The sequence below is a fragment of the Phacochoerus africanus genome, chromosome 3 (assembly GCF_016906955.1).
Source record: "Phacochoerus africanus isolate WHEZ1 chromosome 3, ROS_Pafr_v1, whole genome shotgun sequence".
In the NCBI taxonomy this organism is placed as follows: Eukaryota; Metazoa; Chordata; class Mammalia; order Artiodactyla; family Suidae; genus Phacochoerus; species Phacochoerus africanus.
The window spans coordinates 175,215,645-175,458,401 of record NC_062546.1 but is presented as its reverse complement, the minus strand read 5'-3'; the positions used below and the strand labels follow the sequence as shown (position 1 = coordinate 175,458,401).

The following is a 242,757-nucleotide window of genomic DNA, read 5'->3' as shown; positions in this document are numbered from 1 at the left end:
TGTGTTCTGCTATAAGCCCCTTTCGTTGAGCTCCGCACGTCTCGACCCCGCACCTAGTTCCATCGCCTCTCCCTCCTCAGGGTGGAGCTGCCTGGGACCCTCTGTGTCCTTTGTGTCCCATCAGCCTCCTTACTCCGCTGCTTTACTCCCAGGTCAAAGAAGGGCGCCCTTCTGCACTTACCTAAGCAGCCCTCTCTGGATTCCCAGTAGTGTATGGAGAGAAATGCTCAGGCTGCTCCCCGAGCGAGTGACGGTCCCCAGCTTCAGCGTCCTGAAGGCTACAGTGCCTCTTCTTAAGCAGTGGGAGTGCTCCGCGGCTCTTCAAGTCTACGTCAAAACGCCAGGAAACTGCCGCCACCTCTCGCCCCCGAGTCCATCTCCTGCAACCCCCTCCTCCCTCCCTCCCCTCAAGATTTCGCTTCAGGAAACTAGCAGACTTAGCCACACACACCTCATTGACCCTGACCCACACCCAGCCTCCACTAGTGTAATTGAGCCCTGTGCCGTTGACGTACCTTGTAAGGCGCGACACCGCCGGCGGAAACTGGAAAGTTGGGACCCAGTCCCGCGCCCGCCTAGGAGCGAGTTGGATCTCCAGATTTCCACTTTCAAGACCTGCCTTGTTTGAGAATAAAATGATAGGAGGGAAAACTCAGGACTCTTAGAGTCGGAGAAGGCACGTGAGTGCCTTCCCAGCGGTCAGTAAGGACACAGAAAAAGTAAGGTTTCTGGAGACATCCTGGGTGTGAATTTCTTCTGTCTGCCTGTGGTCCCTGGGGAAAAGATGTGGGTAGGCGAAGGGATATGGTACTGCCGGAAGCGTCCCTTGACTGGGCACAGGACACCACATTATCTCCAGACTCTGTAGTCAGGCTAACCTCAGGAACCCAGGTTGACACCAGCACTGTTTGTGTTAGCCCACTGCTCCAGATTTCACAGTGGGGTTCCCGCTTTCCTAGAAAAGGAAATGCCTGGGATTCCCTTTGGTTCTCAACTCAAAGCTAGTTAATATCCTAGTCAGTCCTGTCATCTTTTGGAGATCTCCTGAACATTAGCACCAACCCTAACTGAAACACACCCAGACCAGGAGCCTGGGGCAAAAGTCTTACATTTTCCAGGGTTTCTAGGTTTTGTCCCCTCACCTCAAAACCCTCTAAACATCCTGAAAACCAGTTTTAGTCTCAATTAACTGAAGGCTTTTGAGTAGCTCAATAGTTTCCATGGTTACCTTCCAGAGGGGCAAAGGGAGGAACCCAGGCTTATAATAAGACTTACCAAAGTCATGGGAACTTTACCCCTACCCAAGTGATAGGAATAAACGATCTCTGGAGAGGATTCCTAAGGGATTCTGGGCTTTTTCTCCTGCTCTGAAATCAGATGGAGTATACTTGAGTTTTTCAATCTGTGAACTGAGCATACTAAAGTCTGCTTCTGTTCATCCTCTGAGGAAGTGGGAAAAGGTCATAGAGGAGAATTTCAACTTGCTTCCTGAACATCAGGGAGCTCTTAGCCTCTGGAGAAGGTCATTACAGAAGCATAGTATGTGAGCACAAGGGATAGAGATTGGCATGGGAGAACCCTGAGAACGGGAAAGGAGGGTGCAGTGAAGCTATCTTTGAGGAGGAGACTGCTGAGCTTCTTGAAGAGGAGTTATACAATGTCCTAAGGTCATAAGGATTGGGGAATGGTCTCCTCCAGGCAGAGAAGTCAGTATGAGCAAAGGCATGGAGGGAACATTGAAAGCAATTCTGCAATTCTGGGAAGCAAAGTCAAGGGAAGGAATGTAGAGAAAGAAAGAACAGAGGTAAGGAGGTGGGGTTTAACTCTGGTTTTACATGTGTTGATCGTTACGTTGCCCTTGAAAATATCAGTATATAAATATGCAGTGTTTATTTTATTTTTGAGCGCCTATGTGTCAGGCACTATTCTAGATGCTGTGTATACAGAAGTACAGAAAAAACAAAAAAAGTCCCTTTACTCACAGAGCTTACACTCTAGTGGAGGTGGGAAAAGAAAATAAATATTTTAATTTTAAAATTATATACATGTCTAATGATTTGTGTTTCTAATTTTTGTGTTGAATGGTGAGTTTACAGCTATGCATCAAAAACAAAAACACTACTAGCTAATTAAATTTTAAAAATGGTGCCATGTATAGATCAAAAGTGAGTTTATCGTTCTGAAGCCCAGGGAAAAATATATGTGTAATGTATCATCATGGTAAGAAAAATCAAAGGATCACCAAGAGAAAGTAAAGCAGGATTAGAAAAGAATGATGAGGAAGAGCTATTTTCTATGGAATAGTGATGAGGGGATACTTGAGTAAAGATTTATTAAAGTGAAAGAGTAAGTCATGCATATGCCTGGAGAGAATGCTCCAGCTGGGGATTAGGGGAAGCATAATGGCCTTGGAACAAGTGTGGTGTGACATGAATGTACAGTGATAGGAGATGAGGTCAGAGAGGTGGTCAGAAATCCATTCCAGTTGCTCAGTAGAGAACAGACTAGAGAGGAGCAAAGGCAGAGACAGGAAGTCAAGTTAGGAGCAATAATCCAGATGAGATATGATAGTGGCGTAGATAAGGATGGTAGCAGTGATTAGATTCTGAATATATTTTGAAGGTAGAATGGACAGGATTTACTTCTAGATGGAATGTAGTGTGCAAGAAAAGAGAAAAATTCAAGATTACTTCAAGTTTTGGGGCTAAGGAAGTGAAAGTTTGGAACCAACAGCTAAGTGAGGAAAAACGGTTTGAGGAATAACTTTGGGGAAGGGAAATCGAGAATTTGATTTTCTACAAAGATATATTGTACAGCCCAGGGAATATAGCCAAGACTTTATAATAACTTTAAATGGACTATAATCTATAATATTTTTGAATCACCATGTTGTGCACCTGAAACTAATATACTATTGTAAGTCAATTACACCTCAATTAAAAAAACATTTTGCTTTTCAACATGTTATGTTTTGAGATGACTGACATCCAAATGGAAAAGCTGAATAGGCAAGGAAGAGGCAGAGGCTAAAGATAAACACATATAGTGCTCAGGAAAAAGGTCTAGATTTTGAATTTTATCAACCTGTGGGCAATATTTAAAATCCTCATGCAGAAGTGGAGTTCCCATTGTGGCTCAGTGGTTAACGAATCTGACTAGGATCCATGAAGACACGAGTTCAATCCCTGGCCTTGATCAGTGGGTTGAGGATCTGGCGTTGCCATGAGCTGTGGTGTAGGTCACAGACATGGCTCGGATCCCATGTTGCTATGGCTGCGGTGTAGGCTAGCAGCTCCTGCTCCAATTCCACCCCTAGCCTGAGAATCTCCATATGCCTTGGATACAGCCCTAAAAGACAAAAGACACAAATAAATAAATAAATAAATAAAATAAAAACCTCATACAGAAGTATGCAAAGTGGATACCATAGTAGCCTAAGGATAGAACCTGGGAAATGCCAATATTTAAGTGATTATGAAGCAGAGTTAAGAGGAACCAGGAGAATTTGGTGTCTTGAAAACCAATGCCATGACTATTTTCACAGGGAAGAAATAAACACCAGCACAGATTCGGAAAAGCAGGGCGTGTCAACAAAATGAAGGCAAAGAATTTTCCATTGGCTCTAAAAAATAAGAGGTCATGAAATTGCTTACTAAGAAAAATTCGGACTGACTTTGGAGGAAGAAGTGGTAAGCTGAGGCAGAAATGGAAAGTGAGGAAATACAGACAGTGCTTGTGGAAGAGGCACTTGCTACAAAGTTTAGAAAAGAAGAGGGAGAAGAATTGGCACAGGAGTTAGGGTTTGGGTCTTTGTCAGGTTTAGAGACAGAGGGAGAGGAACCAACAGAGAAGGAGGACTAAAATTTGAGGGAGAAGGACAACCTACAGTCTCAGAAGACACAGGATGCAATAGCGATAAGGGGATAAGGAGGAAGCAGCATTTCACAGAAGGAAGAGCTTGTTGTCTAAACAAGGATGAAGGGCAGCTCCCTCCAGGAGTTTCCTGGTGGCCTGGTGGGTAAAGATCCTGTGTTGTCACTGCTGTGGCTCAGTTTCAGTCCCTGGCTGGGGAGCTTCCACATGCTATGGGTGGAGCCAAAAAGAAAAAGGAAAGAAAAAGGAGGTTCCCTGGGGACACAGTGGACACATCTCTGTGTGATGTGTTGGGTGGGGAAGAAAAAGTTGAGAGAGATGGTGACCAGTGGTCTCAGTTTTCTAAATGAAGTAAGGTGTATAAGTTATTCACAAAAACTGAATAAGAGGATGTATTAAGTGAGGAAATCATGGAGAGTGAAAAGGCTTTGGAATAATCTTTGAAAAGAAGAGAAAAGAGAGGAGTTAAGAGAGGGGAGAGAGACTCAAGAAATTCTAAATGCCCAGGCAAAGTTTGACATCATGAACTTGTGGCAGACCATTCTGCATGCCTCTGTGTTTTTTATGAAGCCTAATAGCAAAAAGATGAAGATCCAAACTGCCTGGGTTTGGACCATGTCTCCCTCGCATGTCGTATTTCATTGATTCTTAGATGCAATTTTTCACCATTTAACACCATTGAAATCAGAATGTATCTATCAACTGACGGTGCCCTGCAATCAGAATTGCAACATTTTCTTTTGCTTATTTAAAATAATGAGGTGTCTACAATTGACAGTGTCTTTGAATTGATGCCATTCTTTGGGGGAGTTACTTAACCCTTGTGAAACATTTTTCTTACCTGTAAAAAGGGCAAAAAAAAATCTCCCTGTGGCTAGTGAGAAGCAAATGAGATCATTGCATGGAGAACACTTAGAATGTTGCTGCCTGTAGCAAGTACTTGAAAAATGCCAGCTATTATTTTCTCATCTAACTGGATGTAGGAGAAAAGAATGGTCATGAGCATATTGTTCAGTGTTTGACCTTCGTTGGGTAAATGCTGATGAAGGAGGGGGATGTGAGGGAATCAAGGGTGTTAACAGGTTGAAAAAGAGAGAGAGAGATGGAGTTCCCGTCGTGGCACAGCGGAAATGAATCTGACTAGGAACCATGGAGTTGTGGGTTCGATCCCTGGCTTAGCTCAGTAGGTTAAGGATCTGGCATTGCGGTGAGCTATGGCGTAGATGGCAGATGTGACTGGGATCCCGAGTTGCTGCGGCTGTAGCCAGCAGCTGTAGCTCTGATTTGACCCTTAGCCTGGGAACCTCCATATGCCACGGATGCGGCCCTAAAAAGGAAAAAGAGAGAGAGAGAGAAGAGATGAGGGGTAGAGAGATGAAAGACTTGTTAAAAATGGAGGGGAAAAATAGGGGTTAGAGGAGTGGAAAAAAGAAGGCACTGAAAGGCAGAAGAGCTCTAGTTGGGAAGAGGAGTGTTCAAGCTTCAGATTATTTATAGATGGAGCAGCTCTGAATTCTGAGCACAAACTCTGAAATGAGTGGCTGACATGGAGTGAGGGTAAAGACCATGTAGCTGGGCTCCACCTTTACTATAATAAGTAAAAATAAAATATGTGTCATGAGATAATGAATTGAAGTGGTCACCCCACCTTTTATGGAAGCTGAGGGTGTGTGACATTGCCATCCAAATCAGAAATCCTAGAACAACTATTGTCAATGGGAGCAAAGAGTTAAAAAAAAAAAGTTATTGTCTGTTCAAATGCTTTTTTTTTTGCTTTTTAGGGCCACACTTATGGCATATGGAGGTTCCCAGGCTCAGGGTCTAATCAGAGCTATAGCCGCCAGCCTAAGCCAGAGCCACAGCAACCCGGGATCCGAGCCACGTCTGTGATCTACACCACAGCTCACAGCAACGCCAGATCTTTAACCCATTGAACAACCCAGGGATCAAACTTGCAACCTCATGGATACCAGTGGGGTTCATTAACCAATGAGCCATGACGGGAACTCCTCAAATGCTTTTTAAAATTTTTCTTTTCAATATAATTATTTGGGACTGAAAGTCTTGATCATCAGTATAATTTTTATAGTGCCACACTGGAAAAATAGAGCTCTGATTAAATATTTCTCTTAAATACAATTTACCAACTTGCACTTGAAATGTATTGTCTTATGAATATTTTTGTTTAGAAGAAGAGCCTAATAACAATATACTCTCTTGTAACATACATTTAGAACTCCTTAGTTAGGACAATTTGGAGAGATTCTTGGAAAGAAATTTGTATCTTTCATCTGAATCTCACTAACAACTGCAAGAGTAAGATGGCACACGAACTCTTGCATTTAGATGAAAAGCAAGCCACCATCAAATCATCGAATGAAACATTTAATACCCCATTAAACATATAAGGATGCTCAAGTCTGCCATCTTTATCCTGTGGTTTCATTTCCACAGACTAGACTCTCTCGAACAATGACACATATTTAATCGGTGCATACATTTTATGAAATATTATTTATATATATATGGTCTCATATTTTATCCTCCTCACCCCTCTCCCCAGTTTGCTGTTAAGGGGTTTTCCCTGAGTCATTTAGCTGGTAAGAGTTAGAACATGGCTCTGTTTCCAAAACTTAGCTCTATTCATTGTCAGTTCTCTGTTAAGAGTGTGCTTGTACGAACATATGCACTGTCTGTTGCTCTCTGTTCTCTTCACTGCATAGTCTATTCTTAATCCCTTTACTGGATCCCCAGGACCAATAGGAGGGGAAGCATATGACAGGGCCAATTTAGAGAATAATTTTAACAAACGGAAAAAGTCCATTGCATCATCATTCTGACTTGTTAAAAAATATTCAGGAAACCAATGGGTCATTTAAAATTGCATGATGCTAATAAACTGGGTTGACTGGCATTTGTCATCCAGAGAGTTGTTTCAATGTTATGCAATTGCAGCCTAGGGCGAAAGAATGACTAGTTGAGAAGTAAATCGCAATTAGCTGAATGTGCCCCATGGGTAGATTTTCTGATTTTTGCCACTTGAAGCAATTCTCAAAGACATTAAAAGGGACTTCCGATTAATTTTAATGAAATTTGAGAGCAGTTACATAGATAGTTTGCATCTTCAGCAGTGCATTAATTTGCAAATGATGTGGATAGCCTTTAAGAATAGGATGCTTCTTTAACATTTAGGATCAGATAGTAAAAATAATTACTTTCTCTCATTCTTTTATACTTTTTCATCATTTGAAGATGGCAATAAACAAGGACAATTTCCTGGAATGCCCATTGGGGTAAGTGGATGAGTCAGTCTTTAAGTGTCATCAAATTCATAAGGACAAGTTGAAGTAAAGTAGTCAGATGATATTGGACATTGATTCTAAAGTGTGCAGAAAAGGAAAGTTACTCAGGGATACAAGAATAGTTCATTCATATTTTTCCTACTAGAGTTATGATAATAGGTTTAGTGGTGGTTTCTTTCTAGGGTCCTTATTAAGACACATTCATCCTTTGCCCATTCTTTCCAAGAGGCTGAAAAGCCCACGGATATTCTTGTGGCTTTGTCAAGAGTTGAGTTTAATCTTTTTGCAAAACCCCCAGCAGTTTAAGAGAACCACTATAAGTATTAGCTTTTAAGAGTTGTCCCATCTTTTGGGCTACTCACTTCCAAAGAAGGCTATAACCCAAGGTAATTGTTTTCCATTCGCTTTACATACTACGGCAACAATGACTGGGCTAAGCTTTTAGCAATAGTGAGTTTTTTTCCCTAAAACTTCAATTATGAATGAGTAGCAAAAAACAATGCAAAATCTCTACTTCAACACAATGGGAGGAGTAAAGGAATTCACAGCTCAGAAAGCAAGAGGTCCAGTGACAACTGAGGACTTTTGCCAAGAAGATAACATCTGTCTGTGAAGGACAAATAACAACATACACCTGTATGTTGAAGGCATAAAACATCTCACAGTATGAGCAGGGCTCCTGGGACGAGGAACTTTTCTTTGACTCATGCCTGTCTAAGGGGGTTAGCTCTGCTCTGCTTTAGATTGCTACACAATTTTGTTTATACTTCTATTATATGCTTACTATATTCTGTTTCGCATGCTCATCTGTCTCTTCTCCCCCTCCCCCTCCCATCCCACCAGCTGTGAGCTGCTTCTGAGTGGGAATTATGTCTGACTCCTCTCAGCTTTAGAGCCCAACACACAAATAATAACACCTTAATTATTACTGGTTGAATTTTTTTGTAAGAATAGTCTTATTTTGAAGCTAAGACTGGAACAGTGAGTGTCATTAGTCAATTTTGCATTGATAAAATTTCTTTCCCTCTTCTAGAAAAAGAAATAAAGACATCTGTCAGCTAATAGAGTTTTTTTTTTTTTTTTCTTTATCCAGTGCCTAATCTTTTTATCATGGTTTTGCTGTTGCTTTGATGTGATCATAGACGTCCTCTGAAATGGGGTTTTTGATTAAAAGTCTATAATCTTAAAGTAAATGCAGAGTATGAAAATGTAAAATAATTTTCCCTGAGGAAAACACATTTTTTTTTAGGGCCACATCTGCAGCATATGGAAGTTCTAGGGGTCAAATTGGAGCTACAGCTACTCACCGATGCCATAGCCACAGCAACATGGGATCTAGGCCACACCTGCAAACTACACCGCAGCTCATGACAACACCTGATCCTTAACCCACTGAACGAGGCCAGGGATTGAACTCTTATCCTCCTGGATACAAGTCCGGCTCATTACTGCTGAGCCAGGAGGGGAATTTCCAAGGAAAATGCATTTCTTATCCAATGACAAGACTTTAATTTTCAGTCATTGGGAAAAGAGAAACATTGTAAATATAGTTTGTAACTATTTTTGTAACATGGTCTATTAACTGGGAATTTATCAGGTCACAAGTTAAAGAAAAGCTAAGTAGCTTAAATAAGAAGGGGTATACTTTTCTTACCTCCTAAGAGACTTGTGACTGCTCAGTTCAGTGGTCTAAGCAGCTAAGGCCTGTGAATGATATCAGGCCTATGTTTCTAGGATTCCCTTAATCTTCCTTTGGACTCACAGGTTTGTTGCCACAGCTCCAGACACCACATCTACATTCTAGGCAGGCAGTTGGTGGAAGGGTTGTTTCAGCCCAGCCACATCTGTTATTTTTTTAATCAAGAAAGTAAAAGCATTTCTATAACCTTCGTGAGTAGACTAAGGCTTAAATTCTTGGGCTTACAACTAGGTCACACAGTCATTTATAGATATGTGTAAGTCTGGGGAAAAGAGCTCTAGTGGGAGACAGTACTTTGTCCAGGGAGTTGGGAATGACTTTTAGGGAAGCAATCAGCAAATTCAACCCCATAGGCAACATGAGCTGATGGAAAACTGTATTGAATAAATTAGAATCCTAAATTGGGATCATTCCACTACTGTTTTTATCCCCCTAGTTCTTAACTTCCTTATCTTAAAATGGAAGTTTTAAGATTATTTACCAAACGTTGCATTTTTGAGAAAGACAAAATGTTGGTAAGAATGCAGTGATAGTTGCATTAAACTACTTGGTGATACATCTGAAAGTCCTTTGTTTCTAGGACTTTGAGCAAATCACTTCATCTCTCCCATGTATCAACTTTCTCTATAAATTAAATGGGCCCCACTGGATAACCTCAAAGTTCTTTTCTGCTTTACCAATTTATTATTCTATGATTTGGGGCAATAATCTATTACTTGAATAAATGTCTAGACATTCTAAAGTTTAGAAAATTATTGAAATTAAGAATTAGAAGGGGTACCATCACTGTAGAAAGGAGTTAACTATTGACATACTCCATGAGTAAGAAATTACACACCTCAATATAAACACCAGAAAAATTCTTGCACTTATACACTAACAAATGTGTTCAGAGACACTACTCACGTACAAAATATCCAGAAACAACTCAAACACCCAAAAAATAGGGAATAAGTAAATATCTTATAGTATGTTCACCCAATAGACTATTTCACAGCAGTTAAAGTGAAGTACAGCTAGTTGGAATGCCATGCATGATTTTATAAATATAATATTGAGGGAGTTCCCGTCGTGGCGCAGTGGTTAACGAATCCGACTAGGAACCATGAGGTTGCGGGTTTGGTCCCTGCCCTTGCTCAGTGGGTTAACGATCCGGCGTTGCCGTGAGCTGTGGTGTAGGTTGCAGACGTGGCTCGGATCCCGCGTTGCTGTGGCTCTGGCGTAGGCCGGTGGCTACAGCTCCAATTCAACCCCTAGCCTGGGAACCTCCATATGCCGCGGGAGCGGCCCAAGAAATAGCAACAACAACAACAAAAAGACAAAAAGACAAAAAAAAATGAAAAGAAAAACCTAAATCCCCAAGGAATACAAACAAGATGTTAATATCATTTTTATGAAGTTAAAATAACTAAAACCAAACAGAATATTTATTAGGCATATGTAAAAACATATGATCATGTGTGTTTTCAAATGGCAATGAAATGATTATTATAAGAGTCAAGGTAGTAATTCTATTAGAAAGGAGGAATTCAATGGATAAGATGGATAAGTTTCATATAGAGAATGTAAGTTACTGTCAATGTTCTAATGATCACACTGAGTAGTAGATTCATAAATATTTTTATAGTATTTTAAATGAATGAGTAGGTGAGCAAATGATACATACTTGCACACAAAAGGCCAATGGACTAATGATAGGGTATATCAAGAACCAAGGATTATGATTAATTCACTCTATTTACCTAAATTTCAAGGAACACCATTACATATTTTTTGTAAAAGTCCATACAAAGAACACCTTAAGCTAATGTTCTTCATTTCATATATGAAACAAATGATGCTAAACAAGGACCTACTGTTTAGCACGGGGAGCTATGTTCGATATCCTATAATAAATCATAGTGAAAAAGAATATGAAATAGAATATATATATATATATATATATATATATATCTGTTTAAGTCATTTTGCTATATGGCAGAAATTAATACAACATTATACATCAACTATACTTCAATAAAATAAAATTTAAAAATAAAAATAAAAGAACCAACCAGAAAACCAACCAAAAAAACAACCAACAAAACCCCACAAATGATGCAAAAATTCACTCACCAAAAATAGTAGAATTTCTTAGTTATTTGTGATGTCTTCTATTAGAGCACCTAGGCACTGAACCAGTGCTAATAAAACAAAGAGGAAAGCCACAAATATACCACACCCTACACTGAACTCCAGTCCCTTTGCGGATGACAAGAATAACTACTCCCTTGGACTACCAGTCTCATCCCTGTCCTCCTCTGGAGTGAGGTCAGTACATTGAGATATGAGGGTCCATCCACAGCACCTTCCTGAACAGAAAGTAAATTGCTGAAATGACCGAATACTTGATATTTCAAAGTATGTTCTCTACTGGGTGCAATGAAAGATTTTCAAGCTACATTTTCTTTTTTTCTTTTTAGGGCCACCCCCACAGCATATAGAAATTCCCATACTATGGGTTGAATCAGAGCTGCAGCTGCAGGCCTATGCCACAGCCACAGCAGCACCAGATCTAAGCCATGTCTGCAACCTACACCACAGCTTCTGGCAACCCCAGATCCTTAACGCAGTGAGCGAGGCCATGGATTGAATCTGCATCCTCATAAACACTGTGTCTGGTTCTTAACTGTCTGAGCCCCTACTGGAACTCCAAGATATGCTTTAAACCACAGATGAATCCATGAACCAGGGAGGAACACAGCAGATGAAGACAGGCAAAGAACAAGGTTTTGAAATATACTGACAGATATGCCCAAACCGAAGCAACTCATTTATTCTATATTACACACACACACACACACACACACACACACACACACACACACAACTATGCCATATTCTATTATATAGGCTTGAGGGCTATATGTCAATGAACAAATTAAGCAAAGTCTTTGCTCTTTAGAATTTACATTCTATTTAAAAGACTAACAGAATTTAGTAAACAAATAAACAAGATAATTTAAACCAGCAAAAGGGAAATGAAGGAAATAAAACAATGTATTATAACAGAGATTGAGAAGAAAACACTGCTTTAAAGCACGAATGACTTCAGCCCTCTAAGTTTTTACAATCTTCAGTCCATGCAAGCTTTGAGATTGCGTCAGTGCTTATTAGAACAAAATTGCAGACTCTTACGCTTATGAAATTGACTTGTATCAACCAAATTCAAATGTCATTAGGCACAATCTGAAACTACTGACACTTACCAAAATATGTGGAGAGCACACACAGCTTCATCATCCAGCCACTCTGCAATCAGGCTCCGTTTTTATTCCTCCCCCCAGCCCTTCCTTAAAAACTTTTAGAAATTGAAGTGACCCACCCCTTCTGTAATGACTAGCAACTCCCGAGGAATGTATTTCTTTTAACAGGGTCCAGGCTTCTGATATATCTAAGGGCTATATCCTGAGGGGATTTAAATTTATACATAACTTTAGGTGAATTTAGAAGAGCATGTTGTACATTCAAATCTACATACACACGTATATGTTTTTTTGTAAGTATATGTAAATCTATCCTCTCTTGGGATTCCATATTTAGATGAAATTTCATACCTAACACAGATCTTTGGGGCATCCATTTACACATGGCTTTGAATCAATAATCATGCAGAAAATATCTAGACTCTGAAAGAGATGTGACATCAGCAAAGGCATTGATGAAATCTTAGTGAGAAGTTTACAAATTCTCATATTTAAGAGTTTTTTCCCACTTGTAGGCCTGATGCAGAGGTGCCATCAGAAAACTGATCCCCTCGGCTCTCAAATAGGACATCTGTGCTTAACACCCAATAGAACCTGTCATTCCCCAACAGAAACAGAAATATGATTTTGGAACAAATTTCTTGAGTACCCAGTTCAACTCTTTTTCCTCATTAGGTAACAGGCATGAGTGAGAGAATCATGCAGAAGATTTCTTCTACAACCATTGTATGGATCCACTTCAAGGCCAGAAAGATCAAACAACAACCCAATACCAGAAGTATTGTATTAACAATTTCACTGAATGCCTAGCAATTGTGGAAACACTTTGGGTTGCTGCTGGTTGTAAAGATTACTGAAACTTGGAGTTCCCATCATGGCTAAGCAGAAAGGAATCCAACTAGGAATCATGAGGTTGCAGGTTCAATCTCTGGCCTCGCTCAGTGGGTTAGGGATCTGGTGTTTGCATGAGCTGTGGTATAGGTTGCAGACGTGGCTTGGATCCTGCATTGCTGTGGCTGTGGTGTATGCCAGCAGCTGTAACTCTGATGGGACCCCTAGCCTGGGAATCTCCATATGCTGTGGGTGTGGCCCTAAAAAGCAAAAACAAAAAACCAAACAAAAAGTAAAAACACTACTGAAACTCTTCCTTAGCTTCCCCATTTATAAATGTTTCAGTCATGAAATTGTAGAACAGGGGAGAAAATCAGAATAGCAAACAAATAAGTTAAAAGCCATGCTTATCTTGCTAATAGATCCAAACTCTGTCTCTCTGACCATTTTTGAAAAGTCGTATTTATAAATATGACCCACCTCATTTCTGAATCACCAGAGTTCGACTGTAATCTGTTCAGAACCAAGATCTCGGTAGCTTTCTGCCACTACTTTCCCCTTTCTCCAAAATAGTTCCCAGAAAAGGGTTACCCCCATGTAACACACGCTATAGGACAGTCTCTCTCACTTTGAATTGAAGGGTGACCGTATTTTCTTAGGCCATCATAAAATCTGGAGGAGAGGGAGAAAAGTGTTATGAAGGGTTGGGATTTCCTGCTAGTGATGTTCAGTGTATAACTTTTTCGTGGTGGACAAGAAAATCTCTTGTTTCAAAAGCAAGATGTCACCATTATTTTTAGCTGTCAATAAGCTTTTGTGCAAGTTCAGTTTTAGGCATCGATCACTTTTTTTTGTGCAAGGCATTCAAAATTTCTCCCTCTCTTTCACTGTAATACAAGTCAATATTTATAAAGCTTTTTAACCAAACTAATTGCAAAGTTTTTTTGGCTAATTATCAAGTTATTGCAGGAAAGTCAGCCAAAGAGACAGATGATGTATGGCACAGAATATTCGTAATAGTCTCTAATATGTGATTTGTGGATATATGAATGGTTTGCCTTTCTGAGTAACCAACTGGAAATTATACAAACTTTGATAGTCAAAGGATTTCTTCCATGAACATTCATCTGTAATTCATTCACCTGTAAAAAGCCAAAGCCTTTTTATTTCATATGGGCAGCTACCTACTCAGTATAGATCCTTGAGAACAAAGCAAAAATGGAACGAATTGACTACATTTTCCTCCTTTCATCTGACTATTTGGTCTCATATAAACATTGGAGTACAAGGCTTTCTCAGTTTTTTTTAACTTTAATAAAGAAAACTTTATTTTTTTCTTTCCTACCCATAACTAATGAAATGCGGTTTCAGGCAATACATCACCAAGAAAGAAAAGGGTAGACAATTTTCTCAGAACCCAGTGAAGTACAGAGCCATTTTGATTATCTATAACCATGGGCTTCTATTCAGACTGGCTCCTTTCATTTCTTATGTTCAACTCACATTTCTCAAAATACTAAATGCCAAATAATATGCCTTAAGCATCTTATCTCTCTGTGTGACAGAAAATTACATTTTCTGTAATTTGGGGACTCAAGAACCATGACCAGCTTTCTGGAGGCCACCTTATACCAATCATCAGCGTTTAGGCCATTGTGGCCCAGGAATACTTTTCTATGGAATGCTACCAGGATGTTATTAATAAACAACTACTCTGCTGATAAATCAATTGTTGACTTCCAATATTATGGGAGTGTCACTCTCATCTCTTATTCCTCGAAGGCCAAATGCTTATCATTTAAAGTTTAGACCAAACGATGTAACTATAGCTATAGTAATAGAAGCCAGAGTTTTTCAAAATTTGTTCTTTTGCTACACGGAGATATTGTCAAAAGTTTCTTCAAATGTAGACCTTCCAATTTCCCTCAAGATTTTTTGAGATCTCCTAGGGAAGCTCCCAGTTTTTTTGGTAATTGAGCTGTACGTTGACCTTTACGAAAGCCGTCATTGACTTCGTATCAGTTGGAATCATGGCTACACGAGGAAGAGTAGTTTCACCATTTCTCACTAAATTCTATGCTTGTGACCAACAAAATTCAGTCCTCCTGTTGGTGACCTTTTAGCACATAGTGCCAGTCTCTTTCTCCGCTGCATTTATCCCATATTTTCTCTCACTCTCTTCAGCCCTTTCCCTCCCCCACTCTCTTCCTTTCCCTCCCCCACCCCCTTCATTTCCCTTTCTACGATACATCCTAGAGATATTGACTCTGATTTTCTGGCATAAATTATTACATCTATAGATGGTTCTCAAGTAAATATTTCCATCCTACCTCCTCAAAGCAGTTTGATATCCTCATTTCAATAGCCTGCTAGATTTCCGCCAAATCCCTCAAATCCCACAGAACCTAATGGAAGACATCTTTGCACCCTCAATTAGGAATTAGGCTCTCTCCCAGCATATCCTCATCGTCCCAATCACTAGGTACCAAACACGGCCCTTGTCATTTACTCTCTCTCTCTCCCTCCCACCTTCCCTCCCTCTCTCTCTTTCTCATACTTTCCCAACCAGCTGCTCACTTCTCTTGATGCTACCTGTGTGATCCGCCCCTTCTGCTCCTTCCTGAAATTCCAAAGCCCTGATTCTGCCTCTGGGATATGGTCCTGGTCTCCTAACTGGTTAGCCCACCTCCTATCTCTCTTACCCACAATCCTTCATGCATACTGTGGCCGATGGCTTCCATTCTTTCAAGCCTCAGAAACCTGCCTGCAGCAGCCTGCAGAGTCAAGTCCACACACAGCGTTCAGGACCCCTATAACTTTACCCAGAGCTTTAGGTCATTCCTTCCTTCCTGCTTTCCCCTTTTACACTCTGATAAAACCAAGCAGCTTTGCAACTGCTCCCAAATGGGATTCCCTGGGAAGCAGAGTTTAGTGGACAGAGTGTTTATTAGGGAGTGCTTTTCTACAACTGTGGAAGGGGGATCAATGGAAACGGGACTGGGCAGAGGATGATGAGCTTCCATCTGGCCCAACACAGGAGGAGCTTGAGGAGCTGGTCTGGTCCTGAGCTGGGGTGAGAGGGCTGGTCCTTGAGAAGCCCACGCCAACCCATCATTGGGATGTAGGCTGCTCTGAGGAGGGCAGTTTTCTTCATGAGGGGCCATCTACAAAGGGCCAACAGCTGAGGCCCATCTTCTGCCAGCATCCCAACACAGAGAGGAATAAACCCTTGGCATAATCCCTTTTATCCTCCAAGCAGATCTGCACAGTGCATCACACACCCACCCAGGCTTCCCCATCCACACTCCCAGTTCCCCAGGGCACTTGTCTATAAGATGGTTGGCAGGCGGATAGCTTTCTCTCAGGGCCCATTTCTAAACTTTTTCTTTAGTAATAATATGCCCCCGCTCTTTTAAAATTTCTAGTCTCCTTTGCAACTAGGTGTGACTAGGCTCTAACCAATGCCTCTGATAAAGTGCTATATGGGAGTTCCCATTGTGGCTCAGCAGTAATAAACCTGACTAGTATCCATGAGGATGCAGGTTCTATCCCTGGCCCCTGCTCAGTGGGTTAAGGATCTGGCATTGCTGTGAGCTGTGTGGTGGAAGTCACAGACACTCCTCAGATCCCGTGTTGCTGTGGCTGTGGTGTAGGCCGGTAGCTACAGCTCCAATTCAACCCCTGGCCTGGCAACTTCCATATGCCATGGGTGTGGTCCTAAAAAGACAAAAAAAAAAAAAAAGTGCTATATGCAACTGCCAGATCGCTGTCTAGAGGAACTGATTAGCCACCCAAGTCTCCTCCTTTCCTCTTGTTTCCTGGAAGGTAGGCAGGAAGCTGGGAGCTGAGCAGGGAATTTGTTCCATGAGATGAAAGCTGTATGCTAAGGATTTCACAAGGAGATGAGGTGCAGAAGGTGTGTGAAGCCACATACTAGCTCAGGATGGCTCCTTCAAAGGAGAAACTTCCATCTGGTTTGTTACTGGCATTTTTGGTCTTTGTTATTTCAGCTGGACTTGTACATCCTACCTGATGCAAGCTACAACACTTTTCTCCCCATTTCCATATGTCCATAGTTCACCAATTGTTCAGATACAAGTTCAAATGCTGCCTCCTTCCTACTTCCCAAAACAGGAAGCAGTATTTTCCTCTGCTGATCTTCCAATGGTAGTTTATCTAAATTTCCTTCACCCGGTGTTCCACTTTTATCATAAATGTTCATTCTTGAATGTCGTGGGGGCACGTGGAGATTATCATACTAAGTGAAATACGTCAGGCAGAGAAAGACAGATATCATACGACCTCACGTATATGTGGAGTTTTAAAAAATGATATAAATGAACTTGTTTACAAAACAAAAACAAACTCAGAAACATAGAAAACAAACTTATGGTTACCAAAGGGGAAAGGAGTGGGGAGGGAGAAATTAGGAATTTGGGATTAACAGATACATACTACTACATATAAAATAAACAACAAAGGATCTCCTGTAGAGCAAAGGGAACTATAAACATCGTATGATAACCTATAATGGGAAATAATCTAAAAGAGAGTGGATATATATATTATAAACATGTACAACTGAATGTCTTTGCTGTGTACCTGACACATTGTAAATCAGCTATATTCAATTTAAAAAAAAAAATAAAATAAAATGAATGGTCATTCTTTCCCTATTTCTTAGCACCTCTACTAAACTGTAATGTCCTTGGAGCAGCATTTGGGCATCATATTTTCTGACCCACCATATCTAGCAAAGATCTTTTATTTGGTAGATGTCTGTATTGCTTTTTGACTCAGTAAAGCTTTTTAAAATATAGGGTTAAAAGGGACATTCCTGTCAATTTTCACTTATCAGTTTTGTAGCAGAAAACTGTTTCACTCAACAGAGGTAAAAGAAAAATCTCGCCTCTTCTCTCACTTAACATCCTGCAGATTTGCAAGCTGATGAAGGCATTCTCGCTCTGGTGGAGCAAATTCTGTAGGCATCAATTTTCTACTTTTTCCTTTGGTCTTGCTAGCCTTTCTCTCTTTCTAACAAAAGGTTAGAACTTACATTTCGAGGGTGGTGGTATTCCAATAACACCGGAACAGGGACACTTCCTTGCTCTCCTCTTGGTTCCAGCTGTGGTTCCCAGCAGAACCAGCCCACAAGGCTAGGCAGAAAGTAATTCTCTCCAAAGATTTGCTACTTCCACCCTCCTGCCCTCCTGCTCGTGTGTGTGTGTGTGCGTGTGTCACATGTGCTATATTCCATGTTCTCTTGGGTTCAGGAAAGGATTCAGGATTGGGCTGTCTGCGCCCTAATTCTGGCCCTGGCACGTACTAGAATGTTGATTCCGAAAAAGGCGTTAAACCCCATCGACTTTGCGTTCTTTTGACTCTAAGACAGGAACACAAGAGGGGCAATAAAGGGATGTCATTGGAGCCTGGACTCTGAAGCCTAAAATACCCTGAGTTTCATCCCAGCTCAATGACTCATTGGACCTCTGCAATCTCTGTGCTCACCTCAAAAGCTGTAGAAGCATCAGGACAAACGTTATGAAGGAGGTAATATTTGAGATTCCACTTGGGGATGCACAGGAATTTGACTGGGTCTATGGTAGGAAGGGGAAATCTTCCCAGCAGAGGAAGTAGGCTGAGCCAAGGCTGAGAGGCTGGAAAATACTCCTTTGCCCTAACGATCTGACTGTCCCTCCTTTTCTGGAGCCAGGAGAACACAGAACATGGTACATAGAGCACGCACATGCGCGTGCACACACATACACACACACACAAATGAGCAGGGAAATATCAAAGCAGATCCTCAGAAAACTACTAGTTGCCTACCTTTATGGGCTGATTCTGTGATGGCAGGAAAAAACAAAATAAAGCTTCAAAAAATTAACAAACTATTAATAGAGGGTATATCTTGGTAATTAGACTACAGGGATTTTAATTTTCTTGGCAGGAAAAAACAAAATAAAGCTTCAAAAAATTAACAAACTATTAATAGAGGGTATATCTTGGTAATTAGACTATAGGGATTTTAATTTTCTTGACCCATTCTCCACATGGGTCACCGTGGTCACTGGCTGCAGCTGAGCAGAGGAGGGATGTGGGCTCAGCTCAGTCTTCCAGATTGCTCTGCTCACTTGGTAACTGGCTTCTGTAGACGCAAGGGGTGTGAGCCTTCCTTCATAGCCATGTCACCTAATAGGGAAAAGCAGTTTAAACCCACTGCCATTCACTGTCTGGACAGGAGTGACACTAGCTGGGCAGCACTGTCTTTTGCTGCAGGGAGAGGCCTCTCTCATGTCATTAACAAGTTACCGTTTTCCATTTTCACCGTGAGATCTGCATCTGAGGAAGCCCAGAGCTCTGCTCATTTACCTCCTGAGGCTGGAGGCTATTTAAAGTTCCAAAGTGATCTGAAGAACTCTTGATACACTCCTGATCATTCAGGAGGAAGGTTTTTCTGTTTTGTTTTGCCTCATTCTTGGAGGGCCATTCAATTTACTGGGCCAATTTGGTCTCCAATGATCATCACAGTCAGATAAATGTCCTCCTGGGTGAACTCTGGGGTCACAAGGGCAGTCTTTGCAGTCACACCAGGGCAAGCATGTACACTCATGCAATCAGCTGGCAAATGGGCATCAGCAGATCTGAGCAGGACAACTGTTTTGGGGGTAATGAAGGATCATGGTTTTTCCTTTCTTTCCAGAAATAAGTATGCAACTAATAACTTGTTCTAGTCAAGGAGCCAGACAGGCTGATAGGTTTCAGAAAAGACTGAGGATGGGTAGCCTTCTCTCTAAATCATAAAGGATAAACACTATCTTTGGCGGACCGGAAGTGAAGCTCTTTTTGGAAGATAATTTTGACCCCTCATGAATTGAAGGACTTACCAAATGATGCATTTATGGTTCTTATCCACCTCCTCACTCCAGACTGAGGTTAGTCAGGGACTTTTATGCTAAAAAAATATTGGAGGTTTACAGGTCAAGGAGCCCTCTTTGTCATCAATGACTACCCCAAATACTGAAGATTGACTCATGATGAGCTCATCAGTGGGAGAAATATCTAAAAATACAAGGTTTTGATGGAAAATTTTATAATGATAATAATCACACAAGCAAAAGAAATCCGGGTATCTGGGGCAGAAAATTAGATCTGAATACTACACATTATTCTACGTCCATCTGTGGTGGGACTTCCTTCCATCAATCAAACGAGACCTGGCTAAACATAACAGTATACAATTGTCATTTTAGGGCCAACTGCACAGACTTTTGTTCAAATGTCACCTCCTCTGTAAAACCCTCCTTGATTTTAATGGCAGGGTTAGAGTCTCCTTCCTTTTTTTTTTTTTTTTTTTTTCTTTCCAGGGCCACACTCCCAATATGTGGAAGTTCCTAGGCTAGGGGTTAAATTGGAGCTGCAGCTGCTGGCCTAACCCAGAGCCACAGCAACACAGGATCCGAGCCACATCTGCGACCTATACCACAGCTGACGGCAACACCAGATCCTTAACGCACTGAGTGAGGCCAGGGATTGAACCCATGTCCTCACGGACACTAGTCAGATTTGTACCCCACTGAGTCACAACTCGAACTTCCTCCTTCCTCTCTTCTGAAGCACCTAATTATCTCTGTCTATTAAGGCACTTGCCACATGTATTGAAATCTTGCATCTTAAAGATGGAAAGCTCAGGGTCAGTTGCATCCTTGAGACCTGGTACAGTACTCCAGGATTTTTATAGACCAAGTTTGTGATAAGTAGGAAGGAAAGAAGTAAGGGAGGAGGTGGGTGGGATAGCGGGATGGAGGGCTAGGAGGAAGGAAGGAAATACAGGACAGATGGATGGGATCCTTGGCACTTACTCACCTGAAGGGTCTGAGCTCCTCTGCTGGGGTCTTGAAGCATGCTGTGCCTTGAGTGTGGGTCCCACTTTATTAGACTGATGAACTTGTCATCTTTCAAGATAGCTCAGCCTGCATTTTCAGAAAGCCTTCCTGCATCCCTCTCTCATCTGCCCACACCAGTTTTTTTTTTTTTTCACTTTCTACAATTTAGTTTACTTATCGCCTTGGGATCACGTTATTTTTTGTTTGTTTGTTTTGTCAAGAATTTTATTTCATTCCTTCAAGTCCCAGGAGAAGTTCCTGGCAGAGAGGCTTAACAAGTATTTTTTTTAAATGAGTGCATTAATAAATAGAAATCCCAACTTCTGAGGCATGTGGAAGTTCCCAAGTCAGGGATTGAACCCACATCACAGCAGCAACCCAAGCCACTGCAATGACAATGCCAGATCCTTAACTTGCTGCACCATGAGGGAACTCTGAAAGACATTCATGAAGAAGAAATATTATTTGATGACTAATCCCATGTAAGGTATGAGGAAATACCTTCCAGTGAATGTTTTAGATAATACAATTTAGACAATCAAATACTTCTATTTTCTTTTTAGCTTGATTCTAATGGTATCAGGTCAAAAGTGTAGATGTTATTACTCGCCATTCCCTCTTTAAACCCATTAAAGAGACAGTGAAGAAAAAAAATGAGAATGGTATGATCCTAAGGTGGTCTTTCCCCCGAATTATAAGAAGCAAAGCATTTCCAATAAATCCATTGAAACTGAGTCCTAATCAGCAATATATTTATCATTAACCAGAGATTTTATTTTTGCTCCATTGGCTGATGAACTTTTCAGTGAGCCTTTGATTGAGAGACTGGTGCTAAAACTCTCCATGATAGCAGGCGCATGGCCATTTAATCAACAATACAAGAGAACACAGAAAAAGGGTTTAAGAAAACTGATCCAAGTATAAAGCTACAACATTCAATGTTAACAAAAGTTTTAATATACACTTGACTAAAGATTGCATACAACGACTACTGAATCTCCATCCATAGACAGCCAACAAGATATGAATGAATTTATTAACTTCCAACAAAACCACAGGTTGCGCACTCAAAAAAACTGGAAACAATTTAAAGTTAAAATTAACCACGGGGGCAACAACGGTTATCAAATACGATGGGATGACTTTAAAGAAAGGGTTCAAGTACTGTTTGTAAAGTTCTTCAGACAGTGGTCTTTGAAAAGTCTGTGCATTTCCCATCTTTGCATAGTGAAAGAAAAAAAAAGAGAGAGAGAGAGAAGAAAACAGAAACAAAAAAACACACTCTTACCACTTGGTAAAATTCCACAGCTCTATGGGATTCATGTTTCATAACATGCACCTGTGTGTACTGCTCGTTTATCTATTAAGAGTAGCTCTAATTTGGTGGGCTCATGCAGTATCCCAGAGGAAGCAATGGAGTCAGTGCACATCTCCTCATCCAGATGGCATTGATTAATGCAGCAAAAACAAGGCGGGTGAAATGGGAACTTGTCATCACTTAACACGAACTCTCGGTGGGTGACATTAAACGGTGATATGCTTGTGCTTTGAGCTCAAATGAATACAATGGCATCGTCACACGACAAAAAAAGGTCAGCAAAGGAATGGCATGTGCCGAGAGAAAATACAGCAGAGTTTGAAACTACATAACCTAACACCACCAAAGATAACTATAATCCACTGGTCACAACTGGTATGGTTGCATTATCTTTCACAGTCATACACATATAGCTTAAAGCTTGTGTATTTTACATATACACACAAACAATTTAACATTGGAGCATAGGTTTGGTTACCTATGAAATTGCCAGCGTAACAAAAAGTTACACTGACATTTGCCATTATGTACATAATATTTGGGGACCACTGTGGTCTGATTTAAAACATAACATCGCACGTTTACAATGTCGTTTGTGAAATGCTCAAAAGTTAACAACAGATTGAACTTGTTTGTACTACAATGGATTTTTATCTATTAAGTCACCATGGTGCCTCCGGAACAGCAGTGAAATGGGTATGGCGGACTTAGCAGCAGCCAAGTATCCACTAGGAACAGGACCCAGCAATGCAGAAACATAAAGAACGTTTATGGCAGGAAGAGATGCTGAGTAATCTGAGTTTCCTCCGAGCTTCCTCTAAGAGCCATTGCTGCTTGGTAGAGGGGTACAACCTGTGTCTTAGGAAGACAAGGGTATGGCTGATAAACCTTGGAGGCAGCCCTGTTACTACAGTATAAACAGAGAGCTAATTCTAGAGAAAGACTGCCTACCTGTGTAGCACCTAGGACTCAGAAAGCAATAACAGGATGAAGAGGTGAAGTTATGGTCTACTGTAGCCTACAGAAGTTAAAGTTTCTGCTCTATGAAAGACACTTTTCACAATGAAAGATAACTTGGGGGAAACCCCACTGTTTGCAGCAGTACACTTTTAGGACGGAATCCTTTGCAAAGTCAAAGCAAAAGTGGTGCAACTAGTGACAGGTATCTCACTGAAAAGGAATTTAAAACTCAATCTAGCAACTGATTTGGTTGTCACAAAGAGGTGAAGAGTACAGCTGGATATCCCGTTTCTAAAAACAGGACTTGAGAGAAGCACGGGCTCTTTGGGGGCCTCTAGAGGGATGCTTAGAAGAAGGGACCATGTACAAGTTTCTACACTCAAATCAAAGTTGGGACCAACTTTCTTTATTAACTTATATACTTAACACTTGAATGGGAGCTATTCTGGCCATAATCAGTGAAGAAGAAATCAGTGACAGTGAATTAAATTCAGAGGGACTCGGGAACTCAGATTACATCTGCAAATCTGCCTGGAGGGAAAAGAAGGGGAATTTATATATAGTAGAATCCCATTGTAATTCAGCACAACATTCCACAGACCAGCCACATGCTGTGGACCAAGCACAACACTCTGAATTAAAGTCTATTTTTAACATTGCTCACAAGAAAGTAATTGCTGTTTCTGTCCCCATTACCAGCTTGAGAGTAGGAATCTACCATATATATTTTGATGCAGAATGTTGAAGGCATGAATGAAATATTGACAATGAGAGATATGAATGAAATGCAAAGCTTAACTTTTTTCCCCAAGCTTTCAACATTTAAAAATTATTTTTTTTTAATTTAAGGCTTTAAGTTTATCCTCCTTTCACATTAAAGACAGAGAAAGAAAACCATTAAAACCAAAAACTAAAATCATGAACTTGGCACTTTTGTGATTCATTTGAGAGGGTGTCTAGTTTCTTACACTATATACATACATTTAAAATGACATCCAAAAAATTTAGAGACTTATCGGTACATATATTTGCATTGACATAATTTTTATGTTTTTCATATGGGTTATTTTGTTCTTTGCGTCCCCCTACTCCTTTATTTTTGGTTTCAAGCATTTCATTTCATTCAAGCATTTCATTTGTAAATTGCACCTGTTTTGTGCCTAACCTCCCTGAATCTATGGCCACGTCTTTTTTAAACAAACCCCAGAATCACTGTATATATAACATGTTACAAGAGAAGACAACCACAAAGACAGAAAGAGAGAAAAGAAACCAAAAAGATGGGGAGCAAACAATAAACTCAAGTTTACAGAGAACCTTTATAAGAGAAATATTTCAGTACAGACAAGTGAAAATGATGTGTCAAAATCTCTTATTTCCATATTTACAGTTATAAAAGAACTATACAATAGCATCAGTGTGCAAATTCCAGCTCCCATTTCCAAAGGATGCTCGGTCCAGGAGAAAAGACAACAGGAAAGTGAATCAACAAGAGCAAGGATGTGTGGAGTTCCTCGTGGCCTGGTATAGACTTGGGGAAGGGGGCAGGCAGCTTCCGGGGGGGGGTTCACCTGTCATCTTCGCCTTAGGAATTCAGTTGCAGGTTTTGCTGTGGATTGGCTTGCTAGCTGCTTGTTGTATATATGCCATGCAGATTTTACCCTTTCAAAAATTAGATCTTCATGCCACTGGAGTGTGTCATTGGTAGGAAAAGAAAAAAAAAATCATGCCAAATCATTTAGAAGATAATTAAGTGCCAGCAGGCTGAGGAAAGAAAAAAATCATTGGCTATTTTTTAATGGTTTTTTTATTGCACTTAATTTTTGTTGATGTTCCCTCTGCCTTTCGTTAGAAAAAAAAAAAAAAAGATTCTGAAATAGTTCTTTGTATAACATTGTCTTTTGCCCCCTATGATTGGCAGGTGGTGGGACAGGTTCTTTGAAATTATTTCCAAAAAGGACAGTTTTCTTTTATTACCCCATCCCGGTCACCCCAACTTTAGTTCTGTAGTCATAACCACCCAGTGTTTTTGTTTACAGACTTAACAGTTCCAGCAATGATGCTGCAAGTATGTCCTACCCAGAATCCAATAGTGCAAGACGCGGTTGGTCCAGTGCGGCTGATTCAGATGGGGCCTTGCTGAGTAGGATCGAACCTCCTCTTCTTGACATTTCTTCCAGAGTGCGTCAAAAGAAGATGCAAGCAGAGGGGGGAAAATCCACAACATTAATCAGATCATGATGAGAAAAGGGCCATGACATGACAACAACGCTAGTTCCAGAGCAAAGTAATCAGCGCGTCCCCAGGCAGATTTTTCAAAATAACTTGATATTGAAATACAGAGCAGCTCACACTTTGGGATGTCATTACAACCTCCCCACCACTGTATACCCATGTGTGAAGACCAAAAGAAGCTTCAAGTTGTTCACTGTAAATCACAGAAAGCCTCAGCAGCCCGATTTGTCTATTTCAGAAGTACATGGCATGGCTCATTTTAATCAGATGTAAATTATTCCAAGGAGCCTTTTCCACTTACGGGGCTAAGAACAAAGAAAAATTCTGAAGGTCTTACAACTGCTTCCTTCCAGAACTTGAGAGTTCTGTATCAGTGGTTCGGTCTTTGGCTAGGTGCCAAAAACCTTTCCTCTGCTCAATGATCTTGCTGCCTCGGGGCTGTGAGCTCTTACCCGACTCTGGAACAAGCATTTTTCTTACCTAGAAAGTGGAAAACTAGTGTGCACAGAAAGACAGCACACTCCAAGGAGAATGGACACAGGCTCGGGTTAGTTAAGCAAATGCAGCCGCTTAGCTTAGTTGAGATAAGCAAGTTAAAATGCCTTGTTCACAGTGTCCAGTCTCCCAAAAAGAAGTTCCTAGGTTTAAAAAGAGAAAAGAAAGAACCAGCAAGACACTACAAGGCCACGACAAAAGTTGGTTGCAACCCTCCCCATGGTCTGGCTTCATGTGGGGCATCAAGCAAGGGGGCTCATGCATTCAGTCTGCACACTGGGTGGGTGCAACGCAGCTGCCACCGCGGCTTCATGCAAAACCAGAGACCCAGGAGTCCCCGAGAATCCCTCCTTCCCCGACCCCTCACTCGGGGCGGCCCTAAGTATCAAAAGGACTACAATATATTCCTCCTCCCCTGTAAGTAATTCAGAATAAAAACAATACCGAAGCTCAAAATATGCAGAAAGACTACAACATTATAAATTGACTATATCTCAATAAAATAAATTTTTTTAAAAATGTAGGAAGACATCCTGCAAAGTTCTTCTTTTTTTTTCCAAGAGGACCATTTTGATGTTTCTCTTTGGAAATAGCAAATACAAAAACCTTTCCAGGAAATCTCCCCTTTCTTGTTTAAAGTCTTCATTATGGCATCTCCATTAATGGCTTAAGCAGGACTGACCTAAACACAGAGTGTCAACACTATTTGCAATAGTGGTATTTTTCTCTCTATTACAGTGAACCATTCCCTGCAGCCCCAGCCCTCTTATAAGTCAGGGTTCTTAAAAGCAGGCATTGTTGATGCTGCCCAGGAAAGAGAGGTGACAACAAAAGGGAAGTCTCCTGCAGGGCACCTGTCACTGAGTTTAGTTTTCTCTGGAGCATAGGACCTGCTTCTCTACCCATGTTCACTTCCTTGAAAGCAGATGTATAAGGAACCACACTTCCTGCAAGTTAGGTGGAGAAAAACAGGGACTGTTTGACCTTCGTAAAGACCCTGAAGGACAGGGAGCCCCAACCTTTTTAGATATGTTTTGCTGGAACTCTCAAGACATGTTAAACTAATGTCTCCCCAGTTAAAATCAATGTGGAGGAAAGATCAAGTTGGCTAGTGCTATGCATGTAAGTGATTCTATTGCCCATATTTAAATTGTTTTATTCAAATTCAGGGAATGGCAGGTAAATACCCATGTTTAACATCATAACGACAATCTGGTTCATTTTTAAATGGAGACGTGAAATGCTATTGTAGCCTGGCTTCTAAGCAACCTCCAGTGTTCAAAAGCATGTGCTGCTTTTAAAACGTCAGCTTTTGAAGCTCAGACTGCATTTTTATAGAAAGGATGTTCTATAGTGTGACTAGGCTCCAGGTCAGTCCAGGAGGCCAAGCCACCCTCCAGTCTATGAGAAAGGGGACTCTGAATACCAGCAGGGGGGTCCCAGGGCCACAGTTCCTCCACTCACATTCTAGCAGGGGCAGGTGGAGCCCCATGATGAAGACAGAGGGCCACTCCTGCTTCCTGCTGACTCTGAGACCTGCTGACGCATAAACTATAAAACCACTATGGGCCACTTTGTGTTGAGAAGTGCCTGTCCTGAATTTTCTGTATGAAAAGTCTTTTTGTTCTATTTTAATGTGAAAGCACATCTAACACGGGTTTGCTGTTTTCCTTCCACAACGGTTCCCTCTGAATACCGCTGCTCACTAGATTCATCTGAAGGCAATTCACTTTTTCCTCATAACCTGCAAAATGTCGCTGGATCATTACAAAATATTAGCATACTCCAAAAACCCTGTCCTGACCCCATTTTCATCAATTTTTACTACTTCTGAAAAACCCATACTTTTGTCTTCACTATGTATTATACTATATATACAGCTACACAAAATAAAACACAGCTCTGCAAGGACCACTAACCATCCTGGAATTGTAAAATCTTAGATCTTCTGTCAAGGGTGTGTTTACCCCCGCTGTGATCTTCCTGTCGTTCCATGATGAGTTGTCCCCTGCCCACCAAGAGCCCTTTGCTCAACCCTGCCACTTTAGCCACCTTAGACTGAGTTCACTTCCGAAAGGCGTCGAGTTAGGGAGCTGATGCGGGTCTTCCTGGCTAACTGGGCACCACCACCACCTGCCGGGTCTGAGTGAGACCCAGGAGGCGCACATACCAGGGGAATGGGGCTCCTTGTTTTGCACTAGGATATGGTCATGGGCTTCAGATAAGCAGCAGTCTGGTGATCCTCCACATGGAAAGACTAACTACAATGGGTCCCATTTCCTAGTTCTACGAAAAGCGAAAAGCAAAGAAAAAAAAAAGACGTTTGCTTTCTTTTGAGCCGATGTCATCAGCAATATTAAGTTCCTTTCAGGTTTCATCCAATGTGACATTCAAACAATTCAGTTCACGTTCCTTCTGAGAATCCAGACCCTTTAAAGTGGCCCTTTAGATTTCATTTATTGCTCGTATCTAAACAGTCTTTTCTGAAGCACTTTTGATGAAAAGGAACACAGGCTAAACAGAATCTCTAGAGTCAAAGTCAGGCTCAGTAAGAACGTGTATCCCAAGTAATTTCTTAGAGAGAGGAAACCACATATTTAATTACACAGGCTTATTAAATCAACACTTTTAAGGCCAGGAAGGGTACGGCCAGGCCAGTATGGCACTCCTGACACCAAACCCCATGGAGAGAGCACGTGGTGGGATAATGCGACATGGCAATGGGCTTCCACAGACATTATAGTATGGCTGGAAGAATTCAATAGTCATCCCGAAATCTTGTGATATGAATTGTCAACCAGCTCTGGCACCATTCCCTCCAAGCTCTTTTTCTACCATCACCTGCAATCCCTCTTCTACTACCACCGCCCGTGATGTTAATATACTTTATGTGCCTGTGAACAACCATATCGTTCCTATCAAAATTCCTGTCTTCAAATTTAGGGGATTCAGATAAAAATTCTTGTCCAAGGTAATCAAGGCAATTCTTTTCATATTTAAGTGGAGATAAGACATTCTCATTTTTAAAATATATTTGTCACTTTTCTTCAACTTTAGAGACTATGAACATGAGGCCTCATCTACTCGTATTTTTTTTTTTTCCCCCGAAGTCCAGGAAAAGCGACAGCTCTAGGAACCTAATGGATAGGATTCTTACTCAATACTGAATAGGAGCCACGGGTCTCCATGCGTCAACCAGGACAGAGGTTTGCACTCTTCCACACACACTCGATTTTCTTTGTGTATGTAGGGGTGGAGAGAAAAAAAGAGCATGGGATGAGTATAAATAAATACAGGTGTGGGGGAGAGTTGGACAAATTGGTGTGAAGGGCTTATGTTCAGTTTTCACAGGGCTTCTCAGAAAAAAATCCTAACACACTAAAGACCAAAAATTTATAGACTAAATGATCCCTTAGCACCTTCATACTTGTGGAGTATGGATTACCTAAAGTTACCTAGACACGCCTACCATGTTACCCACTGTATCAGAACACATTAAAGAAAACAACCTACTAAATAAAGCCTTTTTTGCCTTTTTAAGAGTTCCACAACCTTGTTCATGAAAGTCTTACTTGCATTAACCAACACTTTCAGCCTCCACAATTCTGCTAAAAAGAAGTCATCTTAAATTCATACTATTTTTTGGATCAAAACAATCTTGATAAAGCTTCATTAGCACTTTACACACACAAACATGCACACACACACTTGTATACTCACATATGCTTATGCTTTTACCACCGATTTCAGGGGAAATATGGTTTCAAAAATGAACTATAAAGAATGGCAGTGTCGGGGGTCAGAGGACAGCTGTATTTCTCTTTCACGCTTGAACAAGGGATGTTCGGTGTGTTACTTTTTCCACATCTATATTACTCAGGGTTATACTTAAAAATATGAGATGCTAGGAAAAAGCAGTACTTCCCCTGAGCAGCAAATATATTTTTGAAAATATATTTCAGTATCAAATATTATTGAACAAAAAAAGAAAAGAAAAAAAAGGGCGTTCCTGTTGTGGCTCAGTGGTAACAACCTGACGAGTATCCATGAGGACTCAGGTTCAATCCCTGGCCTTGCTCAGTGGGTTAAGGATCCAGCATTGCCGTGAACTGTGGTGTAGGTCGCAGATGCTGCAAAGATCCTCAGTTGCCGTGGCTGTGGTGTAGGCTGGCTGCTGTAGCTCCGACTGGACCCCTAGCCTGAGAACCTCCATATGCCTCAGGTGAGGCCCTTAAAAGACAAAAAAAAAAAAAAAAAAGTTGTGTACCTTCAGATTCTTGAGGCTACTTTGCTCATTTCTTGTCTGGCAATAAAACCCAATTTCAGGAAGCATGCCAATAAAGGCATTTAGAGCATTCATTTTTACAAACTGTTTTCAACTTCTGACTCAGAAGAAACCTCATTTGCATCTACACTGAACTCAATGAGAGAACTTAAAGTTCCAGTTCGGGAGTTCCCTTCGTGGTTCAGTGGTTGATGAACCTGACTAGGAACCATGAGGATGCACGTTTGATCCCTGGCCTCGCTCAGTGGGGTTAGGGATCTGGCGGTGCCATGAGCTGTGGTATAGGTTGCAGACATGGCTCAGATCCCATGTTGCTGTGGCTGTGGTGTAGGTCGGCAGCTGTAGCTCCAATTTGACCCATAGCCTGGGAACTTTCACGTGCCGCAGGTGCGGCCTTAAAAAGCAAGAAAAAAAAAAAAAATTCAGTTTGACCAGCAAAGAACTATACTGCCAAATCACCTCTAGACTAATCATCTCCAAAACTGTCCAAACTGCCTAAGCTGAGCTTGATCATTCAGCACCCAGAGCCTTTTATTGCCAAGTGGAAATAGTTATTTAAAGTTTACTACAAACCACATAGCTACTATTGCAATCTAAAGTAAAGATCTAAAATCTAAAAACCTAAAAAGATCCTCAAGGAGCAACCAACAGCAGGAAGAGCAGCAGCTATTCCAAATTTAAAGTGCTCAAGTGACATGTTCAACAATTATTCTGTCTTCATTTTTTGTTTGTTTGTTTGTTTCAGGGCATACAAATATTTACTTCACACTATTGTGTGCCTTCTACAATGTATTCCTATAAGGTGACAATTAGGGTCATAGAGATGAGAAGGGGGTACTGACATAGCTTAGCTGCACACATGCCTGCCCAGCATCCCCACAAAGGCAGTTTCTCACTTCACTGAGTGTCCATTGCTTCCCCCCTTTTTTTCTGTTTTTCTGATGGTTAGATATCTCTCTCAAATATAAATAAACTGTACGGGCCTAATCCACTTATATACACAGTGATAAAGGCATTCTCATTTTTCCCCAAAGAAACATGCAATTCAAGCTGTGAGCTAGGCCAGGCCACTGTTTTGAGGTCCTGCTACAGAATAATGCTCTTATCTCCAAATGCTGAAGTGGCACATTTGTCACTGCAGGTGGCTGGATGGCAAAGATGTATAGCAGTCTTTTCTCTGGGCCTTTGAAACAGAGGTTTCCTAATGCCAAGGAGGTGTAAGCCTGGGCATGAGCCAAATTTATTTTTCTTGAAGTATACTTATGAAAAAGTTCTAAGAAGAATTGTACAATGATAACAGATCATGGAACTACTATAATGTACAATGTAAAGAGACCCTAAGAGAAGTTTTTGCTGCAATTAGGTCAGCCCAAAAGGCCTTATATTCTTTTGTTAGGTACCTCTTGAGTGACTCTTATCTGGACCATATCCTGTTGACATCATGAGGAGTAATTTAAATGTGAGTCTCCCATTGAGTGTGTGTACATGTGTTTGAAAGCACACTGATGCCAAAGTTAACTGTTTCACCAAACAGGTTCTAGTTTATAAATATCTCTGTAGAAAATAAATGTCATTTGATAACACCTTTTGAAGTTGTTATCACTCAAAAACTTGCAGGCTTACTCATTACATCATAATATAATAACGAAATGAGCAGAAAATGTTGACTTTATTTAAATCATCTTTTGGTTTGTCTTTCATAATCAGTTTCTTATAATAACATTTTAGCTGGTTTAAATATATTGAATTCATAATTCCAAATATAAAATGAAGGTCATAAATAAGGCAATTACTCAGATAATTCAGGTCAAAAACTTCCTCTACTAAATAACCAGATAGGGGCAAAGCAGGTCTTGAATTTGGGTAACAGTCTTATTTTCCATTTAAATTTGTTTTACTAGATGTAAATGGAACTGAATTTATCACAGGGAGTATTTGGCCCAGGAGGTCTTACCTACAAATCACAATAATCAAGTCATCACAGCATGAAAAGGTATAAAAAGCAATTATCTAACGAATCCAAGGTATGGAAACATCCAAAATGGATAAAGTAGGTTTAAAAATTTGGACCACAATTAAGGTTTGTTTGTGATTATCTGGTGTGTCTATTTAAATAAACTTCCTTGAGTAATCAATGTACAATCCAAACTGAAAGGTCACTATGAAAACACACAAGACCTACCAGCTGAGTCAATATTAGCAGTTCATTCGAGAACATTAGGTGTCACAAAGCCACAGACTTCAAATTCCAATGAGAAATGGATTCAGTAGGTCAGGGAATTAATGAAAAAAAATTTTTTTAATCTTTTTTTTTTAATAAAATAACAAAGCTTTTCAAATCACAAAGCTACATGCTACATGTGAAAAATAAGGCCCAAATGGTCACTGAGGTCATGAAAATTTCAAAATGTCCATGGAATATAAACCAGCATAAAACAGATAACAAGGAACTTATATCTACATATTTCCAATGACACAATTTCCTTGATTATCTGTGTATGCCTAAATGTATCTCAGGATGCTTGCTCCGAAAAGTTCTTTTATCAAAGAATTTCTACTTTTCTCTTCTTTAAAGTAGTGTGTGTGAATGCCTCCTACATTTCACGTTTGCCCACTCGACTGGAGATGATAGTGAGGTTCCATGTTTTCTGCTTTTCTGACCCAGTTCTGCAGAAAAATACTTATTTTTAGCAGTTTTACTGTAAAAACTCAAAATCTGGTAGCAGGAACTCAAAACTTGGTTATGTAAGCAGAAAAGAGAAATGCCAGAGCCACTGAGAAGAAGACATGCGGCATTGCTTACTTAAATCCCCATCCTGTGCCCCCAAGGACAATAGCTGCTACCAGGATGGCACCAGCGATGGAGCCTATTATGAGATTGGTGGCACTAGGACCTGCGGCAAAGGATCACGGGAAGAAAGTCATATGAGCCAACCACTTTCATTACCACGAGGGACAGGCAGGTAAGCGGTTTCAGGAAGTAAATCCCCTGCTTAAGAGATTGCTAAACACTGAAATTGCCCTTGTTTCTGGACAGACACTGCTCGGATTCGTCTGCGTGTAAATCTAGTTTCTGCACCACTGACAAAATAAGTTCCCTTCCATTCACCTTTTGCAGAATTTGCCGCAAATTCTGGATGCCCAATTGCTGTCAGTTGCCATCCTTCTTCTCCCCTTTCCCAGGGTCACAAATCAAACAAGTTATAGAGCAATTAAAGAACCTGATTGCATTAGAATTGATTTGATTTGACTGGCAAATGAGGGCGTGAAAAGAAGGAAACTATTCCACCAAAGTGCTCTTTCTAACAGCCCTTAAAATTGTCTGAATGCTAAGTTTTTTATCCCCCACTGGGGACAGTTAAAATTGAGAAGTTGGAAGGAAGGTACCAATGAAGATCTAACTCTGAGGCTCCTAAAGATATTTCTTCACTGAACAGACCCTGACGGTGTTTAAAAGCAACACGGGGTTCCAAAGACAAGACACAAAGGAAGAATAAAATTCATTTGGGTAATTTCTAGGAAATGGGAAAAACATTCCTTAGGTTCAACCGAATCTATCTTTCAAGTTTCCAATTATTACTAAGAGAAATCCGAGGCTTGGAGGTTTTTTTTTTGTTGTTGTTGTTGTTGTTTTGTTTTGTTTTGTTTTTTAAAGGGGTGGGGTAAGAAGAACAGCAAGAAAGAAAATGCGAAGTCGGGTTTCTATCGAGTGTTTGGGTTAGAGATGATGCGTAGGGTAATTCCTCTCCACTCACATGAAAAACACCTTAGCTTACTATTGTGAACTGTAAGCAACATTAACTTTAATACAAGAATTATTCTAAATATCACATCCTTCAGGATGCTAATATGTAGGTACAGTGACCCTAACAGCAAAATACTTCCAGTTCCAACTACACATCCCTGTTCCAGAAGTCATGAGGCCAATTTTGATCATTCTCATAAATTCCTGAGTGCGTGTATACATTCATTTCTGTGTAAGAAATTCTCTTTTCTGCTCACATCAGTGCCCTCAACTGTGTACATAAATGGATGCCACTTTTAGCAGCACTAAAATTGTGTGCATCGTATGTTTTTATTCAGAGATCACCCAGGGCTGTGGGTGTGAGTAGGGAGGTGGGGGATGGGGCCATGGGAGTTTGGGGACGTGAGCTTCACAGGTTCCTGTGCTGTGACACACTCGTAAGACTAACCACCGAGGTCCTACAGAACACAAATCTCGGTGGCCTTCAGAGATACACCGATAATAATAAATAATTATAAGGAAAGCAAGAACAGCAGGTCACCTACCGTATAATGAGCACTTAACTATGTGCCGAGTGCAGTTCTAAGCTCTGGACAATTATTATTTCATTTGATCCTCACAAAAACCCTATGAGATAGGAGCTATGGTTATCCTGTTTAATTCATGAAGAAACAGAACCTGCTAGAAGTTAACAAGTGATGGAGGCAATACTGGAATACAAACCTGTCTGGACTCTAAAGTTTAGGCTAAATCGAGGGTCAGCAAATGACAGTCCACGGGCCAAATTTGCCCTGATGCCTTTTTAGGACAAAGAAACTTTATTACAACGTGGCCACGCTCGCTGGTTTACATACTATATACGGCTGTTTTTATGCAGAGTCTGCAGAGGCTGTGACAGACCCCCTGTGGCCTGCAAAGCCAAAATGACTTACAGGAAGTTTGCTAAATCCTACTCTAAAAGAACATTATTCCATTTAGATGTGTTTCCTCCCTAAGGTTTAATAAGGAATCACATTTTGAAACAAATATTCAAAAAAATTTGTATTACCTTGTACATTCTGTATGCTTTAGAAATGATGTGTACTTTACCAGCTTGGAAAGCAGAGGCTGGCATTAGAATCAATACATAATCCATGAGCAATGATTCCTGATTTACAATCATACACTAAGGAGTAGAAATAAAGGCCCCAATCCAAAACAGAACCAAAAAGCCTCTGTGGAATCCTTAGATTGATACGACTGGTTCAACCAAGAAGTGTTAAAACCATCTGTATTGTACTATGTGGACTTTATTTTTAAAAAGCTATATTTATGTTTTTAGCTTTAGAATTCCAAGGGGAAAAATCGGTAAACTAATAGATAAAAAGAGTGCATAAACTAAGTTAAATAAATAAATCTATTTTTACGTGTGTGTGTGTGTGTGTGTGTGTGTGTGTGTACTTGTAAGGACTTACCTGTCACAACCAGAAATAGCCACAAACCAACAACAGTGGAAAAGATGGATGAACAAGGGTTGGTAACAAAGACTATGCTTTACAACAAATGTGCTGGATTTCTGCCTAGCTCTAAGACTCCAAGGGAAATTTATTAAAATGCATCCCTTCCCTAGTATACTGCAGTTATGGCCAATAAATAACAGAATACATGAAACTGGGATGAATTTTAGAAAAACCACCTTTCTTCAAGGAGGACTTTCACATAAAGGTATATAAAGATTTCTCCTGGAAAAGGAAAGCTGCTACTGTCTATAATCCAGTCAAGAGCCCCAAAGTGAAATTTCATAGGACAAAGTTCTTATTTTTCTCTAAATATTTTACCTCTGCTATATACTTTGTTTTCCAACAAGTAAGGAGAATAAAACCTTTTCCAGTATTTCTAGCTGCCCCTGCGTTAACTAGCTTTACAGTCCATGCAGACAGGATGTGAGTCTGAAGATCCCAGGCTAGTCAAAGCCCTTCATGGAGTTCTCTTGTGGTGCAGTGGGTTAAGAAGCTGATGTTATCACTGAAGTGGCTGGGGTCACTGCTGTCACATAGGTTTGATCCTTGGCAAGGGAAGTTCCACATGCCACAGATACGGCCAAAAAATAGCTGGGGAGAGATGAGAGATAATCTTCAACACCAAGTGTGACCTATGGACTCACACTTCTCCTGATGCTCTTTTGACACCTGGGTCTCCTGGGCCCAGTGTGTACTGTGTGCAGCAACTCACGGGATTAAGGAGGAAAATGTCTGATGTTATCAACATGCCCATGGTTTGGGGAGGCGTTGAAGAGAGGCTACCTGATGACTCCTTAAGATGCTTGTAATTCATTCCTGGGCCACTGTGAAGTGTTACGACCACCACACTGAACAGAAAAGAGAGCATGTGTGTGTGTGTTGGAGCGGAGGCATTTCTGTCCCTTGTAAAGGCTCTCTCTGTCATTAGAGGGGGGAAATCAGGATAATCCTTTTATTATTTTTTAATTTACTATTTTTATTATTATTTTAAAATTATTTTATAGTCTCATGAAAGCAACATCCCATGGGACTGACAGCTATTATGAGGAGGAGCTCAAAGGTCAAGTGGCACACAATATATGTATTTGGACAGAGGTTATTTTTAAGACAAAACGCATCAGATAACTTGCAACCGTTCACTTAAGGTTCTGCAGGTTTGCACGAAATTTCTTTTTTAATGCTTCTTGTTTCCAAATATTTATGTAAACTTCTTCTTTTTTTTTTTTCTTTTTTTAGGGCTGCACCTGTAGATATGGAATTTCCAGGGCTAGGGATCAAATCGGAGCTGCAGCTGCCTGCTTGCGCCACAGCCACAGCAACTTGGAATCTGAGCTGTGTCTGTGACCTCCACGACAGCTCATGGCAATGCCAGATCCTTAACCCACTGAGCAAGGCCAGGGATCAAACCCATATCCTCATGGATATTAGTCCGGTTCATTTCCTCTGAGCCACAATGGGAATCCCCTGCAAACTTCTGATTTGAATGATTAACCTGTACTATAAGAAGAAAACAAAGGCAGATTCCTAAACACCTTCTTTAAAATAATAATAATAATAATAAGCTGACACTTAAAGCTTATTCAAGCTAAATAAGTGGAGAAAATATTAGTGGCCACATTTGGATTATCTGAGGGTTTTTGACCACAACTGCAGCATGTGGAAGTTCACAGGCCAGGCTTGGAAACTGCATCCCAGCAGTGACCTGAGCCACAGCACTGACAACACCAGATCCTCCAGATCCCTAACTGCTAGGCCATCAGGGAACTCCTGGATTCTCTTTAAAAGGAGCTACAACTGTTGATAATTCCTAGTTGCATATGTGGATCTATTTGACTGGTGAAGATTAAATTCATTATGAGAATCCTAACAAAATACTCATATAAAGGCATTTTTGTCAATCATTTTTTTAAAGTCTGTATCTTAACATTACTTTTACATCTGGAGGAGCAATGGAAGCTTTTGTACCCTTGCCTTCATTGTGAAGACATCATACGCACCCCAATATTATTTTTATGCCCCACATTGTTCCAGACAGGAGAAGGTTCTCCACTGCACAAGAAAACCACATGACACAAACACATCCAAATCACACCACAAGGGAGCACCACCACAAGGAACACAGCAACGAAGAGACAACACATGGGGGAGTTGGGGACCAAGGGTCAGCTCACACACGGGGAACCAAACAGAAACACTCTGAAACTCAGAAAGATGCTTACTCTATTCCCCACCCTGTGCCTCCAAAAATCACCCCCAGGGCCAGAATGGTGCCAGCCACAGCCCCTATTAGCCTGCTTGTGGCCATGTTCACTGTGCGGAGGGAAAATGAAGATTTTTTAACAAAGGAAATTAACCACACACTGATTTCCCTAACATACATTATCTGTTCAGTTACATATTGAGATCCTTGCTTTAAGATTGGAAATGAAGATTTGCACACACATTGCAAATATGTGAGGATGATTTTGAATTTACCTTCAAATTCCACAAACCTTACTTAAAAAAATCATCATCTCTCATCAATACTTAAAACATGTAAATAATACAGTTTGAGTTATAGGTCCTACAAGGAGCAAGATGCAATTAAAACATAATTTAAATTGCCAAACAGCAAATCTTCATTTTGGCTACACAAGTAATAAACCATTAGTAAACTTCTCATACTGAAATATGCTTAAGAAGCTACCTCTTTTCTTAAAATTTAGAACTTATATTTTGTGAAAATTCTTATAAATTTAAATTCATATCTTTAGGATGAAATGCTTTTTTTTTTTTTTAACCTGGCAAATTATTTTACATGGAAAAGTATATTTCAAACAACCCGCAAGTTTGGGTTTGTGTAATGGTATCAGGGCATTTAGTTTTTTGTTTATGTCTCCAATGTATAAGCTTTATACTGAGAGACAGTGAGGGTCTCTGGGAAGCTGTGGGGTTTTTTTGTTTTTGTTTTTGTTTTTGTTTTTTTTGTCTTTTTAGAGCCACAGCCATGGCATGTGGAAGTTCCCAGGTTAGAAGTCAACGAATCAGAGCTTTAGCTGCAGACCTATGCCACAGCCACAGCAATGCCAGATCGCTGAGCAAGGCCAGAGATCGAACCTGCATCTTCATGGATACTAGTCAGGTTCATTAACCACTGAGCCACGACAGGAGCTCCTGGGATGCTGTATTAACTGATTCCGACACACCCAATTGTGGGTGACTGAGTAGAGACACAATCCCTGTGCATTATGGCTTCTGTGAATAGCTTTTGCAGCTTGCAATATGGGCCGGGGATGAGCACAGGTCCCCAGTGTTCTCTGCATGGGTGAGATGAAGTTCAGTGTTGAAGGAAGAAGGCAGGTTATTCGTGGCTGAGAGTGTCTGTGTCATCCTTGTGTGCAAACCTGTGGACGTATATGCACTTCATCTCATGTTTCTACATGAATCAAAAGTACTGGCTACCATCCGATTACCAATGAAGATAGAAAAGTAGCTTCCGGGAGTTCCCGCCATGGCTCAGTGGTTAACGAATCTGACTAGGAACCATGAGGGTGTGGGTTCGATCCCTGGCCTTGTTCAGTGGGTTAAGGATCCGGCGTTGCCGTGAGCTGTGGTGTAGGTCGCAGACGCAGCTCGGATCCTGTGTTGCTGTGGCTGTGGTGTAGGCCAGGGGCTACAGCTCTGATTAGACCCCTAGCCTGGGAACCTCCATATGCCGCGGGTGCGGCCCTAGAAAAAGGCAAAAAGGCAAAAAGGCGAAAAAAAAAAAAAAAAGTAGCTTCCACAAGGCAGCATTCATGCAGACTGTGTGTGATGAGACACAGAGAAACAAACAACAAACCATGTCTCCAAGTCACAAGTTTTTAAGGCTTGATATTGGGCTCGTTGACCTTTTCAGCTAAATACTGTCCCAAAGAAGAGAGAGAACCTGGGATCTCTAACTCTGATGAGCACCAATACTCCACTTTTTCACAGAGCGCATCATGTGAGTGAGAGATTCTGGTTTCACCTTTAACTAATAAGCACAACCTGAGTTGCTCTTAAATAACAAAAAAAGATGGGGGACACAATAGAAAACAGAGCAAGCCTATGGAGAGCATTCAGAGGAAAGGCAGAGAGACCAACAAGTAAGGTGGTGGGAATGTTATTCAAATATGGCAGTACATTATAATTTAAAATAACCTAAACAATAGCTCAGATTTCCAAATTGTAGAGGTAAGCCCTGGGATGAAAGGTATTCCAGATATAGTGCCTCATTTTCTTGAAACCTTAGAAAATCATTGCTTCCAGAACACTAAATTACCTAGGATAGATCACAAATATATATATATATTTCTTTTTTCCCTTAAGTTTTAAGCATTGGCTCTTAGACCTGAAATACATGAGAGACCTATTTCCTCTTTAATTTTTATATAAGCTGTATGTGCTAAATTATAGAAACATTACTCACACGCCTATTAAACATGATGCTAAGTGAATTGTTAAATTTTATCATAGCAGTATGAATGATGAATAAAAATAGCTATTTTAAAAGGCTTTTTGTATTTGCTCTAGATGTTATTTCTCACCGCAAAGAAAGAGAATGAGGCCATTGATCATGCAGGTGTTAGAAACAACCAGAAGGACAAGACTTCCACAGATGCTTCAACTATATATTCAGCATAAACAGATATAGTCTGTAATCTCCCCTGAGCAAGAACAATTACCTCCAGTTCTTAGCCAATGAGTACTCTTAACACCAAAGCAAGAGAAAAGTAAGTGGAAAAGCAGCGTTTTTCATAAGTATCCTCTCCTCTCTTGACTCCCCCTCCCTCTCACCACTCTAAATGCTGGAAAACTAAAAATACATGTAAAATCCATTTGTTTCTTTATCATGATACTTAGCAACTCAACCTGCTTTCAAACTGACATGAATTCACTGAGTGGCTCACAGGTGGGTGGAGGTGTACAGGGAACATACTCAAAAAACCGAGGGCTTAGCTACTCTTCACAGCTACAAAGAATTCAGCCTCTCATTAAAAAAAAAAAAAAAAAAAAAGTTCCTTGGACCTGTAGGGGCCTATGATCTGGTTTTACCTCTGTACTAATTTATTTATTGTGTAACTGTGTTTCTTCACTCATTCATTCATTTAATATCTACTAAATGTCTTTTTCCTTGTTGTGCCACGAACTATACTGGTGTTACAGCTTATTTTTCTTTTACTGATGCTATGCTTTCTTTTTCTTTTCATCCTACCAAACCTGGAAGTCTTGCAGATTCTTGCTAATAACATAGTCCTCATATTAGAAACTTAATCTTGCTCTAACTCTTTAACATACTTACCTTTCATTGTAACTTGTTTGTGGAAACTTTATTGCTTAGCAGTACATTTTCATATTTCTGCTGTTTATTGCATTATCATTATTTTTAATCTTTTTTTTTGTCTTTTTTTTGTTGTTGTTATTGTTGTTGTTGTTGCTATTTCTTGGGCCGCTCCCGCAGCATATGGAGGTTCCCAGGCCAGGGGTTGAATCGGAGCTGTAGCCACCGGCCTACGCCAGAGCCACGGCAACGCGGGATCCGAGCCGCATCTGCAAACTACACCACAGCCCACGGCAACGCCGTATCGTCAACCCACTGAGCAAGGGCAGGGACCAAACCTGCAACCTCATGGTTCCTAGTCGGATTCGTTAACCACTGCGCCACGACGGGAACTCCTATTTTTAATCTTGATCCTTGCTTTCATGTGTGCTAAAAGGTAGAATTTTTGAGACGTATATAGTATCAAGATACAACCTATGAATTTTCTCCTTTTCTTGGGAATTTCTATTTTATGTGTAGAATTCTTCCACAGAAAAGTCATGCTTCAGACACTTTGAAACTGTGTTTTTGCACCTGAGTGGTTGACTTTTTTGCTTTTCTCTTCTTACTTTTAGCGACTTTCTGAAACAAAAGGGTGCATTCTTTCAGCCATATGATTCCAATGAACCAAAAGGGGCTATAATCCTGCATCCTTTAATACTTCAAAGGCAGGAGGCATCAAAGCCATCATTTGTACTCTATACACCAAAGTTCTTTCAGCGGAGATTTATTATCTTACTAAAATTTAAGATTAGAAATAAATACTAAATATCCTCTTTAGACTTTAGAGTATAATATTGGCATGGCAGATATTTTATCCAGTGCTGTATTTCAATATTTAGACATACAATCAGATCTGCTTACTCTTTCCCACAGAACTCAAACATTAAGTTCATTTTTGACACATTGGGATAAATGTCTGAAAGGATAAAAACTAAATTATTTCCTATAAGAATGTTGTTTCAGTCAGTTTATGCTGTCAATGAAAATATGGAGTTTTTCTGAACTCAAAATAAACTTAGTTATTGAAAAAAATTTTAAGTTGGTAAAAATCCTTATGTTACTAATGAGGTCACTGGTAATGGGAAAAATACCAGGGAATATATAATTACACAGGAACACAATCGTATATGATAATCATAACATCTTACATCTAATCATCTGAACTACAAAATCAGATTTGTGCACTCAGAAAGGACGTCATCAAAAAGAGACATGCGGAGTTCCCGTCGTGGCGCAGTGGTTAACGAATCCGACTAGGAACCATGAGGTTGCGGGTTTGGTCCCTGCCCTTGCTCAGTGGGTTAACGATCCGGCGTTGCCGTGAGCTGTGGTGTAGGTTGCAGACGTGGCTCGGATCCCGCGTTGCTGTGGCTCTGGCGTAGGCCTGTGGCTACAGCTCCGATTCAACCCCTGGCCTGGGAACCTCCATGTGCCGCGGGAGCGGCCCAAGGGATGGCAACAACAACAACAACAACAAAAGACCAAAAAAAAAAAAGAGACATGCAAAAAGTAAGTGTAAACACTAAATAACACTCCTCAAGGTAGACTTAGAAATTATTGTTTTCAAAACACTAAATGTTAATAATATAATACTTCCATGACAAGTAATGGAGGAGCCAATAAGCTTAATCATGACTTGGTTATTGCTTCACCCTCTCTACTTATGCCTGTGTTTTAAAAACTAGCAGAATAACTTAATACCCAGCCATGTGCTGGGTGTAACTTAACACACAGGCTGTGTGCAATAACAGAAAAAAAAAATAAACCACCACTGGACTTAAGACCAGGTAATCTACATTTCATTCTTGGAGCTGCACTTAACGAGCTGTTAACCTTGCTAATTAGGTTAGTTTTCTTTTCTTTTCTTTCTTTTTTTTTTAATCTTTTTGCCATTTCTTGGGCCGCTCTCACAGCATATGGAGGTTCCCAGGCTAGGGTCTAATCGGAGCTGTAGCCGCCAGCCTACACCAGAGCCACAGCAACGCGGGATCTGAGCTGCGTCTGCGACCTACACCACAGCTCATGGCAACGCCGGATCAGATCAGATCGTTAACCCACTGAGCAAGGGCAGGGATTGAACCCACAACCTCATGGTTCCTAGTAGGACTCATTAACCGCTGCGCCACGATGGGAACTCCCTAGGTTAGTTTTCTTATTTGTAAAACAATCGGTCTGAACTGAATTGCCACCAAGGCATTTTATATCTCTGATTAGAAAACTATGGCCATGATGAAAGGGTCTGTCTGCCTAAAGCTTTCTAGGACCACTCCTGGCCCTTATATATAATCAATGAAAACATGTGCTATGTTCCAGTTTCTTTTCTCCCCTCCCATAATGGTGCTGCAAACCATGCAATAAGAAAAGTTCCACTGTCCATCATAAGCACCATGCAAAGATGCCTACACATTACAAAAATCACTGGTACTTGACATGGTCTCCCTACAGCAGGTGGAAATTCTAGGTCTTTTAAATAGAGCTCAGGAGTTCCCGTCGTGGCTCAGTGGAAATGACTCTGACTAGGTTCAACGAGGACACAGGTTCAATCCCTGGCCTTGCTCGGTGGGTTAAGGATCCGGTGTTGCCATGAGCTGCGGTGTAGGTTGCAGATGAGGCTCGTATCCTGTGTTGCTGTGGCTGTGCTGTAGGCCAGCAGCTCCAGCTCCGATTGGACCCCTAGCCTGGGAACCTCCATATGCAGATGGTGCAGCCCTAAAAAGACAAAAAAATTTTTTTAATTAAAAATAAATAAATTAATAAATAAAGTTCAAACGTATTCTACCTTTGTAGGAAAAAAACCAAAATAATTTATTTCAGGGTGTTCAGTGGAAACTGGTTGGGAGAAGAGGACCTGAAAGAGTCTTCTTAGGTAGAAAACATGAATGAAGTCATGTGTGATAGAAAATCTTTTTAAAAAGATACTCATCCACTTGGCTTTTGCCATGATGAGATCTTGTTTCTTGTCCTTTAATCATTTTAATTTGGGCCCTTTGGCTCAGGCCCATGGCGCTGGCAGGATGGGCAAGTGTCATGGTCTTCACACTACCAAGAAGCTCTGTAGCCACCGATGGGACCAGAAGTGGCACAATAAATAGTATAAGGAAGCCCACTGGGCACAGCCCTGAAGGCCAACCCTTTTGGAGGAGCTTCTCATGCCAAGGGACTTGTGCTTGAAAAAGCAGGGTTGAAGCCAAACAGCCAAATGCTGCCATTAGGAAGTATATCAGGGTTCAGCTAATCAAGAATGAAAAAAACAAAAACAAAAACAAAAAAAAAACCCATAGCCTTTCTCCCCCATGGTGGTTGTTTGAACTTCATCAAGGAAAATGATGAAGTTTTGGTTGCTGGATGTGGTGTCAAAGGTCATCCTGTTGGTGACATTCCTGGAGTTGCTTTAAGGTGGTTAAAATAGCCAGTGTCTCTCTTGTGGCCTTACACAAAGGCAAGAAGGATAGACCAAGATCATAAGTTGTGATGGTGAAAGCAGGCTAGTAATAAGGTTTCATATGCCAAAAAAATTTTTAATTTGGGAGTTGGAGCAAACCATCTAGCATGCTTTCAACAGTGGGCCAACCGTGGACAACTTCGCGAGTGCAGAATGGCATCCATGGCAACACTTTCGCATGTGTTTTTCATCCCTACTCTGATGGAGAGGTTGAGTTTTTATTCTTCCAGGAACTTAGAGTTAAAATGAAAGAAATATCCAAAACGCGCTAGTTCTTTTCTGACTATCTCAAATCAAAGGACACAGAATCAGAGACGTCACCTTTAGTTTTTACTCATTTGATCTTGATCCAAAGGGATGCAGTTGGGTATAATTTATCTTTTATGCCCATGTTCATGATTTAAAAGGCAATATTTTCATTTTGCCTCTTCAAATTGTTTCTCCTTAACACAGAAATACATCAAAATTAAATAAAACGCAGTAATTTTTAATCCCTGCTACCTGTGTCTATTCAGAAAAATCTTCATCTACAAATATGACAGGTCAGATCACTGCTGGTGTTGCTCATTATATATGGCAAACGTTTAGGGAGGGTCCAGACACTGAGCTTGGTAAGACAAGTGCCAACCAGACCAATTTACTCACAAGAAAGAATGTACAGCGTGAAGTTATATAGAAAAACCCTGATACCTCACACAACTGCTGAATTTACAGTCAAGGAAGGACTGACAGTTTCAATACCTTGAGTTCATTACCTATTACTCTTCGGCAAGGCAATTCAACGAATGGATACTGATAACCTGAAAATCAGCACTAACATGCACCATTTTACTTCCTTTACATATTCCCAGAGGGAAGGGATGTGATATTTACTAAGTGCCTACTATGTGTAAGGATGTGCTGACTCTTAAATAGCAGCAAAACAATAAATGCTTGCTATCTGGAGTTTAAAAATACAGGTCAAGTACATACCGTCTCTTTTACCATCTTTTTTTTTTTAACCAGAATATCAAAATTAAAATGATAAAATCTATAGCAAAGTGTTTAAATTTTAATTTCTGTTGTTTCCCATTTTCCTAGTGTACTAACAGAGTTGTCTACAGGGGCTGAAAAAAACATAAACAAACCATTAATCATAGCGTTATTATTAAGATGTTCTAAAGCTGCTTGACTTTTCTGGAAATCTGATAATCTACAACAACAACTGCTCTTCGTTTATATCAATTAATGTCTTTTTAAAACATGAATTGAGGAGTTCCCGTTGTGGCGCAGTGGTTAACGAATCCGACTAGGAACCATGAGGTTGCGAGTTCAATCCCTGCCCTTGCTCAGAGGGTTAAAGATCCGGCATTGCCGTGAGCAGTGGTGTAGGTCTCAGACGCGGCTCGGATCCCGCGTTGCTGTGGCTCTGGTGTAGGCTGGCAGCTACAGCTCTGATTCGACCCCTAGCCTGGGAACCTCCACATGCTGTGGGAGTGGCCCAAGAAATGGCAAAAAAAAGACAAAAAAATAAAAATAAAAAATAAAACATGAATTGAGACTATTACAGATTCATGAAGATTTTAACAATTTTAGAACCAATGGGTAGGTTCTCTCTAGTGATTCCTTTGTCCTTCATCAAGAATTAAAAAAAGAGGAGTTCCCGTCACGGCGCAGTGGTTAACGAATCCGACTAGGAACCATAAGGTTGAGGGTTCGATCCCTGTCCTTGCTCAGTGGGTTAAGGATCTGGTGTTGCCGTGAGCTCTGGTGTAGGTTGCAGATGCGGCTTGGATCCCGCGTTGCAGTGGCTCTGGTACAGGCCAGAGGCTACAGCTTAGCCTGGGAACCTCCATATGCCACGGGTGCGGCCCTAGAAAAGGCAAAAAGACAAAAAAAAAATTAAAAAAGAAAATATGCAACAGGAAAAAATATACCAGAATGTTAATATTGATTACTTCTGAGTTACCAGATCAGGAGTCATTTTTATCTTCTCTTTAATCTTTTTTGTATTTTCAAAATTTTCTACAATAAACATGTATTATTTGAATGAAAAAAGGTTATCTTTAGACAATAATGAAGACTAGCACCAGGTTAAGTGGGGAGAACACAAAACAAAAGGCAACTCTGGGTATTCTCTTCCCTAGAATGTAGTTGTTTATGCCTCTAAATGAGTTTTCTAGGCATGGGGGAGTGAAGGAAAAGGTAATAGACAGAGCCAGGCAATGAATAATACACCCCCCCCCCCACCTAATGAGAAAGGACCAAGTCTAAGGCACTTCAGCTCTGCTCATCTTTCAGGCATCCTTATCCATCACTTGAGGAAATAGCATCTAGATCTCTAAAAGAATCCCAGACATGCTGTGGATGGAAAATTTGGAAAGAATGAATCTCTCCTTCTCTTGTCAGAGCCTAAATCTTCTCTACATCGAAGTTCTAAAAGTGGATCCGAGAAATTTTCATACCAGTTTTAAAGTAACAAAAGACTAAATGTAAAAGTGGAACTGGTTCCTTTTTAGAAACAGGAGAACAGAAATAGACTGTGAGGGTGTGCTTGTGATTCCTATGGAATTTTAATACCACGGACATATTAGGCAAATGCATGAAAAGTGTTCTAACGCACCCACTCTTACTGAACATTACACATTCACCCAAATCAGCCTACATCTCTTCAGGAATTGAGGACTAAGGAACTTCATATGCTTTCCAAGTCATAGCTTCCCATACAGACAATACTGAAATTCAGAGAGTTTAAAGGAGCTTTCGGCCAAAACTAAGCAGATCAAAGGACATGATTTCTATATGTAATTTTCCTACCTGCAGGAAAAAAAAGCACCATAGCTATTTATAAAATACTGTTAGCAGTACCTTGAAAAAGAAGAACCGGATGTACTGGGCCACTGCTGTACAACATTTGCCCTAGGAATTTTTTGGTTTCTCAGGTACATTGCTCTAGATGCTATAGTAAACCTACTGTAACCGATGACGTTTCTAGATCTTTGAAAATCATGTGAGGGGTTGGGAATGGGAAGAAAACAAGAAAGTGTCTACCATATTTGTGATGACATAGGCTACATTACAATATGATGTAACAGCACGGGCCTGAGATTGGGCGCTTGGGTCCTGGTCCCAGCCCTGCCTCTGGTTCCCTGGGTACCCATAGTAGGTCACCTGACTCCGGGACTGAAAGTTCCCATCTGCAAAATGAGAGTGGTTCTTGATGGCCACTGAGACTCTTAATTCTAGAGTTGTAAGTTCTCTCCTTTTAATGGCTGATAAATGAAAGTCCAGATATTTCTTTCTTTTTTTTTTTTTTGAAGTACTAAAGTTTGGTGAAGATTTCCAATTTCTCCCCAATCAAAAGAAGCATGGAAGACTACAACTTCTATCTGGAAAGACTCAGTATTGAAGAATGACCAGAGTCCCATATCAATGGAAAGAGTTTATCTATACAAATCTGGCATAGCTTAGACAAACTCTAAAATGATTAACATTTGTGATTATAGAAAAAGAAGGAGGTTTAAATGAAAGAAAGGAAACTAGGAGAAAATAAATCAGTATATTTACTTCTTCCCAATTTCAGTTCTAGACTAAGGGGTAATTCAAACGCTTTTTTTCAATGTCGTATATAAGAACCTTTAATTTTGCAGTGGCATGAATTATATATTTTAATGGGAATCACAGATATTCTTATGCGTCTCTTATCAAATCTGCAAAACTGTTATATTGGTGTCATTGGAAGAATAGCAATGAATTCAGTATGCAAGGAACTGAAACCAAAATCACACAAACCCTTGGGTCCTTCGTCCTTGGGAGGGTGAAGGTTCCGAACTGGATCCCGGATACTGCAGTCTGTCCCTGCCCAGGTGAAATCACAGATGCAGGTGGCTTCATTACTACATACCTGTGAAGAACAAAGAACGGAGATGGGGTATTTTCATCACACTTGGTAGAATAATGGTGATAAATTTAAAAGATACCTGGGACAGGGCAGAGGTTATAAAAACCATCTGGATTTTTTTTTTTTTTTGTCTTTTTAGGGCTGTGCCCTCAGCATATGGAGGTTCCCAGGCTAGGAGTCAAATCGAAGCTGTAGATGCTGGCCTACGCCACAGCTACAGCAACGCAGGATCTGAGCTGTGTCTGTGACCTATACCACAGCTCACGGCAACACTGGATCCTTAACCCACTGAGTGAGGCCAGGGATTGAACCCAAGTCCTCATGATGCCAATTGGGCTCATTAACCGCTGAGCCATGACAGGAACTCCACCATCTGGAATTTTTAAGTCTCCCATGGTTCTGAATACTAGACAAGGGGAAACAATGTAAGAATCCAATAGTCAAATGATGTTTTTTCAGTTAATTATAGAAAAAACAAGATTAAAAGGAAGACGTTTTAAAATTAAATGTTAATTATTCATGTTGAAATTATTTAAGTACCCAAATGTCTGACAACGTAGTCTTTTCAGATGCAGTTGTTTCTAGAAACATACTTTGGAACATATATGCCTGATTCAAGAAAATAACAGATGCCGGGTTTAAGAGGTATTGTCAAGAATTCCCATCATGGCTCAGTGGTTAATGAACCCAACCAGTATCCATGAGGATTCGGGTTCGATCCCTGGCCTTGCTCAGTGGGTTAAGGATCCGGCGTTGCTGTGAGCTGTGATGTAGGTCACAGATGCAGCTCGGATCTGGCGTTGCTGTGGCTCTGGTGTAGGCCGGCAGCTGTAGCTCTGACTGGACCCCTAGCCTGGGAACCTCCATATTCTGTGGGTATGGCACTAAAAAGACAAAAGACAAGAGAAAATTTAAAAAAATAGAAATAAAGAGGTGCTGTCGGAGAGTAAATACCAGGGAACATAAATCACCAATGCATTGCTTTATCTCAGCATGTCCAACACAAAAGTCACTTGGTGGTACTTTCCCAGCCATTTCAGCACCCCTCCAACCTTCCCTGCCTGCCCGTGGGATCACCCCTGTCAGGCAGCCAGGCCGAAGACCCTCCTAGAATGATCTTTGTCCCTCTCTCTTCCTCTGGGGACCATTCTGGAATGGATGCGTAATTTAGATGAAATAAATAACCATCCTCAAACTAAAGTAGTTTAAGTCTTCATCCATCCATGAAATACATTCAGAGACAGATTATTTAGACATGATAAAATCGCATTTAAGCCTATTGGTATAAGAAGCTTTTTAATCTGAAATGACATAATATTATGATTACAATTAACAAGGCTGAATTTGACCCTTCTTTAATAAGATGAAAAAGTGGGAGGGGTAGTAGAGAATCATGGACCTTTTTATGCCTTAAGTTTTATAACGACTTTTCAGAGTTGACTACCTGAGTGGTCTTCCCGGGGCTTTTACTTTAACACAGCAATTATTAAACACTTCCTGTGTGCTAGGTACCGACGCTCAGTGCTTTGTGTATTGCATCTCATTTAATCTTCCCCCTAGCACCCTGATGGCTGAGAGGTTAAGTGACTTGTCCAAAGTCACTGGGAGAGCAACAGGCAGAGTCAGGATTGAAACCCAGGATTCTTTCTAGACACAAAGTCAATGCGCTTGATAACTAGGCTGCACGGCCTCCCTGTGAGCCTATGATCTCAGTGAAACCTGAAAATATAAATTGTCCTGGCATAAGTGTCTTAGGTCTTTCTACTTTGTTCTACAACATATCACCTGTTTAGCCATCTATATTTTAGATTATTTTTACCTTCATTCTAGCATCTTCCTTCTATATTATCATTCTGAGTTTCCTCATGTCTCTTTTTTTCCATTTCTGAAGTCTGTATAAATTTTGAAATATCTTTATTTTACTAAACCCAATTTAAATCATTATCAAAAAGTGCTTTTATCTCATACTAAGTGAAGCAAGTCAGAAAGAGGAAGACAAATACCGTATGATATCACTTATGTCTGGAATCTAATATACGGCACAAATGAACCTATCTACAAAGAAGAAACAAACTCATGGATGTGGAGAACAGACTTGTGGTTGCCAAGGGGGAGTGGAGAGGGGATGGGATGGACTGGGAGTTTGGGGTTAGCAGATGCAAACTATTGCATTTGGAGTGGATAAGCAATGAGATCTGCTGTATAGCACAGGGAACTGTATCTAGTCACTTGTGATGGAACATGATGGAGGATAATGTGAGAAAAAGAATATATATATATATATATATATATATATGACTGGGTCACTTTGCTGAAGTTGACAGAACATTGTAAATCAACTATAATAAAAAAATTTTTAATTAAAAAAATAAAACATGCTTTTAGATGTTGAACCTAGATGTGCCAAGAAGCAAACATTTTGTTCACAGAATTACAGATGCATGCAGGTGTGAGTAGAGAGGGCATCTTCTCTGTGACTAGCCATGGTCCAAGCAGAACTGTACAGCTTTAAACATGTGAATTGTATCAGTGATCCAGTCCCCAGTCTAGCGTGCTCTTGCACAAATAAATATCAGGATGCCTGGTGAGGAGCCAAGAGGGAATTACTGAGAGGGTGTAAATTACTGTGAATGGTACAAAACAGTCACATGGAATCTATAATTTCTTTAGGAACCATATCAATTTTCTTCCAACTCCTTGGATGCCAGGCTATCTCTAGAGAATGTGGTGAATACACACAGCTAGTGATAAAAGAAACAGCAAAAAATAAAACCATATCAATACATATAGGCATTATTCTTTTCAGATAAGGTTACTAAGGAAATAATCAGTCAGTGCATAGATATTGACAATAATCACAGAAGCAGAACAACTGAATTGGGAGTCTAACCACTGTGAACTTGGAAGATGCCAGACAATGAAGATTTGAGCTGGATATTGATGCCTACTTACCCCATGGCCTGAACAGACTTTACCCTTGGAATCAAGTGGGCAGCTGCTCATATTTAGGGCTTGAATCTGTAGGCACTTCCGATCTAAACACATCATAGATGGGCCACATGGTGTTCCATCTTCTACGTAGCCCACATCTGTATCATCATCTAAAACCACGTGAGCACCACTAAAAGGAGAAAGACAGTCACACAACAATTAGCACCACATTTAGAAATTTATAGCCAACACAAATAAGGTTTGCTCTTTAGGAAGTTAAGGACAACCGGAGTTTCCGTCGTGGCACAGCAGAAACGAATCCGACTAAGAACCATGGGGTTGTGAGTTTGATCCCTGGCCTTGCTCAGTGGGTTGAGGATCTGGCGTTGCTGTGGCTGTGGCGTAGGCCAGTGGCTACAGCTCCGACTAGACCCCTAGCCTGGGAATCTCCAAATGCCATGGGTGTGGCCCTAAAAAGACAACAACAACAACAACAAAAAAAGGAAGATAAGGACAACCTGAAATTGAATAATAACAAATTTATAATTACTAATTAAGTACCTTGCTGGCTATTTTTTAAAATATACTAGTTTAGAATATAACAATATAATTTAACAAGGTTGTTATAGCTAAAGACGTGTGAAAACATATGCATTCAAAGGAAGTTTCTGTGCATCAAGTAACTAGATTTAAAGACTATAAGTCTGTTCCAGGAAGGATCTTATTGTCTAAGACCATGTTAGGATTGATTTAGAGCTGTTTAAAAGACAGAAATCAGCAACCATTTGACCAAGACGGCAACATCCAAATTCGTTACCCAACCAAAATGTACTAAATTGTGTTCAAAATCAAGTTTGGATGTTTCAAAATCTTACATTTACTCATATAAGATGAAGGTTTGCTCTTTGGGGAATACTAAGGATAAACATGTGGACCCAAAGGCAATTCTGTAGCAGGAATCCCCAAAGTGTTTTGGGCAACAACGGTTATCACTTGAATAAGAGCATAGCATCTTAGAATTACACTACTTTAACGAGAACAATATTTACTTAAAATATAATATGACTCCTGGTATTAAAAAATAAGCCTCATATCTTCTGTGCCTTGTAAATATGAGGCTTATTTTTTAATACCAGGAGTCATATTTTAAGTAAATATTGTTCTTGTTAAAGATAACTAGATTTCAAATGTTTGACTATAGCTATAAATATTTCAGTATATATTTTCTATGTGTCATTGGGTATTAATTAAGCCACCTTCTAAACCAGACACATGCTACACAGAATACAGCTCAAATAGTTTATTTCTTGTCACCAAAAAAACCCCATGGCATTCAAATGGTGACATATTTCAATGCTCAAAACTTTATTCATGGGTCAAAATGAGTACCATTAAATTCTACTATTAAGATTATCATTACAAGGAATGCCTCACCACTAATAACTGCCATAATTTTTAAACAAATATAATTTGCAAATCAATATATAACTTTGTTTCTTAAATGACTCTCAACATGCAAGGTGATGATCAAATCTAAGTTACTATTTCTCTTTTGAAAAACAGAACTATTTCCTTTGATTTTCTACATGTGGAATTTTCATGATGCACTAGTTTTTCCAGCATTTAATGTGTTACCTGCAGTCAATCACCCGGCCTTGGTGGTAGAAGGAAGTTGGGATGATCTCACCCTGAAGTTGACCAATACGTGGAGCTCGAGTGAGATTGGTACAGAGTAAAAATCCGCAGAACACGTCACTGAACATATTTAAAAAAAAAAAATGAACAAGACAGGAGGAACCAAACTGAAAAATATTGAAACTATTCAATTCATGCATATTTTAAAATGGGAAATGCTCTCTTTCCTTGTAAATAAAAACATTTGTTCAGACATGGTTGGTTGGTGAGAATCCCCTCCCTCTTTGCTAACAGAATCACAGTTTGTTTGTGGCAGCAAAGTGCCCACCCCGAGAGACGGTGCATGACTGGTGTCCAAACCCATCATGGCACCCCATTCCCTGCACCCATTTTCCTACTCACTCTCCTGGAGCCAAGCGTGGCCCCTGAGTGTTGAGAAGTGAGGAAAAGCAAGCTAGAGAGTTGCTGGGGAGAATTTTGTGCTCTGGATGAAAGGTTAGAGCCTGACAAGAAGACATTTTGTTCCCACTCTTGCCTCCTGCCTCTGAATGGGAAGCTGTTGCATTCACCTTGCAATTGCGAATTCACAAACATAAAGATACAAATTGACCATGCCAAGCATAACAGGGAAGAGGGGGCAGGAATCACCTGGATCCTTGGTGATGTTGTTAAATGACTCACCCACCATGAGGGTACCTACCTCCAGTGTATTAGAGTAAAAAAAAATGAACTCCTTAAAAAAACAAGCAAAGAACTGAAGTGGAACAACACAAAAAAGGAAATCCGTGTCCAATAAGTGCATAAAAGTGTACTAAATTTAATTTGTAACCAGGAAAATGTAAATGAACGCCACAATAATAGGGCAGTACACACTCAGCAGAATGGACAAAAATAAAATGTGATAAAACCAAGTGTGGATGAGAATGCAATGCAACAAAATTCTCATATACAAATGATCGATGGTAGGATTTACCACTACAACCATTTTACAAAACAGTGTCATGTCATTTGGTGGCACTGAAAATATACTTCCCCTATGACTTAGCAATTTTTCTTCCAGATAGGTTCTTAGAAAAACGTGTACGAATATGTGCTAAACATGTACCAGAATGTTCCCAGCAGCCGGGTTTCTAACAGCCAGAACATGGAAACAATCTAAATGCCAAATATAGAATGGAGAAGTAAAACATGGTCTATACATATGAAAGAAAATGAAACAAATGAATGTAAACAGTTAGCTATACACACTGGGGAAAATTTTTAAAATGATGAACTTAAGAAGCAAAATGCAAACTCACACATGAAATACGATTCTTTCTATACAGCATATTCAAAACTTTAGGCAAAATGGAAGAATACATTTTTGGGATATGGCCATGTTGTATTTCTTGATCCAGGTAGGGGTTACATGAGATATCACTTCATATTTATTTGGCAAAATGTCTATTTGTGTATTAATCACTTTTCTCTTTCTGAATTTCCCAATTTTTAAATTTTATTTATTTATTTATTTTTGGTCTTTTTGTCTTTTAGAGCCACACCTGTTGCATATGGAGGTTCCCAGGCTAGGGGTCCAATCAGAGCTATAGCTGCTGGCCTACACCACAGCCCACAGCAACGCCAGATCCTTAACCCACTGAGCGAGGCCAGGGATCGAACCCGTGTCCTATGGATGCTAGTCAGGTTTGCTAACCACTGAGCCACGAAGGGAACTCCCAATTTTTTTAATTAAAAAAACATATGCATTAATTTTCCTTAACTTATTGGTGGTTAGATATTCTATTACCAGATATTCAAATCTATCTTTTACAGTGATTTAATCCAATGCCCCCCAACTTTATGAAGTCACAGAGAAATGAGCAATTTTGTCTATGACATTGACTTAATGAATGCAGCTAATAAAATCCAGAGGCTTCAAACCCCGTGAATTTTGACTATTTTAGGCTCCACTTCCTCTCTGGCGCCTCAAGAAGTGAACACCTCAGAACATCTACACCTTACTCAGGAGACATTGGAGGGAAGCTCTGTTATGTTATTTTAGTTTTATTTTAAAGAAGTCAATGATTTATTGCCTCCTAAGGCTTCATCCACCATCAAATACTACACAGAATGGCAAAGTTTCACAAAGTACAACATTAGAGACCACTAACTAGAGAAATAAAACTTCCCTTAAATCCTGGCTCTGCTTCAAAATTGGAGAAGAATTCTCACAGAGAATGGAGGAGCTTTGGCTTCTTACTTAATGGTCCCATAGATCCAAGACATTGAATTAACCTTAATAAACTGGTAAATTACAGTTTAGCATTTTTCAACAAATCAAGGGAAAATATTAGCAATGTACCCTGAAAGTGTCTTATTTCCTGAGTAAAGATGCCTCTGATACACACTAACCAGATACCTTTTAGAAGAGGGGGGAAAAAAAACCCTCTAATATAGACAATAGATGTTAAATCAAATAATGTTATGCTAAGTGAAGTCAGTCATACAGTGAGAAACCAACATCAAATGCTTTCACTGAGATGTGGAATCTGAAAAAAGGATGGAATGAACTTCTTTGCAGAACAGATACTGACTCACAGACTTTGAAAAACTTATGGTCTCCAAAGGAGAGAGTTTTGGGGGGTGGGGGGATGCGCTAGGGTTGTGGGATGGAAATCCTATAAAATTGGATTGCGATGATCATTGTACAACAATAAATGTAATAAATTCATTGAGTAATAAAAATTTTTTAAATAAAATAAAATTAAAATTAAAATAAATCAAAAGATGTTACATTCAAGAAATAACCAAATATTTATATTATTTCACTTTTTTTTTTGCCTTTTCTAGGGCTGCTCCCTCGGCATATGGAGGTTCCCAGGCTAGGAGTCTAATCAAAACTGTAGCCGCTGGCCTACGCCAGAGCCACAGCAACACGGGATCCGAGCCACGTCTGCGACCTACACCACAGTTCATGGCAACGCCGGATCCTCAACCCACTGAGCAAGGGCAGGGATTGAACCTGCAGCCTCATGGTTCCTAGTCAGATTCATTAACCACTGTGCCACAACAGGAACTCCTATATTATTTCACTTTAAATGGTCCCCCAAATATATACAGTCTATATCTTTCATTTGTAGAACTCTGTGTATACTAGTATATTCATAGGCTTTTCTGCTAGCAAAAGTAGAAAATTAAGAGTCACTATCAATTTAAGATAACTTGGCAAAACAAGTTTCAAGCGAAATACACCGTGTGAGCACTTCTCTGAATTTTACAGAAATGGTGTGGGTCTGGGCCATAGAAACAGTTTCATTCATAGCCATTCGCCTCTAGATATACTAATGAATTTCTAAAATTCATAATATAAATTTTGAGTAGTCATTTATTTAAAAATCAGTAACATTTATTTTGTGCTCATTTTGCATTTGGACCAGGGTTTCCAAGTTCATTCATTCTGCCCCCAGAGCTGATCACTCACTGTTTGCTGCACTGGATCCATCGATCTCCATCTTTTCCACAGTTGCCTTTCTCTGTGCCTTCTGTATTCAGCTTTTCATAGCAGAATTTGTCAGACCCTGAAGCCTCTTTTGGAGATGAGCAAGAAGAGAAATTAATTTTACTTCTTTTTGTTATCAATAACCAGGAGTGTGCCAGTAAATATTTTAACAATAGGTTCTCCCCCCGAAAAAAATTCTTGATTTGAAGCACTTGCCAGTTTCCATGGTGTAAATATCCATGGTGTAATACCTGGCCAATTTCAATCTAAGAATGTGATGTCGATTGGTTTCTAAAATTCCTAAAACTTTAACCAGTGGCTCGTGTAAGCTAATATATGGCAGCTCCAGCACACAATTCTTTTTAATTTGGGAGACAAAATCATGGGTTTAAGGGTGCAAGGTAGGGTTAACCATTGGCAGGAATTACTGAAGTGATACACAGAAAACTAATAAACATTATTTTTTTTCTTTGCTTTTTTTAGGACTGCATCCATGACATATGGAGGTTCCTAGGCTAGGGGTTGAATCAGAGCTATAGCTGCAGGCCTACACCACAGCCACAGCAACGTGGGATCGAAGCCACGTCTGTGACCTATACCACAGGTGAAGGCAATGCCAGATACTTAACCCACTGAGTGAGGCCAGGGATCGAACCCACATCCTCACTGATACTAGTTGGATTCGTTTCTGCTGTACCTCAACCGCAACTCCATTCTTAATCCTGCTTTCTATTAATATCAGGAGGCAGCGTAAAGTCTTAGCTCATTGAGATTTGTTTTCTTTTCCATTATGGTTTTTTACATGACACTGAATATAGTTCCCTGTGCTATACAGTAGGACCTCATTGTTTATCCATTCTATACATAAAAGTTTGCATCTGCTAAGCCCCAACTCCCAGTCTACCCCTCCCCACGCCCCCCTCCACTGCCCCCTTGGCAACCACAAGTCTGTTTGTCCCTGTCTGTGTCAGCTCATTGAGATTTTATGTTGGCACTTGGATTTTGATTTTAAACTTTTTAAAGAGGCAAATATGACTCTATTATCTTTCCCTGGTCAAAGACAACTGAAGTAAATCTCCCAGTTAAACAATATTTGCCAAACACTGAAACTACTTGGACATGGATCCGAGTCTCCTTTTTCGTGCTTTCACCCATGGGTTGACCCAGGCTCAGCCAGCAAAGCAGAACCATTTCTCTCTCTTCCATTCTGGCCTCCATGAACTTAAGTTCACTGGCAAGGCCCTGCAAAGGTCAGGCAGAGAATATGTGTACTCACATGCAGAGAATATACTGAGAATCATCGCCATGTACCTGAATCTTTAGCTACCTGCCTGAATCTCAGAAAGTACTTGTTTTTTATTTGTTTGTTTGTTGTTTGTTTGTTTTTCTTTCTATGGCCACACCTAAGGCATATGGAAGTTCCTAGGTCAGGGGGTTGAATTGGACCTGCAGCTGCCAGCCATGGCAACACCAGATTCAAGCTGCATCTGTGACCTATGTTGCAGCTTGTGGCAATGCTGGATCCTTAACCCACTGAGCAAGGCCAGGGATCAAACCCATATCCTCATGGATACTAATGTCGGGTTCTTAACCCGCTGAACACAACAGGAACTCCTCACAAAGTACCTGTGTTCCTTCACTTCGAACTGAGATGATCAATTTCAGAATTTAAAAACAAGAAACAAAAACAACAAAAAAAACCAACTCTGTACTTTCCTGGGGTACAAGAACAGAAAGCTAACATGAGGGGGTGCATATTAAATCCAAGGTACAAAGAAAACCACCCAAGTGGCTGAACAGCAGGCATGACCACTGTCCTCTACCTGATCTTTGCAAGTGGACGGATGTAACATCTCTTCTGTCACAGCCACAAATACTGAAGGATGCTGCTCTGTTCTTTCTTTTTTTTTTTTTTTTTGTCTTTTGTCTTTTTAGGGCCACACCCGTGGCATATGAAGGTTTCCAGGCTAGGGGTCTAATCGGAGATGTAGCCACCAGCCGACGCCACAGCCACAGCAATGCCAGATCCAAGCTGTGCCTGTGACCTACACCCCAGCTCACGGCAACACCAGATTCTTAACCTACTGAGCAAGGCCAGGGATTGAACCTGTGACCTTATGGTTCCTAGTTGGATTCACTCCTGCTGCACCACGATGGGAAATCCCCCCCTTTTTTTTTTCTTCAAGGGTCACACACGCAGCATTTGGAAGGTTCCAGGCTAGGGTCAAATCAAAACTGCAGTCACTGGCCTACACCACAGCCACAGCAACTTGGGATGCCTGCAACCTACACCATAGCTAATGGCAACACAGATCCCCGACCCACTGAGCGAGGCCAGTGATGGAACCCGCATCCTCATGGATACTAGTCGGATTCATTTCCTCTGCGCCACAATGGGAACTCCCTGCCGTTCAGTTCTGATGACAAGTCCCCAACATTAGCAGTTGTTTGCTGAGGTTTTGTGACTAAGATTCACCATCCTCTTCACCCTCTTCTAGATTAAAACAAACAAAAAACATCCCAAGCTATACATCCGTTTCAGTAAGACTGGCAGCGAAGCATGTTAGAGAAACCTGTGTGTGACCAGCAGGCAGGAAAACTGGACCTACTTGTTCCCCAGATGTACTGACACTGGTTATCCCTCGTCTTGCACTCCCCGTTGTAGCAGCGGCCCTGAGGACAGAACACATATTGTGAGGCACAAACAGTCACTTCCATTTTCCCTCAAATTTCACTGCAAATTCTCCTTTTTATTGTTTCAGATAAGATTTTTCTCTTTTTTTTTATTCAGCACCCTAATAGTTGCACAGTGAAAAAAAGAATTGTAAACGTCTTAAGAGAAGCATAAGAATGATGGTTAAAATCTAAAGCACGGAACAGACGTCATCGTATGCTCTTTAAATCCAAACTAATCATCTCAATTTTTTAATTTTGTGGAATACAAAAGTTGCTACATTTCTTTGGGTGATACCAAAATGATTTTTAACTTCTCTTGCATGTGAATGGTTAGGGTACAACACAACTTCAGGGAAAAAAAAGAAAAAGAAAAAAGCAGCCACTCTAGAGCAGATTTTTGTACATTCCCCGAATAGTAAGGCTGAAATGAGTAAAAGAGAGCCACAGCTCAACAAATCAGATTCCTAATTCTTCAGCCATTACATTTTCTTCCCTTACCCTCAATCTGGATAGTTTGTCACCAGGGATAAATACAATATATTTAGTATTTCATATCGTACAAATACACTCTAAATTAAAAGACCATTGCAATAATTTACTGTTGTTGGAGTTTTGATCTCCCATCAAAATTATTTACCAAAAAAGCCCCCAAAACCTTGAAAACCAACCTTTTTAAAATCATATTTACAACCTATAGCCCAGCGTACCTGATTTTGATTGCATGCATAACCATCTTGCTTATGAAGATTTGGTGGGCACTGAAAAACAGAATCCTTTTCGTTAATGTTCAGCATGTTAAGTACCTTCAGATTATTGCACAATATATTAAAATGCAATGAAAAACGAAAAAAAAAAAAAAAAAGGAGTTCCCGTCGTGGCGCAGTGGTTAACGAATCCGATCAGGAACCATGAGGTTGTGGGTTCGATCCCTGGCCTTGCTCAGTGGGTTAATGATCCGGCGTTGCCGTGAGCTGTGGTGTAGGTTGCAGACACGGCTCGGATCCCGCGTTGCTGTGGCTCTGGCATAGGCCGGTGGCTACAGCTCCGATTCAACCCCTAGCCTGGGAACCGCCATATGCCGCGGAAGCAGCCCAAGAAATAGCAAAAAGACAAAAAAACAAAAAACAAAAAAAGAAAAAAAACAAAAAAACGTAAGCATGGTTAGCGTATAAGGAAAACATGAATAACCCCTTAAGGAGGTTATCCAAATTTATCCTCCTATCATTGGTAGAAATGGATCAATCAACTGGTCCATGCAGTGGGTGCTTTTTATGTGTTTCTATTTTCCACAAGAGGGACTGGAGTAGTAACTTACGTTCCCCTGCCTACAGAGAGAGCTAAAGGGAGACAAGATGAAAGTGGACAAGGGAGGGAACAAATCGGCTTGTTGCGCAGGAGTGGACAAGTTCAGGAACTAATTTACAAGACCTCACTCGGCTCTGCGGAACCATCGCATCTGCCTGTGACACTCACGACACTCACCTCTAGGCCACGTTACTATCAACGAAATGCCCTGCCCTTCAACTCATGAAATAAGCCCTGTTTCTCCATTACGCTTCTGACCTTTTGAACTACAAATTTGTTACGAGAACAATCGTGGTGTGGCAGTTCTTTTACCGGGTCTATTTGTGAGATCTTTTGTTTGGTTTTTAAGTACACTTCACAAGTTCCCGCTGTGGCTCAGGAGAAATGAATCTGACTAGTATCCATGAGGACACAGGTTTGATCCCTGACCTTGCTCAGTGGATTAAGGGTCTGGCATTGCTATGAGCTGTGGTGTAGGCCGCAGATGCAGCTCGGATCTGGTGTTGCTGTGGCTGTGGTGTAGGCCGGCAGCTACAGCTCTGATTCAACCCTTTGCCTGGGAACCTCCACATGCTTCAGGTGTGGCTCTAAAAAGACAAAAAAAAAAGTTTGTTTCCCCCCCAGTATTACCCTGAATAAATTTAAACTTTTACTCTCTATGCGTTCTATTTACCATATTTAAGAAAGCTAAAAAAAGCAAACAAAAAAGAACACCAAAGTTCAAATTCAAGGCTCTGCTACAGTGTTCAAAGCAAAGGTGAAAAGGGAAAAAAAAAGTGCATGGGAGTGGCATGTGAAGAAGAAACAGAGTCCTCTCTCTGTTTTCACCTTCTTGGTAAATGATAGTCCCAAACCATGGTGTCATCCTGTCGTTTCTCTCTTTTTCTCATACTCTCCTAGCCTGTCAACAAATCCTAGTAGCTCTTCCTTCAAAATAGAATCACCATCTGACCACTTTTCTCCATCCTCATCACCAGCTCTCGCTTGCTTATGCGACAGCCTCCTACTGCTGTGCTTCCACTCTTGTCTCTTCACAGTCTGTATGGTTACCAGTGTCCCTTTAAAAACCAAGCCACATCATGTCGCCCCTCTGCTCAATGGCTTCCCAATCTACTTAGAGGCTGTCTAAGTCCATCCTGACCTGCCCCCATGCTGCCCCCACCATCGTCCCTCTGACCTCATTCCTACCCTCTACCACAAAGACCTGACTCCACATGAAGGTTAGCCATGCTGCCATCCCACGGTCTTCATCCTTGCTCTTCTTCCTCCATTTGTCCCCCCAGATTTCGGCCTGGCTTGCTCTCTCACTTTTTTTAGGACTTTGCTCAAATATCAGCATCTCAGAGAAGCCTTCTCTAACCACGGCCTTCAAAACGGGGACCCCCCCCCAATGCCGGTATTCTTGCTTTGCCATCCTCTGTTCGTTCCTTCTTCTCTATAACACTTATCACCAACTAAGGATTCGTATATTTTACGAATGTATTGGTCTATTGTCCCCATCCTCATGTGAGCTGAGCGGGCAGGGATTTTCTGTCCCTGCTGCCTCCTCAGCAAGTAGAACAAAACAGGGCTCAATTACTAGAGAAAAGCTGCTCAATGACTGGGAAAGTAAATAAATGACCCACAAAGATGCAATCAAGTTATTCTAATCTGCAATATCAAGCTGTTCATCGAGGTCACTACGGAAAGATAATAGAACTAATTTAGAATTGCTGAGAAGGATTACTTATGAAGGAACACGTTGAGATTAACTGCTCTGGTTCTACATCTTCTAAAGAACAACTGACTCTCATGTAAGCTTTCATTCACCCCAGCTTTCATTCAACCTGATGGTGACTATCCAAAAGTTGTAATTATCAGCCCAAGAACTTGGCCTACCGGGCCAGCTGCACAAAAACAGAGATTCCCGTGGCCACTTTCATCCATACAAATCCACTCGAAACACCATTATTATCTTATTCATCAGCCCACATTAATTATTCACTCACACCAAGATAAACACAACCAAAACTGCAAAAGAAATTTTGCTTCGAGAATAGACACATCAGGGTCTAAGATTTTGTCATATTTGACGTTTCCGCTGTTTCAGTAGGGAAAAAACTAGCAGAATTTTTCACCAATTAAAAAAGTTCGTATTGTAAACTGTCATGGCTACACAGAAGATTTCTAATCAATTTCCTTAGTTTAGGTGAATAAAAACCAGTTGCTTATCACTGAAACATTTAACAAGGGAAATTATGGAGTGTCTAATGTTCTCTGGAGACATTTAAAACAGAAGAACTATAAATCTCTGTACTTTATTCTGCCTGTGGGCAGAGCTCTGGATTCAGTCTCTAAATGCCATTTGAGCCCCTAGTTTTATGCTGGGCAGGAAGGTCCAATTGAGGTCGTTTCCACAGTGCGATCGTCTTTAAATGTGCTTAAATTGTGGTGTACTTTCATTTTTTAAAAATTTTTATTTATTTATTTATTTTTTTGGCCATGTCGTCACATGTGGAAGTTCTCAGGCTAGAGACTGAACCTATACCACAGGAGTAACCCCAGCCACAGCAGTGACAATGCTGGATCCTTAACCCCACTGAGACACAAGGGATCTCCTTATGCTCCTATTTTGATGACATATCTTATAGTGCCAACAAAACACATTTCTCACCTCTTTCAAAAACATCTTTTTTTTTTTAACTGCCAAATCTGTGGCACATGGAAGGCGGCTATGCTCACCACTATACCACCAATTATGCACACATCTATGGCATGTGGAAGTTCCCAAGCCAGGGGTCGAACTGAAGATGCAGCTGCAGCCTATACTACAGCCACAGCAACACTGGATCCTTAATCTACTGAGCAAGGCCAGGGATGGAACCAGCATTCTCAGAGAGACAACACTGGGTTCTTAACCCACTGAGCCACAACAGCAACTCCTCAAAAATATCTTTATTACATCATCCAGTATTGTTTGCCCAGGATTTCTTTCAGTGACACAAGTATTATTTATTCTCTTATAAATTGTCAATTTAAAAAGCAGCTCAGGGAGTTCCCATTGTGGCACAGAAGAAAGGAATTTGACTAGTATCCATGAAGATGTGGGTTTGATCTCTGGCCTCGCTCAGTGGGTCAGGGATCTGGCATTGCTGTGGCTATGGCATAGGCCAGCAGCTGCAACTCTGATTCTACCCTAGCTTGGGAACTTCCATATACTGCATGTGCAGCCCTAAATGCAAAAAAAAAAAAACAAAAAACAAAAAAAAAACAAGAAGAAGAAGACCATGCCAAGTGTGTGGGCCATGAAGCTGGGACTACATCAGTGGAGTGAGATGGAGACAGAGCAGAGGAAGGCGAGTTTCTGTCCCTAATCCCATGTCAACCACAGCAGTGCTATTCAGTCCTTGGTCCTAGCTTTCTACACTGGGCTCTGGTCCAAAATGTTGTTAAAGAAAAGGTTTTGTGGGAGTTTCCTGGTAGCTCAGCAGGTTAAGGAGCTGGCGCTGACACTGCAGCAGCTTAGGTCACTGCTGTGGCTCAGGTTCAATACCTGGCTCAGGAATTTCCACATACCATGAGTGTGGCCAGAAAAAGAAAAAGAAAAAGAAAAAAGGGTTTTGCGGCTTTAAAATGTTTGAAAATTGTACTATTATTGCTTCATCAGTGTGAATGTACTGTTTTAGATATAAGGACCAGGAAAGAAAGTCAATTCATTGGTCTAAACGATATAAAGGGAACTCATTATAAAGAGGAAATTTGGAAGAAAAGAGATTTTTTAGGTCTAAAAAACCACAGTAAACATTCCTGAAATAAAAGCATGGTGGAGAGCTAGAAATTACTAGAAAACAAAGCAAAACAAGACACAAAAGAACCAAATCACATTCACACACTCAATCCAAACTGAAAGCTTTAAAATACGTATTTGCAAGTAAGATGCATTACCTAAAACTCAGTTTGCCTCACCTGGCCAGAGTCTCCAGTACAATATTCGGTAATATCACACCCATTCACAGCATCCCGACATTCATACCCACGTGGCTGAAACTGTAAATCAAAACTCAGTGTTAGGAACAGGTAGCAATTAACATTTCAGAAAGTTAGCATTCTGATATTCGGCAACAATCATGGCACCCTTTGTAGCCACAGCCAAATTCTTTTTACAAATTAGCAAGATAGTTCCAGAAGGGAGACAATACCGAAGTCCCACTCTCTGCAGTAAATATGTATCATTAACCAAGGCATGAGATGTTCAGATTTCCAAATCCACTATCTCAGAGTATTCTTTTTGGAGAACAATGCAATAGCCAGCATGCAAAGGAGAAATACTGGTGCGGCTTAAGACAAAAGGGCAAAACACTAAAACATTTGGGATCTCTTGGAAGACTAATGGACACACCCAACCTGCACCAATCTAGCTATTCACTTTGCAATTAGTCTTGCTTTGGCTAAATATACACAATCAGATTTCAAGGAATTCATGTGACTTCCCCCTTCAGCGACTCCAACCTCCAACGACTGCTTCATAAATACAATGCATTTTTGTGTGTCAAGAAATTTATCATCTGGTTGGGGACGTAAGGCAAGTACAAACTAAGCTAGATTCTCCTACAATACCCTACGCATAATACCCCTTTGGTACTGAATAAAATAAAAATCACATCATGTTTGTGTTTATAAAGAATATTAGAGATTTCAAAGGTGAGAAAAAAGGAAGGTTTTTAAAAAATGACTTTTCAAAAATTAACCAGAGGTCTCTAAAGATGGAAGTAACTAGGTATCCACACATACATGAGTTATGAATATACACTGATGAACACACACATATAACTATCTTCCTTATCTCCCTTTCTTGCCTTTACGAGGTTATTTTAAAAGTCAAATGTGAACATATGAGCACCAGGTTTTATGCTCAGGATCCAAAAAAAATGAGGGTGAATTTTAAAGAAAAATGTTATAAGTAGGGCATATTATGAAAAAGACCACAGGGATTGTCCCTTTTCTATTCAATTATTCAATTTGGTTTTCACTGGGTTAGGCAATTCTCAATGTTTATTTTGGAAGGATTATAGGTAGATTTTCTTGGGGAGGCACTGGAAAATGGGACGGCCCGTAGTGAACCATGTAAAGATAATTGTAACACGCAATATTTGGGTAGATTGATCCCATAAAACTGCTAGGCTAATATGCACAATGTCGATCAACAAATTTTGTGACAAGTTAAACAAATGCTTAATATACCCACTGCAATATGTGGCGCATACGTCAGTCAAGGAAAAGAAAGATGAAACTGTCAGAGAACTCACAAGACATGAGGTACTATTACAGCAGGGCCCGTCGCTGCAATGGGCACCGTTGGAGAGAGAGCATTTCTTGCAGCACAGTCCGTAGCATTCCTACAGAAGACACGTCAGTGAGTACATGAGGAGACCTGCCCACTGGTCATTGAACACTCTCCACACGTGACTCAGGCAAAATCCACATGAGGAGATTTACAGAATGGGGACCAAGTATTTTAGGAAAGAATGAATCACTTTAAGCAATCATAGATTCCTTCCTGCTACGCTTCTCAGCAAAGTATGATCTTCTCTGAAAGGGCTTCTCTACCCAAAAGGAAGCTTATTTTTTAGTAGGCACCCTCCCCTTGGTTAGCTCTATTATATTCCTTTTCTTTTTTAAGGCTGCACCTATTGCATATGGAAGTTCCCAGGCTAGGGGTCGAATCAGAGCTGCAGCTGCCAGCTTGTGCCGCACACAGCCACAGCAACATTGGATCTGAGGCTTGTCTGTGACCTACTCCCCAGCTTGCAGCAGCGCCAGATCTTTACCCTATTGAGGGAGGCCAGGGATTGAACCTACATTCTCACAAAGACAATATCAGGTCCTTAACCCACTGCGCCACAAGGGGAACTCCAGCTCTATTATATTCTTAATAGTCAATCTAGTTTTCCAAAACCAAGAATAGGTATACAATCCAGAAAGAATTTTCACGATTTAGTAAAAACCTGTCGGAGATGAATATGACCTCCAAATATTTAAGAAAGAGGGAATTTGATTAGAAGACTCCATTAGGTTTTTTTTCAGATGAGGCCATCAGGACATGATTAATTCTAATGTGCCTGCGTGAAGATTAAGCATTGATGAGAGAGCTCAGAAGTAAAGGCAGTAAGCCCACAATGTATGAGAGTGCAGGCTTCTCACTAATGCTGTTTTGGTTTGCTCTGGGTAGGAGTTGTACTGAAGGTGGAAAAAGATCTCCTATACCTACCACATGGATACCGCAATCGCATTCCTCCCCAGCCTCCACATAGCCGTTTCCACATTCTGTGGGCTCAAACAGCTGAAAGAGATTAGAAAGATAAAGGGAAAACATTTAAATTCATCACAGAAAATCAGCACATCCATCAGGCTACATACATGGCCCTATCAACAGCTATCGTGTCATATCCTCTGATCTGTTGTTATGGCATCTTACAAATACGTCTGTGTTTTAAACGCTGTTCACTTATCAATAACATTTCTAAAAACACATTCTCAGTGGGCTAATATCTCTTGGAGGATTCGCTGCATTTGGGCTCCAGAGATGACCTCTACCATTAGTGTTACTTTTTATAGAGATGAGCTGTCAAGCAGAATAGATCACTTCTCATATTTGCTAATGGAGCTGAAATGCATTGCTAATAGGACTCGCAGATACCTAATTTACTGACTTATATCCAGGCAGCTGAGAAGATATAAAAACTGTCAAAAAGATAAACACGCTTCAATCACAGCTAAATGTGAAATATACCATCAAGTAAATGCAAATAAACTTCGGGAGAAAATGGTGTTGGAAAGCCTTGCCCATCAGTCTCATGGAAAAGAAGTCTGCACGATCTGAAGCCTATTAAGTAAATGTGCAGAGATATGTGCAGATGTCTAGAAATATCTCAGTCATTCCTGGAACAATGGAGGAGTCAGATTTCTAGAATAATCCACCCTCCTTACTGGTGCTATGAACATGCTTGCCAAATAAACTGTATAAAAGACCAATTGTTGAGGCAGCTGATTATTTATAAGAAACATTCCCATTTCCCATCACCTGGGGCAAGATTTCTGTGTTCGTCCACTGCACTCAGGTGAAGATTAGAGCAGGACATCCCAACCCAAACGCTCAGAGCCATGTCTATGAGAGGAAGCAAGAGACTCCTTCCCAAGCAGCGGCTCACACCCAAGGAAGGGCTGCCTTTCACTGAGAAAGACCTGAGAACACGACAGCCTCCCCATGTACCCCTCCCATGCTAGACTTCCTTCTTAAGACTCTTCTTCCATCCTGAGACAGGTCACTACCACAAGCCAGAGGGAAATCTTGGCAGCTGAGAAGGTTCCCAGAGCCCAGAAAAGATGCACAGAGATAATACGAAAATAACGCATAAAACACACCTCCATCCATCCATCAACTACAATGCTTGGAAAAAAATCAGTTCCTTGACACATACATATAAACTAAAGGGGCTTTTAAAAATGATTCTAATAGGTTGATTAAAAAGAAATAATTCCAGGGAGTTCCCATTGTGGCACAGTGGGAACAAATCTGACTAGCATCCATGAGGATGCGGGTTTGATCCCTGACCCTGCTCAGTGGGTTAAAGATGTGGCATTGCCGAGAGCTGTGGTGTAGGTCACAGATGCAACTTTCATCCCATGTTGCCGTGGCTGTGGCTTAGGCCGACAGCTGCAGCTCTGGTTCGACCCCTAGTCTGGAAACTTCCATATGCTGTGGGTGCAGCCCTAAAAAATAATAAAAATAAAATAAAATAAAAAGAAATAACTCCGTATTTACTAACTTTAAAAACTGAAGATGTATAGTTATTTCTATTTAGTCTCTACATTATTGGAATAATTTTCTTTCTACTCATAGGCACTTTCAGAAACCTAATGATGGATCCTTATACACACTCCAGAGATCTTAATATTTTCAAACAACTCAGTGTTGTTTCCTCAGGCGTGATGCTTATAATTAGCTGGTGAGCTGCAAGGCAGGTAAAATTAGCCATGTACATTGCAATTCAGAACTGCCAGCAGCTCACATTAATTCATCATTACTCATTGCACCCATTTTAAACACTCCGAAGCTTTTAGATTTCTGTTGCCTTGAGATCAATGTCATGAAAGGCAGGCGGCTGAGTTTAATGATCCAAGGTCACTATTTCTTTTTTTGCAGCCTTCCTGAGACTTTAAACAGATGTCAGGCATCAAAGTATCACCCCTAACTTAGCAGTATCATTTAATTATGGGGATAGGAATAAATTATTCTGTCAGTTATCCACATTAGTCACCGATTTTTCTCTTAAAGGCTAACATGATTTCACTGCTCTCTCATTTTGCAGAGGATTAAACATTTTGTATAGCAATGGATTATATTTGACTTATGACGTGGTATCTTAAAGGAAATATGAAATCTACCATGTTAGAATTTCTATGCCATCTGCTAATTTGCACTGATCCTCTTTCTGCCTGTTGAGCAACTTCGACTCCCACTATAGGTCCAGTTCCTTAACCAAAAGCTGTATAGCCAGTGAGTTTAAGAATTCTGGCCTTGTTGGATTTTATTTACTTACTTATTTATTTATTTATTTATTTATGTTACAGCCACACCAATGGCATATGTAAGTTCCCAGGCTAGGGTTCAATCAGAGCTGCAACTGCTGGCCTAAGCCACAGCCCCAGCAACACAGGATCTGAGCTGCATCTGCAATCTACACCTCAGCTCACAGCAACTCTGGATCCTTAACCAAATGAGTGAGGCCAGCAGTGGAACCCACATCCTTATGAATAGTAGTTGCATTCTTAACCTGCTGAGCCACAACAGGAACTCCACGGATTTTAGGAAAGTATGATGCATTTTACTGTGTTTTACATAATAGCTCTTAGGAGCCTAGTATACACCCTATAATCAAACACATTACTATTTCTGCAAGATTTATGAATATTTACACTGTGAGGGATAAAGATTTTCAGTTCAGGACAAGTTTTACTGTCCACTACATTTTCTGCAAACTCATAAAAAGCACTTTCAATTTTCAAAGTTTTTGAATGAAGGAATTGTGGATAAGAGATTGTGACATTGTATATATGAATTTTAAGGAAATGCTAATTGATGACGTGGACCTCCTCCCTCCCAAAATGTATACATGATATACATACATATATGTATTTATGGTATTCATTAATACTTTGGGTTATTTTTTCTGGCTAGCTGATATTAATAATGCTTTCTGTCTGGGAGAATAGATTAAGAAAGAGGGGAGAGAGAGAAAGGAAGGAAGGAAAGAAAGAAGGAAGGAAGGAAAGAAGGAAGGAAGGAAGGAAGGAAGGAAAGAAGGAGGGGGTGAGGAAGGGAGGGAGGGAAAAAGCCAAGAAATTAGTTATACCACTAGAGAGAATGTGGAGGCGAAATGGAATTTTTATCAGCGAAATGGGCTAAAGTTTTCTATCTTAATCTAGCCGACTCTCTTACAGCAGAGTGAAAATCCTAACGTGAACTTTTCAAAAATATCTGAATTGAAGGACTATGGGTTTTTGGAAGGAGAGGCTGAGAAGGGGGTGCAGCTAGCACAGAAACACCAGAGCTTCAAAACAGTGAAGTTATGGTTTTATCACTGCTTTAAACAACACTTAATCCTTAATATGATGAAGACTTTTGTAACTAAACATTAATATGGAAAGAAACCTGCTTTCCCAGACAAGTATCTGAGGCTTGGCATAGTTCCCTTGTGAAAAAAAAAAAAAATTGGAGAAATAATTACACTTTCCAAGTTACTAACCTTTGTTGGTCTGTTGAAAAGACAGGCTCCGCCCCCTCTCTGCAAAAAGTCTCTATACTCCAAAATGCTGCACTTTGAGAACTTTCTGGAATGGGATACCCTAAGGAAATAAGGAATCAATTATGTAAACAATTTACCAAAGCAGTCCTCAGAGAAGAAAATTAAAACCCTTGAATTAGAACAAAATGATCACTTTTGTAGGATCCAGATGATTCTACGCAAATTTTGACAAGGCCCTTATGTTCAAACTGCTAAATAAGCATGGGTGGTAGAGTTTGTAAAAATAGAAGTTCAGAGAAAATGGCAGATTTGGGGGCTAGCTTACAACCTCCTCACCAGTCAAGCCCTTCTGTGCTCAGGCTTGAAAGAGTTTTTGAAAACTTTATCACAAATTTCTTCATCTGTATATTAAATGTGGTCATTTTTATTTGCTCTGTCTCAGAAAAGGTAAGCACTTTTTTTTTTTTTTTGACTCTGTCTTGAATAAAAGGAGCTTCGGACCCTACTAGATTTTGCTATGGAAGAGGGAGTTTTAAGGGTTAATTGATTAAAGACTGTACCTTGCAGGCTTCAGCAATGCAATTGAGGTAAACGAGGAAACCCTAAAGAGACTATGTACGTTTCCAGTGTATATACACACAGTCAAACCAGAATTAGAACTCTTTATTCTCAACTTTAAACACTATTTGGTTATATTCATGGTTTAGCAGGACCATAATATGAACCCCTTTGTGAGTTAATTAATCAAACTAGTGTCACTAGGTTAGTACATAGAGGAATGTTATATATGGTCAAGGTCAAACTGAATCATACACGTTGATTCCTTGGACCACTTTGACAGAGTACCTGATTGGAGAGTGCTAGGTCACTTCCTCCAGGATACAATCCAATAGTTTTATATTTCCTGATGGATGAGGGTACTGTATAGACGTACCATTGTTGACAATGATCTCGTAACAAGAACTACGTAAACTGTATACTTGAGAAAATACGTATTAAGTTTAAATAGTTTTATTATATCCTATGGGTAGTCCATCTAAACATTCATTTGGAAATCAGAAGTTTAGAAGACAAGGGACCTCTCCCAATAGAACCAATATTATAAATGGTGTTACTGGCCTATAGGAGGTCTCAAAAAAAACCTGTTTAGGCCATAATGTGGCTAAACTATGGTTCAATAGTAAGGGGAGCAAGAAAGCTAACTGTTTCAAGTTTAAAATACATTCCTAGAAGCATGTGTTCTTTTTTTCATTTTTTTACACTTTTACTGAAGCATAGTTGATTTACAATGTTATGATAATTTCTACTGTACAACAAAGTGATTCAGTCATATATGCAGCAGGCATAAAGGCTGACTCTCTCTTCAAGCCCATATCTCACAAGCCTCTTGTGCCCAGGAGCTAGACTCCTGGTGCAAGAATAAGGAAGGGACTCTGAATAAGCAGGTCAGGGATCCTGGCAATTGGGTCTCATAGGGAGGGGCAGGACCAGAAATGGTCTGTGTCGAGCAGATGTTGGGCTTGGGCAAAGGAAGATGGAGACACAAGTGAGTGAAGAAACCTCTTCCATCTACTAGGAGTGGGCTCTAGCTTAGGGGGCCTTGGGGCAGTGGCTCCCACGGGGCAGGGGTCCCTGGGAAAGAGTGCCACGTTTCCAGGCCTTGGTTCACAGATGCAACCCTTGGGAGGCTGCTCCAGTTTCCAAAGTACGCACAGCAGGAGGGAGGACTTAGGTGAGGAAATGATCAAATGTCTTTCAGTAGAAGACTACCTAATTTAGACACAATAAATCTGTCTGAATTTTTTTTTAACTTTTATTGATTATATAAATAGTGTAACTAGTACAATTTTTATGACAAGTCTATTTACGGTTCCTTAAAATATAAATTGTGGACTAAATTGATTTTCACTGACAGACAATCAGCTTTTATCCTAAGTGTACTAAAAAATTAATGCATCCGCTAAACTTAGAAGCATTTAATCATGCACTTCCTTTAATGGTTAATAGAAGTAGAAGTAGCTACTTTATTTTACTTTTATTACCAACATTAAATAATAAATTCATGTGTAGGAGAACCTGCTGTGGTGCAACAAGATCAGTGGTGTCTCTGCTGCGCCAGGACGCAGGTTTGATCCCAGGCCCAGCATAGAGGGTTAAAGGATCTGGCATTGTTGCACCTGCAACATAGGTTGCAACCGCAGCTTGAATCTGATCCACGGCTGGGGAGCTCCACATGACGTGGGATGGCCAAAAAAGAAAGACAAAAAAAATTCAAGTATAATGTTAATTACCCCTTTCATTTTTTAAAATATCAGCTAACGAATTACTGAATTTATACTAAGGCTTATCCTAAAAGACCAGAACCTGAGAGACTGTAACTAATTATATGCAGCAATTTTAGTAACAGGTGTATATCAAATGCATGTACAATAAAAATTTACCCTGTTTCCTCCATGATGCAGCCACCCCAGGATTCTGTGCAGTCACATTCTAGTCCAATGAAACGAGAAAAAGCAACAGAAGAAAAGGGAAACAACAACAGTCACATCTTTAATTTGCATCACAGCTCTTGAAATAATTCCTTATTACTAATTCCATGTCAACTAGGTACAGAACGTGAAATCTCAGCAAACAAAATCTATTTCTTTTAAATCAGCAATTCTTTATCCTTTGCAACAGTATAGTTCGCTTCCTAAGACAACAACTGCAAGAAATAAAACTGTATCTCCTTTCATTTGTTCCTTCCAATGATTACTGAAAAGAACCCTGGTCTAGCAATCAGAAAACCTGAGTTCTAGTGCAAGTTCTATCTGATGAGTTTCATAGCCACATGACTTAGCATTTCTTGGGTCTCAGGTTTCCACACCTAAAATGGGAATGCATCTTTCTGCCTATCTCCCAGAGTGATCTGGTGCTCACGTGAGATGGTAGCCTTGGTGCACTCTGAGAACTGCAAAGCTCTACTGCACAAATGCAATAAGTCCTCACTGAAGTCCTGCTAGCAGAGCACACCGGACATTAGAGAAGAGAATTCAATTTGCCAGAGTCAAAGCAACAATCAGCCGGAAACTGAAGAACGCTAAGCTAAAAGGGTCAGTAAGAGAGAGCAATCTAAAATAAAAATGCAAAATCATCTAAATTAAATAACAATTACAAGCATAACATGGATACCATAGATGGACATATGGATATTGTGATGGGCGGTTCTTTTCATGTATTTTCTCCTGTGCTCTTTAATTTGATAAAGATATTTTTAAAGACTTCTAAATGGATTTTTAAAAATTCAAAGTTCACAACAATTCTACCTAAACGATAATTCACAGAGGAATAAGGAATCTTAAGAAGGAAAGCGCTATGCCAGGCACTATGCCTCTTTTTCACCTTATGCCATCATCCAACTCAGTAACATCTCTCAGCTGACCCCAGCACGGGCCTCTTCCGGCTCCAGGCTTTTCATAAGGTCATAAACCTGGTCCTACTCCTTGCTGATTTTTAGGTGCCAAGAGCAGCCAATGAAACCTGAATCACTTCCTTTAATGTGCTCTATGTGTCTCCCTAGGAAAGCAAATACTCTGTATAAGATATTGAGATGAAAGTTTGCAGAGACTTGCTAAACGCCACCAGACTTACTATACCCATAAAGTGATGGCTTAATATGCCCTTAAAGGGAATCAAGACCCCCTGGATATATATTTTGTTTCAAGTTTCTACAACTCTGTGCATTAATGACAATTATTTGATAGTAGACCAAAAAGTATAAAATGTAGGATATAAGATAACATCAAAGTAGATTTGTGTCCTTTTCTTCTTTGGGAAGGCTGAGGTGGGAAGGGAGACCTCCACTCCTGATGTTATTTTAAATCTGATATGTTTCACAGAAGAGAGTAGACTTCCACTTAATTTCTTAGGTAAGAGACCAGTTGGAATGAATACCTCAGTCTTTCCACAGGATCGCACTGTGTGCGTTCTAGGCACTTTGGGCTTCTGCTATAAAAGTGTATTAGAAACTAGATTTTACTATTGCGTTGGAATAAAGAGGAATCCAGGTTGGTTTTATACTGATTTTAAAGGAAATTCAAAATGTTCATGGGCTCCCCCAGCAAAACTATTGTGAGCCTTCAATACTTTGCCACTGGAATCTCAGCCCTGTCTTTCCACCTGCCTCTCCTCTGGTTAATGAGGAGAGTGACACCCAGCAGCCACTGGCTGTGTTTCCTTCCTGGATGGGACTGGTGGCTGTCTGTGCACCCTTTTGGTTCTAACTGCCCAGCGGAAGAGCGCTATCCTCTCCCACACAGCCCCATGGGGTCCTGAGACAGGGCTGCCTGTACAGAAACCTTCTCTGATGTTTCTGATGGTACTACATGGGTTAAGTTTAACTAGAGTTTGCACTCCTTTCAGCTCTAGACCCAAGCTATTTTCTGATCTAACTGTGCTTATGATGGAGCCTCCTTGACATCCTGTGTCTATACTCAACCAGTTAGAACTCAGAGAGTGAATATTCACCCCTCCCCCAAAACATTTTGCAGTGTGAGAAAAAGCTGATCACACCCAGAGAAAGTGAGTACAAGTTTGCGGATTTTGAAAGGGACATTTCTACAACCCACACAGATGAAGAATTACCTTAAATTGCTCAATTTGTCATTTGTTGAAAGGAAGGAGATTATACTATAGTGAAACTATTATGACTTAGGAATAAAAAAATATTTAGTTATTGACTGGACATGCATTATACAGACAGAATGGCACATGAAAGTAAGAAGGTCAGTGTACATACTTGGCTTTCTGCTAGAAGGTTCCCATTGGATTCCAAGGTTTTGAGCCAGGCTCTGCGATAATACTTGTGCCACTGCCATTGGAAGACCATACTGTTTTTCAGAGTTGAAAGTGTGTGGGAAACATTTGAGAGAGGGCACAAAGCTAGTTATTATTTCTTAATCATGACCACATATCATCTCAGTTCCCTACGTAGAGCCTCACAGCATCGAAAGATGGCTTATGCTCCTTGTCACTTCCTTGCAACTGGGCCCAAGAAGCAGAAAGCCTCTCTCACTATGTGGCATCTCTCAGAACTTGGTGATCCTCATAGGAAAACATAAAATACAAATCAGAAAACACTGTGCCCCGTGTCAACGCATACCAAACCAAGAATAAATTCAACTTACTAAAAATCTGTCAAGAGAGGTCTCCACTGAATGACAGTTACTGGGACAGCCTAGTATAATTACTCAGGTATTGACCAAAGTTTAGACTTAGTCGGTTTGACTTTTGGGGTGTATTAAACCTAACATGCCTAGAAGAAAATAATTTTTTTTTAAAGTTATACGGGAAGGATTAAGAGCTTACAAACATTTATCAACAGAGGCCAAGAACTCTCTGGGCCCATCTGGTTTGCATTTGCCTGATCAATATGAAAAACTATCATTATGATAGGAAACAATACATCAAAGACCACTTTGGGTTCTATTTACTAAGACAAGCCACTTATACTATACTCTCATGTCATTATTATTCAAAACAGGCCTGAGAAGGGAAATAAACTAGGCCATCGGGAAGAAAGAGATCAGATGCACAGATAAAACTCTACGTTAGGAAAATTGATAACATTTACCTCATTCACACCAACTCCCCTTGTGTGAGAACAGACACCTCCAAAGTAACTCAGACTGCTTCTTTTATAGTGGAATGTCACACGCCTTAAGAAAAATAAGTGCTATTAGGAAACCAACATAGTGACCATTGTATTTCACCACTCCCCAAGTATGCTACTTTCCCACCCTGATACCCTCTGTCAAGAAATCAAAACTGTACTTTAAATACCTTTAAATATATGTTTTCATAAATACCTTTAGAATTATGATGTGTTAAATAATCTCAGTTGAGCAACTAGCAACTGGGTACCTAACTAAGCATCACGTACTGACACAGGAAATGAGGACACCAAAAAAGCCCTAGACTTTTTTCTAGTAGAGAATATCTAGCAGGTATGCAAAACATTGATGACTGTAAATTGCTGATGAAAGAAAAGCAAAGAGAAGCAGGCGAGAAGAAAGGAGGGTTGGTTTGATCCCAGCCAGAACCTTAGAAGACTGACTGAAAACAGCTTAGTCACCAGCAAGGAAGGGAGCAACGTGTAAGTAAGCAACTTGCCTACCGATGTTAAAAGTAAGCAACGCTCCCCTTTTCCTTAATGAGGGGACATCAATTTTATTCAATAGTTCATTTCATTTTTTTTTTGTCTTTTTGCCCTTTCTTGGGCTGCTCTCATGGCATATGGAGGTTCCCAGGCTAGGGGTCAAATCGGAGCCATAGCCACCAGCCTACGCCAGAGCCACAGCAACATGGGATCCGAGCCATGTCTGTGACCTACACCACAGCTCACAGCAACGCCGGATCCTTAACCCACTGAGCAAGGCCAGGCATCGAACCCACAACTTCATGGTTCCTAGTCGGATTCGTTAACCACTGAGCCACAAGGGGAACTCCAATAGTTCATTTCATAAGACTATCTTTCCTAGCCTCTCTTGCAGCTCAGTGTGCCCACTGTGACTAAGATCTAGCAAATGATTTGTTGGTGAAACTGCTGTGTGCAAGCTTTCAGGAAACCTGCTTTAAAGGAGCTAACTTAGCTGGAAGGAGAGCCCTTGCACATCCCTCCCTGCTGGCATTCCTGCTGCCGGAGATGAAGGCTGCAGTGGCAGCAGCTGACTTGAGTTATGAGTTGACCCTGAGGGTGAAGGTCTGAAGGTAGGGGTGTGCTCTGAAACTAATCTTATGACAGTGGAATCACCATGCCAGCACCAGATAGCCTACTTCTGTGCTTTTAGATAACAGAGGCATCAACCCCAATCTTGTTCAGGATTGATAGGATGATATAACCTGATACGATAAAGGGATAAAGATCAATATCAGGCCAAGGGCTACGGTACATACGAAATGAGATGCACAGCATCAGCATGCTGTTTGATACGTTGCCGATATTTGGAGAATTCGTGGAGCATCTGCACAGGGTTGGTGGTGATGTCGATGTGATCCTTCTCACTCCAGGTCTCTACAGCCACCAGGACAACCCTGGTATTGAGCTGCTCCTTGTAAATCTGAGGGTACATAACAGGACAGGTGCAGGAGGAAAACACTGGGTCAAACATGCACAATCAGTGATTCAGAGTCAGCGGAAGGACAGGAGGGGAGGTGAGAGGAGAACATGAGGTCAGAATTAGCTCGTCATGGAGAATCTTGTTTTCCGTTCTCTTTTCCAAGAGCAAAAAAAGAAAGAACGATCACACAACACAGCCTTTCCTACGAAGTTACTTCAACCCCAAAGCAGCTCGCTTAGTGGCCAGGCATCTCACCAAGGGATCTACGTGAGGGCCGTCACGATTCTAAAGTCTGGACATAAATTCAAAATAGGGTTCAGTAAAATCACCCTTCCTAACCTCAGAGGAAGTAACAGGTTGGAACCTGATGTGCTGGCTCTGATTGGAATGGATCACTAAATCTCTGGACAAGCATTCACACCATGGCTGGCTTGCCCTTCGAAGCCTTATGATATGAAAAGTATATTAATGCTGGAAGAGAGTCACGGATCTGAGGCCGAAAGATGGAAAGAGCAGACTTATGTTACCCATGCCAGCCTCACCACAGGCTAACATCACTTTGCAATATTTATTTATATATTTATTTGCTTTTTAGGGCCGCACCCACAGCATATGGAGGTTGCCAGGCTAGGGGTCTGATTGGAGCCACAGCTGCCAGCCTCCACCACAGCCATAGCAACGTAGGATCTGAGCCGCACCTGCAACCTACACCACAGCTCATGGCAGAGCAGGATCCTTAACCCACTGAGCAAGACCAGGAATTGAACACGCAACCTCATGGTTCCTAGTCGGATTTGCTCCCGCTACACCACGATGGGAACTTCACTTTGCAATATTTAAATTTAACTTTCTGCTCTCTCTCTCTCCTCTTGGCCCTGTACCTAAATAATACCCACACACAAGAAATTTCCATGACTGTTGCCATTCTGCCCTATTTTCAAGCTAATTAAGAAAATAATGATGTTAGAACACACTGAAGAAAGGAAATAGCATCAGACATAAATCAACCTGAAGCTATAACGATTTTACAATAAGGAGTGAGTTAAATGTAAGGTCTTTTTTTTTTTTTAATTTAGTTGGTCAGCTTCAGAACCTTGTATGATAATCCAAAATTAAAATGACATTTTGCAAGATGTGATTCTGTTCAGTCATGGTGAAATGACAACCACAGAGGTTCTACCAAGTAAACAGCTTGTGCAGGGGGAAAAGTGTGTTTAATATTCTCTTTTTTCATACCCACTGATGGTTTTCCTCTGAGAAGGCTGACAAGAGCTGAAATTAGAGAAAATTAATAAACCAGGTGATAACTGGCTTTTAGAATTTCAGTCCCAACTCTGTATTATACTCTATTCCTCTCCACCCATATTATACTGCTCAGCTGTGCCTACCAGGTACTATATGGTGTGAATGTTTACATGACTGGAGGCTTTTGGGCTGTTTAAAAGGCAGAAAAGAAGGTAGTTCTTTGGAGAAAATAAAGCATCAGTTAGACAATAAGCAATTTATAAAAATTCTCCCCAGCTAAGAGGGAACATAAAATAAATACCAGATAAATATATATTTAGCTAAGCAAAACAGTACTTTACATTAAAATGCACAAAATAGATGCTATATTTAATTTATGACTAGTCAAATTGAATTGTTTATTGGAACATAATGAATAATATTCACATTTATGGATCTCCCATCTAAAGTAGGAAAAAGGAAGAAAATCCTAACCATCCTTCTCTGTAACTCACAAAATGAGAGGAAGAAAAATAATACCAGTAAGAAAGATTTGAAAGAAGATATATATATTTTACTATTTCAAGTTAGTTTTATTTGTGGACTGCACTAATTCTGTCATCTAGAAATAAAGTCTGAAGCATTCTTATGGGAACATTAAGGAAATAAATTTGGGTTCTTTAGAAAAGAAAATTTTTTTATGGCCTAACTTGTGGCACATGGAAGTTCTTGGGCCAGGGGTTCAATCAGAGCTGCCACAGCCACGGCAGTACCAGATCCGAGCCACATTTGTGAACAACGCTGCAACTCATGGCAACGCTGGATCCTCAACTGAGGCCAGACATCGAACCCGCATTCTCACAGAGACAACGTTGGGTCTTTAACCAGCTGAGCCACAACAGAACTCCTAAAAAAGAATTTTTTTTTTTTACATTGTCAATAGTCTCCAAACATAACCTACCTCAATCTATTAGTTCTCCTGCCATATGTATGTATGTATGTATATATATATATATATATATATATATATATATATATTTTTTTTTTTTTTTTTGGTCTTTTTGCCTTTTCTAGGGCCGCTTTCACGGCATATGGAGGTTCCCAGGCTAGGGGTTTAATCAGAGGCGTAGCCACCGGCCTATGCCAGAGCCACAGCAACGCGGGATCCGAGCCGTGTCTTTGACCTACACCACAGTTCACGGCAATGCCAGATCCTCAACCCACTCAGCAAGGCCAGGGATCGAACCCGCAACGTCATGATTCCTAGTCGGATTCGTTAACCACTGCGCCACCACGGGAACTCCTCTCCTGCCATATATTTAAGATGATAAGCACAAGTGATTATTATTAAGAAAGTCTTTTCAGCCAAGTTTAATTTTCACACTTTTTGGTAGCTCATTTCCTGCAGTGTTTTTGTCCTCTATAGCTCTGGTGACAATAAAGTCTTAACATCACTTAGAAGTAGCATCAACGCATCTTTGGGATTCCAAGAACAACTCAGCAGTCCCCCGAAACTCTGATAACACTTCTCTTTGTGAAGCAGACCACTCCCTAATTTCTTAGCCAGGTGAACTTAAGGATAACATTTCTACTTTTGTGCCTGAAAGAACTGAAGCAACATGTAAGCAAAGCGAGATATAAACCATTCCATCCTAGGGACAAAGTTTCTAGAAAACCGGGATACTTACAGAATCCACGAGGTTGACCACAGACTTTGCAAAGTTGTTCGTATGTGCATGAGAAGAGCGACACTTCTTATACTGGGGGGAAAAGATAGACCAGTCACTGTCAAACCATGATTTCATGGTAAATTTCAAAATTCTGTAAAAACAGAAATCTCACAGCAATAGTAGAAATGGGGCTTAACAGAATTGAGTTTGTGCCATGTTGGATATGGCAGGGTTCTCATTTTATTTCTCTGTTAGGCAAGAAAACCATAACTCTCTAAAATGCCCATGATGTTCTGGATAATGGAAGGGTCAAATGAATCTGTATGAGAAACTTTACACCTAAGGAGTAAGTTTTTAATTCAGTCTTTTTGTTTGTTTGCTTTTTTAAGGCCGCACCTGTGGCACATGGAAGTTCCCAGGCTAGGGGTCACTTGAATTCAAGCTCACTCAAAAGCCAAGAAAATTTCTTAGGTGACACTTTAGATTCAGTCCATGACATGGAATGCATCTGTCATATATTTTAATATATTTTTTCAGAAGATTGCCTCCTTCAAACAAAGGCTTTAGCTTTTGAGGGCTCAAAGTCAGAAGTCCAAACAAAGAGACAAAAAAGTAAAAATAAAATGTGCTGAATAGTGTACATTATTGATAGTTATTCATGATAATTTAGGAAAATAAACTAATAGAATAATTATGTAACAACTGGAGGGCTACAGTTTTATCCAGGAATATATCACTTATTATGTACTTGAGAGGACTTTTTTTTTTTTAATGGTCTTTTTAGGGCCACATCTGCAGCATATGGAAGCTTCCAGGCTAGGCTAGGGGTTGAATCGGAGCTGCAGCTGCAGGTCTACACCACAGCTCACGGCAAGCCAGATCCTTAATCCACGAAGCAAGGCCAGGGATCGACCCTGTGTCCGCATGATACTAGTTGGGTTCGTTACTGCTGAGTCCGCATCAGGGCTTTTGAAAACTAAAGTTGACTGTTTACCACAGGAAGACCATGTCCTCTGTTGAGGAAAAAAGAAAAAACATCCTCAAAACTACCAAATCGGATTGACACCATGTCTTTAAAATTTGACTTAGTTGTTATTATTAAAATAATGCATCTTTTGTAAAGATTTAAAATACTCCTACATTGGAATATCATGCTATTCTTTTTTTTCCTCCTTTGCCCATTTCCACACGATAAATTTATCAGACCCCCTTCATTTCATTCTCTCTTTAACATTATTATTATGTTTTTTAAATGAAGCATATGTCTAAGTGCTTACATACATGATATAAATATTTTTATAGTACTGAGCATACTGACAACCCATGATAAATGTACCATAAGTTAATGTTGTGTTATTAGTAGCATGTATTAATTTATGAATACTTGTAACATTTGCTATGGTGTGAATGTTGTGTGCTCCCAAAATCCATGCTGAAATCCAAGCCCCAAAATGATGGTATCAGGAGGTGAAACCTTTGGGAGATGCTTAGGTTATGAGGGTGGAGCCCTCATAAATGGGATTAGTGCCTTAAAAAAGAGGCTCCAGAGAGCTCCCTAGTCCCTTCCACCTTGTGAGGACACAGTGAGACATTTTAACGGGGTTTTTTTTAAACTTAGCATAAAGAAGTTGCTGCAAATAGTCCAATATTTTAAGTTGCCTAGCAAGTTCCCATAAGCTGAAAAATTTCAAACATATCTTTAAAAGTACAAGCAAAAGTCTCAATATTAAGTCTCTTTGGGGTGACAAAACGTATTGAAACCATGTAGAGGTAATGGTCACACCACCTAGCAAAGGTACTAAATGCCACTGAATTGTACACTTTAAAAAAAAGTTCTGGAGTTCCCACTATGGTTAAGAATCCCCCTGCAGGAGCTGGAGTTGCTGCAGAGGCGCAGGTTCGATCCCTGGTCGGGCACAGTGGGTTAAAGGATATAGCGTTGCTGCAGCTGAGGTGTAAGTTACAGCTGCAGCTCAGATAAAATCAATCCTTGGCCTGGGAACTTCCATATGCCATGGGTGTGGCCATTAAAAAAAAAAATGAGTTCCCGTCGTGGCGCATTGGTTAACGAATCCGACTAGGAACCATGAGGTTGCGGGTTCGGTCCCTGCCCTTGCTCAGTGGGTTAACGATCCGGCGTTGCCGCTAGCTGTGGTGTAGGTTGCAAATGTGGTTTGGATCTGGCATTGCTGTGGCTGTGGCATAGGCCGGCAGCTACAGCTCCGATTCGACCCCTAGCCTGGGAACCTCCATATGCCGCAGGAGCGGCCCAAGAAATAGCAAAAAAAAAAAAAAAAAAAAGACAAAAAAAATAAAAAATAAAAAATAAATAAATAAAAGTCCTGACATTAAGAAGCACACATAACAAAAAGAAAGGGAAACTATAAGCTGACACCTATTCTATTTCTTTCTTTCTTTTTCTTTTCTTTCTTTTTTTTTTTTTTGCCCCCCTGAGGCATATGGAGTTCCAAGGCCAGGGATCAGATCCAAGCCACAGTTGCCACCTATGCCTCAGCTGTATCCTTTATTCTACTGCACAGGGCTGGGGATTGAACCTGCAACCTGGTACAGCAGAGATGCTGCTTATCCCATTGCACCACAGCAGGAACTCCACTGACACCTGTTCTAATGCAGTGGTGTTACATACCTAGTCAAACAAATTTTATTTTGCTTCTGAATATTAATTTATCCTTTGGGGATATGTCTTTTATAGTCTAATGGTCATGGAAAATGTGACATGCAAGTGAGGACTTTGAAAAATGATGTTTTCCTTTTATTTCATATTTATAAATTCCAAGTCTCTGATTTTCTTTTTAGAAAGAGCACTCTGCCTGCTGTGAGGTGAGTGAATTAAAGAGGGTCAAAAATAGAAGCAGAGAGACCTGTTGGGAAATGACTGGAACAGTCCAGGTTAAAAAAAATAATGAAGGCTGGACATCTGTATAGCATGTGGAAGGTAAGGAAAAAAGAATAAAAGATGACTCCTAGGTTTTAAACTTTAGTAGCAGGGGGCAGAGATGGTGGTGCCATTTCAAATAATGAGAAAGACTATGGAAAGAGCAGTTTAGGACTAGGGAACCAAGAGTTCTGATTTAGAAATGTTAAATGTGAGACGCCTGTTCAGTATTGAAGTGCAGATGTCAAGTAGGCAGTTGACTATAGAACTGTGGAACTTGGGAGTTCCTGTCGTGGCTCAGCAGAAACAAATCTACCTAGTATCCATGAGGCCGCAGGTTTGATCCCTGGCCTCGCTCAGTGGGTTAAGGATCTGGCGTTGCCATTAGCTGTGGTGTAGGTCACAGACGTGGCTCAGATCCCGTGTTGCTGTGGCTGTGGCGTAGGCCGGCAGCTATAGCTCTGATTAGACCCCTAGCCTGGGAACCTCCATGTCACGGGTGCGGCCCTAGAAAAGACAAAAAAAAAAACCCAAAAAGACAAAAAAAAAAGGAAACTTGTTCAATTGACAAGTCATATAAAATAGCTTATGTATGTTCCTAATAAATCATGATCATTGATGAGAAGTCATAATTTGTCGGGTACCTATTAAATATAGTGGTTTTTAAACAAGGAAAATGAAATGAAGGAAAATGAAGTAAATTGAAAAATATTTGCCTTATCATTACATATTTGCACTTATCCAACCATTATAAAATATAGTGGCTTTTAAATAAGGAAAACCAAATACATTGAAAAATATTTTTTGCATTATTGTTACATATTTGCACTTACTTATATGTAAGAATATAGTAACAATCTTAAGAAAAACATTTGTTTTTCATGCACTTTATTTCAACTGATTCTCTAATAGAACAAGGTTTTTAATATTTATATTTAGCTTAAGAGCCTCGATGAAATGTTTGCAGACCCTATCAAGGCAATAATTGGCTCACAAATTAGGTTCCGTGAGCCAGCTACTAAAATGCTTTATAAAAAATTGAGGGATTTTTCTTTTCTAATTGAAAGTCACTGATATGATGCTTGTTCCAAAAAGGTATCTGCATTTTTTTTCAGGAAGCCAATATGAGGTTACTCTGAATTAAAGAAGTAAACTCGAATGCAAAGATTGGCAAAATGTTTCTATTTCCCGCAAGAATGAGAACTAATTTTACATACAAAGAGAAACGAGCAATCCCCATTTATGATAAAACATGCTTTCACATATTCCGACCCTCTGGAAATAATTTACATTTAAAGTGCCAAATTTGTTTTTCCTTCCTGAACAAACACAGCCCTTAGGATATTTGCTTTTTGAAAAAAATTAAAATTAGAGCTTGATTTCCTTTCTTTTCTTTTCTGTGTGTGTGTGTGTGTGTGTGTGTGTTTAGGGCTGCACCATAATAGTTAGGGACTATTATGGGCTAGGTTGTAACCTAGTCTTAAAGGAAATGGGATATATTTAGTTCCATTGCCCCCATGTTATGGTTTCAAGGATAGAAGTATGCATGCCTAGTTCTCACTCATTACTTTTTCTTTTGTCTGTCTTTTTAGGCCCACATCCACAACATATGGAGGTTCCCAGATTAGAGGTCTAATCGGAGCTGTAGCTGCCGGCCTATGCCACAGCCACAGCAATGCCAGATCCAAACCACATTTGCAACCTACACCACAGCTCATGGCAACGCCAGATCCTTAACCCACTGAGCAAGGCCAGGGATCGAACCCACAACCCCATGGTTCCTAGTCAGATTCGTTTCTGCTGCGCCACGATGGGAACTCCTCTCACTCATTTTAATAAAAATAACAAAACACATTACCAAGATTTGCCACTAAAAGACCTGGTAGCCTAAGTTAGGTAACTTTATTACAGAATATATGGTATGATGAGTAGAAATTTTCTTTTATGAAAACAATATTTTATTATTCATAAGATAAAAACAAGGTGATTTAAATGCTTTCCATTTAAAAAGATTAAAAAGTAAATTTAGGGAGTTCCATTGTGGCTCAGCAGTAACAAACCCAACTACATGAGGATGTAGGTTCAATCCCTGGCCTTGCTCAGTGGGTTAAGAATCCCACATTGCTCTGGACTGTGGTTTAGGTAGCAGGTGCAGCTTGGATTCTGTGCTGCTGTGGCTGTGGTAGAGGCTGGCAGCTGTAGCTCCGATTTGACCCCTAGCTTGCGAACTTCCATATGCTGCATGTGTGGCCCTAAAAAGCAAAAATAAATAAATAAATAAATTCAAAACATGTAATGTTTAAAAAATTAACAATTTTCCCGTCTGTACAATTTCTTAAATCTGTCTCTGATTGATGGCTTCAGGTATCTTCCTGATAGAGATTTGGTGGAACAAGAGTTGGCATTACAAGTCACAGGCTGGAATTACCAGCCATATGTGAAACCACTTTGTGAGTTTAAATGCATCATATACATCTTTATTATTATTATTATTTTGTCTTTTTAGGGCCGCACCAACGACATATGCGGTTGGTGTCAAATTGGAGCTTGTAGCTGCTGGCCTACACCACAGCCACAGCAACATGGGATCCGAGCCACGTCTACAACCTATACCACAGCTAATGGCAACGCCAGATCCTCAGCCCACTGAGCAAGACTAGGGATTGAACCTGCATCCTCATGGATGCTAGTCAGATTCATTTCCACTGAGCCACGAGGCGAACTCCTTAATTAATATTTTCACTGATTTAAAAGTATTTGTATATTGGATGCTGGAAAAAGTTTAGGCTCCTAAAGCCATAATTTCACCACACACCACCGTGTTAAGGATTGAGAGAGAAGTAGTTGGAAAAGAATCTCAATGTCTCAATGCCCCAATCAACAAAAATAATTCAGATGAAAAAATGATCTTGGGGTTTCAAGGAATGAATGTTCTTCAGAAACTCATATTTTAGCCTTCATTATCTAAATGGCTACCCACATATTTGGTTTTCCTTTCTATCAGGGAAGATCTGTCCTAAATTGTATATAATCCTGATAATTCTGCTTCTTAAAAACTTATCTCAAGCAATGGATTTAAAAGCTACTGATACAGAAATAAATATGTGCACTACATTAAGAGGTATGCTATTGAATAACCATATTCAGCATAATTGAGCTGATACTTGGTAATTAACAGAAGACATCAGTTAAAGCAGACTTATATAAGTTTAAATATAAATTAAATATCACTTTAAAAAATGTATGGTCTCAAAGCCTTTTCTGCTAATTAGAAGTTCACATTATAATTTTTGTATGAAACACAACCTTATCCTAGAGTCTACTAATCTACTTTTGACTTCCTTAAAGAAAAATAAGGACTTAAAGACATTTGCGAAGCAATCCAAACTTTTGTTGCAATCTTTCACAAGTTTTTCGCCTATAGCTGAATTTTAGGTATTTCTTAAGAGTCTCATCTTTATAAAATCTCTCTAGAAATGTAACTTTGTTGTCCTAAAAGAAATTATTCTTCATCTTAGCTTATAGAATTTAAAAAATTAAATTCTGTGATTGCAACAGAAGTGACAAATGGCCTATTAAATAATTTGGAAAGTGGGACAGTGGGTGGCTGTAGCCAGCTCCACCAATTCACAGGAGCTAAACGAATGCATCTTTTCCCAGCACCTCATTTAATGACCTCACTTTGGCATCTTAAAATCAACCACAGTGTGAGTATTTATACCATGGGTATCCGCAAACATTAAAAATCAAGGCTTTTTTTCGGAGCCAGCTGTTAAACATTTATCAGCACCCCACAACCATTGGGTATATAGTTGTCCCCTGGTATCCAAAAGGGGTTGGTTCCAGGAGCCCCTAAAGATGCCAACATGCACGGATGTTCAAGAGCCTTATATAAAAGGGTGCAGTATATCACAATGGATCCAGGTGGCATCTGGATCTATAGATACAAGGGACCAACTGGACTAGCAAAGAGCCTACTGACCAGGACTTTCCAAATGCCCTAGGCTTCAACCACGATATTTTATAAGGGAAACAGTTAAGCAGAGTATGGTTAAGAAAGTTCCTACTTTAAGAGGGGCCAATGGAAGACCATATAATGGCTTTTCATGTCTTTTAAGTGTTACTTTAATGATGCAATGAATCATACTTTGACAAAAGTTAACGGGAGAATATGCTTTCTTAAGTAAGCTGTTGGATCTAAATTTCATTGATTGTATATTCTTACCGTTTTGTGATCATTAACAATCATGAGTTCCAAATATTTCATTTCTTCAAACACACCACGAGATGGCTGTGGAAAATAAAAAAGCAGATGATCAGAATGGTGGTTGATAGAAAATATCACTGATGTTGACTGTTAAGTTGTAGGCTGACCTTGAATTTCAGAAGAACTCTTCACTGCTCACTTTATGAACACCCTCAAAGAAATTTGGTCAGGGAAAAGAAAAGAAAAAGTGACTATAAAGTGTGGATAGGAGTTGCCATTGTGCTCAGTGGTTAACAAACCCAACTAGAATCCATGAGGACGCAGGTAATCCCTGGCCTCGCTCAGTGGGTTAAGGATCCAGCGTTGCCGTGAGCTGTGGTGTAGGTCACAGACTTAGCTCAGATCCTGCGATGCTGTGGCTGTGGTGTAGGCCAGTGGCTACAGCTCTGATTCAACCCCTAGCCTGCCAACCTCCATATGCCTAGGATGTGGCCCTAAAAAGGACCAAAAAAAAAAAAAGTGTGGATAAATACACAAGTATTCAGAAAAGAACTGTATTTAATGATCATTAAAGTACTCATCCAATAAAGAGCAGCTCACATTTTTTAATACGGTTTTTATAAGTAAAAAAAATCCTAGAGAAAAATGTCCGGCATAATTCTGTTGAAATAGGTAAATTTCAACTTCTTTGGTGTTGAGATATAAAAAAAAAATTCACTTCTACTCAAAACTTCAAAGGCAAATGGCACAAAACTTTAATAAGATAGTATAGTCCATCTGGGACAGGTACCACTGTATTCACACAGAAACTTTAATTCACTGGAGTGAAATTCTCATGATAATGCACTAATTCTTAACCACACATAAGGAACAAATATTGGCAATCACAATATTCCAAATTCTTTCAAATTTTGACTATTACTGGATAGTTCTTTGAGAGCAAGGACTAAGTGTTTCAGCTGTCATCTGGACTTTTATTTCTTTTTCATAGTTGGAAGAGTACATGGTCATTGATCAGGTTATATTTGATAGAGGTGGGCTGTAAATGGCTTGTATAAAATGAAATGAAATGTCAATGGCTTGTATAAAACATTATTACCAACTGTATCTTCAAGAGGAAGCAAAAAGAGATGTCTAAGTATAAAAAGAATTATAAACATAATCACCATAATACAAAGACAGACGCATAAAAGCAAGGATGATTTGACCTATAACTAAGTTTTTGAGGGCTGGTGGTCTAATTTTTTTCACCAAAAATACATTCAGCAAAATATCTAAAATGTGCAATTTTCAGTACAATTACTCATTAAGTTATCTAGTAAATTACCATGTAATCTATATGCTGTGGAATTAATTTTTGGTTACATAGCATTCACCATGTAATTACTAAACAGTCCCCATCATTACAGCTTTCTAATCTATTATGAAATAAACTAGGAATATAATTTCAATTACAAAGCCCCTTATACATTTATCAATTCATGAGCGCTATATGATAATTTTGATTATATAATTACGTGATTCTTATTTAGTAGCTGTCGTGATATTAATGGTCAAACTGATTCATTCTGTTCAGAAAAGCACATCCAGCTTCAAAGTTTGGTATTACTGTTTTCAACTTGCAAAGAAAGAAAATAAGCCAACATTTCAAAACCTAACTCTTCCCCTATTTTTTTGTTAGTAGATAGTTTTATATGATGCTAAGTTATATAAAAACAAAACAAAAATCCTGTTGCATTTTCAACAGAAGAAAAAATGTGCTGCAATTTTCATAAGGAAAATGCTTGGAAAACAACTAAAACAATACAGTCTTTAGATGCACAATCAGTTTATATCACTTATAGGGAAAGCTGAATAAAAAGCAACACGTCCTGGAGTTCCCGTCATAGCTGAGTGGTTAACGAACCCGACTAGTCTCCATGAAGACACAGGTTTGATTCCTGATTTTGCTCAGTGGGCTAAGGATCCGGCATTGCCATAAACTGCAGTGTAGGTTGCAGATGCGACTTGGATCTTGCCAAGGTTGTGGTGTAGGCCAACAGCTCCAGCTCCCATTTGACCCCTAACCTGGGAACCTCCATATTCTATGGGTGCGGCCCTAAAAAGATAAAACAACAACAGCAACAACAAGAAACATGCCCATAAAACTCAAATTAGAGACTAGGTTTTGATTTTTAGTTTTGTTTGTTGGAGGAAGTGGCCCAAATCTAAACTGCTAGGTTCACTTAACTACTATGTGATGGCAGACACATAATTTAACTGAATGAAATAGCCCTGCCTCGGACACTCACATTCACTGCTCTCTTCCTTCTCCTTCTCAACCACTGTAATTCAGGTAGAATAGGCCACTGGTCACTGCTTTCCATGCCTGTGTAAAAGGAAAAGAATGCCAAAACTTATGTTTGACTGCCTTTCAATGGGAGAATGTTTTTAAGATATTATGTGAAAGAATAACAGCATTGATAGCATCTGTCCTCTCAAAATCAAAATAAACTAAGGTGAAAAAAAGCACACCAGTCATTAAATAGTTTACATTTTCATGGTCACAAATATAATTCAAAGGTCTAATTTGCTTCCAAACCTCATGAAAAACATAACTAGCTTTTCAAGATTTCTTGGAACACGCATGGGATCTATCACCATATGACCCTTGATTATTTGAAAATTTAGAATTCTATTATGCTTAATTCATTTTACAATGAAAAATAATGCATGCCATAATTTTTTGCATAAATTACTAAAGACTTTTGGTCTTAAGATACAGTAGTAACATCATATACCCGAAAAATCCAAAAGAAGGTTTTGCCAAATCAGAATGTTTAAGATGCCTCCGGACTAGAGCATTAGAGAGACACTATGAATTGGTTCAAGATTAGGAAACTTCTAGGAAAATCTAAGGGGATGGCCCTCCCTGTAAATCACTCTGTGAAATATGGACACACTCTCCAGTCTCTAACACAGCTTCACTTCTGGGCCTCATTCCATCTTTCCATAGAAACAACTCTCCATGCTTCATTACATGAAAGTCACAGGTCCCTCCACAGCCCACCCACCCTGCTCCCAGATGCCAAACCAATTCCACTTCCCAACAAGCCTGCATGTCTACCGAGCTCCACCAAGTCAAGGTTCCTGGTACATTACAAAGAATGGCTACTCCAATTAAAACTTACTGTGATTCTTCATTTGCTTAGAATATTGTCCTGCCAAGGTTTTCTGGATTACATGTGGTCGACCTGTGCTTTTCTGAAACAAAAGCAATTGTAGTCAATTAAAAAAGAAGACTTGATCATGCGTCTACAGAACAGTGTTAGCATTTTCTCTAATAACCTTCCTAAAATGGGAACATTTTTATCCTGATGTTTGGTTTTCAAAAATTAAAAGTATGTGTCTTATTGAAACTGGAGTTTTAAATAAAACAGAGTATCCTCTAATTGCCCCAATCTAGATAAAAGCATAGTTTCATTAGCTACTCTGAAATCTTAGCTTTCTTCAAAGCCATGAAGAGGAAATCCACAAAAAAGATACACAAATGGGCAATGAATATATTTTTAAGATGAATATTTTAATACTCCTTCAAAGTGCAAATAAAAAGACACACCAATTTTTGCCATCAAGTTGGCAAAGGTTTAAAAATTATGATAACCATAGCCAATTATGGTTGCAAGGCAAAAAACACTCACACCCTGCTGTTAGAAGTAAATTGGTAGCACAGTTCAAAGAGAAATTTAGCAATTCTATCAATAGTCTTGAAAACAGTCATCTTCTGTGCCCTAAATATTGCACTTTCAGAAAAATTTTGTTTCCATCACTATTAGCTTCCATTACTGAGTGTAAAATTGTATCATAAGATAATGATCCAATTTATTTTTTAAAAGATGGGAACACGTCATCAAAAAACTGGAAGAATATACACTGAAAGATGAAGAGAAGTTATCTCGGGAGGATGGGATGATGGGTAATTACTATTTAGTTGGGTATTTGCTTTTCCAAATTTCCTATACTTTATAATCAGAAAAAAGTTATTTTATTTATTTACTTATTTGTCTTTTTAGGGCCGAACCTGAGGCATATGAAAGTTCCCAGGCTAGGGGTCAAATTGGAGCTGCAGCTGCCAGCCTAGACCACAGCCACAACAACACAGGATCACGGCCGCATCTGTGATCTACACCACAGCTCACAGCAAGTCCGGATCCTTAACCCACTGAGCGAGGCCAGGGATCAAACCCGGGTCCTCATGGATACTAGTTGTGTTTGTTAACCACGGAGCCACGATGAGAACTCCAAGAAAAAAAGTTGTTTTAAAAAGTGTTCCTAATAGAATTACATAAAAGACTTACCATAATAAAGAGTTTTTCTATTCATTTATTACTTGAGAAATAACATTAATTCTCACTAGAAATACCCCATCCATATTATTGAACTTATCATAAAGCATACTAAAATGAATAATAATAATAAACAAAACATCTACCAAATCTAAATTCAAGTACAGTAAACTCTTAATTCTGGTATTAGGTGAAAAGAAAGATCCCTAAAGGGATGAAACTCACAAGTGATTAGCAACACAGTTTTAAAAACTGACTAATGTAAAGTTTCAAGCACTGTTCCTTTCCCTCTACCCGTGGTAAAGATGAGGATTTATCATTACATGAATGAAAGGCAGGCAGTAAGAAGGAAGGCAAAAAAGAAAACGCATTAAGCATGAAACAATCAGCTCCTGAAGAATATGATTATGGGTTTAACAATGCAAAACCAATGCTTTAAACATCATGACAATAACAGTTTATAAATCTCTTCAACAGTTTAATAGACATAGTTAAGTATACTTATTAATTCATCAAGTGTGCAAAATTGCCCTATTAGGGATGCATTGAAAAATTATCTCATTTTATCTATTTAAAAACTCAAGGCTTAGGAAGTTGTTATTTGGGAGTTTTTGTTTTGTTATCCAGTTTTGTTCTGTTTTAGTTTGGTTTAGAATCACAGAGCCATTTATCAATGCCAGAAATCAAAGTCAATTTTTTGCTGGATGAGTCAAATAATTTTGCTGTATACAGGTTTTCTACCTACACCTGGAGTAGGGGGGAAATATTCTACTTAATCAAAATGTCTTTATCTAGGTGGGGCAGTCTTCATTAGCTGGTAATTTTTATAACTACTAGTTGAAAAATAATACTGGTTTATTCAAACATTAACCATTTAAAACTTAATGACTTTTCTGCCTCAAATTTGAAATTACCCTATACTCATATATGCATTGCCACATAAAGAAAATACATGTTTGTCTGATCAATTGTTATTATAAAGCCTGAATGACTATTATTCCTGTCTAAAAATGTATTTTATCTAAATCTGAAATCTCTAAAGATAAAAAAAAATTCTGCTCTCCGTCAAATGATTGCCATATCCTGACTCTATCACTTTCAAAATACTATTTTAAATCCATTAGCAGTTCTTCTCACTGATAGGACCTCCCAACTGGTACCTCTGGGTAGCAACATGACTAGAGTACATCATTTCCTTTCTTCCAGATTTACTGAGGCATCACTGGCATATACAGCAGTGTATAAATTTAAAGTCTACAAAGTAATCATTCGACATATCTATGTATTACAATGTGATCACCACTGTAAGTTAACATCCATCACCTCATATAGGAAAAACTTTTTTTCCCTGTGCTGAAAACTTTAGAAATCCCTCTTAGCAGCTTTCAAATATACAATGCTGTGTTGTTAACATGTCAGCACATAACTGTCATCATGTTGTACATTACATCCCCAGAACTTATTTATCTTATAACTGGAAGTTTGCACCAAATTTAAAAATTTATTCTATTGAAGTATAGGTGATTTGCAACATTGTGTTAGTTTTTGGTGTTCAGCCAAGTGATTCATATATACACCAATATATTTTTTTTTCGGATTTTCTTCATTATGGTTTATTACAGGATATTGAATAGCGTTCCCTGTGCGCTACAGTAGGACTTTGTTGTTTATCCATTCCATATATAATAATTTGCATCTGCTAATCCCAAACTCTCAATGACTCCCAACTGGTACCTCTAGGTGCCTTCATCTCCTACCATTCTCCCCTTGGCAACCACAAGTCTGTTCTCTATGTATGTGAGTCTGTTTCTGTTTTGTAAGTAGGTTCACTTTGTGCTATATTTTAGATTCCACATACAAGTGATATCATATGGAATATTCACATCTTTTTTATCCATTCCTCTGTCAATGGGGAAGTTTGTACCTTTTGATCACCTTCACCTATTTCTCCCACAGTCTCTGGTAACCACTAATCTGTTCTGTTTCTGTGAGCTCGGTTTTTTTAGCTTCCACGTATAAGTGAAATTATACAGGATTTGTTTTTCTCTGGCTGATTCCTTTCACTTAGCCTAATGTCTTCATGATTTCTTATCTAGGTTGCTGACCTATACCTGATTCTAAACATTCATTTCTTCCCTATCTCAAAAGAAAACTAAATATTGTGCAATGTAATCATAGTTCAGCAGAAATTTCCCCATTGAAGATTCTTAGACTCATAAAAGTTAGGTACTTGCTTACAGTCATACTATTATCTAAAGGGATGAGACTAAAAGCTAGATTAAAGGGAAAGAAGCTGGGCAGTACAAAATAAAGCATCCTCTCTGCTCTCTCCTCTCTGCTCTCTCAGTAGACTGGGAAGAACTGGTCTTAGCTTCAGAAAACCTAGGTTTCACCTGAAACTAACACAACATTGTCAATCAGCTATACTCCCATCAAATTAAATTAAATAAAAACAGAAAATCTAGGTTTGATGTCTCTTAATATCCCACTGGTATGCGTGACCTGACAAGTGTAACTAAAGCTGCAAAACTGATGGTATCATTCTAAGTGTGAGATAAGGTGCTATACAGATAAATGCACTTTGAAATCTACATGATTGTCTCTCCTATTGCTCAAAAACAAAGATGCTGGGGAAGAGGTGGGTACATATATACAATGGAATACTACTCAGCCACAAAAAAGGACAAAATAATGCCATTTGTAGCAACATGGATGTAACTAGAGATTCTCATACTAAGTGAAGTAAGTCAGACAGAGAAGGACAAATACCATGTGATATCACTTATGTGTGGAATCTAAAATATGGCATAAATGATCTTATCTACAAAACAAAAATAGATCACAGACATGGAGAGTAGACTTGTGGTTGCCATCAGGCTTAGGGGAGGGAGATGGATGGCCTAGGAGTTTGGGGTTGGTAGATGCAAACTATTACATTTAGAATGGATAAGCAATGAGATCCTACTGTACAGCACAAGGAACGATGTTCAGTCTCTTGGGGTAGAACATCATGATAGTATGAGAAAAGGAATATATCTACATATCTATATCTATATCTCTATATCCGTATCTATGGCTATATGACTGAGTCACTTTGCTGTAGAGCAGAAATTGACAGAACATTATAAATCAATTGTACTTTGAAAATACAAAGATTCTGGAAAAATAAAACACTATAAGGAAACTGATGTCAGACTCACCTCATCATGAGTCAGCTCCAGTGGTTCTATCATATACACAAAGGTATTATCTTCAAACATACCACTATGACATAAGAAGCCACAGAAGATGAGGGTTAGCAAATACAGTAAACATAGCATGTCTTTAAAAAGAAGTGTATCTGAATAATTACATTTATACTTCCCCAAACTGAATTCACATATCTGAATGGAATCACACTGCAGGCTCAGCACTGCACTAGGCAGAGTATAGACTACAGAAAATGTGAAACATGTACACCAAGAACATACATATTATACCTAGTATAATTAGTTTTTGAAACTAAATGGATAAGAAGATTAAACTGGAAAAGGACTATTCATGCTGTGCCAGTATCTCAAGTTCCTACTACAGAACCATGTACAACCAGTACAAATTTGTTATGCAAATCCAACATCATCTGTTAAAAAATAGACAGTTCTTCATATATAAGATAATCTAAAACCATCTGACTCTAAAGAGGCAAACTGAAGTATCTTTATGATTGCAAAGTGTGAATTTCCATTAAGCAGTATGACTCTGTGTTGCAAATCACATTTAATTTTTGAGAGACACAGGAAGTGTGGAGATAAGATTTCCAAGGTCGGGGACTTCCCATTGTGGCTCAGTGGTTAAAGAATCCGACTAGGAACCATGAGGTTGTGTGTTCGATCCCTGGTCTTGCTCAGTGGGTTGAGGATCCAGCATTGCCGTGAGCTGTGGTGTAGGTCAGACTTGGCTTGGATCTGGCATTGCTGTGGCTCTGGCGGAAGCTGGTGGCTACAGTTCCGATTAGATCCCCTAGCCTGGGAACCTCCATATGCTGCGAGTGCGGCCCCACTCACAGCATATGGCCCTTTACATGAAGTGCTTCGATTTTCCAGGCTAACCGGAACCTACAGAGGTTTTTTTTTAAGAGCCTGCCCGGAAATAGAAGCACAGGCTCCTCTCTGGAACCCCACCCTTGCTTGGCCATCTCCCACATAGCCTTAGGTTAACCTGGCTGATAGGTCCTCTGGGATACACCTCTGCAAAACCTTTCTGGACTAGGTTCGGTCATCCCCAAAGTCCCTGTCCTTCCCCCTTTACAGTCCCTACTACTATGGCAATTAAATAGTAATCTGGGAGTTCCCGTTGTGGCGCAGTGGTTAACGAATCCGACTAGGAACCATGAGGTTGCGGGTTCAATCCCTGCCCTTGCTCAGTGGGTGAACGATCCGGCGTTGCCATGAGCTGTGGTGTAGGTTGCAGACGCGGCTCGGATCCCGCGTTGCTGTGTCTCTGGCGTAGGCCAGAGGCTACAACTCTGATTCGACTCCTAGTCTGGGAACCTCCATATGCCATAGGAGCGGCCCAAAAAATAGCAAAAAAAAAAGACACACACAAAAAAAATAAAAAATAAGTAAATAGTAATCTGTATAGTCATTCATTTAATCTCTAAATCTCCTGCAAACTCTTAAGTGTTAAGAGGACTTTGCCCTTCTTGTTCATCAGTCTACATCCAGTCTCTAACACAGGCCTGGTACAGAAGAGTCACTAGAATACACTGCTATGAAAGAAAAGTTGGAAAGGGTGAATGGACAAAAGCAAGCTCGTTTGCCCAGTGAGTCCAACATACTGAAGTCCGTTGCAGGTCGACAGAGCCACTCTGGAGTCCTTGACGCCTCTGATGTGTCCATGGTAGTAGCAGTGCTCCCCACCCTGCAACACAGGAGAGGATGTAATTGATAAATCATGCTTTCTCCATCAGGACTCACTCTTCAGGATGCTTCTATAAAGCAAAAAGAAAGGCAGAGATGATCCTAGAAACTCCTCCTGGTTGACAGGAAATCTTAAAGAGCATCAGGCAATTTTCCAACTTTTCTATAAGAAGCATAGTCAATGTAACGGAGGAGAAAAGGAGAATCTGATGCTGCCACTGCAGCAGCCTGGGTTGCTGCTGTGGCGGGGGTTCAGTCCTTGGCCTGGGAATTTCCAGATGCCACAGGTACACCCCCCCCCCCAATTTTTTTAACGTAATGAAGGAGAAAAGGCTTTAACAGGAACACGACATCAATGCAACTGGAACAACTTATCTTTCTTAAACATTGAAGGGCGTGGTCATTTACCAGATATTGTTGGGGAATAAAGTCTTCTGCTTAACTGAGGAGAGCCCCCCCAAAGGCATTGTTCATAATCATTTTGACAGAAAATGACATAAAAGTTGGTGATTTGCTACTGATTTGCTTTCCTGATTTTAGAAATCAGTTAAAATTTTATTTAGAAATAACTATGAACTTAGTTTTCAAAGTCAAATAGTAACTGCAAGGCCCATTTAAAAAACACAGCAGTTTCCTGTTGCCTTCTCTTACCACCTCCACAGCAACCGTTTTTAACACTTTTCACTGCATCTTGTGTTGTTTCCCTGTCTATTTCTGAATGGAATATTTATACTGTTCTGTCCTGATTTATTTCACTTTATAAATGACCTTTCTAACATAGAATCTTGAAAACCCCTCTGGCCTCCAAGACATTGCAACACAGATCACAAGTAATTAGTGTTTGCATCATGACTACACATGTATTGTTCACAATTCTGCCACTCTCTTTTTTTCTTTCTTCTTCTTCTTTTTTTCTTTATAGGGCTGCATCCGCAGCATATGGAAGTTCCCAGGCTAGGGGTCAAATTGGAGTTGCGGCTGCCAGCCTATACCAGAGCCACAGCAACCGTAGATCCAAGATGCATCTGTGATCTACACCACAGCTCACAGCAATGCTGGATCCTTTTCCCATTGATCGAGGCCAGGGATCCAACCCGCGTCCTCATGCATACTAGTCAGATTCATTACTGCTGAGCCACAATGGAACTTTCACACCTGTGCCACTCTTGATTACTTTATTTCTTGCTCCATTTTAACTTTTTTCAAGTAGTTTTTCTTTGTTTTCTTCTTTGCTTTTCCATGTATTTAGCACTTACACAGCCCCTATTACCTAAAATAGTACCTAAAACTCTTCTGCTAGGGTCAAGCACATCAGGTAATTTATCACATCTATTTTGCCCCTGAAGAAACTCCTCTCATTTTGCCCTCCTGCTGGGCCTGACACACAGCTGCCTTACAGGACTTGTCTGTAGCATCATCTTGGGAACTCCTTTGTCTTCTTTCTGTACTGAATCCTAGATTCCATGTCTTCTGCATTCATAGTCTATTCCCCCCTTTTCTGGAGGTATGCATCCTCTAATAATTTCTTTAAAAAGTGTTCATGGAATATAAATTTTTTTTTCTCTTTTTAGGGCCGCACCCACAGCATATGGAAGTTCCCAGGCTAGGGGCTGAATTGAAGCTGCAGATACACCACAGCCACATCTATGTGGGATCCAAGCCACACCTGTGACCTACAACACAGCTTAGAGCAATGCCAGATCCCCAACACACTGAGTGAGGCCAGGGATCAAACCCACATCCTCATGGATAGTAGTTGGGTTCATTTCCACTGTGCTACAACAGGAACTCCCCATGGAATATATATTTGCTGAGAACTTGCATGCATGAAAATTTCTTTGTCTGTCTTCACATTAGATTGATCATGTGGGTGGGTAGAGAATTCTAGACCAGAAATTATTTTCTTTTGGCATTTCAAAGGCATTGTACACAGTCTTAAAGCTTCTAATGCTGCTGTTGAAAACTGGAAATTATTCTAACATTAGATCTTTTCTCTGCAATCTACTTTTCCCTTTGAAGAAGACTGTAGGAAATTCTATTCATGCTTATTTTCACGAAATCTCATGATGTGTCTTGATGGGGATCTCAGTTTATTGGTTGTGCTGGGCACTCTGTGGCACCTTTGAATCAGAAAAATGCATACCCTTCATTTCTGGGAAATTTTTATTATTTCTCCAATAACTCCCTCCTTCCTCCATCCCATTTTTTTTCTACAAACTGAGTTCTTCTATCAGAGTAGGGAAGGGATGGCTGCCTGGCTCTATGGGATAGGCAGTAGATCAGGGATTTAAAGAGCTTCCTCATGTAGACTTTCAACCAACTTTCTTTTTTGCGGGCACCTTAAATTCCTGGACCTTTCTGGGTGAAGTTGACATAAGTTGGCTTTTGGTTCTGCTTGGTTTTGCCCCAGTGGAACTTAGCAGAGCAAGGAAAACTCAAACCTAAGACTAGTACCCTTCACTCATCTGCCTTCTATCTCCTACAATTTGATGGACACCTCTAATCAGTTGTCTTCTCTTGTCTTTATCCTCAAGGATTTATATCCTCTTTTTAAATCCTTGGCTATTATTGGAGAGGGTTACTATAAGGAAATAGAAATAAATAAAAGCAATGAATCTACACTGTCTAACCAGAAGCTTCCTATTTGTTTTCTTAAGTAGAATACTGACCTTGACTGTTTACTGATGATTTTCAGTCATCTTCGTTGCTGCTTATTAAACTGTATTAGAATAGCCTCAGAGGCTATTTAAGTGCCTAACAAGGTTCACCCACACATTAAATGACTACTCCCCAACCAACTCAATTTGTTTCCTTTTTGTAACTGGAAAATAAATTTTCCATATTGGTTGTCTAAATTTGGTATTATAATCTCATTATTTTGTAAAGGGTTGCTTTTCTGTTATCCAAAAGCAACTCTGTATATAAATAGTGATTTCTATATAATGTATCAAGTTTTATCTGCATATTCAACTCTGGAACTTATAGGACAAATGGTATCACACATTTCAGCAGTTCGCGAATCCAGGTCAATATTCTGCAATTAAATTTCAGACTCTTCACATGACTCTAAAAACAACCATAGGTAACTATACATTCCATCAAACTGGTTGTTTAGCACTTTGTTTCACACCAAAAGGCTACCCTGAATCAGGCGATTGTTAGAACTGCATAGCAAACACTGTCATATTTACTTGACCTTTCTATGAAAAGCTGTATTTTTTCATATTTTCCTACAAATATTCTTTTTTTTTCCTAGAAAATATTTCCAAATCCTTTCTTAGATTTAAGTTTCATTCACTTGTAATGAAAACTAAGGGTTGATGTTCTCTCAGTATAAAGGTCATTGGTATTTGTTTTAATTAAGGCAGAATATTACCCGAAAGGAACTATTTTAGTTCATCGTATATGTGAAAGTAGATGCCCATATTTTCTAGACTTTACCTGAGATTTGCAGTTATATCTAATCCCTGAAGTTCATCATCATAAAAAAGCTTTAATATCAAAACCGTATAGTTACATGAAGAACTATAAGCAATTGGGAAGGTTCTAATTTTGTGTTAGTAGTATGAGGATATTCTGAGTTTCTTATTGCTCAATTTATGTCAAGTTCTTGGGACAGCATTACCAGAAAGATACTATTTGGCAACTCTCCAGATCTATGCAGCATTTTGTTAATACCACGACAGAGTCACATCTTCAGGTATTGCATATTAAATAAATCCCAGCCGAGAAGAGGCATTCCCTCTTGGATATCAGGATGACAGGAGCCGTCAGTGCAGAGGGGCTTCTTCCAGAGGGGCTTATTAATGAAGACAGTGAGGACTCAGCTCTGGGGCCACCCGCACCCAAGGACCTTGCTGTCTTGAACCCTCACTGTCTCGCAGTCCCTAGTATCTCTAGTACAAACAGGGCGAAGGCCACAAAGTGCTAAAGGGCCCTGCCACAGCCAGCAACAAGCCACATGGAATCCCACATCTTTAGGCTCTGAAGTTAGTGCTTCTTTCTCCAATCAGGAAGGCCTCAGACAGTTCAAGCGCTGGCCAAAGACTTTGAGATCACCACCCACGAATGGGTCACAGGTCTGTGATGAGGGAAACAGCAGCCAGGAGGACCAAAAAGGGTTCGTTTGGCACATGATACAAGTCTATGTGTGTCCCCATGGGCATAAGCATTCTCAGATTCAAAACTGTCAGTTACTGACACGTACCAAAACTGGAGCATCCGATAAATGGAGGTTACTGGCTAAGTCAGAGAAACTTAAAAATCCTAGTAAGTGTGCTCCCAACTTTCTCAGCCCACGACCTTCACATCAAATCCCAAGAGCAACCCCACTGGAAGCCACCAGGCCCCTCCTGTGCTGAAACACTGAAACCATGTGCATCTTTTAACACACTTCCTAATCGGGTGTGACTCGGGTAACAACGCTGTGAGTCTGGTGATGACAACCTGGAGGGAAAAAAAGGTTCGGTTGTCCGGTGTCATTGATTGAACGACAGGAATGATTTGTTCTACTCACCTTAAATTGAACCTATTGGAAACAGAACCTATCATTTCAACATAATTTGTCTTAAAATTGCCTCACCTTTGTGTCTGTTTGATTATCTCATCAGTTTCAGTGAAATTCAATAAGCCACTTCTTATTATCTTCATTGCTTAAAAAACCCTCATAAACCTAGGCACTCGTGGTGACCAAGCACTGATGTTTTCAATCGACCCCTTTAACAGGATAAACATTTGATAAACATTGGATAAACATTTGAAAAGAAACTGCGGAGGCCTCGTCTCACAAATGTGTCTATGATGATGTTCCAGGTTCTGAATATGGTCATTTAAAACTCTGACACTATATTCAAGTCATTATTCCATATGCGTATCTTTTTATTTTTTATTTGTTTTTTGTCTTTTTAGGGCCACATCTGCGTCATGTGGAGGTTCCCAGGCCAGGGCTCGGATTGCAGCTGTAGCTGCCGGCCTACACCACACCACGGCTACACAGGGTCCAAGCCATGGCTGCAACCTACACCACAGCTCACGGCAACACCTGAGCAAGGGCTGGGATCGAACCCATGTCCTCATGGATACTAGTCAGGTTCGTTAACCCCTGAGCCACGACGGGAACTCCCTCTGTATGACATCTTTAAGTACTTCAAACTTATCAACCAGCAGGATATATCAATCTATTTAATAAATCATCAGGCTGGCTGCAAAAGAGAAATAAATTTTTGAAAATCTATAATGGGACACATATACCTGAATTTGAATACTGCAGAATAAGGATACAAAAAAAATTTCAAAGAATAGGAGAACTTGAGACTCCAACATCAGTTTAATTATTTACCTTGCTTAAACTCCAGGGGGAAAATGTTCAAGTATTAGCATAGTTTGGCTGTACTATATGTATGTTAATGCTAGATAAATTTTTTACAGTTGACACAAATTTTACTACTCAAATTTAAAATAGCTTTATGAGAAGCCAGTGTTGTCTGCTCTCTTGATTTCCTGGGGAAATTTTTTTTAACCTCCCTGCCAGGAGCCAAGCCCACAGAAACCCATTCCCTCTAACGACAGTCCCTGCCAAGAAGCTTTTCATGGTAGGAGGGAGCTCGAGGTGAACCATGGTGATGATTTGATAAGGAAAGCACAAAAAACATTCTAGGAGGGCGATGTGATTAAAACGATAAAGAAAAGAACAAAGGCGAGCACCGAATACAGAACCAATAAGGGCAGGAATTTCCATCTGCTTGGTTCACTAGTGCACATCCAGGTCCTAGAACAGTGACTAGATCAGAGTAAGCGAAAGCAGTATCTGTTTGATGAATGAATAAGACTGGCTCATTCAGCAGCCTAAGGGACAAGACCAATCTTAAAGGACCAGAGGATTCATGTCTATTGAAAGAATGGGTAAATAAACTCCCATTACCTATATGAGGGTTGTTGTTTTTTTTTTTTTTTCCAAATACTCTTCTATAGAGTATAATTCAGTGGGTTTTAGTATATTAAAAGAGAGTGGTATAACTAACACCACTATCTAATTCCAGAACATTTTCAACACCTCAAAAGGAAATCCCTGGGCCCTTTAGCAGGCATTCCCCTTTCCTCCTATACCTCCCTGCCACCCCACCTCCCCCAGCCCCTGGCAACCACTAATCTACTTTCAGGCTCTATGAATTTTCTTATTCTAGACCTTTCAAATAAATGGATTCGTACAGTATGTGGTCCTTTTCAACTGGCTTCTTCCATTTAGCGTAATGTTCATAAGATTCATCCGTATTGTGATATGTATGTCAGTACTTCATTCCCTTCTTCAGCTGAATAATATTCCTTTGTGTGGATAACCATATTTTGTTTATTAACACCCATGTTCAAGTTTTTGCTTGGACCTGTGTTTGCAATTCACTGGGATATATACCAGTGTAGAACTGCTGGGTCACAAGATAACGCTATGCCTAACGTTTTGGGGAACGGCCAAACTATTTTCCAAAGCAGATCCACCATTTCACATTCCTGCCAAGAGTGTCTGAGGGCTCCAATTCTCCAGATCCTTGTCAACACTTGTTATTGTCCATCTTTTTGATTACAGCCACCCTAGAGGGTGTGAAGTGGTACCCATCCAAGTTTACATAACCAAATGAAAGAGCGACGCAGGACTGAAACAGAGATTGAAATATCACCTTCAATTTTGATGTTGCTATACGTTAAGATTCTCAGCTGGGGAGTTCCCGTCATGGCTCAGTGGTTAACGAATCCGACTAGGAACCATGAGGTTGCGGGTTCAATCCCTGGCCTTGCTCAGTGGGTTAAGGATCCAGTGTTGCCGTGGGCTTGCACCCCGCATTGCTGTGGCTGTGGTGTAGGCCAGCGGCTACAGCTCTGATTAGACCCCTAGCCTGGGAACCTCCATATGCCGCAGGTGCAGCCCTAGAAAAGACAAAAAAAAAAAAAAAAAGGATTCTCAGCTGGGAATCCAATGAACCTGCTAATAAGCCTTACCCACCAGGGCACAGACAACAAGGGAGAGCCAGCATCCTCCCCAAACCCCCACCCCCAATACGCACATGCACGGGAGCTGCCACTGTACAGCTTAGAGCATGAGAAACTAGAGAACATGTGCCCTTCCTGTAGGGAGGTGGATGTCACCCAAAAAGGGGAGGAAGGGACTACGCCCAAGTCCTTCATATCAGTTAAATGGCTCCTCCTTCCCTAGGCAGGACTGAGCAGGGGAACAAGAAAAAGCCAGCGTGAGAAAATAGAGCCAGGAAAGCACTATTTCTGCACCCAATGAGGATAAAGGGTAATAAAGGAAAGTAGGAACAGAAGTGCTGAATCTATCTATTCAGTCGTACACTGCTGGCCAGGTGGCAGTTCTTTTTAAAAGGAAAAGAGAAACCAAAGTGTTAGTAAGCACTTCGAGTTAATGGTTCGCCTAAAAGAGATTTCATAGAGGAGTTCCCCATCGTGGCTCAGTGGTTAACAAATCTGCCTAGGAACCATGAGGATGAGGGTTCGATCCCTGGCCTTGCTCAGCGGGTTAAGGATCTGGGGTTGCCGTGAGCTGTGGTTTAGGTCACAGACGTGGCTTGGATCCCACGTGGCTATGGCTGTGGCTGTGGTGTAGGCCGGCGGCTACAGCTCTGATTAGACCCCTAGCCTGGGAACCTCCATATGCCACGGGAGCAGCCCTAGAAAAGGCAAAAAGACCAAACCAAAAAAAAAAAAGAGAGAGATTTCATAGAAATATATTAAATTTGAAAATAACTATTATATCATCATATCGACACCTAACTCCTTTAGAACTGAAATACTAAAACTTAACTTTTTTTCATAGATTCATCAACAAAGTTGACCAACAAATCAACAAGGTAGTTTTGTCAGACATCGTGTGCAAAGCACTGTGCTTAGGAATTCGTAGCAAAAGCCATCGCTCCGTCGGTGCAGAATGAAAGTTCTTCCATATATATTTACTAATACCTGGAACCTATTCTATGCTGCTTACTTAATATGTGGGCCTCTCCAGTTCCTATGTTTCCTTGACGAGGAAAGGAACATACTTTCATCCAATGAAAGTAAAAGCCCAAGACATTCGCCTCTTCTTAGCTAGAAGTGGGAACTAGGTTGGGGCTTGGGAGTCTTGATACGGGAAAACCTATACAAGTTTCTTCAAAGTGGGGTTCATCATTTTGTTAGAAATAAGTCCCAGAAGACTTTAAACGTCTACACTTAAATTTAACTTCAAAGCCAAGCAGGTTAGTGATTCTGTTCCTCTTTAGCAGGGAGAGTAACAGTGTGTGTATGTTGTGTGCATACACTTTTGTCTAAATAGTTTGAACTCTTTGGAAGTAAACTTGCACATGTATAAACACAGGTTTATATAATTTAGCTACTGTTACATATTAATTTTAGTTTCTGGTACTGGGTACAAAGGTGTTCTTAACATGGAAGCCAACACGAAGTTTAAAAACATGCTTTTAAAAATATATATCTAAAGGAGTTCCCGTCGTGGCGCAGTGGTTAACGAATCCGACTAGGAACCATGAGGTCGCGGGTTCGGTCCCTGCCCTTGCTCAGTGGGTTAAGGATCCGGCGTTGCCGTGAGCTGTAGTGTAGGTTGCAGACGCGGCTCGGATCCCGCGTTGCTGTGGCTCTGGCGTAGGCCGGTGGCTACAGCTCGGATTCAATCCCTAGCCTGGGAACCTCCATATGCCGCGGAAGCGGCCCAAGAAATAACAAATAGACAAAAAAAAAAAAATATATATATATATATATATATATATGTAGGAATTCCATTGTGGTGCAGCAGAAACGAATCTGACTAGTATCCATGAGGCTGCAGGTTCAATCCCTGCCTTTGGTCACTGGATTAAGGATCCAGCTTTGCCATAGGCTATGGTAAAGGTCACAGACATGGCTTGGATTCTGCGTTGCTGTGGCTGTGGTGTAGGCCGGCAGCTGCAGCTCTAATTCGACCCCTAGTTTGGGAACCTCCATATGCCATGCATGCGGCCCTTAAAAAAAAAATACGTGTGTGTGTGTGTGTGTGTGTGTGTGTGTGTGTAATGGTAGTGGGAACATAGACTGTTAGGAACTTTCAGAAAGAAAAACTGTCGATATGGCAAAAGCCTTGAAAAGATACCAACTCTTTAACCCAGAAAGTTCCATTCTCAAAATTAATCCTTAGGTAATTATTAAAGAAGTGTTTAGAAGTGGATCTGGAAATTGACAGAACACTGTAAATCAACTATAATAAAAAAAATTTAAAAAAAGAAATGTATCTGGAAGGTCTTTCCTTAAAGTTATTTGTACAGCGAAGCATTAGAAACAATCTAAATTTCCATCACTCTGGGCTTAAAAAATGATAACAAATGAATTGGAAATAATATACATTTTTTAAAAATAAAAGCTTATGTAAATCAACTATAATGGAAAAAATAAAAATCATAAAAAAATTAAAAAATCAAAGTTTATATTTTTTAATGTGTGCTATAATGTTGTAATATTGCTAGGTTGAAAAAAAAAATCCTCCCACAAGATAGTGTGCGCTGTATCATCTCAGGTTTGGGGATATATATACAGATACACACACATAAAAACCAGACTATTCTTTCATTACATAGAAAGCAAGTAAGTTTGGGTGTATGAGCTCTGTGGAGAAAACGGGTCATAAAAATGAAAAAAAGGCAATGAATACAAACACAAACTGCAATGAACACTTCTTTTGCCAGAGTTAAAATATCCTTTGTTTTAAATTTCAGTTATAACCGAGGTAAGATTTGACATGTCTTATTTATGATAAGGCCTCCATTTGGAACCTCAAACGACCTCTGGAGGCCAATTAGCTATTCCACTTCTAAAAAAAAAAGCCCTCCTTAGTGAGAAATTTGGATCAAGTTATGCGGCCCAGGAAGGTGGCTCATTTGCTGAGTCTGTAAAGGTCTCACGCAGTCTTCTCTTCTCCAGACTCATGATTCAGCATCCGCATCGCTCGCAACCCTGGCACAGCTGATAGAAGCTTTGGTTTGTACAAATGCCAAGCAGTACTGTTCCAGTGCTTGATTTAGCAATTCTATTCATTTCCCACAGCATTAACTTTGAAAGAGATTCAACAGCCCCCAAGATGCAGCCTAAGGCAAGAACTGACAGACTAGTAAGAATAATATATGGAAGTTCTTAATCTGGGGCCTAATATTCAAAAATTTGGAACACACATCAAATGACAAATGTACCCCCTGTTAATTGGACAGTTGTAAATCCTGAGAAATGCCATGAGCCTCAGGCAATAGTCTCAGGTCAGCCCACCTCTAACTATTTGTTGAGAGGCTTGTCAGACCAGTAAGCCGAGGTCTCCATGCTGCACGACCCAGCAAGCCCACCCAGAAAAGGTCCACTTTTGTGCCAGTGCTCACTAGCAGTCAAGAAAAAAAAAAAAAAAAACCAGTAACATTTCCCTGCCTTGTTTCATTTCCCTGTTTGTGTCCCATACCCGTGGCCTCTGGGAACACTATTTAGGGTTCAGTGACACGCTGTGGATTTCCTACAGTCGTGGTCTCTGGATGCAGGCATTCCAGGGGTTTTCACCTGACTGGTGGAGGTCACTGTGTTCCTTGCATACAAGTGATCTCTCTCTCTCTTATTTTAATCTAAACCCACTTTTCCGTACTGATCCTCCATGAAGAAAACTGTTCACCTCCACAGGAAGGAAATCAAGCACCCAAATGCATCTATGTTACAATGCTTGGTGGCCTTAAGAAGGTTTATTTGTCCTCATTCTGCTTCAGTTTCTTCCTTTGCACAACAGGAATAATAATAATACCCACCTCACGGAACTGTTGTAAAGACTGAGAGGAAGAATGTTGCCTAAATCTTCCTTTCGCCACCTGTCCTCTGCCCTACTTGGGCACCAAAGTCTCCTGGACTAAACTGTCCCTCTAACAGCCCATCCATCTGATCATTCGGTTTCTCTGGCCATGTGCCCAGCTGTCACTACTTTCAGGCGCTGCCACAGAACTGGAGAGCTCTTGATGCTATTCACTCCCATTAGACACTGTGTGCATAACCAAAACAGCAAACATTTCATTATGGACTTGAGTCTCTAATGTTATCTCAAACATTTGTAAGTTGGGATCATTTTCTCCTAAACTTAGTTTAATTTTTAAAATAGTAGCCTTGTCTAAGAGGCCAGATGATTTTAGTGTGAAAGACAACTCGACAGTGCAGCCCGCAATGAACACTTCTCCGATTAAGTGTATTCATACTACAGGATGTCCATACGCTATTGACCATACCTTAGAGTACTGTGGTTTCCCATTTTCGTAGTGAATCTCCACATAATCAGAAGACAGCAAACCACTACAAAGGAAATAAAATAGAGTGATTTCCACATCAAAGACACTTAGAGGTTTAAAAATAACCAGCTCAATAAATGGATGTGACGGCCATGTAAACCGCAAATAGCTCTAGTCCACTATAAGGACAAACCAGGTTATTATCAAGAGTCTCAGGTGTTATCCAGCAACAAACCATTCCTCAGTGTGCTCAAGATGATAAAATAAAGGGAGGTGGGTGGGAGAGGGATGGAGTGAGAGTTAGGGGTTAGCAGATGCAAACTATTCTATATAAGATGGATAAACAACAAGCCCTACTGGATAGGATAGGAACTATAGTCAATATCCTGTGACAAACCATAATAGAAGAGAATTTTTAAAAGATATATACATATTTGTGGAGTTCCCGTCGTGGCGCAGTGGTTAACGAATCCGACTAGGAACCATGAGGTTGTGGGTTCGAACACTGGCCTTGCTCAGTGGGTTAATGATCTGGCATTGCCGTGAGCTGTGGTGGAGGTTGCAGACGCGGCTCGGATCCCGCGTTGCTGTGGCTCTGGCGTAGGCCGGTGGCTACAGCTCCAATTGGACCCCTAGCCTGGAAACCTCCATATGCCGTGGGAGTGGCCCTAGAAATAGCAAAAAAGACATAAATAAATAAATAAATAAGTAAAAGATGTATATATTTGTATAACCGAATCACTTTGCTATACAGCAGAAATTAGCACAATATTGTAAGTCACTTATGCTTCAGTTTTTAAAAAGAGAACACAAAAGATAAAATGTAGGTTATTTAAAGATGGACTCCTTTTATACAAATAGTCATCATTTGATTGATATGTTAATATAGAACAAACAAAAATGCAGGTAATGGGAGAAAACAGACTCTATAAAAATCCCACAATTATGGTCTAAATAATGGGCATCTCAAAACAATCATGGAGGAGGAGTAAAAGGCCAGATAGAAAATATTTTAGGCTTTTCAGCCCACAGGGTCTCTGTTAACAACTACTCAACCCTGACATTGCATCACGTGAGGAGCCCCAGGCAATACGGCAGTGTTTCAATAACGCCTCATTTATGGACACTGAAATCTGAATTACACATAATTTTCATGAATCAGGAAATAGTTTTCTTCAATTTTTTTCAACCATTTGGAAATGTAAAAAACATTCTTAGCTCGAGGACTATACAAAAATAGGAACGTTGGATGTGGCCTGAGGGCCATACTTTGCCAGCTCCTGGAATAAAATAACAGTTAAGAATATAGTTTTTGATAGCAGCATTAATCACAACAGCCAAGACACAGAAACAATGTAAATGTCCACCAATGGATAAATGGATTAAGAAGATATGGTACATATATACAATGGAATACTACTCAGCCATAACAAAGGACAAAATAATACCATTCACAGCAACGTGGATGCAACTAGAAATTCTCATACTAAGTGAAGTAAGTCAGAAAGAGAAAGACAAATACCATATGATATCACTTATATGTGGAATCTAAAATATGGCACAAATGAAAACCTATCTACAGAACAGAAGCCGACTCACACAGAGAACAGACTCGCAGTTGCCAAGGGGGGAAGGAGGGAGAGGGATGGACAGGGAGTTTGGGGTTAGTAGATACAAACTATTACGTTTAGAATGGATAAGCAATGAGGTCCTACAGGAACTATATCCAATCTCCTGGGATAGACCATAACAGAAAAGAGTATTAAAAAGAATGTATGTATATGCATACAGACAGACAGACAGATACATACATACACACACACACACACATATATATGTATATATGTACAACTGAGGCACTTTGCTGCACAGCAGAAATTAGCACATTATAAATCAACTATACTTTAATCTAAAAAAATTAAAGCAACATAAAATACATTTAATTGGGAAAAAATATAGAGATTTTGAAGTCAGAGTGGCATTTAAAACCTAGCCCGGCTCTTTATTAGCACTGTGCTGTGGGCCAGTTACCCAGCTCAGCCTTTCCACGGGTCACATGAAGACAACAAAGAGTGAGAGTCTCACAGACACTGGAAGGATTCCACGAGAGCACCCGCAGGAGAACTCAGAGCTGAGAACATGGCCAGTAACAGGCAGGGAGGCTGTCACTATTTTTAACCCTGCTTCTTTAAACATATTTCTCCCTAAACAATGTGGAAAAGATGAAATACGTGCCTCCGAAGGAGCACAGGACTGTTAGGGCATCCGAGTTCCTGTTCGGGCTCTGCTACTAGAAATAATGATAACAAGACATAACTCACATTCACTACGGTGCAGCCACTGGTCTAAGGACTGAAACAGTGCAACTCTTAATCCTTATGGTAACCGAAGGGCAACAGTAGGTTCTACGATGAACCAGATGTGTGCCCTACATTTAAGCCTCCATTGCCTCTTCTGCAAAAGGAAGGTTGGAGCAGATGATGCTGGAGGTCCCCTCTTGCTGCTCTGATATTCCATTTTCTATAATTCTGTCTACCGGTGGTCTTCTGGTTAGGAAACCTTGACACTACAGCATTAACAGAAGGATGGGAGGACTCAAAGATTTTGCATCATTTTGAGAGCTTCCCTTGATTCAGTGCTGAAAAGACCCTGTGAGGAGGGTGGGAGAGGGCTGGGAGCCAGTCAACAGAATAACAGGGAGCCACGTGTGTGCCTGATCCAGCCTGTGGCTTCCTGCGTGAGCCAAAGAACAACCGCTACAACACCAAAATAAAGCAGATGCTTGTATCTCGGACAGGTCTTTCTATTGAAATTAACAATGAAATATGTGTCTATTAATGATTCTACATTTGAAACTAACTTATGGTACATCTTCTCATTCCCTTTTAAAAATCTTAATAGGAGTTCCCGTCGTGGCTCACTGGTTAACAAATCCAACTAGGAACCATTAGGTTGTGGGTTTGATCCCTGGCCTCGCTCAGTGGGTTAAGGATCTGGTGGTGCCATGAGTGAGCTGTGGTGTAGGTCGCAGACATGGCTTGGATCCCACGTTGCTGTGGCTGTGGTATAGGCTCTTGGCTATAGCTCTGATTAAACCCCTAGCCTGGGAACCTCCATATGCCATGGAAGCGGCCCCAGAAAAAGGCAAAAAAAAAACCCAACTAAATAAAAATATTTAAAAAATAAAAATCTCAATTATAGGAGTTCCTGTCATGGCTCAGCAGTTAATGAACCTGACTAGTATCCATGAGGACCCAGGTTCGATCCCTGGCCTTGTCCAGCAGGTTAAGGATCAGGCATTGCCGTGAACTGTGGTGTAGGTCCCAGATGTGGCTCCAATTCCAAGTTGCTGTGGCTGGGACATAGGCCAACGGCTTCAGCTCCGATTTGACCCCTAGCCTGGGAACCTCCAAATGCTGTGGGTGTGGCCCTAAAAAGACAAAAAAAAAATCTCAAAAATGGTAAAAGTAATGACAATTCTTAGCTCTATGGGTGTATATATATATAAAGAGAGAGAGAGATAGCAGACAGTTCTCTCAGTTCTAGTTAATGAAGTCAACTAGAAGCACAGTGAATCTACATGAACAGGTTTGTTAATGGTAATGTTTCTCTGAGGAATGTTCCCGCAACACCAAGAGGCAGGGAGGTTGTACTAACTGCATTTTAATCACCTCACTCTACAGGTAATTCATTATTTGCAAAATTCTCAACCACACCATCACTGGAGTATGTTTAACAGCTGAAAATAAGGTTATTTTAGACCACTACTTTCGCTGGTAATTACAAAACCCAGATAATAACATTCTAACCATTAACCACCCACTCTGACAAAGGTTACTTTAATTATCATATTCCTCCCTTTTCAAAGGCCTTCCCCCCACCATGGACATACCTATTTCTAATATCTCCTGCATCTGAGATGCTTAAAGAAGAAAAAAAAAACAGCTACTTTTCTAAGAGCCAATGACAGACAGTGAGATGGACATAAAGCTACCTGCTCCCTGTCACTGAAACAGTACACTCTTCCCACCTCCTATAAACAGCACTCCATCCCCATTTGTTCTATTCTTTCCTCCTGTCTAACCACTGCATTCCCTCCCTTAAAACTATTTCCTTGACTTATCACAGTGTCCCAGTGCCTGGCATAATGCCTTGTGCATAGCAGGCGCTTAATCAACATTTGCTGAGTGGCATTCCCTGGTGGCCTAGAGGTTAAGGATTCTGTGTTGTCACTGCCGTGGCTCAGGTTTGATCCCTGGCCCAGGACCTTCTCCATGCTGCAGGTGGGACCAGAAAAAACTAAATAAGTAAGTTCATTGGTATCATTATTAAATACACACACACACACACACACACACACACACACACACACACACACAATTTGCTGAGTGAGCAAATACCTACCAACATCCACTCTATGCTAGGCCCATAACATGTTCTGGGAAGCTGGGACGAAGAAAGCAACTCTCTGATGAAACTGAAATGAAGGCTATCAGCACAAATGTATGAGATTTGTCACCTCATCCTAAGATATTATTTGACATCTTCTGAAAGTGCATGCCAACTGAAATATGATCTAAGACTTAATGTAATTTAGAAATAAGAGACCGAATAACACTGGAAAGGAGGGACTGAAGAGTTAGTTGTGTGGTGGTATGTCTCCCGCCCACCCTGCAGAGAAAGAGGAGGTAGTCTGCGTGAAGATGAGTTGCCTGATAATCTCTGCCTACAGGCCTCCAAGGCCTCTCCTCCACCTCTGCTCTCTGCAGTTTCCCTAGTAGATTTTCCTGTTGGAAACAGAATGTTCTAACCTATCAGTACTGATCTATTTAGTAATTATGATCCCAAGTATAAATTGTCATTTGACTCTGCTGACCAGCCACTTGGGTGTTTGGTTCTAAACTGTCTGTTAACTTGGAGGAAATGATGAAAAGGGATGTGTGAACATCCCAAGTCCTGAAATAAACATCCTTTTTCTAATCATTTAAGTTACCGAAAAGCTATACACCCTGGCCACTACAATGCTTCTCCTGCAGGTTATCTGGTGGAAGGGAGGTGGCCTTTGGAAGCAAGGAGATAAACGCAGGAAGGAAGTTCAAAGCAAGGTGAAGGAGAGTGGAAGACCTGGAATCAGGAAATTCTTTTTTGATTACTGTTATAGAACCACTCGCTCAGCACCTTCATGGTGCGTTTGCACCACAAAGGTTGTGAAAAGAACTTGAACTCTAAAAGTCAGACAATGTGATTTTACTCAGTATATGAAGAACAAGTATAAGCAACTTGAAGATGCTGAACTCTAAGGTCAAGAGAATGCCAAGGCTATTAAAACACGGCAAAGGAGCCAAGAATCAATCTATGGCCATACCACCCCAAACGCACCCGATCGCTCTCGTTTGATCTTGGAGCCAAGAATCAGATCAATGAAGGGGACTGTGGCAGAAATAATGCTGAGTGTCCACCAAATCTCATTTCATCGTCCCCTTCCTGGCACAGGAAGACTGCATTGCACAGCTTTTCCCGCAGTGAGGTTGGGGCCCACAGATTGAATTTTGGCTCATGAGATCTCCGGGGAAGTGATGTCTACTCCTCTGGTTTTACCATTACAATCCCTGCATGATTATCCAAACTCTTTTTCCTGGAACCCTGGCAGTCACATGTGCTGGAAGCCACATGCCCTAGATGACAAAGCTACTAAGCAGCTTTTATTATTGAATTACTGACCCTAATTCCGCATCTATCACCAAGAAATATTTTAGAAATCCATGTTCAAAGGATTTCAGAATCATCATCAAATATACAAAGAGAACTACCATAAGATCTAGGCATTGGCAACTCACACAATGAGAGAAGTTTTGCCTGTATAAATATTTGTTGGAGTCCTTGAGTTTGAGAGATTTATATGTCCAATGAAAGAAGGTGCATGAATAGTTAGGTGGTTAAAACTCCCAAAAGTTTATATCTTAACAGTCCTTTAGGGAAGCTCATTACGGAAAAGCCAAGGATCTGAATAATTGGAAAAGTTAATTATCAAGATCTCTAGTGCCTAGAAATGTCATTAACCAAGAAGACTAAATGATTTCTGTTTGTTTGTTGTTTCTGGAAAATAACTTGAATCCATTACTTTAAAGAAAGAACTATAAGAACTATAAGCTTTCTCTGGGGACCCCTGGTCATGAAAAGCTGTCAGTGGGTTAATCAAGCAAATCAAGTGGTTTGGAATGAGATGGCATTGATAACAGGGCTTGGGAAGACGACTACAGAAAGCGAACATCGGACCCTAAGGAAACCATTGGTTCTACATGAATTGAAGATCATTTACTTCCTTGTAAAAAAAAAAACTGTTAAACTACCAGCCTCTAGAAGTCCCCTGCAGTTTTGAAATCTACATTCACTGAAATTAATGTGATAAGCCCCCAGTCTATATCTTTGATTAGGAAATTGAAAATAAGCTCTTCTAAAGGTCTTAGAGGCCAACAGGGTTTGCTTTTGTTTGTTTGTTTGTTTGTTTTGTCTTTTTTTAGGGCTGCACCTGCGGTGTATGGAGATGCCCAGGCTAGGGGTTGCTGTTGCTGTTGCTGCTGGCCTACCCCAGAGTCATAGCAATGCCAGATCCAAGCTGTGTCTTCGACCTACACCACAGCTCACAGCAACGCCAGATCCTTAACCCACTGAGCAAGACCAGGGATTGAACCCGAAACCTCATGGTTCCTGGTCAGATTCGTTTCCGCTGCGCCATGACGGGAACTCCCCCAACAGGGCATTTCTTCACCAGCAGGGCCAGGGCAAAGACTAGAAGAATAGTAGCAAGCACCAAGGCTTAACAACTGGGTGGCCAAATAGTTTATCATCCAAATCAGGGCATTTATGGGAGTGAAATTAATAAGTATACCAGAACAACAGACATAAACTTGGAAAGACTGTCCTGGGGAAATGGGGACATACTAGTTACCCTATCTAAAGGTCAAATTTCAGGTACACACATCAAGTTCTACGGGAAAGGTTAGACTAGTCTATAAGGTGAGAAACACCCCAAAGCTGAGATGTCTCCTTCTCCATCTGCTTTTGGGTTCTGCAATTATGTACTACATGGCCACCTTTTTGGATAGCTTTAGGTTCTCTCTCTCAGCACACATAATATCAGGAGGTAGGTATGTGGGAAGGGAGTCAGCAGTCTGAGATACAGAAGCCAGGAAGCTGTGCATCCACATTCAGTGTAATACGCTGGCCTTGTCCAGTCTTGACCAGCCACACTCTTTGCCACACGATGACTTTGTTCTTAAGGAAACAGTACCACAAATATCCTAATTCCATTCTCAGTGGTAAAATATGTAAGTTATATGTGTTAAAACTGAAACTGGAACAGCAGTGAACATTTATGGGACCAAACAGTGAAAGATTATGTCTAGAAGAGAAAGGAGAGTCATGGATGTCCATTTTTATAATGTGAATTTACTCATCTGATTATCTTCTGCTTGATGGTATTCAACTTCTCAGTACTGAGAAGATCATCCTATGTGGCCCCTGAGAGATTCACACCCCCCCCCCGAAATCCCCTGCCCCCCCCCACCAGGTCTTACACTGGAGATAGGCAGGGACCCGGGACCCTTTACTAGAGTGCTTGCACTTGCATTTGGGCAACAGAGTACAAAGAAACCATAAGAGATGAAAAACAACCACACGTATGTGCAATTGGGACAATTACCAACAGTAAGATACAAAAAGGCCACAAACCAACTATCATTTCAGAGGTGCTGGCAGCAAAAGCAGGGTACTGCACACGATCCCTGCACACAGCACCACCGGGGGCAGCGGTGGGTGGGAGGCACAGACCACCTAAGCCACCCTTTGATTCGCTCCTACCTTCACCCCGTTTAAGGAACCAGCCCACCCTCCTCGGAGAACAAGTAAGGGTACCTGCTATTTGTTTCCACTCCCTCACACTGCAGTCTTGTCTAGAATTCTCACCTGGCCTCTCAATTTCTATTGATTAAAAAGTCCAAAGACCCAGAATGGGAACACATCCATTCATTTAATGACAGTAAATGCTAAGCACTATAGAGATTCTCAACTTCATGTGGCATCAAGGATAACAGCATTGGACCATGAAGCACCACGCCCGCTCCCTCTTTATACTAGAAGCTTCACTTCTTTCCTTTTGTACACATAAATATTTTAATTGATTCAATAATTACTCTCAGTTGCAATATGAAGAGATAGAATTTAAACTTCGTACGAACAGAAGCTTGTACCTTTATCCTTCCATCCTTCCATGGCTTTCCTTTTTTGAAAACAACAGACTTTGAAAGGAAGATGATTTTGCAATCACCACCCCTTCTCAAGTTTTATGAAAAAGTTAGACTCCTCCCACCTAAACTAATCTTTATACCTAAAGTTATTTGCTAGAAAATACATACTTCTTGGAGTGCAAACCATACAACAAAAGTTGGAAGCTGTGCTCAAAGATTGCAGACATGGAGAGGCTGGGATTTAAGAGTTAGAAATGCTATGTTAAGTGGGTGAAAGTAATTATAGGTTGAATGGAGGCTTGGTGTTAAGTTGAACAAAGAGGGCATGCTAGGCAAGGGTGAGGGAAAGTGGGCCTATTTCATAGGAACAAAGCTGCAGGCGGAGAACGCTCCTAGCACAGGCAGGGTGTAGAGATGTAAAGCTTATCGGAGGATCACAACAGGATTTTAATGAGTTCCTAAAGCACAGAGGAGGCTGCAGCACTTTAATGTGTAGGCATCACAGCCACAGCAACGCCAGATCCAAGCCACGTCTGCGACCTCCAACCACAGCTCACGGCAACGCCAGATCCTTAACCCACTGAGCGAGGCCAGGGATCAAACCTGCATCCTCATGGATACTAGTCAGATTCATTTCTGCTGAGCCACAATGGGAACTCCCAGAGAGACCATTTCATGCATGATCTTAAACCCGTAAGTAATTTTTAATATAGTCTTTTTAAATAAAAGACGACATGATTTTTTAAAATTTCCATGAGTTACATAAAAAGTACCATAAAATTTCAAGGCAAACTAAGGAAAAGCAGGTATATGAAACACAAAGAGTTGCTGCTTTTTGACATAAGGAGCCAAACCAAATAAAAACAAACAACCAAACAGAGAGTGGGCAAAGGATATGGGCAGGTGATTCACAAAATATTATGTACAAAATGCAATTCACAGGGGAAAAAAAAAACAGAAATACCAATGGTGATCAATCATATACAAATCTACAGTTGCATTAGTAATAAAACACCTGTAAACTAAAATAGCCATAAGAGACAATTTCCTCCCATCAGTCTAGAAAACAAAAATGAGTAATTGGAGCTAGATCTGGCAAGAGTGTAGGAAGAGTGGTACCTGACACATTACCTTTGGGAACATGAATGATATGCCTCTCTAGAGGCCAACTTATCAAGAGCCATCAAAAGCCCTGAAAGCATGTTCAACTTAAATCTAAAAGTTTTTATTATTTATTTATTTATTTATCTTGCTTTTTAGGGCCACAGGTGTGGCACATGGAAATTCCTGGGTGAGGGATCCAATTGCAGCTGCAGCTGCCAGCCCACACCACAGCCACAGCCACAGCCACGGCAACGTGGGATCCAAGCCTCATCTGCGACCTATACCACAGCTCACAGCAATGCCAGATCCTTGACCCACTGAGTGAGGCCAGGGATCAAACGCACATCCCCACGGATACTAGTTGGATTCATTTCCGCTGCGCTATAACAGGAACTCCTGGCAACCTTTTAAAAGTATATTTATATGTGTCTATTCACATACAGAAAAAAATCTGCAAAGATATAACACATGAATATAATAGGAGGCTACTTCTTCCTACAGAACTTTCCCTCGCTTACCTGTAATTCCTAAAGTTTTTATAATGAATATATATTATCTTTTAACCTAAGAAACCACAATACAAGCTATATTTTTTAAAGGAAGAGAAACATAGCACTTAAGGATGGGGATTAATTGGCTAGTTAATTAATTACCAATTTAAGACCCAGGAAAAGAAAGGAGTCACAGGCCTTGACAACCACCACCAACTGTACTGGGTGCAGCCCCAGCCCCAGCTGCCTCTGTCCCCTCAACTCAGCTCCCAAACACTGAACACCTGGAGGCTGGCAGGAGGACAGAGAGAGAAACAAGATGCAATCCCCACCCTTAAGGCGGTTATAATTTCACAGCTAAAGTAAGACAGGACAGCATGTTTTCTAATATCATAAAGAGTAAGGCATCAAGCTGTCCCAAAGGGAAAATAAATTTCAACTACAATGATCAGGAACTTTTCAATAAGAAAGCGGGGCCAAGGTAGGTTTATGACAAAATAAGAACAGGGAAATACAGCTAGGAAAGGGCAGGTCACACAGGCAGGGACCAGGGTGTGCAGGCAGAGAAGATATTCAGGGAACGGCTGAAGTCCAGTGGCCAAAGCATCAGTCATGGGGTATGGCATTTCCAAGGCAGGACGGGGACCAGACAGTACACAGGTTTAAGCAGAGGGGTCAGAACTTCCAAAGGAAAGGACATCCTGGGACCAGGAACTCAGACTTGGAATTGCTGGGAGTAATCACTGCATTCTGTGTCTTCAGAAGCTGCAAAGTCTTTAGGGCCTGGGAAGGGCTGAACACATAATTTTCTTTTACTGGGTCAATTAGAGCCATCTGCAGAGTAATTAATGTTAGCAGCGGGAGAGAACGGCATGAGACCAGCAAAGACATTAAGAAAAGGCCTTTCCACATATGAAAACCTGTAGCTTTAACTTTCCTTCACTCATTCAATTAATGGTTTAAGACTGGATGAGAAGCAAAAAAAAAAAAAAAAAAAAAAGATGAAAGTTAGATAAAGAAATTATTAACAAAAATTAGAGATTATTTCATTTTTATTCAAATTTTCCATTTTTTTTGTTGTATTAATGCAGGTGGTACATCTTTTAAATTTTTATACAAATTTTAAAGGTTACTTCCCATTTACTTATTATAAAATATTGGCTCTATTCCCTGTGTTGTACGTACTTGAGTCCATCTTACAGAAAACAGCTTACACCCCAATCCCTATACTGCCCCGCCTCCGCCTCCCCTCTAGTAACCCCAGTGAGTCTGCTTCTTTTTTGTTGTATTCATTAGTTTGTTGCAATTTTTAGACTCCACATATAAGGGATACCATGTAGTATTTGTCTTTGCCTAACTTATTTCACTTAGTATAATACCCTCCACCTGTCCACGTTGCTGCAAATGGCAAGATATCTTTAATTGTTTTCACTGTGAATTATAAATATTTTCTCTAAAATTTCTTCTGCAAATGCTGGTGTGAACTTGTGATTTTATGCTGTTTTAATAGAAAATCACAATTTTTTACGTGCTCTCTTCCTCTCTTTTTACCCGACTTAGGAGGAGCCTGACTTTTCATTTCTCTTGTGCGCCTCCATCTGAGGGTGCACATTATCTGCTTTCTCACCTGAGACCCAAGGCCTCTGCAGAGCCTTCACTACCCTATAAAGGAAAAGGCATGACATTGTCACCCTAGATTTCTCTGTACTAATCAGAAAACAACACTCCATGCAATCACGGGATCCTTCATACACAGAACACAGGAATATTTAGAGATAATAACAGTGATCCTTCCTATATATTGGATATGTTTATGAAATTTTCACAATGTGGCAATTAAACTGAATTCTGCAGTCATATCAAACCAACGCAGCACATAGCAAGAAGAAGAGGAGGAGCAAGAAGGAAAAGGAGAACTTTTTCATGGTTTCTCCAAGAAATATACAAAATTACTCTCATACGAAGTGGCACTATTTTTTAAATTACCACTTAGAAAAGTGGCCTTCAATCTTATCACACCTTCTGAGCACATTTCATGGCATCAGTAAATTATTCCCTAGGCCTTTCATTGTTTAAATAAAAAAGTTAGGATTTTCCTAATTTCTCTAACCAAAGAGTTTTTTTCATTCTTCCAAATTGCATACCATTTCAACATAATTAAAAGACAACAGACCTCTGAAATTTATAGAATTTATTGGAACATTCTTTTGCAGCTTCTTTGGAAAGGGGATTTCTTCCAACTAGTGTGGACTTTCCAATTCAGTGGAGTGCATTCAAGTGCTAACTGGGTCTTTTTCACTTTGCTCACTGTTACGCCCTCAATAAAGGAAGAACACCTGAACTAAACACCCAGGAGCTAGTTGTGGGTTGAATTAATGAAAGAATAATGAATGAACAAATAAATGACCATGAATCAGGAGATCCAACTCCTAACCTCTAACTATCTCTTGACATCTTGGAGATGTCCCCGTCATTAGGGAACAAGTTTTCTACCCAAGAATGTTGGATTCGCGGATCTCTAAGGAAATATCCAAGTCTAAAATAGTGAATGGATAATTGCCACCATCTCCTACTCTAAAAGTATCTATCTATCTATCTATCTATAGAGATAGATATATCTGAATGCTGGGACTTGATTGTTAGCTAACACATAAACACATGTCATCCATTTGTACCTGCTTTGTCAAATAATCAGCTGTCGCTATACTGGAATGACTTTAGGCCAACTTTTCCAGAAGGGTGCTAAAAGAATGGTTCCATTCATGTTCCCTATATACTGCAAAGCGTTGCTTGATAATTCTTTTCTAATGTTACATATTTCTACGTATCTCAACCAAAGAAGGAACACCTCATTTCCCAAGAAGTAAAGTGATAAACTCTTTCTACCAACTAGATTAGTAATGAAAAACTTGTACCCAGAAACACTGTATTAACACCAACCTATTTAAGGAGTGTTCTGAAAATCAGACAACACAATTAGAAAACTGTTACTGGATGACAGCTAAAAATAAGTCAAAAGCGGAGTTCCCGTCGTGGTGCAGTGGTTAACGAATCCGACTAGGAACCATGAGGTTGCGGGTTCGGTCCCTGCCCTTGCTCAGTGGGTTAACCATCCGGCGTTGCCGTGAGCTGTGGTGTAGGTTGCAGACGTGGCTTGGATCCCGCGTTGCCATGGCTCTGGCGTAGGCCGGTGGCTACAGCTCCGAATGGACCCCTAGCCTGGGAACCTCCATATGCGCGGGAGCGGCCCAAGAAACAGCAAAAGGACAAAAAAAAAAAAAAGTCAAAAGCTTAAAGTTAACTATCATCCTTCATCATAAAGATCCTGAAAATGAAAAACAAAAAAAACAAGAACTTATTCTGTGTAAGTAGATTATGATAAGCAAAATCTGATGACATTTGATATTGCTTTGAAAGACATATATAAAACAGTGATTACAGCTGAGTAATTTAATCTATTATGGTCTAATTATACAGTCTGGACATTTTGCATAATATTAAAACCGCATTTTTATCTTTTAAAAGCTCCCCAGATCATTAGCTATTTGCACTTGATCCTCCAAATATGTGTGGAGACATTTTAAATAATGTATAAGCAGACACCTTTTTCTATTTTAAGAAATATAATGTGCCAGTAATCAAATCAAATCAGTGGTGGTAGGAAGAAGCAGAAAAACAAATCTATAAATCAGAGTTTTAAGACAGTTTCTGCAAATGGGCTTTTCCTCCAGCCAGACAACTTCATTAAATTGTCTTAAAAATTTAAGTCCAAGTAGATAGTCTCACCCACATTCATAATTAAAATGCCTCTCAATGTTTGGAGGAAGAGCAAAACCTTCTAGAAGCAGCCAAATCCCAGAGAGACTGACACAGAAAAAAAGGAGAAACTATTCTACTTAGGTCCTTTCAGAGAAACTATTTTTAGTTTAATCCTAAAACCAGACATTTTTAGAACCTTGGTAGAAATTCTAACAATTAACTATGTGATTGATCCACAGTGGCAAATTCACCAAGTATCCATAGCAAATTCCAGGATCATCAGTACTTAGGGATGGAGATGATGAGGAAGAAGAAAGACCCTAAGTGAACTGATTCCCACCCAAGAAAGCTATACCAAAGTTGGTAATTCACAACAGGGGTAGAAAATGGAATGGACGACATTCAGAGAAAAATAGAGAAGCTAATAATCTGGTAGAGTTAAAACTCTAGACCAAGAAAATACTCAGGAGTTGAATGCACAGAGAGCACACCAGCATGTGAACATCGGATAAGCAAATGACCTTCTCCAAACTACCATCCCATAGAAATGGCAGGTACCATGATGCATTCCACAGCTCTTGGTCTTGTCACCTACACGGAGGAAGCATTTTCATAAAGCTTTGTTGCTGATGACTCCATGAGGCAGGAAGCTCAGAAGATACATACAAAAGACGAAATGACACATCACACTTTAGGCCAAGGAAACCACAGGAATCCAAGGACCCTACAAGCAGAGCTCAGCCCCAGGAAGCAAGGGGGCCAGAGCCAATCCACGATAGAAGCAACAATAAAACTGAGTCTCAGGATACTTTCTGTCTCTTTTATAGATAAGTATCCATGAAGTCAAAAGCCAACTTCAAGCAGCCAGCCCATGAAGAGTGGGGATGTATGGCTTAAAGAAGAATGAAGGATGAGAGCAGACATGATAGTAAGATTATTCTAAGAACAGTCCTCTTTCCTATTTCAACACCTACCTAGAGCTTTACGAAAGGAGTGCACATGTGTGGGTCCAATTTCTTAACGAGTTATCCATAACAAACAGTAAGACATGGAAATGCTGCAAATATATATCCTCAAGGACCAGGAGTCAATGAGATAAGAAGAAGCTGTGTGCTCTTAAAATGATACACCATGATAGAAAATTTCTAATGCTTCTTAATAACGACAGAAAAGGTATGCAGTATGAGAGTCCACTAAGTATTTTCATTACGTATGTTTGAACCTTTCCTGTTGCTCTAATTCTAATTCAGTAAGACAGCATGAATAGCTAAATCTTTCAAGAGTATTAATCCTCCCACAATCCTAAACTAATTTTTCCTTTACAGAATGCAAGAAATAAACATACATCCACATTTTCTTTATTTTCTTCTGAAAATTCTATTGTGATTATTTGGTATTACTACTTTGCTTTTTATGTGTGTAAAAAAAAAAATCCCAAATTTCCTACTCAAGCTTGAGGATGAGCAGTTACCTGGATGGGGGATGGTGTGGAGGAAATGTTTTAGTGGAGGGACAAGGAGAACTTCTAAGACACTATGTTCTATTTCAACCTGGATGATGGATATATACCAACATCTATTTTATTATTCTCCTTTAAACTGTAAAAATATATTTCTACTCCTTTAGGTGTAAATTTTATGTTTAATATACTAAAGAAAAAGAAATCCAAAATATCTACAAGTAATAGAAACAGAAGAGCCTAATTCAGTTCTGACATTGAAAATTTTGAGTATGAGGCATATTGAGTCAGAAATGGACCAAGAAAAAGGCATCTGGAATTAGAAAGCTATCACTTTCTAAGACCAGAGTGGGGAGAAAACTTTAAAGAACATGTAGGAGGTGAAAAGCACAGAGAGAACAAAAGGCAACTTTCTCCTTCTCTAAAAATAGCAAGCTTATTAGGCCACTTTTAGACACCAGTGTTCATGTAGGAGTCCATTTCTATTAAAAGAATAAAACTTAGAAAGGGAAAAGAAGTTCCTGGAGAATACCAAAGTATGGAAAAGTTCAAAAATACAAAAAAAATGAAATAGACCAGACAAAATTTGAATTATATATGGCTTTATTATCAAAATATTTAACTCTAGAGTTTTCATGGTGGTGCAGCAGAAATGAATCCAACTAGGAACCATGAAGTTGTGGCTTTGATCCCTGGCCTTGCTCAGTGTTAAGGATCTAGCGTTGCCGTGAGCTGTGGCACAGACCAGCAGCTGTAGTTCTGATTATATCCCTATCCCGGGAACCCCCATATGCCACAGGTGCAGGCCTAAAAAGCAAAAAAAAAAAAAAATTTAGCTCTAACACTAGAGAGCTAAAGGAGAAGAAGATTAGAGGGTGAGGCATACAAAATCCTTCCACCCCTATTTTCCCTAGAACTACGTAAGAAGAGTATGAGTGGTTCAAAATTAAACAAACCTCACAGAGAGCACTGCCATGGCAAATGACTGCTTTCCAAATAAAATGGCAAAAGATACTCTCCCATACCCTTTACTGAAATAATAAAAAAAAATTTTAACTTAAAATCCTCAAGGGATTCCAGACAAGATGGCAGAATATAAGGACTTGAGTTTACCTCCTCTCATGAAAACACCAAAATCACAACTAACTGCTGAACAATCATCAACAAAATAGACTGGAAGCTATCCAAAAAAGATATCCTACACCCGAAGACAAAGAAGCCACAAGATGGCAGAAGGGGTGCTTTCACGATATAAGCAATCCCATACCCACTGGGTGGGCAACCCACATACTGGAAAATAATTATATTGCAGAGGTGCTCCTACAGCAATGAGAGTTCCGAACCCCATGTCAGATTCCCCAGCTGAATTTGGAAGGAGGACCCCCTGGAGCATTTGGCATTGAAGGCCAGTAGGGCTGAGTGCAGGAGCTCCACGGATTGTGGGAAACAGAGGCTCTACTCTTGCAGGGGGCACACAGGGTTTTATGTGCACTGGGTCTCAGGGACTCCATAAGAATCTGGGTCAGGTATACCTGTGGGTCTTAAAGGGTCTCCCAGGAAAGGAGGGGTCAGCTGTGGCCCACTGTGGGGGCAGGACACTGGAGGTGGATGCCCCAAGGAATAATCATTGGTGTGAGCTCCCCTGGAGTCTGCCATTTTGGAAAAATCTGGCCCTGCCCATGAGAGCTGAGAAGCCCCAAGACAAACAAAAAATAAGGTGGGAACACATACCCACCTACCAGCAAACAGGCTGCCTAAAGACCTCCCGCAGGTACACAGTTCCCTCTAATCATGCCCAGAGACAAAGCCCCACCCACCAGAAGGACAAGACTTGGGTCCACCCATCAGTGGACAGGCACCAGTCCCTCCCATCAGAAAACCTATCACAAGACCCTGAACCAACTTCATCCACAAAGGGGCAGACACCAGAAGCAAGAGAGACTACAACCCTGCAGCCTGCAGAAAGGAGACCACAAACACAGAAAGCTAGACAAAATGAAATGGCAGAGGAATTCCCTTGTGGCACAGGGGGTTAAGGATCCGGCATTGTCACTGCAGTGGTCCTGGTCACTGCTGTGGTGTGGGTTTGATCCTTGGGGTGGGAACTTTCACATGCTGCAGGTGAAGCAAGGAAAGAAGGAAAAAAAGAAAGAAAGAAAGAAGGAAGGAAGAAGGGCAGGAGGGAGGAATGGCAGAGAAATATGAGCCAGATAAAAACACAAGACAAAATCCCAAAAGAACAGTTAAGTGAAATGGAGATATGTAACTACATGAAAGAGACTTTAGAGTGATGATAGTAAGGATGAACCAAGATCTCGGAACAAAAATTGGAGGCAAAGATTGAGAAATTACAAGAAACTTTTAACAAAGAAATAGAAAATTTAAAAAACAAACAACCAGGGATGAACAACACAATAACCAAAATGAAAAATTCACTACAAGGAATCAGTAACAGAATACACAAGGCAGAAGAACAAATAAGCAAGATGGAAGACAGATTGGTGGAAATCACTGATTCAGAAAAGAATTTAAAAAAATGAATGAAAAAAAGAGAGAACAGTCTACGAGAACTCTGGGAAAATATTCAATGCAATAACCTTTGCATTACAAGTGTGCCAGAAGAAGAAAAGAAAGAGAAAGGGCTGGAAAAAATATTTGAAGAGATAATAGTTGAAAACTTCCCTAACATGGGAAAGGTATCACTCAAGTCTAGGAAGCACAATGAGTACAATATAGAGTAAACCCAAAGAGGAATACCCAGAGACACATATTAATCAAACTGACCAAAATTAAAGGCAGAGAAAATGTTGAAAGAAGCTAGGGAAAAGCAAAAAATACCATACAAAAGAATCCCAGTAAGGTTATCAGCTGATTTTTCAGCAGAAACTCAGCAGGCCAGAAGGAAGTGGCACAATATACCTAAAATGATGCAAGGAATAAAACCTCCAACCAAGAATACTCTACCCGGCAAGGCTCTCATTCAGATTTAAAGAAGAAATCAAAAGCTTTACAGACAACCAAAAGCTAAGAGAACTCAGAAATCAGCTTTACAACAAATACTAAAGGAACTTCTCTAGGCAGAAAAGAAAAGACCACAACAAAGAAAAGAAACAAGAAAATTACAAAGGAGAAACCTCACTGGTAAAGGCAAATATATAGTAAAGGTAGAAAATCATTCACACACAAATATGATATTGAAATCAGCAACCATGGGAAGAGGAGAGTAGAAATGCAGGATACTCAAAATGCATTCGCAATTAAGAGACCAGGAACTTAAAACAATCTTGTATATATATATACATATATATATATATATGCCTGTGTTCTCTTCCAGGAGTTTGATGGTGTACAGAAATAAATATATATTTCTGTATCAAAACCTCATGGTAACCACAAACCAAAACTCTACAATAAATACACACACAAATAAGAAAAAACAAGCCAAACTCAACACTAAAGATAGTCATCAAACCACAAGAGAAGGGAACAAGAAAAGAAAGGAAGAAAAAAAACCAACAAAAACAAATCCAAAACAATTAACAAAATGGCAATAAGAACACACATATCAATAATTACCTTAAGTGTAAATGGTAAATAATTACCTTAAATGTAAATGCTCCAACCAAAAGACACAGACTGGGTGAATGAATACAAAAACAAGACTCATATACATGCTGCCTACCAAACACACTTCAGTTCTAGGGATACATACAGACTGAAGGCGAGAAGATGGAAAACATATTCCATGCAAACAGAAATTAAAAGAAAGCTGGAGAACTCTAAAACATTAATCAAGGAAATTAAAGAAGATGCAAAGAAATAGAAAGATATTCCATGCTCCCAGGTTGGAAAAATTAATATTTTTCCAACAATCTACAGATTCAATGCAATCCCTATCAAATTAACCATGACATTTTTTACAGAACTAGAACAAACAACCCAAAAATTTATATGGAACCGCAATTCTGAGGAACAAAAACCAAGCAGGAGGCATAACTCTCCCAGACTTCAGGCAATATTACAAAGCCACAGTAATCAAGACAGTGTGGTACTGGTACCAAAACAGACATAGAGACCAATGGAACAGAATAGAGAACCCAGAAATAAACCTAGACACCTATGGTCAATTAATCTTTGACAAAGGAGGCAAGAACATAAAATGGGGAAAAGACAGTCTTTTCAGAAAGTATTGCTGGGAAACCTGGACAGCTGTATATGAATCAATGAAAATGGAACACACCCTCACACCATGCATAAAAATAAACTCAAAATGGCTGAAAGACTTATATATAAGACAAGACACCATCAAACTCCTGGAAGAGAACACAGGCAAAACATTCTCTGATATCAACCTTACAAATGTTTTCTCAGGTCAGTCTCCCAAAGCAACAGAAATAAAAGCAAAAATAAACCAATGGGACCTTCTCAAACTGAAAAGCTTTTGCACAGCAAAGGAAACTATAAAAAAAAAAAAGACAACTCACAGAATGGGAGAACATAGTTTCAAATGATGCAACTGACAAGGGCTTAATCTCTAAAATATACAAACAACTTATACAACTCAACAGCAAAAAAACCAACAACCTTATTGAAAAATGGGCAGAAGAACTGAATAGACATTTTTCTAAAGAAGGTATACAGATGGCCAACAGGCACATGAAAAAATGCTTAACATCCCTGATTATTAGAGAAATGCAAATGAAAACTACTATGAGGTACCACCTCACAACAGTCAGAATGGCCATCATTAACAAGTCAACAAATAACAAATGCTGGAGAGGGAGTGGAGAAAAGGGTACCCTCCTTCACTGTTGGTGGGAATGTAAATTAGTACAACCACTATGGAAAACAGTATAGAGGTTCCTCAGAAAATTAAATATAGAACTACCCTATGATCCAGCAATCCCACTCTTATACATATATCCAGACAAAACTTTCCTTGAAAAACACACAAGCACCCATATGTTCATTGCAGCACTATTCACAATAGCCAAGACATGGAAACAACCTAAATGTCCATCCACAGATGAATGGATTAAGAAGATGTGGTATATATACAAAATGGAATACTACTCAGCCATAAAAAAGAACAAAATAATGCCATCTGCAGCAACATGGATGGAACTAGAGACTCTCATACTGAGTGAAGTAAGTTAGAAAGAGAAAGACAAATACCACATGATTTCACTTATATCTGGAATCTAATACATGGCACAAATGAACCCCTCCACAGAAAATAAAATCATGGACTTGGAGAACAGACTTGCCAAGGGGGAGGGGAAGGGAGTGGGATGAATTGGGAACTTGGGGTTAACAGATGCAGACTATTGCCTTTGGAATGGGTAAGCAATGAAATCCTGTTGCACGGCACTGGGAACTTTGTCTAGTCACTTATGATGGAGCATGATAATATGAGAAAAAAGAATGTGTACATGAATGTGTGACTGGGTCACCTTGCTGTACAGTAGAAGATTGACAGAACACTGTAAACCAGCTATAAAGAAAAAAAAAAGAAAGCTTGAGTAGCAATGCTTATATCAGACAAAATAGACTTTAAAATAAAGATGTTATAAGATACAAAGAAGGACATTATATAATAATAAAAAAGGATCAATCTAAGAATAAGATATAACAAGTATAAACATATACGTACTCAACATAGGAGCACATCTCAATATATAAGGCAACTGCCAACAGCCATAAAAGGAGAAATTAACAGTAAGATGACAACAGTGGAGGATTTTAACACTCCGCTTACAGCAGTGAACAGATCATCCAGACAGAAAATCAGCAAGGAAACACAGACCATAAATGATGCATTAGACCAGATGGACCTAATAGATATTTATAGAACATTCCATCCAAAAGCAGCATAATACACATTCTTCTTAAACATATGTGGAACATTCTCCCAGATGGATCACATTCTAGGCCACAAATCCATCCTTGGTAAATTTAAGAACATTGAAATCATATCAAGCATCTTTTCTGACCATGATGCAATAAGACTAGAAATCAACTGCAAAGAAAAAACTGCAAAAAAACCCCACAAACACACGGAGACTAAACAATATGCTACTAAACACCCAATGGATCACTAAAGAAATCAAAGAGGAAATAAAACAATACCTAGAGACAAATGAAAATGAAAACACAATGATCCAAAACCTCTAGGATGAAGCAAAAGCAGTTCTAAGAGGGAAGTTTATAGCAATACAAGCTTATCTAAGGAAACAAGAAAAATCTCAAATAAGCAACCTTACACTTACAGCAAGTAGAAAAAGAAAAAAACAAGCAAAACTCAAAGTTAGCAGAAGAAAAGAAATCATAAAGATCAGAGGAGAAATAAATAAAATAGAGACAAAGAAAACAGTGGAAAGATCAATGAAACTAAAAGTTGGTTCTTAGAAAAGATCAACAAAATTGAAAAACCCTTAGCCAGACTTATGGAGAAAAAAAGGAGAGGGTTCAAATTAATAAAAACAAAAATGAAAAGGAATGAGTTACAACAGACATCACAGAAATACAAAGGATCATAAGAGACTACCACAAGCAACTATATGCCAATAAAAGAGACAACCTAGAAGAAATAGACAAATTCTTAGAAAGGTATGATCTTCTAAGACTGAACCAGGAAGAAACAGAAAAGATGAATGGACCAGTCACGAGTACTGAAACTGAAACTGTGATTAAAAAACTTCCAGGAGTTCCCATAGTGGTGCAGTGGTTAACGAATCCGACTAGGAACCATGAGGTTGCAGGTTCAATTCCTGGCCTTGCTCAGTGGGTTAAGGATCTGGCATTGCCGTGAGCTGTGGTGTAGGTTGCAGACGCGGCTCAGATCCCACGTTGCTGTGGCTGTGGTGTAGGCCGGTGGCTACAGCTCCAATTCGACCCCTAGCCTGGGAACCTCCATATGCCATGGGAAGCAGCCCTAGAAAAGGCTAAAAGACAAAAAACAAACAAACAAACAAACAAACAAACAAACAAACAAAAACTCCCAACTAACAAAAGTCCAGGACCAGATGGCTGCACAGGTGAATTCTATCAAACATTTAGAAACTATTCCCCCCACTCCACAAAAAAAAAAAAAAAAAAAAAAACCACAGAGGCAGGAATACTCTCAAACTCATTCTATGAAGCCAACATCATCCTGATACCAAAACCAGACAAATACCACAAAAAAAGAAGAAAGGAAGGAAGGAAGGAAGGAAGAAAATTACAGGCCTATATCACTAATGAACATAGATGCAAAAATCCTCAACAAAATACTAGCAAAGTGAATTTAGCAGGACATAAAAGGATCATACACCACAATCAAGTGGGATCTATCCCAGGGATGCAAAGATTTTTCAATATCTGCAAATCAATCAGTGTGATACATCACATTAATGAAGTGAAGAATAAAAACCATATGATCCTCTCAGATGCAGAAAAAGCTTTTGACACAATCCAACCCCTATTTCTGATAAAAATCCTCCAGAATGTGGGCATAGAGGGAACCTTCCTCAACATAGCAAAGGCCATATATAATAAACCCACAGCTAACACAATTCTCAATAGTGAAAAGCTGAAAGAATTTCCACTAATATCAGGGACAAAACAAGGATGTCCCCCTCTCACCACTTTTATTCAAGATAGTTTTGGAAGTTCTAGCCATGGCAATCAGAGAAGAAAAAGAAATAAAAAGAACCCAAATTGGAAAAGAAGAAGTAAAATTGTCGCTGTTTGCAGATGACGTGGTACTGTACATAGAAAATCCTAAAGATGCTATCAAAAAACTACTAGAGCTTGGAGTTCCCATTGTGGCTCAGCAGTTAACAAATCTTTTTTTTTTTTTTTTTTTTGTCTTTTTGCTATTTCTTTGGGCCGCTTCCGCAGCATATGGAGGTTCCCAGGCTAGGGGTCTAATCGGAGCTGTAGCCACCGGCCTACACCAGACCCACAGCAATTCGGGATCCAAGCCTCGTCTGCAACCTACACCACAGCTCACGGCAACGCCAGATCATTAACCCACTGAGCAAGGGCAGGGACCAAACCCGCAACCTCATGGTTCCTAGTCGGATTCGTTAACCACTGCGCCACGACGGGAACTCCTTCTTTTTATTTATTTATTTTTTATTTTTATTTTTTTTAGCAGTTAACAAATCTGACTAGCATCCATGAGGACAAAGGTTCGATCCCTGGCCTCACTCAGTGGGTTAAGGATCTGTTATTGCCATGAGCTGTGATGTAGGTAGCAGACATGGCTTGGATCCCTTGTTAATATGGGTGTGGTATAGGCCAGCAGCTCCGACTTGACCCCTAGCCTGGGAACCTCCATATGCCATGGTGTGGCCCTAAAAAGACAAAAAGGCAAAAAGGCAAAAAAACCCTGAAAAAACTACTAGCGCTCTACAACGAATTTGGTAAATTTTCAGGATACAAAATTAATACACAGAAATCTATTGTATTTCTATACATTAACAATAAAAGACCAAAAAAGAAATTGAGGAAACAATCACATTTGCCATCACATCAAAAAGAATATAATATACAGGACTAAACCTACCTAAGGAGGCAAAATATTGGTACTCTGCGGGGAGCCAAGAAGATACAAGGAGCTGAGAAAGGTAGCTTGCCTGAATGGTGCAATTCCAAGGGCAGGCTCCTAATCAGAAAAAGGGGCCTGCCTGAACGGTGCAGTTCCGAGGGCAGATTCCTAAATAAGATATCTGCCTGTACGGCACAATTCCAAGGACAGGCCCAGAAGACAATAAGTCTTGCCTGCTGACATTGGTGGGGAACTGAATTTTCCAGGAAACAATTTCCATTTTGCATTGCTGAGTGGGGATTGTTCCATGGATGACAGTCTTTTCTGTTATTCACTTGTTATTCAGTTTTTCTCAGTCTTTCCTGATTATTTACTTATTATTCTTATTTTCCATTCTTATTTTCCTGTGGTGATTTGTGATTTAACAAAATTACAATAATAATATAATAATAATTTCATCCTGAAGGACTTTCCCCTATTCAAATACAACTCAATTAAAACATAGTGTTTATCTACTAACTGGTTATACAGTAAACTTTAGAGTTAGGATTCTAATGAGGTTCATAGAAGTTAGACATATATTATTCTTGATCAAAAGAAACCCAGCTGTGAGTTTTGTCCCTGATTTTAGAAACTTTTAGCAGTAGCTAGCTAAGTTGATTTTTATGTTCTCACACTGTCTCTCTGCCAAGGACACTCTGAAGATAGACACTAGTCTGAAGACAGGATTTTTTGTGTCTGTAACTTCTTCAGCTTGTGGGAATTGGCTGGTCATGAAATGGTTTGTGCTGGGTCTCTTCTTTCCCACATGATATGCTGCACCTGTTTGTCCCTGAATTGTACTCATTAAATTTAGTTAAGTTGAAGATTTTAAAATGTGATGCATTGCTACTGTACCATGTGATCAAAAAAAAAAAAAAGCCTAATAGTTAACCAATGTACTTTTAACACTGTGATGTAATCTGTAGTGAAAAACTGTCTATATAATCAACCATTTATGCCAATAAAGTTTGAGCAGTCCAGCTCCCTGAAAGAAGGGACAAAGAGGCTGTCTCCATATGTACATTTGCCAATGCTGTCCATCTCCTATCAGGAAAGTGTATACTCCCCACTCCCTGACTGCTGGAGCTGGCCTCCAGCAGTACTCTGAAAACTATAAGATGCTATTGAAAGAAATAAAAGATGACACAAACAGATAGAAAGATATACCATGTTCTTGGATTGGAAAAATCAATATTGTCAAAATGACTATACTACCCTAGGCAATCTACAGGTTCAACACAATCCCTATCAAATTACCAATGACATTTTTCACAGAACTAGAACAAAAAAGTATGGAAACACAAAAGAACCTGAATAGCCAAAGCAATCCTGAGGGGGGAAAAGATGGAGCTGAAGGAATTAGGATCCCAGACTTTAGACTATACCACAAAGCGATAGTTATCAAAGCGTGTAGTGCTGGCACAAAAACAGACAAATAGATCAATGGAACAGGATAGAAAGCCCCAGAATATACCCATGCACCCATGATCAACTAATCTATGACAAAGGAGGCAAGAATATACAATGGAGAAAAGACGGTCTCTTCAATAAGCTGTGCTGAGAAAACTGAGCGCCTACATGTAAAATAATGAAATTAGAACACTCTTTAACACTATATATAAAAATAAACTCAAAATGGATTAAAGGCCTAAATATAAGTCTGGATACTATAAAACTCTCAGAAGAAAACATAGGCCGAATACTCTCTGACATAAACCACAGCAATATCTTTTCAGCTCCATTTCCTAAAGAAATGAAAATAAAAGCAAAAATAAACAATGGGACCTAGGTAAACTAAAAGTTTTTGCACAGCAAAGGAAACCATAAACAAAATGAAAAGACAGCCCACAGAATGGGAGAAAATATTTGCAAATGAAATGATCGACAAGGGATTAATCTCCAAAATACACAAACAGCTCATGCAGCTCAGCAGAATAAAATAAAAATTAAAAAAAAATGGACACAAGATCTAAATAACATTTCTCCAAAGAAGACATACAGAGGAGTTTCCATCGTGGCGCAGTGGTTAATGAATCCGACTAGGAACCATGAGGTTGTGGGTTCGGTCCCTGCCCTTGCTCAGTGGGTTAATGATCCGGCGTTGCCGTGAGCTGTGGTGTAGGTTGCAGACGCGGCTCGGATCCCGCGTTGCTGTGGCTCTGGTGTAGGCCGGTGGCTACGGCTCCGATTAGACCCCTAGCCTGGGAACCTCCATATGCCATGGGAATGGCCCTAGCAAAGGCAAAAAGAAAAAAAAAAAAGGAAGACATACAGATAGCCAAAAACACATGAAGAGATGCTCAACATCACCACTTGTTACAGAAATACAAATCAAAACTACAATGATGTATCATCTTATACCAGCCAGAATGGCCATGAACAGAAGTTTACAAACAATAAATGCTGGAAAGGGTGCAGAAAAAAGGGAACACACTTACACTGTCGATGGGAATATAAATTGGTACAACCACTGTGGAAAACAGTATGGAGGTTCCTATGAAAAAACTAAACACAGAATTATCATATGATTCAGCTACCCACTCCTGGGCATATATCCTGAGAAAATTATAATTCAAAAAGATACATGCACTCCAATGTTCATTGCAGCACAATTTACAACAGCCAAGACATAGAAGCAACCTAAATGTCCATGAACGGAGGAGTGGATAAAGCAGATGAGGCATACATACACATGTACACACACACACACACACACACACACACACACACACACACACACACAATGGAATATTACTCAACTATAAAAAGGAATGAAATAATGCCATTTGTAGAAACATGGATGGACCTAGAAATTCTCATACTAAGTGAAGTAAATCAGACAGTGAAAGACAAACATCATACGACATCACTTATAGGTGGAATCTTTAAAAAGGATACAAATAAACTTATTTGCAAAACCGAAACAGAGGTACAGACTTGTAAAACAAACTTATGGCGGGGGGAGTTCCCGTTGTGGCTCAGTGGTAACAAACCCAACTAGTATCCATGAGGACTTGGGTTCAATCCCTAGCCCTGCTCAGTGGGTTAAGGACCTGGCATTGCTGTGAGTGGTGGTTAGGTCACAGACGTGGCTCAGATCGGGCATTGCTGTGGCTGTGGCATAGACCGGCAGCTACAGCTCCAATTGGACCCCTAGCCTGGGAACTTCCATATGCCATGGGTATGGCCCTAAAAAAACCAAAAAAAAAAAAAAAAAAGAAAACAAACTTACGGTTACCAAAGGGGACATGTGGGGTGGAGGAATGTACAGGGTTGGGGGGGACTGGCATATGCACACTGTAGTATATGGAATGAATGGCCAACAGGAACCTGCTGTACAGCACAGAGAACTCTCCCCAATATTCCGTGACAATTTACATGGGAAAAGAATATGAAAAAGAATGGATGTGTATATATGTATAACAATCACTTTGTTATACAGCACAAATTATCACAACATTGCAAATCAACTATACTTCAATAAAACTATAAAAAATGAAAAAGAAATTTCTCATTATCAATCACCAAGACTGCCATGGCTGGAAAATATCAATCTCAATTGTCTTGATCATCATGTACAAACACATTTATGAATTCATAATGACAATAAGTGGCTTCCCTTTCTCACACCCACATTCTCCTACCGTTTAAAAGACTTATCTGTACATAGGAAGGTAGAATTCATGGATGACAACACCAGCAGTGGCTTCAAGGACAAGCAAGACCTGTGTCACAGCTATACAAAGGTATACTCACATTGTACAATGCAAGCCCCTTCTAGATGTTTTATGCTCAACAAGATAAAATCTTTTCTGGAGTTCCTATTTTTCATCATAGACAATGTTTTACATTATTAGAAATTTAGAATTTCCAATAATTCTGAAAAAGACTATCCTATGAGTGATTTCAGATGCATGCTCTGAGGGTCAAATCAGTATCTCTATTTTTAGGCACAATTTTGAAAATCCTGGAGCTGTGTAATGAAACTTACAGCCTTTCTGGATGACTAAGAATATCTAAAACCAGAGAGTATTTTTGAGAAGACTAACAACTTAAATACTCACACTAAACCGCAACCCCAAATCAGAAAGGGTGAGTGAAATAACAACATAATGAGGCTTTTTCCCATTTTTTTTTCCTGTGCCTCAGGTGCAATCATTCCTGTAATTCTTAAGTAGAAAAGATTTTCAGTTTGCTTATCCTTTAAGAGGATATTAAACAGCTCGCATAAAAAATTGAAAGATAATTCTCATCTTTTAAACCCCATAAACTCAGATAACAAGCATGTGGATATTAGGTCTCTAGAGCTCTTTTATCTGGTTCTAGGTATGGCATCATTTTCTAAAGCTGCCTACATTTCACCACAGATGTCAATGAAACAATGATCTAAAACCCAAATCCCAGTCATCTCCACCTGGTGTTGGATGACTCAGCGAAAGTTCCTGGTTAACAGACCCTCACTGTTACCAAGTCACCCATTGTACAGATTCAAGGCTACTGCCACTACATACATGGCACCTATATGTACATGATGGTCAAAATGCTTCCAAAGACTGAAAATGTTTCCCTCCCCACCATTTTCCATCTTCGACTATCATAGATTTTTTTATTATGTTCATATTCCTTGCACAGAGTATAAACTCTTCATAAATTACAAGAAGAATAAAAAATAGAGGAACCAAAAAAAGTACTACATTTCCCATTTCCCTATAAAGAGAAGTGGTTCTAATTTCAAACTGCTAAAAACTACAAAGCTAAATATTGGGAGATCTGAGCCAACATACATCTCCCCAGAATTTGAACAGGTCAGAGCACCTTCCAGAGGTGAAAGAAATAAAGTAGACAGAGGAGGGTGAAAGTGCAAATACCTGCTCACCCTGCAGAACCCCAAGGAGGCTCGGCAATGAGTTCCCCTGACACCTTCACTGCCCCAGGAAGAGGTGTGACTCTCCAAAGGAGGGTAATAGACTGGTGATGAGTGGGTCAAGGCAACAAATCTCAAACAAGCTGTGGGACCCTGGCTCATTCCTACTCCCCTGTTACCACTCCTTCTTCTCCCCCACACTGTGCTTAGCAAACAGCTAGCCCCATGCATGGAGTCATCATAACTACAAAGAACAAGAGGAGTTCCCGTCATGGCTCAGTGGTTAATGAATCAGACTAGGAACCATGAGGCTGCGGGTTCGATCCCTGGCTTCACTCAGTGGGTTAAGGATCTGGCACTGCCATGAGCTGTGGTGTAGGTCACAGATGCGGCTCGGATCTGGTGTTGCTGTGGCTGTGGGGTAGGCTGGCGGCTACAGCTCCAATTAGACCCCTAGCCTGGGAACCTCCATATGCCACGGGTACGGCCCTAGAAAAAACAAAAGACAAAAAATACCCAAAGAACAAGAGATGTGAGCAGAGGTACTGAGGAAGAAAAAAAAAGAAGTACAAAAGCCAGGAGAGATGAAGGCTCTACATCACAAGGAGACAGGAAATGTTAAGATAAATGGTTCTCTATGACCTCAAAGAAATTACAGAAATGACCTCTTTTTTTTCAAAGGAGCTCAAAGAAATGTCAGAAAGATCAGAATAAGATGAAAAGGAAGTTGGCAAAGATCAGGAGGAAAAGATTAAATAAAAAAATAAATATTACAAGGATGCAAATCTGGTTGGAAACAAAAAAGAAAACACAATGAAAACACATTCAGGAATCAATGGTAAAATGATACAGAGATGACAGAGGCAGAAGACAGCATATATACATTGTTGATATTCCTGAAGAAAAAGAGTAAAACACACGACAGAGAAAAATTAGGTAAAAATATAACAGAACATTAGTTTCCTAAAATCAAAGAAAGCCTTAAATGTGCAGCTCATAAAGCAAGCCATATTCCTGGAAAATTTTATAAAGCATTATTAACACTGAATAGGAGTTATTAATCCTGGGGAAGCTGCCTATAAGGAAAAGTTATATAGTCATGGAATGTGAAAAAGCAAGCTCTCTAAAGAAGGGAAGCTAGGTAGCCTCAGTCTCATATACAGCAGTTCTCAATGCCCAGAGCCAGTGAAGCCCTGTGGCTTCTGTAAGTGGAGCCCATAAGTCCTGGGCAAGGTAGGAATCAAAAATTTCATCTCCAGCCCAGTTATTCTTCAAGTATGAGTAGTAAAAATTTTGAAGAATTCAAGAACCCATGAAATACAGCAGCCCAAAAAATCTACCTTCAACTATATACTCTTCAATTAATTCTGGTCAAGGGAAATACAAATAATCCAGGAAGAATGGAGAAACCATGGTAAAAGGACTCACAGTGGGTGCTAAATCTCTTAAGAACTAATAGGGAGTTTCCTTGTGGCTCAGCAAATTAAGGACCCACCTTGTCTCTGTGTGGATGTGGGTTTGATCCCTGGCCTCGCTCAGTGGGTTAAGGATCCGGCATTGTCGTGAGCTGTGGTGTGGGTCAAGCAGATGTGGCTCGGGTCCAGTGTTGCTGTGGCTGTGGGGTAGGCTACAGCTGCAGCTCCAGTTTGACCCCTGGACCAGGACCTTCCATATGCTGTGGTGTGGGTGTCAAAAAAAAAGAACTAATACTTATTGTGGAAATTATGGTTACTGAACAAAATGCAAGTGTTATATCCCTTGAAAATGTAAAAAGAGTATTAAAACTAACAGGTGAGGAAGGAAAGTGGAAAAAGTGTAAGCGTGTTAATTTTATCTTCTGTACAATCTAGTTGAAACAAGTCTTTTTTTTAATGACTCCAAACAATGTTCTTCATAACTTTAGCACGACATTTTTTTAGCAAGTAACATCTTGTTATGAAGAAATATTCGTCTGACCTTCATAAATCCCTTTAATTTCACCTCTTTTCCTTTGTTAAATGTGACATTTATCAAATTCACATTTTGTTAAATATAATCATTTATATTTAAAATGTTATTACAAAATAACCCAATTTTTGGAAATTGTCTACCACATCTTCTCTCTCTCTGCATAGGGAGTTCACTAAATAAAACTTACAAATAATAATGGTTACCTCTGAATGGTAATTTTTAACTTTTCCTTTGCACTTATTTTGTACTGATTTTAAATTTTATAATGAGCAGTATCATTTTATGAAAACAACAACTATTTCTATCAGAAAACTGCTTTTGAATTAATAGCTACTCTTCTGGGTCACAGAGGTATAAAGATTTCTGACAATGAAATGGAAACTAATCAAAACTCTCACCTCCAGCTGCTTCTTAGATGGTAGTTTGGTAAGAGCAGGCCTGGAACTTCAGTGTTGATGATGAAGAAATAAGATGGGAGGAGTTCCTGCTGTGGCTCAGCAGGTTAAGAACCCCATATAGTATCCTAGAGGATGCACATTCAATCCCTGGCCTCACTCAGTGGGTTAAGGATCTGGCACTGCCACAAGCTGCAGTGCAGGTTGCAGATGTGGCTTGGATCCAGGGTCGCCATGGCTGTGGCGAAGGCCTGCAGCTGCAGCTCCAATTCAATCCCTAGCCAAAGAACTTTCATGAGCCTTGGATGCAACCATAAAAAGAAAAAGAAAGAGAGAAAGAGAGAGGGAAGGAAGGAAGGAAGGAAGGAAGGAAGGAAGGAAGGAAGGAAGGAAGGAAGGAAGGAAGGAATGAGAGAGGGAGAGAGGGAGGGAGAGAGAGAGGGAGGGAGGGAGGAAGGAAAGAAGGAAAGAAGGAAGGAAGGAAGGAAGGAAGGAAGGAAGGAAGGAAGGAAGGAAGAAGATGAGAGATCCATTACTTGGGATATTCATTACTTAGTCATGGTAGTCTGTCATTTTAATGAGCTCCTACTTTTGGATGGAAATCAATAAGACCGAACTTTACCAGTGGTCTCAGAGAGGAAAGTTGAGAGAATCATCCATAGAGCTACTAAGGTGCTTTTGTTACAAGTCTATGTTTTTGTTGACTTCTCAGAAATAAGACATGTCTTTATTACTCAAAAAAAAAAAAAAAAATGCCTACGTCAGCACCTGGAACTTACTAAATGTTCAGTGCCTGCTAACATCTACCTTAATTAGGTGACATCTAAAAAGCAAAAGGTTTTTCTAAGCCCCTTACTTTTCTAAGCACTGTTGGAAAAGTAACTTTATAGGAACTGGGTAGCTTTTTTAAAAAAGAGGAAAGCTGGAGTTCCCATTGTGACTCAGTGGTAATGAACCCGACTCGTGTCCATGAGGATGTGGGTTCCATCCCTGGCCCTACTCAGTGGGCTAGGGATCCAGTCGTAGACACAGCTCAGATCCCACGTTGCTGTGGCTGTGGTGTAGGCTGGCAGCTGCAGTTCTGATTAGACCCCTAACCTTGGAACTTCCATATGCCAAGGGTGCAGCCCTAAAAACACACACACACAAAAGAGGAAAACTACCTTTTTTTGGCCACGGGGGGGCAATAGCTTGATGTGGGATCTCAGTTCCCCAAGCAGTGAAAGCACCTAATCTTAACCACTAGGCCACCAGGGAACCCCAAGGAAAGCTACCTTTTCATCTCTTCTTCCCTGCTCCCTCCATACCCTTACCTCCATGGGAAAGTAGACCTAAAAATGAAGGAAGCCTCGGCAGCCTTGCGGTGATCACTGCCTTGCAGATCTATATTCTATAATGACTGTCTTGTTCCCAGCTTATAAAACAAGGGCTGGAATGAAGTTTACCAGAAAAAGGTTGCTTCTGCAAAGTTTAAAAACACCTACAAACACAAAAGCATGTTTGCCTTTTCATACCAGTGAAATTAAACACAAGCATAAAACTATAACTTGAAAATACACAGCATTAGACATTGAAACAAAATATCATTAAGAAAAGTGAGTTTTCCAGATGCAAAAAAGAACAAAATAATGCCATTTGCAGCAACATGGATGGAAATAGACTCCCATACTAAGTGAAGTAAGTCAGAGAGAGAAAGACAAATACCATATGATATCACTTATATATGGAATCTAACATATGGCACAAATGATCCCATCCACAGAAAAGAAACAAACTCATGGACATGGAGAACTGACTTGTGGTTGCCAGGGCGAGGGGGAGGAAGTGGGATGGACTGGGAATTTGGGGTTAGTAGGTACAAACTATTGTCTTTGGAGTAAATAAGCAACGAGATGCTGCTGTATAACACAGGGAACTACATCTAATCACATGATGGAGGGTAATGTAAGAAAAAATGTATATATACCTACGACTGGGTCGCTTTGCTGTACTGCAGAAATTGACAGAACATTGTAAATCAACTATAATAAAAATTTTAATAAAATAAAATTGTAGTTTAAAAAAAAAAAGAAAAGTGAGTTTTGGAAGGAAGCCCCTGGGAAAACTTTGTTCAGTAAATCCTATCAGGCAACGATCTGTCCGAAATTCATCATTCAGAATGCCTTGTCAACTGTCAAAACTTTAAATACACCTTCTTCCTGTTAAAAAAAAAATAGCTCTGCATTATTTCTAACTATAGCAATGTTGAAAAACAATTCTTTAAATAGGTGTGAATATCCTTTTATTGCAAAATAATGTATAATCCCACAATGTTTTCAGATTCCCCTGAACACCTTTTTACCTTTTTTAAAGGATTTCAGCGATCCCACCCTCTTTCATTATCCTTCTAAGTTTAGACAATTATTAATTATGAGAAAGGCCTACTGTTCTGTGTCAAAATACAAGTATGGTTAACTGGAAAGCAAAATTTTTCTCATTCCGCTTAGACAAAACTCGGGACATAACTATGCATCTATTAAAGACAAAAACAGCCATTTTGTCAATAACGGAGAAAGTAAAAATTGCTTTTCTAATTGGAAATAAAATATAGAAGGCTTTATCCTTCCAACAGCAAATATCTGTAAAAATAAAAAGACTGGATCTCAGCACGAGGTCAAATTCACATGAAGGTAGCCTGTTTACCTGGATATGCAAATACAGATACGAGCTGTCACGAAGGAAAAGTTTGAAAGAGCAAAGGCTGGAAAGGTGGGAACACAGGAATATGAAGCAGCATGATAGCTCGTACTGTGAGTAGGTGGAGGAGCCCCCGAAAAAGTCCTAAATTGAGGAGCTCTTCCACCTCACGTAGCAAAAACACCAACCACTTGGTGAACCTCGGGCACAGAGGCTTCATTTGAGACGGTCACTTCTCACTTCTCAGCTGAAGTTACTACTGCTGGCATCCCCTCTCTCCGTCTCCCTCTTCACTCTCTCCACCACTCTGCCTTCTCTGGGCTCAGTGTGTTGTAATGAATCTCCTTTCATAAGCCTTTTCCTCTGCAAAACTTGCTCAAAGTATAACAATCACCATGTAAAAAAAAAAGACTGCTCTTTCGCCTGCAGAGACTGCAGCGGTGAAAAATAATGCATGGCTTATCTAGAGTCTTACTAAGAAATTCGAAAAACATCTGGTGACCCTTCTAAAAGTCAGATGTTAATTTAAGGGAAAGAAATGATTCTGTCTAGTAAGAGAACTCCAAACTTTAATGCTAACCCTTCTTAATGTGATAACCCATGTTATAACAAGGAAATCGAGGCCAGACCTTCCCAGGAATCCATGTAAATCTGAGTTGCCCCACAAGGTGTGCAAACTCTCTCTCAAGAAAAGGAAAAAGTTGGGCAAAAAATCCAGATTTCCTTATAGCTAGATGAGGTTACCTCTCTAGAGGGGAAATGGAGCTCTAGAGCTGAAACGTGGATTAAATCCCAGGGTTACTACTAACTAACTAGATGTGTAACCCAAATATGCAACACCTAACTTCTCTGTGTTTCACCACTTGTAAAGGGTGGGTGACGATGTACCCAGCTCTTCAGTTATTGTGAAGATGGAATGAGTCAGTTCACATACAGCCCTCTGAACCACAGCACACACTAGATGTGATCAATAAGTCACTTATTATTGTCATTTCTGCCTGAATTCTAAGTCCTGCTAACTTAGTCTGAGTTAAACTTTTTATCCTTCTGCTGATAATTCTGGAAGTGAAACCAGATCTAAACCATTAGAAGCCTTAGCCTGCAAACTTGCTTTGCATATTCAATCATGGGACGGCTTGATAGACCCTTTGCTCTGCAAGTGACTTGCCTCTATCAAAGTCAAGAGAGGAAACTTTATGGGAAGCAAGTCTGGTATTTAACACTTCAAAATGTACCTTCTCACTCCCAGAATTCTCATCAAATCTCTGATACATTCATTCTTCCTCCTATCTTATCTTAATTATTTAAATAATTTGAAATATGTAGGTACAGGGTTTACAGCTGAATAATATACTATGCACATAATCCATAGTCATATACATAAGAGCCATATAGGCAATACACTCCATCCTGGGAAGGAAGAATGACAAGAGCCAGAAGTTCTAGGTCCCAGGACCCGACACATACCAGGGTCACCTTGGGTAAAACAGTCTTTCCTTGAATTTCAGGGTCTTCATTTGTAGATGGTGAAATCTGGTGCAAACTCTGTGACTCTACGAATTACAAATTACATATCAAATTGATAGCTACATTTCTACAGTTATTCTGTTGTAAAGTAAAATAACATTTTCTTCAGATTCCTGATACTCTTAACTACCAGGAATGCGACCAGCATGTAGGACACAAAGGAAAAAGGTTTACTGAGTCTTTGAAATCACTATTTTATTTTATTTTTTTTTCATGGGCCTATCTTCCCCATTCTTCTTTCATTTTTTTTATCATTTATTTACATATATATTTTTCTACTGTACAGCATGGTAACCCAGTTACACATACATGTATACATTCTTTTTTCTCACATTATGTGTTCCATCATAATTGACTAGACAGAGTTCCCAGTGCTACACAGCAGGATCCCATTGCTAATCCATCCCAAAGGCAACATTCTGCATCTATTTACCCCAAGCTCCCAGTCCCTCCCACTTCCTCTCCTTTCTCCTTGGCAACCACAAGTCTATTCTCCAAGTCCACAATTTTCTTTTCTGTGGAAATGTTCCTTTGTGCTGTATATTAGATTCCAGATATAAGTGATATCATATGGTATTTGTCTTTCTCTTTCTGACTTCACTATTTTAAAGCTAGGGTATCTCTTATACTTGACCAGAGAGAGCTCAAGTCCTTATTCAAAGTTACTAACTCTTAATTTACATAAAATGCTAATAATTTTGGTTATTTCTTATTCTGGCTATAGTATATCAAAAATAACAAATTAGTAAGGCCTAGCTAAAATGACAGGTTCACTAAGACCAAAAGCTATAACCTGCAGCAAGAAACCGGACAGAACACCTATTATATTGCTGGCCAGGCAAGCAAAACAATAACCTTACAGATTTTTAAAAAGTTAATCACATCTAAAATACATTCTCTCGAAGAAAGAGGAAAATATTTGACACATTTAAGAAGAATTCTTTCAAAAATAACTTTTTTTAAAGCTTAGCCTGCCAAGGAACAAACTTCCATTTATCTTGAAAACCCACTTCATATGGAATCACCCATTCCCTAGCAATCTTGTATAAATGAGATTTCACAATAAAAGGTCTTTAAAAATAGTCCTTTATAGGTTTGGGGTGATGGGACAAGGTAGGTCAAAATGTACATAGTTTCAGCACACACAATTGTGTAAGTGAAGCGGTGATCATTTTGAGTGGTTTTTACATAGAACCTTACTATAGTTTTCAATCATGTGATTCCAGGAATAGCAAGATAGAAAAAAAGGGGAGTGTTTAGAAGCCCTCACACCAGCCTCCAAAAAGGCCAAGACCAGAATTAATTTATGACAGAATATTTGCAAAAAACTGTTAATGGTCAGGAAACAAAAAGTGTGCTTTAACGAAGGAACAGAACACCTGTTAAGTGTCTATTATATATGCTGGTCTCTTTCTGCTAAGTGTCTATTATATATGCTGGTCTCTTTCACATAAGGCGCCTTGATTAGTCCTCCCATCAGTCTCAGTTCACAGTTTAATAAGTCGAGGCTCAGAAGAGTTCCATGGTTTCCCCGTGTTGTGGAATCCGAATGTAAATCAAAACATTTAGCTATAAACCTAAAGCATACTCTCCACCACACCATACTACAAATTCACTCACCACACAAATACTGAGTGCCTCTCTACTGCATGCCAGGCAGGGTTCTAGGTGCTGATGGACCATGGCATATGGTATGACCCTTGACTTTAAACAAATATGAATCCAATTCTATCAAGTAAATCTGCTTCTCCTTTCTAAATGTGCTAACTTTTCTAAGTGAAGTCGGCCATACATCAAATGCTTTCACTGGCATGTGGAATCTGAAAAAAGGACAGACTGAACTTCTTTGCAGAACAGATGCTGACTCACAGACATTGAAGAACTTATGGTCTCCAGAGGAGACAGTTTGGGGGGGTGGGGGGAGGTGCTAGGGTTGTGGGATGGAAATCCTGTGAAATTGGACCATGACGATCATTATACAACTACAGATGTGATAAATTCATTTGAGTAATAAAATAAATAAATAAATAAATAAATAGGAGTTCCTGTAGTGGCGCAGAGGTTAATGAATCCGACCAGGAACCATGAGGTTGCTGGTTCGATCCCTGGCCTTGCTCAGTGGGTTAAGGATCTGGCATTGCCATGAGCTGTGGTGTAGGTCGTAGACGTGGCTCAGATCCCACGTTGCTGTGGCTGTGGCGTAGGCTGGCAGCTACAGCTCCGATTAGACCCCTAGCCTGGGAACCTCCATGTGCCGAGGGAAGCAGCCCTAGAAAAGGCCAAAAGACAAAAATAAATAAATAAATAAATAAAGCTAATTTTTCAAATTAACACCATGACAGCACTGAACACCACCACACACTGGAAGAGTAAAACTTCAATTCCCAAAGGATCACAGTGGCCTGACCAAATTAATGCAATCCCAAGGAAACTAATTTATACTGAAGGAGATGTTGCTTCATCTCATAAGGCTTAACATTATATTTCTGAAAATATTAGCCAATAAAAATAAACAATTAGCTCCCCATCATTAAACTGTGAACTGAGATTGATGGGAGGACTAGAATAACTATGCCTAAAGAGAAAAAAAAAAATCACTGATCCACCCCACAAATGAATGGAATTTGAACACTCTACCGAGCATCATGCCCTGCTCAGGAATAGACTAGAGCAGACTTTCTGTAAGGTAACTTTGCAGTACTCCATCAAATGATGCATAAACCGGTCTGCTATGTATGATCGAGCATTCTCCTCCTGGGTATCTGCACCAGAGAAATGCTGATGGAGGGCAATGGGCAATGGGTCCACAGGTGCATTACACCATGGCTTGTGGTTGTAGAGAGCCAAAGGGAAACTAGACTTCTCCCCCCGGGGAAATGCAAGAGTGTTGGACATCTTTCATGGAATGGATATACACAGTCACAGGCATAGATCTTTAAACACTGTGTTGTGCAGAGATCTGTAGCATGACACCATTTATATAAAATAAAACAACATGCAAACAGAACTGAAATATTTATATATATTGACAGGAACACATAAAAGATCATGTAAGACACCTTAAAACGGCTGCCCCATTGGGATGTGGGCAGGGAAAATAAGAAGGGGACTGGAGATAGACCAGAATAAAAACATCAAACAATACTGGGGTTTTCTCCAGATCAATGACAAGAGTGTATTTTGTCATTATCATAGGTATCCCCAATACATGAAAAAGATAATTAATGGTCTGATGTTTGTGTCACAGCAAACTTTTGTGCCTTAAGTTCATGTGGAACGTAACAAGATATCACCAAATTACTATTAACAGTCATAATCACCAAAACATGCTATTTAGGGGTACTTGACTTCTTTTCTACTGTTCTTCGAAGTCAGTGGAAAATATTGATTTTTTTACCGCTGAAATTTGTTTACATGGTAACAATTCAATAAAAAAAGAAACATGCTATTGAAAAAGTACATGCTTTAAAAAAGGTAAACTTTTTTAATGGTGCAGCTGGGTTCTTTTTTTCGTTTTTTATTCAAATATAGCTGATTTATAATATTCTGTTGATTTCTTCTGTACAACAAAATGATTGGGTTATACACATATACATCCTTTTTTGTATTAGTTTCTATATTCTTTTCCATTACAGTTTGTCACACGACATTGAATATTGCTCCCTGTGCTATACAGTAGGACTTTGTTGTTATTCATTCTATATATAATTGTTTGCATTTGGAAACTAAGCAAACTCTCACTCTTTCCCTCCCCCACCCCCCATTGGCAACCACAAGTCTGTTCTCTACATCTGTGTTTCTGTTTCGTTTATAAGTTCAATTGTGTTATATTTTAGATTCCACATATAAGTGATATCATATGGTATTTGTCTTTTTCTGAGTTACTTCACTTAGTAGGACAATCTCTAGTTCCTTCCACGTTGCTGCAAATGGCATTATTTTGTTCTTTTTTATGACTGAGTAGTGTTCCATTGTTTATAGGTACCACATCTTCTTAATCCATTCATCTGTCGATGGACATTTAGGTTGTTTCCATGTCTCTGCTACTGTATATAGTGTTGTTATGAACATAGGGGTGTATGTATCTTTTTGAATTATAGTTTTGTCCATATATATGTCCAGGAGTGGGACTGCTGGATCACTTGGCAACTATATTTTGATTTATTTTTTTCTTCTTCTTTTTCTTTTTATTACTCAAATGAATTTATCACATCTGTAGTTGTATAATGATCATCATGGTCCAATTTCACAGGATTTCCATCCCATAACCCAAGCACATCCCCCCACCCCCCAAACTGTCTCCTCTGGAGACCATAAGTTCTTCAATGTCTGTGAGTCAGCATCTGTTCTGCAAAGAAGTTCAGTCTGTCCTTTTTTCAGATTCCACATGTCAGTTAAAGCATTTGATGTTGGTGTCTCATTGTATGGCTGACTTCACTTAGGATGATAGTTTCTAGGTCCATCCATGTTGCTAAAAATGCTGGTATTTTGTTCTTTTTGATGGCTGAGTAATATTCCATTGTGTATATGTACCACATCTTCTTGATCCATGGACATGTAGGTTGTTTCCATGTCTTGGCTATTGTAAATAGTGCTGCAATGAACATTGGGGTACATGTGTCTTTGCGAGTCGTGGTTTTCTCTGGATAGATGCCCAGGAGTGGGATTGCTGGATCAAATGGTAGTTCTATGTTTAGTTTTCTGAGGAATCTCCATACTGCTCTCCACAGTGGTTGCACCAATTTACAATCCCACCAACAGTGTACTAGGGTTCCTTTTTCTCCACACCCTCTCCATCACTTATTGTTTGTAGACTTTTTAATGATGGCCATTCTGCCTGGTGTGAGGTGATACTTCATTGTTGTTTTGATTTGCATGTCTCTAATAATTAACAACATTGAATATCTCTTTATGAAAAAAAACAAACTTCTAAATCCCTTAGCCCAGAGAAAATGGTTGTTTGTTTGTTTGTTTGTTTGTTTGTTTTTTGTTCACGGACAACACGGGAGAAAATAATTGTGGTGATTTATGAACTTTTTTTACATAAGCTCATCAGAAGGTGATCTCTTTTGAATAAATATGATGGCCAAATACTCAGCCAATTTAAAAGACACACCTTTATATACAGTGCCTGCTGTGTTATGTAAAAAGAGTTTTCAATCAGATTTGGATCATAGATGTGTTATGAATAACAAATATAATAAATAATAAATTTAATGAGAAAAAGAATGTATATATGTATGTGTGACTGGGTCATCTTGCTGTATAGTAGAAAATTGATGGAACACTATAAACCAGCTATGATGGAAAAAATAAAAATCATTTAAAAAAATTTAACCCAACAAATAATAATATATTTATAATAAGGTATTTCATACTGATGGTTTTTAGATATTTTTTATGCATATCCATCATTCTCCAAACTAGGGCAAAGGAAATTTGCATTTCTGATATTCCTCCCAATATAATCAGATCAGATACAGATTCATTTTGGACATCAAATTTGATTTTTGAAATTGCCTGATATTTTCTCCAAAGATGACACCAAAAACATATTCAAGTTACTGCATTTCAATTCTAACCAGGATGCTACAATGTTTTTGTCACATGTCCATGCAATTTTAGAAAAAAACTAAATTGTATTTAATACATTGGGTGGTACATCTATTAATGAGTAGTTAGTTACTAACTGTTCTCTTAACAGACTCATTAAGTTCAGCTCACCTGGAAAACATACTGAGACAGCGAAAATCTGGCAGAATTCAACCTGAATTGCTTTTGCCTAGCAGAAAGTTCTTACAGACTTCAAAATACCATTTTTTTAGGCTGCAAAATGCTCCTGCTGTTTAATAGTACTGAACACTGGCAGGGAGACACTATAAATAACTTCTTACATGCTTAAAAAATAGAACTTTTTGAGTATTAGAAAAATTGTTTTTATAACTTTCCAATCTTTTCTTCCTGGAAAATTATCTGTACTCTTATTTTGTATTCTAGGTGAACATCTTATGAACAGACTCTTGGCTATTTTAGGGGGACAATAGCCATCTCAGGAACCAGCTTCTAGGAAATGCTGATAATTGAATGAAACAGACTAATATTCAGTCTCCATGAACGAATGGCTTTTAAGTACAAAATCTGAGGCTGGGAGGTAAAAAAATTTCAGAAAGATATTTTTTAAAGGACTTGATAAACCACACAGCCAAAAAAATCAGCTACCTCCAGCAAAGAGGTGTTCTGGAACATACCAGAAGACTACTCAGTGGAGGTAAGAAAGGATTTGAGAATCAGGTGGGAACTGGACTGCATGACTTCTAAAAATTTATCTAACCTCAATCTCTCATGATTCAAAGGAAGCTCATAAAAGGAGCATCAGGTTGTTCTTGAAAACAGGAACGAAATACACAAATATACCTGTAATTGTTTTCATTCAGGGGTAACAACTAAAGTAACTTTTGGGGGGAGAAAATTTTTGTTTTACCTTCACTGAGGTATAACTGACAAGAAACTAAGATTTTGAGGGGGAGGGATAAGTTAGGAGAATGGGATTAACATAGATGTATACACACTACTACGTATAAAACAGATAACTAACAAGGACCTCTTGTACAGCACAGGGAAATCTATTCAATATTCTCTAATAACCTATACAGGACAAAGTGAATATATATCCAATTCACTTTGCTGTGCACTTAAAATTAATACAACATTTTAAGGCAACTATACTCCAATAATATTTTTAAGAAGTGTAAGGTATTTAAAGTATACACATGATGATTTGATATACGTATACATCATGAAAACCTTTTTAATCAATTCAGCAGCCTCTGTAACTCTTTCCAACCTCAAATTGGAAATTCAAAATCCATATACTTTAGCCAAGTCAAAAGAGGAAGCAAGCTCACCTAACGCTTAGCCTCCTGAATATAAGAAACAAGACCTTTTAAAAAGACATTAATATCTTGACTTTCAACTCTCAAAAACATCAGAGGAGGAAATAATGTGATTAGGTCCAATTCTCAAAAGATAATTCGGACCATGCTTCCTCCAAATAGTAAGAAAACATCTTTTGTTTTAAAAAAATAATAAAATAAATCTGAGGTTACTACATTTGAAACCCTAATTCACAAGTAGAAGATGACAGAGGGGTCAACAGTGGCAAGAAAGTATCCCCCTCCCAGGTGAAGGCAGATGAGAACAGACGTAAGTAGGTCTAGCTCAGGGACTCACACTCCCATGTTCTTGGACTTACCTTGATGCCAAGAGCAGAGCCAGGATAGGACTGACCGTCTAGATTTTGCACAAAGGAGGGGAGAGAGGCATTTAAGCTGCTCCACAAAAAGCATTGCTACAAGCTGTTAGGCAGCTCTATTAAGAAAAATATTAGATTCCTTGGAGTTCCCATCATGGTGAAATCCAATTAGGAACTATGAGGTTTCGGGTTCGATCCCTGGCCTTGCTCAGTGGGTTAAGGATCCAGCGTTGCCGTGAGCTGTGGTGTAGGTTGCAGATGAGGCTCAGATTCCGCTTTGCTGTGGCTGCGGTGTAGGCCAGCGGCTACAGCTGCGATTAGACCCCTTGCCTGGGAACCTCCATATGACTCGGGTGCGGCCCTAGAAAAGACCAAAGAAAAACATTAGATTCCAGAGTCCTGTATCATCCACAGTTGTGACAGAGATAAGTCTTGGTAACATAAAAGGGTTTGTTTCCTTCTTAAAGGGCAGTTTTCATGAAGGTAGTAGGGTCATCCATTATCATGGCTTAAGCACCCACATACCTGAGCTACACACATGCTGAGAAACACCTAAGGACTGGTGGGATTTGCACTTTGAGGGCCATGTAATTTAATTATTATTTACCAGGAAGTGGCCTTCAAAGAAAGAGCAAAAAATATTGGGTTTTTTACTGGCTTGCTATAAAGCATTGCTATAGGACAATGGGGACAATGCTATGAGGTATTCCACCATGACAGTAGTATCTGATCAATACAAACAGGCATTTAAAAAAAAAAAAAAAAAGCCTTATCTACAGGGCCTTGGCTTTTTTCTTCTACAGAAAGAAAGAAAAACATCCTGCATATAAAATAGACAAAAAATAATTTTCGAACAAGTCATGCAATTTTGAACTAAAAAAGTACTCCCAAACAGCATATCTTGAGGAGCGCTATAGAGTCCAAACAAGGAACTTGAAGGACGGGTGTCTTGCTGATGGCGCTGGGGTAGGAACGGTTTGTCTTGTCGCCTTTAATCCTCAGACCTGAAAACCTTGCCTCAAACCACTCTTATGAAAAAGAATATTTAATAGTCCCTTGCAGTTTGCTCATTTTTTATAGTTCACCAAATCAAAAGCACACAAAGAACCCACATCCTCAAAGCTGGATGAAAAGGTAGATGTATTATTTACTTCTGAAAGCACTGCTGTCACTAAATGTTTGCATTCCACCACGGGCCCATTAATGATTTCAGACACACAAAATTAACTAAACCTCCCCAAGGAAAAAGGGCACAGAGGCATTTTTAACCCCAGTAAAATAACAACTCTTCATTTTTACAACCCATAAAACTATTTCTGGCTGTTAAAGCTGAATCAGGTAGAGATAACTGGGGGTGGGGGGGGGGGAATGCATAATAATGACTGTGCATCCTATTTGCAATAGCCAAGACTTGGAAGCAACCTAAATGTCCATTGACAGAGGAGTGGATCAAGAAGATGTGGTACATATACACAATGGAATATTACTCAACCATTAAAAGGAAAGAAATAACGGCATTTTCAGCAACATGGATGGACTTAGAACTCATCATGCTAAGTGAAGTCAGTCAGACAATGAGACACCAACATCAAATGCTATCACTTACCTGTGGAATCTGAAAAAAGGACACACTGAACTTCTTTGCAGAACAGATACTGACTCACAGACTTTGAAAAACTTATGGTTTCCAAATGAGACAGTTTGGGGGTTTGGGGGAGTGCACTGGGGGTTTGGGAAGGAAATGCTATAAAATTGGGTTGTGATGATTGTTGTACAACTATAAGTGTAATAAATTCATTGAGTAATATAAAAAAATAATGACTGTGCATCAACAGCCCATCATTCGTATGCATCCAGTGAACATTCCGTACCAAACATTGACTCAACAGTAAAAATAAATGGATGCCCAAATTTATTGCCCCCCGGGCTATCCAAAAGTATGAAACCGCTCATCTTTGAATTACTCATCCTTCAAAATTTAGCTCAATCATCCCTTCATCTTTGTAGTTTTCCTGTTCCAACCAAAATTGTGGGCTCCATAAAGAAACTGCATCTTAATCTCCATTTTGCCTTAACCTAGGACAGTGCACAGGGATCAAGGGAGGGAGAATGAGCCAGCGCCAGTAGTCACATAAAGAATCCCTCTACCATTGTCCAAATAGCTTTAAAGAGCAAAGCATCTCTTTAGGGTCAAGTACCAGGTCAGTGAGTGTTTAATGAATTAATACTAAGGGGAATGAGGAAGAGCCTCAGATGCAATTTAAGTCTAAGAAAATCTACCGATTTATGAGCCGTAGTCTTGTCCTTATGCTGTGAGATTCTTTTTGTCACATAGTCTAGTCTGATTTATTACACGCATGAAGTTATTTGGGGGAAAAAAAAAGGAAGGAGAAATGAATTGTGCATTCTACAATGTGTTAGAGATTTCCAACCTCTTGCTTGAAAAATATTCCTGTAAGAAATAGATTTTCAATTTAAAAATTATTTTAATTGAACTGAAGACGTGAAAATTTTTGCAGAAATGGTCACATGAAAAAGCCTATATAGAGTGTTTTATCTTTTTTCTTTGGCAGCGCCCATAGCATGCAGAAGTTCCCAAGCCAGGGACTGAACCTGAGCAATAGCAGCGACTTGAGCCACAGCAGTGACAATGCCAGATCCTCAACTCACTGAGCCATTAGGGAACTCCAGATTGTTTCATCTTTAAACAAAATCAAAATATTAAAGCACATAGGCATCATCACAGAAGATGAGTTACAACTGACCATTTAAAGGGAACATTTTTATAAACAAATCATAATAAACCCTAGTTTGGATTCGAATATTGGCAACTTTATCACAATTAATTTTTAAAGATTAGGGGAAATGATCTTACACCATGATTCTAGTCTATGAATCATCAAAAAATTGATTCTACTTACCAAAGAGAAACAGATTCAAAGATTTTGAAACCCAACTTATGTTTACCAAAGAGGAAAAGTTGAGGAAAGATAAATTAGGGGAGTGGGATTGACATACACACACTATGATATACAGAATAGACGGGTAATGAGGACCGACTCTATAGCACAGGGAAATTTACTCAGTATGGTGTAACCTGGATGGGAAAAGAATCTGAAAAAGAATGGAAATATGTATATGTATAACCGATTTACTTTGCTGTTCACCTGAAATTAACACAACTTTGTAAGTCAACTATATTCCAATAAAATTTTTAAAATAAAGTGACACAGAAAATAAAATTGGTTCTAGAAAATAATAAATTCTTATTAGCAGCAGATGATGGCCAAGGATCTTAATAAGCCCTTTAATCTGAAGTCAAACCCTTACTTTATATAAATTTTTACAGTATTTAGAGGAAAACAGTAAATTATTTTGGGGGACTCGATTTAGGCAAAAATAGGAGTAGTGAAAGTAAAGCAAGATGTAAAAGGCAAGTGATACAAAATTTATTTTTCTATTTATTTATATCTAAGGTTCACCTTTGGGAGCTTTTGAAACATAACTTCAATGCGATTACTTTATACTGAAAAAGTCTCAACTCTCAAAGGCTTTGACAGTCGGTAGTCCTGAATTCTGATGCCAGCTCTCTCACTGTGCGATTCTTTTTTTTTTTTTTTTTTTAAGAGCAGGACAAAAGTATTTAATGAATTACAAGTCAAAACATGGCATAAAATAAACTGCCAGGATAGAGTACATGAAATAACATTCCATTTATTATGAAAAGCATACACAGAAGAGCCAATTCATCAGAAGCAGATTGTAGGAAATCCAACCCATGAGCAGGTCAGTTGTGCTTCCCTCGTCTGTCACTTCCTCTGTGCAGGTTCCATGGGGAGGAACATGGACCGTTTCTATTGAAATAAAATTCTGCTGAGATGTACTTAAACAGCAATTACTATTTATTCAGAGCAAAAAACATCAAAGCCAGGTGATGAGAAGAATGTAGACTTCATTAACCTTCCTACCCACAGTTCCTAGGGGAGTGGGATTGATACACACTCAGGAGAAAAACAATCTTACTGCTTAAAAAAGAAAAATCCTGGAGTTCCTATCATGGCTGGGTGGAAACAAATCTGACTAGCATCCACGAGGACACAGGTTTGATCCCTGGCCTCGCTCAGTGGGTTAAGGATCCAGCATTGCCATGAGCTGTAGTGTAGGTCACAGACTTGGATCTGGCATTGCTGTGGCTGTGGTGCAGGCTGGCAGCTGTAGGTCTGATGAGACCCCTAGCCTGGGAACCTCCATATGCCATGGGTGTGGCCCTAAAAAGACAAATGATAAAAAATAAATTTAAAAAAGAAAAATCCTTTAAAAAATAGCAAGTGGTGGTACTTTTAGGCATGTACTTACAAAGCTGCCCCAAACATATCGTCCTGCAATGAAAAAGTTTCTATTTTTTCCTCCAACTTGCTGTGTGGTTTCATTAATTTTTCCAAGACTGCATTCACTCCATGCCCCACCTCTCTTGCTTTTATCTTCAGGCCCTCACCTTCTAACTGTCAAGGCTTCGTCTGACTAACTCTTGACACTTTAGGTCTGAGTTTAGACATTTAGCTCTGTAAACATTTAGCCTTCCTATTCAATCCCACCCCTCCTACAGGGCATAAAAGCATCCTCAATTTTCCCCACCATGGCACCTCTCAGCATGTAATTTACATGCCTGTGGACTTGTCTTTATCCCCCATTATTCTGCAAGCTTTATGAGGGAAGGATTTCTCCCTGGCCGCTTCAACATTGTCTGGCACTTAGCAGGTATTCAATAAACACTTTGGAAATAAAAAGTGCTTGAAATGGTTCATAAAAGGCTTCAATCAATAGAAATCTATCCATCAACCAACTGAGGTTAGAGAGTACTTTATGCACTTGGCTAAAAGGGAAGGTCAATATGAGAAGTCCATTTAAGTAACACTTCTGGTCATTCACAAAATCCTGGTTGCAGACATTAACTGTTATGCTACTGAGTGTCCTGCTACATCAACACCAAAGGGCTAAACTTCTCCCTGATACAGACAAACTTCTTTTATCAGATAACAGAAATTATACACTCCAGTATGTGGCCTTTCTCACTTAACTGTCACAAAAGTAAGATCTAAATTTAGTAACTAATGTAGTTAACTCATCATGCCTTATAACAGCTAATTCTCTGTGCTTTTCAATTTTTTGTCAAAATTAATTTCTACTGCAATTTTTCATTAATCATTAAACTGTCTTCAAAAGACCAAGAAGTAGTCTGAAGAATGAGTCAAGTTCAAGTCTAATCTGCCCACATTCTGTATGGGGTTGGATACCTACAAAGGGTTTCCTTTAATCCATCAGTCAAGAAATCGTCTCTTAATTCAATACATAGGCTTAGATTAAAAAAAAAAAAAGCTAGGAGTTCTCATTATGGCTCAGTGAGTTAAGGACCTGATTTGCCTCTGTATATCTGAAGATACAGGTTCAATCCCTGGCCTCGCTCAGTGGGGTGAGGATCCAGTGCTGCCACAAGCTGTGGTGTGGATCACAGATGCAGCTCCGATCCAGTGTTGCTGTGGCTGTGGCATAGGCCACAGCTGCAGCTCTGATGCGACCCCTGGCCTGGGAACTTCCATATGCCACAGGTGTGGGCCATAAAAAGAAAAAAAGAAAAAACAATGTTATATTATCCTATTGGCAATTAGATCCCTTTGATTTTGCTAGAAATTCTTAGATGTCTCTTTTTTATTTCTTTTTCTTTTTCTTTTTTTTTTTTTTTTTTTGTCTTTTTGCCATTTCTTGGGCCGCTCCCGCGGCATATGGAGGTTCCCAGGCTAGGGGTCGAATCGGAGCTGTAGCCACCGGCCTACGCCAGAGCCACAGCAATGCAGGATCCGAGCCGCGTCTGCAACCTACACCACAGCTCATGGCAACGCTGGTACCTTGACCCACTGAGCAAGGGCAGGGACCGAACCCGCAACCTCATGGTTCCTAGTCGGATTCGTTAACCACTGCGCCACGATGGGAACTCCTCTTTTTTATTTCTTTTAAGTGTGAGAGTCTATCACCACAGCTCCTCATTTCTGGGCAATCACAGTCTTCTCCTCTCTTGAAGACTAAGAGACTCTAAGTCTGGCTCCTAAGGCCCTCCAGATTTCCTCAGTCTGGTGTTTAATTTCCTTGGGTCCCATTCACCCATAATAATTATTGTTGTCAACAGACATGATTGGGTGGGGTAATGAAGCCTCTTACACAGGAAGACGGCACTCACCACCCAAGAGTTACAGGAGATCTCATCTACCTATGGAAATCAAGAATCTGCATAAATAGCAATGGTTTAATTGTGATTTTTTAATTTATTTTATTTTATTTTATTTTTATTTTTTATACAATGATTTTTATTTTTTCCATTATAGCTGGTTTACAGTGTTCTGTCTTTAATTATGGATGTCATTCTCAAACCGTTTGGAAAGTAAGTCAGATACTTATCCTTAACAAATAGAACTAGAACCTATTAACATTTAAGCAATAGTCATTTTAAAAATTTTAAGAGTTTCTGGACCTGATCTATCAGCTTAAAGATGGGTCATCAAAAGCAAGTGATAATGATATCATCCTAAGCATCTAATATAGGTTTATCTCTTCCGACAGAAATGCCCAAGGGAGAACTGACAGGTACTCACCTGATCAGAGAAAGGAAGGCAAAAAGAACTATCTTGTGCTATGAAATCAAAGTGTTTAAAAATACACAGGAAAGGATGCCTTAAGGAGAGAAACCCCATAGCAACTAATTCATGTCAGCACTGGAAATCTTAGGAAACTATTGGCCCTGTAGGACATTAAAGAAGTAATTTTTATCTGCATCGTATTGCACATGGTACAGTGGAAACCAATACTGACAGCAACTTTGGGGATCTTTGCCTCTTAAGATTCCTTATTATCACAGAAGCTTTCTCAAAACTACTTAAATAGTTCTATCCTTCCTACAGTACATGAATGCAAAAGAGACCACAGCCTTTTAAAACAGCACTTGGAAATTACAGCAGCAGAATTAGCTATCAGAGACCAACAGACTTACCCATTAACAAGCAGCAGCTTAACACTGACTGTCTCACTACAATAAATAAGCAATAAATGAATAAGGACAGTGTATTTGTTTGCTAGAGCTGCCGTAACAGAGAACTATAAACTGGAGGTTTAAACAATAGGAATTTACTTCCTCATTGTTCTGAAGTCTAGAATTCTGAGAGCAAGGTGTGGGCAGTGTTGGCTTCATTCTGAGGCTTCTCTCCTTGACTTGCAGATGGCGACTTCTCCCTATGTCCTCACATGGTCTTTCCTCTACACACATATGCCTGTGTCCAAATTTCCTCTTCTTAAAAGATACCAGTCATACTGTATTAGGACCCACCATAAATACTTCATTTTAATTTAATCACCTCTTTAAAGTCCTTATCTCCAAATACAGCTACATTCTGAGTTACCAGGAAGTTAAAACTTCAACTTACAAATTTTGGGGGGACAAAATTCAGCCCCTAATAGATGATCTGGTCTGCTCAAAAAACAGGGTTATTTTTACTAAGAAGGAAGTTTGTAGCAACACAAGCCTTTCTTCAGAAACAAAAAAAAAAATCTCAAATGAACAATCTAACCATATACCTAAAGGAACTAGAAGAAGAAGGACAAATGAAACTCAAAATCAACAGAAGGAAAGAAATAATAAATATCAGAGCAGAAAAAAATGAAATAGAGACTAAAAAGAGAACAGAACGTATCATTGAAACTAAGAGCTGGTTCTTTGAAAAGGCAAATAAAATTGACAAACTTTTAGCTAGACTAAGAAAAAAGAAAGAAAAGGCTCTGGTAAATAAAATAGAAATGAGAGAGGAGAAATAAGAACAGAGAAAGACAAAGGATAATAAGAGAGTATTACGAACAGCTATATACCAACACATTAGATAACCAAGAAGAAAGACAAATTCTTAAAATCATACAAATTCCAAGACTGAATCATGAAGAAATAGAAAATCTGAACAAATGAATCACTAGCAAGGAGATTAAAAGAGTAATTAAAAATCTTCCAGGAGATCCCCCTGTAGCCACAGTGGGTTAATGATCTGGCTCTTTATGGAAGCACAGGTTTGATCCCTGGTCTAGCACAATGGGCTAAGGATCCAGTGTTGCTGCAGTTATAGCATAGGTCACAACTGTAGCTCAAATTCCATCCCTGGGCCAGGAACTTCCATATGCTGCTTGTGCAGCCACACACACACACACACACACACACACACACACTTCCAAAAAAACACAAGTTCAGGACTAGAGAGCGTCACAGGTAAATTCTACCAAACATTTGAAGAAGATTTAATGCCTAGCCTTCCCAAACTCTTCCCAAAAACTGAAGAGGAGGGAGTGCTTTCTAAACCCTTTCCATGAGATCAACATTACCCTAATAACAAAACCAGACAAGAGCAACACACACAAAAAAATTACAGGTCAATATCTTTGATGAACACAGATGCAAAAATCCTCAACAAAATATCAGCAAATTAAATACAATCCATTTAAAGGATCACACATCAAAATCAAGCAAGATTTATTCCAGGGATGTAAAAACGGTTCAACATCCAAAAATTCAATCATTGTGGAGTTCCTGTTGTGGCGCAGTGGTTAACGAATCCAACTAGGAACCATGAGGTTGCGGGTTCAACCCCTGGCCTTGCTCAGTGGGTTAAGGATTCGGTGTTGCCGTGAGCTGTGGTGTGGGTTGCAGACGTGGCTCGGATCCAGCATTGCTGCGGCTCTGGCTTAGGCTGGTGGCCACAGCTCCATTTAGACCCCTAGCCTGGGAACCTCCATATGCCATGGGAAGCGGCCCTAGAAAAAGCAAAAAGACCAAAAAAAACAAAATTCAATCATTGTGATACACCACGTTGACAAACTGAAGGATAAAAACCACTTGATGATCTCAATAAATGAAGAAAAAACATATGACAAGATTCAACATCAAAAATTCAATAAAATGGGTATAGAAGGAGTGTACCTCTACATAACAAAGGCCATGTATGACAAACCCACAGCTAACATCACACTCAATGATGAAAAACTGAAAGCTATCTCTCAGGAAGAAGATAAGGATGCCCACTCTTACCACTCTTATTCAACATAGTTTTAGAAGTCCTAGCAAGAGCAATTAAGCAAGAAAAAGAAATAAGAGGTATCCAAAGTGGAAAGAAGTAAAACTGTCACTAGTTGCAGACGACATGATTTTGTATATAGAAAACCCTAAAGATTCCACACAAAAAAACTACTAGAAATAACAAAAACAATAGTAAAGTTGCAGAATACAAAATCAATATGCTAAAATCTCACATGATGGAGGATAATGTGAAAAAAATAATGTATATAAATGTATAACTGGGTCATTTTGCTGTACAGCAGAAATTGACAGAACATTGTAAAGCAACTATTATAAAAATTTTTTTGTAAAAATCTCTTGCATTTCTAATGATAACAATGAGCTAGCAGAAAGAGAAATTTAAAAAACAATCCTGTTAACAATCACGACAAAAAGAATAAAATACCCAGTAATAAATTTAACTAGTAGATGAAAGACTAGCACTCTGGAAACTATTAAGACAGAAGAAGAAAGAATGTATTGAAGAAGACACAAATAAATTGAAAGATATTTTGTGCTCATGGACTGGAAGAATGAAGAGTGTTAAATGGGTCATATTACCTTTCATACTGAGAGAAGTCAGAAAGAGAAAGACAAATACCATATGATATCACTTATATCTGGAATCTAATATAAGGCACTAATGAACCTTTCTACAGAAAAGAAAATCACGGACTTGCAGAATAGACTTGTGGTTGCCAATGGGGAGGGGGAGAGAGTGGGGTGGTTGGGGAGCTTGGGGTTAATAGATACAAATTATTGCCTTTGAAATGGATTAGCAATGATATCCTGCTATGTAGCACTGGGAACTTATGATGGAGCATGATAATGTGAGAAAATAGAATGTGTACACGTATGCGTAACTGGGTCACCATGCAGTACAGTAGAAAAAAAATTGTACTAGGGAAATAACTATTTAAAAAAAGGGTCATATTACCTAAAGCAATCTTCAGATTCAGTGCAATCCCTATCAAAAATTCCAAGGTTATTTTTCATAGAAATAGAACAAAAAAAATTCTAAAATTTATATGTAACCATAAAAGATCCCAAATAGCCAAAGGAATCCTGAGGAAAAAACAACAAAGCTAGAGGTATTACACACCCTAACTTCAAACTATATTTAAAAGCTATAGCAATAAAAACAGCATGGTATTGACAGAAAACAGTTATGCAGATCCATAAACTAGAAGCAATGACCCAGAAATAAACTCACAATATATATTTATGATTTACAACAAAGGAGTAAAGATCATACAATGGAGAAAGGATAGTCTTTTCAATAAATAGTGTTGGAACACTGGACCATCATAGGCGAAAAAAGTGAACTAGACCATTATCTCACACCATATACAAAATTTAGCTTAAAATTAACTAAAGACTTGAATGTACTTTCAGAAACCATAAAATTCCTAGGAGAAAATACAGGCAATATATTCTTCGACATCAGTCTTAGTGATACTTTTCGGGATATGTGTCCTCAGGCAAGACAAACAAAAGGAAAAATAAACAGATGGGACTACATTAAACTAAAAGCTTCTATGCAGCAAAAGAAACTATTAACAAAACAAAAAGACAACCTATGAAATGAGAAAAGATATTTGCAAATCATATATCTGATAAGGGGTTAATATCCAAAATATATAAACAACTCATACAACTCAACAACCAAAATCTTACAGCCCAATTAAAAAATAGGCGGAGTTTCCTTAATGGCTCAATGGATTAAAAACTTGACTAGTATCCATGAGGATGGGGGTTCAGTCCCTGGCCTCATTCAGTGGGTTAAGGATCTGATGTTGCTGTGGCTGTGGCTGTGGCATAGGCCAGCAGCTGCAGCTCCGATTCTATTCCTAGCCTGGGAACTTCCATATACCACAGGTGTGGCCCTTGGAAAAAAAAAAAAGGAGATATGCAGACAACCAACAAGTACATGAAAAAATGTTCAATATTACTAACTAATATAAATCAAAACCACAATGAGATATCACTTCACACCTGTTAGAGTGACATGCCTGGTAGTGCTGGTTGGCAAGGATGTGGAGAAAAGGGAACCCTCATACATGTGTGAATATAAATTGGTGCAACCACAGTGGAATAAAAGTTTTTTTAGAAACAGGATTATTTTAGATCCTGTTTGGGCCTTCTGCATTTTCTTTTTTTTTTCCCTGTAAATTGCATTGGGTTTTGTTTTTTTTTTTTTTAATGATTTTTATTTGCATTTTCTTTACATTGTTTAAAATTGACTAAAGTAGTTAAATTATTTTTTTCTCATTTAATGTGAAGAGATGAGCAATCATTAGAATTATGCCCAGCTCTTTGTAAATCAATGGTCCAGGGCTGTAATCCAAGCAGCCACAAAAGAAGGCTCCAGATGGACGGCCCATGCTGCATTCCAGCACATGACTGAATGTCACCAGGCCTCAGGTTGCTGGAGATTGGCACACCTTTCTGGCAGTGTTCGTGATAGGATTTAGATTAGAGGATATGAGTAAAGGGCTTAGCACTGGGTCTAGCACCATCTTTACTACTGTTGTAGAAATCCTTCCTTCTACAGACCCCTGAAGTTAGGAGAACAAAGCCTTCAGCCTATGCATTAGCAGCATCTTAAAGACACAGAATCCTGAAATGGAAAGCAATGTTTCTCATCATTTCTAACTCCTCGAGACTCAAACCCAGAAAACATGCCTTCGCTGGCAGCTTCAGCAGCAAGTTTAAGACCAAAAGCCTGAATTCTGAAAAGCCAGTGCCTTCCCTCTCTCAGATGGGTGGAGAAACTCCAGCTGTAAGACCGATGGGCAGATAGCAGGAGAGAAGTGGGTGTCACAATGACACACATGGCCAGCCAGCCCTAGGTCAGGAGTCAAACCAACTCACAAGCCAAGATCTAAGACAAGACCGCCCCGGCCCCCACTGGGCTATAGGATAGGGGGATTTGCCTCACTTATCAGCCGCAGCTCCAAACTCCTGCTCCTATTCATTCACAAAAGGAAAATGGGGCAGGAAGCCTGTTTCTCCTCCCCATGTTTCTTCTTAGAAACCAAATTTTAAGTTCAAATCTCCAAATTTGCAGAGCTGAAAAAACTTTTAACAGAAGGAGAGTGAAATTCCTCCTCTGAATCCAATGACTCCAAACAGGCAGCTTGCCTTCCATCTGCTGCTCGATGGTTCAAGCCTCTCTTAGCAGAGGGGTTCTCTCTGCCTTCACTCATACCAGGAGTTCGAGGCTCTCCTGCTCCCAAACCTTTGCTCTGCCATTTCCCCACATGCAATGCGCCTTTCTTCCTCTCACATCCTTTCACACTGAAGCATCCGTGGCAGACTCTGACATGTCCTGCCCACGTGCCCTTGGCAGTCACCTTAACACACTGAAGACGGGTGACTAGAAATACCTGAGTCTTGGCTTTTTTCTACCCTCCAGGAGGCATGAGGGATACACTGAAGAGTTACTGTTCACAGAAAGAGCTCTCAGTCAACAATAGACGGGCAGAGGGTGGACAAAACTCCAACTTCCTTGCTCCTCCGTCAGATAATATTCTGGCATGTTCTAGAGGATGAATCCATGGCTCCCAGGGTTTCCTCAGTGGGAATGAGCCCCAGTTGGGCATGTGGGAAATCACCCTTTTTTAGCTCCCTTCCCTTCCACATCTCACTCCCTGGCTCCCTAAAGATATTTCCTGGAATTCTTACCTCAGGCTCTGCTACCAGGGGAATCAAAACCAAGACAACATCCTTTAAGACAAATATTAAATCCCATCTTCCCCATAAAACCTCTCAGCACCAAGGCCTCTCAAGTAACTCTGATCACATTTAATACAATTTGCATACTTTTTCATCTCCTCTCTCTACTGTGGGCTCTTGGAAAGAAGGGACTCTTACACAGCTCTGAAGAAAGAATGAATTAACCATGCTAACTGGCACAAAGGTCAGGGTTTTTATTTAATCTAACTGAAACGACATCAATATGGCTGTTTTCTTCTTTCAAAAGCACTGCATGAACTATTTTTAATGAGCTAATTAATTACTATGTGCATATCCTTCCTTAAATCAGCATTTTCTAGATATTTACCTTAAAATGAATTCCCCTGGCTCCTCAAAAATCAGAACAAAGATCTTATCCCAAATCCAGACCGTACTGGATATATTACTTCAACCTGTTCATCCTACTGTCATTCTTTTTTTTTTAATTTTTACAATTGCACCTGCAGTATACGGAAGTTCCCAGGCCAGGGGTAGAAATCAGAGCTGCGGCTGCCAGCTTACACCACAGCCATAGCAACACGGAATCCGAGCTACATTTGGGACCTACACTACAGCTCATGGCAATGCTGAATCCTTAACCCACTGAGGGAGGCCAGGGATCAAACCCATATCCTCACAGAGACAACATCAGGTCCTTAACCCACTGAGCCACATTGGGAACTCCCATACTTTTATTCTTACTCGACACTTCTTTAGTGTGATCCCTTTCCATGCGGAGACGCTAAGACCACTTCAATCATCCGAATCCTCACACTACCCTACCGTTCTCCTGACACATCAGTACAAAGCTTGAACACTACCGCTGGGTGAAGGGAAAGGTCACTGCGCGTCAAGGCAACGATCCCTGCATAGACGAGGCTTGTAGCTGAGGTCTGTGCACTCCTCTGAACCGAGGATGCTGCACTGACTTTCCTATTCTGAAATTCTTGGTGACCCAACCACAAATGTCACCACTCTCTACATATACATCCTGAGGCCCAATCTAGGGATGACTCAAATCTAGCAATGTCTCTCCACTGAATTTATTGAAGGTTACAGAGGCCTTAACCTTTTTTTATTGAAATACAGTTTATTTCCAATATTATATTAGTTTCAAGTATCCAACACAATGATTCAATATTTGTATACATTACACTGCATTTAAAGTTATTATGAGATAATGATTATAGTCTCTATGTTATATAATACATCCTTGTAGCTTATTTACTCTGTACATAGTGGTTTGGGCCTCTTCATCCCCCACCTCTATCTTGCCCTCCCCCCACACCCCTGGCAACCACTAATCTCTGTATCTGTGAGTCTGTTTCTGTTTTGTTGTAAGCATTCCTTTCATTTTTTAGATTCCACGTGTGATAACATACAATGAAAAGTTTAACCTTTGTTGAGAAGCAAGTTACCATTCCACGTTCTAGTCAATACAGAATGTACACCAAGGACGGGGCCAAGTAGGACAAGGTTTGACCTCCGAATACAATTCTCCTAATGAAGTGAGACTGAAGGCTGTGGCTGGAACCTAAGAATAAAGGGGCTTCCCAGTGAGTCTACAGAGGTAGACAGATTTGACCTGGCTACCCTGTTCCAAGCAGAGGAGCTAGAGTAACAACAGCAAATACCTGAATATTTGGTCTGAGCGGATCTAGAAGCACCAAGGGATTCCTTATCTCTCCCAGGAGCAGATATTTTAGCCTGAGAAGCTCTCAAGCCTCATTCCATCATTTTAGATAAAGTAACCCTAACTCATGGCCCAGTGGATGTCAGGCTTTGCCCGATTGCTCTTCCTCCCCTACAGAGAAACAAGAAGTGGTAGAGAGAAGGTTTAAAGAGTTGATAAAAAGAAGTCCTTCACTAGAACTTCCCTAAGAAGGAGAAAGCTTCTATGGGGTCCTCTTCTCCCAGATGCTGAGATGAGCATGCAGGGAGGAACTAAGAGTGGTCCTCAAGGCAGGGTGACACATCTCCCGTGGTGCCCTCCTTATCCAGTATCGCCTGGGAATTATTCTTCAGCCTCTACCCTCCCAGGGAAATGGAGAGATTGAGAAGAGTGTCCTCCAGAGACCACACTTTCTCCTCCACAACCTTCCCCTGCAGTTCTCCTAGGGTGGCCCCTTCACGACAGAACCCTCTGCTAACACTGCAGTGTGGAGTGCAAACCATAGACAACTGACAATTACGCACGCACAATTCTTTTAGCTTGGCACATGTTTGACAATGATGATAAGGCATTTAGCGTTTCATCCTTGGTCCAAAATCAAAGTTGATTCTCTCAGTTCCCTTGGTCCTGTGAAACAAAGTCCTTACTCTCCAAGTTTTAGATCCTCTCCTCAGTTCTAAGATACAGCCATTCGATACAGATGTCTTACACAGATTTCACCCAATCAGAGCTCTCCCAGACACTGTTCAAGAAAAACGTACAGGAGAAGTTTGTAAGACCCCCTTATTCTCTCCCTGGAGTAGTTGTTCTTAGGAACAAGTGGCTGCCATTTTTACCAACAAGACTTTGTACCTAACACACCCTAGGATTTCTTCCCTCTCTGCACCAGGCAGAGGCCAGAAAGATCCCACAGATTTCACTTCACAATAGACAGGAGAGCGTATTGAAGGCCTCAGCATTCACATCAGATACAATCAGACAGAAAGTAAAATAGTCAATGACTTACAAGTCTTGTCATGTTTTTAATAGGCTTCTGCTAAGCAGCTGTAGGACAACTGGAGATGGACCAAACACATCAAAATATGTTTTCAACTCAACAGAAGTACATTGTTGGAATTCTTAGCGTTCATCACCTTGAATGCATACCTACCTTGGCTTGCCACACTGTCTCCAGTTTTCTCTTCAGTCCAGCATCCACAGGAGAAAGATCACATAACATACCACCCTCATATACAAAAGTCAGACACACACACACACAAAAATACCAACTATAACCGAAGCCAAGACTTGTGCTTTTCTCATTAGATCATAATAAGCTCCATGAGATGAGTGACTCTCTTTTTCAAACCTGAATCCACCTACTCCCAGCCCAGTGACTGCCTTGCTGTGGTAATAATAATTAAGCATTAATACAAATATGGCTGTGATTACAAGATACCATAAACTGGGTGGTTCAAACAGCAGAAATGTCTTCCTTACACTTCTGGAGACTAGAAATCCAAGAACAAGGTGCTGGCTGATTCAATTCCTGGAGAGGACTCCCTTCCTGGCTTGCGGACGGCTGCCTTCTTGCTGTGTGCTCACATGCAGAGAGAGCCATGTGAGGAGAACAAGCTCTCCAGGGTCGCTTCCATACAACGCTGATCCTATCAGCTCAACACTCCACTGTATGACCTCATTTAACCTTAATTACCTCCTTAGAAGCTCTGTCTCCAAGTTCTGTCACATTGCGGGTTAAGGCTTCAGGAGAAGCTTCAGGAGGAATTCAGTCCACAGAGCGGAGCCTGCCCTTCCAATGAGTGGACACAAGTAAGTACCACACATTATTTCAGTTGGTCCTTACAACACCCTAAGAAGGAAACTAAAGCTTAAGAGGCTAAGAATATATCCATACAATGGCACGTTTCTCAGTTACAATACAGATGAACCTTGAAAACCTTACACTACGTAAGGAAGCCAGTCACAAGAGGTCACAAGTCATATAAATCCATTTACACGAAATGTCCAGAATAGGAAAATTCATAGCGGAAGAAAGTAGATGAGTAGTTGCCAGAAGCTTGGGAGAGAGGGAGGGATGGGGAGTGACTGCCGTGGGTCCAGGGGTTTCTTTCTAGGCCACCAAGAACGTTCTAGAATTAGATGGTAGTAATAACTGAATGACTCTGAGAGTATAATAAAAACCACTGACTGGGTCACTTTAAAGTAGTGAATCTTACAGCGTGTGAACTGCACCTCAAGCTACTACTAAAAAAGAAGAAATGTGCCCAAGGTCACACAGCTAGTAAGTGGCAGCCTCCAGATTCAAACCCAGCTCTGTTTGACTCCAGAACCAAAGCGCTCAACCATTACGTAGCTCTGATCGCAGTTATTCCCAATTCACATTTGCTGAAGACACCAGCAAATCTGATTATAGGTAATATGGCATAATTCCAATCACACATATCAGAGAGACAATCCTCAGACAATCCTTGGGGACCGCCAAGGATCAATACACATTAAGAATTGTCAATCTCATAATCCTTTTGAAACCTTCTGTAACCAAAAGCATCAAAACAAATTGAAAAGGGGAGTATCCTGGAAGGAATATGACCAAAGGTCCTCTGAAACTACAGCTAGGACTTTCAGGCTAAAAAAAAAAAAAAAAGTAAATTCAGAGTTCCTGCTGTGGCTCAGCCGGTTAAGAACCCGACCAGTATCCACGAGGCTGTGAGGTTCGATCCCTGATCCCCTGCTCAGTGGGTTAAGGATCCAGCGTTGCTGTGAGCTGTGGTGTAGGTCACAGATGTGGCTCAGATCTGGCATCGCTCTGACTGTGGCAGAGGCTGGTGGCTACAGCTCCAATTTGACCCCTAGCCTGGGGACTTCCATGTGCTGCAGGTGTGGCCCTAAAAAGACCAAAAAAAAAAAAAATTTAATGTAAAGCCTATGGTGTGATGCCCATGCTTACTGCACCCACAGTGCACTTCACCCAAACGCCTCACCATGGACAACGGCCCCTGCACGGTCTGACCACATGGCTTCCTCTCTGATCTTACCTCCTCCATCTCCCACCATCCCCTGCCCAACACTGCACTCCAGTCACACCAGCCTCAGTCCTTCCTGAACATTCCACATCCTTCTCAGCAGTTGCTGTCTCACAGGCCCCTCACCTTCCCGCTGCATGTGGTTCTCATCTTGGACGATCAGGTCTCAGCTCAGTGTCTGCACAGCAGACCTCTGGCTTCTGTGACCTCTAAAACACGCTGGCCACCCCAACTGAAGTCCTTCCCCATCCCATAGCCCAGCCGTATGTTCTTCAATGCCCTTGTCCTTATTCAGTGGCTCACTGTCTGTCTCGTCCCCTGAACAAAGCTCCATTGGGGGAGACGGAGACTTTGCCCATCTCATTCCCAGCAGCAGTGGCACCTACAGCAATTGTAGGCATACAGCAGGCGCTCACTCAACATTTGTTGAACAAATAGATAAAACATGCACCTCTGCCATGAGATGTTTCAGTACACCAAGGCCTTACTCATTCAATCTGTGAAAGCACAGACTCAAAAAGGCTCACCTCTTAGGAATTCACATTGGGGCAGTCTTCACAAGCTGGCAGTCCAGGCCTGGTGAGGTCTTTAAGTGCTCAGATTCCAAGGCTACCATTTTGACTAGTTTATGTTAATATCTTTGTTTGATTCCTTCTCTGAGCCCACATACTTTCTCTATACCATTTCCCCTTCCCTTCCTTAACAAATTAAAATTTTTGTAAAGGAGTTCCCTGGCAGCTCAGTGGGTTAAGGATCAAGCATTGTCACTGTTGTGGCTCCAGTCAATGCTGTGGAATAGGTCTTGAACCCTGGACTTGAACCCTGGAATCTTGAACCCTGGCCTGGGAACTTCTGCATGCCATGGACACAGCCAAAATAATAATAATAATAACAACAACATAAAATAAAATTGTTGTAAGTAGTGTGGCAATGACCCCCTTTGGCAGAAATGAGATCTCTCTTTGCCCAGAAGCTCTTCCTCCACGACTGATTTTAAAACTCTCTTGACTCTTTAAGTTTATTCTACTGGATCGGACTTTAGTTGATTCAAGCCATTGAAAGTTCTTTAAACTAGAGACCCACGAGGCCAACACCTGTCTTACTCTTAGCCAATTCCCTCATGTCTGGAGGTCATACAAGTATTGCACACACACTGCACTCAGAAGGCTCAGGACCCTGCGCAGAGGAGATACCATGTGGTTACAGCTTTCATGGTCTCCCTCTCACTGCATTTAGTTTTCTCTACAGAGACCTCGATTTTTTCCCAGTCCAGAAGCCTCTCTTGACCTCATGTCCCTTCCTACTCAGACTGGATTCTGTTACTTAACCACCTGAGTTATTCACAAGTATTCAAAGATCCCTGCCTCCCCTGTTCTTCCTCTGAGTTACCACCAGAAAAACTGAACCTTGATCCATACCACAATCTGCCTTCCTCCCTCACACACGGCGGTGATGGAGTTGGTGGAACACTCCAGGTTAAAATAATAATAATAAAACACCATCAGGGACAGTGACACTAAGACCAACACATAACATAGGACTTCTAATGAAGACTGCTCATAAATTCTTTAACATGATCTTAGTGAGCTTCCTCACCCATTTTTCTCAGCATTAGCTTAAACTTTCCTCATTTTCCTCAAGCTGCAACTCCCTCTTCCACTCTATCCCAATCCCTATGACAGAAAATGCCATCTCCAAGAAGAAGGACATCTTCAGAGATGTATTTCCTGAATTCCATCCCTCCTCCTGCAAAGCAATCTCTACCTGCCTATAACACACCCTAGTACCATCACACAAGTTAGGAATGAACTGTCTCCCCTGTTCTGCCCTTGTGTTCTTGATCTCACTCCCTTCTATCTTCACTCAGACCTAGTTACATAAATTTTCTCCTCTCTCTTCTGTATCTTCAACTCTCCCTCTTATCAGCTCCCTCTCTTAGCCTAACACTTGCTCTAGTATCCCTAAAAACCCCTTCTTTGACCCCCAACATCTTCTTCCGGCTACTACGCTAGCTCTCTTTCCTTCTGACTCAAACTTTCCCAATGAGTATGGCTATCACCACACCATCTCCTCTCAATCACCCCCAGCCCACTATAATCCTGTTTTTGCCCCAATGTTCACTGACAAATGCTGCCTTCAGACCATCAGAGAGTATTTCATGGGTAAATACAGAGGCAATCTTTACTCCTTATCTCACTAGATCATTCCACTGCATGGGAGGCTATATACCACATGTCTCTGTTTTGAAACTCTCTATTCAATCATTCTCCTGATTCTCCTCCCACTACCCAAGTCATTCATTCTCATCCCTTCACTGGCTCCTCTTCCTCTCCTCAACTCTTAACTACCTTCCTAGTTTATGCTCTCCTTGTTTTACCTGCCCTCCCAGGGCAATCTTCTTCACAACTGTGTTTGCTATTAATGCTCATATGGAAAGTGCTTTCAACTCTACTCTCTCCAGCCCCACTTCTTCCCTGAGTTTCACACTGTTATATCTACCTACTACCCAGACCTGGCTTCATGTATGACCCAAAGCCCCTTAAATCAATTATGTCTACTTTTCTCTTCACCATTTAACCCGTTTGTTCCCTGTGCTGCCCATTTGAGCTGGATCCCACCTTGCACCCAGCCAGGCCATCAAGGCACCTGCTAAGTTCAACTCTTTTTCTGCCTTGTCATCTACATCCAAACAATCCTAATGATTTTATCAAATGAAGATTTCTTAAAAGCATTCCCTTCCCATGCATTTTAGCACTTCCTCAGAACAGTACTACTGTTTATTCCCATTACTTCATTTTTCACCATTTAGGGGTTGGTAGCCAAGAAATTGAGCATGACATGCAAGATCTTCCATGAGTTGAGCTGTCCCTGGCCTACCTCTTCTGACTCATCTCCTTCTGTGTCAACTTTGTAATTTGCTAAGAAGTTCAACAAAAGATTCATGCTCCTTTTCACATGCCACACTGCTACGTGGCCCTGCCTCCTTAGCCCACACTCTCTCCTCTGCCTAGAGCATAATTCTCCATTCTCTCTCTCTCTCCCATCCATCCCCAACACGTCCCTTCCTCACTAGCACTTGTCCTCCAAGATGTAACACAAGCATCACCTTTCTTAAGATGCCATTTCACACTCCTCCAGCCTGAAGAGCTCCCTTTCTTTAGTGCTACCATAGCATTCCATGTTTATCTCCAACACAATCCAAAATTTCATATTTCATATTCCTCTAAAATTATGTTTAACTATTGACCTCTCCCACCTAGACAATAAACTCCTTAAAGCTAGGACTGCTCATAGTAGGATTCAGCTTGATTTGTCTGCATATTAAGTATTACTGGCAAATAATTTTCTGATGCATCTCTAAGTACCCTGGACATCCCCACATGACCCTTTCTCAGTCCTCTGGAAAGCTCTGCTACGGCCAAGATGTTTCAGTGTTCAGACATATAGCAATGTTGGTTGCTACCACCAAAGTACCATCTGGAGTGACAGTCTCCACTGCAGTAAGACTTAAAGGAACAGAAGATCGAAACAAACTAAAATTAGCCATGTCTTGCTACTCAACATAGTCTAAGATTTGGTAAGACAAATCTCTTAGGCAGGCACAGTGCTGACCCAGCACCGTGAAAAGGAACTCAACCAATCTTCAGCAGACTCAAAGAGGAAAACCTGCAATATCTTTAACACAGGAATTTCTGAGTTCTGCTGATTCATTCTGACTTAAAGCTGCAATTACACTTGAGTAAGGAGCACCCAAGCTGACTCTGCATTTTTTTCTGCAGAGCTCACAGAATTTGGCATACAAGAAATGTAATAGTTGTTCTTTATGGTCTTTTGCAATTCTCAGATATTGGCTGCGGTCACCTTCATTATGGTGTCTGATAGCATTACGTGGTATTTCTCTGGCAAAAAAATGCAGTCCTGGTCAAAATACTGATGAGAGTTTAAAAGATTGACTGGAGCTTCTTAAAGTAAAGAAAAACATGCAGGAAATCTCTTTACCAAAGAAAGGCTCACTGCTAGCTCAATTAGAGCCCTCCTCTTGTTTGTGCTTTGTACAAAGACATCTGTGCAGCTGGCTCCAACTGGGGAAATAGCATTTAAATATCAACATAAACACATGCTCAGAGAAAAATGGGGTAAATCTTCATCAGGACCAAAGTTTCTACGAAACTGTATTAGAGCAATTTATGAAGCAAAGAACCTTCTCAAAAGAGGTATTTGTAAGTCATCATTTTCTTTGTTCTTCATATAGAAGTTATGTGAATTGCATATCGAGAGTCAAAATGGAAGAAATTTCTAGACTGAAGTCTAATTATACTTGAGTCAGTAATTTATCATGTTTGCTATATATAGAAATGATTATAGTTAACATTTAATTAACTAGCATTACTTCAAATATTTATTCCATTTAAAACCATAACATCAAAGTACTGTATTTGAGATTTTCAACAAGTCAGACATTAAATGCCTTTTCTTTCAGGAAAAAAAAGACGTAATTAACTTCGGATTTATATTTTTCTTTAAGTGCTATATGACACACAATCAGCTAGAAAATATCAGTTGCTTCAACAACAGACCATATCTTGATTAAACCATCACCATGAAGTAGAGTTTATTGCACTTACTTCTTAACAGGGTCATAATGAAATACTTACTTGTTCAGTGTGAGGTCAAGAATGAATTTGGAACCGAAGGCTTCAATCTGGAAGCTTGCCTGGGCCAGATGGACAGCCTATGGATTCAAAGAGGCAGAAAGAGCCTTAGCTTACTTCCTATCTTTAAAGCTGATTGCACTGATATCAAGAATGATATTTCATAAGAAAAATTTTATGGACAGATTTGTTTCTTTATGGATCCTTACATAACAGTTCATTTCTTTAAAAAGAGATCAGGTGCATTGTCACAGTCTTACTTTGAAGACCTAAATATCTGTGCAGCAAGGAACTAGTTCTTTAAAAGGAACCCATCATGATAAAAATCAAGAGCAGATTCAACTGGACTTCAAAGTGACCGTGATGAATTATGCAAAAGTCTGACTAATTAAAGCTTGATTTCAGCCTATTTTGTGCACAAAGCTAACTGATTCTTTCTGCACACCTAAGTGAAAAATCATATCAGTGCTCCACTCTTCATCAGGAACTGGAACTTTCTCTAAGTGATTTATCAGCAGAATGTGCCAGGAAAATGGGATAGCACAACCTTTTAACTCAGAAAGGACTTAGAACCAGGCCCTTCATGGATACTCCGAGTTTATGTCATCCTTTAAAAATCTGCACATTTTACTGTCCTTATTGTGACTTAACTCAAAATACAAACATAATCTCTTCTAAACATGAATCAAGTGTTCTAGGTATTAAAGATGAGTCTAGCTCACAGAAGTGTCTTGAACCATGTAAAGCAACAAGCCAGTGAAGTTTTGCTAAGGTTATTTTGCCAAGATAAAATTCTCCTTAGTCACTCTATCAGAAAAAAGGGGTGAAGGGGCAAGGATAAATGTGAGACCCCCTCTCCCTTGCTCATAAACATCCTCCCTCCAGATTTCATTCCTAAGGCACAGAGGTTATCACAAATCATCTATGAAGTGCTACATGCATGGCAACCAGATACTTTCCACCCCACCTCCACCCCCAGTACCACCCCATGCTCCTCTTTGCCTTCCGCCTCCACTTCCTATTACTCATCCTTCCAGGGCAGCCCAACAGCATTGCTTTCCATGAAGCCTCCTTCGCACACCTGCTGGGAATGAACTCTTGGTCCTCAGGGCTTCAGGAGCACTATTTCTATCCCCCCTTCCACCGTGATGTATGATCATTCCAAATTCTCCCCTGCACCGAGGGGGAGCTCTCCGACTCATATTGCAAGGGTCTTGCCAACATTTGTCCATTAACAACACTGCTCCCAAGTATATGAACTTACCATTAAATAAGCGAATATTTATTGGCAGGACTATTTTGCCATGCTGACCTATAAAATACCACAAACAAACCAGGACTTCAACTTCTTATCAAGCATGACTGCTGATCAGATATTATAGATAGTCACTCTATAATCAATAAATAAAATCAAAAGGGAATTAACATATTAAATTTTTTTTCTTTTGGTCTTTTTGCTATTTCTTTGGGCCGCTCCCGCGGCATATGGAGGTTCCCAGGCTAGGGGTCGAATTGGAGCTGTAGCCGCCTACGCCAGAGCCACAGCAACGCGGGATCCGAGCCACATCTGCAACCTACACCACAGCTCACGGCAACGCCGGATGGTTAACACACTGAGCAAGCGCAGGGACCGAACCCACAACCTCATCGTTCCTAGTCGGATTCATTAACCACTGCGCCACGACGGGAACTCCCAACATATTAAATTTTAAATAGAGTGATAAGAGAAAAGGCATGTCCATCCCTACAACCATAGGATGCCACGTCAAACCCCAAACAACCATGTAGAGGAGGGTCATTGTCCTTGATCTGAGCTTCCTGTATCCAGGTAACTCCTTGAGAGAGAAAATTCTATCTTGTCGGGTATGGTTTCTGTTACCTGCAACAGAACCTCTATTTATCTAATACAAAGAGCACAGAGTCTTTAATCTAAATTTATTCTGTGTCTTGAAGCCTTAATTTTTGCATGGAAATTTTCATTTGATGAATAATTTGTCAAGGGGACATTTTTCATCTCTGGGTTCCACAAGTTTAAAAAACCTTACTTCCTGAGGACAACTCTTATTTTCTCTTAAGAATATTAAACAATAAAGAAGAGCTCATTAATGGCACCCTGGCCTAAAGAGCTAATAAATGTGTTCCTTGGAGCCTCTTTATAAACAAGAATACACTGTGGCACAAAGAAAAACTACACATAAAACAAAACAACTACACTTAAATTATGACATCGAAACAAATAGAGCAAAACTATAAAAATTCCAAAGAAAAGTGTTTAGAATTCAAATGTAAGCAAATCTCTGTATTTCTGTTGCCCATCTAAAGAGCCTGACAGTGCCCTGCAAAGGGCTCATTTTACAGCAAATAAGCAATGAGACAAGTACAAACCCCATCAAAATCCTGTCGCAAAATAACACAGCCACGTGGTAACTGCTTTACGCCATTTTAAAGACATTGTTGGGAGTCATACAATTTGATCATTGTTAAATAAGTTTAAAACGAGTCAATGTAACAACTCAGTTTAACAGTTTAACAGAATTTAACAAAAGAGCTAGCAGATAATGTCAATACTGTGATTTTCCTTCATTTATTTTATTCTCTCATTCCACACACAGGTGTCAAGTCCCAGGCTATGTGTAAGGACAGCTGGAAACCCAGCCCCTGCGCTCAAGGAAGTGGCCGCCTCCAAGGAAATAAGCAGGGCTGCCAGCCTCCAGGTGTTGAAGGAATCACAGGGACCAAGCCTTCAGTGACAAAGTGCAGTTTGAACAAAGTTTTTAAAAATGAGTAAGAATCAGAGTTCCTGTCGTGGCTCAGTGGTTAATGAGTCCGACTAGGAACCATGAGGTTGCGGGTTCGATCCCTGCCCTTGCTCAGTGGGTTAAGGATCCAGCGTTGCCGTGAGCTGTGGTGTAGGTCACAGACGCGGCTCAGATCCCACATTGCTGTGGCTGTGGCATAGGCTGGTGGCTACAGCTCCAATTTGACCCCTAGCTTGGGCACCTCCATATGCCGCAGGAGCGGCCCAAGAAATGACCAAAAGACAAAAAAAAAAAAAAAAAAAGAGTAAGAACCTTCCTACCAGAAGAAGTAAAGACATTCAGGGTCTGGGAGAGCAAGAGAGACATTTATAAAAATAGAGTAAAAGATGAATATGGAAAACAAATTTTTTAAACAAATTTTAATAAATATGGCCAGGAAATATGGCTTGTAGGAAAAGCAACGAATCTGAAAAGCTGGACCAGAAACTGTGGGGCTTTGTGTGACGTGCCCAATGACGTGTCTGATCACATACACATACGTGTGGCCAAGATAGAGAGCTTTCCTTTAAATGTCCCCTTGCTCAGCCAATGTCTGCTCTACGCCATTATCATCACTTTACCATCATCATCAATAACATTATGATTCAAACACATGGACAGATTACTTGCCACAAAACTGAAACAATGAGCACAATGCCATCAACACCATTCTTAATCCTCCATAGGAAAAAAATACAGACTTTATTACTTTTATCTGGAAGAATGTTTTCACACTGAATCTATTTCAATGCTGAGAGGCAGCACATTTTCTAATAAAATGCTTGAGATCTCCTCAAGCATTCATTGTCCTTGCATGTATAGCAAATGGAATGAGTATACTCATCTAATACATCTGTATCCGTTTTAAGTAATTTCCATACAGTGGTGTTAGGTTATTTTTCTTACATTTTGTTTCCCTTTCCTCTGCTATACCTTCTGCATTTGTACACAAAGTACAGATTCTTTTCTAGACTAAAATAAACACCTGGTACATGTTAATTTTCCCTATCATTCTGTTATTTCTGCTCTGTCCTAGACTTGAGTAAAACAACTTCTGGAATCATTCGATCATTTTTTTCTTTTCTCTTTTGTCTTTTTTTTTTTTTTTTTTTTTTGGTCTTTTTAGGGCTGCACCTGCGGCATATGGAGGTTCCAAGGCCAGCGGTTAAATCAGAGCTATAGCTACTTGCCACAGCCACAGCCACAGCCACATCAAACCAGATCCAAGCCGCGTCTGCAACCTACGCCACAGTTCATAGCAACGCCAGATCCTTAACTCACTGAGAAAGGCCAGGTTCCAGAGGAACCTGTGTCCTCATGGATCCTAGTCAGATTAATTTCCACTGAGCCATGACAGGAACTCCTATTTTTTCTTTAACAAAATGTTACATATATAGTTTTGACAACTGTCAATTTTATTTTTTTATTAAAGTATAGTTGCTTTACAATGTTTCTTCTATTTCTGCTGTACAGCAAGGTGACCCAATCACACCCAGTTCCCTGTGCTGGACAGTAGGAGCCCACTGCCCATCCATTCCAAATGTTACAGAGAATTGTTAATTTTAAATATATTTTCAAATCAGGTAAAAATGAGTCTTTATCATTACTGTTTTACAAGTTCCATTTTTGGATACTATTTGTTTTTATTTCACATTAACCCACTTCTTTCACATGATAAAAAAAATTAGAAGGATGGCCAGGATAAATATAAAGTTTTTATAACATACATCTGTATCACCTATGGTTTATTAAATATTTCAGAATTGACTGACCGGCAATCACTGAAACCCACTGAAAACAAAGACTACTTCGATTATTACTCTTCTTTTACAAAGAAGGAACTACAGAATGAGTTTTAGAAATGTGTTCAATAATAAAATCAGGTCACAGGAATACCTGGGAGAAGAGTTCCTGAACCACACATAAGGTCATAAGGTCATGATGGGTTATTTTCTCCATTGAGATACCTGCTAAAACAGACTTGAAGATTACCACTTGGTTTCACAAGGGTAGTCACGGTAAGAGCGCTGTGGAAGAAGGCAGGGTTTTCCAGACAAAAAGCATCATTTCACAACAAGAATAAGCACAGCCCTGGGCTCAGAATTACCACCTAAAGGACTGGGAACAGCTGTTGCCTAAGCACTTTGATATTTCTCTTTTGACTCAGAATCTGGCACAGGGAAATTACAGGAGCTCCATAAACAAAAACAACTAAACTCAATTATATACACAAACCTCCTTCACTGCAGAACAATTTACACATCTTAACAATGTGCTTTTGTTTTTCTGGTGTTTTTTTTCTTTCCTTTTAGTAGATGGCACCTAATGGTATCATATTAATAAATAACTTCAGAAGATCCTTACGTTCTTCAGCTAAGACTGGCTTTGCATCTTACCATCCAACACTGTTATGCTATGAAACAATCATAAATGCTCAGCTTTGGGGAAGGTACATTCTACAAGCTGAAGAGACACAGTTACGTTTTCTGGGGACTTACATAGTAGAATAGTTAACATTAATGTGGACTGAAAACAAGAGAAAAAGATGACTATTTATAGAAAATAAGTAGGTTTTCTAGAATGTATGTTTTCATGCAAAAATGCTTCACACACAATGAGTGTTCGGTCAGTATTCTTTACTGCTTGGTAAGGAGTTGTGAGCTCTACAGAGTGTGCACATAACTGGAACTGAATATGGGAAATGGGTAGTTCACTTTTTCCCAGACTTCAGAAAATATTACAAGACAGAATTTCATATTTCAGTAGAAGGTGATCAACTTGAATTGAGGTATCTATACTGTCAATCACAACATCCGCTGAGCACATATTTCACTTTAATGTGCTCTATCATGTACATGGTTTGGGTAACAGAGGAAAATTTGGATGAAGTTTCCTTGCTTTTAAGACATACTCAGTTTATTTAGGGAGAATTCATTTAAGGAAGGGAGGAAACGTATCCAGAATGGCATAGCAATAAGACATGAAAATGCTTTACAAATGGAGCCCAGAAGCCCTGGAAGGTATCAAGCTGATCTGAGCAGACATCAGTGGGATGATTCAAGCCTCTGCCACCTAAAGAAGAGAGCTGTGGGCTTCTGGAAAGAAGGTACTAGAGACAGTAAAAGCTATAATTAGAATTAGAAGCCAGGATAAAGTATTGCGAAAAAGTAAAAGAGCTAAATAGTTGATTACTAGTGAGACTGTAGGTAATGCTTTTTTCCTGTTTTTATTTCCCTCATTGCTATGATAATACTGCTTATTCTGTGTACATTAAGATAGCAAACACATATAGTATGTGTGCATCTTTGTGTGAGTATAAAACTATAGCCTTTTTAGAAAATACTTTTCTCTCCCTTTATTTTTTGCTTATGATTTTTGCTCCTACTCTCAATGCTTTTTCAAAGACTCTTCAAGAATTCCAACTCTTGAAGTGGAAAAAGTTCAGAGAATCTCAAAGATCTACCTTCTTTTGAGATCCAGGACATTTTATGATATTTCAGAGAAGACCATTTTAGAAATCCCCAGACTAAGAAGGAAGGAAGCAATCCAGTTAATCAGATAGTATGAGGCTGCTTTGTTGTAATAGGCTGAGTTGATGAAGAAAGAAGCTTCACTAGGGAGCCTTGCATCAATCTTGGTTACACAGTACATTTTTCTTGCCATATAATAAGAGACACAGAATCCAGTGACCCAAATAATTAAATTGGAACAAAAAATAACTGTCGGCGTTCCCTGCGTGGCTCAGTGGAAACAAATATGACTAGGATCCATGAGGACACAGTTCGATCTCTAGCCTCGCTCAGTGGGTTAAGCATCTGGCGTTGCTGTGAGCTATGGAGTAGGTTGCAGATGTGGCTTGGATCCCGAGTTGCTGTGGCTGCGGCAGAGGCCAGCAGCTACAGCTCTGATTCGACCCCTAGCCTAGGAACCACCATATGCCACAAGTGCAGCCCTAAAAAGACAAAGAAATAAATAAATAAACTGTCAAGTTTAAATTGAAATCAATTTGAGGAAGATACATTACTGACTTGAGATGATACAGGCTTTTCTATATCTAACTGATCTAGATCTGTCCCACAACTTGAGAAACATAAAAGACCAGCTTATGGATCTTTTATCAGTGTAATGCAAAACAAAAATATGGGAATATGTTTTAGGAATTTTAAAGTAAAAAAAAAAATCAACAGACCATTTTTAGTTACAATCTGGTTCTTTTTTTTTTTTTTTTGTCATTTTTTGGGCCGCTCCCATGGCACATGGAGGTTCCCAGGCTAGGGGTCTAATAGGAGCTGTAGCCACCAGCTTATGCCAGAGCCACAGCAACGCAGAATCCGATCCGCGTCCGCAACCTACACCACAGCTCATGGCAACGCCGGATCGTTAACCCACTGAGCAAGGGCAGGGATCGAACCCGCAACCTCATGGTTCCTAGTCGGATTCATTAACCACTGCGCCACGACGGGAACTCCACAACCTGGTTCTGATCCCTTATTCTAAGTTTGCATATTGAGGGTCACCAAAGTGATCAAGACTCATATATGATAAAAATAATAATGCTCTCCAGTTCTTGTGTTCTAATTATCTCAATTATCCAGAATAACAGAAAGCCAGCAGGGCAGACTTTTATTACCCTCTTATAGAAGGAAAACATTTTGAAGAGGCACAGGGACGTTAAATGATGTTTTATCCAAGGTGGCATATCAAAGAAAGACAAGGGACTGTGAGAAAAAGTGCCAAAGTCAAGCCAGAAGTCCTTAAACCGCCAAACCTTGGTGTTTCCTGGTCGTTAAAATATAACTAATAATAGCTTACTGGCTCAGGAGATTAAGAACCCAGCATTGTCACTGCTGTGGCATTGGTTTGACCCCTCGCCTGGGAACTTATGCATGCCTTGGGCATGGCCAAAAATTATATATATATTATTTATATAATGACATAACTAAAAGTTCCTTGAAGGGTTGGCTACATAGAAAGAGCCCAATAATTTAGAAAGGAGGGGGTAAAGTAAAAGGAGAAAGAGAAAAATAGAAGAAAACTATATTAATGTTTTTAAAAGGTTATAAGTCAGCTTCACCCGAGAAGCTCCCTCCTAGAGTAACTGGCCACCTCCTAGAAAATCCAATGTGCATTTAGACTGCAAATTTTTCAAATATTATGTTTTTATTACTGATTACCATAAAGTATTAAGCTTTGACCTTGTTCAAGTTGCCGTGTCTTTAAAATAATATGAATCATTTTTCTGAGAAGTGGAACAGCTGCAAATGTTACACGAAGGCAATTTTGCAAATTAAGGTAATTTGTTCAATGTTCTTTCCAAGATGCACTTAAATAGGTAGCTCGTGGGAGAGAATATCATCATATTTCCTTCTAGCATGTTCCATTTCACAAGGGTTATTGGTTAACCCATTAACAAACTTGCACTGAATCCCCACCTTGGTGAGATACTGTGGCAGATGGAAAGATATAGAGAATTAATATTTATCTCAAAAAGTAGATAATCTGGTTAGGAAAATGAAATGAGAAACCAAAAAGAAATACTTCAACTAAATGACAATAATAAATATTATTTGAAAAGATGCCACATAGATTTAAGCATGATTAATCACTTGATTCAAGAGGAACAATATGGTAACAAGTGCATTTAAATATGAAGAACAAGAATGCTGAGGGCTGGAGAAAGCTAAGTAAAGCTTGTAGGAGAAGGCTTTCTCAGCATTTAAAGATAGAGGTGTTCCATGGTGGCCTAGTAGTTAAGGATTCAGCAGCGTCACTGCTCTGGCTCAGGTTCGATTCCTGCCCCAAGAACTTCTGCATGAAGATAGATAGAATTCAGATAGCGCTAGGGTTGATTTAGCACAAGGAAATGTCAGAGTATTTCTAAGTATGTGCTAACATGCTTTTGGAGTAAAACACAGCACAACATTGTAAATCAACTATAAGAAAAAAAATTTAAGAAAAAAATAAAGTAAAACACAGGAAGCCTTCCATTCCAGAGTGTTAAATTACAGTTTGGATTGTAGAATTTAATTGTGAGAATTAAAATATGGCAGTTTACTACAAAATAAGCATTACACAGAGTTCCCATTGTGGCTCAGTGGAAATGAACCCGACTAGTATTCATGAGGATTTGGGTTCGATCCTTGGCCTCACTCAGCTGGTTAAGGATCCGGCATCGCCATGAGCTGTGACGTAGGTCGCAGATGCAGCTCAGATCTGGCATTGCTGTGGCTGGGGCATAGGCCAGCAGCCGTAGCTCTGATTCAAGCCCTAGCCTGAAAACTTCCATGTGCTGCACCTGCAGCCCTAAAAAGCAAAACAAATAAATAAGCATTACACAAGATCTATAATAAGTCATGTGAACACACAAAAGTCCAACAAGCACCGATGTATTTTGTTAATTAATCTATCTTTCAGTCATAAGCTAGGAAGCTAAAGTCTTAGCCTGAATGGATATTCCAGAAATAACACCAAAACATCAGCAAAGCACAGTCTTCTCACAGGTCTCAGCAGATCAGCATCTCCCAGTGAAAGAAGCAGGCCACTGTTTGACCTTGTTCTCTGTGCTGGTCTAGCCAGGAAAAAGAAAACCTCTGTTCTGAAAGAAATGTAGCCAACTTTCAGTTATCCAATCTGATAATACGGAAAAAAAGAATGCTGAATTCTAACTTCTGAGCAAATCTTTAACAAGAGCTCTTTTCTAAAAAAAACAGTTTTAAAGGGAATCTAGATTCAGCATCCTCCCTTTTCTTACCTACCCTCAGTGTGAGGTGCTCTCCAAGTCTGCTACAGACAAACGACAGACACTGGAGAGAAAGAGGGAACATAGGCATTGGTAACCCAAGCTGATATTCCTGTAAGTATATCATGAGTTAGCCCTATTAGAAATTCTTTGTAAAATTCCTCCTGACCAGCCAAAGAAGAGAAACTACATCTACTACTGTTGGCGGTAGGGGAGGGATTTTTGAGCCCTAAAGGTTCACGGGAAGATCTTCCTTAGTGATCCTTTACCAACTCAGGAGAACTTTGTAACAATATACTTTCACTGCCAAACCATCTTTGGGCATTTACATGAGCTGTCTTCTACAAATTTACCCTTCATGAGGAATGTTGACTGGATATCAAACCAACAGTACCAACTCCAGAGAGAGATGAAGTCACAAGCCTTCAGAGCTCTTGCTATTTGAAAATGAGTCAATCATTACAAGTATCACTACAGCTATATTCTTTAGCTTTCAGAGCGTTTCTGAAAGATGAGTAAAAATACAACCATGACAACAGTTACCATGGAGGCGGTTTCTTTCGGCAGCCTTCCTGAATAGTAACATTTAATTTGATGCATTAATCTGGGAGCTGAGGTGTGATTCACCTTGTTCTTTTTCTTCATCGAGGACTACATCACCAAACTGTGAGATGCTTCTCTCACAGCTGACACCTCATCACAAAGCTCAAGAACAAATTTTGTCTTTCTGGCCAGAATGACTGAACACCTACTCAATAATTTAAATTAAAGAACAGAGGTAGGGTATAAGGTTTGGAACACAAATGACACCAAGTCCTGTGCTTGATGTCTTTGACTCATTACATGGCAGTCTTCATGTGTTTGGGTTTTTTTTTTAATTTGCTTAGATAACGTTAACACTTTCCTGAAAGGAAAAAGTCTTTGAGAGGCAGCTTTCCATGACAAGCCCTCCTTTCCTGGCCTGCCCACTCTGGTCCTGGGAATGCTGCCTACTACAGCTCAGTGGACTCAAGCCACCTCAAATATCTATCTAGAGCAAAGATAATAATAATAATAATAATAATTTGTTCACTTGGATCTTTATGACAACCACAGAAGGATTAGTTAAGAATGAATGAGTCTGAAACACAAAAGGAGAAGGATGATATAGTAATTGAATAATTCACTTAAGCATTATTATATCCAGCAAACCATAAATAAGATAAACTCAAATATTAATTTCCAGGTCTCCCTCACTAAGCAGCAATGGAAAATGTATCACCAAGGGAGGCTAAGAAGCCCCAATTTCTCTTCTCTTGAGTTACTTTGATTCTACTGATCTTCGTTGGTGCATCTAACACTGTCCTTGCCCAGAACTGACTTGTGCTGGGATCTCGAGGCCAGCACTGTTCTTTCTATTTGAAGAAATGTTTTAAGGCTCTGCTTATGAGTTCATTGTAAACACACAGTTGTCTGACAATAGTCTTCCTAAGAGGTCTCTGCTTCCCTTTATCCCCTGCAAAATATGTGTCGCATCTCATGTGTTACAGGGGTGAAGAATTCTTTGGTTTACAGGGACCCAGTTCTTTCTACATCTGTGGATGAGAAGAGCTCTATGTGTGCTGGTTCTCAGCTAGGTCTGACTCTGTCCTTTGTTCTGATCTTAGTTATGACCATGGGTGGGTTACCTTCTGTCCTTCTGGATGGAAAGAGTAACTTTCAAACTGGGCGCCAAACCAAAAACGGATGCTCTCATTTCACAAACATGCAGACTATTCGACTTTCTAAGTCATGCTATTCAAGCATGAGCCTGCACACGGATGCTCACAGTTGTCATGTATCACAGTTTTACTTAAAACAAGTATCTTGTGCACATACATACTTTACTCAAAGTCAGATGTGGAAAATAATACTGATGTGACCTCATTTCCTCTAACATTCAACTTCCACAGAATTCTTCAAAATACCAGCAACGGAGCCTGTAGTCACACAATGTTTAAAACTAGCATTTCCTGACTGTTATGCAGAATATCCTAACTATTTTAGTAAGCAAACGATAGATCTCACCATTTCTACAGAATGTGTTAGGTTCATTAAAGCTCCATTTTTATTTTTAATGAGAACCTATAATTAGATGGAACCTCGAAGACATACAAAAATAAAAATGGTATTCCAGAAAATAGCTATTTCCTCAGATAATATGCTACTCATTGACTTCTGCATTATATATTAAGTCATTTATTGGAGTTCCCACTTTGGCACAGGGGGTCAAGGATCTGGTGTTGCTGCCGCTGGGGCACACGTTGCAGCTGCAGCTCGGATTTGATTGCTGGCCTGGGAACTTCTATATGTTGCAAGTGTGGCAAAAAGAAAAAAAAAGAAAGAAATCAGTTACTCATTCAACAAATAATTATTGTGTCTACTATGTTTCAAGCAGAAGTCTTTTTTCTCTAGCGTTTACATTTTAGTGTGTGCTGAGGGGTGATGGGGAGAAATTCAATCAACAGATAAATTTAAAGCAAGTTAGCAATAAATGCTATAGGTATAGAGAATAAAATGAGTAAGATGCAAAGGGAGTTTGAGAGTGTATAATATTAAATAGGGTAGACAGAGAAGGACTCTTTGAAAAGGTGATATTTGAGCCAAGATTGGGAGGTGAAGGAACAAGCCACATGGATATCTGGGGAAAGAGAATTCCATGCAGAGGGAATAGCTGGTTGCAAAAGCTAGCTCTGACACAGACACATACTTGGTGTGTTAAAGAACTGCAGTAAGGCCAGTCTGGATTGGGGAGAGGGAGTCAAGAGGAGTGTCACAGGCAATGAGGTTAGAGAAGCAACAAGCAGTCAACTGTATAGGACCCTGTAGGCCACTGTAAAAATTCTGCCTTTTACTTTTTTTTTTCCCCAGGGCCTCACCCTCAACATATGGAAATTCCCAGACTAGGGGTCGAATCGGAGCTATAGCTGCCTGCCTACACCACAGCCCAGCAACGTGGGATCCTAGCTGAGTCTGCGACTTACACCCCAGCTCATGGCAATGCCAGATCCCCAACCCACTGAGCAAGGCCAGGGATCGAACCCAAATCCTCATGGATCCTAGTTGGGTTCATTAACCACTGAGCCACGAGGAGAACTCCTGCCTTTTACTCTTAATGAAATAGGAAGTCGCTAAGGATCTTTTTTTTTGCTATTTCTTGGGCCGCTCCTGCGGCATATGGAGGTTCCCAGGCTAGGGGTCGAATCGGAGCTGTAGCTGCCGGCCTACGCCAGAGCCACAGCAACGCGGGATCCGAGCCGTGTCTGCAACCTACACCACAGCTCACGGCAACGCCGGATCGTCAATCCACTGAGCAAGGGCAGGGTCCGAACCCACAACCTCATGGTTCCTAGTCGGATTCGTTAACCACTGAGCCGCGACAGGAACTCCTGCTAAGGATCTTGAATTGAGGAATGACATGATCTGTCTTCCATTTTTCAAAGTTCACGCAGCCTATTGTGTTGATAGTAGGCTAACGGTGGGGGGCCCTGGGAGAAAGAAGATAGAGTCCAGTTAAGAGGCTGTTGCAATCATCCAGGTAGAGGCTGATGGTAGGCTGGACCCGGGTAACAACAGTGAAGCTGATGAGACGTGGTCAGATTCTGCGTAGACAGTGAAAGCTGAGCCAACAGGAGTTGTTTACAGATCAGATATGGGTTACAAATGAAATAGAGCAAAGAAGCAAAGCCTCAGGGTTTTTGGCCTAAATAACCAGAAGGAGAGATAGGGAACACTGCAGAAGGAAAAAGTGGTAGTGGGAATTCAGAACTTCTGTTTGGAACCTATAAAGTTTGATATGCCCATTATATATCCAAGTAGAGATGTGGAGTAGGCAGTTAGATATAAGGCATAGAGATATATCTTTTCATTAACATTTACTAATGATCAAATGATTAAGCATATGGGAGTTCCCATGGTGGCTCAATAGAAACAAACCCAACTAGTATCGATGAGTTTGCAGGTTCGATCCCTGGCCCCAGTCAGTTGGTTAAGGATCTGGAGTGGCTGTGAGCTGTGGTGTAGGTTGCAGACGCAGCTTGGATCCTGTGTTGCTGTGGTGTGGCTCTGACTCGACCCCTAGCCAGGGAACTTCCATATGCCGAGGGTGAGGCCCCTAAAAAGACATAAAAAAAAAAAGAACAAGCATATGAATGAGTGAATGAACATTGGGGGAATAAAAAATTCCAGTAAAAGAACTAATGAAGAGAGTATAATTTAAGCCCAATAACTTATTGGCTGAAATAACTTGGCTTAAATGAGAAAGCTAAGATAACTGGGTGGGAGGAGGGGAAGAGGTGGACTCCGAAAGTCATTACAAAGCCACCTACTCCCTGGGTTTTACAATAACATTTTCTATTAAAATGGTGTCACTTGGAACCCAAGAGGTATATTAGCACCACAAATTCCCCCAAAAGAATTCAAGTCCAAGAGCATCATTTTCATATGTTGTATATATATGTGTTCAAATGACAGAAGAATGATTAACAAATGTATATATTAATCTTCCTAAGAAACAACACAGTGCTTCTCTGATTTCTCAAACATCCACCTCCATATACTCAAAGTCGTGCCATCTTACCTACTTTCACTTTTTTGTCTTTTTTTTCTTGATCTTGAATTTTCTTTTTTAATGGTTTTTATTTTTTTCCATTATAGTTGGTTACAGAGTTCTGTCAATTTACTACTGTACAGCAAAGTGACCCAGTCACACATACATATATACATTCTTTTTCTCTCATTATCTTCCACCCTGCTCCATCACAAGTCACTACATATAGTTCCCAGTATCTTCACCACTTTTAATATTTCAAATTTGTCACTGCTTTTAGATATACATTGTCATATCCCTCGTTTCAGGAATTTTTAAGGTATTTAAATGATTTTTTTTAATTTAATGATTTTAATTTACTGGTTGTATCTACCACATCAGGGGCTTAATCTTAAATTACAGAAATTAAGGTATATCCTATTAAATAATATTCTTTTCTCAAAGTCTCTAACCAATTTAGTAATTAAGGTTTATACTGAAAAATCAAGGCATGAAAAGGACTCAAAATCATTGTACAAATCTCTTCATTCCTACTTCTGTTCCCTGGGCTGCTACTTCAGTTAGCCAATGACAGGAAGGGGGCTTTTCTTCAAAATACTTTTTTTAATCACAATGCTTTTACTTTAACAGTACCGAAGAATAAGAAACAAAGCAACTTTTCCAATTTTATTTTATTTCAATCATAGTTATTTCAAGTGACTTTTTTTTCAACCCCAAATAAGCAAATAACTATATCAGGGCAGTATTTACTTAGTCATGACTAACAAGGACACAATGTTGATAATACTTGATAAATAGTCCAAAATAAAAACTGCTAGATAGAATACAAAAATTTTCCCAAAATATGACTGCCATAAATTTAGTACTTTTATTTAGTCCCCCCAAAGCCATTTAAGTTGCTTTCAAACTCTTCTTTGCCTTCCATTCCAGTTAACACTGAACTAGACAGTTTCTCACAAAATAAAATTTACAGAATCTGCAAGAATGTTGTCATACTTAGGGCGGCAAAAAAAAACAAAGTGCTGGCTCAATGCACAACCAGGTTTATGTAGGAACAGCATATATGTTAGGGGACAGAAAGACAATAATTCCCATTTTCCTAACCTGTTTAGAAGTTCTCTTACCAGGCCTCTCAAGTTGGGCACTATTGACACTTCAGGCTGCATACATCATTGATGGGGTGGGAGGCGGGAACCATCCTGGTCACTGCAGTACATTGGGCAGCATCCCTGGCCCCTACCCATTTAGATGCCAGTAGCATCCCATCCCCATCATGACATCCAAAAATATTTCCAAACATTGTCAAACATCCCCCGGGGGGATGTAAAACAGCCCCTGGCTGAGAACCTTTGATCCATATGTTCAGGAGGTACATGAATTTATATAGATTCCTCTAAATGGGCTGCCTTTACACAAAATTTAACCTTAATTTCAAAGTTCACTTTCAGCAGTTACCAAAGCCCTTGAAACAAAACAGCAGGAAGTAACTGATACCAACAAAAAAAGAGGGAGTTTGGGTCTTACAAAAATTAAATAGTATCTGCCTGATAAGAAGGAAATTCTTAAAAATGTATACCCATAAAAAAAAAAAAACCCAAATGACACTATAGGTTTAAATTTGTTAAATGAGCTCACACATATTCTTCAAAAAAGAAAATTAAGAAAGAAATAGTGCAACTACCTACACAGTCCAGAAACTTGATCTTTTAAGAAGATGCTTAACGGCTTTTTTTTTTTTTTTTTGTCCTTCCAAAGTGGCAGTTTCTTATTATCTCTTGAAATGTCATTTGCAACTCAAAGAAAACAACTGTAATTTAAACAGCAAGAAATGAAGGGGAATACATCAGTATGTGGTTTGTGTTTGGAAGTTACTAAGTTGTCTTTCCATGATTAATGTAATATACTTTCTCCAGGGGTGTAAAACCCCAGGTCTCTGAATACCATTTCCATGCTGGTGGCTCTCACATTTCTGTCTCCTCCCAGCCTGCCCCTGAAACCATGGCCAACTTGCCCATCAGCATATCCACATGATAACCAGCTACCCACCCGAAGGGAACAAGCCCTTAGCCTTCCCATGAACTTCTTCCCAGCCTTTCTCCTATTGGAAAACAGTGACACTATTCCCCAGGAAAAAGCCCCACAGTCATTCTTGACTCCTATATTAATTTCCTATCACTGCTATAACAGATTTCCATAATTTCATGACTTACAACAACACAAATTATGATCTTACATGTCTGGAGGTCAAAAATCCAAAATCGAAGTCTAGAGGCTAAAGTTAAGAGAACTTACAATTAAGAACAATATTTCATTCTTCTTGTAAAAATCCATGCCCCTAATCAGCAGGAACCTGCTAGAGTGGTCATTGCCCTATTTCCTTCCTTCAAGATTGAGGAATGTATAAAGAAAAGGGGTGGGGGAAGCTGAAACAGCACCTAAAACACTGACCAGCTTAAATTGGCTTTGCTTCCTTAAAACAGGTTGTTGATTAATCAGACCTGGAGTTATTTTTACAGACGGCACTGCACATGTGCAAGACAGGAACCCACCTCCAATGGCTCCAGGCTGACCCCAAGAATCTTCATAGAAATAATGCCACCGGAGCCCTTCATGAAGACAGAAGTCCTTCAACAAGGAAAATCAGCTTCCAGATGGACCGATTTGAGACAAGACAATCAGCTTGTACCAGTTTGCTCTTAAATTTCGCCCTGAACCCTGGATTGGAGGGATAGATTTGAGCCTCACCTCCTGTCTCCTTGGGATAAAGCTCCTTTTTTCCTGAAAAGCCAGCACCGCTGTCCTGGCTTCTGTGCACGCTGGGCAGCCACCTCGCTAACAGTCCTTCCTTGCGTGACTCCAACCTCGGCTTCTGTCAGGACATCTCCTTCTCTGACTCCAACTGTTGTCAGGACTCTGTGATGACACTGCCCATTCAGATACTCCAGGATAAACTCCCCATCTCAAGATCCTGAACTTAATCACATCTGCAAAGTCTATTTTGCCACGTGCCATGTTGTGATTTATAAGAAATATATATGTTTGAGCGGATGACCAAAATATATTTCTCATATACACTTGGTCTTCATCCATGGTTCCTGGCTCACAGCTCCCCAAACCCTTGGAATTTCCTGAGCAATAAGAGCAACAGTAGCATCTTTTGTCATAATATTGGTCTCTGTCCTTAATTCCTGCAAGTATTTCAGAGTCATAAAAGTGTCCTATTATTCATAACAAGCCCTTTTTCACCACAACTTTTGTTTTTGTTAATGAGATGATTTTTGGAAAGTACCTAAGGATGGAGGCTGGTTGCCAGGGGAACCAACCTTGAATGGAGCATTGGAACTTTCCATTCTACCCCTTGACCTCTGGGGAAGGGGAAGAGGCTAGAGGTGCCATCAATCACCAACGGCCAATGATTTCATCAATCATTCCGATGCAATGAAGCCTCCATTAAAAACAAACAAAAAAAGGAGGTATCGCAGTTCCCGTTGTGGCACAGTGGTTAACAAATCCGACTAGGAACCATGAGGTTGTGGGTTCGATCCCTGGCCTTGCTCAGTGGGTTAAGGATCCGGCGTTGCCGTGAGCTGTGGTGTGAGTCGCAGACTCAGCTCGGATCCTGCGTTGCTGTGGCTCTGGCGTAGGCCGGTGGCTACAGCTCCGATTCGCCCCCTAGCCTGGGAACCTCCATATGCCGTGGGTGCGGCACTAGAAAAGGCAAAAAAAAAAAGGAGGTATCACAATGCCTCTCCTTTTCAAGTTCACCCACTGCCCACATCATCAACAATCTGGAGGCTCCACCTCTAAAGAAGATCCCAAATCAACTACTTCCCTGTAACTCCTCTGCTACCATCCCTAGTGGGAGGCCACATGGGCACTGCCCTGGACAATGTTAGGTCTCCTTACTGGTCCCCTTGCTGCCACTCTTGTCCCTCTACAGTCTGTCTCTGAGGCTGCCAGAATGCTCCTCTTAGAACATAAGTCACATAGGAGTTCCCGTCACGGCTCAGTGGAAACAAATCTGACTAGCATCCATGAAGACGCAGGTTCAATCCCTGGCCTGTTCAGTGGGTTAAGGATCCAGCGTTGCCGTGAGCTGTGGTGTAGGTCACAGATGCAGCTCGGATCTGGCATTGCTGTGGCTGTGGTGTAGGCCAGCGGCTGCAGCTCCAATTCAACCCCTAGCCTGGAAACCTCCATATGCCTCAGGTGCAGCCCTAAAAAGGCAAAAAAAAAAGAAAGAAAGAAAGAAAAGAATATGTCACATCATATTATTTCTTTGTTTAAAACCCATCAGAGGCTTCTCATTATAATCAGAATAAAATTCTAACAGGCAATTCATCCTCTGGCCCCTTCTTACTTTAAAAAGTAATGGAGAAGGAAAAATGCAATTTCTTTCCTCCCCAAAATTTCTGTCCATCCCTCACCACCAGCTTTCCAGGGCCTTGTATCCTGAGTCGCAACTCTAAGCAGCTCATCCAAGGTCCACATGTATATGTGAACTGTCCTTCCTGGTCTCCCCAGAGGCAGAAGACAGCAAATTACCACCTAATTCTAAACCTATGCTCATCTCTCCAAGTCTGTTTTAACTATAAGTTCCTGCTAAATCTACCAGAAATGTTTAAATATGTAAGAAGTAAAAATCAAGAGGCAGAGGAAAGAAAGGAAGGAACATGACATAGTGGGATATATTCCTCACATTTCATAACAGGCAGACAAAAGATAATGTCTTAGGCTGACGGATCTAAAAATAGTGCAGAGATAAATGATTTAACGTTAAGAGAACTAAAAATAAAAATGTAACAGCCTTTGGGGAATGATGGGAGAGAGACTTCTCCTTTTCCTTTTATTTTTTTATGAACTCTGAATTCTTAGACCATGTAAATAAATACAGTAGAGCACCTCATCAATTTTTCACCTACTGGGGCATTCTTTCCCTCTGATGCCTTCCCTCTTTGCAACCCCCACCCCCAGAAACTGTCCCACCAAGGATTTGTTGCTGATAAATCCAAGGACACTATGACCCCATTCGCAGCATCTTTGTGGAAAACTGTTCCTTAGATTCTGCGTTGCCTCTGTTTTTCAAAAGCTCTTCCCTCCCTGAATTACCTCACACCAACTACTTCCAGAGCCAGCTATTCTTCTCAAATAATGAGTCCACATTTTTAAATTCCTAGTCTTCTTCCTACATGACAGAATCGCAGGGAAGCAGCTGCTCCACAAATGCAGGCATTGCTCAGCATCGTGAACAATCCCTAACTCAACCACCAATATCCTTACTTCACTGCCTCTGATGAACAGCCAAGGACCTCCCAGTGGAGGATATTCCACAGAAGTTTAGAGCCATAAAAGATTGTAGAGAATAACTCATCCACAGTAAAATCGCCTGAGATATTAAAATGCAAACCACCAGACCACATACAGACCTACTAGTAAGGCAAAATGGTTTCAGCAACCTCCCCCGGTAGTTCCAACACAGACAAAAGTTTGAAATCCCCAAATCTAACGCAATCTCCTTATTTTTGAAGTGAAGAAAGTTAAATCCAGAGAGGTAAGTGACTTGCCCCAAACTGCCCACCTAACATGCCACCAATTTGTTATTCTACACATACATATTCCAGTATCCCTTTTAAAGAAACTTGTGACATAAAACCTGCATTAGAAAGAAACTACTTCAGGAGTTCCTGTCGTGGCTCAGTGGTTAACAAACCCAACTAACATCCATGAGGTCGTGGGTTCGATCCCTGGCCTTGTTCAGTGGGTTAAGGATCCGGCGTTGCCGTGAGCTGTGGTATAGGTCACAGACACGTCTCAGATCCCACGTTGCTGTGGCTGTGGCGTAGGCAGGCTACTACAGCTCTGATTAGACCCATAGCCTAGGAACCTCCATATGCCACGGGTGCAGCCCTAAAAAAGGCAAAAGACAAAAAAAAAAAAAAAAACCCACACCTAACATCATATTCAATTAAAAACTGAAAGCTTTTCTCTAACACCAGGAACAAGACAAATATGCCCACTTTTGTCACTTCTATTCCATACAGTACTAGAAGTCCTAGCCAGAGTAACTAGACAAGAAGAAATAAAAGGCATGAAAACTGGGGGTAAAAGACATAAAATTATTATTGTTTATGGATGACATAATCTTACATACAGAAACCCTAAAGATTCCACCAAAAAAAAAAAAAAAAAAAAAACCACTATTGGAACTAATAAATGAATTCAGCGAAACTGAAGGATATAAAAATCAACACATAAAACTCAGTTTCATTTTTATATACTAACAATGTAAAATCCTAAAAAGAAATTAAGAGAACAATTCTATTTACAGTTGTATCAAAAAGAATAACTTCTCAGGAATGAACTTAACCAAGGAGGTCAAAGACTTAGATCCTGAAAACTACAAAACACTTATAAAAGAAATTAAATAAAACACAAATAAATGGAAACACAAATAAATCCTATATTCATGAATTGGAAGACATAATATTGCTAAGATGTCAATGTTACCCAAGGCAATTCACTGCAATCCCTATTAAAATTCCAATGATACTGTTTGCATAAATTGAAAAATTTATCCTAAAATTCACATGGAATCTAAAGGGGCACTGAATAGCCAACAACCTTGAAAAAGAACAAACCTAGAGGTCTCACACCTCCTGATTTCAAAACTTACCACCAAGCCCAGTAATCAAAGCAGTGTGTACTGACATAAAGACAGACCCATGGACCAACAGACTAAAGAGCCCAGAAAGAAACTCTTGCATATATGGTCAAATAATTTCTGATAAGGTTGCCAAGACTATTCAATGGGGAAAGGACAATCTTTTCAACAAACGGTAATGGAAAAACCAGATATCCACATGCAATATATAACTTATGCCATATACAAAAATAAACTAAAAGTGAATCAAATGCTTAAACATAAGCACTAAAACTATACATCTCTTAGAAGAAAATACAGGGGAAAAGCTTAATGAATTTGGATTTTGCAATGATTTCTTGGATAGTCACTAAAAGCACAGGCAACAAAAGAAAAAAAATAGGTAAGTTGAACCTCATCAAAATTAACAACTTTTGTGTGCCAAAGTACACTATCAACAGTATAAAAAATTAACTCATGGAAAAAGAAAAATATATCTGATAGAGATTGATATCCAGACTATAAAGAGAACTCCTAGAACTCAGCTAGAAAACAACCCAATTTTATTTTATTTTATTTATTTTTGTTGTTGTTCAGTCCTTTTTTTTTTTTTTTTTTTTGCTTTTTAGGGCCACACCCACGGCATATGGAGGTTCCCAGGCTAGGGGTCCAACTGGAGCTACAGCTGCTAGCCTACGCCACAGCCACAGCAATGCTGGATCCAAGCTGAATCTGCGGCTCGCACCACAGCTCATGGCAACGCCAGATCCTTAACAAGGCCAGGGATCGAACCCAAAACCTCATGGTTCCTAGTCAGATTCATTTCTGCTGCGCCACAACGGGAACTCCGATTTTAAAATAGGTAAAGGATCGAATAGACATTTCTCCAAGAAAGATATACAGATGGCCAATAAGCAAATGAAAAGGTGTTTCACATCCCTAAGCATCAGAAAATGCACATCTAAACCTTCAGATACCACTTCACACCCACAAGGATGGTTGTCATTCACACAACAACAGAAAACAAGGGTTGACAAGTGTCTACATGGAAAACAAGTGTTTCATGTAGAGAAACTGGAACATTTGTGCATTGCTGCTGGGCATGTAAAATAATGTAGCTGTTGTGGAAAATGTTATGGTGATTCCTCAAAAAAATTAAAAACAGAATTACCATATGACCCAGCAATTCCACTTCTGGGTATATACCCACAAGAACTGAACACGGAGACTCAAAGAGATACTTGTACACTCACGTTCACAGCAGCGTTATTCACAACAGCCAAGAGTGGAAGAGTCCAGGTATCCGTCAATGGATAAATGGATAAACAAAATGTGGTATAGACATACAATGAAATATTAGCTTTAAAAATGAAGGAAATTTTGATATACGCTACCACGTTGATGAACCTTGAAGACAATATGTTACATGATGTAAGTCACAAAAAGATACAGCCTCTAAGATTCTAGTTATATTCGGTATCTAAGAGAGTCAAATTCACAAGACAAAAAGTAAGCTGTTGGTTCCCAGAGGCCAGGGAGAGGGAGGAATGGGGAAGAAATATTTCATAGGTACAGAGTTTCAGCTGGAAAAGCTAAAAATCATTCTGGAGATGGATGGTAGTGGTAGTTGCACAATAATGTGAATATACATAACACCACCAGAGAAATGTACACTTAAACGGTTTAAATGGTGGATTTGATGTTCTATCTATTTTACCACAATAAGAAAATTTTCACATGCAAAAACTGAACTACTCTTCCTTCCTGTAAACATCGCTCTCCATTTGTTTTATTCATCTAACAATTAGCAAATCTCAGTTTCCAGCAAAACACCTCCAAATACTCCTTTTGAGCAATTTTCTTTTCAGAGCCTCAGCATATACCCACTTTTCTGTGGTCATTCACTCCCCACGAAGTCCAATGGTTCCAGTACAATCTATTTCCTTTAGCTGTGGCATCCCCCCTCTGAAAATTCTATGAAGACTCTTGTCTCCACTACGAAGCTCCTCTTCTTTGGCCTCGATTTCCCCACCTACCAAGAAGTGACAAAGCACTGCTCCTCATGGAAATTAAAACTGAGACACGCATAATGCAATAATCCTTCCCTTGTTCAGCCCACTGTTTGCTGACCTCAGAAACATCATCTCTGTCCTCGTACTAAATACGAGAGTACAATCTTTTGAGAAGCTATTAACACATCAAAAGCATTTGGGGACAGTACAAGGTAGACTTGAACCTGTCACAAGGTCCATAACCAGGTTTGGGCATTATTCTTGTTTTTTATTATTACAATACAAACACTCCATTTTATTTGCAAGGTCTGTGGTCTGAAAATAGGAAAATCAAAAAGTTCTGATTAAAATGTGAACGGGACGAAGTAGGGAAACCTGTTTATTATAATATTTTTAAGCCATGAGCGAAAGTACGTTTAAATCGTTTTAGTGTAAGTTGCATTAAACACAAAGACCACTTCCCGCTAGCAACTGAACAACTAGCAGCAGTTTAGTTTTTGTCAGTTATTGCATTACGATCGGAAGAGAAAAAAAGTCACTCTGAGTGAGATGGGAAGCCCTTGCAGGTCACTGAGCTGAGGAGCAACATGATCCCAATTAGTATTTAAAAGGATCACTCCGCCTGAAGTGTGTAAAACAGACTGGAGCCAGACTGACAAGGACAGGACAAAAGCAGAGTTAAGAGAGAGGAAGATATTTTCATAATACAAGAGAGAGGTGATGGTGGATTACAGCAAGTCGGCAGCAATGGAGACAGTGAGAAATGGCTGGATTCCGAACAGCCTTGAAGGGAGAACCAATGAGATGTGATGGCTTGAGGTAAAGCTTCACGGAAGAGAAGGGGGAAGGCTCTTTAGCTGAGAGGCTGGAAGGATGACCTTCCAGGTACTCAGATGAGATGAACCTGGGAGCGGCAGGTTGGGGTAGGAACCATTAAAATCAAGAGTTCAAGGAGTTCCCGTCGTGGCGCAGTGGTTAACGAATCCAACTAGTGAACCATGAGATTGTGGGTTTGATCCCTGCCCTTGCTCATATGGGTTAAGGATCCGGTGTTGCCGTGAGCTGTGGTATAGGGCGAAGACACGGCTCGGATCCTGCGTGGCTGTGGCTGTGGCGTAGGCTGGTGGCTACAGCTCCGATTCGACCCCTAGCCTGGGAACCTCCATATGCCTCGCGAGCCGCCCTGGAGGAAAAAAAAAAAAAGGAAACCAAAAAAATAAAATCAAGAGTTCAGTTTTGGGGTTTTGTTTTGTTTTGTTTTTTCTTTTTAGGGCCTCCCCTGCAGCATACAGAAGTTCCCAGGTTAGGGGTCAAATCTGAGCTGCAGCTCCTAGCCTATACCACAGCCACAGCAATGCTGGATCCAAGCTGCATCTGCAACCTACACCACAACTTGTGGCAACACCGGATCCTTAACCCACTGAGCGAGGACAGGGATCAAACCCGCATCCTCACAGACACTATGTCGGGTTCTTAACCCGATGAGCCACAACGGAAATTCCCAAAAGCTCCGTCTTGGACATGTTAAGTTTGAGTCGCCTGTTAGTTATCCAAGTGGAGATACAACACAGCTAGTTGGATTTGTGGTCTGGGTACCAAGGGAGAGATTATGTTCTCTGTGAGAGAACTAAGATTCTTAAATGTTACCCGACAAACAAGTGTTTCACCCAAACAAGCTCCTAAACTTTTAACACATTAAGGTGTTAAAAACATGTCAGGAGGAAGCCAGGAATTCTAGAAAACTAAAATGAAAACCCGGGAGTTCCCTTCGTGGCTCAGCGGTAACAAACCCAACTCATATCCATGAGGACGCAGGTTCAACCCCCGGCCTTGCTCACTGGGTTAAGGATCTGGCGTTGCTGTGAGCTGTGGTGTAGGTCACAGATGTGGCTCGGATCCCGAGTTGCTGTGGCTGTGGCGTAGGCCAGGGGGTGCAGCTCCAATTTGACCCTTAGCCTGGGAACTTCCATATGCCGTGGGTGTGGCCCCGAAAAGACACAAAAACAAAAAATAAAATGAAAACACAATTCCAGATGTGATAAGCAGACAGAATAGTTTATAAATACACTATGTGGGTAATAATCCTCAAGTGCATTAGCAGATCTTAAAAGGATTAATGTCCCAAATAAAAGAATAAAAAGAAAAACATAGATACATTTAGAAAGGGAAAGAATAATAGTTAACTATTTCCAAAACTTGTCTTATGCACCATCACAAAGCCAAAAATAAGACAGCCTCATTCCAATGTCCCACTGGTTCTGAAGGGAACAAGTGATTGCTTTTACGCTGCCCAACAGTGATAAATGCCTCTGACTATGCACTGAACATTCGACAGAGATGAAAATCCATTACACTCACAGGCCAGACCATAATAATTAAAAAGGTCATTAATTGTGTTCCCTAACAGAGTTCACTATTTTCAGCCATGGTTTATAAGAGAAGGGGAGTCAGTTAAGACAGTTAAGGATGCAAAGCCCCAAATTACACCTCTTGGTCATGGCATGTTCAATAATATCCCAGCGTTCAAATAAAAACAGAATTGTATTTGTGGTATTTTCACCCTGTTAAATCTTTCTGGCTGGGAGGGCTACATACCTTTCTATTTGTCTTGGTTTTATGACTTACATTTCAATCCAAAGCCAGAAAGTTATCAATGGCCAATGAAAGTGTTTGTCGGGTTTTGTTTTGTTTGGGGAATTGGGGGGAGGAGAGGTGGGTGGATATCTAGTGGGGACATCTCTTGGGGAATCACCATGTGAATGTGTGCTATTTATAGTGTTTGATGCCACCTTATACCCACCTTGGCAATTAGCTTGACATAGAAAACGGTTCACCTTACAAACAAGTCAAGATGCCTGGCTGATTCCAAGCCTGCCCTGGAGTGCAATGGTTATTGGCGAGGGTTTAGGAATAACTCCTCTGCTCCCCTGAGTACTAACACCATGGTTACAGTGTGCTGCCTCCACTCAGTTGAGAGGTTTGCAGCCTCCACATCACATCCTTGAGTATTTATTCCTGCATAAGTACTCCATGCTTATCTGAGATGAATCCGTCAAGTTCATCAGCAGCCACAAAACCAGGAGGACTGTGAGTCAATTCTCCCCACAAATGTCCTCACAATTACCTCGAACCCGCATAGAGGAGCGGTTCACAACTGGGATTCCCTAAGCTTCTAACTGGTTGAACAGATCACCTTTACTGAGTACTTCCTACATGCCAGACATGGTGCAAACCACTTTACATGGGTGACCTCATTTTGCTTAAGCACAGCCTCTGGGCTGGGCACTATTATTAAGTCCACGTGACCAACAAGAAAACTGGAGCTTTAGAAAGGCTAAGTAACTTGCCAAGTCTACTTGGCCAAGTAAACTTGCCCAAGCTGGCATTCACAGATCTGTCAGACCCCCTGTCCCTTGACTCCCCAACCATTCCTCCCCTACTAGGTAGCAAAGGAGTTTAGGATAAGTCAAATAATTCTAGGAGTTCCCGTCGTGGCTCAGCGGTTAACGAACCCGAGTAGTGTCCATGAGGATTCAGGTTCGATCCCTGGCCTTGCTCAGTGGGTTAAGGATCCGGCGTTGCCATGAGCTGTGGTGTAGGTCGCAGATGCAGCTCAGATCCAGCACTGCTGTGGCTGTGGTGTAAGCTGGTGGCTATAGCTCTGCATAGGCCCCTAGCCTGGGAACCTCCACATGCTGCAGGTGCAGCTCTAAAAGACAAAAAAAGACAAATATATATATATATATATTTTTTTTTTTTTCCAAAAACAGGAAGGCTCTTCTAGAATGGTCAAATGTCTTACTTATAATTTGGAAACACCAAACATGAACACCCCTGGTCAGGAAATAAGGAAGAAGGGGAATCTGAGAGAGGAAAAAGAAAGTTAAGAAAGATCAACAAACAAAAGTCATCAGATAAGCAAAATATTGTAAAAATGGCAGCATTTTTTTTTAATTTTTATTTTTTTGTATTTTTAGGGCCGCACCCGTGGCATATGGAGATTCCCAGGCTAGAGCTCCAATCAGAGCTGTAGCCACTGGCCTACACCAGAGCCACAGCAACCCAGGATCTGAGCCATGTCTGCAACCTACACCACAGCTCACAGCAATGCCAGATCCTTAACCCACTGAGCAGGGCCAGGGATCGAACCTGAATCCTCATGGATGCTAGTCAGATTCGTTAACCACTGAGCCACGATGGGAACTCCAAAAATGGCAGAATTTTAAAGAAGATTTTTTTTTTATCTGGAGTACTCATTTAGGAAAAAGAAAAAAAAAGTATCTAGAAAACCAACTGGTTGCAGACGAAGGCCAGAGGAGGTGTGTGTGTATGGTTGTGTACCCTTGGTGTGATGAGTTCACAGGCCCTTATCATCAAGGGCAAAGGTGTCTAAAAGGGTCAAAAACTTCCCTCGTCAACCCACAGATGTGCTGTGATAAAAGAACAAGAGCCTGGAAGTCTACAGACCAAGGTTCTGGTCATTCTAGTCATGTCAATAATTCCCAAGACTAGAGCAATTGATTGACCTCTTTGGACTTCATTTTCTAGAACAAAGAAAAAATAATCATCTAATTTTAAAAAAAGGAAAAAAAAAGTCATTTCATTGCTTTGAAGCCCATGTGAGATTACAGATATGAAAATGCCTTGATAAAACTGTTCAGATTCACTGCAAAGTGAATATTACATTGTTAATACCAGCGTGCCGCAGAGTGAATGCATTTTTAATGCATTTTCTCTACTTAGCTGAAAAAGTCAAGAGCAAGGAGGCACACGGAGGATGGAGGACTCTTCTAAGTGTTGATTGACTGACATTATTAATGGAGCCCATCTGCAACACAACCATTAGCTATTATAGTATATGTTATCAGCAGGCCTGTTTGCAGTTAAGATGGCACAAAGCACCCAGTTCAGTGATCCAGACCACAACTTGATACAGCAAATTGTTGAACATCCATAGTAAGGGAAAGAAACAATGGAAGAGATACTGCAATTCAGCAGATACTCAACAACCAATGTCTTCAAGGCTCTGGAATGTTTTATGTGATATGCCTTTAAGTGTGCTTCTAAAATTAAGTGTGCTTCTAAAATTAATCTTTAGCCCTAGTGAGGGAAGAAGGAGGAGGTCCAGGAACTTATAATTATCTTGTTTCCTCACCTAGGATTTTAAATGTGCCAAATTTCCTGGTGGCTCAGCAGGTTAAGGATCCAGCATTGTCACTGCTGTGGCTCAAGTCACTGCTGTGGCACAGGTTCGATCCCTGGCCTGGGAACTTCTGCATGCTGCAGGCATGGCAAAAAAAAAAAAAAAAAAAAAGTGCCAGAATGATTCTGTCATGTGGACACTGCCATGCAAATAAGAAAGAGGTGAATGACCCCAGCTATATAATAATAGATCAAAGCTAAAGGGCTATAGAGCCACTGGTTATAGGGTCCCATTTATACCTCTCTATTTGTTGGTTTGTATGAACTTAACTGTCTATAATTCACCTCTATCCGTAGAGGAGACTTATTTCAATTCTTTCCATTCCATCTCTAGATAGAAAGCTTTAAGAACATTCAGCACTAAGATATTTCTTGTTGGCAAATTAATCTCTCACAACAGACTTGAAAGTAGATCTCAAATTCACTAATTTGCAATGTTCCAGATGAGGAAAGTAGCCTCTGCCTACTCTTTAGCCGGAGAAGACACCTATACAACAAAATCTTATTTGGAGCTTGGAGCGACTTCCCAGGTTTGGCTCTATCCACACTGAGTACCGGGTATTGGAGAATGCACCTCTCGTGTTATTCTATAAAATGCAAAAACCCATATCCTGATTCGCTGTGAACAACCATAATTGTTTTTCACTTCTCATTATTCTGAGTAAAATATAACTGGACCTACCCTTTTTATAAGAGAATTCCTAGCAGTGGATTTGATTAAAATTGTACTAAATTTAAACAAATTCTAAACACGAAAACCCCTTTGCAAAATTGCAAAAACTCAGATGCTCAGAGGATTTAGAATGAATGACTTATGTGAATAAGTGAGTCTTTCATAAGCTACAGGATACCCATGTCATTTGTGAACTGAATACACTTTGTGTGAATAAGGCCTTATGATTATGTATATTTTTGAGAGGAATAAAATATTTTCACTTGGAAAACTTACTCTCTAGGAGCAATTAATTACTCAGATCTTGGAGTTCCTATCGTGGCTCAGCAGTAACAATTCCAACTCATATCCATGAGGACGTGGGTTCGATCCCTGGCCTAGCTCAGTTGGATAAGGATCCGGCATTGCCATGAGCTATGGTGTAGGTCACAGACATGGCTTGAATCTGGCGTGGCTGTGGCTGTGGCATAGGCCGGCAGCTACAGCTCTGATTCAACACCTAGCCTGGGAACTTCCATATGCTGCAGGTGTGCCCCGAAAAACTTAAAAAAAAATTACTCAGATCTTAAAGATGGAGAGGAAGGACCTTCTGAAGTAGGCACATAACAGTATTTGAACCTAAAAGAGAAGTCTGAGAACACCTTACTGAAAGCTTGGGTTATTGACACTGATCACAAGGGTTTTCCGTAACTAGCCCCAGAGTCTGGACAGATATGAATGGAATCATCCAGACATAATTACCTCCTGCCATGGGCTGACTTTTGGTAAACAGCCTTGGAAAACGCTGAAAGGAGAACAGACCAGCAAACATGCCCTATTCAGAAGGGGGCAGAGGCACTAGTTCTCCTCCAAGGCATTTAACTTTATCTCCTTCACTCCACAAGGAAAATGCATCTATTAAAATCACGCTTATTCCATGTGGATAAAGAGAGTCACGTGATGCACTAAGTGTTCCAGGAAGATTAATCTGTCAGCAGTGGGACTGATGGATTGACAGAGAGGGAGAGAGAGACAGGAGGCAATGACAAGAACACAACACAGAGGAGAAGGGAGGGATGGATTCGGGAGAAACGTCAAGACTTGATATGTGACTATGAACAGACAGAAGATGGAGAGAAAAGAGTCAGTGATAACTCAACGGTCCCCTCTTAGTGGCTGGGAGAACAGCGGTACCACTGAGAAAAATGAGCAAAGCAGCAAGGACAGCTCTCTTCTTGCCTGACTTTACCCTCTGCCTGCATGATGCCACCAACCCTGGGCAAAGCTACTGAGCAAACGAATGTTCCTTCTTATTTTTTGACCATCTATACAGTAAAGAACTGTGGCCTAATCTGTTAAAACCTGAGAATAAGTGACAACCGAATGACACAAGTAGTTATATAGTTAGCAGGAAGGAGTCAACTCTTGAGCAGAAAGAGAAGAAAATATTATGTAGGGACGCATGCTAAAGCAAGACTTTGAGGAGTTCCCATTGTGGCTTGGTGGAAACAAACCCAACTAGTATCCATGAGGACGTGGGTTCAATCCCTGGTCCCAATCAGCGGATGAAGGATGCTGCATTGCCGTGAGCTATGGTGTAGGTTGAAGACTCGGCTCAGATCCTGCATTGCTGTGGCCGTGACAGAGGCCGGCAGCTGTAGCTCTGATTCAACCCCTAGCCTGGGAACTTCCACATGCCACGCGTGCTGCCCTAAGAAGAAAAAAATAAAGCTAAATAAATAAATAAACAAAGCAAGACTTTGAACAGCACAACTTACTGCTGCAAAGCACGGTGGCCAGCAAATCAGTCCAAGGCGACATGATCCAAAGCCTTTATGGAGAAAAGACTCTCAAAAACTAGGGTCCAAACTCAAATGCCAATAGTGGTCAGTGATAGAAACAGGTAGGGTAGGCACTGGGCAGCAAGGAGTAGGGGTGGGGGACACTGAAACATTACGTGTCCACCCTCTTTAAAGAGGATCCACGGTAGGTCGCTTACTTCCACCCAAGGTCAAAGGCCCAATCTTCCCTCTATTCAAGAGAAATATCCCCCCCACCCCCCACCGTTCTCTACTACATACACCATTTCACCTTCCTGAAGCACTTGTCAGGACCTGAAATTTCTGTGCAGTTGTTGCTCTTGTCTTTACAGTCCATCTCCTCTCACTAGAAGGCAAGGTGCCTGAGGAGCCACAGCACTGGTACCCAATCAAAGCTCAGCCAGTAACGTGCTCACCTGCAGACTTGTCAGGACTGAACCACTTGATAGAAAATAAATCCAAACCCATGATCTCTTCACAGTCTTTCAGCTTTACTGCCTGCCATGCCCAACACGCTTTAGTCTCTCTCCAGCATGGGCTTTGCAAAGGATAAGATGTGGGTTCAAATCCTGACTCCATCTGCCACTTGCTAGCTGCTTGTCCTTTTTGAAGACATTATAAATCTCAACGGCTACATCTATGAACATATACATTGATGGCTTTCTAGACGAGTTAAGTGAAATTTTAAAAATTGACTACAAACATAGCAATAATGCCTGATTCTTTTTTTTTTTTTTTTTAAGGGCCGCACCCACGGCATATGGAAGTTTCCAGGCTAGGGGTCCAATCGGAGCTGTAGTCACCAGCCTATGCCCAGAGCCACAGCAACACCAGATCCGAGCCACGTCTGTGACCTACACCACAGCTCACGGCAACGCCGGATCCTTAACCCACAGAGCGAGGCCAGGGATCGAACCCGTGACCTCATGGTTCCTAGTCAGATTCATTTCTGCTGCACCACAACGGGAACTCCACCTGTTTCTTTTAAATCTCCCATACTTGGGTTTCCCCTTCTCACACTCATACCAAACTCCCCACTGCCTCTCAGCAGGACAGAGCCTTTAGCTGCTGGCCCTGGGCCCCTTTCCACCTCCTCCACCCTCTCTCCACGGCCCCAAAACATATCTCCTAATTGTTCCTTAGGGCCAGTTCCAAGGTTTCTTCCTCTCTGGGTTGTTTTTTTTTTTTTTTTTTTAACCTTCCTGGGAGCCCACAGCCCTTTGTTCCTGCAAAGAGCCACACACTGACAAGAACCACACGCCACCAGCTGCCTTATTTCTGACACCCATCGAATCACACACGAGCACAGGTAGAGACTGAGTGTTAAGTTTCCTCGCTTTTCCCAGAGTCTAGCACAGTGCCTGATTCAAAACAGATATTCACTAACTAGAACTGAAGGCCTCACAGATGTAAATCTGATTGACTGGAAACTATCTGAGTGGACGCCTCGTGCGCCACCATTGAGAATTAACCCGTAGCTATGACAACAATTCCCACATGGTCAGCTGGTGATTATCCCCGTTAATGATGAGTGACAGCAACTGGGATAATCTAAGAACTGGTAACACAGGCATTCTTCTGATGTTACATAACTAAGGATGATTTATACAGCGCGAATAGCTTGAGACCAAACTTTTCTCTCCTGCTGATTTGCCACAGTGCCAAAGATGCTTAACAGTAACTGAAGGTTCTTTCGAGCGTCGATTTGATTGTAACATGGCATTTCACAGAAAGCACTGCACTCTTTCAAACCCAAGAGGGTTCCACCATGGTTTCATTCAACAGGTACTGACAGCCCACTACATGCCAGGCATTACAAGTAAAACCATTACGAGCCCGAATTCTAGGTACTGCAATTTTGTAATGACTGTTCAGGACCACCTAGAAAACTTGGGAAGGCTGCTGAGGACAACGCATGAGTCTGTATTACCAGAGTTCCCGTTGCGGCGCAGCAGAAACAAATCCACAAGGATGGAGGTTCGATCCCTGGCCTTGCTCAGTGGGTCGGGGATCCGGCATTGCCGTGAACTGTGGTGTAGGTCACAGACACAGCTTGGATCCCATGTTGCTGTGGCTGTGGTGTAGGCTGGCAGCTGTAGCTCCAATTCGACTCCTGGCCTGGGAACTTCTACATGCCGAGGGTACAGCCCTAAAAAGCAAAAAAAAAAAAAAAAAAAGTCTGTATTACCGAATAACCTAACAGTTGTCACACTATGAAGTTTAACAACCCTGTGTTTCTTTCTGCCGCCCCATACCAAGAGCAGTGGAGTGCCTGGCTTCTGGGTGGTTAAGAAATGCAGAACTAAAAAACAAAAGAGAAAGAAAAGAAATGCAGAACTAGCCTTGTTCTGAAGCAGACTAGGAAGTTATACTAATCATGATCCAAATTCAGTCAAACATCTCTCTTCTTTCTCTGTCTTCAACCTGGGAGGTGGGAATACATATGATTAAAAAAAAGAAAAAAAAAAGACACCTTTGTTTTTCTGACTTGCTGCTTAGGCATTTTACAGAATGGAAACCCTGTTCACATCCAGGGTCTGGACATTTAGATGAGGACTTGACTTTGGGATTCCCACCGTAAGTTCCTGCTCTGCTCTTCATAGGCACCTTTTCAAATAACCTCTTAGAGTTAAGCCTGTGAAAAGTTAGTGACCTCTGCCCCAACCACCTTATACGCCACAGGTGCTTGCTACCCTCTCTCTCTCTTGCTCACTGGTGACCTGGGACAGAGAACTGTCCTTCCCCCTGTCCCCTCGATCACTGCCCACCACTCCGTTTTGGGATCTGTAAGTAATGAGTCTTGTGACTCTACATCTTTTGCGTAGGTGTACTGTGCCCTTGATCAAAATAACTCAATGCGTTTCCCTGCCCCAAAGTGCGACCTTGGATGCTGAGGGAGCCGCCGGTCATAATCTGCATGGTCTTAATTCAATACACCAGCTTCGCCTCCCTAACACAGTAGGGAAGGCAACAAAAGCCGGAGCCATACCTAAACTCAGAGGAGATGACTTTCATCTTCCCCCAGACCCTGGGCTGTACATGATGTACCTCTTTCAACCCTTCCCAACTGCGAGAGAAAGGAATCCGAAAAAAAGGAGGATATATATGAGCTTGGTAATGTTTGACTAAAGGCAAGTTTCAGGAAAAGGTCTGAAGGGGACCAGAATATACCATCCCAAAATATGCCTCTTTGGCATAAAGATTATTTCAAGCTGGTTATTTTTAAGAAACAGCAGAGACCAGAGAAGCTCTGTAAACCAAGCAGAAGTTACTCTTTTGTAAGAGACATTTATATTTATAAGCAATTTCCATTTGTAAGGGTGTTTCCCTCTCTGTACCATGAAGAGGAGGAGGACTGTAAATATCCAGAAACACGCTGTGTAAAATGCAATGACTTAAATCCGCATAACAACCTTACCCTCACTTACCAGGCTTCTGCTGAGAGCCTCCCATGACTGGCTCCCCACCCCCCAAGAGCCTGTTCTTTAGCTGCACTTGTTTAAGCTGATGGCTGGGTCATTTCAAAGTTACTCAGTTTTCCTGGCTCTCTCCCATGTACACAGGAGGCATACATGTTATGAAATTTCTCTTTTCCACCTGTTAACCTGTGTCCGTCAAGAACCTGGAAGAACCCAGTCATTAACTTTCTCAGGAGGAGATCTCCTAGGCTTCTCAATGAAAGAAGGAAGGAATCCAAATTGTTTCTCCTTCTTTTGAAATGTATGGCTCCTTTTATCGATATAGCGAACTAACAGGGACTAAAGTGCTTAAGGCTAGTAATGATAAAATTCTATTTAAACTTGTAAAAGCCTCTACAAGTGAAGAAGATACATCTTGATAACAAAGCAAAGCTAATTGTTCCATTTCAGACCCGGATACTTCTACATGGTGAAAAACTAACCTTCTAGCTAGTAAGAAAAAAACTACAATACACCATTAGAAAATAAAGCTGGGTATAAAGAAACTTGAATTGGGGTAAAGGCCAAAAATTGAGGAACAGAACTGTTTAGATCTGAGGTGCCCATATTCCCAATGAGCTCTGAACCATCTTGGTTTATGCCAATCATCCCGGCATGAATATTAAGCATACCCACTTTTACTCTCAAAAATGGCACAGTTTGGACAATAAGTTATACATCACCCCATACGGAGATTAAAAGATCCCTCGACAATCTTCTCAACAAAAAAAACTTTAAGGTTTTCAGAAACACTGATACTACAGCGGCGTTTTGCACAGTCTGCTTTTAAACATCAGTTTTGAAAGCGTTCATAAACATTGAAATTTTCACAGCTGTGAAGTATTAAGGCCTGATATCAACTCTGAATATTTATGAAATGAATACGGACCTCTGCCCTACAACCTACATCTGGGAACTTCTCTCTCCACCTCTTACCTCCCACCCCACCCCCAATCTAGGGACCCAGGAGAATGGCACAGTGACTCAGCATTTCTAAGGCATTCTTTAAAATGTGCTTGAGTGCAATGAAATCAGGGGAGAAAAAAAGGTACATAATACACAGATATTAAATCAAAACTTCCTTTACAAAAGCAAAAATAATGAAATTCTATACTTTCTCTTACTGAAACATTTGGAAAGCAGCTGAATTGACAAGTATCAGCAGTATTATTAGGCAAGTCAACCAAAGATAAGAGCAGAAAGCATATGGAACACTTTTTGTCAACTAGCTCAAGAGATGCTTCTTCACATCAGAAGTGCAAGAGAAATCACAGAACACAAAGGGAAGTTTCTGGGAACCCACCAGAGAGGAAGGACACTGCTTCTATCTACATGAGAACACTTTTTAGAATCCGGCTTATCTCATTTATGCATCTCCTGGAAGACAGATCTTATCTTGTTCATCCTTGTACCCCTTAGCTCTGATCTCAGAATCTTTGTTACTTTTTTTTTTTTTTTGGCTATTCCCTCAGCATGCAGAAGTTCCCAGGCCAGGGATTGAACCTATGCCACAGCAGTGATCAGAGATACAGCAGTGACAACACCGATCCTTACTTAACTGGAATGAGCCACAAGAATGCCATGATCTCAGAATTTTTAGCATACTACTTTGTGCATGAGAATCAAACTAATAAGAAGAGGAGAACAATACTTTCAAATATAATTTCTGAGTAGACATTTTTTGGGAAGATAGAAGAAACCTGACCACCACGGGGGATGGAAGTGGAGAGGTAAAATCATTCCAACGTATGTGCTCCACAGTGAGAAAGCTATTCCTCTTCATGAGTGATGGGTGAAGTTTTAACAACTTTATTATCACACAAATTCAGATAAACTATAGTTAAACCAAGTCCCACCACACAAAGAAGCCTCATAAAGGTTAGACTAGAAGACAGGAGTTAGCCACAGCCATACCTGAGTTATAAAAAAAAGTTCCACTGAAGTTTCTTTCAAGTCTCAGCTCGAGAGGGTGTGCGCATTCGTTAAAATAGGCTTTGAGGACATTTTTTTCCTTCCTCCAGGGCCGTGTGCGAAGGCACTGGAATTTGAGAACTTGCCATTTAACCACAGAAGATCTTGTTAATTAATAGGAAAAATCATAAAATGAGCCTCCATGCCTTTTTCAAGAGGACCTTGAATTCTTCTTCCTTAAAGACACCACCCACTCCTCCTAGCAGGACAAATGGTAGACAAGATCCAGGAATCAACCTGTTAAGTTACACAGGAGCAGATGGGAAAAGGGCTATAAAAACAGAGACCCTTTCCTCTCAGCCAAGGAAAGTACTGGCCACTTCACAATGCTGCGAAGCAAAGGTAACTTTTCCAATAATATCCAATACACATTTTGTCGGAAACCTGACCTGTAAATATTAAATAGTCAGGCCTCCTGAATTTTATATCAGGTGTTTCACAATCTTGAGAAAGTCACCTGAAGGCCTTAAATTTCTAACTTCCCACTTGTAAAATGGGACTAAAGGCTGTTACCACTTACCTGTATTTTAGAAAACTAATAAAGACAATGATGCAAAAAAAAATAGATCCTTTCCTTAAATTTTAGATGCTTGGATGATGACTGCGCTTCTCGACTGAACAGGTTACTGCAGGGGTTCAGAACGAGCATCCTCAAAATGTGCCACTTTTGCATGAGGATTATTTTGAGCTAAAGGCACAATCAAGTCCCTGCAGCTTCAGGAGAAACTACTGCCTTTCCCTTAACTACCCAGAAGAATTTCAATTGGGGAGTTTTTCCCAGGAAAGAGTTATTACCAGAGAGAAATTTTATCTAAGTGGTCCGATCTACATGGCAGGACAAACATCAAATCACCTAACACTTGCTCTTTCTATCCTCCTATGAATGGCGCCCCTGCCCTTAAAAGCTCCAGGCCCCTCTGCCATTCCTTAGCTCAGGATGGCATATACGCCGCATTTTACCTTTCTGTCCCCGAAACTCTCATATACGCGAGGCCTCTCATCCTCCCCTGTATATATATGAAATTAGATTTGATTTTTCCACTGTTAATTTATCTCATGTCAGTTTTATTCTCGGACCAGCCAGAAGAACCTAGAAGAGTAAAGTTTTCTTCCTTCACGACAAGTCCAAAGTAAACTATCTGACACACAGACTCTGCTTTCTGCTCCTAATAAAGAAAAGAGGCACTGATAATCCATTGTGGAAATCTTGCTTGGGGTCCAAAATATTACCTCAAATAATGACTAGTAAGCAGGAAAAAAAAAGTTCCTTAAACTCTTTGGATATTAAGCACCTTTGTCTTTCATTGAATTTTTAAAAATCAGTGACACTTTCTGAATGAAAGTAAAGTAACTGCCCACAATGAATGCAGATAAACTCTTGAAGGGCTGTGCTGAACAAAACTGGCTTCTAGATTATATAAATTATTTATTTATATTCACCATAATCTTTTTAAATGTCATATTGTTTACCTACTGAAAATATAACAGGAGAAAAAATGTTTTTTCTTATGACCAATTAAAAAGACTGTTTAAACTTAACCACTCAATTTCTAAGGGAAAGACTGATGGGGAGAATCTACAGCCCAATAGCTTCTTCTAATAATCTTCTGGGTACAGACTGAAAGCAGTTTTCATCAGAGGAGGTTAGAATACTGCACCCTTACATAAAACCTCACAGGCTAAAAGTCATGACCATAAATATATTCACTCAACCACTGTTCAGTATTCAATGCACCTAAAGGAAAAATGGGCCACATTTCAGCTGTAAAACTCATAAGGCCATAAGAAAATTCCAATTCCAGTTTAGAGTCAGAGAGAAAAGACAAACTAATCCTATCCCAGCAGATCCCAAGTTAATTCCCTCCAGTTTCTCTCCTATCACAATATTAATTGGTTTCCTAATAAAATGCTGCAGTAAAATTTGTGAAATCAGAATCTGGCAGAAAATCAAATCAAAGGAAAATTCTTCATGGCAGCTACTTTTGCATACCCAGCCCCCTGCCTACCTTGTTATGTTTTTGCTGGTGTCTTGCTTTTGTGTCAAGAACATGGTAAGGGCTTTCCGAGTCTTGGTTGATGTAATAGATGAGTCTTGAAGGCAGTGTGATTTCTTTCTGCATTGCATTGCTGTAACTGATATTACTGCTGTTATTCTGTTGCAATGTGTTGTCTTCATCTGCCAGGACTCCAAAAATTTTTTCTGCAGTTTCATTCCAATGCGGAGCTGGGGGGGGGAAGGAGGGTCACAAATATACACAAAAGACATACATATTCTATAAATACTAAAAGGCATTTTTTTTTATTAATTGCAAAAAACGAAGTTTTCTACTTATCAGCAGGCAAGGAGGAGACACACAGGAAAGCAAGTTATTGCAACAATGAAATGGCCTGGACAGGTTAACAGCCAATAAGGCTGAGACTATAATGTACTGTTTATTTTGATTTATGTTTCATATGTTCATTTCTAAAGTATAGTCTCAAATTCATACTTCTAAGTATGGGGGTGGGGGAGAATGACCTGCAGGAAGGGTCATTAAATGAACATGCTCAGGAGTTCTTACCCTCATCTCCATCCCTTCTGATCTCCAGAAGCTCAATGGGACTCTGACTAGAAGTACCCCACCTGAGAGCTAAGAAGTCTCCTAAGATAACTTGAGTGCTGAATTCATGAACACAGAATGTTAAACGAGTCATTTAACAAAATGGGCAATTCCCTTTTTCTTTTAACTTCAGGATGAGCAAAAATCCTTTGCCATAGAGGGATGCACATGCTGGCAGCTTTCCAATTCCTTTTTATTTTCCTGCTAAGGCCAGCTTTCTGCTGTCATTGATTTCCAATCATCAATGTATTGAACATTGTATTATCTTAATTGTTCATTATAATGACAAGTATTTTGAGAAATTTCAAGCCAAAGGTTTATATCCCCAAAGTTTCCCTCCCCCACCTATAATTCCACCAGCAGTGAATAAACCCACTAGGCAATCCGAGGAAACACACTACGACTATTATCATCACATCCTCCCGCAGTCACGGTCAAGCTCCACCACCCAAGCAAAAACTTGCTCCCTCGCTGCATTTCCCATTCACTGGTTTCCCCAAGTTGCACAGAGATCAATTAGGGACCCTGCATCCACTAAATCCTTCCAGTGGAACCGACAGAAATTTAGTGAATGCAACAGAAATGGACTTCAAAAAGTGAACTGGAATGAACAAGGGTTTGGGAATGAGAGAGGTGGACAGGCAGGGAGGCTCCCGAAAGGCCGAGCCCTGGACGTGTCCGGAGCGCACGGACCCGAGTGCCCTTCGCTTTCCTCTGCAGGGCCCCATAGGCAAGGCAATGCAACGGGCACCGGGGCCATACCCACCGCTGGGTGCAGCAGCCCCCCAGGCGCGGGGCCGGGATGAGGCGGCGAGTGGAGGCAGCAGGAGAAGGACGAGGAGCAGGCGGCAGGGTGGCGCGCGGGCCAGGGCGCGGATGGGCGCCGGGCCGGCGGGGCCGCCGCGGGGGCCGCTGGAGGCTCGGGAAAGGCTGCAGCCCGCCTGGGGCGGCCGCGGGGAGCTGTTGCCGGGTGGCTTCATGGCTCATAGCTCCCGAGCGCCGCTCGGTGTGGCCAGCTAGAGCGCCGGGCTAGGCTGCGGGGAGGCTGCGGGCGGAGCCGGTCACGCCGGCTCAGCGCGCATGGTGCGGCCGCGGACTGGGGATCGAGGCTAGGGGCTGGGCGGCGCCCCCTCCCCTGCTCGCCTCGCAGCCCCTCCCGGGGAGGCCGCTGAAGAGTCCGGGGGTCCCAGTCGCTCAGTCAACTTAGAGCCTCCCCAGATGCTCCTCCCTCCCTGCGGCGGGCGCGGCCGCTCCAGCGACTGCGGGGGCTGCTGCTGGGGCTGTGGATGCTGAGGCGGCGCGCGGGAGCGAGCGGCGCGGGCGTGCGCCCCGCCCTCGAGAGCGCGCCCGAGCGCGGCTTCGCGTCCTGATGTTGATGCTGATGCTGTTGCCTGGCACGGGACGCACTGCGCATGCTATATTGTGGAAGAAAAGCGGCGGGGGCGGGGGGGGGGGGTAGCAGCAGAGTGATGCAGCATCCCCGGCAGCATCAGAGGTGACGGTGGCACCTCCAGAGGTGGGGGCGGGGGAGGGAGGAAGCTAGCAGTGAGGGATTAGCCAGAGGGGAAGAAAGAAGAGTATGGGGACTTCCAGGCGAAAATGGTTTGGAGGAAACTACCAGCCAGAGAAATCGATCTGCCTTTTCCACCACCCCACATCTCACATAACCCCCCCCCCCATTCCAACCCCGTCCTTCTCGAGAAAAACTTAGTCCAAGCATTTCCTTCTTAATCCTTTACTGATTTCCTTCCTGCAAATATATATAAGGGATTGCAGCCGGGGAGGTTAAAAATAGCGCTGCTCCTCCTTCTACTGGCTGGCAGCAGCGCGGGGAATCAGGACTGGGAAGCACGCTGGCGCGTGGCGGGCTGGCGGGCACGCTGACGCCCAGCGACCTAGCAGATCCAGACCTCAGGCGCAGGGATCTCCCCTACCCCCACCTAGAGCTGGACCCTCCGCCTTGGCCTCTATAGCCGGGCCTGTATCTAGGGGCTTTTCGGAAAGCAGATAAAGCTCAAAAGTTCAGAGAGGATGACTGGACGTATTCCGGAAGGATTTATAAATTCTGGGAGGAAGAGATCCAGAAATTAGAAACCAAGTGTGTGACAGCTATCTTGGGAAACCCAGCATTTGTCAACCCACTCATGGGCGCGCAGGCATCAGAGAGGGTACATTTCAGGTTTTGAAATCCAGTCCTGACTTCTGCAAGAAAAGAGGAAATTTTTCTCTCACTGCTGTGAAAAAATGATAGGAAAAAAAAAACTGATTTGAATGGATTAGCAGCCACTAAATCCGATGGTTTCAAATTGGAGCCTGTGGCATATGGCTGCCCCAAACTCCCATAATGCAAGCATTCATTTATTCACCCCTCCTCCCCAATGACAGCCTGAGTAATGACAATGTTATCTTTCTCTGTTATTTGTACTTAAAATGAAGATAATAACATTTACCTTGGGGGACCAAGAATTCCACAATAAAAAGAAAGGATGTGAGTACAAAGCATCCTAACGATGATAGGACTCGGTGTTGTTAGCTGTCTTCTCCAGACACACTTAACAGAGAGAGAAAAAAATAGAAAAGAAAAGAGGAGTTCCTACTGTGGCACAGTGGAAACAAACCCGACTAGGAACCATGAGGTTGCAGGTTCGATCCCTGACATCGTTTGGTGGGTTAAGGATCCGGCATAGTCATGAGCTGTGGTATAGGTCGCAGACGGGGCTTGGAGCTGGCGTGGCTGTGGTGAAGGCCGGTGGCGGCTACAGCTCCGATTAGACCCTGAGCCTGGGAACCTCCATATTCGGCTCTAAAATGACAAGAAAGACAAAAAACAGACAGAGAAGGGGGAGAGAGACAAGACAAACACACACGGGCGCGCGCACACACACACATAGACACACCCCAGAGATATCTCGGAACTATTAGCAGTTAAACATTATTAATAACTGTGGCTCTTCCTCTTTGTCTCAGAGCCTGTATATTAATTTGCTATCACACATTTATTAATATGAACTTGTAATTGATGCTACCTCCCTCAAATGTGGGTAGCAACAGTTTTCCTTTTGGCTCAATTTGTGTTCCCAGAACCTAGTGTGGTGATTGTGGCACAGAGAAGGCTCTCAGAAAATATGTTGTGAATGAACAGACCAGAGGGTGGTGCCTGTAGCAGGAGTCACACTGGGGTGAGGAGTGAACACTCCCACCTCCCCACAGTTACTACTTGCAGCTCAGTGCCCTTGGGGGTGTCTCCCTCAAGACAAGCATGTCCCGGTGAGGTTTTCCCAATTTATATTTGATGTAGTCCTCCTGGAGATGGACCTCGGAGGAAAGAGGTAGACAAGGAGTGAGAAGGAAAAAGGAAATGAAAGGCAAAAGATGCCCACATGCGAAGTTCTTTAAAAGGCATATGTTGCAACAGAGTGACAAACCTCTCAAAGCCTCTTCCAATAAATAAAGTCATGAATCACTCTCGACCACACCACACCCACCAGTCAGCAGCCACCATCCCGTGCACCTGGGGAACAGAAAAGAGACCAAACCCCATTTCTACTAAGGAGTAGGAGTGTGGGGGGAAAAAAAAGATGTTATCTTTTGCACTATAATCCAAAAACTACATTTATTTACATAGCTTAAATGTTTACAGACTCAGTTGGACACAATATAATGTATCAGTAAATGAGATAGTGGGTCAGGGAAGGAGTAAATCACACAGGGCGGTGGGGGAGGGGGGGAAGTCCTGGAAGTTTGGTCCTTACACCGTATATTTAAGAGAAGGTTAAAAATGGAATCAGGAGTTCCCGTCGTGACGCAGTGGTTAACGAATCCGACTAGGAACCATGAGGTTGTGGGTTCGGTCCCTGCCCTTGCTCAGTGGGTTAAGGATCCGGCATTGCCGTGAGCTGTGGTGTAGGTTGCAGACGCGGCTCGGATCCAGCGTTGCTGTGGCTCTGGCGTAGGCCGGTGGCTGCAGCTCCGATTCAACCCCTAGCCTGAGAACCTCCATATGCCGTGGGAGCGGCCCAAGAAATAGCAAAAAATTTAAAAAAAAAATGGAATCAAATATTCAAGTGGTTAATTTGTTCAATTTAGTAATATTCTCATGAGATAGTTTGAAATTTTTATTGTTCTAGAGTTTAGCTCTAAATATTCTCTTCTGCGTTGTGGCTCCGTGGGTTAAGAACACCTGACTAATGTCCAAGAGGATGTAGGTTCGATTCCTGGCCTCACTCAGTGGGCTGAGGATTGAGCTTTGCCACAAGCCGTGGGTGTAGGTCACAGATGCGGCTCAAATCCTGAGTTGCTGTGGCGTAGGCTGGCAACTACAGCTCTGATTTGACCCCTAGTCTGAGAAGTGCCACAAATGCAGCCCTAAAAAATTTTTTGTATCTATGTGTGTTTTTAGGGTCGCACCCATGGCAAATAGAAGTTCCTAGGCTAGGGGTCAAATCAGAGCTGCAGCTGCCTCAACGGGGCCGAGATCTGGGGGGAGAAGGTAGAAAAAAGGATGACAGAAGAGGGGCCTCGGAAGGGGAAAGCAGGGGAAAAGTAGGGCACATAGCAAAGCAGATTCACAAGAGCAATTAGAATGGAAAAATCATTTGACCCGAAAGCCAAGGTCAAAAAAGGTGTACAGCCAACTGGTGGACAGGGATGAGGCTGAGGAGCAGACGAGGTGGGTGAGAGCAACGGCACAAGCAAGGGCCAGAGGGCGGCAGCTCTGGTTCAAGAGCAGCTACCTCAGAGAGCTGGCTGGGAGCAGAGAATTCTGTTACAGATTCTGCTAGAGGAGGTTTCTCCTTCTCTTTTTAGACTGGCTGTGAAGACTGATTTTATAAGTGAAAATTAATGCCTCCAAGGGGGGAAAAAAAAAATGTGATGAGAAAAACAACTCGTTTTTCTGACTTGCCTCGGCCTCGGCATTTTGCAGCATGATAACCCTGCTCACACCCAGGGCCTGAACAATTAGGTAAGGTCTTGACTTTAGGATTCCTGCCTTCAGTTCCTGCTTTGCTTTTCCTGGACACCCTTTCAAATAACCTCTTAGAATTAAGCCCATGGAAAGTTAGTGACCTCTGCCCCAAAGACCTTGTAAGTAATAGGTGCTTGCTACCCCCTCTATCTGCCGCTCACTTGTGACCCTGGACAGAGGACTTCCCCCAGCTCACTGCCCCCATCTCCCAGCTTCTGGGACCTGTAAGTAATAAATTTTGTGATTCTACTTCCTTTATGTGGGTGTATTGCAACTGTGCCTTCAATCAAAATGACCCAATGGGTTATACTACCCCAAAGTAGGAGTTCAGATGGTGAGCCAGCCACCTGCCAGCCCTGACTTGTGCCCCCCCCCCCACCTTTCAGCAGGTCTTTGTTCAATATACCAACCCCAGGAGTTTCTGTCGTGGCTCAGTGGTTAACGAACCTAGCTAGGATCCATGAGGATATGGATTCGATCCCTGGCCTCCCTCAGTGGGTTGAGGATCCGGCGTTGCTGTGAGCTGCGGTGTAGGTCACAGACATGGCTCAGATCTGATGTTACTACGGCTGTGGCATAGGCCAACAGCTGTATCTCTGACTGGACCCCTAGCCTGGCAACCTCCATATGCCACGGATGCGGCCCTAAAGAGCGCCTCCCCCTCAAAAAAAACTATGCCAGCCCTGGCTTCCCAGCACAAGACAATGTGCTGCTTAGGGATAGCAAAAAATGAGTGAGCTCTAGTACTGGTCCTTTCCACATGGTTCTGGGGTCAGCAAACGTTTTCTACAAAGATGCATATAGTAAATGTTTGAGGCCTGGTGTGCCATATGGTTTCTCATGCATATTCTTGGTATTTTTTTTACAACCTTTTAAAAAATGTAAAAATCATGCAGCCTACAGTCCCTAGTTTGTCAACCTACCATTTTTAACTATATCTGTAGTTATAGCTATAGTTATAGTTATGACTTACAGTTAAATTTTTTCATCAACTGTGTTAATATGCTTATGAGTAGAAAAGCATGTGCAACAGTCTACTGGCTCTAACTCCAAAAAAAACTAGCTCTTCATTGAACTTTATTATTCACTTAATCAGTAAGTACCTAGTTCTTAATAGATCTTCATCATTTGAAGGGATTCTAAGGAAAGAAGCATTCCTCCATTTAGAGATAATTCCCAGATTTAAATGGGAATGGAGGGAAATGTCAGAAATCATTCACCAAAAAAAAAATAAAATAAAATACAGATACTGAAAAGATTCCAGACTTTCCTTTTGTTGTGCCAAGATGTGTTTCCTGGTGAGCGGGGAGATGTTACGTGGAGGCCACAGCCATGACAGGTCAGAGGGTGGAGTAACACCTGCAGTGATGACCCTCCCTGGAGCCTGTCACCATAGGTGCTCTGAGTGTGTGTCCCTCAAGCTCAATGCTAAAGAGTGGCTCCAAGGCAGCAAGTGTGGTCTCCGGACACAGAGCTGCATCCGATGCCACCAGACACAGCCACACAGGCAGCCTTCAAGTTCACGAAAAATAAGCCTGCAAGTACATGTGAAATACACCTCTGCTCAGTCTAGATAGACCACAGGAGGCCAGTTTCAGAAGCCAAGGTGTGACTCACTCTAACACTACTGGGAAAAGCAAAAGCATTTACCACCAAAACTGCAATGGTCACAGCCACTTCTAGTGGAATAGTTGAACAGACATAAAAAGAAAATACCTAAGAAAGACAACCCCTGGTGGAGTTCCTGTCGTGGCACAGTGGAAACAATCCAACTGCAAACCATCAGTTTGCAGGTTCGATCCCTGGCCTCGATCAGTGGGTTAAAGATCCAGTGTTGCCATGAGCTGTGGTGTAGGTCATATACGTGGCTCGGATCTAGTGTTGCTGTGGCAGTGGCATAGGCTGGCAGCTGCAGCTCCGATTAGACCCCTAGCCTGGGAACCTCCATATGCCCTGGGTGCAGCCCTAAAAAGCAAATATATATATATATATATAATTATAATAACAATAAAAGAAAGACAACCACTGGAGATACCACATAAAATTAAGTTCTTAAAGGACAGTATGTTAAACAAAGCTTAAGTAGGAATTCCTGACGGAATAGGATAAAATTTTAAAACAGTCGATTTTTCTCCCCATTACACAAACATTTGGCTAGTTTGACCCAGTTTAGGGCACTTACAAGCTGTAGTACAAAGGGATAAACAAGCATGTCAGGATGATTTGTGGTGATGATCTATGCTACGGAAAACTTGGAAGAATTGTGTTTATTAAGAATAATCACTGAGGCCACACATCACTATTAAGCCCTCTCTGGGCCACAGAGCAGCACTTGGAGTTTCTGCAGAAGTAAATGGCCACATACTAATTGGGGAAGTGGTTCCTCGACTGCTTTGAGAGACTTCAAGTGAATTTTATCTGAAAAGATTAGAATCCCATCAATGGAATTAATATACTAATGCTAATTCCTTCTGTTTGCTTAATAACAATAGCTAAACCCCTTTAATAACATCTGCTTTAATAATTACTGGGCATTTACACATCACAAAGTGCTTTGATCCATTTTATTTTGTTTGATCTTCAAGTCTGTGACAGAGAAAGGACAGTTACTAGTCTTTTTAGGAGCTTCGTCTTGAATGCCAGGACATCAAGGTCCCCTGGTTTTTGCAGTGATCCTCAATCCTGGCTGCACCAAATCAAATCACATTCCAATCACCTGGAAAGCTTGACTGTTCTATGGATGGCTGAGTATTTAGAATCTTCAAGACTGAAATCAAAAATCAGTGTTTTAGGGAGTTCCTGTTGTAGCTCAGTGGTTAACGAATCCGACTAGGAACCATGAGGTTGTGGGCTCTACCCCTGGCCTCGCTCAGTGGGTTAAGGATCTGGCGTTGCCATGAGTTGTGGTGTAGGTTGCAGAAGCGGCTCAGATCCCATGTTACTGTGGCTGTGGTGTAAGCCAGTGGCAACAGCTCCGATTAGACCCCTAGCCTGGGAACCTCCATATGCCCAGGGTGCGGCCCTAGAAAAAAAAGACTGAATAAATAAATAAATAAAATAAAAACCCTTCCGGTTTAACTGAATGTGAAACAGAGTTAAGAGACAGTAGATAGAGGGATTTCCCAAGATCACACAGCCGCTTAAAACCAAAACTCGTATTGGAACCCTGAATTCAAGTCCTGTGGTATTCCCAAATCTTCTTCCTTTTTTCTGCTTTGACAGCAAGTTAACCCTGAACAAGGAAAGCTTAGAAAAATTAGCTTAGTACAGTTACTGCAGGATCTAAGAAAGAATTAGAAAACAGTTGAGCCAGCGGTTACCTTTGAAGTCCTTGAGGAGTTCAAACCCATTGTTAACAGAAACAAAGATGCAGAGTATAAACTTGCTGCCGAGGTCACGCTAATCTGTGGCACAGCTGGGATTAGATTCACATTTTCCTTTTCCAGGTTTTCCAGTATTTTCTACTGTGCCTTGTAAATGGTTTTTTAAAAAACTGACTTGCAAAATTCTTGGTCAGTCTGCAATCTAATTCACTTCTGGGCTTCTACTTGACCTTGCTTATGTAAAGACAAAGCAGGATATAGCTATCAGGTCTGGGTCCCAACAGCATCAGTTCCCCTAAACCTGGTTCCAAAGTTGCTGCATAAGACAGTCTCATACAGCAGCATGGAGATAGTTCAATATGGAGAAAAAAACAAAACAACTATGGGGGATGTCTCACACATCTTCGGATGTAATACATCCAAATAAAATACCAACTGTTCTCCTCCTTCTCTTGTCTTTTGTGTCTCAAATATTTCTTTTTTGCTTTTTTTTTTTTTTTTTTTTTTTTTTAGGGCCTCAGCCGAGGCATGTAGAGGCTCCCGGGCTAGGGGGTCTAATCAGAGCTGTAGCCACCGACCTACACCACAGCCACAGCAACGCCAGATCTGAGCTGCATCTTCGACCTACACCACAGCTCACAGCAATGCTGTATCCTTAACCCACTGAGCGAGGGCAGGGATCGAATCCACAACCTCATGGTTCCTAATCAGATTTATGATGCGCCAAGACTCGAACTCCAAATATATATTTCCATAAGGCAATTTTCTCATATAATGAGTTTCTTGTAATAATCTCCATCTGTCTCTCTCTCTCTCTCTTTTTTTTTTTTTTGTCGTTTTGCCATTTCTTGGGCCGATCCCTCAGCATATGGAGGTTCCCAGGCTAGGGGTCGAATCGGAGCTGTAGCTGTCAGCCTACGCCAGAGCCACAGCAACACAGGATCCAAGCTGAGTCTGCGACCTACACCACAACTCGCGGAGACACCAGATCTTTAACCCACTGAGCAAGGGCAGGGATCGAACCTGCAACCTCATGGTTCCTAGTCCGATTCGTTAACCATTGCGCCACGATGGGAACGCCTTTTTTTTTTTTTTGGCCGCCCCCAGCAACCAAGCCACACTGGTGACAATGCCAGATCCTTAACCTGCTGAGTGACCAGGAAACTCCAATATCAGTATATCTTTAGAATTCAACAACTGTAGCTGCTTTTTTTTTGGGGGGGGGGAGGTGGGGGAAGCACACACAGCATGCAGAAGTTCCTGGGCCAGGGATCGAACTTACACTACAGCAGCGACAACATCAGGTCCTTAATCCACTGAGCCACCAAGGAATTCCTCTATCTTCTTTTTTTTTTAAGATTTTTATTTTTTTCTATTATAGTTGATTTACAATGGTCTGCCAATTTATGCTGTACAGCAAAGTGACCCAGTTATATATATATACACATATATATATAATTTTTCTCACATTATCCTCCATCATGTTCCATCACGAGTGCTCCTGCATCTTTTTAAATCATGTTTTAGATAGTATCAAATTTGGTGAGAAACAAAAAAGAACATAGGAAATAATAAGAATAAAGATAAAATAATAATAATAACAAAGAGGAGGAGGAAGAACGGAAATTAGCTACACAGCACCTACAATGTGCCAGATACTATGTTAAGCATGAGCTTATTTAAATGATGAGTGAGTTCATGATCTTCATAGAACTCATGCAGTTCTATGAAGGAGCTACTATTATTACTCCTGTTTGGCTGATGAGGGAACTGAGACCTGGAGAAGTTAAATAATTGATCTGTCATGAGTAACAAGGAGCAGGGCTGGGTCAGGAAGCATGTTTGCCTGACTCCAAAGACTAAACTCCCAACCACGCCACAATGACTCATGAACACTCAACTTATCAAGTGTAATAATAAAATTCACCAAAAAAATTACTAAAATTCGGAGCTCCCATCATGATGCAGTGGTTAACGAATCCAACTAGGAACCATGAGGTTGTGGGTTTGATCCCTGGCCTTGCTCAGTGGGTTAAGAACCTGGCATTGCCGTGAGCTGTGGTGTAGGTGGCAGATGTGGCTCAGATCCCTCATAGCTGTGGCTCTGGCGGAGGCCAGCGGCTACAGCTCCGACTAGACACCTAGCCCGGGAACCTCCATATGCCATGATGAGGCCCTAGAAAAGGCAAAAAGACCAAAAAAAAAATAAAATAAAAACAACTAAAATTCAATCCTCTACCCTTTCCACACTTAATTAGAAATTAATTTTGCTTGAAACTGGAGCTGAACAACTGGGATGCTGTATAATTTATTTGGCCACAGCTCCAAAACAAAATACCTGAAACAGTCTCTTAAGGACTACAGAATTTCAAAATCATGGCACTTGGCTCTACATAGAACCTTTAATTTTATTTTTGTCTGTTTAAAACCACAGGCACATTGATCCATGCACAGAATTATTCTTAATTATATTCCTTACTTCATATTAGAGATTTTTGAACACAGCCCTTCTACACAAATGATTTGTATAATTCCAAAACAAAACCTAATCACGGTATAGATATTTGTGTCTTACATTAAAATACCATATTTCGGAGTTCCCGTCGTGGCTCAGTGGTTAACGAATCCAACTAGGAACCATGAGGTTGCAGGTTCAATCCCTGACCTCACTCAGTGGGTTAAGGATCTGGCATTGCCGTGAGCTGTGATGTAGGTAGCAGATGTGGCTCAGATCTGGTGTGGCTATGGCTCTGGCGTAGGCCGGCAGCTACAGCTCCAATTCGACCCCTAGCCTAGGAACCTCCATATGCCACGGGTGCGGCCCTAAAAGTAAATAAATAAATAAATAAATAAATAAAATTTTTTAAACGAAATACCATTCCTCAAGAGAGGGCCAAAATTCTCACTTACCAGAGATTTTAGTTTTTCCTAAATTTTAAATCGACCAACATAGCTACCTATTCAATTTCATTTCAATTATAATTAGCAACATGTATTCATCTACTGCTATAAAATAATATTTGCTTATGCCAAGATATTAACATTGTTCCAATTTCTAATGACATAAAGAAAGCCTAAACCCTGATCAGCAGTTACTAAATATTTGTATTGTTTCGTTATTCTAAGGTAAAAAGAATAGCTAACACATGCAAAGCTCCTTAAATCATATAAAATGCTTTTGCATAACCTCTGCCATTTACTATATTGCAGCACACAAGTTAAAGCTGAACTAGCTGTATTATTCCTGTCACATTGTCATGGAATCAGACTATTCATGTCATGGATATAGACATGGCTTGGAGATAGAAAACAAATGATAAAGACAGAAAATCCCTTCTCTAGAAGAAAATGATAAACTCTAAGAGTCTTCAGAATCTAACTTTAAGTTTGTTCGTTGCTCTTCTGCTGCATTAGCTGAGGGATAGATTGCATGTTAAAAATGCCCTTGCAGAAAACACTAAGTTCTTCCATGTAATAAAATGTTTGGATGAGCTAATATAAACTATAAACAAGTTTTTTTGAGGCTGTGTGACCTGGCCCCCCCAAAAAAAATCAAGAAAAGAATTTCAATACCAAAAAGTAAGCTTTAGAAAAAGTAATCTAAACTATTTACATATCTAATTAGCCATACATTCCACCTTCAAATACCACTGCACTCATAGCTTATTAGCCATATGACAGCTGGCAATAACACACACACACACACACACACACACTCTCCTTCACACCAACATGGAAAACAGACTATGGAATCGACTGTCCCTTGAATAAAACAACTTTATTTTAAAATGCCAGCAAAACAATATTGATAACCAAATTGAAAATATGGTCAAAATCACACCCAACTATGATGCACAAGCCCTATAAAGAAACTGGACATGATCCAGGAAAAAGAATTTTAAAGCACCAAGCTGCTGCCAGATGAGAACAACCTGCAAAGATAAGAACTACATATACCATCTGGCAAGATAAAGCATGAGGGGGAATATTTTCAAAGACTTACATCATGAACAGTGTAGATAAGGTGAACATAACTATCCAAATCCTAAAATATTGTAATGAAGGGGTAGCATCTGAAATTTGAGAGAGACATTCTGAGCAAACAAGCAGTACCACACATGGACCCCTCTTGGGAAATCTTCTGATCAAAGATATCTCCATTTCTGAAAACATTCTAAGAGATAATTGTCCATAATTATGTCTACATTTCATGGTCTTTCTCCTCCAACTCAATGTGGCCAACCATGTCCTCGCTTGAGACTGTTTTAAAAATTAAGACTATTTTTTAGAGTAGTTTAAGGGTCACAGCCAAATTAAGAGGAAGCTACATAAATGTCCCCTATACTCCCTGCTCCTACGGATGCAGTCTCATATAGCTCAATATCCAAAAAAAGCAACCTAGAGAAGAGGAATCAAGACGGCAGAGGAGTATGATGTGGCATTCACTTTCTCCCACAAACACATCCAAAAAAACCCATCTACACGTAGAAAGAGTCACACAGAATATCTTCTGAACACTGGCAGAAGACCTTAAACCTCCAAAAAGGGCAAGAAACCCTCCACCTAACTGCATAGGAAAAAAAGAGAGAAAGAGAGAGAGAGAAAAGGAATCAGGATGGGACTAGCACTCCTGAGAGGGAGCTGTGAAAGAGGAAAGGAACCCACACCCTGAGAAGCCCCTAACCAACGTGGAGTTCAGCAGAGACAGCGGGACCTCAAAGTCTTGGAGAAAAGCACAGCAGCTGGGCTGAGAAGAACAAAGCAGAGAGAGAGCTGCCCAGATCACCTGTACCACCTCCCAGGACCCCACAGCCTGAGATACTCAGGTGGGGGCTGGGCACTGAGACTCAGGCTTTGAAGAATAAGAAAAATATAAGCAAAGTGAAGAAGCTCAGGAACAATGCCCAGGTAAAAAAACAGAATTCCCCTGAAGGAGCAAACAATGAAACACCTTTGCAGCCTAACAGACAGCAAGTTCAAAAATGATAGAGTGTAAATACTGTAGGAATTAAGAGCAAATATGAAAGAATTAAGATAGGATATGAACAGTAAGGCAGATGACTTTTTAAATTTTTTTTCCATTTTGTAAGTATTTATTTTTAATTATTTTTAAAAGCTGGTTTACAGTGTTCTGTCAATTTTCTACTGTACAGCAAGGTGACCCAGTCACACATACACAAATACATTCTTTTTTCTCACATTATCATGCTCCATCATAAGTGACTAGATATTGTTTCCAGTGTTATACAGTAGGATCTCACTGCTTATCCATTCCAAAGGCAATAGCCTGCATCTATTAACCCCAAATTCCCAATCCATTCCACTCTCTCCCCCTCCCCCTTGGCAACCACAAGTCTCTTCTCCATGCTCATGATTTTCTTTTCTGTGGAAAGGTTCATTTGTGCCATATATTAGATTCCAGATATAAGTGATCTCATAAGGTATTTGTCTTTCTTTTTCTGACTTATTTCGCTTAGTATGAGAGTCTCTAATTCCACCCATGTGGCTACAAATGGCATTATTTTGTTCTTTTTATGGCTGAGTAGTATTCCATTGTGTATATATACCACATCTTCTTAATCCATTCATCTATTGATGGACATTTATGTTGTACTCATGTCTTGGCTATTGTGAATAGTGCTGCAATGAACATACGGATGCATGTGTCTTTTTCAAGGAAAGTTTTGTCTGGATATATGTACAAAAGTGGGATTGCTGGGTCATAGGGTAGTTCTATGTATAGTTTTCTAAGTTATCTCCATACTGTTCTCCATAGTGGTTGTACCAATTTACATTCCCACCAACAGTGAAGGAGAGTACCCTTTTCTCCACACGGTCTCCAGCATTTGTTATTTATGGACTTATTAATGATGGCCATTCTGATGCTGTGAGGTGGTACCTCATAGTAGTTTTCATTTGCAGTTCTCTAATAATTAGTGATGTTGAGCATGTTTTCATGTGCTTTTGGCCTTTTGTATATCTTCTTTGGAGAAATGTCTATTCTGGACTTTTGCCCATTTTTCCATTGGGTGGTTGGCTTTTTTGCTGTTGAGTTGTATAAGTTGTTTGTATATTTTAGAGATTACGCTCTTGTAAGTTGCACCATTTGAAACTATTTTCTTCCATTCCGTAGGTTGTCTTTTTGTTTTGTTTTTATGGTTTCCTTGGCTGTGCAAAAGCTTGTCAGTTTGATTAGGTCCCATTGGTTTATTTTTGCTTTTATTTCTGTTGCTTTGGGAGACTGACCTGAGAAAACATTTGTACAGTTGATGTCAGAGAATGTTTTGCCTATGTTCTCTTCTATGAATTTGATGGTGTCTTGTCTTACGTTTAAGTCTTTAAGCCATCTTGAGTTTATTTTTGTGCATGCTGTGAGGGTGTGTTCCAGTTTCATTGATTCATATGCAGCTGTCCGGTTTTTCCAGCACAGCTTGCTGAAGAGACTTTTTCCCATTTTATATTCTTGCCTCCTTTGGCGAGGATTAATTGACAATAGGTGTCTGGGTTTATTTCTGAGTTCTCTATTCTGTTCCATTGGTCTCTATGTCTGTTTTGGTATCAGCACCACACTGTCTTGATTACTGTGGCTTTGTAATATTGCCTGAGGTCTGGGAGAGTTATGTCTCCTGCTTGGTTTTTGCTCCTCAAAATTGCTTTGGCAATTCTGGGTCTTTTGTGGTTCCATATAAATTTTTGGGTTGTTTGTTCTACTTCTGTGAAAAATGTCATGGTTAATTTGATAGGGATTGCATTGAATCTGTAGATTGCTTTGGGTAGTATGGCCATTTTAAGAATATTAATTTTTCCAACCTGGGAGCATGGAATATCTTTCTATTTCTTTGAATCCTCTTTAATTTCCTTGATTAATGTTTTATAGTTCTCAGCATATAAGTCTTTCACCTCCCTGGTCAGGTTTATTCCCAGGTATTCAATTTTTGGGGGTGCAATTTTAAAAGGTATTGTATTTTTGTATCCCTTTTCTAATATTTCATTGTTAGTATACAGGAATGCGACTGATTTCTGAATGTTAATCTTATATCCTGATACTTTGCTGAATTTTTTGATCAGTTCAAGTAGTTTTTGGGTTGAGTCCTTAGGGTTTTCTATATGTAGTATCATGTCATCTGCATACAGTGACAGTTTTACCTCTTTTCTTCCAATCTGGATACCTTTTATTTCTTTCATCTGATTAATGCAGATTACATTAGAAAGGAACTAGAAAATACAAAGAGGAGAGAAGGAAAATTAGAAAATTCATTTTCAGTGATGCAAGCTGAATTAAAGGCACTGAAGAGCAGAATGAATAATGCACAGGAATTAATTTGTGACTTGCAAGATAGAATAATGGAAATCACCCAATCAGGACAGCAGAAATAAAACCAAATGAAAAAACATGAAAGTAACCTAAGAGATTTATGGGATAATATAAAGCATGCCAATCTATGCATAATAGGAATTCCAGAAGGAGAAGAAAAAGAAAAGGGGTTGAAAATATATTTGAAGAAATTTTGGCTGAAAACTTTCCAAATCTAAAGGAAACATATGTCAAGATACAGGAAGCACAGAGGGCCCCAAATGCGTTGAACCCAAATAGCCCCACACCAAGATATATTATTATAAAAATGGCAAAAGTTAAAGACAAAGAGGAGTCCCTGTCATGGTTCAGTGGAAACAAATCTTACTAGCATCCATGAGAATCCCTGGCCTCCCTCAATTGGTTAAGGATTCAGCATTGCCATGAGCTGTGGTGTAAGTCACAGACATAGCTTGGATCTGGCATTGCTGTGACTGTGGCATAGGCCAGCGGCTAGAGCTCCAATTCAACTTCTAGCCTGGGAACCTACATATGTCATGGAAACCAATCACTTAAATAAGCCAGTATACAAATCTAACAGAAAAAAAAAAAACTATTGTAAAAGTGACAATTAACACAAGGAACAGCAAAAGGACGAATATGAAAATGTTAAAAAATGACTTCAAAATCATAAAATAGGGGAAGGAAAGTAAGAAAATCTAGACTTTTTTTTTAATGTGTTTGAGGCTATATGACTATCAGGCTAAAGCAAGCAGATATAGGAAGGGGTTGACACTTTTCAAAAACAGGGCAACCACAAATCAAAAGTAATCACTACAGTTACAAAAACTAAAAAGAAGAGGTCACAGCATAAAATAAAAGGAAATAATGCAATGAAACAAAGGACAAACATAGAATCAGCTGGAAAACAAGGTTTAAAATGGCAATAAATAAATACATATAAATAATTACCTTAAATGTCAATGGACTGAATGCTCCAATCAAAAGACGAAGAGTTGCAGAATGGATAAAAAGGCAAGAGCCAGAGTTCTCATCATGGCACAGCAGAAACAAATCCGACTAGGAACCATGAGGACTCAGGTTCAATCCCTGGTCTTGCTCAGTGGGTTAAGGATCCAGTGTTGTCATGAGCTGTGGTGTAGGTCACAGACATGCCTTGGATGCTGCATGGCTGTGGTGTTGGCTGGCAGCTGTAGCTCCAATTCGACCCCTAGCCTGGGAAACTCCATATGTTCCAGGTTTGGCCCTAAAAAGCAAATAAATAAATAAATAAATAAAGCAAAAGCCTATAATATGCTGTCTACAAGAGACTCACCTTAGGGCAAAGGACACAGATAAACTGAAAGTGAAGGAATGGAAAAAGATATTTCATGCCAATGGACAGGACAGGAAAGCAGGAGTTTCAATACTCATATTAGACAAACTAGACTTTGAAAAGAAGGCCATAAAGAAAGACAAAGAAGGACACTGCTTAATGATAAAATGACCCACTCAAGAAGAGGATATTACAGTTATCAATATATCTGCCTCTAATACAGGACCACCCAAATACATACAACAAATACTAACAGACATAAAAGGAGAAATTGATGGTAATGCAATAATAGTAAGAGACCTTAACACCCCACGCCCATCAATGGACAGATCCTCTACTCAGAAGATCAATAAGGCAACAGAGATCCTAAAGGACACAATAGAAAAGTTAGACTTAATCAACATTTTCAGGATATTACATCCAAAAAAATTAGAATATACATTCTTTTTAAGTGCACATGGAGCATTCTCAAGGATTGACTACATATTGGGGCACAAAACTAACCTCGACAAATTTAAGAGTATAGAAATTATTTGAAGTATCTTCTCTGACCACAATGGCATCAAAATAGAAATCAACCATAGGAAAAGAAATGGGGAAAAAACTGTCTACATGAAGACTAAATAACATGCTACTAAAAGACCAATGAGTCAACAAGGAATCAAAAGGGAACTTAAAAAGTACCTCGAGACAAATGATAAGGAAAACACAATCATTCAAATCTATGGGATGCCACAAAAACAGTTCTTAGAGGGAAGTTCACAGCAATACAGGCCTTCCTCAGAAAAGAAGAAAAATCTATAATCAACAACTTAACCTACCACCTAAAATAATTAGAAAAAGAAAAGCAAACAAAGCTCAAAGTCAGCAGAAGGAAGGAAATCATAAAGATCAGAGAGAAAATCAATAAAATACAGATTTGAAAAACAATAGAAAAAAATCAATAAAACCAAGAGCTGGTTCTTTGAAAAGGTAAACAAAATTGACAAACAAGACTAACCAAGAACAGGAGAGAAAGAATTCAAATAAACACAATAAGAAATGAAAAAGGAAAAAGCTCAATGATACAGCAGAAATACAAAAAACTATGAGGGAATCCTACCAACAATTATATGCCAACAAATTTGACAACCTAGAAGAAATAGACAACTTCCTAGAGACATACAGTCTGACAAAACTGAATCAGGAAGAAATAGATCAACTGAACAGACTGATCACTAGAAATGAAATTGAATATGTAATAAAAACACTCCCTACAAACAAAAGTCCAGGACCAGATAGTTTCACAGGTGAATTCTACCAAACATACAAAGAAGAACTTATACCCAAGCTTCTTAAACTTTTCCAAAAGGCTGAAGAAGAAGGAATAATCACAAAGATATTCTATAAAGCCACCATCACCCTAATACCAAAAACAGGCAAGAAACTACCAAAAAAGAAAATTATAGGCCAATATCTTTGATAAATATGATGCAAAAATTCTCAACAAAATTTTAGTCAACCCAATCCAACAACATATAAAAAAGATCATACACCACGACCACGTGGGATTCATCCCAAGTTCACAAGGATGGTGCAACATACACAAATCAATGTCATACACCACAATAACAAAAGTCGAAAACCACATGATCATCTCAATACACACAGAAAAAGCATTTGACAAAATCCAACATCCACTCATGATAAAAACTGTTACCAAAGTGTGTATACAGGGAACATACCTTAACATAATCAAAGCCATTTATGACAAACTCAGAGCCAATATAATACTCAACAGAGAGAAGCTGAAAGCCTTTCCACTAAAATCCGGAATAAGACAAAGATGTCCACTTTCACCACTTTTATTCAACATAGTATTGGAAGGCCTAGTCACAGCAATCAGACAAACAAAAGAAATAAAAGGTATCCAAATTGGAAGAGAAGAGGTAAAAATGTCACTCTATACAAATGATATGCTGCTATACATAGAAAACCCTAAGGACGCCACACAAAAACTGTTCAAACTGATCAATGAATTCAGAAAAGTAGCAGGATATGAGATTAACATTCAGAGATCAGTTGTGTTTCTGTATACTAACAATGAAATATTAGAAAAGGAATATAAAAATACAATACCTTTTAAAGTTGCATCCCCCAAAATTAAATATCTAGGAATAAACCTGACTAATTACATGAAAAACTTATATGCTAAGAACTATAAAACATTAATCGAGGAAATGAAAAAAGATTCAAAGAAATAGAAAGATATTCTATGTGCCTATGTTGGAAGAATTAATACAGTTAAAATGGCCATACTACTCAAAGCAATCTACAGATTCAAAGCAATCTCTCTCAAATTACTCATGACATTTTTCACAGAAGTAGAAAAAACAATCCAAAAATTTATGTGGAACCATAAAAGACCTAGAATTGCCAAAGCAATCCTGAGGGAGGAGGAAAAAAAAAAAAAGTAGGGGGCGTAACTCTCTCAGACTTCAGACAATATTATAAAGCTACAGTAATCAAGACAGTGTGGTGTGGGTACAAAAACCGACATACAGACCAATGCAACAGAATAGAGAACTCAGGGGAAAAAACAGATACCTATGGTCAATTAATCTTCAACAAAGGAGACAAGAATATAAAATGGGAAAAAGTCTCTTCAGCAAGCTCTGCTGGGAAAACTGGACAGCTGCATGTAAATCAATGAAACTAGAACACAACATTACACCATGCACAAAAAGTAAACTTAAAATGGCTTAAGGACTTAAACATAAGACAAGACACCATAAAACTCCTAGAAGAGAACATAGGCAAAACATTCTCTGATATCAACTGTACAAATGTTCTTAGGTCAGTCTCCCCAGGCAACAGAAATAAAAACAAAAACAAACCAATGGGATCTAATCAAACTGACAAGCTTTCGCACAGCAAAGGAAACCATAAAAAAAAAACCAAAAATACAACCTACAGAATGGAAGAAAATAGTTTCAAATGATGCAACCAACAGGGGCTTAATCTCTAAAATATACAAACAACTTATACAACTCAACAGCAAAAAAGCCAACCACCCAATGGAAAAATGGGCAAAAGTCCAGAATAGACATTTCTTCAAAGATGTACAGATGGCCAACAGGCACATGAAAAAAATGCTTAACATCACCAATTATTAGAGAACTGCAAATGAAAACTACTATGAGGTACCACCTCACAGCATCAGAATAGCCATCATTAATAAGTCCATAAATAACAAATGCTGGAGAGGGAGTGGAGAAAAGGGTACCCTCCTCTACTGTTGGTGGGAATGAAAATTGGTACAACCACTATGGAAAATAGTATAGAGGTACCTCAGAAAACTAAATATAGAACTACCCTAGGACCCAGCAATCCTACTCTTGTACATATATCCAGACAAAACTTTCCTTGAAAAAGACACATGCATCCGTATGTTCATTGCAGCACTATTCACAATAGCCAAGACATGGAAACAACCTAAATGTCCATCGACAAATGAATTGATTAAGAAGATGTGGTATATATACACAATGGAATACTACTCAGCCATAAAAAAGAACAAAATAAGGAGTTCCTATTGTGGCTCAGTGGAAACGAATCTGACTAGTATCCATGAGGGTGCAGGTTTGGACACTGTCCTCACTTAGTGGGTTAAGGATCCAGCATTGCTGTGAGCTGTGTTATAGGTCACACATGTGGCTCTGATCCCACATTGCTGTGGGTGTGGCACAGACCAGCAGCTACAGATCCAATTTGACCCCTAGCCTGGGAACTTCCATATGCCAAGGGTGCCACCCTAAAAAGACAAAAAAAAAAGGAACAAAATAATGCCATTTGCAGCAGCAAGGATGGAACTAGAGACTCTCATACTAAGTGAAATAAGTCAGAAAGAGAAAGACATATCTGGACTCTAATATATAGCACAAATGAACCTATCTACATGGACACATGGACCTGGAGAACAGACTCGTGGTTGCCAAGGGGGAGGGGGAGGGAATGGATAGACTGGGAGTTTGGGGTTAGTAAATGCAAACTATTGCATTTGGAGTGGATAAGCAATGAGATCCTGCTGTGTATTCACATACATATAAATGTGTGAATATATATAAATATAAATGTATGACTGCACTTTGCTGCACAGCAGAAATTGACAGAATATTGTAAATCAACTACAATTTTAAAAATTAAAATAAAATTATACACAAGAAAAAATCAATATGACTTAAAAATGGACAGAAAACCTGAATAGACATTTTTTTCCAAAGACAACTAACATGAATGAAGATGAAAAGATGCTCCATACCACTAATTATTACAGAAATGCAAATCAAAACCACAAGATATCACCTCACAGGTCAGAATAGGCATAATCAAAAATCTACAAGTAACAAATGCTGGGAGGATGTGAAGACAAGGGACAAGGGAACCCTTGTACCGCTGGTAGGGATGCAGATGGGTACAGCCACTAAGGGAAATGATCTGGAGGTTGCTCAAAACACTAAAGATAGAACTACTATATGATCCAGCAATTCCACACTTTGGCATATATCTGAAGAAAATGAAACCACTAATTTTATATTTTTTTATTTTATTTTATTTTATTTTATTTTATTTTCTGTCTTTTTAGGGCTGCACCTGCAGCACATGGAGGCTCCCAGGCTAGGGGTCTAATCGGAGCTACAGCTGCCAGCCAGCCTGCACCACACCTGATCCTTAACCCACTGAGCAAGGCCAGGGATCATTCTCATAGATACTAGTCAAATTGTCAGATTTGTTTTCACTGAGCCACAATGGGAACTCCCATAGTTTTTTGGTTTGTTTGTTTGTTTGTTTTTTTAGGGCCACACCTGCAGCATATGGAAATTCCCAGGCTAGGGGGCAAATCGAAACTGTAGCTGCCAGCCTACGCCATAGCCACAGAAATGCAGGATCTGATCCACATCTGCGACCTACACCACAGCTCACAGCAGTGCCGGATCCATAACCCACTGATTGAGGCTAGGGACTGAACCCACATCCTCATGGATACTAGTTGAGTTTATTACCACTAGCTACAACAGGAACTCCCTCAGCAGATATTTATAAAGACAATGTGAGATATATGTCTGTTCTTGGGAAACAGTCTTATTGCACTGGCCAGAATTTCTACTATGTTGAAAAGGAGTGGTAGAGGGGACATTCTTGCCCTGCATGGATTTTTCTTAGATTGGATCTAGCGAAAGAGAATGGGTCCCTCTCTGGGGATATATAGATCAGCAATTTTGTTTTACATTGTACACAATTCAAGGATGATGCCCAGGTACAATGAGAAACACCAAAAGGATCCGAAGGAGGACAGAAAATTTATCTTCAAAGCTGATAAATTTTCGATAGTAAAGCAGTGCTGTTAATACTTAAGCCAAAAAAAAAAAACTTAAGCCAAGAGGAGAAGAGGCATACACTGGGAATGTCTTGGAAAAACTCAGATGTGTGTTCCCCCTAGTTCTCACTAATAAACAATGGAAGGATTGGACCAAGGCCATTCTTATATATTTACTTATGGACTCAGTATTTGAATATTATAGAGGCTGGTTTTGGAAAAGAATAATCTTCACTTCGGAGATCCCGTCATGGTGCAATGGTTAACGAATCCGACTAGGAACCATGAGGTTGTGGGTTCGATCCCTGGCCTTGCTCAGTGGGTTAAGGATCCAGCATTGCCGTGAGCTGTGATGTAGGTTGCAGACGCAGCTCGGATCCCGCATTGCTGTGGCTGTGGCGTAGGCCAGAGGCTACAACTCCGATTCCACCCCTAGCCTGGGAAACCTCCATATGCTGAAGGATCGGCCCTGGAAAAGGCAAAAAGACCAAAAAAAAAAAAAAAAAAGAATAATCTTCACTTTAATCGCAGTACAAATGCTAATTAAACAATTTTGAAAATTTCTAGTTGCTACAGCAAAACATTAAAAACAACAACAATAGGAACCAAATACAGGCATACTTCATTTTAGTGCACTTTCTCATGCTTCAGAGATTTTGCATTTTTTACAAATTGAAAGTGTACAGTAGCCCAGCATCAAGCACCTATTGATGCAGAAAGGCAGTATAGCGCAGTGGTAGGACCATGAAATTGAAGATCAAAGGCGACATCTCAGCAGAGTCTTCTGAGGAATTTAAAAAGAGGTATATGTGGAAGCACTAGACAAACTCTAACATACTGCAAACTGGTCAATTATCACATTTTAGAATTTGCATTTAGTTAAACGTTTGTAAGATATTAAAGGGAAGTAACGGGTTCAACATATGGCTCTGATATTTGACATTTAGGTCAGGGAAGAAAATGAAGCTTTATTGTAGCATAAGCCTTGGGACAGAAAATGGGCTATAATCTAGTGATACCCAGGGTACATATTCTATTTCATTCTCTGAGATATATCCCAAAGATGGGGTAACACTTGTGAGTAAAAATCCACTCTATAAGGTAAAGTACTACATATAAATGTTATATTGGGAGTTCCCTTTGCGGCTCAGCAGGTTAAGAACCCAACATAAACTTGATCCCCTTGCTGTACAGTGGGAAAATAAAATAAAATAAAATAAAAATTTAAAAAAAGAACCCAACATAGTGTCCATGAGGATGCGAGTTCAATCCCTGGCCTCACTCAGTGGGTTAAGGATCTGGCATTGCCACAAGCTGTGGTGTAGGCCTGCAGCTGCAGCTCTGATTTGACCCCTAGCCCAAGAATTTCCATATGCTGCAGGTGCAGCTGTAAAAGAAAAAAAAAATGTTATATTGTAGTGGTTTATCATTATTAATATACATATTCCTTAGTATCTAGGACTTCCTTTCCTTTTATCATAATATCTAGTGTTCATCTGTTTTCATCAGCTCTCTGTCAATTACTATAAAGAAATGAGATACAAAACATAGTCAGTTAACAAGGTCAGGCAAACGCAAAACTAGCGCACTTCCAATCCAGTTCCAAATTATACATAAAGATGACAACAGTAATCAGAACCCCTACTTGACAAAGTTCATCCTGCACCCACTCCACGACGCACCCACATTTTGCTCTGTCCCTCCTCTGCCAGTCTCTCCACTGCCCCACTGCTGCCCCCTTGATCATCTGGCCTCCCATTGTTTCTGTCCCCTGATGTCCTCTGCATCTCTTCCTAGCTTCTCTGGAATCATTTCCTGACTTACCTAACTCCCTTGTGGATCAAGTTTCCTTGTGCTGACTCTGCCATGGCTCTGGAATCACTTCTCAGAAATTCAGCCACACTAAGCAGCCCAATCATGTAGCATTCTGGAAGGCCTTGTTAAGTACTGCTTTGGAAGTACAAGCTGGGAGTACAAGTACCTACAGCAAGTATCCAGGGGAGGCCCCGTTCTCAATGACAGAGAACTGAGAGGGAGGAGCAGTGCCTCTACCAAACTTGGCCACACCTCTGTTTGCCTGGGATTCAAGCCCATCTACAGATTCTGTTGGCCATTTGTATGTTTAATACCAGCTGAAAACCTCACATAATTGTTCCAAAGCAAAAAGAAATATCACTGGGACAATTAAAATGAAATCATGAGATGAAAAAATAATAATGAGGCGTTCCCGTGGTGGCGTAGTGGTTAACATCCGACTAGGAACCGTGAGGTTGCAGGTTCGGTCCCTGCCCTTGCTCAGTGGGTTAATGATCTGGCGTTGCCGTGAGCTGTGGTGTAGGTTGCAGACGCGGCTCGGATCCTGCGTTGCTGTGGCTCTGGCATAGGCTGGCAGCTACAGCTCCGATTCAACCCCTAGCCTGAGAACCTCCATATGCCACAGGAGCAGCCCAAGAAATAGCAAAAAGACAAAAAACAAAAAACAAAACAAAACAAAAAAATAATAATGAAAACAGCATATTATAGAATGAAGCTGGTCTTATTTAAAATGAGATAAAGTTAGACAAGGAGTTCCCGTTGTGGCTCTGCAGGTTACGAGCCTGACTGATATCCATGAAGATGCAGGTTTGATTCCTGGCCTCGCTCGGGGGTTAAAGATCCGGCATTGCCATGAGCTGTGGTGTAGGTCGTAGACACGGCTTGGGTCCTGCGTTGCTGTGGCTCTGGTGTAGGCCAGCAGCTGCAGCTCCGATTCGACCCCTAGCCTGGGAAATTCCATATGCTGCAGGTGAGGCCCTTAAAAAAAAATAAAAAGATATGGTTAGGTAAAAATGGCCAAAGATCTTAGAATCAGAGAAGCTGTGATTCAAGAGTTACTAAATTCATCCTCCCTCGCAGTGCAGGGATTCTGTGTAAAACAAGGGTTGAAAAGTCAAATGCCTATAGGAACCAGGTAGAGAATGAAAAAGTAGATGTCATGCAATAAGGAATGGTGGGGACTGTGGCAAACAGGAAAATACAGACCTTGTCTACATAGGGCAACTCTTATAGAGCCCTGTCCAATTGCTGTCTTCAGGTAGGCCAAACGGTGCTAGACCTTTCCAATTTTCAAGAACTGGAAATCCAGATTTTTGGTGACTTTTGAAAATTTTTAAATGTTACTCACTCAAATGTTCTAAAATAGTGCCTAAAGTTTTTTTTAAAAAATGAAAGTGGACCTGACCTGACTCACAATAGTCTTTTGTTCTATGAAAAACCTGACTGATGGCCCAATACATAATTTCAACAGATTTAATCCTGAGCTCTTCCTTATATGGAACCAAAGCTTTCAATATTGGCACAACTTCCACTTTGGATTATATAACTCTATCCTCTGGATCAACACAGGATAACCCCATTCCTTGCACTTCCTTTTTGTGCTTGAAATATGTCCTCCAAACCCCAAATGCCTAAGCCTTTATTACTTCTTTACTTCTAATCCATCCAGTCCTTCTTTGTTCTCCAAACTACCTTAAAAAAAATTACCACCGAATTATGATTTTCTTTAATTTGTTTTCATCTTGTTCCTTCTCAAGTTACCTACAGAGACTCCCTATTGCCTTTTATTTCAAGAGCTTCCAGGATCTCACCCACAGTTACCAATATAAATCTCCCAGTTTGTATCTTCTGCTCTAATGCATCATTAGCAGGAAATGATTCTTCCATTCCTGATGTTTCTTTCCAAGGGGGTGGAAGTCTACTGCATTCTGCTCCTGGCTTCTCTCTGTCCCTTTCCTGTCTCCACCTCTGGGACACTGAAATGATCCGTCTGAGAAGTAAACCTGAGGTGAATAAACTGAGCATGTGCAGATCAGCTTTCTGGAATTGAGCTACCCACAGAGAACAGAAGCCCTCCATCAGAAGAGAGTGATGTTTTGGCCTCCAGCCTTCTTGCAATTTATACAGAATCTGGTTAGAGGACTGGGGAGCTATTGATTGGGCCCTTTGAAAAATATAATCCACTGCATTCCTTCCCACCTTAGAAGACCCTTTAGAAATGCCACAGATTGTTGCAACTAAAAGAAACCTCGGAGGAGTTCCTGGCATGGTGCAGTGGGCTAAGAATCTGGAGTTCCCATCGTGGCACAGTGGAAACAAATCCGACTAGGAACCATGAGGTTGTGGGTTTGATCCCTGGCTTCGCGCAATGGGTTAAGGATCTGGCATTGCCTTGAGCTGTGGTGTAGGTTGCAGATGCTGCTCTGATCCCACATTGCTGTAGCTGTTTGGTAGGCAGCAGCTGTAGCTCTGATTAGACGCCTAGCCTGGGAACCTCCATATGCTGCAGGTGTGGCCCTAAAAAAAAAAAAAAAAAAAAAAAAAAAGAATCTGACTGCAGTGGCTTGGGTCCTTGAGTCACTGCGAAGTTGCAGATTCGACCCTCAGCCAGGTGCATTAGGTTAAAGAATCCAGCACTGCTGCAGCCAAGATACAGGTCACAGGTGTGGCTCGGATGGCCCAGGGACTTCCATATGCTGAGGGTGCTGAAGAAAGAAAAAAGGGGAGGGGAGAGGAGGGAAGGGGGAAGGAAACAAGTAAGGAGGAAACATCTGAGAATATTTAGTTCAGTATTATCATGTTTCAGAAATAGAGTAAGTCCCAGGGAATTCAAATAACTTACCCTCAAACAAACTAATTAGTAATAGGCATCAATTTTATGTTGATAACAGCAATAACATTCCTTATTTTTTTAATTCTAAATGCAACCATTAAGTAATATATGATAGAGTTTTCAGGGTAGAAAACTAAGTAAAGCTAAGTTGGAGGAGAATCTAGTTAGCATGCAAGGAAAAATTTCTTTGGCAAAAACATCAGCGAGACTAAAACAGACTCATTGTAAGAGTGAAAAAGACCCCATTCAACTTGATTTTCATAATCTAGTCTGCAGTCCCTGGTAGACTTGAGGACAGCAGTTAAACTTTGACATTTTCTGTACCCTCTCCATCCCAAACAATGCCAGCTAAGTCAGTTTTCAAATTTAAAGCATTTCTTGAAACAAGATACTGTTTAACAGAAAGACAAAAAAAAATTGATGTCTCCTTAGTGTCTTTTTCCTCTTCAACATGTTTTACTAAGATTCATTTATCGTAGTGACAGATGTGGAGACATAACCAAAAAGCCTTCGGCACACGGTCAGGTTAACGACCTCTCTGCTGATCTACGTGAACATGAACTTGCACCATGGCTGACATTTCCTCTCCTTGAAAGTGAATTTTGCCGCGTTACTGGAATACCTTTTTTCCGCTTCATAAATCTAACAGTATGAGCATTGGGATGACCAAGCATCAAAGTCCTGGCTGGTACTACCACCAGTGGGCTTGAAAATGAACAGTTCCATGTTTCTAAGGACTCTGGCTATTTAGGGTGAAGAGAGAAAGGACCCAAGGGAGCTATCAAGGGACAACATCATTTAAATGGTGACATTTATTCCTTCTGTTCTTCATTCTACGATCTGCCAATCAGTTTGGATGTTAATGTGCTGGGAATTAAAAGAATTACTATAAAGTACCATTTTGGCTGGTGATGAATTAGCAGTTTTAAAAGAGAACTTTTTTTCTAATGGAGCATTTAGTGCATCAGAGAAACTATTCACTAAGAAGCCTCCTTCTCCTCATCCCACCCTGAGGCCATAACCTCAGTCACTCTACCATAAACACAAAGGTTCATTGATAGAGTAGAAGATCCTTTGAAACCCATCCAAATACTTCCCTCTATTTGTTCTACTCACACAGCTCTAATATTAAAGTAAAAAATAGAATGTTTATGGAGTTCCTGTTGTGGCGCAGTGGTTAACGAATCCGACTAGGAACCACGAGGTTGCGGGTTCGATTCCTGGCCTCGCTCAGTGGGTTAGGGATCCAGCGTTGCCGTGAGCTGTGGTGTAGGTCACAGATGCGGCTTGGATCTGGTGTTGCTATGGCTCTGGTGTAGGCCGGTGGCTACAGCTCCAATCAGACCCTTAGCCTGGGAACCTCCATATGCCGCACGTGCGGCCCTAGAAAAGACAAAAAGACCAAAAAAAAAATAGTATGTTTATGATGTTGCTGATTTTGTATATCTCTGGCTCATTTCCACGAGACCTGTTCCACCTGTCCTGGTGACAACAGAAGCCCCAGACAGTCTCTGTTCAGAATTTCCCATCCAGAAGTTTCCCATGGCTAATGGCAGTGGTTTTTGATACAGTTTGGGTCCAAGTTAGAATTAGCCTTTAAAAAATTTTTCCATAGTTTAGTAACATTAAAAATAATAATTTATTTTAAGATAGGAGATATAGTGACCCTAAATCACCAGCTTTTTACCAGAGTATAGATTTTAAGCCTTCCCCTATAGACTCTAAAGATGAATTACAAAATATGGTCCTTTTTTAAACCCATCTTGAATCATTGCCAAGTCTTGTGAAGGTAACTGGGTTAGTCAGTGCTATTTTTCTTTTTTTTTGCAATACATACCAGTGATGGTAAAAATGAAAAAAAAAAAAAAAAGGATGTACATACAGATAAACAAATGTCCAAGGTCTATGGGGTAAAATATGAGCAAAGGACACTGTCATAGAGGGTGGTAGTTGCTCACTAATTAGCATGTAGAAATCTAATCTCTCTTTTCTGGGCACATGGGAAAACTACATTTCCCAGCCTCCCTTGCAGGAGCCCTGTGATTATAAGTAGTTCTGTGATTGAGTTGTGGCCCAGCAGTAAAGAACCAGACTAGCCCCCATGAGGAGGTGGGTTCGATCCCTGGCCTCCCTCAGCAGGTTAAGGATCTGGCATTGCCATGAGCTTCAGTGTAGGTCACAGACGCAACTTGGATCTGGCATTGCTGTGGCTGTAGTGTAGGCTGGCAGCTGCAGCTCCGATTCAACCCCTAGCCTGGGAACTTCCATATGCCACAGGTGTGGCTATAAAAAACAAATGATAGATAGATAGACAGACAGACAGACAGATAGTTAAAGGAGCCAACTAGAAAGTTCCCGGGCCAGGGATTGACCTGAGCCACAGCAATGATAATGCCATATGCTTAACTCGCTGTGGCAAGAGGGAACTTCTAGAACTGTGTCTGGCTTTAAATACATTGAAAAGCTAATCTTCCTCTTGAGTAGGCTATGCTGGCATTTGCCCAGCTCAACGTGCTCTATGATTCTCTTGCTCTATCCCTTATCACTAAGACTATTGCCATATTTTCAAATATCGATTTCAAGGCAGGAGAAAAGGAGGAGTAGCACTAGTCACATCATTCCTCTTCTTAGTAGACTTTCATTTACCTCTTATTTATTGCAACTGGGCCACATGATCACCCCCAAGGAAGGGTGAGGGAGGCTGGCAAAGCAGAGCGCAGCATGGTCACAACTGGCTTCTTGGACCATGGGTCTTACTTGGGAATACTTCTTGCTTAAGACTGAGCACATTGCCATCCTCAATAAAATAAGGACTCTGTTAGCAAAGAAGGAGGAAGAAGAGAGTTTGGGATGGTAACCAGAAGCATCTCCCACACCTTCTCCGTCTTCGTCACCAAACTATTGTTTACAGGGTGGAAGTCCCAAGAACTGCTATTCATTCCAGTAGATGCGTATTAAGATCTTCCTATCCGTTGAGGCCAGAACTTACAGGGAATTTCCAAGATTCAAAATCCATTTTTATGAAGGGAACACCCTGGTAAAAAGGTGAGCTGTCAGACTAGTTCTGTAATTTATATATCGTATGAATACTTGGAGATTCTGTAGCTTATTCGTCATAGAGCCAGTTGCATAAAATCAGGAGAAACTTTGGAAGCCAATCTGTGGAAGTTAGATATTTTACACTGGCTGAAAAACAGCTTTACTGTTCTAGTAAATTATCCAATAATAAAAGCTACAGCATTCCATGTATCATCTGCCATGTTTGCGATTACACATAATTGCACAATTATTCTTGTGACTACCATTTTCATGCCTTTAAGCTATAGGAGGAAATTGAAGCCGTAAGAGAAAACAAACTTTGTTAGCAAGAACACATAGAATAAGAAAGAAGGAAAGGTGAGAATCAAGGATTGCTCTAAAGACAAGACCTTCAGAGGAAGAAAGAAAATGTAGTATTTGGAACATTAATTCCAGTTCTCTAGAATGTTCTCTTACTATGTCCAATATAGTTTTTGCCCTAATAAACTTTTTATTTCATTAACTTTCTTTTAATTCCCACAATTTTTAATTGTTTTCATTTATCGTCTCTCAGTACTTTACTCAGACCTGTTACTTCTATTTTGCAATTTCTTGTTCTCTATCTCTTTGAAGATCTGGAGTATAATTTTTAAAACCATCTTAATATGTTTCCATTATTTGCATTTCATTAGGAGTAAATTCCTCTGATTATTTTGCTAACTCTCTTTTTTTTTCTTTTTTCTTTTTAGGGCCGCACCTACGGCACATGGAAGTTCCCAGGCTAAGGGTCGAATCAGAGCTACAGCTGCTGGCCTACACCACAGCCACAGCAATGCCAGATCTGAGCCGCGTCTGTGATCTGCTCCACAGGTCATGGCAACGCTGGATCCTTAACCCACTGATGGAAGCCAGGGATCAAACTTGAGTCTTCATGGATACTAGTCAGGTTCGTTATCACTGAGCTGCACTGGGAACTCTCGACTCTCTTTTTTTAATGGTACTTTTCCTAATTGTGAATTTGTATTTGGGTTGGTAGGCTGATTTTGGATGGGATTGGGTTTGTTTTTGTGGTTTGGTCTTATCTTGTTTTCTCTCTGGGATCACTCCTCTCTTTGTATAATCTTGCAGTTGCCGCCACTCAGCCCCCACGGAGACCCACCACCCAAGTACAGAACCAGGTCTTACCCTGGAGGGACAGCTCCCAGCCCAGAGTGACAGGGCTATTTTAGATCTAGTTACTGAGCCAAATGGGTCCTGCTGCTGGGCTTGCTCTACTTCCTCCTGCCCCCTGCATAGACGCAGCTTTACAAAGCTACCGCATCAAGCAGCAATCAGAGCTGCTTCCACCTCCTTTCATGGTCAGGGTAGGCCCGCCTAATCTTGGCTTTTACATGGTGATGCTGGCCCCAGTGTCCTACCACATGTGGGCCACTTTGGTTTTCATTTTGCTGCAGGAGTCACCTTCCTAACTCTATTTCTGGACCTATAGCCCAGCAGGCCTATGCTGCAGTCCCGGCTTACTGCTGAGTGTTTCCATTTCTGGCCCATGAAAATGTTTAGTTATTGTTTGGGGTTTTTTCCCCCATTGAAGCAGAGAGGAAACTTTTAAGGATACACTAACAGCACCACTGGATGGGGAAGTCGGGAAAGAAAAGAGAATGTGCCTATGGATGAATCTGCAGGTCAGGAGTCAGAAGTTGACGAACAGCGCAGTTTCCCTAAGGATGCCTCTGCTTTTAAAGACATGGAAACAATCTAACCAAAGGCGGCAGGCGTGTCAGCTGAGAAACGAATAATGCTCAAATGCATATTTACTGCAAGACTAATACAGAGACATTCGAAAGAGGAAGAAGAAAAAGAGAAAAAAGCATTGCTGGGAGAATCCCTGCAATTTTCCAGAGTCCATCCCATCAACCCCCATGACCTTAAGCTCAGAAGAAATAAGAGCAAGAGATTAACTGTGACACTAAATTCCAAATTTTATTGAAAAACTCATCACTCCTGTAGACTGTCCTTATTACAAGATTCAGAAATTTGCCCTGAGGGTCTCACCAGTTCCCAGGGATTTCGAAGACTCTCTTCTCATGGGTGTTCATTCTGCATATAAAAAATTTCTTGGCATTCCCACTGTGGTCCAGTGGTAACGAACCTGACTAGTATCCAGGAGGTCTCAGGCTTGATCCCTAGCCTCACTCAGTGGGTCAAGGATCTGGTGTGGCTATGGCATAGGCCAGCAGCTGCAGCTCTGATTCAACCCCTAGCCTGGGAACTCCCATATGCTATAGGTGTGGCCTTAAAAAGAATAAAAAATTATTTTTCTTAACAGGCTTTCATATTTACTCCCCTATTCCTGATGCCCAAATAATGACTTGAATTTGAACCTCATCTAAGAGTAGAGATTGTGAAGTTCT

General features: G+C 40.4%; 1 protein-coding gene and 1 pseudogene across 4 annotated transcripts; one reads left to right on the top strand and one right to left on the bottom strand.

Annotated features, from left to right (window-relative positions):
- Positions 1-21,588: 21,588 nt before the first annotated feature.
- On the bottom strand, positions 21,589-234,698 carry ADAM23 (ADAM metallopeptidase domain 23). 4 transcript variants are annotated; one of them, XM_047773329.1, is made up of 26 exons: positions 211,172-211,799; positions 209,812-210,029; positions 171,950-172,026; positions 107,425-107,488; positions 96,064-96,146; positions 94,448-94,511; positions 90,093-90,165; positions 89,214-89,290; positions 86,941-87,006; positions 79,838-79,909; positions 76,762-76,925; positions 75,440-75,524; positions 74,606-74,696; positions 72,270-72,318; positions 69,829-69,928; positions 66,291-66,362; positions 65,329-65,418; positions 63,989-64,069; positions 59,446-59,496; positions 58,672-58,735; positions 56,045-56,150; positions 52,585-52,704; positions 50,971-51,139; positions 47,910-48,021; positions 32,933-33,023; positions 21,589-25,287 (listed from the first exon to the last, which is right to left on the bottom strand). In XM_047773329.1, the coding sequence occupies exons 1-26, from the start codon at positions 211,383-211,385 to the stop codon at positions 25,239-25,241; spliced, it is 2,502 nt and encodes an 833-aa protein (XP_047629285.1). In that variant the 5' UTR covers positions 211,386-211,799; the 3' UTR covers positions 21,589-25,238. The 4 variants fall into 4 exon arrangements, with proteins under 4 accessions (XP_047629285.1, XP_047629288.1, XP_047629286.1 ...); XM_047773332.1 differs by lacking the exon at positions 211,172-211,799 and adding an exon at positions 234,505-234,698 and having other exon boundaries at positions 24,415-25,287; XM_047773330.1 differs by lacking the exon at positions 32,933-33,023 and having other exon boundaries at positions 24,415-25,287; positions 211,172-211,798.
- LOC125123482 (40S ribosomal protein S23-like) lies at positions 43,711-44,161 on the top strand (annotated as a pseudogene).
- Positions 234,699-242,757: the final 8,059 nt, after the last annotated feature.

What these genes read in the sequence shown, in the direction of transcription:
- ADAM23 (XM_047773329.1), bottom strand. Translation starts at nt 211,385, where the DNA reads ATGAAGCCACCCGGCAACAGCTCCCCGCGGCCGCCCCAGGCGGGCTGC. An exon ending in ACCAGCAAAAACATAACAAG is followed by an intron (nt 172,027 to 209,811) that starts GTAGGCAGGGGG and finishes TTGAATCCATAG; the next exon opens with GCTGTCCATCTGGCCCAGGC. An exon ending in TGGATCCAGTGCAGCAAACA is followed by an intron (nt 52,705 to 56,044) that starts GTGAGTGATCAG and finishes AAATATGTTCAG; the next exon opens with TGACGTGTTCTGCGGATTTT.